The sequence below is a fragment of the Homo sapiens genome, chromosome 2, assembly GCF_000001405.40.
Source record: "Homo sapiens chromosome 2, GRCh38.p14 Primary Assembly".
Taxonomy (NCBI): Eukaryota; Metazoa; Chordata; class Mammalia; order Primates; family Hominidae; genus Homo; species Homo sapiens.
Genome location: NC_000002.12, coordinates 238,314,831 through 238,599,487, shown reverse-complemented (window position 1 = coordinate 238,599,487; position 284,657 = coordinate 238,314,831). Strand labels below are relative to the sequence as shown.

Below are 284,657 nucleotides of genomic sequence, written 5' to 3'. Positions count from 1 at the left end.
TGTATTTGAAAACAAATGCACAAAGCCGCGGGAAGGGCAAAGCCCTCCCAGCACTGGCTGTGCCTAGTCCCTGCAATCTGACCTCACTGCTCCAATGCCATTAGCTCCAGAACAACCCCTCTTCTCCAGCAGCAAGGACTTCAGGACTCCCGGGCAGACCCACGCGGGGCAGCACCCCTGCAGATCCAAGCCTCATGCACTCTCTTCCACACCTGGGCCCCTGAGGCTCCTCCACGGACTGCTGCGTTTCCTATTTCTTCCAAGACAAAATGGACCCATTCACCTTTTTCCCTCATGTCCCTCTCTCCCTTCTCCTCCCTGGTCCCACTAAAAGTGTGAGCTTCCAATGCTTCCTGGGTTTGAAAAGTTTCACATGATATCAGTACACAGAGACAGTTCATTTTGGTATTTGGGCTCTTGTCAAGGTTAAAAACCAAAAAATGGATTGACCCATCACTAGACAAAATCAGAATAGTCAAAGAGGTGACGTCATGGGGGAAATTCCTAACTCACGCATGCGCCATGGTCTGTCTCCTGGTCTTTGTCATTCACACGTTTTAGATGAGCATTTATTTACTATGCCCATAATCTGTGCTGGGCACCGTGGGCCCAGAGATCCCTGAGGCACAGACCCTGTCTCCAAACGCAGGAAAACACAGAGATCGTGAGAAAGAATTGCAGCTTTCGTGGCAGAGTACACGGCACGCCTGTGTGGGGGTAGGCAAGGGCCTCTGAGCCAGGACAGGGTAGAAGGGACAGTGGAGGGTCAGGAACACCTTCCAGAGGGGCTCACAGGGAAGGAGAGGGAGGGAATGACCAGGGGAGAAACAGAAAGGAACAAGGCCAACTCCAAAGGCCAGAGCCCCTGGACACAGCGGGGCACAGGAGGCAGACAGGCAGAGCCAGGGATGGGGGATCCCACGGGGAACTGAGAGCGGGCACAGGGTTCAAGCACAGGCATGGCAGAATGTGCTGTGCATTGTTTCAAGGTCCTCTCGGTGGCTGCATAAGGAATGGACTGACTCAGAGTGACAGGGTGACCCAGAGACCCAAGAAAAGCGGCAGCAGGAGAACAACCTGTGGCACTTAAGATGCCCAGAGCCATCCTGCGTGCTTTGCAAACATGAGCCCATGAAATGCTTGCCACCACGCAGTGGGGTGGGCACTGACATTGCCCCGATTTACAGAAAAGGCATCTGGGACACAGAGAAGTTGGCCTGCCGAGGTCTGGGAGTGACCCCGAAAATGGAGCAGGGCCTGAAACCAGGCAGTGGTGAAGGGGTAGGAAGACAAATTTGGTACAGAAACACTTAGGACTCAGTGCCCAACCAGGGGCAGGAATCTGGGAGAGGTCTGGGATGACCCCCAGGTCCCTGGTTGGGGTAACTGGAAGAGCTCAGGGCTGTAGGGAGAAGAGTCTATTTAAAGGGGAATGGAGGGGTCCCACTGGGGGCGGGACAATTTGGGAACATTAGTGGGATGTTGGGGGAGGATTAGATCTATAAGTCATGGACACCCAGGTCAGCCCCAAAGGGTAAATGTGTGGGGTGAGTAGAGAGCTAAGAAGCCACAGGAGACCCCACATCACTGAGTCCTCCTGCCTGATGGCCCCTCCAGGCCTTGGGACAACCTGCCCTAGGATTCCTGATTCCCAGTTGAGGGGAGAGAGGCCTGGGGAGAGGCAGAGCTCTTAGAGCCCGGGAGGACATTCTTGCTTCAAGGCTCAAGTAGGGGGATGAGAAGGAGGACCCTTGGCCGAGAAATTTCATGCAGTAAGGAGGGCTCAGAGTGGCTTATGCGGGAAAGAGGAAGTTCAAGAGCACCATAAAGGGTTAGAATTTCAGAGAGGAAAAGAACCTCTTAACACTTCCAATAGGTGATTTTCTCTTAAAAAAAAAAAAAAGAAAGAAAGAAAAAGTTTAAGAAGAAACTTTACAAAGGGAAAACGTAATGTTCAACCTCTGGGCAAATTCTAGCGGAAAAAGGGAGAGAGAGGGGTGGGTGGGAGGCTAACACAATTTATGGGCCCTCAGAGCCGCGCCAGCTTGAGGTGGCGGAGCCTCTTGGCCCGGGGCCTGCCTGCTGACTTGAGCTTTGAAAAACAACTTCCTGTCAATAAATGTGAACAAAAGTTTGGACCCATCTTCAAAGTGATGAGTTATGCTGAAAGTATGTTCCTGCAAACGGGGGGAATGGATTGTTCCTGGCGCTTTGGCATTCAAGAGAGTTTATAAATAACCACTCAGCTCTGCTCGGGTTATGCCTGCTGGGAGTGCCCAGTGCCAGCAAGCAGAGGGAGACCTGGGGAGCGGGGCAGCACTCCCTGGTAGGGCTGGCACAAAGTGCCCAGAGAAGCGCAAGTCACGTCTTGGCGTGGGAGTAGGGGGCTTCCCCAAGCCTCTGTTCAGGGCTGGGCAACCGGGGACCCCCTGGACCAGCTCTTCCATTTGCATTTTGGAGGGAAAAAAGGAAGGAATGGATTCTACATGTGGTTTCCATCGGCCCAGAAAAGTAAAAACATGTGTCAGCGTTTCTAGCAGAAATGGTCCTTGTTATTTTAATGAGAAAGACCATAATTAGGGACAACAGTGAAAAAGAAGCCATGGGTCCCCTTTGTGCCCTCCCCTCAACCGATGGGGAGCAGTCGCCCCAATGAACAGTCCTCCTGCCCTTAACCTGCTCCACCAGCACGGGAGGAAGGGAGAAAGCTGGGGACAGGCAAGTCCTCCAGCTCCAACAGTTCCATTCTCAGGGCTGAAGGTGCCGCCCAAGCAGCTCATTTGTCAGCGTTTAAACATCATTACAACGTTAACGGCCTCTCTGATGCCAAAGAGTTGGCTTTGCACGCCTATAAATTAGAGTACATCAAACCAGAGTTTATTGAGTCTTGGCCAATCAGAAGTAAAACTTCCATAACTTTTTACAATTCTCTACATTCTTCCAATTATATTAAAATATTTATTTGCACCCTGCATGATATATATAAACGTTTTATTAAGAACATTTGAAACCTGGTTCTTTAAACAGAAAAAAGATCCACTCCATGCTGGCAGAGGTCCGGCCAGTATGTGCTGTGTCCAGTTGGTTTCATGGAGGGAAACAGCTCTGATTGGATTTTCGAGGGATTAGCAAGAAGGAGTGGCAGAGCACGAAGCTGGCTCCCAATTCATGGCTGCGCCTCCCTTAGCAAATCCCCTGCATTTGGTCGTGACACCAATGAGGAGCAGGTCCCTGTTTTGTCTCTGCCTGGGCTGGCCTGTCTGGAACAGTCTTCTAGGGTCACAGTGCACGTCTGCCTCTGGGCAGCTGCCTGACCCAGGCCTCCACGAGAGCAGGGAAGAGGCACAGAGACGTTCCATGATGGCTGGGTGAAGAAGCAGGCAGTCGGGGTGAGTTAGGTTAAAACCCAAAGCCCCTTCTGCCCGGCCCTTTCCTGGCTGTGTGCTGTGGGGCCTGGACTCCCCCTCTCTGAAGCTCAGTTTCCTGTCTCTAAAGTGGGTGTCACAATGACAGCCGCCACCATTCCTCCACTACCACAAGAATCATAGGTGGTGACCTGCCTCATATTCCCGAAACGTCTCTGCGCGGCAACATCCTCCTTTGAGCCTCGTCTCATCCCATCGTTGCCTCCTCCTGAAGGTCCTTCTGCTGCTGACACATCAAGTGCATGGGGACATCCGTAGCACGTGGCCAGCCAGGAGGACACTGAGGCCTGCCTGAGGCCCTATCTGTGGGTGTGATCATAACGCCACCAAGAACAGCTCTTGTGCTTACAGGGTGCTAAGTCCTGACCATCTCAGGACATCCTTCACACTGCCCTACAAGGTAGGGACTCTCGCTGCAGATGAGGGAGGTATCTCTCAGTGGGGTAAAGGGTTTGGCCAAGGCGGTACAGGTCGCCCTCAGGCTGGCCAGCGCGTAGCACTCCACAGCCACAGCAGACAGCATCACAATGAACTACTCAGGAGCAGGAGGGCAGGCTCAGGTCCCAGGAAGAGGAGTGTGGCCACAAGCAAGATTACCCGCCTGGCCTGGAAGGGACAACCGAGCAGAATTTGAAATAAGCAGCAGGGAAGAGATTCTGGTTTCTGTGGGGCCCTCATCAGAAACCCCATAGGGCCCTTCACCAGAAACCCTCTGCCTGCAGAGACCACCTGCAGATGGGGGCCTCAGCTGCCTGCAGTTGCCCAGGGCATGGAAGCACAAAGCTCATTTCTGTTACCACATCACTAACTGTAGGATTGGACCTCAACATGCATACTGGTTCTGGCACAAAAGGAGCTGATTTCTTGTTCTTGCAACTGTCCCAGGCAGGGGTTCCTGCTCAGCAGATGGTGCCTCTCCTAGAAGTAATTCAGGGACCAGCCACCTTCCATCCTAGGCCTCCATCACAGCCCTTGGGCCTCGCTGTGGTGTGCACCCCCAGCAGTCAGAAAAGAGGGAGACTGGGAGCACATCTCTGTGGCTGCAGGCGTCACTTTCTGCTGTTCTCTTGTCTACACTTTCTGTGTTTTGTTGGACAATCCAGTCGTCAGGCCGTGCCCACCTGTCATGTTGGATGGGAAATGTAGTCCAGCAGTATGTCCAGAGAGAAGGGAGAAATGATTTTGGTAAACAACCAACCATCTCCACTGCAGGTGATGCAGGCAAACCCAAAAACGGGGGCTCAGCCTGAGTTGGTTCTTGGCTTCATTCAGGGAAGAATTCAAGAGCAAGCCAACAGTGAAAGAAAGCAAGTTTATATAGCGTAGTGAACAGCAAGATGGCTGCTTCATTGGCAGAGCAGGGCTATCCCACAGGCAGAGGGGCCCAGAGTAGCACTTGTGGGTTGCTGGCTGGCTCTATTTATACCCACTCTTAATTATATGCTAAATAAGGGGTGGGTTATTCACAAACTTTCTGGAAGAGGGGTAGACTTTATCCAGTCTATCACTGATGGGCACTTGGGTTGGTTCCAAGTCTTTGCTATTGTAAATAGTGCTGCAATAAACATAGGTGTGCATGTGTCTTTATAGTAGAATGATTTATCGGAAATCCTTTGGGTATATACCCAGTAATGGGATGGCTGGGTCAAATGGTATTTCTGGTTCTAGATCCTTGAGGAATTGCCCCACTGTCTTTCACAATGGTTGAACTAATTTACGCTCAAGACTAGTGGGAAGAATTTCAACTGAGGTAGGAGACGTGACTGAGAGACCAAGGAGAGGAGAAGGGATGCGATGGCTAAGAATGGAGCCACAGAACTGGTGAAATCAGAGCTAAGCCCAGAATGACAAATAGCAAGTTTCAGTTGCAGAAGAAAAGGGTGATATGAACAGGATTTCCAAGGAGAAGCCGAGGCATGTGAAAAGGCACAAAGGCGTAAATACGTGGTGCTAGCCAGGGAATGGCAACCAGGCCAAAGAACTTGGGGTTCAGTTTTACCAAGAAGGTTATCATCACCCAGAAAAGCCCAATTAGGAGTCTTCGAATAGAACTGATTTCTAGACCGACTGCTACTTAGCAAGGCTGCTCTTACTTGGTTATAGCCGATACAGGCTTTTGGTGCCTGCTCTCCCTCCTCACTGAACGTCTCATCCGTTCATCATGTCAGAGGCACTGCTGGGTGTACGTTCAGAACACTGACACTAGAGCCCGAAGGTGTGAATTCAAACCCAGATCCCCCTCACCAGCTGTGTGTCACTGAGCAAGTTTCTTATCCTCTCTGCGCTTCAGCGTCCTCATCTATAAAATAGGAGGAATAGTAGTGCTCACCTGATAAGCTGGCTGAAAGGATGGAATGGGATAATTTAGGTGGGAAAGTGCCAGGCATTTGAAGAACATTCTAGAAGCATTAGGATTACCTTAAGCCAAGATTGTGAATCACGTTTTGGGCTAGGACTTGAGGAGATTCAGGCCATTCCTGGAGAGCAAGACACAGACCCTGCCTCCAGGGCTTGCCCCACTAACAGGGAAGACCACGCTCAGAGGGTCGTGCCACAGAGTGTGGCCAGGAGGGAGGGAGGCCCCGGCTGCTGGGGGAGGAGGGGTACGTGAGATGGGCACTTGGTTTTAAGTTGTGAAGGTTTGGGGAATCAGAGCCCTACAATCATAATTCAAATTCGAAAATGAAACAAAGGGCCGGGCGTGGTGGCTCACGCCTGTAATCCCAGCACTGGGAGGATGAGGCGGATGGATTACCTGAGGTCAGGAGTTTGAGACCAGCCTGGCCAACACGGCGAAACCTCATCTTTATTAAAAATACAAAAATTAGCTAGGCATGGTGGTGCATGCCTGTAATCCCAGCTACTCAGGAGGCTGAGGTTGGAGAATCACTTGAACCTGGGAAGCAGAAATTGCAGTGAGCCAAGATCACACCACTGCACTCCAGCCTGGGTGACAGAGTGAGACTCCATCTCAAAAAAAAAAAAAAAAAAAATAGAAATGAAACAAAGGAAAAGCAGAAACTGATTCATTTTCTTTCCCATCAAAGGCTAACACCAAATTTTGAGACACAGGTTTGTTTCCTGGGAGTGCTCAGCTTATTTTTCTGGTCCTTACAGGAGTTTCTCTCACCTCCTATAAAACATTTGCTTGCATTAAATATTTGCTTCTAATTGTATGTAAATATACGGTTTCTTTATATCTGATATTCTTCTCTTTTTATATCGGCCACATCAGGTAATGCGTGAAGCTGAGCTTCAGAGTTGATCTAAACGCAGGATTTTAAAACTTGAGAGGGCCAGTCAGCTGGTGGTCTCAGCCAGAGAAAACCCAGGTCTTCCTCTTGGGCAGGTAGGCACAGTCCTCTGGGTTTACCACACCACGTGCACGCTTCCTCTTTCAAATACTCATCAAAAAACTGGCAGGGGTACTCTGCGTTCATAGGGACGGTGGAAATAGTGCTCTATCCATTGTTGGTAAAAGTGCCAAGTATTACCTTTCTACTGTACAGTTCAGCAATTGATTTCAAAGCCTTAAAAATATGTACATCCCACTTCACAGTCATTAAGATGACTACTATCAAAAAAAAAAAAAAAAACCCAACAGAAAATAACAAGTGGTGGCAATGATGGGGAGAAACTGGAGCCCTCGTGCACTGTTGGTGGGAATGCGAAATGGTCCTGCTGCTGTGGAAAACAGTATGGCAGTCCCTCAAAAAATTAAACGTACAGTTACCAGATGATGCAGCAATTTCACTTCTGGATATGTACGAAAACAATAGAAAGCAGGGTCTCGAGGAGATATTTGTACATCCATGGTCATAGTAGCACTATTCACAACAGCCAAAAGGTAGACGCCACCCAAGTGGAATAGTATGCAGCCTTAAAAAGGAGAAGAATTCTGACCCATGCTACAACATGATTAAACTTGAAGAAATTATGCCAAGTGAAGTAAGTCACAGAAAAATAAATACTATATGATTCCACTTATATGAGATATCTAGAAGAGTCAAATCTATAGAGACAAAAATTAGGATGGTGGTTGCCAGAGGCTGTGGGGGAGAGGGAATGGGAAGTTAGTGTTTAATGGGGACAGAATCTCTGCTGTCCAAAATGCAAAGAGATGTGAAACCCTGGCAAAGTGCCAGGCATTTGATGAGCATTCTAGAAGCAAGCCAGCTCTCCTCTGTGGAGGAATGGTGGAGTGCGATAAGGGTAGTGCAACAATGTGACTGTATTCATAGTTAATGCCACTGACCTGTGCACTTGAAAATGGTTAAGATGGTAAATTTTTGTTATGTGTATTTTATCACAACCGGAAAAAATGCACATCATTTGACCTAACGTTTCTACTTCTTTTTTTTTTTTTTGAGACAAGGTCTGGCTTTGTTGCCCAGGCGGGAGTGTAGTGGCACCATATCAGCTCACTTCAACCTTAACCTCCTGAACTCCAGCAATCCTCCCACCTCAGCCTCCCGAGCAGCTAAGACCACGGGCACACACCACCACGCTCAGCTAACCTTTTTGTATTTTTTGGAGAAATGGGGTTTCGCCATCGTGTCTGGGCTGCTCTACTTCTAGTTTATTATTTTACCTGATTGATTTTCAATTACAGAGTCCTAGCTACAAGCAGGTTCTTATCCATATTATTATTTAAAAAAAATTTTTAACAACCTAAATATGCAATAAGAAAGAATTAGAATTCTGGGCAAGCATTAAAAATGATATGAGGCCAGGCGCAGTGGCTCACGCCTGTAATCCCAGCACTTTGGGAGGCTGAGGCGGGTGGATCGCCTGAGGTCAGGAGTTCAAGACCAGCCTGACCAACATGAAGAAACCCCGTCTCTACTAAAAATACAAAAATTAGCCAGGATAGTGGCGCATGCCCATAATCCCAGCTACTCGGGAGGCTGAGGCAGGAGAATCGCTGGTACCCGGGAGAGGGAGGTTGCGGTGAGCCAAGATCGCACCATTGCACTCCAGCCTGGCGCACCATTGCACTCCAGCCTGGGCAACAAGAGCAAAACTCCGTCTCAAAGAAAATAAAAATAAAAGCAAAAAAATAAAAATGATATGAAAATATGTGTTGATCCAATTTTTGTAAAAAATAATTATAGTCACATATATGAAAAAATCTGAAAAGATCTACAACAAAACATTATAGATTATCTGTGAATAATACAATATTTCATTTTTGCTTAAATCTCTATTTTGTGTTTTTTCTTATACGTATATAATAGTCAAAATTTTACAAGCCAAAACATTATCTTGGAGATGCAACACTTTTTAAAATTATTATTATATTGATATTGCAGAAGCACCTTCAATATATTAGCTGCCATCACACAAATTATCCTATTCCATCATCAAAGAATTAAATAACAAAAAGACTTTTCCCATTTCACCGTTGAAAAGCCTGAGTTCCATCCAGGCTTGGTCTCTAACTAGAGTGCGCTTTCATAGCACCTCCTCATTTCTATAACACATTAACACACAGTTTTATTGCATGTTTGACATAGATACAGTGGGTAAAGCAGAAATTGTCATCTCTATTTTTTACAGATGAGAAAACCCAGGTGCACAGAAGTTAAAAATCCCTGCCCCTGCCATCACCAATGCCGCCACTGGGGCTAGCGGTCCTGCTTCTTGACCTCACGATATCAACTGCCCATCTCACAAGCAGGAGAAGAAGAAGCAGTTGGAACACTGGTGTAGACCACTAGAAGTGGATCAGCACACAGACCCCCAGCCTGCCTCTGACACCCCGGGGGTTGGGTAGTGTAGTGCAGGGCCCAGTGACAAACCAGCAGATTCCTCGGGGTCTGAGCCAGCCACTGAGACCTGCAGAAGCCAACCTTTGCCTCCTTGCCTGGTCCAGTCTGCAAAACAAGCCTCCCCGCTCTATACCCCCGTGCTCAAACGGAGCATCTGTGAGGACCTGGGCCAGGCTCAGCGGTCAGGGCCTCTGGCCACACAGAGGTGTCCATCTACCTGCAAATTCAGCTGACACAGTGAGCGGGCCTGGCGGGTCTCCATCCAGAACTGCTTATTCCAGTCCTCTCCCAGCCCCCCAGGGAGCTCAGGGTCACCCACTCCTGCCCTCCCCTCTGGGATGATGCAGCTGCCACCTCCCCCAGGTGCTAGGGCAGGCCCTTCTTCAGGACAAAGCTGAGCTGAGGCAAGGGCTGCTCCTGGTTTCCTTGGTGACCCTGTAGTCCAGCCCAGCCCAGACCCCAAAACAGGGCCCAGGGTCACCTGCTGGATCTTAGAGGGCTTCCCCGATTGCCCTGTGCTTCCAGTAAGGGGGGAGTATAGAGGTAGAGCTTGGCAGCGCCCACTGCCAGGCAAAACGGCCTGTGAACGGGTTAGGAAGAGGCGTCCCTGCTGGACAGCATAGGCCTATGGGTGGGGACTTGGCACCCTATCCTCCAGGTGAAGCTGCCAGGTGTGGGAAGCCAGCCTGCCCTCCCTGTGGTGGCCCTGAGAAGGGTCTGCAGAACTAAAACCTACATGGCCCCTGGCCAAAAGTCAGTACTGGCATGTGGGCTGTTGGTTTGGGGACTTTTACTCCAGACAGTAGACTATTCTTAGGATGCTAATGACAGTATTTACTGTAAAAGTTTTACCAACGTAAGAGCTATTTAGAATCCTCTCACTGAAGAAGCACTTCCTGGGGGTCCTAAATGAGCCCTAAACAGCACATATGCAGACTGGGGTACAGTCTGCCTTCTGCCTCCTAAATCACTGAAGCTGAGCTTGGCATGAGGAATTTGGGTTTTCAAAGCTCTAGGATAGAAAACTTCAGACAGTGGCTGCCTGGGGGTAGCCTGGCCAGTCATCCACTCTTCTGTTACCGTTGTGTGACAGCTACATGCCTTGTCCCTACACAAAAGGACCCTGGGGCAGGACACCACCCACCCCCCGCCCCCACGACCAAAGGATGGGGACATGAATGCCTCTTGATGCCTCTGTCCCTCCATAGTGCACACCTGGCACATGACCTCTGACCCTCACTACACTTGACCAGGAGAGGCCTCCAATCCCAGGGCTCTGCTGCTACACCCCATTCCCCCCTTAAGGGAAACTCCAAGGGGCTGAGTAGTCATAGTCAGGGGTTATCTCGTGGTGCCCAGTTCCTGGTTACATTTGAAACGCTAATCGTTTAAATTAAAGAAAGGATGCTAGTATAGGCTACAAATCCCAGATTCAGTGCAGTGCATCGGAAATTATGAAAGTCTTCCATCTTACCATATTCCAGGGCAGGACCTAAATGCACAGGCTGAGATTGGGAGAGAGAGTGAGGGGATGAGTTCAGGAAGGCTTGAGTCCAGGAGCCTGCAGAAATCCACCCTGGCTCACCCAAATCATTGTCACTTATGGAGACAAGCTGGAAGATGAACCAACAGGCAGGGATATTTTGTCAGTAAATACTTCAGAACAATTGCCATGGGGTGCCACTGAAGGACAAATAAAGGATGGATCTTCAAGGGAGGTGCATTATCCATTGAAACAAGAAGAGAGATTTTTGTAGTTTGTTCAGTAGGCCAAGTTCTGGCTGGGCCCCATGTGGGCATGAGAGACCCAGACTCCCAGCCCCACCTGCGGCAGGAAAGCTGGTACTATAATATGTGGCTTAAAAGTGTAAATTGTCCCCAAAAGCCTGTCATTTCTCAGTCTCCCATGCAGGCTGTAGTGGGTTGAATGGTGGCCTCTAAAAGATATGCCCGCCCAGAGCCTGTGAACGGGATCTTGTTCGGAAAAAGGGTCTTTGCAGATGCAATTAAGAATCTTGAGATGAGATCTTCCTGGATTAGGGTGGGCTCTAAATCCAATGACAGGAGGCTTCATAAAGAGAAGGAGACAGATGCAGAGAAGGGAAGGTGACGTGAAGACAGAGGCGCAGGGTGGAGCAACACATACCTAAGCCTAGGACCATGAGGGTGGACACGTCACCAAGCCTAGGACCACGAGGGTGGACATGTCGCCAAGCCTAGGACCACAAGGGTGGCAGCATCTCCAGAAACTGGATGAGAAGCAAGGAACCAGTTCTCTCCTAGAGGCTGTGGGAAGAGCGTGGCCCTGTGGACACCTTGGCTTTGGACTGGCTGGTCTCCAGGACTGTGAGGAAATGCATTTCTGTTGTTTAAGACCCCAGGTCAGGGCAGTTTGTTACAGAAGCCCTTGGCACAGACCTAAGAGCACCCATTCAGTGGGCGATTTCTCTGATTAATCTTGAGAGTCTCTACCTGCCCACCCACTGACTGACCTGCCGATTTCTTTGAACTCTCTTGTGACTGGGCTCCGCGAGAGGACAAAAGAGGGAGGAGTCTTCGAGGTGGGTGCATGACTCGTTGAAACCAGGAAGAGATGCCTGGGTTTGCTCAGTGGGTGGGCCAAGTCCTGGATGGGTCCATGTGGGCATCAGAGGCCCAGGCTCCCGGCCCCACTTGCAGCAGGAAGCTCTGATGTGACCAGCAGGTCCTGCGATGGCACCAGGTGACCCTGCACAGCCCAGGAGATGCCACATTGGTGATGGTTCTCGTGGCCAACAGCCACTGCCCAAATGGCCCTCAAATGGAACCTTCAAGTCTTGGCTCAAATGTCCACTTCTCAGTGTCCCCTTGGTCCCCCCTCCCCCACAGTACCCCTGCCTCACCCACCCTCGCTCTTCCTTTTTTCTGTAGCTCTCATTACCATGTTGTATACTATGAGATTTTCATATTTACTATATTCTGGATGGAAGCGCCAAGAAACATGCTTGCTCGGTCTCCTGCTCCCTGACATTCCTGGTCCCTGGGACCCTGCCCGACACGTGGCAGGTGCTCTGTGGCACACCAGCTTGATGCAATGGGGGATCGAGTTTGCATCCAGGAACCAGTTGGAATGCTACGTATTGCATTCTCTGCTCCCTGCCTGGGGGCTTTCTCTGGCCAAAGGAACTGCTTAGCCCTCCGTAGGGCAGCCCAGAAGTACCAGGGACTTAACGCCAGAGCCAATGAAGCATGCAGCCTGCTTTAGAGTCCCTTGGGGGAACAACAGTTCCTCAGAGGATCCTGGGGCTGAGTCCCAATGACCACACCAGGACTCTGCTCACTGACCTCCCACTCAGCTCTCCTCCCTGCTCTCTCTCCCAGGTCACAAGCCTCACCTGGCGTCTCCTCCCAACTAAACCACTTGCATCCAAGTCTCCCTTCCCTGTTTTCAGGGAAGCCCAGACTAACACACGGCCATGGGATTCCACTGGCTGCTCCCTCACTCAGCAGCTAAAATATGCTCTTTGTAGTCGGGGGACTCACGTGGGTTCTGAAGTCTGGGAAGGCTTACTTCCAAAACCACCAGGCGCTTCACGCTCGTTAGTAGTCATCTAGATTCTGAATCTGCAAAGAACTATCCCCCACCACACAAAACAGCCATTCAGAACACGTTCTTGGCAGGGGAATTGCTCATTCAAAGGCTCAAGACACAAGCCAGAGGCCAGCGCGCCTCCTTTTCATGTTCGAAAGGATTCACATGGACGGCTGACGGGGCTCGGAGAATCGGGCTTGTTCTGCGGCTGCTGCACTTGGGCAGAGAGCAGGCAGTCCCAGGCAGAGATTTTCACGGACTGATTTCACTCCAAGTGGGAAACGTGTTGTCAAAGCAGGAATGCTGCCGTGGAGTGTCTTGGACCCGCATGTGACGGGGACTGGGCCTGCCAGTGCACAGAGCCTCGTGGTGTGGTCATCCGCCCCAGCGCACCCCCAGCAGCTCCCATCTCCCAGAGGCTGCCGCACTTCCACCTGGACACCCCGCGCTGGCCCTGCCGCCTGACCACTCCAGGGCTGGCCCCACCAGCCTGCTCGTCTTGGCGGGGAGACCCTCGTGGCTTTTCAGTCATTGTGCAAAGCAGCTTCTTGCTGTTGCTGTTTGTAGTTTCTGGTTGGAAGAATGTAAATGCCATGGGGCAGAGGACAGCCGGGCTGACAGTGCAGTGGCAGGAAATGAGGAACTTTGCTGAGCTGAACAAGGGAACCTGGAGGGTAGACCCAGCAACTACGGAAACCGCTTTCCCCCAAATAGACCAACCTGACCGAAAAATCAGCTACCAACTACATGTGGCTCAGCTGGGAGCCAACACAATGCAGGAAAGTTCAGCCTCACCGAGGTTCAGCTCTAGGGCAGGGGCCTGGCTACCACTAGAGGGGTGAGCAGGGCAAAAAGATTAGAGGGCCTTCACTCAGTGACATTTTATAACAGGTTTTCTAAATATAAATGTAACAAATATTTATATTATGGAAAATTTGGAATCTATGAAACTTTGAAACACTGAATTTACAAGCTCAGGTCTTGCCTTTCCATGTTGCTCTCAGACTCTTTTTAAACCTAGGTTTCACGTCGGCTGCCCTCATTCTGTTCTAACATCAGAGCACGTACGGTGTTTCCAGACTATTCTTGAAGACTGACCACTGTGGACATCTTTGCTCATGAAGTTTATCTCCCTTTACATGAATTTTATTCTCCCTCTCAGAAAGGAGCATGGTCTCAAGGGTGAGGGGAGAGCCAGGTCCCGGCCCTGCTCTGGGCTTAGCATCATACATAAAAGTGTAAGTAGTGGGTCAAAGGTAGGATCCTCCCTCAAAATTTAATATTTAAATAACAAGTTTTTTATAGAAATAACACATTCTCATCATAGAAAAATAAATTTTGTATGATGATTTTTTGGTCAAGTCCATCTATTTGGGGGAAAGTGGTTTCCATGGTTACTGGTTTCTATTCACTATTTTAAATTTTAAAATAGTGTCAGAATTCAGGTTTCCTTTTCCTCACGTAAGGAGCTTAGAAGTCATCCCTTTATCCTAACAAGTGAAAAGCTTAATGAACTGAAAAATTAACAACTATTCTTGGGTCTACCAGAGAAATGAGGTCTCCGGGCAAACTGCTGCTTTCCAAACTGAAGATAAAAAAAGGTTGGGGGGTTGGGGGCTAGGGGAGGGATAGCATTAGGAGAAATACCTAATGTAGATGATGGGTTGATGGGTGCAGCAAACCACCATGGCACATCTATACCTATGTAACAAACCTGCACGTTCTGCACATGTATCCCAGAACTTAAAGTATAATAAAAAAAAATTGAACTATGAGAAAGAAAGAAAAAATAAAAAACAGGTGGACACAGAGAATCCCAGCCCACCAGAGCAGACACATCTGCAGGAATCAGGCCTGCGTCGAAACCCTGGGCTGTAAATGACAAATTGCCAGAGGCTCAGGGTGCGCAAGTTTGAGAGTTAAAAACTCCAGGCAGGCCCAATCACAGGGGGCCCTGGCCTCTTTTGTGAATTTTACCTCCAGGAGCTCCACCAGGTTCTCACAATGAAATCAGGGGAGAATCTCCTCATGCTTCTGGCAGGGGGAGAGAAAAAGGAACCAGTTTAAACTACACTGGGGCATTCTGAGGCCTGCCCTCAGAAGAAACTACATTACCAGAGCCTAACCTGCTGGGATTTTAGCAGAGCCTAACTACCTAGGAAGGGAAATACCCAGCTCCAACCCCCTCTACACATTATGTCCTAGCTAGGAGGGGAGAGAAAAACTGAGAAACACTTGTGAAGTTCACAGTCCAGAGACATAGTCTTACCAAAGGACCAAGACCTACTCATAGAACTATAGGACGGACGCTCCCTTCACTTCTCTCCCCATGCCTTACACCACATCACTGAAGGCCTGTCTTCCAGAGTTCCTTTTACCCAGGATGTCATGTTAGGCTACCAAGAAAATAATTACAAGGCATACCGAAAGGCAAAAAACATAGTTTGGAGAGATAGACAAAGCGTCAGAACTAGACTCAGATAGGGCAGGAATGTTGGAATTCTCAGACCAGGAATTTAAAATAACTGTGATTAATATGCTAAGGAAAAAAAAGAAAGGAGACATGAATTACTAATAGCAGACATAAAGGAGGATACATCACTACAGAGCCCATGGATATTAAAAGGGTAATAAAGGAATACTATGAACAACTCTATGCCCACAAATTTGATAACCCAGATGAAATGGGCCCGTTTTTTGAAAGACACAATCTGCCAAAACTCACACAAGAAGAAACAGACAATATAAATTGGCTTTTATCTGTTAAAGAAATTGAAGCAATAATTAATAACCTTCCAAAACAGAAAGCACTAGACTTAAATGGATTTCCTGGTGAATTCTACCAAACATTTAAGAAAGAAATTATGCCAATACTCTATAATATCTTCCAGAAGACAGAATCAGAAGGAATACTTCCTAACTCATTCTAATACTACTTAATACTTCCTAACTCATTCTTCCTAACTCATTTCAGCATTAGGCCAGCATTACTCTAATACCAAAACCAAAGACGTTGCAAGGAAAGAAACTACAGACCAATATTTCTTATGCATATAGACGTAAAAACTCTCAACAAATATTAGCAAATTGAGTCCAAGAATGTATAAAAAGAATTGTACACCATGACCCAGTGAGATTTATCCCAGGTTGGCAAGGTTGGTTCAACATTTGAAAATCGATTAATGCTTAAGAATGAAAAGAATAGCCACAGACTGGGAGAAAATATTTGCAAAATATACATCTGATAAAGGACTATTATCTAAAATATACAAAGAACAACTCTTAAAACTCAACAAGAAAATGTGCAACTCAATTAAAAAGCAGGCAAAAGTCTTGAGCAAATACCTCACCAAAGAAGATATACAGATGGCAAATAAGCGTATAGAAAGATGTTCCACATCATATGTCATTAGGGAATTGCAAATCAAAAGAATGAGATACCAGTACACACCTAATAGCATGGCCAAAATCCAAAACACTGACAACACCAAATGCTGGCAAGGATGTGGAGCAACAGGAATTCCCATTCATTGCTGGTGGGAATGAAAAAATGGTATAGCTACTAATGTGGTTAGGCTTTGTGTCCCCACTCAAATCTCATCTTGAATTATAATCCCCATAATTCCCACATGTCAAGGGAGAGACCAGGTGGAGATAATTGGACCATTGGGGTGGTTTCCTCCATGCTGTTCTCATGATAGTGAGTTCTCACAAGATCTGATGGTTTTATAAGTGTTTGGTAGTTCCTCCTGTGTTCATTCTCCTTCCTGCCACCTGTGAAGAAAGTGCTTTGCTTCCCCTTTGCTTTCCACCATGATTGTAAGTTTCCTGAGGCCTCCCCAGCCATGCTGAACTGTGAGTCAATTAAACCTCTTTCCTGTATAAATTACCCAGTCTCTGACAGTTCTTTACAGCAGTGTGAAAATGGACTAATACAGCTGCTTTAGAAGATAGTTTGACAGCTTTTTACAAAATTAAACACACTTTTACCATATGATTCAGCAACTGTGCTCCTTGGTATTTATCCAGATGAGCTGAAAACTTATCACTAAGGTCCTAATTTGTGGATCCCTATAAATCTTACCTTATTTGGAAAAAGGGTTCATGCAGTCGTGATTAAGTTAAGGATCTTGGGATGGGGCTTGGGACTTAACCTGGATTATACAAGTGGGCTTTACATGCAATCACAAAGTATCCTTGTAAGAAAGGGGCAGAGAGAGATTTGATACAGAGGAAAAGGTGATGTGAGCACAAGTCAAGGAATGCCAGCAGCCAGCAAAAGCTGGAAGACGCAGGAAACATGCTCCCCTAAAGCCTCTGGAAGGAATGTGGCCTTGCAGACTTCTGGTCCACAGAATGAGAATCAATTTCTGTTGTTTTAAGCCACCACAACCATCTGTTGCTCTAATGTATTACAACAACCACAGCAAATTCATGCACAGTGACTACCCAGATACTCTCCCTCAGTTACCACTCACATCTTAACTACACTGGCTTTACCAGTTATCCATCCATCCACCCCTCTAGCCATGCACTAATCCATCTTCTTTGTTATGCAACTCAAAGTAAATTACAGATATTCGTGCACTTCTAAACACCTCCGCATGCTTAGCATTAATTATAATTCAATAATTTTCTTTTGATGTAAAATTTATATACAATGTACAAATCTTACATGTGTATTTGCTGAGTTTTGACAAATGTGTGAGCCAACTTCTGTCGAGCCATAGAATAGCACTTCACCCTTCCCGGCCAATCCTCTCTTGCATTCCACAAAGACAATCACTGGTCTGATTTATTTTACCATAAAATAGTTTTGGCTATTCTAGAAGACTATATAATTGGACCATAAGTATGTAACTTGTATGTAAGGCTTCTTCCAATCTGCATAATAGTTTGAGATCCATCTATGTTGTACGTATCAACAGGTCACACCTTGTTCCACAAAGGAGTATCCCGTTGCAGGGCTATGCCCCAACCTGCGCACCCAGGTAATTAGTGATGTATGCCTGAGCTGTTTCCAGTTTGGGGCACTGATGAACAAAATGGCTGTGGTCATTTTTGTACATGTTTTTTTGTGAATGCATGTTTTTCTTTCTTTGGATCAATACCTAGCAGAGGATCATTGGGTCAAATAATAAGAAGCCACCAGAACTTTCCCAAAGTGACTGCACCAGGTACTCGCCCACAACAAGGGTGTTTGCATCCTGCATCCCCAGCCTTGCTGGCATTGGGTGTTGTCAGTCTTTCATTTTAGTCCTTCTTGTAAATGCAGACTGCTGTAGAAATCACCACATTCAGCATTGTATATAGAAGGAAACTTTTCTAGTGTTGCTACATATTTTTCTAAGGCATGATTTTAATGGGCCACATGTTACTAATGGTATGAAGGTATTTCATCACACCCCCTTCGACCACTCAGTCTTTTAAAAAGTAAATGTCACTGCCTCCCATGTTCCAGCCACAGGCAATCTTGTCTGTCCGCTGAGTCTATAATCCAGTGAGGGACATGCACAGGTCCGCAGGCATCTGTAGGATAACGTGATGTATTCAGGCAAACATGGCAGACTTAGGAAGCCTTAGAGCAGAAGCCTGACTCTGAGAAATTGGAAAAGGTCTCTAGAACTGATGGCCAAGCTCAGTCCCAAAGAATGAGTATGAATTCCTCAGGGCAGGGTGAGGATGTGTACGAGGAGGAAGATGATGGAAGCAGAGAAGGCTCCTGCCAGGTCTAAGGGGTCGGGGGAGGGAGGAGACAGAGGGGCCCAGGAACAGTCCTTCCTGGCTGGCCTGTCCTGTGGACATAGGGTCAGAGTGCTTGGAGCTTGAATCCAAGGCTTCACCTTTGGTGAGTTCACCGATATCTCCCTCCCATTCCTTTACTGGATCTCTCATCTCAGTCTCTTGGCCAAGGCCAGTGTGGCTCATCCCTCCCTTAGCCCTAGGCTGGTGGCCCCATCTGTAGTTCCTGTCTGCCCAGGTCTTTCCAGCCTCTGGGTGGCCCCTGGTGGATAGGACGTCAGTTGACTCCAAGCCAGCTCTCTCATGGTAGGGGGCCTGCACGTGGGCACTCCACCTGCCCCAAAGCACTCTGGGGATGCAGTGTTTCCCAGATGAAGGCCCCACTCTGCAGCTCCAGCCTGTCTCAGGGTCTCCCAAGTGCAGGGGAGTCATCTCCAGTGCCGCCCTGGAACCAGAGTCAGAATGAAACCCTCCTCCAGGGAAGGGCTCCCCAATCCCTGCACGGCACTCTTCAAAGGAATCGCCTTCCAGTCTCCAACCATCTCTCCTCCTTCCAGTCTCCAACCATCTCTCCTCCTTCCAGTCTCCAACCATCTCTCCTCAGCCTCTCCACCTCTTTTGTAGGCTGGAAATGGGTGGTCCACTGAGGTTATAAAATGGTTTTCTTCCACCTCTGCAGGGCCTCCATGACAGTCTTCAGCTCCCTCTGGAAGACGGTGCCTTGGGCAGGACCCACGCCCTGTTTTCATGTCCTGGTTCATTTGCTTTTGCTCTGAATCTTCTCTCTCTCCCCAGCCTGTGGAGTGTGTATCAAGTTGTAAGGTGGAGAAACTGCCTCACATTCATCCTGCATTCTTCCAAAACTGTTGTTTATTGTGTGAATATGTTCATAACATTGGGGACAGAAAAATTTAACCTTCTAAGACGGCAAAAACCTGTTATCAATATACTATCTCATGTGGGAAGTTTCAAAAGTTGATTTTGAAGTCCAAATGCTGAAAATAGGCTCCTTTGTTTTCCATTGTCCTAGGAGGGCTCCCTTCCTTGAGGCAGGGATCTTGGACCATGCTCATGGCTGCAGGGTCTCCAGGCAAGTGTCCTCAGATAAAAGATAATTGCCAGGAATGGACATCACTCTGCAGAACTGCCCCCAGCCCTTTCGGCTTCTCCCCCACACCCAGGTCTGTGCTGCCCCAGGACCTTGGCACGCCCTGCCTCCTCTGCCGGTCATGCTTTCCTCTGGTCTTACTATGGTTGGGAAAAGTTTTTATGAGTTAACCTCAATGCTACCTCCTCAGGGTGGCCAGCCCTGAGCACACGACCTAGGTGAGGTCCCATCGTTTTTACTGTGCATTGTCTTTCCTTTATAGCATTTATCACAAATTACAAGTATGCATGTTACTGGCTGCTTACCTACTTATTAAAAGTCTCCCTCACTCTAAACATAAGTTCCTGAGACTCCATAACACTTTTTAATATCTGGCATGTAGTACATAGTAAGTGCTCAGGAAAATGCCCTCACTAAGCAAAAGTAAGTGAAGGAAGAAATGAACAAATCAAGAAAATCTGCATCTCAGGAGTTCTTCCTGTACTCAATTAATTGCACATTGCAAGAAAACCCAGACACACAGAAGGAAAATGCCAAGCAGTGCAGTGAGAATGAAGAAGTTGTTTCCAGATTTTTCCTATTGTTAACAACGAGGCCAGGAACCTACTGGCATGTTAATGTCTGTGTGTCTCTGATTGTTTTTTAAAAATAAGTAAGTAGAGGCCTGGCGCGGTGGCTCACGCCTGTAATCCCAGCACTTTGGGACGCCGAGGCGGGTAGATCATGAGGTCAGGAGTTCAACACCAGCCTGGCCAAGATGGTGAAAACCCATCTCTACTAAAAATACAAAAATTAGCAGGGAAGGTTAAGGGCGCCTGTAATACCAGCTACTCAAGAGGCTGAGGCAGAGAATTGCTTGAACCTGGGAGGCAGAGGTTGCAATGAGCCGAGATTGCACCACTGCACTCTAGCCTGGGCAACAGAGTGAGACTCCATCTCAAAAAAATAAAAAAAATAAAAAAAAATAAGTAGAAGTGGAATTACTGAGTCAAATGGCACAAACATTCTCAAGAGTTTATATACTTGTTGCTGCCTAGAAAACTGTCAGTCAGTAGAACTGTGTATCTAGTCCCTAACTCTATGGATACTGGGTGACATTGGCATTAGACAGAGACAGAGACATGAAAAAGAGGGAAATATATAGAGAGATGTGTGGACATATCAGATAGTTGACATAGCACTGACTGCTGGAATAAGCAAATCTAAATGCAGTCTGTGCTGGGCTGTACTGCTTGTCCACGTTCTTCTCTTCCTCCCCTGCCCTGCCATGACTCCACTCATCCGTGGAGGAGTACATCTTCCCCATCCTGTTCGTGCTGGACTGGGTTGTGTGACTGGCTTTGGCCACCGGGGTGCAAGCAGGCATGAGGGTAGCAGAGGATGTAAGTGGTTCTTGCACTTCTGCCGGGAGAGGAACACGCCCTGGGCAGCCAGCAGTCCCAGGATGAGGAGGTGCACAGAGCGCACCTGGAGACACTCTGACCTCAAGTGAGACCATCAGAGTCCCAGCCAATCTCCAGGTACATGTGCTGTGTAGGGATGGGGGTACGGTGGCAAGGAAGAGGTGGGGTGAACACTAGGAGGCCGTTGCCATGCTCCAAGCTAGAATTGTTGATAATTTGGGTTAGGGTGACAGGTGGATGTAGTGAAAAAGACGAGAGTTATAATTACATCTATATTTTGAATGTGAAACTGAAAAGATTTACTGACAGTTCATGTGGTAGGTTAAAAATGACTACAAATTCTTTGCCATTTCTTCCATCCAAGTGACTGATATGGTTTGGATGTTTGTCCCCTCCAAGTCTTGCAATGAAGTGTGATCCCCCGTGTTGGAAGGGGGCCGGTGGGAGGTGTCTGGGTCATGGCGGCAGATCCCTCATGAATGGCTTCGCACCTTCCCCTTGGTGATGGGTAAGTTCTCACTCTTTTCCTCTAGGCAAGAGCTGGTTGTTTTAAAATGTGGCATCTCCCCCACCCCTCATTCTCTTGTTCCCTCTCTTGCCATGTGATGCACCTGCTTCTCCTTCACCTTACACGATTGGAAGCTTCCTGAGGCCTTACCAGAAGCAGGTGTCAGCACCACACTTCTTGTACAGTCTGCAGAACTGTGAGCCAAATAAAACTTTTTCCTTTATAAATTACCCAGTCTCCAGTATCCCTTCACAGCAATGCAAAACCGACTAATACAGTGATGGAGTCTTCTTCCCTTCTCCTTGAATCTGGGTTGGCTCCATGCTTTGACCAATAAACTGTGACAGAAGTGACACTGCATACATTCCAAGGTTGGGCCCTAAGATCTGTAGTTTTCACCTTTGTTCTTGGAATGCAGCCACCAAGATGGAGAGGCCACCTGGAGCAGAACCAGGGAACTCTGATTGATAGCCCTTGCTGAGCTCCCAGCCAACAGCCAACACCAACTTCCAGCAATGTGAATGAATGTCCCAGCCTTCAGACAATTACAGCCCTCCCAATACTAAGTGGAACAGAAGAATCAGCTGGCTAAGCCTAATCAACCCAAAGAGTCATGAGAGAAAATACATACTGGCTGTTATTTAACTATGGCAAGTATTGTCTTTGTAGTTTCCTAATGTAGAGGAGCAGCATCCAAGTAGCTTCAACCAAGGAGCCCCACCCATATCTGGACCTGATTTAGAGATGAGATCCTGGACCTCAAGCCTGAGTCTGATGCTGTAATGGGATAGAATGAAAGGACTTTGCTTAGGAGAGATATAAATAATTTGTGGTCATAGAGAAGACTGTGCTGGATTTAAGATGGCTCTACATTCTCTGACACTCTTCCCATAAAGAAGCCAAGCCATGTGGAAAGGCCATATGGAAGACCACCAGGAACTCAGCTCCAGCTGAGCCCCCAGCTGAAAGCCAGCACCAACTGCCAGCCATGAGGTGAACCATCCTGGAGATTCCAGCCCAGGTGATCCTCCAGGTGACTGCAGCTCCAGCCAAAACCACAAGAAACTAAAGAACCACCCAGCTGAGCCCAATCAACCCACAGGATTCAAGAGATAATGAATGGATGCTAGGCTGTAAGCCACTAAATTTGGGGATAGTTTGTTGCATAGCAACGGGTAGTGGAAACTATAGGTGGGAGAGGAAAGAGGAGTCAAGACTGACTCCAAGATCGTGGCCCTGAGCACTAGCTGACTGGTGCTGTGGTTGGACCACGGAGGAGAGAGTGGGGTTTTATTCAGGGGTGGAAATCAAGCATTCAAAGTGGAGTATTTTAAGTTTGAGATGTCAGTTGGACATTGAGTTGGTGATGGAGAGTAGACGATTTAGCATCTGAGTTTGGAGTTCAGGAGGAAAGTTCATGTAAATTCAGGAGTCATCACTGTGCTGATGCTGTATTACACCACGGGCTGGGTGAAGTCTCCCAGAGAATGGACATAGCTGGAGCAGAGAAGAGCCAAGGGCTGAGCTCGGGACACACTAACTTGGAGAGGCTGGAGGAGGAGGAGGAGCCACCTGCATGGACTCGGAGGGGAGAGGGCAGAGAGGAGAAACTGCGGTGGGGGGTGTCCTTGAAGCAAAGGAAAGGTTTCAAGAAAAGGCTGTGACCAAAGATGCTGAGAGGGTGAGTGGGATAAGGGTGAGAATTCACCCTTGAAGCTGGCGGGAAGATCACTACTGACCTTGACAGCAGTTTTAGTGGCCCTGAGGCTGTGGAAGCCAATTAGACTGGCTTGAGGAATGGGTGGGAAGTGAAGAAGTGGAGAGAGGTGAGGAAGATCAGGAACACTTGCAAGAAATGTTGCTAAAGGGACGCAGGGGAATGGGGCAGCGGTTAAAGGGACGCAGGGGAAGGGGCAGCAGCTAAAGGGACAGAGGGGAATGGTGCAGCAGCTGAAGGGACGCAGGGGAATGGGGCAGCGGCTGAAGGGACGCAGGGGAATAGCGCAGTGGCTGAAGGAGGAGGGGTATTAAGAGAAGGTGTGTTTAACTGTTATGCATGTCTTTAAGGTAATGTGCAAGATCCAAGACCAAAGAAAACGTGATGATGTAGGTGACTGAGGAGGAAAGTTCTTGAGGTGAGGCACGTGTGAAAAGGGGGCTCGTCCTTGGCAGGGGTAGCTCATCCTCAACAGGCAGGAAGCATGCGTGGGTATAGATGCCAGTGGGTTTGCAAACTGGGAGATGAGGGCGTTTTATTGATAACGAAGTCTTCCAAATTAGAAGTGAGGACATCGATTGAGATTGAAGAATAGAAAGAGAATAAGGAGTTTTAAAAGAAATAAGGGGCTGGGCATGGTAGCTCACGCCTGTAATCCCAGTACTTTGGCAGGTCGAGGTGGGTGGGTCACTTAAGGCCAGGAGTTTGGGACCAGCCTGGCCAACATGGTGAAACCCTGTCTCTACTAAAAATACAAAAATTAGCTGGGCATGGTGGTTCGCACCTGTAGTCCCAACTACTGGGGAGGCTGAGGGAGAATCACTTGAACCCAGAAGGCAGAGGCTGCAGTGAGCTGAGATCACACCACTGCACTCCAGCCTGGGCGACACAGCGGACGCTCTTATAAAAAGAAGAAAAGAAGTGAGGAAAGGTGGTAAGCCCTTTGGAGACAGGGAAGTGACTGAAGAAGTGAGTGAGGGGAGACACTGCCTGGTACAGAACACTCAAAAGATGTCCCTAAGAAGGGGAGGAGGAGAGAAAAGGACTGAGCACCCGGGAAAGAAAACTCAGGAAGGAGAGAACAACACGGCATGGAGACAGAGACAAGCACGTGGAGGGAGGTGGTCCTGGACAGCTGGCGTCCCGGGAATGCGGATCCCCTCAGACCAGTATGGGGCACTGACCTAGAAGAGGGTGAGAAGGGGGCGCCATTGCCCAGGAAAAAGGCATGATCAGAAACTCTATGCTCTCAGATTGAGAAAGAAAATCTGGCCAAAGTGCTCACCATTGGGCAATCTCAGCCTTCACTGTTTCATTTTTTCAACCTTTCTGCAGGTTTGAAAAGTTGGGGGGAAGAGAAAAGGAAATTCTGCCCGACCCCTGCAGGCACAAATCTTCAGGTAAGAAAAGGGACCGACTGTGGCTCTGGGTCCCGTTGCCCAGAGCTGACCCTCATAGGCCCGGGAGGATCAGGCTTGGAGATGGCGGGGTGTGGGCTTGACAGCACTGGGGACCAAGGTCTCTGGGAGCATCCATGGGGGTGAACCTGACCCAGCTTAGTGCAGAGGGAGTGGAAAGTGCTGCCTCAACAAGGCGAGAGGCCTCCTGGGAGTGGAGCCCGGGAGGCACCTCACCTCTGGGTGGGCCGGTGTGCCTGTTGGACACTAGACCACGAGCCCTGAACAGCAACCCTAGTGACAGAAGAGGCACCACAGAGGGGACTGATTACAGCCCTTGCGGAAATCAGACACAATGACCCCAGCGCTCAGACTGTGTAAGACTTGGGTTCTTGGTGGGAGGGGCGAAGGACATTTCAAGAGAGAAAAATCTAGCACTTCAAAAATGTGTGGGGTACCTATTGCAGGGAGCAGAAAAGTTGTCTTTCTCAGGCATCAGGTAGGATGAGAAAAGCAGTAGCAGAACCCGACAGACCAACTGCTCAGCCAGCAGCTGGCATTGGTGGCGTGCCAACCGCCTACCTGGCCCATGCGGGCCTCGGGACAGCATGTGAGCTGCAGTCTCCTGTCCTCTTGTGATCTCCAGCACAGTGTGTAGCCAGCCAGGGGGTAGGTCTGACACCGTGCCGGGGCAGGATGGAAGCAGTGAGGGCTGGACCCAGGTTTGACTGCCCGGGAATGAGATCCAATAAGCTCAGAAGGTGGGACTGGAAAGATGAGGGTGACGTAGCCAGAGGGAGCTGGCGGCTATGAGTGGGCAGGGCAGGGAGTGAGTGTGCATGGGGCACAGGGAGGCTGGCGGGATACTTCCGGCTCAGGGAAGGCAGGGCCAACTCTGGGAGACCCAAAGAGGCTCAGCGGGGGGCCCTGTTGGACAAAGCACATCACGCAGCCAATTGGGAGTTTTAAGAAAAAAAAAGCGCTCGGATAAGCTTTGTGTTATCAGACAGGCAGTGTGCACAGGGAATGCAAGGGAGGTCCGCCAGCAGGGAGATGTCAGCGGGGCCAGTGATAGGCGCAGCTACCTGAACCAAGTAACAGACAGTGGGAGAAGGGCCTTGGGATGAGGAGAAGCTTGGGAGCTGGGATCCAGAGCCCCCAGCACAGCTGCTGAGCCAGCCCCACCACTCGCCTGCCCTTGGCATAGGGCCGTCATGGTGCAAGCCATTGGCCCTCAGTGCAGACCTCAGGCCAGGTCAGCTGGGGCAAGGGCACCTGGGGCAGGGGACATTAGCCTCACGATGCTCACAGGCGTGTCTGCTGCTGCCCCTACTGGCCATGCAGGAGGATTGCACCTCCCTGCACCTGGAAGCCAGGAGCAGCCAGACTCACCTTGACCAATGAGGTGTGTGCACGTCCCTTCCTAAGGGCCCGAGAGTGACTCCGTGTCCACCCCTCCAGCTGCAACTACAACCCATGACACACTGGATTAATAACCCTGGGTCAGCCTGAGCCCCTCACCAACATGTGAAGAGTGAATGGCAGAGAGATCTCTGGAGTTCGAGCCACCAAGACTTGAGGTGTGTTTGTTACCACACACAAACTAGCCCATTCCTGACTGATACATCCCCTCTGTCACTCCTCCACAGGGATATCTGCCTCTGCCTTCAAAAGGAAAGAGGGCACTGCTGGAACAGTCAACCTTTATTTTTCTTCAAAACAGTGCCATCAGCAAGATTTCTTTAGCAAATACTTACAATAGCATTTGCAAAGGACATGCCAGGTCCTGTTTGAAAGGATTTACTTATCATTGACTCCCTTAATTCCCACCACAATCCTATAAAGGGAGTACTATTCTCATCCCTATTTAAAAGTGGGAACAGGCTCAGGCACACAGAGAAGTAATTTTCCCAAGGTCACCCAGCTATTAGGTGGCATAGCCAGGATTTCAACCTGGGCCCTCTGGCTCCGTACTTAATAGTGGTTCAGCTTAACCACTGAGATCTGCTGTCTCTTGGGAAGTGAGAGCTGGTGGTAAGAATTTCAGGGAAAGGTAATTGCATTTTGTTCTTCATGAAACATTAAAAAGTGCTTATCTGTCCACTGAATAAATGAGGTGCCTTTGCAGGCCCGTGCTAGTCCCTGGAGGCCTCCCGCCTCCTAAGAAAAGACAGGAGGGCTTCTGGCCTTCACCAAGGTACTTTCCTGGTGGACTTGAGGCAGGCAGGCTAGTGGGTTTCCTGTTTCGATGTGGTTTAGAGAAAAAGGACAAAAGCCCCTTACTCAAGCTGTGGCTTACGTTAGCTTCCAACCAATCAGCAACAAAAGACCCCAGAAGCTCCTGCATTAGGAAGCTAGGGACTTTCCCGGGATCCAACATATGCAGTGACCCCTCCTTCATTTTAATGCTAAAAATCATGTCTAGGGGTGGAGATTTAAAATGCAAATGTTACATGTGATGTATGAAGAAGCATGTAGAGCTGCTGGAGAAACCCCTCCTATGCGTGGCCTGGTGAGACCCTTCCCTGTGAAATTAACCCACAGACTACTCTCAGGGAGTGGCCCGCCTGCACTTCCCTTTCGTAGTACTGACCTCTTGTGCACAAGCTAAAATAAAGTTTTCTCGTCCTCTTTGCTGCTTTGTCTGGTGATCTCTCTTGATTTCTGTCCTGGAAGATTGCCAGAACCCAGGGCAGCAATAACAGACACAGATCCAACCAACTCCCAGAATGCTACAGCCAGGAGGGAGCCCAGAGACTCCTCTCACACCTTGATAATTCAGGGATAAGGACACTGTCCTGGGCCAGTCACTGCATTCTCTGGGCCTACTCAGTCCCTCCCACCTCGGCTGCTCATCCCAGGCGAGACAACCGTAGCAACAGCTCACAGCAATCCATAGTCACTGGGCTCACCTGCTGCTGTCAGAGCGGCCTCCACCCCCCAATTGAGGGCCCCTCTTATGACAGCTATGGAAGAGGATCCACTACTAAGCCTGTGCCAGGGTTGGATGGGCCCCCCGGAGGCTCTGGAGCAGCCCGCAACACAGCCCAGGAGCAGGGGGCAGTCGATATCCCATGGGCCAGACCATGGCTGATAAAATATGGAGGGCAGAAGGAGGCAAAGGGCAGTGGCCGGCCCCCAGCAGATACACTGCCCGCTGTTGCTGCCGCAGCTGCAGGTGCTTGGTCCTGCCACGATGCAGGCGTCCCCCAAGGACCAAGCAACCAGCTGAGGTTGTTGTGGAGCTGGGCCAGCTGGATGGGGCAGCTCTGGCCTCTCCCATCATGGCTCACTTCTGCTTCCTCACTCTTTTTTTTTTTCTTCTTCTTCTGAGACAGGGTCTTGCTCTGTCACCCAGGCTGGAGTGCAGTGGTGCAATCTCAGCTCACTGTAGCCTTGACCTCCTTGGGCTCAAGCAATCCCCACACCTTAACGTCTCGAGTAGCTGGGACTACAGGAACACACCACCACACCTGGCTAATTTTTGTATTTTTGTAGAGACAGGATTTTGCCATGTTGCCCAGGCTGGTCTCAAACTCCTGAGCTCAGGCGATCCGCCCACCTCGGCTCCCAAAGTGCTGGGATTATAGGCGTGAGCCACCGCGCCCGGCTGTTCCCTCACTCCTTCCCTGGGTTCACCATCCCACTAAAGCAGTGATGTGGGAAGTCTGGTTTACGGCTCTGTTTTCTGGAGGACCTAGGCTAAGACAGTGGAGTCAAGAAAAATCAGGGGCTGCCCAGAGTCACTTCCGTGTCACCGGCAGAGCTGGGCGGGCCAGCCTCCTGACTCCCAGTCCAGGCTCGTTCCGCTGCAGTGCCCTCCCTCCCCGAGCCCCTGACCCCGGTGGTCTAGACCAGCATTTCCCAAGGGACATTGCGAGAAACACAAGGACAAGGAGACATACCGTGGAAACAAAGCCGCCTTGTTAAACAGTTTGAGAAAACCCCACATTCTAAAGCCCCCTGGAGATTTGCAACACACTCACATATATGACCTTCAGTTGACCCAACAGCTCCCAAACTCATCACCTGCAGAAACTTGGTGACATAATCCTTTGGAGGACGCCTCATCCAGGGCTCTGGGAACCGCTGTGGGAAAGTCTCTTCTGCGTGCCTGTGCCCCCGGGCTGCTGTAACACAGAGCAACAAAGATTTATTCTCTCACAGTTGTGGAGCTCCAAAGTCTGAAATCCAGGGGCAGACAGAGTCTTGCTCCCTCCAGAGGCTCTAAGGGGCATCCCTCCCGCCTCCTGCAGCTTCCCGCAGCCCCCTGCATCCCTTGGCTGGTGGCCGAATCACTCTGAGCTGTCTCCATCTTCACGTGGCCTCCTCCCCTGTGCTGCTGTGTCCCCTTCTATCCCTTATAAGGTCAACTGTCTTCGGATTTAGGCCCCACCCTAATCCAGGACCATCTCCTCCCGAGATTCTTACCTGAATTATATCCTCAAAAGCCCTTATTCCAAACAAGGTCACATTCTGAGGTTCTGGATGGACATATCTTTTGGGGTCACTCTTCAACTCTCCGCAGCCCCCATTTTCTTCCATCCCTTTTGAAGTTGCCTGCTCAGCCTCCTCCCCTGCTCTCCAGGGCATATTTTCAGCTACTTGTTCCCATTACCTTTCTCTACCCTCTCTCCCCCCTTCTGTTAATAAAATCCCCTGGGACCTCCTCCCCCACTGTCCCTGCCATTCCCAGAGGCTATCGGGAAACTCTGGTCCAGCCACAGTGGTCTGGCCACACAGGGAGCCATGTAGAGACCTCCATCTCCAGCCAGGATGACACCGGTCTGCGGTTCCCAGCTCGTCGTCAAGATGGGATCATCCAGGCCCCACACGCCTGCAGCCCCTCACCCGCCCTCTTCCAGGTCCTCTTCGGGCCCTGGCATTTGCTCAGCGACAGTCCAGGCAGTTCAGGCTTCAGGGTGCTGGGTGGGCCGCCAAGAGCTGGCTGCCACCCCTCGAGGTGTGTACCGAGCAGAAGGTGCGAAGGCGCTGTGTTCCCGAAAGTGCCTCTGAAATTCCACTGGGCATGTCCTGGCCGGGGCCGCCTGCCTTCTGTTCTGTCCTGAGGGCCGGGGTTAGGCCACCGAGGATTCCAGCACTTCCTCTTGGCCGCCACCCGCACTAAGTGGGGAGGCTGAGTGCACGGGAACATTATTTCAACAGCCTTTAAGAGAACTAGCACCACGTCATAAAACTCTTGGCTGGTACCTTTGCTCTTCAGACTTAAATACCATCAGCGTGTTTCTCAGCAACATTAATTAAAATGCTTTTAAAGACCGGGCTGTTCTCCACACAGGAAGGCCCTCACCTGGGGAGCACTTTCACAGGTGAATTGGCTCCTTAAAAGCTTTTAAATTAATGTCCTTCCCCATAATTCTTATTTTTCCAAAAAGTAAGTTTTTACAACTTCGCTGCCTTCCTCCCCAGTGAGCTGAGCAGTTGAGGGGGAAATGGGGGCAAGGTGGCTCTGAAGAGGGGCTCTCCATGGGAGGCCGGCCTGGCCGCCAGTGCTAACGTGTGGGGAGTCCGCACAGGGGCATTTCTTCAATGACTCGCTTCTGGAAAGGGAGGGCTCCCCCGCTTGACTTCACACACTGTTTCTGTTCAGAAGAAACAATCCATAGAGGACTCCTCGGCCCCCACGTTTTGATCTTCCGTGGAGATACAGATACAGCCCAGGACTGGCGCTTGGCCCCCTGCTCAGTTCAACACAAGTGACACTCACCCCAGTAACCGGCACCGTGGGCACCACTGGTGCCCTGCTCAGGACCAGAGACATTTCATCTAACTTAGTCCTTTCAGCTGTATCATGAGGCAGGTGTCGTTACTTCCTTTTAAAAATGCAGACAGGCTCAGACAGGCCAAGTCATTTGTACCAGGTAGCACAGCAAGTAATTGGGAAATGAGAATTTTATTTCGATTCTTCTGGCTCCAAAGTCTGTTTTATTTCACCTAGACTACTTTGTGAAAATTATGAAGAGTGAGTTAGTTTCGACAGTAATTTAATAAAGATTAAAGGCAAAACAAAGAATTAGGGATGCCGAAATGCATGGCTGGTGTTGAGAGCCCAGGCTCACACTGTCCACCCCGCCCCGCAGTGGTTCTCAGCCACCAGCATCCCCTCTCCACCTGCTAGAGAGACCGTGCGAAAGGCAGAGCTCAGAGGGCTCTCGGGGACTCCCCAGCAGAGGCCTCAGAAGCTGGAGCACAGCCCGGTGTGGCTATAGCCCCAGCTGGTTCCAGGTGGACAGATCAGCCCTGGGACCTTCAGTGCCTGTGGAACAACAGGAAACCCAGGCGCAGCACCCCCCGAGACGCAGCACCCCCCAGATGCAGCACCCCCCAGATACAGCACCGCCCAAGATGCAGCACCCCCCAGGCACAGCACCCCCTAGGCACAGCATCCCCCGAGATGCAGCACTCCCAAATGCAGCGCCCCCTGAGACACAGCACCCCCCAGGCACAGCACCCCCCGAGATACAGCACCCCCCAGATGCAGCACCCCCCAGACGCAGCACCCCCGGGCCATGAAGCTGCTGCCCTGCATCTGCTGAATCAAGAATGACAGGAGGCACAACATCAGCCGGCTTCTGCTGAAAGCAGAGCCTAAGACGCAGAGCTTTCCAGGCCGCCCTCTGTTGGGGGCTGTGACCCCCACTAACAGGAGTAAGAGCAAGAGTGGGAGTGAAACGAGAAATGTTCCCTCGTCCCCCTTGCAGGGTGTGCAATGGGTGTGTGACTCACTTCTTCATGCCCCGCTCTCAGACCTCTAGGGGAGCATATAGACGGGCAGGCTGTGGGGCTCTAACCCCAGGCAGTGTCTAGGGGTGAATGTTTTCAGCCCCTGAAGCCCCTGTGGGCGTGTGTCACAGTGTTGTCTTTTAGTTTTGCTGTCTCTAGGCAGCTTGCGTTAACCAGCTCAATCACACCCTCTGCCTTGTCGCAAGGACAACGGGCTTTCTGTATCCCAGGTTCTTCCTTGGTGTACCAGAAGGATCAGGTCACACGTGCGCTGGGAGAATGAGTGCAAGGTTTTACTGAGTGGAGGTAGCTCTCAGCAGAGGGGAAGTCAAAAGGGGGATGGAGTGGGAAGGTTTTCCCCGGGAGCTGGGCTGCTCAGTGGCCTGGGCTCTCCTCTGACTGCCCCAGCCAAACTCCACATCATTCTGCTTCTGCCCGTCGGTGGCCTGCGGCATGCCGGTGTGTGTCAGGGTGCTCCTCTCCACATCCGGCCACCCGTGTGTGCCCCCACTGATGTGCTCCTCTCCACGTCCAGCTGCTTGTGTGCCTGCCTGCTGGGGCCTCAGCCCTTTTCATTTTCATAGGCACAAGATGGGGGCGTGGCAGGCCAGGGTGGTCTTGGGAAATGCAACATTTGGGTGTGAAGGCAGGAGTGCCTGTCCTCACCTAGGTCCGTGGGCACAGGCCCGGGGGTGGAGCCCTCACCAGGGACCCGCCCTTCTTCCCTACCAGCTCTTCCCTGCCCTTCCCCCATATCAGGAGGAAGAACTGGCACCAGGGCGTGTTGTTAGCTCACCCAAGACCGGCAGTGCAGCGGGCCACACCCCGGGCGGTGTACAGAGGGGACCAGGGCCACCTGGCCATGGAGGAAAGGTGACGGCTGACTCCATCTCCCACTGACCAGCACTTGCCAGAGGCCAGAAACCCCCAGTGGCACAAGCGTTGATTCCCAGGGGATTCCAGTGTGTTCGCCCTGACATCAGCAAGAAGCCAGGGCCTGGGACACATTATGGGACAGGAGGTAGATGCCCAGCAGGAAGACTACGAGGGGGGGCTTGGCCACCACACTGTCACACCTTCCTCTGCGTCCACGAGGACTCTCCCAGGAAGGTCTATGCCATGCACACATTGCACTGCAGTGCGTTCTGAGGGGCTCGAGGAGGTGCTGGGCCTCGCATCTGCACCAACAGGGTTCAATGCAGATGAGGGGCGTGACACAGCAGCCCGGAGAGGTGAACTTCCGGGGGCTTCAGGAGCCCCAGGAGGCTCTGCACGTCCAGAGGCTGAGGAGTCAGCAGAGGCCTCAGATTCCTGGATCCCACAGGCCACAGACAAGGTCTCACGTGGAAACTGTGGCCACTGCATTCCTGAATGAGCTGGCCTGGCTGGGGGCGGCCCGACCTGGGAGATGGGTGCTGTCCCCATCCCTGTCCAGTCTGATCTAAATTAAAACTTGAACTTCTCATCAGTTTAAAGCTTCTCTCCACCCTCAGCTCAGGCCTGACGCACAAAGTCCTTGCACAGCAGGGCAGAGCGGAGGAGGTCATCTGCTTCTACCCCGACGCTTCTCCTTCTCCACCCGCCACCAAGGTCCTCTGTGGTGGGGGGAGAGTGGGAGGGGAGACAAGGGGCTGTTGTCGCCTGCACTGATGCCCTGCCCTGACATTTGCCCACACGCTCGCCATGGGGACCTCGAGCACTGCCTGTCCTCATGCTGTGCCAGCTGACCGCTGCCCACCCACCCCAGCTCGCGCCCCCAATGGCCCAACTCTCCCACCTTTCCTGCCTTCCCCTTGGGAGGAGTCTTCAAGCTGGCTGGAACTCAGCCATTTTCTGGGGCTCCCACCCAGTAGCTCGGGCTCATCCCAGATAGAGATGCAGAGATGTGATTCCCAAGCTGGGATTTGGAGGTGGGGCCTGCAGCCCAGCCAGGATCAATGCCAGTTGGCAAAGGGCATGGCAGAGGCTAGCCGAGACCCAGAGAGATGGGCCTGAGGCTTCCCCCGCATACACCAGGCAGGGGCCACTCCATCCCAGCAGAGTCTGGACCCAGCCCAGAAAGACGGGGGGAAGAAACCCAGAATTGGCAGAGTTTACACAACTGGGTTGATCCGGATGACATTTGGTTACGCTTGTGTTATCAGGCTCCATGGAGCTTTGACTCCAAAAATAAGCTTTTGCTTATGGACAACTAATAATCACTTCTTGCAAGTGTGTATTAAAGTATAATACACAGACAGAAAAGTGTACATATCGTAAGTGTTGGGCTCATTGAATTTTTTTCATGAACTAGGGATACCCATAAAAAAATAGTTACTTTTTAAACTTTGCGTGTGTGGCCTAGGAGAATATTGTTCCACTGCACAGGAAATAAGTCTTCTTGCCAACAAGGGTCTTTAATCCCCTTGCAGAGCCCCTCACAGACACACACCGCCCGGAGAGGTCCCAGCCTCCAAGCAGAGCATCTGGGCCTCCAGGAGGAGAGTGTCTAGCACATTTCTTGATGGGGACCTGGGGGCTGATGTAGAACACACAGAATGGCCATGCGTGACAATTATCTGTGAAGCTTGCAGAGCCCTGGCTGCACCTCAGGCCAATCAACCAGAACCATGAAAATGGGACCCAAGCTTCGTGTTTGTGAAAGCTCCCCAGATAGCCCCACAGGCAGCCCAGCCTGAGGACCATGACTTGAGTTCACTGTGTAATCTGTGTAACTAACTGGTTTAAATACACTACACCTACTTCCCATTCTACCAGTGGTTTAGACAATCTAAAGGAATCCTTTAATCTTATGCGAGAAGTTAAAGAACAGCCCGAGGTCTAGTCAGCCTGTGTGGTAGCCCGCTCAGGCCGTCATGACAACATACCCCAGACGAGGGGCTTGAACAGCAGGTATCCTCACAGTTCTGGAGGCCCTAAGTCCAAGATCAAGGTTGCAGCAGGAGTGGTTTCTTCTGAGGTCTCTCCCCTTGGCTTGTAGACACCATCCTCCCGCTGTGTCCTCACTTGGGCATCCCTCCCTGGGTGCTGTGTCCCAATTTCCTCTTCCTATAAGGACACCAGTCACTAGGGCCCACTCCAGTGACCTCACTATAACTTCATTCCTTCTTTAAAGACCCTGCCTCCAAATACAGTCACACTCTGAGGTACTGAGGTTAGAACTTCAATATATGAAAATATATTAATTGAGTGGGACACAGCTCAGCCCATAACAGCCAGATACATCTTACCTGACTAGCAAACATGCCTGCTGTCAGGTCTGTGAATACGGGGTGGGGGGAGCCCCTTACACGGGATGCTGTCTTCCCGAGAATGCAGTGTGATGGGCCGTCCTCTGGATGAGCTGGGCTTCCAGCACCCGGAAAACCAGACCTTGCCAGCAGCCCCTGCTCCGGCTGGCTTTCCCTGGCTGCTTCTGGAGGAATCTCCACACTTCACATGGAGGCTCTGCCATGCAGGTGAAGGTGAATTTGAGCAGGAAGAGGTCTGGGAAAGGAGGCACTTCGAGGCTGTTGCAATAGTCCTAGGAATAGGTCACTGTGACACGCACTGAGGTGTGGGCTGTGAGGGTGCATGTCATCCGTGGAGTCATTTGCAGACGTCTGCAAGCAGAAAGAGAGCCAGACTGCGTGGAGGACTCCCCATGGTGGCCTGAGGACGCCACACTTGACGTGCAAGGGGCAGCAGCCGAGCTCCGGGACCTTCTGCAAATGCGTCCCTGTCTGGACTCCATAACTGCAAAGGTGTTTTATTTCCTGGAACTTTTAGATCAAAGGACATTGTTTTAGGACTCTGAGCTGCTATTTCCATTTCTCTGGAGAAATCGTAAGAGGCAACAGCCAATTACTGTCAGTGAGGGTTGAAGGAACAAGAAAGAAAAGGGCTGTTTTCCCTTCAACAGTGAGGCTCATCAAAGACCACAGAGTTTGCCAGTCTCACTCCTCAGGAAATGCATTGCTTGAAAGAAACTCTGCCCCAGTAGAAGATACTGAATGGAAATTCCTTTGGCAGGAGGAAAAAGAATCAAGTCTTGCGAGTGAATTTACACCAGGAAATATACTCTTCTGTGCTCTTTGAAGCCACCAAGAAAAGAGAATATGCCCCATTTGCTGCTTCTAGGGAGGTGAAGGCCGTCTCTCCACCTACATCAGCTGGTGGGGGAGCCCCCGGGTGACCTCACCTTGCCCAGACCACCCATCCGCCACTGCTTCCCTCAACCTTCTTCCTTAAGAATGGTGAGATGGCTCAACTGGAATGTTCCGCATGAAAAGAGACACTTCATGATCGCTTCCACTCGCGTTACTCCCCTTTCCCTTTAAAACAGTTCAACATTGCCTGGGTTTTATGTGTAAGTGGATCCGAAGACCACCCACGTGTTGGGAAGCTGAGGTTGCCAGAAACATTCCCCGATTTCCAATATCTCCCTTCCTGGAGCTGAGAGCTTCATCTCACTACTGGCGGCTTAGTGTTTTGCACAGAGGTATGAGTTCTCAAACAGTTTTAAGCAAGAGAGCCATTTGTGAAATAAAATTTTACACAGCAATGTGATTTCTGAAAAGGGGTGGGGGGCCCCCTCGTCAGTCCCCAGTGTGTCGCTCCATCTGTCCATGGAGTCCCACGACATGCCAAGCACCGCACAAGTCCCTGAGGACAAAATATCTGAGACCATCTCATCTTGCACTCAGAGCATTGACAGACTCCAGCAGGAAAGATGCTGCAGCAAACAGAAAACTTTGATTCGCTGAAATGAGATGTGACGAAGAAGAAACAATGAGGAGAGATGGGGTGTACTTCTGACCAACTACACTGTAAATAAGTCAAATTAATGCGACTCCAAAACCTTAACTAAATAATTCTGAAGATGAAAGAAGAAAGGGATAAGAATAATTCTACATTTTTGGAAAGAGGGGCAGTGGAGGAGGCTTGCCTTTGGGGATATTAAAACAAGTGAGAAAGCAATCAAAACAGGAACTTCATGGTGCAGCCGATGACAGGTAGAGGATGCCCCTGAAAAAGACGCTTCTAGCAAAGGCTGAACACGTGGACAAAGTTGTGTTACGGACGATTAGACTGAGGATGGAATTTTCAATTAATAATGCTTAAAAGAGTGACTCCTTGGGAAAAAAATCAAGTTAAGAGTGTCACTCCAAACCATATCCCAAAGTAAATTCCAAATAGATTGACAAGCTGAACGTTGAAAAGAAGCCATAAAATCTTTCAAAGAAAATAGAGGTGAACGTTTAACTGACTTTATAGTAAGCTGGGTAAGATCTTTTAAAGTACTCTATTGTCTTAGAGCATCTTCTGCTGCTATAACAGAGTACCTGAGGCTGGGGAATTTATTAAGAAAAGGCATTTGTTTCTGCCAGTTCTGGAAGCTGGGAGGCCTCAGGTTCAGGAGCCGCATCCGATGGGCTTCTGGCCAGGGCCTCGTACTGCATCAGAGCGTGGCCATTATAACAGCCCCATGCTTGTGGTAACCAACCCCTCCTGTGAGAACCCACTGATCTACCAATCCACGAAGGGATTACCCGCCTCCTAAAGGCCCCGCCTCTCAATACTGTTACCTTGGGGATTCAGTTTCAACGTGAGTTTCAAAAGGAATAAACATATTTCCCTTTGAAACATTTCATAGCAAGTATGAAAACAAATAACAAAGGAAAATTTTATCTAAAATGGGAAAGTATTCATACCTCAAATAATAAAATTAAGCAAATAAGAAGTCAGGAAAAAATACAAGTAACAAAGGTAACAGAGAGTTCATATCCTTACTGTAGGAAGGGTGCTTTAACACAATTATTTTTTAAAGCCAAGCTTTCAGTGGGAAAAAGAGGTAAAGACCTCATAGGCAACTCACAGAAGAAAAAAGTAGAAATGGATGATGAATGTAGAAAGTATATTAAACCACACAAATGCTTTCTTCTTTATACATTGCTATGTTTTCTAAATTGTGTAAATGACCATGTTATTTTCATAATCAGGAAAGAGTACAGCCAGTGTGAATTCATCTAGGTAAAGCTCAAAGCTAATCTTTGGAGCCAGGAGTTCAGGACAGGGTTCACCTCCAGGGGCTGATCGCTGTGAAGGGCGGGAGGGGGCAATCGCGTTCTTTCTAAATCTTGATTTGCTGGAGATCACATGGGTGTGCTCAGTCAGTCAAAATTCATCACAGTATACACTTCTAAAGCGTGTACTCATCTGTATTTGTATATGCTTTGATTTTTAAAGTTTACTTTAGCAAACTCAAAATATGTCTATGGCAAAAGAGATCACAAAAAAGAAACATATATATACGTATATATATGTACATGTACGTGTGTATATATATATATATATATATATAGAGAGAGAGAGAGAGAGAGAGAGAGACAGAGAGAGAGAGAGAGAGAGAGAGAGAGAGACGGAGTCTTGCTCTGTCACCAGGCTGGAGTGCAATGGCGTGATCTCGGCTGACTGCAACCTCCACCTTCCGGGTTCAAGCAATTCTCCTGCCTCAGCCTCCCAAGTAGCTGACAAAAAATATTTTTAACGCAGATGACCAATAAGGTGTTAATGCCTCAAATATACAGTAAGCGTTTATGAACCCACAGGAAAAAGCCAGACAACCAGCAATAAAGTGGGCAAGAGATACGAATGGGCAGAAGTGAGTCAGAGCAAATAAATCCAGCAAACCTGAAAAGATGCCTGAAGTCACGAGCAGCCAGGGAAGGGCATATTTGCACAACAGAGACATCATTACACCCATCAGGCCACATAAAGAATTTTAACGAAAACTGTAACACACTTTGCTGGCAGGGAGATGGAGAAAGGTCTCTAATACACTGCTGAGGGGCGTGTTAAGATCCTGGCCTCTTTAGGAAGCTGCAACTGCTATTAAAATCAAAATGCAAAGACCCTTCAGGTTGAATTCAAGCTAATGGAGAAGCTAAGTAGACAAAGCCGCCTTGCATTTTCAGGGAAACAGTTCTTTTCCTCCTGGTCTTCAAAGTTGTATGAGTTCCACTGTTGGATTTTCCTCATTTCTTCATCCTGGAAGGAGAGGCTGGCCCAGACCAGGGTCCATTCCCTGGTGCTGTCTGAGGACTCGTTCGGTCCTCGGGAGGCCTAGACCCATGCACAGGTCTCCTCTCGGGTCCTCTGGCTCCCATTCTGCCACTCCATCCATCGCATGCACTGCAGCCAGCAGGAGCCCCTGAAAACACATCTCGGATCACGACACCATTTCTCGGTTGCACTTGAATGAAACGTTCCTACCACACTGTCCGGGTCTGTCCCTACCAGCCCTTCCAACCTCCTTTCTCCAAACCCTGAGTGCCCTCCTGGCCCAGCCCTGCCCCTCTGACCTGTTTCAGTTTCTGAGCTGCACCGAACTCTTGTCCGTTTGGTGCCTCCAGTGCTGTCCCTTCCCTTCCTTGGGCGTGGAGAGGCCTCCATGTGTGCTCCCTGTCCCAGGAATATTCCCAGCACTTGCACGGTGGTGATTCATGAGTCTGTCTCCCTCGAAGGCTGGAGCTCAGGAGCTGGGACCCTCCACCTCACCGCCTGCCACGCCCCAACCCCAGCAGTGTCCCGCACGAGGAAGGAGCTGTAAGTACTGATGACTGGCACACTCGGGCCTCCTGCCCTCTGGCAGCTGAAATGTGAATGGCCAGTGTTGTGTGCTGGGAGAGGGAGGGTGGGAGAAAGGAGGCGGCCCCAGCCATCCTGGTGTCTCCTGGAGGTGGCAGTGCAGGCCCAGGACCTCGGGCCTTCCCTCACTGGCCGGGCGTCCTCCCAGTCCCTCCCATGCTGGGTGTCCAGACAACAACCCACAGGCCCAGAGGCCACTCTGGTCTTAGTCTTGGTCCAGGCCAAGCAGGGACTGGACCTGCTTGGTGAGGACTGTGGAGAGGACTGTGACCTCTCCATCCATCTGTTTCTGAACCTAAAAAATGGCCAAAGGGGAGGAAGAGGAGGACGATGGCCCCCAGGGCCAGCTCCACAGGTGTGAGGCCTGGGCAGACTCATAGGGCCCGGCTGAGCCCACAGGGACCCCACGCTCTGTTCAAGGCCTGGCCATCGCTGCCTTGGAAGTCTGAAGGCCTTCTGAACTGGGGGCCTCCAATTCCATTTCACCCTGGGCCCCATAAACAGCACACCCAGGCCTGAGAGCGCCTATGCAAGAGAGCTGTGGGCTGAGGGCTGAGGGCTAAGGCGCTGGCTGCCAGGCTGCACCAGGCTTGCAGGGACCGCTGGCCTGACTCCTCACAGTCTGAAGACACCTGAGGACTCCTGCGGCCATTGGCCACCCCCGCCGCAGGAGGCAAGTGCTGGAGAAGCTCAGCACCTTTTGCTTCTCTCCCCCACTGCTGTGGAGCCCCCTCTATGTGCTGAGAAAAGCCAGGCCACTCCAGGAACTCACCCTGCAGCTTCCCGTGGACACGTTACAGCTCCTGCCCCTCAAGCTTGGCGGGGGGATTGTAAACCCCTCTCCCCTCCCAGGTGGGCCCTCGCCAGGGCAGCTTTATGACAGGGATGATGGGCCTCGAAGGGGAGAGAACTCTGTTGAATATCAATATCCGGGCTCATTAGGAAGGAGATATTTCAAGAATTATATATGCAAACAGTGAAAAGGCAAATGGTTTTAATAATAACTTATTAAAAGGCCTTTCCCCGGACTGAGAGTCCCATAGCGCATAAAGCCCCCAGCACTTAGCGGGATGGATTTAAGCAGCAGAAGGCACGCGCCGTGCAATTCTCCCCATAGCTCTGCTGACACGGGTCCCGTCTTGGGGGCTCTGGTCTGGTTTGTTTTTCAGCGGCCCAGGAGGCTCGGGTCTGGCTGGGTGCTGGGTTCCCATGGCTGCTTCTGGCTGCAGCTTGAGCCGAAACGTAGACTCCATTCTTCCAGAGCTTTCCGAGGGCACACTATAAACCCAAGCCGGCCCTAGTGAGGCACCTCCTCTTTGTGCCTCAGTCTCCTGCATCTGTGGGTGGGGAGGGGCTGAAGTCATGGGCTCTGAACCTTCTCCACGGTGGGCACCCCCCTCTGTCCGGATCGCTGCCAGCTATGCTTGGATGGGCCCAGGACAGAGGGCAGCAGAGCCGGCCGAACCTGGCACTCAGGCGCCAGCCCCACAAGAGAGCCTCAGTTGAGGGATGAAATCCAAGATTATTTAAATACCTTCTGTTCTAACTTTGAAAAGCAGATGAGAGAAACACTTGAGTTGACCTCTGAAAGTACAGCCTCTAAAAGCGGGCTCTTGAATTCACTTCACCTCATTTCCATCATCCACAACACTTTTTCCGTTGTGTGTTAATAGCTCTTGAGAAAACGAGGTTGGCTCAGCCGGAGGTGGGATGGGCTTCCCTGGAGGACCGGCCATGGGAGGGTAACGGAAACCCACAGGGCACCGGGTGACTGCCTGGGGAGTGGGGTGCAGGGGCAGGACACCAGCCCTGGAGCCCTGGAGGGGCCCAGAAGACCCTCACTCCCTGAGGGAGGCCAGGACTAGAGGCGAGGTAAGGGAAGCCAGTTCCTGGACACAAAGAGGGAGGCCAGGGGAGGAAGGGCCGAGCGCCAGATTGGAGCCCTGGTAGCCGCCAAGGCGATGGAGCTCTGCAGGCGGCAGGTGTGGGCTCAGGGACCTCAGCTGGGCCAGAGAAAGACCCAGTGCAAGAGTCAGGAAGTGCTGTTCTGGGCAGGGCCTTGGACAGCAAAATCCAGCACCCATTCTACAAGGAGAAAATCAAGGGGCAGACAGGCAAGGCACGGCCCCCAATTCTCACGGGCAGTTGGGGCTGAGCTGGGGTCTGCACTCGGTTCCTACACCTCAAGGCAGAGCCCACTCCAGCAGGCCAGTCTGCACAAGGCTGGACCAGTTAAGGAATGCAATGCAAGCAACTGGCTGCTCCCAATGTGAACAGCTTAGTGTGAACTCTGCGCCAAGCTGGACAGGGCAACGCCCAGCCCTATTTAATCGATGTATAATGAAGTCGGGGTCCATCAGTAGGCCCTCGGGGACCCCACCCTGACTTGCCCTTCCAGCCTGACCTCCTTGGGAGTACAGCTCAGCCCCTGACCGCACCCCACACACACCCAGCCCCACGGAGCCACTCCCCTAGGATCTCCCCGACTCCAACCACACTAGACCCAGCCCCGCTTCAGAGTGACCAATTCCCTCCCATTTGCCTGGACCTCAGGGTGGAGAGGGGACTGTTTCCCTGAATGCAGGACTTTCCCTTTTAAAACCAATGAAGTCCCAGTCAAACCAAGATGAGCTAGAGACCCTAGCCCTCTTCTTCCAGCCTCATTCCTTCCTTCACATCCCCACAGCCCAGGCCAGTCTGCCCCTTCGGCGGGGGCCTTTCCCATGCCCCCAGCCTGACTGTCCTCGTGGGGCCTCCCTGCCATTGACCACTTTCCTGCCTGACCCAGAGACACCCAGGCACAGTGCTCCCAAATTACCCCATCTGCAAGCTCCTCTGTTGCCTGCAAGGCCCTGCCTGTTGCAGTGTGAAACACACAACCTAAAGGGCGCCCTGTGCTGGGACAGACCCTGGGAGGCAGCCCTGCTGACAGCAGGCCCTCTGACACAAGTGAGACAAGGCGGAGGGCAAGGGCCTTCTGGGGGCATTTTGGGGAAAGGAAGGTCATTTACACTATTCCAATATCCCAGCTCTGTGGGGAAGCTGTGGGGCCCGGAGCGAGGGTCTTCTCTTCCAGCAGGGTGACTGCTCAGAACGCAGTAGTTAAACAAAACATCGTGGAGACTTCTTCTGTGAAGCACGCATTCATTTGAGGTCTCCTCCCATCCACCATTTTGCTGCCCCCTCCGACCCCACAGACCAACATTAGGGAGTGAGTGTACGATCCCCGGGAGCCCGTTTCCAACAGGCTGTCCAGTTCTGTGGGACCCCCGAGCCAAGCTTGTCTCAGGATCGTGGTGTGCAGAGAAAGCTAATGGACGACCTGAACTGTGCCACTGTCAGCCAGCAGCCTGTGCTGGGAATCGCTGAGATGACCCTCCACAGTATCTTGGGGCTGGTGACAGCTGGGAGTTACCACCCCAGTCCTGAAAGGCAAGGGGCTGCCGGAGTAGCTAATGGCAGCTGGAGAGAGACCCGCCTGTCGTGGGTTGGGAGCTGGAGAGAGACCCGCCTGTCATGGGTTGGGTTTTTCAGAAGCAGGAGTTGAGACAAAGTCAGGATACAAGATGTTTATGAGGGTCCAGCACCTGGACAGGAGGGAGAAGCGGGTGGAGGGAGACGTTCAACTGTGGTACAGGCCTGTCTGGAAGCTCCCAAGTGCACAGTACCCATCCAGCATCCCACCTCGGGTCTCCCAAGACCCTCTCCCAGTCTCCGGGTGTTAGCTGGGCATGAAAAACTTGGCCCAGGCCGGTTGGGGCTCATCACTGGGAAGATCCTGAAGAGCTAACAGGTGGAAGCCATGTTCTGACCACTCCCCAAAGCTGGGAGCAAGTCCTTCCTGGAAGGGGCATCTGGGTGGCACATCTCCAAGTCTGTCACACAGGCCGAGAGGAGCCGAGAGATCAGCAGAAGGGCAGAAGTTGAGACGTTTGAGTGTAGGCAGAAGTAGAAGGCAAATGACAGCAACAGACAGGGTGGGAGCCAGGCGGCCTTGCCCAGCTCCTGCCCCCTTCTACTCTCTCTCCCTGGCTGCCAACCTGACCAGAAGCCAAAGAGCAGAGAAGCCGCTGGGGTCTGGCCCATGCAGTCAGCCTCCTGCAACACAGAGCGTGGCGAGGATGGAGGTGGGTCTGGACCAGCGGTAGACAGCCAGCACCATGGTCAGCAAAGCATGGCACTGTCCCTAAAGATACAGGGCTTTGACAGTCAGCAAAGCATGACACCGCCCCTAAAGATACAGAGCTTCGCCAGTCAGCAAAGCATGGCACTGTTCCTAAACATACGGGGCTTCGTTTTCCTTTGATTATTATTACTTGCATTTGAAGGAGCTTGGAAAGCATGAGAAAGATTACAGAAGGCTAAAACACACACACACACACACATACACACACACACACCATGCACACATGCACATGCGTGCACAGACAGGAACACACACTTGCCACGTACACACACATCATGCATGATACACATCACACACACATATGCATGTGCACACATGCACACAGGCACACACACACAGCATGCACACACATCCCATAAATATGCACATGTATGCACACATGCTCATATAGGCACACACTCTCACACACCATGCACACACACACAAGCTACACTTCGTTGCGTTGATTCTTTTACAGCTTTCTCAAATGTTTCTACAGATGTTGGTGCATTTCAATATGTTAACACTTCTTCAATTAATTTTAATAATACATACTTTTCAAAAATTACCTTCTTCAACTACGTTTTCAAACTCTTTTAACTTAGAATGGTAAGAATTGTTCTCTGTAAATTCTGGTTTATCCAAGGCTAGTCTTATGAGGGGAATTTGTGTTTTCTTACATTTCTTCTTGGTTAACAAGTTAGTAGATTATCTATTCGATTTTTCTAGAGTCAGCTCTCAGGCTTCATTTATCAATTCACTTGTTTCCATCTTTGAATTCATTATTTCTGCTGTTATCTGTAGTCCTTACTTCTGCTTTCCTTGGGTTTGTTTGTCTTTCATTTCAAGTGATTTCTTAATTTCCTTTAACAGTTTTTAAACTGTGGAATTATTTTCTCAGTATAGTCCAAGCTACATCTAATAAGCTCTAGCATGTAACTTTTTCTTTTTTGTTCTTTTCTAAATATTGTGTCACTGCTGATTTGGTTTTTCTCTTTTATCCATGAGATGACTGTTTTAAGTTCCCAGGAAGCGAGTCTTCTTGTTCCAATTTATTCCTGAATTTTTATTTTGACTGTCATTACACTGTAGTTAGGAGATGTGACCTCTACTGTCTCCAGCATTTAGAATGTATTGCGGATCCAGGGACACAGCAAGTCAGGTGGGCTCTGTCGCAAGGATGGTTACAACATAGACTACTTCCATGTCAGTCTTCCATTATTTGCATACTCGAGACCCTGATGTGTTGGCTAATTTGCCAAGAAACCCCCGCAGCAGACTGCGTCCGCAGGGCAGGGCTGAGTAGCAGGGGCAGCACCTCTCACAGGGGCAGGGCCGCTTGCCCAGCCTTGAGGAAGGGGGACCCAGACATTGCCTTTCTCAATACTGAGCCCCTAAACAGGATTTCTGGTCTGGGGTCTGGGACTAGGCTATCTGGACAGTCAAACTCTTCCCACTGCGCCATCAGCCCCACTAGGAAAGAAAGAGGAGAAATTAGGGCTTTGCTTTAAAGAGTTCAACGGTCAGAATATGTCCCCCGCAAACGGACATGCTGGAATCCTCATCCCCAAGTGAGGGCGGGGCCTCACATTAGGAGGTGATGAGGTCACAGAGGCAGAAACCTCACGAACGGGATCAGGCTCATCAAAGAGGCCTGAGAGACGACACCTACCAGCTGGAAGGCGGTTCCGCACCAGACACCGAAGCTGCTGGGCCTTCGACCTCGGACCTCCGTCTTCCAGAACTGTGAGCCACACATTCCTGATGCTCCTAAGCCACGCCGTGTACGGTATTTTGTTACGGTAGCCCAAATGGACCAAGATAGGAGCTAAAGGTAACTGACCACACCTCCAGCCCACCCGCAGAGCTAACAGACAGGCCCTCAGCTGCAGGCCTGGGGTAGAAGGGCTGCCAAAGGGGCTGTGGGGGTGACGGGGGGGCCGCATCCCTGTGGCCCCACTTGGCACAGGGGCTTTGACTCACTGCTGGAGCTGCCAGGCTTTGAGTGGACAGGCCTGGCCTGGGAGGGGGGCAGCAGCGGCAGAACGCACCTTGGACAGAGGACCAGGTCTCTCCCCTTTGTCCAGAAAGAAGTCCCCATGTTGAGTTCAAGGGAGGGGTGAGGCTTCAATTGAAAAAAAAAATAATAATAATGTCAGACTTGCTACCAGTCTTTGCATATGGACGTTTTGGCTAAATTTTATTTGATTTGGAGGGAAAAGGTAATGTGACATCATCCACACTCTGAGTAATACGGAGCAATTATTACCTGTTAAGCCCACTTACCTTCGTCTCCAAAACCTACCAGGGACTGGGAGATTAAGAGTGCCCACAGCTGTAGTGCCGCCAGTTTCTCCCTGTGGTTCCAATCCCACTTCAAATATTTTTTTTTTTTTTTGAGACGGAGTCTCGCTCTGTTCCCCAGGCTGGAGTGCAATGGTGCAATCTCACTACAACCTCTGCCTCCCGGGTCCAAGTAATTCTCTGCCTCAGCCTCCCGAGTAGCTGAGATTACAGGCACCCTCCACCACACCCAGCTAATTTTTGTATTTTTAGTAGGGATGGGGTTTCACCATCTTGGCCAGGTTGGTCTCGAACTCCTGACCTCATGATCCACCCGCCTTGGCCTCCCAAAGTGCTGGGATTACAGGCGTGAGCCAACACGCCCGGCCTCTCAAATAAATATTAATACTGTCTATTATATTTAGTTTTATGGAAGTATATAACTTCATTATGGATTGAACATTTTATCAACAAAAAGAAACACTCTTCATGCAGTTTTTCCTCTTTGAACTCAAATTTTCTAGTATTAATATCGTGACTCCTACTTCACTCTGGGTTTTATTTTCTTTTTTATTTACTTGGAAATATTCTCATGATTCTGTGTTCATTTTTCTTATTGTAAACACACAAAAAGTCTTTGGGCTTATGTGGCCCCCGAGAGTCTTTTTCTTAAAATGGGTAAATTTATCCCATTTACATTTATAATTATAATTGATACATTTTGTCTTATACGATCTTATTTCAATCTCCTGGTGGAATGCTTCCTAGGGGTTTTCTTCCATTGTTGTTTTACATATTGTTAGGTTGTCTTCTTTCTCTCTGTCCTCTCCTATACCTTGGAAGAATACAGTCATCGTTGTTGTTTTCATTGTAATTCTTTTTTATATAAATATAAGGAAATGAATACGGGGAGAAGTTAATTCTGCTGAGTGGAGTGGGATGTCCAAAGGATCATGAGGAAGCTAAAGTGCAGTGGCCCCATAACGGCTCATTGCAGCCCAGAACTCCTGGGCTCAAACGGTCCTCCTGCCTCAGCCTCCCAAGCAGCTGGGACCACAGGTGCACAGACCTACACCCAGCTAATTTTTTTTTTTAATTTTGTAGAGAGGGGATCTCTCTATGTTGCCCAGGCTGGTCTCAAACTCCTGGCCTCAAGCAATCCTCCCACCTTGACCTCCCAAAGTGCTGGGATTCCAAGCATGAGCCACCACACCCAGCCTTAATTCTTTTTATAACTTTAAAAATACTTCTTATCCTGTGTTTCTGAACGTTATGATCTACTGTAACAAAACAAAGTGAATAAGTTAGCAGAATTACACTTATTCCAACTTCCCTAGCATCCTATTTTTGGTTGGTATTCTCTGCACATTTTTTGCCATTTTGGTTAATCTGTTGTGATTTTTATCTTATTAAAATTATTAACATTTATTCAGAAAATACTTATTGATTATTCCCTAAGTTCCAGGTTATGTTGCTGCTAGTGGCTCAGTCATACACAAAACAAAATATGTCCTCGGAATAAATAATCTGTCCTCAGAGAGACTGCGGTCTAGAAGGGAAGAGAGATGTGACTAATTCCACAATAGACGTGTAGTCTGCCTTGGTCTGTTCAGCTGCTATAACAAAACGCTATGAACTAAGTAGCCTGTAAATAATAAAAATTTGTTTCTCACAGTTCTGGAGCCTGAAAGGCCAAGATCAAGGCAGACTCATTGTGTGGTGAGGGCCATTTTTCCGGCTCATAAACAGTGCTTTCTTCCTGTGTCCTCACATGGTGGAAGGGACCAATAAGCTCTTTGGGGCCCCTTTTAGAAGGGCACTAAGCCCATTTATGAAGGCACCATCCTCATGAGCTACTCACCTCCCAGAGGCCCCATGTCCTAATAGTATCACCTTAAGGGTTAGAATTTCGATATATGAATTTATAGGGGCTGGGGGGTCACAAACATTCAGATTGCAATATAAAACTTTTCAGCTTCTTAGAGAGTGACACTTACCTTATCATTGGTGGCACTTTACAATCTCCATCAGCCACATGGAAACCTGATTAGATTAGTGATCAGGGAAACGTTTATGTTCTGATGTGTGTCCAGACTCAAGACTATTATTTGGACTTAATTTCACATTTAAACGAATTCCCTGCTCACCATCCACCCTTTCTTTGTCCAATCCATGTTTAGTTTATGATTTGGATTCATCTTTTGGTTGGCTGAAATAATTCTTCATGTAGTAGTAATAGCTGTTGCTGTTGATTACATTGTTTAATTGAGAAAGTGCATACACAGGAAACAAGTTCTCCTACATGAGATATTGTCTTCTGCTGCCTTATACAAGCAGGAACTTTGGCTAAGAGAAAATCTTGGGTTCACAGACTCTTCACCTGAAGAATTACAAATACTGGCCTAACACAATGTTCAGATAGTTCTGAGGCCAGCCTCACAAGTTCCTTTAGTAAATGATCCTTTTCTTATCACTAGGTGCTTGTGAGATTCCACGCATCATACTAGAGGTGTGAGCACTGCACCTAAGGGTGCCTCGGATCATCCCTGAGATGCAGGCACTGCACCAGGAGGTGTCTTGGATCATTCCTGAGGTGTGAGCACATCATCAGAAGGTATGTTGAATCATCCCTGAGGTAAGAGCACTGCACCAAAGGGGTCTTGAATCATCCCTGAGGTGTGAGCACTGCACCAGATGTCTTGGATAATCCCTGAGGTAAAAACACTACATCAGGAGATGTCTTGGGTGATCCCTGAGGTTCAGGCACTGTGCCAGAATGAATCATCAGAAGAAGGAGCATTACACCAAGAGGTGTTTTGGATCATACCTGAGGCGTGATCCTCCTTGAGGTGTGATCACTGTAACAGGAGGTGTCTTGGATCTTCCCTTCGGTGTGATCACTGCACCAGGAAGTGTCTTGGATCATCCCTGAGGTGTGAGCACTGTAACAGGAGGTGTCTTGGATCCTCCCTGAGGGGTGAGCACTACCCCAAGAGGTGTCTTGGATCATGCCTGAGGTGTGATCACTGTACCGGGGGTGTCTTAAATCATCCCTGAGGGGCGAATACTGTAAGAGGAGGTGTTTTGAATATTCCCAGAGGTAAGAGCACTACACCAGGAGGTCTTTGGATCATCATACCTGAAGTGTGAACATTTCACCCTTAAATGTGTGAACCTTATATAAGGTGTGAACATTTCACACATTATATCATGCCTGAGGTGTGATTCATGCACCAGGAAATGTTTTGTATCATCCCTGAGGTGCAGGCACTGTACCAGTAGGTCTCTTGGATTATGCCTGAGGTGTGACCACTGCACCAGGAAGTGTCTTAAATAATCTCTGAGGTGGGAGCACTCCACAAGGAGGTGTCTTCGTTCATCCCTGAGCAGGGACTACTCCACCAGGAGGTTTTTTGGATAACCCTGAGGAGGGAGTACTACACCAGGAGGTACCTTGGATGTTAACTGAGTTATAACCACTGCATCAGGAGGTGTCTTAAGTAATCTCTGAGGTGGAAGCACTACACCAGAAGGTGTCTTGGATCATCCCTGAGGTGCAGACACTGCACCAGGAGATCTGTAGGACTATGCCTGAGGTTTGAGCACTGCACCAGGAAGTGTCTTTTATCAACCCTGAGTTGGGGGCACTGCACAAGGAGGTGTCTTGGATCATCACTTAAGTGGGAGCACTGCACCTCCAAGTGTCTTGAATCATGCCTGACATGTGAGCACTGCACCAGCAGGTGTCTTGGCTAATTCCTGAGGAGGGAGTACTGCACGAGGAGGTGTCTTGCATCACAAGTGAGGTGTGAGCACTGTACCAGGAGGTGTCTAGGATCATCCCTGAATTGAGAGCACTGCACCAGGAGGTGTCTTGGAGCATCCCTGAGGTGGGAGCACTGCACCAGGAAGTGTCTTGCATGTTGCATCATCCCTGAGGTAGGAGCACTACACCAGGAGGTATCTCAGATCATTCCTGAGGTGGGAGCACTTCACCAGGTGGTGTCTTGAATCATCGCTAAGGTAAGAGCACTGGACCAAAGGGGTGTGAATCATCCATGAAGTGGGAGCACTGCTCCAGGAGCTGTCTTGGATCATCCCAAGGGAGAGAACACTACTCCAGGAGGTGTCTTGGGTCATCCTTGAGGTGTGAGCACTGCACAAAGAAGTGTCTTGTATTATGCCTGAGTGTGAGCACTGTGCCAGGAGGTGTCTTGGATCATTCCTGAAGGCTGAGCACTGTACCAGCAAGTATCTTGGATCATCTCAGAGGTGTGAGCATTGCACCAGGAGGTGTCTTGGATCATCCCTGAGGTAGGATCACTGCACCAGGAAGTGTCATGAATCATCCCTGAGGTGTGAGCACTGCACCAGGAGGTTTCTTAAATAATCTCTGAGGTGGGAGCGCTGCACAAGGAGGTGTCTTCATTCATCCCCAAGAAAGGACTACTGCACTAGGGGGTTTTTTGGATAACCCTGAGGAGGGAGCACTGCACCAGGAGGTATCTTGGATGATAACTGAGTTGTAACCACTGCACCAAGAAGTGTCTTAAATAATCTCTGAGGTTGAAGCACTACACCAGGAGGTGTCTTGGATCATCCCTGAGGTGCAGACACTGCACCAGGAGATCTGTAGGATTATGTCCGAGGTTTGAGCACTGCACCAGGAAGTGTCTTTTGTCAACCCTGAGTTGGGAGCACTGCACCAGGAGGTGTCTCAGATCATCACTTAGGTGGGAGCACTGCACCTGCAAGTGCCTTGGATCACGCCTGACGTGTGAGCACTGCACCAGCAGGTGTCTTGGCTCATCCCTGAGGAGGAAGTACTGCAAGAGGAGGTGTCTTGCATCACACCTGAGATGTGAGCACTGTACCAGGAGGTGCCTAGGATCATCCCTGAATTGAGAGCATTGCACCAAGAAGTGTCTTGGATGTTGCATCATCCCTGAGGTAGGAGCACTACACCAGGAGGTATCTCGGATCATCCCTGAGGTGTGAGCACTTCACCAGGAGGTGTCTTGAATTATCCCTAAGGTAAGAGCACTGCACCAAAGGGGTCTTGGATCATCCCTAAAGTGGGAGCAGGGCACCAGGAGATGTCTTGGATCATCCCCGGAAAGAGAGCATTACACCCGGAGGTGTCTTGGGTCATCCTTGAGGTGTGAGCACTGCACCAAGAGGTGTCTTGTATTATGCCTGACTGTGAACACTGCACCAGGAGGTGTCTTGGATCATTCCTGAAAGTTGAGCACTGTACCAGCAGGTATCTTGGATCATCTCAGAGGTGTGAGCATTGAACCAGGAGGTGTCTTGGATCATCCCTGAGGTAGGATCACCGCATTAGGAAGTGTCTTGAATCATCCCTAAGGTGTGAGCACTGTAACAGGAGGTGTCTTGGATCCTCCCTGAGGTGTGAGCACTGTATCAGGAGGTGTCTTGAATCATCAGAGAAAAGAACACTACACCAAGAGATGTCTTGGATCATGCCTGAGGTGTGAGCACTGTAGCAAGACGTGTCTTGGATCATCCAGGAGGTGTGAGCACTTCACCAGGAGGTCTTTGGATTATCATACCTGATGTGTGAACGTTTCACTCAGAAGTGTCTTATATCATGCCTGAGGTGTGATTCATGCACCAGGAGGTGTTTTGTACAATCCCTGAGGTGCAGGCACTGCACCAGTAGGTCTCTTGCATTATGCTTGAGGTTTGAGCACTGCACCAGGAAGTGTCTTTAATCATCCCTGAGGTGTGAGCACTGCACAAGGAGGTGTGTTAAATAATCTCTGAGGTGGGAGCACTGCACAAGGAGGTGTCTTCATTCATCCCCCGGAAGGGACTACTGCACCAGGAGATTTTTTGGATAACCCTGAGGAGGGAACACTGCACCAGGCGGTATCTTGGATGATAACTGAGTTGTAACCGCTGCACCAGAAGGTGTCTTAAGTAATCTCTGAGGTGGGAGCACTACATCAGGAGGAGTCTTGGATCATCCCTGAGGTGCAGACACTGCACCAGGAGGTCTGTAGGATTATGCCTGAGGTTTGAGCACTGCACCAGGAAGTGTCTTTTATCATCCCTGAGTTGGGAGCACTGCACCAGGAGGTGTCTTGCATCACGCCTGAGGTGTGATTACTTTACCAGGAGGCATCTAGGATCATCCCTGAGGTGGGAGCACTGCACTGGGAAGTGTGTTGCATGTTGCATCATCCCTGAGGTAGGAGCACAACACCAGGAGGTATCTTGGATCATTCCTGAGGTGTGGGCACTTCGCCAGGAGGTGTCTTCAATCATCCCTAAGGTAAGAGCACTGCACCAAAGGGGTCTTAACTCATCCCTGAGGTGGCAGGAGATGTCTTGAATCATCCCTGGGGAGACAGCACTACTCCAGGAGGTGTCTTCGGTCATCCTTGAGGTGTGAGCACGGCACCAAAAGGTGTCTTGTATTATGCCTGACATGTGAGCACTGCACTAGCAGGTGTATTAGCTCATCCCTGAGGAGGGAGTACTGCACAAGGAGGTGTCTTGCATCACACTTGAGGTGTGAGTGCTGCACCAGGAGGTGTCTAGGATCATCCCTGAATTGTGAGCACTACACCAGGAGGTGTCTTAGAGCATCCCTGAGGCGGGAGCATTTCACCAGGAAGTGTCTTGCATGTTGCATCATCCCTGAGGTAGGAACACTACACCAGCAGGTGTCTTAGATCTTTCCTGAGGTGGGAGCACTTCACCAGGAGGTATCTTGATTCATCCCTAAGGTAAGAGCAGTGCACCAAAGGGGTCTTGGTTCATCCCTTGGGGGGGGAGTACTACTCCAGGAGGCATCATGGGTCATCCCTGAGATGTTAGCAGTGAACCAAGAGGCATCTTGTATTATGCCTGAGTGTGAGCACTGCACTTGGAGGTGTCTTGGATCATTCCTGAAGGTTGAGCACTGTACCAGCAGGTATCTTGGATCATCTCAGAGGTGTGAGCATTGCACCAGGAGGTATCTTGGATAATTGCTGAGGTGGGATCACTCATCAGGAAGTGTCTTGAATCATCCCTTAGGTGTGAGCACTGTAACAGGAGGTGTCTTGGATCCTCCCTGATATGTGAGCACTGCACCAGCAGGTGACTTGAATCATCAGAGGAAAAAGCACTACATCAAGAGGTGTCTTGGATCCTCCCTGAGGTGTGAACACTGCACCAGGAGGTGTCTTGAATCATCAGAGGAAAGAGCCCTATACCAAGAGGTGTCTCGGATCATCCCTGAGGTGTGAACATTGCACCTGGAAGTGTCTTATCATGCCTGAGGTGTGACCCATGTACCAGGAGGTCTCTTGTATCGTCTCTGAGGTGGGATCACCACACCATGAGGTGTCTTGAATCAGGCACAGCACCAGGAGATCTCTTGGATCGTTCCCTGAGGTGGGAGCACTGCACCAGGAGGTGTCTTGGATCATCGCTCAGGTGTGAACACTGCACCAGGAAGTGTTTAAAATCATGCCTGAGGTGTCAGCACTGCACCAGGAGGTGTTTTTGATCATTCCTAAGGTGCAGGCACTGCACCAGGAGATCTCTTGGATTATGCCTGAGGTTTGAGCACTGCACCAGGAAGTGTCTTTTATCATCGCCGAAGTGTGAGCACCGCACCAGGACGTGTCTTCGGACATCCCTGAGGTGTATGCACTGCACCAGGAGTTGTCTTGCATTATTCCTGAGGTCAAAGCACTGCATCGCAAGTGTCTTGGATCGTGCTTGATTGTGCCTGGCCAGGAAGTGTCTTAACTCATCCCTGAGGAGGGAGTATTGTAAAAGGGAGTATCTTGGATCATCCCTGAGGTGGGAGCACTGCATCAGGAGGTGTCTTGGATTATCCCTGTGGGTTGAGCACTACACCAGGAGGTGGTTTGGATCACCCCCAAGGTGCACAAGGAAGAGTCTTGTATTATGCCCGAGTGTGAACACTGCACCAGGTGGTTTTTTGGATCATTCCTAGGTATGAGCACTGCACCAGGAGGTATCTCAGATCATGCCAGAGTTGTGAGCACTGCATCAGGAGATGTTTCGGATCATCCCTGAGGTTTGAGCACTGGACTAGAAGGGGTCTTGGATAACGCCTGAGTGTAAGCACTGTACCAGGTGGTTTTTTTATATCATCCCTAGGTGTGAGCACTGCACCAGGAAGTATCTTGGATCACATCTGAGTGTGACCACTGCACCAAGGGTTGTCTTAAATCATATCTGAGTTGTGACCACTGTACCAAGAGGTGTTTTGGAGCATCCCTGAGGTGTGAGCACTGCACCAGGAAGTTTCTTGGATCATGCCTGAGTTATGACCACCGCACCAGGAAGTGTTTTGGAACATCCCCGAGGTGTGAGCACTGCACCAGGAGGTGTCTTAGATCATGTGTGAGTGTGAGCACCTCACCAGGATGTACCTTGGATCATGCCTGAGTTGTGAGCACTGCATCAGGACGTGTTTTGGATCACCCTTGAGGTGTGAGCACTGCACCAGGAATTGTCTTGGATCATTCCTGGGTGTGAGCACTGCACCAGGAGGTGTTTCAGGTCATCTATAAGGTGTGAGCACCACACCAGGAGGTTTCTTGTCTTATGCTTGAGTGGGAGCACTGCACCAGAAGGTATTTTGAATCATGCCTGAGTTGTGAGCACTGCATCAGGAGGTGTTTTGGATCATCCCTGAGGCATGAGCACTGGACCAGGAGGTCTGCTGGATTATCCCTGAGTTGCAAGCACTGCACCAAGATGTGTCTTGGATCATGCCTGAGTGTGAGCACTGCAGCAGGTGGTTTTTTTTTATCATCCCTAGGTGTGAGCACTGCACCAGGAAGTATCTTGGATCATGTCTGAGTTGTGATCGCTACACCAGGAGGAGTCTTAAATCATATCTATGTTGTGAGCACTACACCAAGAGGCATTTTGGAGCATCCCTGAGGTGTGAGCACTGCACCAGGAGGTGTCTTTGATCACGCCTGAGTTGGGAACACTGCACCAGGTGTTTTGTAACATACCTGAGGTGTGAGCACTGCCTTGGATCATCACTGAGGTGTGATCACTGCAGCAGGAGGTGTCTTGGATCATCCCTGTAATGTGAGAACTGCACAAGGAGGTGTTTTCAATCATCCCTGACATGGGAGCCCTGCACCAGATGTCTTGGATCTCCCCGGGGAGAGAGCACTACTTCAGGCAGTGTCTTGGGTCATTTTTGAGGTGTGAGCATTGCACCAGGAAGTGTCTTGGATTATCCCTGAGGTAGGATCACTGCACCGGGAAGTGTCTTGAATCATCTCTGAGGTGTGAGCACTGTAATAGGAGGTGTCTTGGATCCTCCCTGAGATGTGAGCACTGTACCAGGAGGTGTCCTGAATCATCAGAGGAAACAGTACTACACCAAGAGATGTCTTGGATCATGCCTGAGGTGTAAGCACTGTATCAAGACAGGTCTTTGATCATCCCGGAGGTGTGAGCACTTCACCAGGAGGTCTTTGGATCATACCTGATGTGTGAACATTTCACCCAGAAGTATCTTATATCATGTCTGAGGTGTGCCCCATGTACCAGGTGGTGTTTTGTATCATCTCTGAGGTGCAGGCACTGCACCAGTAGGTCTCTTGGATTATGCCAGAGGTTTGAGCACTGCTCCAGGAAGTGTCTTTTATCATCCCTGAGATGTGAGCACTGCACCAGGAGGTGTCTGAAATAATCTCTGAGGTGGGAGCACTGCACAGGGAGGTGTCTTCATTAAACCCCAAGAAGGGACTACTGCACCAGGAAGTTTTTTGGATAACCCTGAAGAGGGAGTACTACACCAGGAGGTATCTTGGATGTTAACTAAGTTGTAACCACTGCATCAGGAGGTGTCTTAAGTAATCTCTGAGGTGGGAGCACTACACCAGAAGGTGTCTTGGATCATCCCTGAGGTGCAGACACTGCACCAGGAGATCTGTAGGATTATGCCTGAGGTTTGAGCACTGCACCAGGAAGTGTCTTTTATCGTCCCTAAGTTGGGAGCACTGCACCAGGAGGTGTCTTGGATCATCACTTAGGTGGGAGCACTGCACCTGCAAGTGTCTTGAATCATGCCTGACGTGTGAGCACTGCACCAGCAGGTGTCTTGGCTAATTCCTGAGGAGGGAGTACTGCAAGAGGAGGTGTCTTGCATCACACCTGAGGTGTGAGCACTGGACCAGGAGGTGTCTAGGATCATCCCTGAATTGTGAGCACTACACCAGGAGATGTCTTAGAGCATCCCTGAGGCGGGAGCACTGCACCAGGAAGTGTCTTGCATGTTGCATCATCCCTGAGGTAGGAGCACTACAACAGCAGGTGCCTTGAATCTTCCCTGAGGTGGCAGCACTTCACCAGGAGGTATCTTGAATCATCCCTAAGGTAAGAGCACTGCACCAAAGGGGTCTTGGATTATCCCTGGGGAAGGAGGACTACTCCAGGAGGTGTCTTGAGTCATCCTTGAGGTGTGAGCACTGCACCAAGAGGTGTCTTGTATTATGCCTGAGTGTGAGCACTGCACCAGTTGTTGTCTTGGATCATTCCTGAAGGTTGAACACTCTACCAGCAGGTGTCTTGAATCATCTCAAAGGTGTGAGCATTGCACCAGGAGGTGCCTTGAATCATTCCTGAGGTAGGATAACTGCATAAGGAAGTGTCTTGAATCATCCCTGAGGTGTGAACACTGTAGCAGGAGGTGTCTTGGATCCTCCCTGGGATGTGAGCACTGCACCAGCAGGTGTCTTGAATCATCAGAGGAAAGAGTACTACACCAAGAGGTGTCTTGGATCATCCCTGAGGTGTGAACATTGTACCCAGAAGTGTCTTATCATGCCTGAGGTGTGACCCATGCACCAGGAGGTCTCTTGTATCGTCTCTGTGATCAGATCACTACACGATGAGGTGTCTTGGATCAAACCTGAGGTGCAGGCACTGCACAAGGAGGTCTCTTGGATCATCCCTGAAGTGGCAGCACTACATCAGAAGGTGTCTTGGATCATCCCTCAGGTGTGAACACTGCACCAGGAAGTGTCTTCAATCGTGCCTGAGGTGTCAACACTGCACCAGGAGGTGTTTTTTATCATCCCTAAGGTGCAAGCACTGCACCAGGAGGTCTCTTGGATTATGCCTGAGGTTTGAACACTGCACCAGGAAGTGTCTTATCATCCCTAAAGTGTGAGCACTGCACCAGGACATGTCTTGGGTCATCCCTGAGGTGTGTGCACTGCACCAGGAGTTGTTTTGCATTATTCCTGAGGTCAGAGCACTGCATCACAAGTGTCTTGGATCATGCCTGATCATGACTGACAAGCAAGTTTCTTAACTCATTCCTGAGGAGGGAGTACTGTAACAGGGGGTATCTTAGATCATGCCTGAAGTGTGAGTACTGCACCAGGAGGTATCTTGAATCATCCCTGAGGTGGTAGCACTGCACCAGGAGGTGTCTTGGATCATCCCTGTGGGTTGAGCACTACACCAGGAGGTGGTTTGGATCATCCCCGAGGTGTGAGCACTGCACCAGGAAGTGTCTTGTATTATGCCTGAGTGTGAACACTGCACTAGGTGTTTTTTGGATCATTCCTAGGTGAGACCACTGCACCAGTAGGTATCTCGGATCATGCCAGAGTTGTGAGCACTGCATCAGGAGATGTTTTGGATCATCCCTGAGGTGTGAGCACTGGATTAGAAGGTGTCGTGGCTCATGCCTGAGTGTGAGCACTGTACCAGGTGGTTTTTTAGGATCATCCTTAGGTGTGACCACTGCACCAGGAGGTATCTTGGATCATGTCTGAGTGTGATCACTGCACCAAGGGATGTCTTAAATCACATCTGAGTTGTGATCACTGCACCAAGAGGTGTCTTGGAGCATCCCTGAGGTGTGAGCACTGCACCAGGAGATGTCTTGGATCATGCCTGAGTTGTGACCACTGCACCAAGAGGTGTTTTGGAGCATCCCTGAGGTGTGAGCACTGCAACAGGAGGTGTATGAGTGTGAGTACCTCACGAGGATGTACCTTGGATCATGTCTTAGTTCTGTGGGCACTGCATTAGGATGTGTTTTGGATCACCCTTGAGGTGTGAGCACTGCACCAGGAATTGTCTTGGTTCATCCCTGAGAGTGAGCACTGCACCAGGTGTTTGGGGTCATTTATAAGGTGTGAGCACCACACCAGGAGGTTTGTTATATTATGCCTGAGTGTGAGCACTGCAGCAGGAGGTATTTTGAATCATGCCTGAGTTGTGAGCATTGCATCAGGAAGTGTTTTGGATCTTCACTGAGGTGTGAGCACTGGACCAGGAGGTCTCATGGATCATCCCTGAGTTGCGAGCATTGCACCAGGAAGTGTCTTGGAGCATCCCTGAGGTGGGAGCACTGCACCAGAAAGTGTCTTGCATGTTGCATCATGCCTAAGGTAGGAGCACTACACCAGCAAGTGTCTTGGATCTTTCCTGAGGTGGGAACACTTTACCAGGAGGTATCTTGAATCACCCCTAAGGAAAGAGCACCACACCAAAGGGGTCTTGGATCATCCCTGGGGAGGGAGCACTACTTCAGGAGGTGCCTTGGGTCATCCTTGAGGTGTGAGCACTGCACAAAGAAGCATCTTGTATGATGCCTGAGTGTGAGCACTGCACCAGGGGTTGTCTTGGATCATTCCTGAAGGTTGAGCACTGTACCAGCAGGTATCTTGGATCATCTCAGAGGTGTGAGCATTGCACCAGGAGGTGTCTTGGATCATTCCTGAGGTAGGATCACTGCATCCGGAAGTGCCTTGAATCATCCCTGAGGTGTGAGCACTGTAACAGAAGGTGTCTTGGATTCTCCATGAGGTGTGAGTCCTGCACCAGCAGGCATCTTGAATCATCAGAAGAAAGAGCACTGCACCAAGAGGTGTCTTGGATCATCCCTGAGATGTGAACATTGCCCCTGCAAGTCTTATCATGCCTGAGGTGTGACCCATGCACCAGGAGATCTCTTGTATTGATGCTAAGGTGGGATCACTGCACCATGAGGTGTCTTGGATCAAACCCGTGGTGCAGGCACTACACAAGGAGGTCTCTTGAATCATCCCTGAGGTGGCAGCACTACATCAGAGGGTGTCTTGGATCATCCCTCAGGTGTGAACACTGCACAAGGAAATGCCTTAAATCATGCCTGAGGTATCAGCACTGCACCAGGAGGTGTCTTGCATTATTCCTAAGGTCAGAGCACTGCATCGCAATGTCTTGGATTGTGCCTGATCATGTGTGACCAGCAAGTGTCTTAACTCATCCCTGAGGAGGGAGTACTATAACAGGGGTATCTTGGATTATGCCTGAAGTGTGAGCATGCACCAGGAGGTGTCTTGAATCATCCCTGAGGTGGAAGCACTGCACCAAGAGGTGTCTTGGATCATCCCTGTGGGTTGAGCACTACACCAGGAGGTGCTTTGGATCATCCCTGACGTGTGTGCACTGCACCAGGAAGTGTCTTGTATTATGACTGAGTGTGAACACTACACCAAGTGGTTTTTGGGATCATTCCTAGGTGTGACCACCACACCAGGAGGTATCACGGATCATGCCAGAGTTGTAAGCACTGCATCAGGAGATGTTTTGGATTATCCCTGAGGTGTGAGCTTTGGACCAGGAGGTGTCTTGGATCATGCCTGAGTGTGAGCACTGCACCACATGGTTTTTTTGGATCATCTGTAGGTGTGAGCACTGCACCAGGAAGTATCTTGGATCATGTCTGAGTTGTGATCACTGCGCCAGGAGGTGCCTTAAATCATGTCTGAGTTGTGAGCACTGCACGAAGAGGTGTTTTGGAGCATCCTTGAGGTGTGAGCACTGCACCAGGAGGTGTTTTGGAACATCCCTGAGGTGTGAACACTGCACCAGGAAATGTCTGGGATCATCCCTGAGTGTGAGCACTGCACCAGGAGGTGTTTGGGGTCATCCATAAGGTGTGAGCACCACACCAGGAGGCTTGTTGTATTATGGCTGAGTGTGAGCACTGCACCAGGAGGTATATTCAATCATGACTAAGTTGTGAGCACTGGACCAGGAAGTGTTTTGGATCATCCCTGAGGTGTGAGCACTGGACCAGGAGGTCACCTGGATCATCCCTGAGTTGTGAGCCTGCATCAGGTGGTTTTTTGGATCATACCTAGGTGTGAGCACTGCACCAGGAAGTATCGCTGATCATGTCTGAGTTGTGATCACTCACCAGGAGGTGTCTTAAATAATATCTGAGTTGTGATCACTGCACCAGATGGTGTCTTGGATCATCGCTGAGGTGTGACCACTGCAGCAGGAAGTGTCTTGGATCATCGCTGTGGTGTGAGAACTGCACAATGAGGTGTTTTCCATCATCCCTGAGGTGGGAGCACTGCACCGGGAAATGTCTTGGATCACCTCTGGGGAGAGAGTACAACTCCAGGAGGTGTCTTGGGTCATCTTTGAGGTGTGAGCACACACCAAGAGGTGTCTTGGATCATTCCTGCAGGTTGAGCACTGTATCAGCAGGTATCTTGGATCATCTCAGAGGTGTGAGCACTGCACCAGGAGGTGTCTTGGATCATCCCTGAAAGTTGAGCACTGTACAAGCAGGTATCTTGGATCATCTCAGAGGTGTGAGCATTGCACCAGGAGGTGTCTTGGATCATCCCTGAGGTAGGATCACTGCACTAGGAAGTGTCTTGAATCATCCCTGAGGTGTGAGCACAGTAACAGGAGGTGTCTTGGATCCTCCCTGAGATGTGAGCACTGCAGCAGGAGGTGTCTTCAATCATCAGAGGAAAGAGCACTACACCAAGATATGTCTTGGATCACGTCTGAGGTGTGATCGCTGTAACAAGAGGTGCCTTGAATCATCCCTGAGGTGTGAGCACTGTACCAAGACGTGTCTTGGATCATCCAGGAGGTGTGAGCACCTCACCAGGATCATCATACCTGACGTGTGAACATTTCACCCAGAAGTGGCTTATGTCATGCCTGAGGTGTGATTCATGCACCAGGAGGTGTTTTGTATCATCCCTGAGGTGCAGGCACTGTACCAGTAGGTCTCTTGGATTATGCCTAAGGTTTGAGCACTGCACCAGGAAGTGTCTTTTATCATCCCTGAAGTGTGAGCACTGCACAAGGAGGTGTCTTAAGTAATCTCTGAGGTGGGAGCACTGCACAGGGAGGTGTCTTCATTCATCCCCCAGAAGGGACTACTGCACCAAGAGGTTTTTTGGATAATCCTGAGGAGGGAGCACTGCACCAGGAGGTATCTTGGATGATAACTGAGTTTTAACCACTGCAGCAAGAAGTGCCTTAAATAATCTCTGAGGTGGAAACACTACACCAGGAGGTGTCTTGGATCATCCCTGAGGTGCAGACACTGCACCAGGAGGTCTGTAGGATTATCCCTGAGGTTTGAGCACTGCACCAGGAAGTGTCTTTTATCATCCCTGAGTTGGGAGCACTGCACCAGGAGGTGTATTGGATCATCACTTAGGTGGAGCATTGCACCTGCAAGTGCCTTGGATCATGCCTGACGTGTGAGCACTGCACCAGCAGGTGTCTTGGCTCATCCCTGAGCAGGGAGTACTGCACGAGGAGGTGTCTTGTGTCACACCTGAGGTGTGAGCACTGTACCAGGAGGTGTCTAGGATCATCCCTGAATTGTGAGAAGTGCACCAGGAGGTGTCATGGAGCATCCCTGAGGTGGGAGCACTGCACCAGGAAGTGGCTTGCATGTTGCATCATCCCTGAGGTAGGAGCACTACACCAGCAGGTGTCTTGGATCTTTCCAGAGGTAGGAGCACTTCACCAGGAGGTATCTTGAATCAACCCTAAGGTAAGAGCACTGCACCAAAGGGGTCTTGGATCATCCCTGGAGTGGGGGGAACACTACTCCAGGAGGTGTCTTGGGTCATCCTTGAGGTGTGAGCACTGCACCAAAAGGTGTCTTGTATTATGCCTGATTGTATTATGCCTGAGTGTGAGCATTGCACTTGGGGGTGTCTTGGATCATTCCTGAAGTAGGATCACTGTCTCAGGGAGTGTCTTGAATCATTCCTGAGGTGTAAGGATTGTTACAGGAGATGTCTTGAATCATCAGAGGAAAGACCACTACACCAAGTGGTGTCTTGGATCATCCCTGAGGTGTGAACTTTGCACCCGGAAGTGTCTTATCATGCCTGAGGTGTGACCCATGTACCAGGAGGTCTCTTGTATCATCCCTGAGATGGGATCACACACCATGAGGTGTCTTGGATCAAATCTGAGGTGCAGACGCTGCACAAGGAGGTCTCTTGAATCATCCCTGAGGTGGCAGCACTGCACCAGAAGGTGTATTGGATCATCCCTCAGGTGTGAACACTGCACCAGGAAGTGTCTAAAATCATGCCTGAGGTGTCAGCACTGCACCAGGAGGTGTTTTTGATCATCCCTAAGGTGCAGGCACTGCACCAGGAGGTCTCTTGGATTATGCCTGAGGTTTGAGCACTGCATCAGGAAGTGTCTTTTATCATCCCTGATGTGTAAGCATTGCACCAGGAGGTGTCTTGCGTCATTCCTGAGGTGTGTACACTGCACCAGGAGTTGTTCTGCATTATTCCTGAGGTCGGAGCACTGCATCACAAGTGTCTTGGATCGTGCCTGATGGTGCCTGACCAGCAAGTGTCTTAACTCATCCCTGAGGAGGGAGTACTGTAACAGGTGTCTTGGATCATCCCTTGGAGTGCAGCACTACACCACCAGGTGCTTTGAATCATCTCTGAGGTGTGAGCAGTGCACCAGGAAGTGTCTTGTATTATGACTGAGTGTGAATACTTCACCAGGTAGTTTTTTGGATAATTCCTAGGTGTGACCGCTGCACCAGGAGGTATCTCGGATCATGCCAGAGTTGTGAGCACTGCATCAGGAGATGTTTTGGATCATCCCTGAGGTGTGACCACTGGACCAGGAGGTGTCTTGGATCATGCCTGAGTGTGAGCACTGTACCAGGTGGGTTTTTTGTATCACCCCTAGGTGTGAGTACTGCATCAGGAAGTACCTTTGATCATGTATGAGTTGTGATCACTGCACCAGGACATGTCTTAAATCATATCTGAGTTGTGATCACTGCACCAAGAGGTGTTTTGGAGCATCCCTGAGGTGTAAGCACTGCACCAAGAGGTGTCTTGGATCATGCCTGAGTTGTGACCACTCCACCAGGATATGTTTTGGAACATACCTGAGGTGTGAGCACTGCACCAGGAGGTGTCTTAGATTATGCCTGAGTGTGAGCACCTCACCAGGATGTACCTTGGATCATGCCTGAGTTTTGTGGGCACTGCACCAGGATGTGTTTTGGATAATCCCTGAGGTGTGAGCACTGCACCAGGAAGTGTTTTGTATTATGCCTGAGTGTGAACACTGCACCAGGTGGTTTTTTGGATGATTCCTAGGTGTGACCACTGCACCATCATCATGCCAGAGTTGTGAGCACTGCATCAGGAGATGTTTTGGATCATCTCTGAGGTGGGATCACTGTACCAGGGGTGTCTTGAATCATCCCTGAGGGGTGAACACTGTGACAGGAGGTGTCTTGAATCATCCCTGAGGTAAGAGCACTGCACCAGGAGGTCTTTGGATCATCATACCTGAGGTGTGAACATTTCACCCAGAAGTGTCATATCATGTCTGAGGTGTGACCCATGCACTAGGAGGTGTTTTGTATCATGCCTGAGTTGTGACCACTGTACCAGAGGGTGTTTTGGAACATCCCTGAGGTGTGAGCACTGCACCAGGTGGTGTCTTGGATCATCTCTGTAGTGTGAGAATTACACAAAGAGGTGTTTTTAATCATCCCTGGGGTGAGATCACTACACCAGGAATTGTGTTGGATCATGCCTGAGTGTGAGCACTGCACCAGGAGGTATTTTGAATCATGCCTGAGTTGTGAGCACTGCATCATGAGGTGTTTTGGATCATCCCTGAGGTGCAAGCACTGCACCAGGGGGTGTCTTGGATCATCCCTGATGTGTGAGCACTGCACCAGGAGATGTCTTGGATCATCCCTGAGGTGTAAGCACTGCACAAAGGACTGTCTTGTATTATTCCTGAGTGCAAACGCTGCACCAGGTGTCTTTTTGGCTCATTCCTAGGTGTGACCACTGCACCAGGAGGTATCTCAAGTCATGCCAGAGATGTGAGCACTGCATTAGAAGATGTTTTGGATCATCCCTAAGGTGTGAGCACTGGACCAGGAGGTCTCTTGGATCATCCCTGAGTTGAGAGCACTGTTCCAAGAGGTGTCTTGGATCATGCCTGAGTGTGAGCACTGCACCACGTGGTTTTTTTGGATCATCCCTAGGTGTGAGCACTGCACCAGGAGGTATCTTGGATCATGTCTGAGTTGTGATCACTGCACCAGGAGGTGTCTTAAATCATATCTGAGTTGTGAGCACTGCACCAAGAGGTGTTTTGGAGCATCCCTGAGGTGTGAGCACTGCATGAGGTGGTGTCTTGGATCATCCCTGTAGTGTGAAAACTGCACAAGGAGGTATTTTCCATCATCCCTAAGGTGGGAGCACTACACCAAGAAGTGTGTTGGATAATGCTTGAGATGTGAGCACTGCACCAGGAGGTGTCTTAGATCATGCCTGAGTGTGAGCACCTCACCAGGATGTACCTTGCATGATGCCTGAGTTGTGTGGGCACTGCATCAGGATGTGTTTTGGATCACCCTTGAGGTGTGAGCACTGTACCAGGAATTGTCTTGGATCATCCCTGAGTGTGAGCACTACACCAGGAGGTGTTTGGGGTCATCCATAAGGTCTCAGCACCGCACCAGGTTTCTTGTATTATGCCTGAGTGTGAGCACTGCACCAGGAGATATTTTGAATCATGTCTGAGTTGTGAGCACTGCATCAGGAGGTATTTTGGATCATCCCTGAGGTGTGAGCATTGCACCAGGAGGTGTCTTGGATCATCCCTGAGGTGTGAACATTGCACCCAGAAGTGTCTTATGTCATGCCTGCAGTGTGAGCACTGCACCAGGATATCTAGGATCATCCCTGAATTGTGAGCACTAAACCAGGAGGTGTCTTGATTCATCCCTGAGGTGTGAGCACCTCACCAGGAGGTATCTTGGATCATCCCTGAGATGTGAACACCTCACCAGGAAGTGTCTTGGATCATGTCTGAGTTGTGAGCACTGCACCAGGACGTGTCTTAAATCATCTCTGAGGTTTGAGCACTACACCAGGAGGTGTCTTAAATCATGCTGAAAAGTGACCACTGCACCAGGAGGCATCTTGGATCATGTCTCAGTTGCAACAGGAGGTGTCTTGGATCATCCCTGTGGTATAAGCACTGCACCAGAAGGTGTCTTGGATCAACCCTGGGATGGAGGCAGTGCACCAGAAGGTGTCTTGGATCATCCCTGATGTGGGAGCACTGCATCAGGAGATCTCTTGGATCATCGCTGAGGTGTGAGCACTGCACCAGGAGGTATCTGGAATGATTTTTGAGGAGAGTGTAGCGCACCAGGAGGTATCTTGGATCTACCCTGAGGTGTGAGCACTGCAACAGGAAGTGTCTTGGATCATCCCTGAGGTGTGAGCACTGCAACAGGATGTGTCCTCAATCATCCATGAAGGGGGATCACTGCACCAGGAGGTGTCTTGTATCATTGCTGAGGTGGAAGCACTGCACAAGGAAGTGTCTTAGATCAACCTGACTTGTGAGCACTGCACCAGAAGGTGTCTTGGATCATTGCTAAGATGCAAGCAATGCACCAGCAGATGTCTCAGATCGTCCTTTAGGTGGGAGCGCTACACGAGGGGTGTCTTGGATCATCCCTGAGGAGGGAGCACTACACCAGGAGGTGTCTTGGATCATTTCTGAGGTGCAGGCACTGCATCATGAGGTGTCTTGGATCGTCGCTGAAGTGTAAGCACTGCACCAGGAGGTGTTGTGAATCATCGCTGAGGTGTGAGCACTGCACCAGTAGGTGTCTTGGATCATCCTTGGGGTGTGAACATTGCATCAGGAGATGTCTCAGATCATCCCTGAGGTGCAGGCACTGTACCAGGAGGTATCTTGAATCATTTCTGAGGTGCAGGTGCTGCACCAGGTGTCTTGAATCAGCCCTGAGGTGTGAGCACTACACCAGGAGGTGTCTTGATTCATCCCTGAGGTGTGAGCACTGCACCAGGTGTCTTGATTCATCTCTGAGGTGTGAGCACTGCACCAGGAGCTGTCTTGAATAACTTCTGAGGTGTGACCATTGTACCAGGAGGTGTCCTGTATCATCCCTGTGGAGGGAGCACTGCACCAGAAGGTGTATTGGATCATCCCTGAAGTGTGAACACTACATCAAAAGGCATCACGAATCATCCCTAAGGCTTGAGCACTGCACCAGGAGGTGTCTTTGATCATGCCTGAGATGTATGCACTGCACTAGGAGGTGTTTTGGATCATCCCTAGGTGGGAGCACTACCCCAAGAGGAGTCTTGGATCATCTTTGAGGTGGGAGTACCACACCACGAGGTGTCTTGGATCATCCCTGAGGTGGAAGCACTGCACCAGGAGTTGTCTTGGATCATTCCTGAGGTGTGAGTACTGCACCAGGAGGTATCTTGTATCATCCCCGAGGTCAGAGCACTACACCAGGAGATGTTTGGATCAAACCTGACATGTAGGCACCGCACCAGAAGGTCTCTTGGATGATGCCTGAATTGTCAGCACTGCACCAGGAAGTGTATTTTATCATCCTTGAGGTCAGAACACTGCACCAGCAAGTGTCTTGGATTCTGCCTAAGGTGTGAGCACTGCACAAGCAGTTGTCTTGGCTCATCCCTAAGAAGGGAGTACTGTGCCAGGGGGTGTCTTGGATTATGCCTGAGTTGTGAGCACTGTATCAGGAGGTGTCTTGGATCAGCCCTGAATTGTGAGCACTGCACAAGGAGGTGTCTTGGATCATCCCTGAGGTGGGAGCACTGCACCAGGAGGTGTCTTCAATCATCCCTGAGGTGTGAGCACTGCACCAGGAGATGTCTTGGATCATCCCTGAGGTAGGATCACTACACCAGGAGGTTTCTTGGATCATTTCTGAAGTGTGAGCACTGCACCACAAGGTGTCTTGAATCATCCCTGAGGTAGGACCACTACACTAGGAGATGTCTTGGGTCATCCCTGAGGTGTGAGCACTGTACCAGGAGGTGTCTTGGATCATCCCTGAGGTGCAGTGATATGGTTTGGTCATGTCCCCACCCAAATCTCATCTTGAATTGTAGCTCCCATAATCCCCACATGTCATAGAAGGGACCCTGTGGGAGGTAACTGAATCATGGAGGGAGTTACCTCCATGCTGTTTTCATGACAGTGAGTGAGTTTTCAGATCTGATGGTTTTATAAGGAGCTTTTCCCCCATTTACTTGGCACTTCTCCTTCCTGCCATCCTGTAAAGAAGGATGTGTTTACTTCCTTCCACTTTGATTGTAAGTTGTTTGAGGCCTCCTCAGCCCCACAGAACTATGAGTCATTTAAACCTTCTTTCTTTATAAATTACCCAGTCTTGGGCAGTTCTTTATAGCAGTGTGAGATCAGACTAATAAACACCCCCATGATTTAATTACCTCCCACCAGGTCCCTCCCATGACACATGGGGATTATGAGAACTACAATTCAAGATGAGATTTGGGTGGGACACAGCCAAAACATGTTATTCCATTCATGGTCCCTTTAAAATATGTCCTCACATTTCAAAACACAATTATGTACTTCCAACAGTCCCCCAAAGTCTTAATTCATTCCATCATTATCCCCAAAGTCCAAATCTAAAGTCTCATCTGAGACAAGGCAAATTCCTTCGCCTATGAGCCTGTAAAATCAAAAGTGAGTTAATTACTTCCAAGATACAATGGAGATACAGGCATTGGACAAATACACCCATTCCAAATGAGAGAAATTGGCCAAAACAAAGAGGCTCCAGGCCCCACCCAAGTCCAAAATCCAACAGGGCAGTAACCAAACCTTAAAGTTCCAGAATAATCTCCTTCAACTCCATGTCTCACATCAGGTCACGCTGATGCAAGAGGTGGGCTCCCATGGCCTTGGACTGCTTCACCCCTGTGGCTTTGCTTTCACAAGATGGCATTGAGTGTCTGAGGCATTTCCAGGTGCACAGTGCAAGCTGTCAGCGGATCTACCATTCTGGGGTCTGAAGGACGGTGGCCCTCCTCTCACAGTTCAACCGGGCAGCACCCCCATGGGGACTCCCTGTGGGGGCTCCAATCCCACATCTCCCTTCTTCAATGCCCTAGCAGAGGTTCTCCATGAGGGCTTTGCCCCTACAGCAGACTTCTGCCTGTACATCCAGGTATTTCCATACATCCTCTGAAATCTAAGCTGAGGTTCCCAAACCTCAATTCTTGACTCCTGTACACCCACAGGTCCAAGACCACGTGTAAGCCACCAAGGCTTGGGGCTTGCACCCTCTGAAGCAACAGCCTGAGCTCTATGTTGGCCCCTTGAGCCACAGCTGGAACTCACTATCACCAAATCCCTATACTACACAAAGCAGCAAGGCCCTAGGCCTAGCCCGTGAAACCCTTTTTTCCTCCTAGGCCTCTGGGCCTGTGATGGGAGGGACTGCTGTGAAGAACTCTGACATGCCCTGGAGACAGTTTCCCCATTGTCTTGGTGATTAACATTTGGCTTTTCGTTACTGATGCAAATTTATCTAGCTGGCTTGAATTTCTTCTCCAAAAATGGGTTTTTCTTTTCTATCGCATCATCAGGCTGCAAATTTTCCTAAGTTTTATGTTCTGGTTCCCTTTTAAACATAAGTTTTAATTCCAAACCATATATTTGTGAGTACATAAAACTGAATGCTTTTAACAGCACCCAAGTCACCTCTTGAATGCTTTGCTGCTCAGAAATTTCTTCTGCCAGATACCCTAAATCATCTCTCTCAAGTTCAAAATTCCACAGATCTTTAGGGCAAGGGCAAAATACTGCCAGTCTCTTTGCTAAAATGTAGCAAGAGTCACCTTTATTCCAGTTCCCAAAAAGTTCTTCATCTCCATCTGAGACCACCTCAGCCAGGACTTCATTGTCCACATCACTATCAGCATTTTGGTCAAAACCATTAAACAAGTCTCTAGGAAGTTCCAACTTTCCTGGAAGACATCTTCCTGTCTTCTTCTGAGCCCTCCAAACTGTTCCAACCTCTGCCTGTTACCCAGTTCCAAAGTCACTTCCACGTTTTTTAGTATCTTTATAGCAGCGCCCCACTACCCAGTATCAATTTACTGTTTTATTCCATTCTCATGCTGCTATGAAGAACTGCCTGAGACTGGGTAATTTATAAAGGAAAGAGGTTTAAATTACTCACAGTTCTGCAGGGCTGGGGACGCCTCAGGAAACTTACAATCATGGCAGAAAGCAAAGGGGAAGCGGGCACGTCTTCATGTGTCTGGAGAAGGAGGAAGAGAGCAAAGAGGGAGGTGCCACACACTTTCAAACAACCAGGTCTCCTGAGAACTCATTCACCATCACAAGAATGCAAGGGGGAAATCTGCCCCCATGATCCAATCACCTCCAACCAGCCCACTTCCCCAACACTGGGAATTACAATTCGACATGAGATTTGGTTGGGGACACAGAGCCAAACTATATCAGTGCTTAACCTCATTTGAGTTGTCACACGCAACCAGGAGGCTTGAATAACCCACTGCTTCCAGACTAGATGGCTTTCTGTGTGACCCCAAGAGAGACTCCCAGCCTCTGCTGATTCCTATGTAAAGTATGGGTTGGAACTGGATGGTATCGTAGGTTCCTTTAGCTCCGTATGATTCTCATGTAAAATTCCACCCAGCAGTCAGGCAAGAGGTGCACTGGGGAGAGGAGGTGGAACCCCCAGGTTGTTGATAAAATCCTGAAATCCCTTGGCTCTGTGCTTCAAACAGCCACCTTCCCAACATCTATGACTCTTTGAACTGCTCATAAAGAGCGCTGATTAATGTGACACTTCACATGCCCACCATGAAATTAGGAAGGCCCTTAGATCTCCTTCAAACCCGCGGTGCCGGTGCCTTCGCCCCATCAATCAGAGATGAAACTGTGATTGTGCTGCAAGGAGACGAGGCCATCCTGGAGTTCTGCCATGAAAGAATCGCTGGGACTCAAAGGAGGGGAAAACAAGGGAAGGAGAGAGGGGGAAAGGGAAAGAGAAGCTGCTTCCAGAAGGAATAAATTTGTGTGTGTACTTTGATCCTGCTATGATTTTTATTTGTTTTAGCCACATCCTTTTCACTGCACCACTCAGCTAAAGGTGCTTTAAATTAGATGGCGCTAGGAAACCCTCTTCCTCCCCCCTTCTTCCCCTGCCTGCCACGCAGGCCCACAGTCTTCAGTCAGTGTGAGATGTATAATCATGTCATGCTCAAATGTAACTGGAATAAATTGAGACAAATAAACTCAAAGGCACCACATGCATTTAGAATGCTCTTTGTCAGGGTTTCCTAATATGCTTGCAGGCAGCTAACTCAACGCAAACAAAAAGTGGCAGTGTTTACCCAGCTTTGCTTTGGAGCATGTTGAGAGCCTCTGACTCACAGATCGCTGCTGATTGAATCTGCACATACATTGGTGTTCACTGTCCCCCAGCTAACTTCCTTCCCTCTTCCACACTCCTCCCTTTCCCAGGTGTCCAGGCTGAACAGGGACTTGTTTGGGGTCCTCTGTTCCTCTCCTCTACCTGTCTTCAGTAGGATAGCACAAAGATCACAAAGGCCTTGAGAGCAGAGATGGGAAGTGAGAACCGTGTCTCACTGTGAGGACCCCAGGACCTTTGTTCAAACAAAGCAAAGCAGCACCTGGCATGGCCGGCCCGTTCTGCTCAGCGTTCAGGAGCGAGCTGCCTACCAGAAACCTCCTCTTTGGTGCTCTTGTTAAAAAAGATGCCTCAGGGCACCTTTAAGGGAAGATCTGAAATGAACCTCTTACCTTCTAAAACCTTCTTTCTTGGCCAATCTTGTTCCATGACCGGCCACATGGCTGTGGATTTACTGGCTCTCTGGACCCTCACCCTCCCATCAGGGTGCCATCTTATCCATGTCTCTGATTGAGGGACACACATGTCAGCTCTCTGCTCCTGCACTGCCAGGCACAGCCATGATGGTCTCAGAGCCATTGGTCCCCAGCACAGAGGGGAGCTTCAAATGGTACCATGATGATGAAGGTGGTAGGTGCCTAGTAGCTACGGACTTTGGATTATATCCATTTCCAATGATTAACAAGAAGCCCCTTTAATTTTAAGCATGTACTTTTTATTCAGAAATAAGGTCCCACTCTGGCACCCAGGTGGGAGTGCAGTGGTGCCGTCATGGCTCATTGCAGCCTCAACCTCCCAGGCTCAAGCGATCCTCCCACCCCAGCCTCGCAAGTAGCTGGGACTGCAGGTGCACCATCATGCCTGGCTAATTTTTTAAATTACTATTTTAATAGAGATGGGGTATTGCTATGTTTCCAAGGCTGGTCTCAAACTCCTAACCTCAAGTGATCCTCCCACCTCAGCCTCCCAAAGTGCTGGGATTACCGACGTGAACCACTGTTCTGGACCAAGTATGTACATTTATAAATAACACCCATTTTCCTGTGATTTCCTTAGCTTCACTCTATGAACTGCTAGCTTGTCATGCCTCCCTGTCATATTCTCTGACAGTTTCCAGCCTTATGCCCCATGGGTGTCTCTCTCTCTCTCTGTCTCTCTCTGCTTTCTTTAATTCCTCTTTGGCTGCCAAGAGTTCATTTTCTCAGCCTGTGACAGCACCCCATGTTCCCCAGTTTCTTATGGGGAATCACAGCTCCCCTGCTACATTTAGTCTGTTGGGAGCACAATTCTGGGTAATCAGCTTCTACAGCAGAAGTGACAGGGTCTGAGCAGCCTCTCACTAGATTTGGAAGAACTAGAGAGCAGGTCCGGGTGGCCCAACACCCAGCCCCTAATGCCATGCACTTCCTGCCCCCTGAGTTTCATTGATTCCACACCTGGCATCCAGCCCTCAAGTCCATTTTGGAAGCATCCTGTCCCTCCCCCCAGACAGACACATGCACTGGTTATCCTTTCAATAAAACCATCTGGGATGGGATCCAGTCTGGAAGGTAAATCTTAGAAACCTTTCCCTTGTCTTCTTATGCATCTCTTTGGAATTCTTACATCTCAGATCAATTCTGCTAGTTAACACTTCCCAGGAAAGTCACCATCCCCTCTGACGTCAGAATGTATCAGGAGAGAGTCTGTGGCAGGGAGAGTAACATTCCTCAGCATTCAACCCAGTCTCCACATTGTCCTGCGTTCTTACCACACAGCCAGAGCAGGAGCATGTGACTGGTTCTGGACCAGTTTGGGCAAGAGTGGTGTGTGTCACCTCTGGGCCAAAATACAGAAGAAACAGTGCGTGAGCCCCCAGGGGTCCCTTCTGCTGCTCTACTCTCCCAGATGGTAGAGTCTCGATCAGCCTGGGTCCTGGGTGTCTCGGTAGAGCAGAGCCCCTGCCGACCTCCACAAAACACGTAGCCTGAAAAAGAAGTCAATCTGTGCTGGGTCAGTTTCCAGGACACCAGGATTGGCTCCAACGTGTTCCTAATATCAGTAATTTCTATGTCTTGGCTAAAAATACCTTGCCCTCCCCAAGGAGACAAAAATACTCTCTATATGTCCTTCTGGAATTTTTCAGGTTTTTTTTTATTACACCTAAATCTTTAACGCAGCTGGAATGTATTGTGTGTATGGAATGCATTGTACATATGAAATGTATTGTACGTATGGAATGTATTGTACGTATGGACTGGCAGAAAGATGTTACTTTTTAGGTAACATGGTTTTCTCTATGGAGAGCCAGTGATCTAAAATCTTGTATTCAATTCTCCCTACTTATTTGAAATGCCACACATGTCAAATGATAAATTCTGCCACATACAGTCTCCAGATCTGGAATCTCTGCACAGGGATCAGTGCACTAACTGGAATTACAGTGCCTGTTGTCAGTTTTGGGGAAGTTACTTAGCGTGTTCACCAATTCTCCTCGAGCCAGTGCCTACTCTGGACATTCATGATACAAAAGGGCAGGGCTGCATTCCAGGTGAGCGTGTGTAGGAAGGCATGAGAAACCTTGCAGGGAGCAGACACTGGGGGGAGGTCGGGGAGGGCCAGACGGACCAAAGTTTTCCTGAGAAAGGTCAAGGGGACTTGCCAAGCCCACCTGATGGACAAAAATTGAGAGCAGAAGAGGGCAGAGCCCATCGGCCCCTGAAAATCTCCAGCTCCAGGACCAAGAAGCAGAGTCCTGGAGGCACCATCCCTCATGCCAGGACATCGCTTGAGACTGTTGAGAGGCACAAGCCCAGAGGCTGGGCGCGATGGCTTACACCTGTAATCCCAGCACTATGGGAGGCCGAGATGGGCAGATCACGAGGTCAGGAGATCGAGACCATCCTGGCTAACACAGTGAAACCCCATCTCTACCAAAAATACAAAAAAAAAAAAAATTAGCCAGGTGTGGTGGCACGCACCTGCAGTCCCAGCTACTCCGTAGGCTGAGGCAGGAGAATAGTTTGAACCCGGGAAGCAGAGGTTGCCCTGAGCCAAGATCATAGCACTGCACTCCAGCCTGGATGACAGAGCAAGACTCCATCTCAAAAAAAAAAAAAAAAAAAAGAGAGAGAGAAAGAGGCACAAGCCCAAATCAGACCCGCACTGCTCTCCGGCGCCTTCCAGACACTGATAGAGGCCTGGGCCATGGTCCACGCGGGGGACTGAGCGTGGCAAGAGCAGCTGCAGGTGCAGCCATTGTTGGCCAGTATCCCAGGAAACCCCATGCTGGCAGCCCACAAAGCCATGGACTGACGACTTCCCTTTTCAAGATCAGCTGTGTCTTCTCTTCCTCAGGCCACCACTCTTTCCAATAACAGGGTAGAAAAAAACCCTTGATTTAAAAAAAGGCAACAGGACATGCTGGGCAAGTTAAATCACTTAATATTTCAAAATATTATTCAACCACAATAATTGTAGCTGTCTAAGAGAATCTGCATTTGTGTGGTTCCTTAAACTGTACTCTTTTTTTAATATAATTTTTTTTGAGACAAGGTCTCACTATGTTACCCAGGCTGGTCTGAAACCTCTGGGCTCAAACGATCTTCCCCCCTCGGCCTCCCAGAGCACTGGAATGACAGGCATGAGCCACCACGCCCAGCCAAATTGTAGCCTTTCTTCCTGTCTTTAAAATTCACTTGACTTCCCATTCAAAATGGCAGACTGAAGCGTTTACATCTTCTGCCACAAATCCCATTAAATTAACAAAGTAAGTATGGAACTATGAACATATTTCCTAGAGCACTAGAAATAGAGAATGTTGCCTAATTCTGGAGGATGTAAGTAGAACCTATCACACCGACGCCAGAACAAAACGGAGGGAGAAGCCAAGGGCAGCACCGGCGTGGGACGGGCTTTCCCTGAGGAGCCTCAGCAACAACTCATGCGTGGCAACATTTGTGACTTTCAGCAGGAAGGGGCATGGGACTGTGATGGGGCTCACAGCAGACCTCCTGGGACCTCTAGAATAGATATAGAGAGCTTGGCTGAACCACCCACCCTGCCCCCGACCAGGCTTCAGCTAGCGACAGCTCCCTAAGTCATGGGGTGACCTGCCTGGGAGCCATAGTAAGAACCTGCGGCCACAGAAAGACACACGGAGTGCCCGGTCACCAGCTTGACAAAGGAAGGAAACAAAGGCTTGGGAGGGTGCAAAGTCACCCCAGGATAAAGCCTCCTAGGACATCCTAACATCCAGGATATTCCAGTAATTTTGCTTAGTAAAAAGTGACCCAAGAATTGCAGTTCAGGAACCAGGGGATCCCACAGGGCCAACCTCTCCCTTGGCCCCACGGAGCTATTGGCTGAACAAGCACAAGCCCCAAGCTCCATTCTACGCAAGGGGAAACACATCCTGCTCCTTGGAGGAGCCTGAAAATGTACAATGTGTCCAGCGGAGCCCAGGGCAACTCCAGTCCACGAGGCTCGAGTGGTACCGATGAGCCAGGTGTCAGCCCTCACTTCCTTCCCCTTCCCCTGGCAGAAGCACCTTAGAGATAGGGCAAACTGATCACTTGTGCCCAACAAATGAAGGCCAATGGGTGGCCTGAGCCCACAGTCAGCACCGCCCAGGAGCCTGGACAGCCAGCTTCTGGGGTTCACACACCCGCTCAGGAGAGAGGGCATGCGTGCCCATCGGTTCTGCCCGCCTGCCCCTGGGGGCTGCACCATGACCAACTCCAGCCTCCCGGGTCATCTGTCACTCCAGCCATCCAAAAGAACTGCCAAGAAAGGGGAGCTTCAGCCAGCTCTTGAGGTGGGAAGTGACGGGTTCCAAATTGCCTTTTAGGAAAATATGCACCAAGAAAGGATTGGACCAGGCTGGATAATTCCTTTGCTTGGGATCTCAGGGGATGAGGGGTTCGGGAAAGCCCGAGTTGTCAGGGAGGTGCAGATTCGAATCTCAGCACTGACTCTGACAAGCTGTGTGACTTCAAACAACAACCCACCCGCTTTCTGTCCAACAGGGACGGAAACGCCACCTGGCCAGGCCCTTCAGGGATGTGACCGCAGTGGGCCCAGCCTGGGGCAAATGCTGTGAGATGGCACCACATCATGTTGGCATGGGCTGCAGCCCCTCGTGAACATTTCCTTTTGGTCCTTGTTAGCTGGTGCCTTTGGGTGAGTTTCATGGTGGTGTCTCATGGTGAGTATCAAGCACGGCAGCAGGGAGCCCCCTCCACCCGCCCCACTCCCCCAGGACTCCAGGCTCCCCTCTCACCAGTTGTACAGAGAAGACGTCAGCCCACAGAACCATGTGCTGTGTAAGCTCCTCACTGCAAACACCCCCAAAGGTCAGAGACCAGGGGACCCACAGGAGAGTGAGAGGCCTCCGCCTCTGAGGTCAGGCCTCTGACCATGGCCGTGGGTGCTGTGATGCCCTGCATGGCTCTCCTCCCCCGGGAGGCCCGCCCGGCTCAGCTCTGTCTATGGGGAAGGCCACAGAGCTCCGGGGGCTGGCTTTCCTCAGCCCCGAGTAATTACAGACATGTGTCTGCACATGTCACTGGTCAGACTCCCACGACCCCGCAGTAGATCCTCATTAACCCGGGGACTTGAGGACTCTGAGAGGAGCAAGGGGCCGAGAGGAGAGAGGGAGACCTGGGCGCTGGCAGGGATGGGGAACCTGCAGAGAGGCCCAGACGTCCTGTGCCCATGCTGATGGGCAAGGTATGCCACCTGCCCCGCGAATGACGAAGCGGGAGCCTGCCGCGGGACCAGGGACGGGCGCGGGGAGCCTGAGCAGAGCAGGTTGGGGAGCCACAGCGAAGAGTTTATGAGCCGGCGTCCAGCCCCTCCCCTCTCCCTCCTGAGCACGGCTATTAAACTCCTTCTGGCCTCCAGATGCGCAGTCTGCAAGCTAGTTCCCTTTTGTTATTTCAAGCTCAGGGCCTTGATCTTTTGCCACTTTGGAAGAAGCGGAGAAACAAAGGGATCTGGTGCTGTTGCTTAATAGCGCGGCTGGCTTGGCCCCACCGGGCCGGCATGTGTCTGATGCTCTGTGCTGTCACTGCAGAGCCATCCCTTTGATGGGAGCAAGGCAGGGACCCGGCCCAGGAGCCCTCTGAGAGCCGCTCAGCAGCTCCCTCTCCTGTTCCCGCAGGCCTTCACCTCATGCATGGGTAGCCGGCCCACTGTCTTCTCCTCACCGCTTAAGAGTGGCCGCTTAGAGACAAGAAGTAGATAATGCAGAGCGCTTGGGGTCCCCAACGGATTGGAGCACAGTGCAACCAGTCACCAGGGCTGCTGGGCCCTCAACTGCACTTCACTCAAGCTGAAGGTGCAGCGTCCCCCGCAGGTCGTGTTAGCCCCCTACCCTCCTGCAGCATGTCAGGAAGAGCACTGAACTAGGAGTCTGAAGGCCTGCGTTCCAGTTGCCTGCATGCCCCGGGGCAGGCTGAACCTCTGCTTGCCTGGTTGGCTTCTGTGGCACTGGCTCTGAATTCAGGGCTGGGCCCAGATGGGGACGCAGCAGACACTTGCTGAATGATGAAAATCCCAGCTCTGCCATGAGGAGCCATGTGACCGGGGCCAGTTCCTTTTATTCTTCATTCTCTCCCTCCTGTATTTACACACCCCATAAGAACCCTGATCACCTGCTCCATGCCAGACAGTAAATGGATGCCACCCCTGCCCTCAATTGTCATTAGTGTAACAAGGGCTGTGACAGAGACCCTGATGGAAGGACACTGGGGTGCCCACCAGAGGGAGGAATGGGCGTCAGGATGGCAGCTTCCCAGGCTGACACCCACCTGAGCCCAAAGGATGGAGGGAGTTTCTCAAGTGAAGGAAAAAGGAAGACCAGTTAAGGCAGAGGATGAAGCCTGGGGGTACCTGGAGACACAAGAGATTGAGGACATTTGGGGACCACTCAGGAGCCCGTGTGGCTAGAGCGAAAACCTCAAAGAGGCAGAAAAGAAGATTTACTAAAGGGGACTGTACATCCCCCTGAGAGCCCAGGAGCCATGCAGGGCAGACAGTAGGGAGGGGACCCACCTGCAAAGTGTGAGAGGCTGACCGGCCAGTTGGGGGGCTGCAGGCAGCAGCTAGTGCAGAGGCTGCTGTACCCCAAAATGGGAGGGGGGCCACAGCCGAAGAGGAGGGGGAGGCAGCTCTGAGAAGAACGGGGAAGAACAGTCACCAGGACCTGGGACTGCACACCCCTGAGCAGGTGGTGGCATGCGGGCCCCTCCAGACAAGGTGCCTGGCAGGAACATGAGTGCCATCTGGGAGGGGCTTTGCTTTGGAAGCACTTAGTTTACCATGACTGAAACAGGTGGCAGGAATGACCAGGCAGAGGGCAGGCGGATACAGCCAGCTGGTGTCAGACGTCAGGAGGGCCGTCTGGGCCAAAGGCAGGGGAGGAGGCCACAGCAAATGTGGGGAAGCAGAGCCTGGAAATGGAGGGACCCAGGGCAGCCTCCACACTCAAGGGCCAGGCTGCAAAGTGGAAAGGTCCGCAGAATGCCAGGATAAGGTCTTCGAGACTGGCGTGGCCCATCCTGGGGAAACAGCGTCACCTGTCCCCCTGCTGCTACTGTGGGAGGGGAAGGTCTCAAGATACACGACCACAGGCTCCCACCACGGAAACACTCTTGCCCACACCGTGCTCCTGCAAACCCGCTCCTCACCCCACATTGTCCCAGGCCTGAGGGTGCAGGCTGTGGCCACATTTTCCCGAGCCACAGGCCTGTGCAGTGGGATCCACAGAAAAAGCCTTTCCAGATGCCTTTGGTTTGCACAAGGTGCTGCCACTCTCAGATCAAGGGGGACAAAGCCCTGGGCTGGGAGTGAAAGGCCTGAGCCAAGTCTGACTCTGCCTCTGGTACACCAGTGACCATATCTTTCAGCCTCATTCACTCTGCTGGATGTTAACACACATGAGCACACCCACAAAGGGCTGGTGCAAGTATCAGTTGGGTATGGAAAGGAATGCTTTGTTCATTGTTAAAATAACATGAACATTAAGGATGTTAAGAATGTTTAAGTTCATCATCACCACCACCATCACTATCATCACCACTACCATCACTATCATAATCACATCACCATCACTGTTACCATCACCAACACCATCACTGTCACCATCACCAACACCATCACTCTCACCATCACCATCACCATCACCACCATCATCGCCATCACTATCACCATCACCTTCATCACCACCACCATCACCATTACCATCATCATCACCAACACCATCATCACCACCATCGCTATCATCACAACCACTGTCATCACCACCACCATCACTATTACCACCACCATCACCACCATCACCATCACTGTCACCATCACCATCACCACCATCACCATCATCACTGCCATCACCACCATCACCATCACCACCATCACTATTACCACCATCACCATCACCACCATCACCATCACTGTCACCATCACCATCACCACCATCACCATCACCACCATAATCACCATCACCACCACCATCACATCACCACCATAATCACCATCACCACCATCATCACCGTCACTTTCACTGTCACCATCACCATCATCATCACTGCCATCACCACCATCACCATCACCACCATCATCACCATCACCACCACCATCATTACTACCATCATCACTATCATCACAACCACCATCACTATTATCACCACCACCATCACTGTCATCACTATAATCACCATCACTGCCATCATCACCATCATTATCACCATCATCACCATCACCACCATCACCACCACCATCACCACCACCATCATCACTATCATCACAACCACCATCACCACTACCACCATCATTATTACCACCATCATCACCATCACCATCATCACCATCACCACCATCACCATCATCACCATGACCGTCACCATCACCATCACCACCATAATCACAATCACATCACCTTCATCACCATCACCACCATCATCACCATCACCATCACCACCACTGTCACCATCACCACCATAATCACCATCACCACCACATCACTGTCATCACCATCACCATCACCACCATAACCATCATCACTCTCAAGTGGTCTTCCTGTGACAGAGAACATGCAACTCTCTGAGTCAGCCCATCTCATTTATGGACAGTTTTGCTAATAGCTATTTGCTTCTTTTGTTTGTTTGTTTGTTTGTTTCCATTGTAATTCGCCTTCCCATCTATATGGTCTGTTGGGTGTTGCTAGAATGGGTGTTGGATAATTTATTATTTAAAAAAAAAACAGGTTTCTTTAGCCCATGGTTGTACAGGCTGGGAAGTTCCGGGGAATGGCAAGCTTCCCCCACCTCTCTCTGGGAGTCACAGCAAGGAGACCCTGCCTCCCTTCTCCCCCTGTGATCAGGGTGCAGGGCGGTGTGACACAAAGTCCCTGCTTTGTGTCTTTTCAAACACAGAATAGAGAAGGGGGAGCAAGTGTGCTGGAGCTCCAGGCCTGGCTATATTATTTAGACTTGTATCAACTTGGCCATGTCATTTAGCTTGTCTGAGCCTGAGTTTCCCCAAATGGTTATGTTGAGAATTAAAGGAGGCCATATGACTACCTGGTACACAGCCTCACCCCCAAGAAGAGCCTAAAAATGTGTATATCCCTGTGAATTCCACTGAGGGAGGGCAGGTTCCAAGGAGGAGGACCACAGGGAGAGCAGTGCCTGCTGCTGGGGTCGCCTCTGTGGCCCAGGGTTGCCGGTGGCTGGGCCCCCAGACGGCAGGGTCACAGGTGAGTGAGAGTTCTGTGAGGTGGGGTGGGTGGGACCCCTGGGACCGGTCAAACCTGGCCTGAGTAAAGCCTCCCCACAAGCTTTTGCCAGGGGCCCAGCCAACCCTCACTGGGTGCCAAGCCAGGCCTCTTGAAATGGCAGCAAGGAAAGACTCATTCAAGGTAAGAAGGAAAGCCAGGGCTAAGAGACAGCGGCCCCAGCATGCAAAAGGCAGGGTATACAGGTGCCTGGCCAGCTGGCTTCCAGTCCAGGCCACATCACTAAGCACCAACAGACTGACATACCCACCCTGGGCCTTGGCTTCTCGGCCTTTAACAGCAAGGCCAGACCAGCACTGCCCATGTACCAGAAGTAGCGTGTGCACGCACGTGTGAGGAGGTGTGTGCACAAACCTCCAGGGAGGGGCTCTGTGATCTCCAACAGATCACCAGGGACCCAGCACTGAAAACTGAACACAGACTCCAGTGGTAGATAATCCCCAAGAACCTCCAGGTTTAGTGGCCCAACCACCACGGCCGGTGCAGAGTCCCTGGGTGGGAGGGGGGTGAGGGGGCACCTCCAGAGAGCAGATCCAACCCCTGAGCAGCAGGGTCTCCACAGGACGGTAAGAACACCCCAACTTCTCCTTTGCTCCCTCTGGATAAGAAAGGCTACAGGATCTTTGTCCAAATAGCACAACGAGGCCAAGGGTGGAGATGAAAGCGCTGAGTTGGCATTGCAGGAATAGTTCCTGATAGGCCGGATCTCAAAGTTGGATGTTTGATTGATGAATTCCTCTGTGTAAAAATAAATAGCAAGACGACCCAGCTCTCCACAAAGAGCAGAGTGGGAGGAGGAGCTGCAATGTGCCCCCCACATGACGAGCCCAGGAAAGCATGTAGGTCTGCATGTGTGTGCAGTGCGTGTCTGTGTAAGTAAATACACCAGCGTGTGCGTGAAATGTGTTCTCACATCAAGCGTTCCGACCCTCCGTTTGCCTGGGGAGGCGGAAGTGCTCAGAGTGAAAATCAGATGCAGACATGTGTATGACAGCAAGTCCAAGTCTAATTAAAACAAGCTTCCCACCTCTCCTCTCCAGGAACTGAGATGACCCCTGCTGGATTCTCAGTAGCTTCTGTAGGTTTGGTGCGTTTTTAAAAGGAGCTAACCATTATCCCATCAAGTACATCGGACGAAGTGTGTATGTTTCCATTTAAACCCCCTGAGTCTAAGATGGTATTTAATTCTGTGGAAACCACTGAAATCCTGCAGGATTCTGAGGAAACAGTCTATTGATTCACGTCAGTCCTTCCCAAACCTCTGACAAAACGAGAATTCTTTCCCGATGAGCCTCCCACCCCCGTAGCAGGGCGGACGCTTAGATGAAGCAAGAGCTTTGATGTGAGAGAAGTGCTGTCGCTTGAGCCAACAGACACAGCTGCCCCTTGAAGGGACCAAGGAGATTTCCCATAAACGAGCTCCGGTAAATTCCAGGGCTGAGGCAGGGTTTTGTTTCACCCTGGATGGCGAAAGAAAGAAAGAAAAATGGCATAATGCTGCACACTTACCAACATGTCATACATTCTTACACAAATCGCACCACAGAACATACTCCCTCTTACCCACTACTACCAAAAATAAAGAAAAGTTCAAGGATGCTGAAATCACCAAAAACCACCAGCTCATGACAGACACCCTAGAGCAAACCCGCTGTGGGGGTGCACAGAGAACGAAGTCCGGACTAAAAGGAGCCGCGGGGCCCAGGCATACAGGACAAGGACTTTTGCTCTCTCTAGTTTGGGGCAAATGGAAAACCCATATGAAACTCCCGTCACTCCAAGATGAGTAAATAAAAGAATTCCAGCACCTTAAGCTATACAAAACTTCAAAATGAAAATACAGCAAAGTAAAAAAGCAGATAAAGAGAGCACTTCAGAACATGGCAAGAAATTAAAGTGGAGACAAAAACTGTTCTCATATTCTCAAGTCAATGAAAGAAAACATGTAAAAATTTAGACATGTAGATATCTTTTTCATCTAACTTTTTAAGTACCTTATATATGTATATATGTTTATTTATATACATAAAGCACATATTTATATAAATGTTTATATAAATCATATAAATATATATGCAAGTACTGTACATAATCTTACCTAATCCTTAAATTGAATTAATAGTCTTATTTCCATTTTACACATGAAGAAACTGAAGCACCTGAAATTGAAGTCAATTGGTAATTATAACAATAAATATAAATGGGACAAATACACTGTTCCAGTTTCTATTTGCTGGGTAACAAACCATCTTAAAACTTAGCAATATAAAAGCCATTTTATTTATGCTCACAATTCTACAGGTCAGGAGTCAGGGCAGGCACAGAGAGGAAAGCTTGTCTCTGCCCTACCATGTTGGCAGACTCATTCTGCTGAAATAGGAGATAGCAGGGACAGCTCAAGTCGTGTCACATGTGTGGGCCTTGATTCTTCTTGACATGGCATCCTCTGGGGATTCTCAGTAACTTATGTAGATTTGGTGCATTTTTAAAAGAAGCTAACCATTATCCCATCAAGTATGTATGATGAACTGTTTATGTTTCCATTTGAACCTTCTGAGTCTGTGAGGGTATTTAATTCCATGAAATCCTGCAGGATTCTGGGGAAACAATTTACTGGTTTACATCAGTCCTTCCTGAACCTCCAACAATGCAGTTCTTTCCCGACAAGTCTCCCAGTCCTGTAGCTCTGGATGGATGTTTAGATGAAGCAAGAGCTTTGATGTGACAGAAATTACCAAGGTGACTTCTTTTACTGCCGGTCTAGTGATCCTAGCACCCGGGATGATATGGGTGGAATAGCTAGGGTCTGGACAGCTCGCTCTCTCTCTCTCTCTCTCTCTCTCTCTCTCTCTCTCTCCAAGTGGCTTCTTGACATGGCTAGCTTGGGTTCATCATAGAATTGTGGCCTCAAGGTAGTTGGACTTCTCACATAATGGCTGCCTACCCTCATCCCCTTTCAAGTGAGCACTAAGATACCAAAGTAAAAGCACCAAAGTTTCTTCAGTCTAGCCTTAGAAGTCATGCAGTATCAAGTCTCCTGCATTCCATTGATCAAAACAGTCATAGAGCCTGTCTAAATTCCAAGGGAAGGGAACCATAGACCCCAACTCTTGAAGAGAGGACTGTCAAAGAAGTTGTGGCCATCTTTAATCTGCCATTCTTATCTTTTAAAAGAAAAAAGTCACTCAGAAGTCAGGAAAGGCTGCAATGCTCTGGAGGAAACCAACTGAAGAAAATAAACAATGCACTCCTAAATAACCAATGGTTCAAAGAAAAAAATCACAAGGGAAACTAGAAAATACTTTGAACTGAGTGAAACAAAACCACAACATACCAAAACTTACAGGATGCCACTAAAGCAGTGCTTAGAGGGAAATGTCTAGCTATAAATGCTAGATCACAAAAGAACAAAGATCTGAAATAAATAATCTAACGTTCCACTTGCAAACCCCAGTGGTAGATAATCCCTAAGAAAATAAGAAAAATAAGAGCCAACCCAACTGAAAACAAGCAGAAGGAAGGAAATAATAAAGATTAGAGCAGAAATAAGAGAAACAGGGAAGAGAAAACCAGTGGAGAAAATCAATGAAACCTAAAAGCTGGTTCTTTGAAAAGGTCAACAAAACTGACCAACCTTTAGCTAGACTGACTAAGAAAAAAGAGGAATGACTCAAATGACTAGAATCAGAAATGAAAATGGGGACATAACTAAGGACCCTGAAGAAATAGAAAGTGTTGTAAAGGAACACCATGAACAATTATACACCAACAAATTGTATAACTTAGATGAAATGGACAAATCCCTAGAAAGACACAAACTACTGAAGCTGACTCAAGAAGACAATGTGAATAGACTTATAACAAGTGAAGAGATTGAACTAGTAATTCAAAAATTACCCAGAAAGAAAAGTCCAGGCCCACCCAAGCTTTATCACTGAATTCTGCCAAACATTTAAAAAATTAATATGAATTCTTCACGACTCTTCCAAAAAACAGAAAAACCGCAGGAACATTTCTTAACTCATTTTATGAGGTCACTATTACCCTGATGCCAAAACCAGAAAAGACATTACAAGAAAACTACAGACCAATATCTCATATGAATATAAACAAAAAAATTCTCAGCAACATACTAGCAAACTAAGTCTGCAACATATAAAAAGAGTTACACATACACCCATGGCCAAGTGGGATTTGTCCCAGAAATGCAAGCTTGGTTCAACATCTGAAAATAAATGAATATAATACATCATATCAATAAAATAAAAAACAAAAGTCATATAATATTCTCAATAGAACCAGAAAAGGCTTTTGACAAAATTCAACACATTTTCACGATTAAAAAAAAACACTCAACAAACTAGAAAACAGAAGAGAACTTCCTCACTTAATAAAGTGCATCTACAAAAAACTTACAGCTAAGTTCATACTTGACTGTGAAAGACTTGATGTTTTTCTCCCTTATATCATCAAAATTGATACCTTTTGTGCTTCAAAGGACACCATCAAGAAAGTAAAAATAACTCAGTGAACTGGAGAAAATACTTACAAATAACATGTCTGATAAAAGACTTGTATTCAGAATACATAAAGAACTCTTCTAACTCAATAATAAAGACAAATAACCCAATTTTAAAATGAGTTAAGAAGATTAAGTAGACATTTCTCCAAACCAGAAATACAAATTGCCTGTAAGCACATGAACAGATACTCAGTATCACTTGTCGTCAGGGAAACACAAATCAAAACCACAAGGAGATACCACTTCACACCCACAAGGATTTCTAGAAATCCAAATGTTCATCACCTGACAAATGGATAAACCAAATGTGGTCTGTCCATACAATGGAGTATTATTCCACCATAAAAAAGAATGAAGTATCAATACATGCTACAACATGGATGAACCCTGAAAGCATTATACTGAGTGGAAAAAGCTGGACACAGAAGGCTGTATATTACGTAATTCCATTCATATAAAAGGTTCAAAACAGGGAAATCTATGGAGACAAAGTAAATTCGTGGTTGCTTAGGTCTGTGGGGAAGGCTAAAGCTAAGGAGGTGGTAACTAAGTGTTGGGGGTGGGGGGGGGGGTCCTTGTTCTTAGAGCTCCCAAGATGGTGGTGGGCTCCTTACAAGATGGCAGCAAGCCTCTTGTTTGCTGACCTGGGGTTCTTGGCCTCATGGATTCCAAGGAATAGAATCTTGGGCCATGCGGTGAGTGTTATAGCTCTATTAGAAGCTGTGGGTCACGGAAGAGAACCGTGGAACCCAGCAACTAGTGTTCAGCTCGATTAGGACAAAGCCGGGCACTTAGCCGTGCAGAAACAATGGCGAGCCTTTAGCCCGATCAGGAGCGGCAATGGGTGCCTCACTGGATCAGGAGCACAGCGGACACCCTGCCGGATCCAGAGGGGTGGAAGTCAGCGGCAGATCTGCGAGGGCGGCAAACAGCAGTGGCGGACAGCGAGCGAAAGCTCAGCTGGAGCCGTAACAAACACGGACCAGAAGAGTGCGCAGTTGCAAGATTTAATAGACTGAAAACAGAGCTCCCATACAATGGGAGGGGACGCAAAGGGGGTAGCCATCGCTGGCTCAAATGCCTGGGTTTATATCCCGATCATTGTCCCTCCCCGTGTGCTCTCAGGCAACAGATGATTGGCTATTTCTTTACCTCCTGTTTTAGCCTAATTAGCATTTTAGTGAGCTCTCTTTACTACCTGATTGGTCAGGTGTGAGCTAAGTTGCAAGCCCTGCGTTTAAAGGTGGATGTGGTCACCTTCCCAGCTAGGCTTATGGATTCTTAGTCGGCCTAGGAAATCCAGCTAGTCCCGTCTCTCATAAGAAGAATCAAAATGTTAGCAAATGAACCATGATGGCAGTTGCACAACTCTGTGAATGTACAAAAAGCACATAATTGTATTATTTAAAGGGGTGCATCTTAGTCTGTTCAAGCTGCTAGACCAAAATACCAACAACTGGGTAGCTTAAAAACAACAGAAATGTATTTCTTACAGTTCTGGGAAGTCCAAAATCAAGGCACTGGTAGGTTCAGTGTCTGCTAGGGGCCCACTTTCTGGTTGACACATGGCACCTTCTAGCTGCGCCCCCACGTGGTGGAAAACAGGAAGAAGACTAGCTCTCTGGGGCCTCTTTTAAAGGGGTACTAGTCCCATTCACCTAATCACCTCCCAAAGACTCCACCCCTAACACCATTACTTTGGTGATTAAGTTTTCAATATACGAATTTTGGGGACACATGGACATTCAGACCACAGCAGACTAAGTTGTATGAGATATCAGCTTAGACACATGTGGTGAATTATATATCAACAAAGCCATTATTTTTTTAAAGTCATAGAACCTTTCCAGACTTGTGGGGAGTTGGCAGTTGACCCCACCTCCTGATAGAAGGAATGTCAAAGACTTTGAGGCCATCTTTAATCTGCCACACTAAACTTTTTAAGGAAAAAAACACTCAGATTCAACCTTCTTGAAAATCAGCACTGTGATTTAAAAATTACAGCCCCTGCTGGGCGCGGCGGCTCACGCCTCTAATCCCAGCACTTTGGGAGGCTGAGGTGGTCGGATCACCTGAGGTCAGGGGTTCAAGACCAGCCTGGCCAACACGGTGAAACCCTGTCTCTACTAAAAATACAAAAATTAGACAGGCATGGTGGCAGGTACCTGTAATCTCAGCTACTAGGGAGGCGGAGGCAGGAGAATCGCTTGAACCAGGGAGGCAGAGGTTGCAGTGAGCTGAGATCGCACCATTGCACTTCAGCCTGGGTGACAAGAGCGAGACTCTGTCTCAAAAAATAATAATAATAATAAATAAGAATAAAAATAAAAATTACAGCCATTAAGGCTCAGCAAACTGCCTTTGGTCCAAATCCAGCCTCACCTCCTGCCTGTGTAAATAAAGTTTTATTGGAACACAGCCACACCCATTGTGGCTTTCTCAAAATACAGCAGAGTTGAGTATGTGTGACAAGGACCAAATGGCTCACAAAGCCTAGAATATTTACTATCTGTCCCTTTACAGAAAACATTGCCGATTCCTGCCCTAAAACAAAACAAACTCAGAAAAGCTGAAAGTAAAAGAGTGCGCAAAATGTGTGGCAGACAAATAAAAAAGTCTCTGCCCACATGAAACCTTGCAAATGACATCATCCCTCACTGGGTGCTGGTTCTCCTCCAGTACCTTCACTGCCCTCAGCCAGCAGCCACAGTGGGATGGGAGCAGCTCCAGACGCGAAAGTGCAGGGCTTGGCACAAGGCGGGGCTGGGTGTCTGTGCCTCAGTAGAACGATGGGCTTTGCCCAGCCATCCAGGCAGAACACTTCAGCCGGTGGTCAGAAGCCCACCCTACCTTCTGCAGCATGGTTCCAGCCCTAAGCCCAGTTACAGCCTATCATGAATTGAGTTCCCCAGGAAGAGGTCCCTGGCCTGGGGATGACTGCAGGTTTGCAGGTGAGAGCACACCTGTGGACAGGGTGCGCCCTCCTGGGGAGGGTCCTGCTTGCCTCTTCTGGCTCCTGGGGGCTGTCAGCACTCCTGGCTGTGGCCCCATCTTTCCCATACCCGGCATTGTCTTCACATTGCCTTCTCATGTCTGTGTCTGTCCTCTTCTGTCTCTTACAAGGACATTTGCTGTTGGATTCAGGGCTCATCTTCATCCAAGATTATCTTAAGATCCTTAATTTTATCTGTGCAGACCCTTTTGTCCATGGGGTCCCATTCTCACCTTCTGGATACACATCACTCTCGGGGCCGCCATTCTACCTGCCTCATCTGTGCGCGGCAGTCTGGACCTAGAAGCTCTGTCCCCTCTGCTGCCCAGTGGAGTCGAGTGCCTGGCACCCAACACCCAGACAGGGTGGCCACCAACCTGGTTGAGGGGACTGTCCCCAAGATGATCACAGAACATCAGGCAGGGCTCCTGAGCCAGCGCCCCCCCCAAGCCTGCCTCGCTCCCAGTACGGCCGGAAGAGTAGCTGAGGCCAACCCCTGAAGCAGCCAAGGCGTCCTCTATGCCCAGAAGTGCCAGGGATCGGGGGCTGCCCAGTTCCAGACAGGGTCATCACACTCCGACCTTCAGAGGGGCCCCCCGCCTGCCAGCTCCAGACAGGGCCATCACACTCCCGATCCACAGAGGGCCCCCCCACGCCTCCCAGCTCCTGACGGAAGCGCCTGTCCAGCTTCACCGACCTCCATGCCGCTGCCTGGGGTCTTGCTCGAACGCAAGAGAACACGGGTCTCGTTGAGGGCTCCTCTGCCCCGCATCTCCTGCTCCTGGACACCCAGGCCTGCCCTCACCACTGCTGCTGGACACCGGGCAGGGGTCCTGGCCACTCTTCTGGAAGGCCAGTCTGACGTTGCAGGCGCAGCCACTTCACTGTTTGTCCTTCACGGTATGCCAGACTCCCTCCTCCCTGCAAGAGCCTCTCCCAGGGCCCAGTCCTCCCCCGAGAGGTGCTGATGAGAGTGGAGTATGGAACCATCTGCCAGCCAACCCCAGGTGGCCTCTCGGGGGTGCCCTGCCCCACAGGGCCATGCACGGTGTGGCCCTCCCCGGTGCTGTCACGTCTGAATGTGGCCCTGCAGACTTGCCCCCACTGGGCTGGAGCACATCCCCTGGAATCTGATCCCAGGAGCTCCGGGAGCAGCTCGCACACAGCTCCATGGATGCCCCTCACAGTGGGAGAGACAGGAAAGGCCAGCTCCGAGTCTCACACCTCACTCTTCAAGCTGGGAAAATGATGCTGTTACCTTGGGAGGTGAGACCCTCCAGATGGGAACCTCGACGCTGGGAGCTGGTGTGTTCCCGGAATTCGGGGGAATATTTCATTCCCTGCGTATGGTGTCTGGACTTTCAGATCCCTCCTCCCAGGCACCCAGGCATCATTTCACAACCCCATGCTCAGCAAGCCCCAGAGAAAACTCCTCAATAAACTACGAGTGTTAATACCCGATGCAATAAGATGTGATTAAATTTTACACAAGGGAGGGGTGCAGGTACTTCAGAATCATAAAAACAGCTTTTCCACAAAACTGTCAGCATTAGACACAAATATGAGAGCAAAGGGGCGCTCGGGCTTACTCACATTGCTCAGTTTGTTTACACTAAGTCCGCACAACATGAAAACACCTGCTCCACTTTCACAATCAGTCTTCTCCATTGTGCACAGGAAAGTTATAGTTTGGAGAAGGTTTTTGTATTTCAATAATGCCACCCATTTTGTGGTGTTTAAAGAGTGAGAAGATACAAGGCTTATTTAAAAACTAAAAGTATCTAGACTCCTCCCAAAAGAAATCTAGATGAAAAACCCGAAGGAGGGCAGCCAAGTGGTAAGGCCTTCCGAAATCTGCGATGCTGACCCCCACCCCAGCAGGCCGTGGCACAGAAGGGCCTGGGGTGGCCGGGAGGTGGAGGGTGGGCACAGCCCCTGCCTCTCCCCATTCCCTGAGGCACCCACCTCCAGGGACCCCTTTCTAGTAGGTTAAATGGGTGCTCATGCTCCACCACCTGCCCCAGCAAGCAAGCTGCAAAGCGGGCACCAGGCAGGCCCACCCAGCTGTGTTATCAGAAACTGAGGAGGACCAACTGCCCCAACCAGAGAGAACTAACAGAGACCCCCAGAAGGGCAGCAGGTCAGAAGTCAAGTGCAGGGGCCCTGCACCCACTCCCTCGCTGTGGGACCTTGGGGTGTGACTGAAGCCACGGACTCACTGAAGCCACTTTTCTCACCTAAAAACTGGGGACCTGGGTCGTACCTCCAGGATGGCTGAGGGAAGTGCCTCGACACGGCAGCAGTTACTGCTGTTCGGAGATGCAGCTGACGAAACACACCCTGGGAAGAGCAGGCCAGCTTAGGAATGAAACCAGGGTGGGCTCCTATAGATGGTGGAAGGAACAAAAGCATTTAATCACCCGCTCCAGAAGCCCAGTGCAGGGAGCAGCAGGGGACTTTTAATGGCATTAATCCAGAAAGACAAAGAGAGCCAGGAGAGGCTGCAGCAGCCAGGGTTGTGCAAGGGGAACTCCCAGCAGATCCAAGAAAGCTGACTCCTCAGCCAGGAGCCCATGCAGCCCAGAAGCAGCCTGGCTACCTGGGGGAGGCTTGGGAGGTGCAGGCGAGGGTGGCTCCACTGCCTCTGGAGGTCAGGAAGGGGGCCACATGCAGAGGGGTGGTCGGAGGCCTGTGTAAGATGCTTCAGGCTCTCTCTGTCCCCTGTGTCCGATCAGAAGACCAACTGTTTCATTCCCTGGAGAGGGTGACACTGAGGGTGAGCGGACAGGGCGAGCAGAGTAAACAGATCTTACACACACTGTGCACAGACCCGCACCTCCATTCCAGCGGGCTCCCCAGGGCTGAGTCAGACTCGCCCCTCCAATAAGGAAAGACCTAAAGATGTGGCTGCATCCGCAGCCCTCCAGCCCCAGGCACTGCTCCAACACCCTACCCTGAAGCTACTGAAGGGCAACCCTACCTAGGGTGGCCAGGTCAAACACAGGACCCAGAGAAATGTGGATTTTAGATCAACAACAAATCATTTTTTAGTATAAGTATGCCCTATGTAATATTTAGAACATACTTACACTAAAAAAATTCCAAATATAACTGGGCTTTCTGTAATTTTTGTTGCTGTTAAATCTGGCAACTTTACTCCCACCCACACACACACACACACACACACACACACAGCTTATACATGTTTTTTTCACATCTCTCTCTTAGGTGACAGCAGACAGCCAAGGAGCACCCCAGTTTTGAGGAAAGCTCTGACAGAGAACAAAAGTGGGGCCAGCAGCAAGTTACAGGAAAGACAAAGCTGGAAGAAAAGCCGAGGCATTTCTTTCCGGCATCAAAGGGCTCCGTGATGCCCTGTGGGCGGCGTGCAAGGAGACCCACTCAGAGACTCGTCCTGTGGCAATTCAGGACCCTGGTGCAAACACAAGCTCCTACAAGTTTCCAGACAAAAACAAGGAGGTTTCACAATGGATTGAGAACTAGGAAGATGCTGGGACTTCTCAGCCACAACCTCAGAAGCCAGAAACCAGCCAGGCACGGTGGCTCATGCCTGTAATCCTAGCACTTTCGGAGGCTGAGGCGAGTGGATTGGATGAGCTCAGGAGTTTCAGACCAGCCTGGGCAACATGGTGAAACCCTATCTCTACTAAAAAAAAAAATACAAAAAAATTAGCCGGGTGTGGTGGTGTGCCCCTGTAATCCCAGCTACTTGGGAGGCTGAGACATGAGAATTGCTTGATCCTGGGAGGTGGAGGTTGCAGTGAGCCAGGATCACACCACTGCACTCCAACCTGGACGACAGAGTGAGATTCTGTCTCAAAAAAAAAAAAAAAGCCACAAACCGAGGAGCAGTGCCCGCAAAATTCCGAGGGAAATGATTTCCACTCTGGAATTCTAAGCCCAAACTGTAGAAAAGAAAGATATTTTCAGAACTGCAAGATCTTCCCAGGTCACCACCTTTGCATCCTTTCTCAAGAGGTTCCTGGAGGATAGGAGCCACCAGAGAGCCAGCAGGTCAGCCAGCAGAGAGGGAAGCTGGGAGGCAGAATGGAGACCACTCAGCCCCAGCCAGGAGCAGAGGGGGTGCAGGGGCAGGGACATCCCCAGCCAAGACCACCGCCCAACAGCCACCTTCCCTGGAGCAGGGTCCATGGTGTCAGGAGTACGCTCTTCACGAAGAGGAAACAGAGACATGGTTTGTAAGGACATTTCTACAATTACGGGAGAGGCTGGGGTTGTCGTGGTGATAAACACATAAAAACAATGCAAATGAAAACATCATTAACTCCGGAGAAAACCAAAAGTTGTTCAGGTAAGAGGTCATATTATTCTAATGGCTTGGCTGTGAATAGTAAACGCTAACTATTCATCTTGGTGAAATGGTGAGATGCTGCTGGAAAAATGGAGGGATGGGATGTGTGTGTGTGTCTGCGTGTGTGCGTGTGTGTGTATGTGTTAGAAAGAGACACACAGAGTGGCCGGGCATGGTGACTCATGCCAGTAATCCTGGCACTTTGGGAGGCTGAGGCAGGCAGATCACCTGAGGTCAGGAGTTCAAGAACAGCCTGGCCAACATGGTGAAACCCCGTCTCTACTAAAAATACAAAAATTAGCCAGGTGTGGTGGCACGCGTCTGTAATCCCAGCTGCTTGGGAGGCTGAGTGAGGCAGGAGAATTGCTTGAAGCCAGGAGGTGGAGGTTGCAGAGAGCCCAGATTGCGCCACTGCACTCCAGCCTGGGCAACAAGAGCAAAACTCCATCTCAGAAAGAAAAAAAGAAAGAGACACACAAAGAGACAGAGACAGAGAGAGAGAGAGCAGAGGACAGAATATGGGTCAAGGGTGAAGAGAGAAGGGGAGCCTGCCCTGAGGGAAGCCAGTAGACGATGCCCGAGGTGAAAAATCAGAAGTGTCAACATGAACATGTTATCCTAAGATATCCAGGTAAATACGAAAATAATTGGCTGAAAGACTCAAAGCGTTTGCCCCAGAGAAGGAACTGCAGGACAGCCCCGTGGAAGGGCTGCTGCTTTGCCTTTAAATTCTCTGCATGTGTAACTGATACAAAGAACAAGAAAATTTTTAAAGAAATAAAGTTTTCAAAAATGTAGGTAGGTGTGGAGTGAGAGCCGGGATAAAGATTGCGCCTTTTCAGCAATGGCTATGATTTAATATATGCCCTGGCAGGAAAGTGCAAACGTCTGGGGGTGGGTGTTGGCAATTGCACTGGGGAGGGCATTGGCCCTGGACCTTCATCTCACACACGCACGGCCCTAGCACCCGAAATCACACAGGTTCGCCGTGAAAATCGTTTGCAAGTACAGGCAGCCTCAGGCCAAAACCTCAGCGGCCTCCCTAAGTTCCTCCTATGTGGAATGCTGAGGCCACCTGTTCCAGTTTCTTCTCACTGCTGTAACAAATTACCACAGTTTAAAGCAATAGGAATTTATTTTCTTACAATCTGAAGCTCAGAAATAAAAAATCAGTCTCGCTGGGCTACAGTCAAGTTGCCAGCAGGGCTGGATCCTCGTGAAGGCTCCGAAGGAGAATGCATTTCCCTGCTTTCCCAGCCGGGAGGGCCCCTGCAGGAGAATCTCCCCATCCCGAAATCCTTGACTCCATCACATCTGCAAAGACCCTTGCTGTGATCTGACTGTCTGCGTCCTCCCAGAATTCGTGTGTTGAAACATAAACTCCCAGTGTGATGCTGTTAGGAGGCAGGACTCTGGGAGGTGACAAAGTCACAAGCATGCAGACCCGTGGATGGGATTAGAGCCTCATGAAGGGGGCCCCAGAGCACTGCACTGGCCCTTCCGCTGTGTGAGGACACAGTGAGAAGGTGTGTAACTAGCCTGAGAACCAGAATTGGGGTCCTCTCCAGACACCGCCTCTGCCAGTTCCTTGATCTTAGACTTGCCAGCCTCCAGAACTGTGAGAAATACATTTCTGTTGTTTCTAAGCCACTCAACCTGCAGCGTTTTGTTAGAACAGCCAGAACGGACTAAGATAGGGGTCCCCGACCCCCCAGCCATGGACGGGTACCCGACTGTGGCCTGTTAGGAACCAGGCCACACAGCAAGAAGTGAGCAGCAGGTGAGCGAGCATTACCGCCTGAGCTGCCTGACCCCTGCCTCCTGTGAGATCATTAGATTCTGAACTGCACATGCTCGGGATCTAGGTTGCCTTATTCTCCTTATGAGAATCTAATGCCTGATGATCTGAAGTGGAACAGTTTCATCCCAAAACATCCCCACTCCCCTCGGGTCTGTGGAAAATTGTCTTTCACGAAACTGGTCCCCGGTTGGACACCACTGGACTAAGACATCCTTTTGCCATCTAAAGTTACGGTCACAGGGACCGGGGATTAGGGTGAGAATATCTTTGAAGGCAGCCACACAGCCCACCACAGCCCTGCAGTCGGTGACGTGGCAACAGAAGCCAGAGGTTAGAGTGACTCAAGGAGGGGGAGGGCCACGGATGAAGGAAGGCGTCTGCAGAAGCCAGAAAAGACAAAGAAATGTATTTTCCCCTTAGAGCCCCCGGAAGGATCCACTGTGGACTCCTGACCCCAGAAGCGTAAGAGAGAAAATGAGTGTTGTTTTAAGCCACTGGCTGTGTGGTCATTTGTGGCCACAACCCTGGGAAGCAATGTGGCCTTCGGGTAGCGCCTTCCTGCAGCTGCCTTGGGGCCCTAAGGGGCCTGAGAACCGAGAAGGAACCAGGAAACAGGCTGGGCTGTGCCTGTGGGTAGTTCTGGCTCCTGAGTGCAGGGGTGGCTCTGGGTGCCAAGCAGGGTCACATGTCCCAGTCCCTGAGTCCACCAAGAGTGTCCAGGCATCTGGAACACCTGGCAGTGAAAGGAGGCCGGCTCCTTGGAAGCCACAGTGACCAGTGTGCACAGGCATTGCACAGAGGGCAGATGTGAGGGGTGCTCAGTGTGGCCTCGGTCAACACACTACCTGGCCTCCAGCTCTCCAAAGCCATTTTAGGCTGAAGGTGGTCAGTGAATCACATCTGAGGGCGCAGGGGCCTTGGCCCTCCTGGCTAACAGAGTTCCTTAGGAGCGCAGAACCCCAAACGGAACCGCCTTGGAAAGTCCACCCAGTCACTGCGGGGTCTGGGTGGGGGTGGAGGTGCAAGGTCCCCAGATATTCTCGGAGATTTTCACACCATCTCAGCACCACATTCAGAACTCAGCCTGCGCCGGTTGCAGCAGGAAGAAAGAATTATGACTTGTGACTTTGGAAAGCGAGAAGCTGCCCAGATTCCCCCTCCCTGAGACATTTGGGGTGGGAAGTTCAGGGAGAATTTTCAACTGCAAGACCAAGGTGATTTAGAAGGTAAAACATTTGCGTTTGTGTCAAATTTCCACACCTTCCCCCTCCGGATCCCACCGCCCCTGCTTCCCACACAGCATGGCTCCCCCCGCGGCCCGCATGATGACAGCCGGCTTTGGGGGCTCACGTCTGCAGGTTAGAGCCCCCCCACCCCGGCAGCCCTCCAGCCCCCTCGGGGCTCCACCCAAGCCCTTCCTCAGGCTGGATCAGATCCCCAGGCCACCCCGGGGTGGAAACTCGCCCTCCCGCTGTGGCCCAAGCACTCATACTGCCTCCATTGTCCGGGCAGCCCAGCTGGCCCGAGGCCAGCCTCACCCCAGCTATTACAGATTTTTCAAATCCTTCCATTTATGTATTTGGTTTGGTAGCTTTAGGTTGATGATGTACTTAATTTCACCACTATATTGAGTTTGAATGAGCTGAAAGCAAAACACGCAAATAGAGAACAATGCCTGGCCAGCCCCCACGAGCCCGGAGAACAGGTGTTTCCCATCGGCAGTCTGCTGCGCGCCCTTGGCCATTTTCCTCCTGGAGCTATAGGTGCGCCCCAGGCGTTTTCTTTTAGGCAGCTTTGGGATCAGTGCAGGTCCCAGGGCCCAGCTGGACTCCCTTTGGGACTGCTCTTTCTTGGGACTTTTCAATACAGCAGCGTTAGCAGGAGGGTTCATCTGTCACATAAATATCTGATCCTCAGGGGTGGCAGCCCCCAAGCTTTTCCCACTCCCAGCAGATGCAGAATAGCATGAAGATCTGTGGACAAACTGGGCAATCTGCTCCTCAATCCACCCCTCCCTCACTTTAGAATTTGAACTCTCTCTACTGTTTTGCAAAAGTGGTTTTTGTAAAGGTAGTAAAAGGACAGAATCGCAAAATAAAATGGTCCAGTAGGTAAACCCAGGTATTTTAGAGAAGTTGCTTCTCTCTAGGCTTCCTTTGATGGGGGGCCTTGCTTCAGGCCAGTGACAGAAGCTTGCCTCAGTGGCGGGGGGGGGGCCTCAGCAGTCACCTCTCCAGGTTCGAGACCTGAGCGCACTCCAGCCATCCCAGTGGCCTGAGTTCCAGGGCGTTGTGTCCACACCTCAGCCACAGGGCCAGCTGCCTGGGCGGGCGACCACACAGGCCCGCAGTTCCCATGCTCGGAAGGGGCCCCGCACGTGGTGGCCACAGCTCTGTGGTCACTGTCTTGAGATTCTTCATAATTTTCTTTGAATGTGTTTCGTAAATGAAGTCTGATGGGACAGTGGAGCTCACGGCTCCCAGCAGCCCCACCTCCACGGGATGTGTGCTCTGCCCTCACTCAGCCCCTGGGCGGGAGGGTCAGGGTCAGGCGCACACAGCCCACCTCCCACCCTGAGTGCCAAGTCACAAGGTAGGCCGGGCTCCTGTGTGGGCCATGCATTTGCCTAGCTCTGCCGTGGGGGTGGGGAGAGGGTCTGCCATCCAGCCCAGAGGCCTCTGCACTTGGAAACAGCCATAGAAATCCAAGCAAGCCCTGGCCTCGGGACACATGTCTACAAAGCCCAGCTTGGCCTCTGCCACCTCAGCCCAGAGTCCCCTACGCTTGGAAACAGCCCTCCCATCCAAGCAGGCCCAGAGAAGGGCCACTGAGAAGACCTACAAGACACCCCACCCAGATCATCCACATCCGTCTCCACCCTGAGCTGCACGGCACTGCATCGCACCCCTTCGTGGCACTCACTGTGATGAGATGATGCACATTGAATTCTTTTTTTTTTTTTGACACAAGTTCTCCCTCTCTCACCCAGGCTGGAGTGCAGTGGCACAATATTGGCTCACTGCAACCTCTGCCTCCTGGGTTCAAGCGATTCTCCCTCAGCCTCCTGAGTAGCTGGAATTATAGGTGCATGCCACCACAGCCCAACTAATTTTTGTATTTTTAGCAGAGACACGGTTTCACCATATTGGTCAGGCTGGTCTTGAACTCCTGACCTCAGGTGATCCACCCACCTTGGCCTCCCAAAGTGCTGGGATTACAGGCATGAACCACTGCACCTGGCCCGAATTCTTTACAGATACACAGTGAGAGAAGTCCAGCTGCAGCGAGGCTCTGCTAGTCACTTGCTGAGTGACCACAGGGAGTTTCTTAATCTCTCTGTGCCTCGGTTTCCTCACCAAAAAAACAGAGGAGACAGACTCTCTGCGTCAATGGGACAATTCACGTGAAGAGCCTGGCCCAGCACCCAGCTGACACCTCATGGGCCTCTGGAGCAACTTGCCCCTCTCCTGGACCTGCATGCACAACTGTGCTTGGCCACACACACAACACACACTCATGCACACACACATATACATGCATGCACAAACTCATGCACACATACTCATGCACACACACTCATGCACATACACATATGCCTACACATACACACACACACACTCATGGACATACACTCATGCATACACACTCATGCACACACGCACACACACATCCACACGCACACATACACACTCATGCACACAGACACACTCATGCACACATACACACATACACACTCATGCACACACACGCACACACTCATGCACACAAACATACACATGCACACACATACACTCATGCACACACACACGCACACGGACACACTCATGCACACACATGCACTTGCACACAGAGATGCGTGCACAGGCGCACACACACTCATGCACACGCACACACTCCATGCACACACACACATGCACACAGAGATGTGTGCAGACATGCGTGCACACACACACCCTCTCAGTGAACACAATCCATATCTACACTTGTGTTTCTTACAAAGCCCAAACGTGGGCCTTGAAGATCACAGGCAGGAAACAGATATTTCTTAAATAAATGAATGAATAATATATTCTTTACATCATGATTTTCTTCCGTCTGTTAAGTCCCCAGGAGATTCTACTTTGGGCTTTGTAATTGCATCCTTTACTAATCTGAGACTTAACACACATATTTTTGTTTTATTTCTAATACAGTCTAACTTAACCAACAACCCGAGGCCAGAAGCTGTCCACAGGACATTTACTGTATGCTCAGAGGTGGGTGACCTCTAAAGCCCCCACAGAGCTGAGCATACAGTAAAGGCGTCAGAAAAGTGGTTGTGCCAGTGAATGAGTGAATGAATGAGTGAACGGCCTGGTGTCCTCATGGCCAACAGGATTTGTCTCCACACTAGCTTGGAGCTCTGTAGAGAGTGGTCCTGAGGCTGAGTCTGTCCTCCATGAAGAGGGATTGCTGACGGGCTGATGGTGTCTGTCCTGGTGTGAGAGGTGGCTGTTGGGCCATTGATGGGCTGGTGGTCTCTGTCCTGGCATAGGAGGTGGCCGTGGGGTCGCTGACAGGCTGGTGGTATCTGTCCTGGCATGGGAGGTGGCTGTGAGGTCACTGATGGGCCATGGTGACTATTCTGGTGTGGGAGGTGGCCAAGGCAAGAGAGGGCTTCGCCTGTGCCAGCCCAGATAGCCCTTCTAATTTTAAAGATAAGAAAACTGAGGCCTGGAGAGAAGAGTGAGATCCTGAAGATGAGCCCAGGTTGGTTTGAGTGGAGAAAGAAGGAAGAGCATGGCGCCCACTCCAGGAACTCGGCAGCCCAGGAGTGAGACGAACGTCTCCAGTCCGAGCTCGGCACTTGCAAATAGAGGCAGCAGATCTTGTACCGCCTGGGCCGGTGTCCGCCGCCCAGTAGTTACCATATTGCAGGGAGCGGGGTTCGATATGAAGGACATGGTCAATAGCTCTTTCTTTTTTTTTTTTTTTTTTTTTTTTTTTTTTTTTTTGAGACGGAGTCTCGCTCTGTCGCCCAGGCTGGAGTGCAGTGGCGGGATCTCGGCTCACTGCAAGCTCCGCCTCCCGGGTTCACGCCATTCTCCTGCCTCAGCCTCCCAAGTAGCTGGGACTACAGGCGCCCGCCACTACGCCCGGCTAATTTTTTGCATTTTTAGTAGAGACGGGGTTTCACCGTTTTAGCTGGGATGGTCTCGATCTCCTGACCTCGCGATCCGCCCGCCTCGGCCTCCCAAAGTGCTGGGATTACAGGCGTGAGCCACCGCGCCCGGCCTAGCTCTTTCAATACCCTAAACCCACTCAGGCTGCCAACATCGCATTCTGCAGGGTAGTTTCCATTCCCTTAGTCAAAAAAAAGAGAAATCACTTAATATGAAACTACAAATGAGATTAATATAAAGATTTTTAAAGTTTATTTTGCTCTGACTAGGACCCCAATAACTATATGTATCTGTTACATAAATGCAGCCCCGGAGTATTATTTCATGAAGCTTTGGAGTCCTCTAAATTCCTCGCCAGCCCCAGCCCTGTGAAAAGAGCAGAATTCAAGAACCGCAAGAGCATGCACTTGGCGGCACAGCCGCCCGGTCACAGGGCCCTTTGTGCGACTGCACATACTGTGGCTTGGGGCAGAGAAAACGCTTTTGCCAAAAGGGTTATTATTACCTGAACCGTGATTCATGCGAGTGCTTCCCGGGAGGGGTGTTTTATTATGATTTCTCAGCTCTCAGCTCCTTCTTGCCCCCAAAGTGGGGCTGGGCTGCATTCCTGTGATACTGGGCTGTTCATAAAACACAAACGGTCCATTCACTGTGCCCCAGGGGCTGCTGGAGGATGACTCCTACCTCCCAGCCTGGCCCTCCAGCCACAGTCCTCGCCCCAGGGGAGCCGGCCTGGGGGTCCCTATAGTGAGCCTGGCTGCAGCGGCTGCATCCTGGCATCAAACCTCTTTTCCTCTGTTCTAAGTGGCCAACCTTCCACAGTCACAGAAAGCAGCCATTATGGATGGCACTGCAGGACCCCCATTCCACAGGAAGGAAAGGAGGCCACCCCTGTACCGGGTCCCAGGACTGGGCACATGCGTGTGGTCAGGTCCCCTCAGTGTGTCCTGGCTGTGCCAATGGCACCATTGGGCTGGGCTGCTTCCGCCTTGCTCATCCCCTAATGATGTCAAAGGAGGACACAGACCACGCACCGAGAAAAGGAATCTTACTCACAAGTAAGGTTTGCAGGAGGGTCAAGCTGGAGAAAGACGGCTCACCAGGAAACATACACCAGGTATTTAAAGATAAGACATAGGCCGGGCACAATGGCTCACGCCTGTAATCCCAGCACTTTGGGAGGCCGAGGCGGGCAGATCACGAGGTCAGGAGTTCAAGACCAGCCTGGTCAACATGGTGAAACCCCATCTCTACTAAAAATACAAAAATTAGCCGGTCCTGGTGGGCGCCTGTAATCCTGGCTACTCAGGAGGCTGAGGCAGGAGAATCGCTTGAACCCAGGAGGTGGAGGTTGCAGTGAGCCGAGATGGCACCACTGCACTCCAGCCTGGGCAACAGAACGAGACTCTGTCTCAAAAAAAAAAAAAAAAATGAGACACAGACAAGATCCCACAGCTATCACGTTTACAGCAGGTCTGTTCCTGCTTTTTGGTAGAAAAATGGCCATTTTTAACATGATTCTCCTACCTGGACAGTCAAAGCAAGTATTCCTACACCCAGCATTGCAGGAGTCAGAGAGACTTACAGGAAGTGTCCAGGTTTCTTTATCTAGGGGGCATGGAGCTTACGCCCCTAGAGCTGCCTGGGCCTCCAGCCTCACCCACCTCCACAACTCACTTCTCACAGCCCCGTCTCTCTGCCCCACAGGAGCGAAGGGAGACCCGCTTTCTTCCTGAGGCAAGAACCCTCGTGCAGGAGCCCAGAGCCCAGTGGGAAGGGGCTTCCTGTGTGGCTGTGGGCTCTGGGGAGGCTGAGGTGGCTCCCTCGAGTTCTGCCACTCTCCCCAGAGACGAGGGCTTATTCCAGGAAACACGGCCCCATAGCTAGCTCGCCCAGGAGGAGGCCGCTCATCCATCTGGAACACAGTGCCCTCCAACTCTCGGAGGGAGGGGGGCCTGCCCGAAAGAGGCTGGCCTTGCTTCTCTTCATCAGGACCACACCCTCCCAGGAGCCACCTGAGCATCACTGCCCCTCGCCCAGCCCCATCTCACCCTCGGACCTGCACATCCCACACGGCGGCCGCCAGCCATGGGAGGCCACCAGGCACATGAGACAAGGAAGCTGTCACAGAGGGTTTTTAAACAGAGGGTTTAATAAAACACATTGTTAGAGTGGATGGCCCCGGTTTCTTTTTACTGTTTTAATGCAGCATAGACACAGCAAGAAGTCACAGCAGGTGCCCTTAACAGACGTGGCCTGCATTTATGTGCAGTGTCCACCATTGCCCTAGATCATCCTGGCCACACTCAGCTCCATATTCACCCCCCAGCTCGGCACAGAGCACCTGCCCCTGCTGGTAACTGGGTCCAGAAGGTCAGAAACTCCCTGAAGTGAAGAGTGGCCTCAGGGAGCCTGGATCGCAGGCCTCGTGTCCAGCTGGCCTCCTCCCTGGAACAGTCCCGAGACCTCCTTGATCGGCCCCTCTCCTGGTGCCCTTAGGGACCCACCTTTCCCCCAGTCCCCATGCTGCCAAGTTCCTCCCCAACCCCCTGCCTCCCCTTCATCAGAGAAACAGGAGCCTCCGCTGGAACCCCCTCCCGCGTGGCCCCTTGAGGACTTGGCCTAGCCTGGAATTGCCCAGGCCTCTGTAGGACCACCCCTCCCTGAGGGCAGGGCTCGGAGGGACTTCCTCCACCAGGCCTCCATTCAGCACCCCACTCGCTCCATCTCTACCCCGTACCCTGCTTCCTAGCTCTTAACCCCATCTGATAGTCAATCTTCACTTATTTTTCATGAAGCCTCTGTCCTTCCACTAAAATACAAGCTCCCTGCAGGCCCAGACTTTCACTGTCCTTCACAGCCTGGAAGACGGACAGTGAGAGCCAGCCCCATGTGGCCCATGTCCCCACATCCCCATGTGCAAAGGTGCCTGTGTCTCAGAGGCTGAGGGGCTTTTCTGTCGCAGGCCTCCACCCACACTCGCCAGTCTCCCTAAGCTCCATCCACTCCCCTTCCCATCTCCATGCGGCCCCATCCTGGGTCTCTCCCCTAGCCCACTCAGGGTCTCAGCCCTCTCGCTGTGTCTGCCTCTGCTGCCTTCTCCTCCAACCTCTTGTCTTCTGAGTGAAGCTACCTAAGTGGCAGTGTCCCCAGGGTCCACCCACTCCCTGCGTGCTCTCTCCAGGGAGCTCGTTGATGTCCATAGTTGAGCCCCCTGGGATCCTGAGGAGTGTTTTTGAGGGGATATTAAACTGGATTGGGGTGGGCACATTATCATGAGCTTACAGGACAGGCTGAAGTCAGCAGGTATTTCAAACCCTGCCCGGGCTGTGGCTTCTCCCGCCTGGACAGGTAGTGACAGCTCTCCAAATCTGCGGTCCTCACCCATCAGGGTACCAGCTGCCTCCAGGGTGCCTGGGCCAGCACCACCCTCACAAGAAGCCAGGAGTCTACTCCGGACCGATGGCCACATGAGACCCTCGGAGAGTCAGGGGAAGGGTGGGGACAGGCTCACTGCCTCCTTCTCTCCGTAAATGCCTCTGCCTTTCTGTGGGATGTTGGTGGTTATGGTGCCAGGAAGGGAAGCACGTGGGATCTGCCACCTCCTTGACACCCTCTTCCTTCCAGCTGCGTGGAGAAGCAACTCACCTGTTCCCAAGATGCCAGCGAGCCCACACAGGTCAATAAGCTCACCCGGTTCTCGATGCCACACAAAAAAATCCACACGCTAGCCTCACTGCCCCCCACTGTTCAGAACCAGCCTGGTCCTCTGGAGCAGAGGCACCCAGATGTCCCACGGGCATCACAGCAGGACCCGCACGCCATCCTCCATCACCCCCTAAATCTGGTCCTCAGCAACACCCACTCTTCTGTCTGCTTTGCCGTCCAGTCCAGAACCTTCTCATCTTCAGCGCCTCTCAACCCTCAGCCAGCCGGTCTCCAGCCCTGCTCACTTAGCTCCTATGTATTTCCGGGATCCCCCGCCCAGCCCTCCTTGCCCTGCCCTAACCCAAACCCAGCATCTCACCACGACTGTGGCAGCCTCTCCCCATCTCTCGCTCCTTTTCAGAGCCTCCTCCCCAAAGGGTCCTCATAGAGACCTATGTCCATGGTGAGGCACCGTGAAAGTTGTCAGAAGCAAAATGGAGTTGCTTGTGTTTAAAGAAACCCTGACAAATAGAGCCAGGGAAGGGCATGGAGAGAGGCTTCTCCTGCACAATGCCTGATAACAGAAACTATCACAAAAGACTGTGAAAACCACCACCCAGGCCGGGCGCGGTGGCTCACACCTGTAATCCCAGCAGTTTGGGAGGCTCAAGAAGGTGGATCACTTGAGGTCAGGATTTCAAGACCAGCCTGGCCAACATGGCGAAACCGTCTTTACTAAAAATACAAAAACTTAGCCAGGCATGGTGGTGCACGCCTGTAATCCCAGCTACTTGGGAGGCTGAGACAAGAGAATCACTTGAACCCCGGAGGTGGAGGTTACAGTAAGCCAAGATCACACCACTGCACTCCAGCCTGGGTGACAGAGTGAGACTCTGTCTCAAAAAAAAAAAAGAAAGAAACCCACCACCTTGCACAAAGGCTGTGGCACAAAAAAATAATTATGCGAGGACATCTGCCTACAACTGTCTGCCCAGCCTTGGACTGGCATCACCCTTGTGACTGATCTCTGTAGCCACGGATAATTACCCCAAAACAATGACATAATCCTCCTAGTTTTAGTAACCAGTGTCTTTTCCCTCCCTGAGTGCGCACATGGCTTACTCTGGCACATGTGCTCCCACTGCAGTGCTCCATTCTGAGATACAGTCCACTTTCTTTCAGAGTCTCTGTCTGTTATTTAGGTTAACAGGTCCTGGCGCTTTGGGGGTTATACCATCCTGTGAGCTCCCATTCACCCACAGAATAAAAGTCCAAATGTTTAGTTAGTTTTTGAAAAAGAAATATGTCTCTCAAGTCAGGAATTTACTATGAATCTATGTACCCTAGAACTTAAAGTATAAAAAAAAAAAAACTTCGTCTTCCTTGAACGTCCTCCTTGCTAAGTAAGCTCAGATTGCCCCAGGAATGAGATACATCAGTGGAGAAGAGAAGTTCTCTGCAAGGAACCAGTGCTAAGAAAAGGCCCGAGGCATCAGCTCCAGCACCTTCCATCCAGACACCGTCCTCCAAGTAGACGCTTGGCTACTTACACCAAATTGCACAGACTGACGCCCACCACCTCTCTTAGGAGCAGTGGAGAGCGATGTTCTTAAAACCTGCATGAAGAGAATCTGAGTGATTGAAAGATATTCTATGCACAAGAAAGGGTCTTCCAAGCGCTCAGTCCGAGTCCTGGTGAGAAGAACAAGATCTGGACTGATGCCCAGCGTGAGAGCCCTTAGGATGGGCTGCCTGGAAGGTCCAGCCCTTTAATCGTAACAATTAGGAAACTGAGGTTCAGAAAGGGCGGCTGGCTTTCCCAAGCCAGTACAGCTGCCTAGTGGCAGAATCAGATTACAGCTGCGGTTTGAGGGTGATTCCCTTTTTTCCTCTATTTTATTGTTTTTTTAGTAACATCGGTGGAAGCAGAATGGAAGAAACTGGTACGTAATACTCATCTGCTTTTGCTCAGCTTGGAGCAGGGAAAGGAGGAAGACGCCGAGGAGGAGGAAGCGGACATGGACATGCAGGCAAAATAGAACCCGGTTCCTTGATTTGTGCGGATATGTGGTAGGGGTAATATCCAGGCACATATTTTTCCCCCAGTTTTGAAAAAGGTGGTAGGACAATGACCTGGGGTGTGGAGACTCTGCCATGCATGAATCAAAACCAGTGTTCCCTGGAGTGGCCCAGTGTGGGGAAGGGCTTGCCTGGCCTTTCTGTGTCATCACAGTCTCTGCCTCCCTTTGACCGCCAGGCAATGGAAAAGACCCTCTCTGTGAATATGAGGTGGGCAATTGTATGTTTTCCCATGAGAATGTCACTAGAGGGACAGAGAAGAGCCGAGAATCTTGTGAGAGCAGCATGCTGAGCACGCGGAGTTTGTCTGCGAGTCAGCACCTCGCACATGTTTGATGCGTGAATGAATGGCGTGAGGGCATCCAGGAACCCAAACGACATCATTGTTCCCCAGAGGCAAATGGCATGGATGGTCTTTGTGACAGCAATAATGACAGGAGAGCAAATAGGGATCCCCTCTCTTCAGCCATGCGGCCGCGGCCTGTGTCACAGACAGACAAGCACACAGGAGCAGAAACGCAGGCGTGCGGAGAGAGGGCCAAGGGTTCGGGGACTCCGCAGGTCTTGCCACCTCCACATTTCATCTTCAGAATACACTGACCCAGCCTCCCTCCTGTGCGGCCCAGAAAAGGAAGTGCAATAAAAAGGGCTAAGGTCGTTTTCAGCTTCCTTCTGAGTCAGGAAACCTCATCGCTGCCTCCCTTCCTAGGATGGTTCAGGTTAGATGAGCAGAGACAGGAAGCCTGTGGCCTGCACGGGCTGCCGGGAGAGCAGAGCCTGCACCTCGCCCACCTGCACGCTCACCTCCTGCGCTTTCCCTATCTGCTTGAACACTTAAGCAGACCTTCTGGGAGGGACTTCTGGTACGAAAAACAGTCACTGGACCAGCTCAAAGCCAGAGCCAAATACGAAGGGGGACACGCAGGTTCCATTTCTCGGGTATTAATTGTGTGAAATACACAGGGTTGCGATTGTTCTGTTCCTTTCCTCGCATCAGCCCTCCTAGGGCTGAATGAATGGAAACATACAAAGCTGCATGGGAAATTCCGGCCAAAATATTTACATAGAGGTTTATAAGCAAAAGAGCTGTGCTGTGGTTCAGAACTGTTGCCACTGGCCCGTTGAGTCCTTGCTCAGATGCATTTCAGCTTTAAGGCAGCCTTCTGCTTATTCTCTAATTTCTTCAACCTAACTACTCTGTAGCACTTGGTGAAACACGATTGCATTTTAATTTTTCTGATTATCAAGGAAATGTATGTGGATATTAGCTTCCAGGAAGGTGAAGCAGACCTACTTTCCGTTTTCCTCTGCTAAGTACAACTAAAAGCCCTGGACGTTATATATAAACCAAACATGATAACACCCTGGGTAGGGTGCGGTGGCTCATGCCTGGAATCCCAGTACTTTGGGAGGGTGAGGCAGGAGGATCGCCTGAGCCCAGGAGTTCGAGACCCCCTGGGCAACACAGCAAGACCCCATCTTTACAAATAACAATAAAAAATTAGCCAGGCATGGTGGTGCACTCCTGTAGTCTGAGTTACTTAGGAACTGAGGCAGGAGGATCACTTGAGCCCAGGAGTTCCAGGCTACAGTGAGCTATGATCATGCCACTGCACTCCAGCCTAGGTGACACAGCAAGAACCCATCTCAGGAAAAGAAGAAAAAGAAAAAGAAGAAGGGAAGGGAGGGGAGGGGAGGGGAGGGCTCCGAAAGGTAGAGTGAAGGTGGTGGACCAGCTAGGAACCTTAGGATCCAAGGAAGGACACAAGGGTGGGTTCCCTGGCTTTTCTTTTTGTCTTATATATCCCAGACTTAGAGATAAAGAAGTCTGCCACCCAGAAATATCATCAGGCACAGAACACAAGAACTCCAACAAAAGCTTGCTCTCTTTAGCCAAAGAATCAAGAAAGGTGCAGCCTCACAGGGCAGAAAACTGAGACGATAACTGCTCTCCAGCCAAACGCTGCAGGGAAGACTGTGGACCCACCTCATACTGAGAGCAAGGGCCGAGTGGGGAGCCCCAGGCTTCCACCCTCAAGAAGCTTTAAAAAGGCACAGCTCTCCCTCCCCAACCAGGAAGGGGAGATCTTTACCACAACCCGGGGAAAACAAGGCCACCCCCACCCTAGTATCAATGGTGCCAGGGCAGTGTCAAAAAGGGCCAGCTAAGAAGAAGGGTTAGATAAGATCCAGACCCTCATAGCATAAAATGAAACTGTCCAGATTGCAAGTAAAAATCCCTCATCATACCAAGAACCAGGAAGATCTCAAACTAAACGGGAAAAGACAGCCTGTAGATGCAGACTCTGAGGCAGCAGAGATGCTAGAATTGACAAAGATTTTAAAGCAACCATGATAAAAATGCTTCAAGGAGCAATTACAAACATGACTGAAACAGACGGAAATTGAAAGCTTCAGCAAAGAAACAGAATATACCTTCTAAATGGAAATTAATGAATTAAAAAGTAATAACTACAATATAAAGCTCAGTGGGTAAACTCAACAGCAGAAGGGAGAAGCCAGAGAAAAAGGTCAGTGAACAGAAAGACAGCACAACAGAAATCACCCACGTTAAACAGTGGAGAGAAAATGAACTGAAAAGAGACAGACAGAGAGGCAGAGTCTCAGGGGCCTGTGGAACAATAACAAAAGACCTCCTATTCATGTCACTGACGTCCTGGAGGGAGAAGAGAAAAAGGGAGAGGCTAAACATTCATATTTTTTGAAAATATAATGGCCAAAAACACCCCCAATTTGGAAAAACACATAAACCAACAGATTCAAGAAACTGAGAAAACCTCTAACTGGATAAACCCAAAGAAATACATGCCAAGATACATCATAGTTCTGAAAACTAAGGACAAAGAAAAAAAATCTTGAAAATAACAGAAGAAAAATAACATCTTACTATAGGGAAAAAAAGACAATTAAAATTGTAACAGATTTCTTGCCAGAAACCAAGGAGGCCAGAAGGAAGTAGCAAAATATTTTTCAAGTGATGGGGGAAAAAATCAAACTGTCTGCCCAGAATCCGATACTCAGGGAAACTATCCTTCAGGAAGGAAGGAAAAATTGAAAATAAGGAGAATATGTCATCAGCAGACCTACCTAGAAGAATGGCTAAAGAAAATGCTCTAATCAGAAAGAAAATAATAAAAGAAGGAAACTGAGAACATCAGGAAGGAAGAAAAACACACATAAGAAAATATATGAATAAATACAATAGGCTTTCCTTCTTCTCCTGAGTTTTATAAATTATGTTTCATCATTGAAACGAAATTATAACACTGCATAATATGGTTCTAAATAGATTTGAAGGAAATACTTTAAAGCAATTATATCGAAAATGGAGAGTGGTAAAGGAAAATACAGAGAAGTAAGGCTTCTACCCTTCATTCAGTTTAGCAGAGAGAAAGCTGTTCAACCGTGTCTGAACTCGGCATCCAGCGCCAGGACAACAGTGGCCCCACTCACATACTACTAAGGGTCAAAATCTCCATCCTAGGGGCTCATGAGGCCCCTCTCCACCAGAGGAAGCAGAGCCCACATTGCTGGGTAGAATCCCTTTTCCTGGCAGAGGGCTTTGTACCACCTCTTCAAATCAGGGGGAAAGCCATATGCCTCTTGCTGAACATCACCTGGGAAACAAGAAACTAGGGCAGCCTGAAATTGCCCCCTGAATCCAAGAGGCTGAGTCTGTCTGGTGAATGACTGGGGAACCATGTAAAAGAGTCATCTCCACCTGCCTAAGTTTTGTATTAGCCAGTCACTACTATTAGCTTCTCGCTGGCCTCACTGAGGCTATCCTGATATCATGGATTCATGGGCCCCTAAGCTGAGGCCAAGGTATGGGCTCAGAGTATGGTCAGTCTGAGAGTTCCCTGTGCAGGCACCATTGCAGTGGGAAGCAGAATCATAGTCCAAATGAAGAACAAGAACGTGAGAATAAGGAAGAGTCAGTGCCCCATAGTCATGAGTAGGAAGGAGGACATGTGAGGCATGGATGTCCTAAAGGGATTCCGAGTAATTGTATGGAGAGGGGTCTTGGGAAGCGAGTAGCTGAAGGGGAAGGGAAAGGGTACAGGATCTTGGGCGAGCCCAGTCAGTGCTTCCCCAGCCACCAGCTGGCTTGTGTACAAAACAAGATGGCTACCTTGCATCAGAGAGGTGATTTCTGAACTCCCACTCTTCCCCTATGGGAATAGGGGTAAGGCGGGATCAGTTTCAAAGAATCTGCTGTTCAGACATCAAATTCTCTTTTAAAATAGGCCAGGCACAGTGGCTCATGCCTGTAATCCCAGCACTCTGGGAAGCCAAGGTGGGAGAATTGCTTGAGCCCAGGAGTTCAGGACCAGCCTGGGCAATGCAGCAAAACCCTGTCTATACAAAAACATTTTTTAAATTAGTTAGGTGTGGTGGTGCATGCCTATACTCCCAGCTGCTCTGGAGGCTGAGGCAGGAAGATGTCTTGAGCTCAGAAGTTCTAGGCTGCAGTGAACCATGATTGTGCCATTGCATTCCAGCCAGCGTGACAGAGCCAGACCCTGTCTCCAAAATAAAATTTTAAAAAATAGGGGCCATGGGGACAAAATGAATCTGAATTTTTAATAGGTGAGCTGAGAGAGGATGCTAAATCTTGAAGCATCCCTGGTTTGATAACAGGTCTGAAGACAAGATTTCAGAGGCGGGGGATGACAGCGGGAATATGGCGTGGAACAGCGGACCCCTCTGTATGACCCCAGTGTGCTGGGATAGCACACCTGGAAGCTTGAGCCTGGTTTCTCCTGGACTTCACCCCATGCACCTTTTCCCCTTGCTGATTTAAATCTGTATCTTTTCATTGTAATAAACAGTAACTGTGAGCATCCAGCTTTTCCCAAGTCCTGTGAGCCTTTCTGGTAAATCATTGAGCATGAGGATGGTCTTGCAGGCCCCCTCTACTCAGAGCTGGTTTATGAGGTCCCAGAGTGGCTGAGCTCTGTCAGTGTAGAAGCACTTCCTCTGGCTGCCCCCATTGTCACTTGCTGAGAGGTCACATGTGCTGCCCACTCATTCATCCAGGACTGGCCTCCTCCAGTGGGCCAGGTGATCCCTTCCTGCCCCCTCTACAGCAAGGTCTCACCCTGCTCAGAATCCTGGGCCTGCAGGGGAACCTGAGGCTGCAGAGGGAAATAGGACTGAGAGGGCTTGAGAACCACTGCTGTAGAAGCATTTAAACAATTGTCTGTGTCCAGCCATTTTCATTTCTTCACATCTACCTTTTGTTTTCTTTATCAGAGCGGTACCTGCACACACACGTGCCACAAAAGCCAACTTCCAAGAGGTACAAATGAATAAATATCCCAGAATGCAGCCAAGGAGCTTCGACTGGGCAGATGTGCAATGGACCAGAGCTCAAGGCAATGACGAGCCCCCGCCATGCCCAATGCACAGGGAAGGCGGGCGTCAGAGAGGACTTTAGCTCCACGTGGAGGTCTGCAAGCCCAGGCTGAGCAGGACCGTCTCCGCTCCGGCAGGCTCACTGTGGTGGCCCGAGGTACCCCTGAGCTCGGCCTTCACCCCGCAGATTCCTTGGGGAGGCCCTGGAGCAGCTGGGGGGCTCTCATGCTCCCTCTCCTAACAGGCCAAAGAACCATCCAGGCCCCAGTGTAAGCTTGGGGTGGCCCGGCAGGTTGAGGGACTCTCATCCTCCTGCAGAAGCATGGCATTAGAGCCCGGACGTCAGACACAGCGTAGGGGCACATTTTCCACCTCAGGGTCTCCAGCAGTCTGTGAGGGCCCTGCCACAACCACAGTGTCTAGAGCAAGGCTTGGCACAGAGATGCCCATCCAACTACAAACAGAGTAGGTCACTGCAGAGAGAGGAGGAGGCAGAAGATGGAGAAAAATCTTGCCCAAAAGAAAAAGGGCTCAGGAATCCCAGAGCTGGTCGTTCCTATTTCCTGTGGATGCGGGGAGCCCAGCCAGCCCCCTGCAGAGAGCACAGCTCTGAGCGCCTGAGCACATCACAGCACTTCATTTTCGGTCCCACAAGACCCTATGTTTTTAAAATCTCCTTGTGCATATGGAGGGGACTGAGACATTTAGAGAACTTCCTTCAAAGCAAGCAACTTCCTCCAGGCTGGAAAAATGCAGTGAAGGGGCTAAGCTCAAGTCTGTGAGGACCCCAGGCATCGCGGTCAAAGTCATGAAGAAAAAACTGATTTGATTTATTCCCCACCCACCAGTCATTCATTCATTCTTTCATTTATTCACACCCCTTTGAATCTGAGGGCCTTCCGGGGCTCCAGCATCTACCCAGTTCCCATGGCTGGATCAGCCGCTGGAATGGGCGTCACACCTGCACCCCCCCTTCAGATGGGGGTCAACCCTGGGACAGAAGAATTCCCCATTTCAAATCTTCCTACAAAATGCTGCAGGCAATGTATCAGCAGGCAGGTCCCGCCAAGGGGGCATTAGTGCAGTGGGCATCCATACTCTCCCGGGTCCATATTCTTTGGGAAACATCTGGAGGCTGACTGGTGCGAGGCTGTGACAGGAGCCACGTGGGCCAAGGGCGCCCAGGAGGAACAACTGCCTGGGTCACTGCCTTTCTCCAGGGCTTTCTGAGAGGCGGCCTTTGGGCCCCAGAGGGAGGGAGGGAGTTGGCAGGAAGGAGAAGTTTGTCAAGACTGACGATGGCCAGAGCCAGTAACCCTCAAACTGTGGTCAAAGTGCGGCCTCTCTCACCTTTCCATAATTCTAGACACTTGGTAAGAATGTGGACTCCACCTCAGGCCTGTGCCATGTAGGCCAAGGGTGCAGCCAATTAGAAGCAACTTTTGGACCAAGCAGCGGCGGGGAGGGAGGCCCCTCCAAACAGAAACCAGCCACCTGGAGTGTACGAGGCGCCCCTGTCCTCTGAGTTGACTCAGCCCATGTGCAGGATGCTAGCATTCAACCTGAACCGTACGCCAAGAGCCTCTGTGCAGGGAGCCATCTGTCTACCCTTCCCATCCCTGGCCCCCTAGACTGTTCTGGAAAAATTCCTGCATCCAAAGGTACCTCCTTGATGAGGCCCAGCCTCCTCATGAGGGCTGTAGGCCCCAGGACACTGACATTTCACCAAGGGAGCCAGAATCCCCAGCCCAGGACCGAGCCCTGCTCAGGGGCCTACAGGACAGCCCAGCAAGACACCTGCACATTACATCTCCTTATCTCTCTCTGGGTCCCTGGAGGGAACATCCCAGGAGGGCAGGATCAGGGCTGTCCCTTTTGCCCAAAGCCTTCCACTGTGGCTGGCGCTCAGGAGGTGCGCATGGGGTTGTGCCAGCTTCCTGGAACTGCCATTACAGGTTGCCACACACCAAGGGGCTCCAAACAACATCCTCTCACAGTTCTGGAGGCCAGATCCAAAACCCAGGTGTCAGCAGGCCTGCTTCCTCCCGGAGGCCCTGAGGGAGAGCCCACTCCAGCAGCTCCGACGTCTGAGGGCTGCCAGCAGCCCTCGGGATACCAACTTCGGCCTCATCCTCACAGTGGCTCTTCCTTTGTGTCTCCAGGTCTCCCTCTCCTTTCCCTTTTAAGGACACAGACACTGGACTTATGGCCCAACCTACTCCGGCATGACTCTAGCTTAACTTACTTACATCTGCCAAGACCCTATTCCCAAATAAGGTCACACTCACGGGTAACTTGGGCTAGGACTTCAACATACCCCCGTGGGGGCCACGATTCAACCCCCTACACGATCGACTGAAGGAAGGAACGTGGTCCGAGCCCCAGGAGGAATCTTCTCAGGTGCTCAGCCTCCCTGGACCTTGCCAAGGCCGCCCCCAGTGCCTCCTGCGCAGGAAGAATGAGCACATAGGTGGGGCTGAGGAGGCTGCAGGGGGCCTTCCCTGAGCATCCGTCCACTCCCCGTCTGTCCACTCCCTGCACCTGGACTCAAACAATGGAAGGAAGCACTTGGTCATATCCATGATCGCGTCCCAAACAGTGTGGGAATACATGCGAGGGGTTGGATGTGCTTGTGAGGAATGGGTACGTGGAGGTGTGTGCATGGGGTGTGATATGTGTGTGGAGGGGGGGTGTGTGTGGTGTGTGTGTGGTGTGATGTGTGTGTAGTGTGCAGTGTGTGTGCTGTGTGCTGTGTGGTGTGCAGTGTGTGTGCTGTGGTGTGTGTGTGGTGTGCAGTGTGTGGTTTGTGTGTGTGGTGTGTGCTGTGTGTGGTGTGCAGTCTGTGGTGTGTGTGTGGTGTGCAGTGTGTGTGTATACTGTGCAGTGTGTGGTGTGTGCTGTATGTGATGTGTGGTGTGCAGTGTGTGTGGTGTGTGTAGTGTCCAGTGTGTGTGGTGTGTGGTGTGCAGTGTGTGGTGTATGGTGTGCAGTGCTGTATGTAGTGTGTGTGTAGTGTACAGTTTGGTGTGTGGTGTGTGCTTTGTGGTGTGCAGTGTGCATGTGTAGTGTGCAGTGTGTGGTGTGTTGTGTGCTGTATGTGGTGTGTGGTGTGCAGTGTGCATGTGTAGTGTACAGTGTGTGTGGTGTGTGGTGTGCAGTGCTGTATGTAGTGTGTGTGCAGTTTGGTGTGTGCTGTGTGGTGTGTGGTGTGCAGTGTGCGTGTATAGTGTGCAGTGCGCAGTGTGTGGTGTGCTGTGTGTGTGGTATGTGTAGTGTGCAGTGTGTTCTGTGTGTAGTGTATGGTGTGTGGTGTGCAGTGTGCATGTGTAGTGTGCAGTGCGTGTGGTGTGGTGTGCAGTATGTGTGGTGTGTGCTGTGTGTGGTATGCAGTGTCTGTGGTGTGTGGTGTGCAGTGTGTGTGCTGTGTGTGGTGTGCAGTGTGTGTGGTGTGTTTGTGTAGTGTAGTGTGTGTGGTGTGTGGTTTGCAGTGTGTGTGGTGTGCAGTGTGTGTGGTGTGTTCTGTGTGTGGTGTGTGGTGTGTGCTGTGTGTGGCATACAGTGTGTGTGGTGTGTTTGTGTAGTGTGCAGTGAGTGCGGTGTGTGCTGTGTGGCGTGCAGTGTGTGTGGTGTGTGGTGTGCAGTGTTGTATGTAATGTGTGTGTAGTGTGCAGTTTGGTGTGTGGTGTGTAGTGTGCAGTTTGGTGTGTGGTGTGTGCTGTGTGTGGTGTGTGCAGTGTGCATGTGTAGTGTGCAGTGTGTGTGGTGTGCAGTGCTGTATGTAGTGTGTGTAGTGTGTGTGTAGTGTGCAGTTTGGTGTGTGGTGTGTGCTGTGGTGTGTGGTGTGCAGTGTGCGTGTGTAGTGTCCAGTGTGTGTGGTGTGTGTAATGTGCAGTGTGTGTGGTGTGTGGTGTGCAGTGTGTGGTGTGCAGTGCTGTATGTAGTGTATGTGTAGTGTGCAGTTTAGTGTGTGGTGTGTGCTGTGTGGTGTGCAGTGTGTGTGTGGTGTGCAGTGTGTGTGGTGTGTGTAGTGTGCAGTGTGTGTTGTGTAGTGTGCAGTGTGTGGTGTGTGGCGTGCAGTGCTGTATGTAGTGTGTGTGCAGTGTGCAGTTTGGTGTGTGGTATGCAGTGTGTGTACAGTGTGCAGTGTGTGGTGTGCAGTGTGTGTGGTGTGCAGTGTGCAGTGTGTTCTGTGTGTATGGTGTGTGCTGTGTGTGGTGTGCGGTGTGCATGTGGTGTGCAGTGCGTGTGGTGTGGTGTGCAGTATGTGTGGTGTGTGCTGTGTGTGGTATGCAGTGTGTGTGGTGTGTGGTGTGCAGTGTGTGTGCTGTGTGTGGTGTGTGGTGTGCAGTGTGTGCTGTGTGCAGTGTGTGCTGTGTGTGGTGTGCAGTGTGTGGTGTGTGGTGTGGTGTGCAGTGTGTGTCGTGTGTGCTGTGTGTGGTGTGCAGTGTGTGGTGTGTGCTGTGTGTGGTGTGTCGTGTGTGCTGTGTGTGGCGTTCAGTGTGTGTGGTGTGTGGTGTGTGGTGTGTGTGGTGTGGGGTGTGCAGCATGTGGGGTGTGCAGTGTGTGTGGTGTGTGCTGTGTGTGGTGTGCAGTGCGTGTGTGGTGTGTTTGTGTAGCGTGCAGTGTGTGGTGTGCAGTATGTCTGGAGCGTGGTGTGCAGTGTGTGTGGTGTGCAGCGCGTGTGGTGTGTGCTGTGCGTGGTGTGTGGTGTGCAGTGTGTGTAGGTTATGCTGTGTGTGGAGTGTGTGCAGGCGTGAAAGCTGAAGTTCTGTATTCTGCTCACTAGGGTAGAAGTTTGCAGTCAGTGGACTTGCTGGGTTTTATAAGATGAACCAGAAAATAGCTGGTAGTTTCCCCAGTACGAGCAGAGGAAGGAAGAGCTCTATTTTTCGGGATTCGGTGGGTCCTGAAAGAGAGGTGGATTAGACAGCTCGGCCTACCATGACCAAGTGCCCCAGCCTGGGAGGCTGACCCACACAAGTGTATTTTCTCACAGTTCTGGGAGCGGGAAGTCCGAGCCCCAGGTGCCATCAGGCTGGTTCCGGTGACAACCTCTTCCCAGCTTGCAGGCGGGCTGCCTTGCTGCTGCGTCCTCCCATGGCCTTTCCTTTGTGAGCACACGGAGAGGCACACACAGAGACAAAGACCTCCCGTCTCCTCCTCTTCTTAGAAGGGCACCAATCCTGTCGGATCAGGGCCCCGCCTTTATGAACTTATTTAACTTTATAACCTCCTTACAGGCCCCATCTCCAATACAGTCACATGAAGGGTTAAAAACTCAACATACGTATTTGGGGGGGACACAATTCAGTCCATAACAATGTTACCCAGCAAAAGGGGCTCGCTGCCTATGTCAGTCCATCCTTGCATTGCTATTTTAAAGAAGGGGTGTCCAATCTTTCGGCTTCCTTGGGCCACACTGGAAGAAGAATTGTCTTGTACGACACATAAAATACACAAACATTAACAATAGCTGATGAGCTTAAAAAAAAAAAAAGGTCCTTGCATAATTTTCGTGATATCCGCCACCACAGATGAGCAAAACAGTCCTCACATCATAATCTAACCATGTGCTGCCCCTTTCAGAGGGTCTTTTAAAATCGTCAAGCAGGTCCCAACTTTGCAATCACTGACATAGAAAATGTACGTATCTAAGTAATAAAACGTCATTAATTTTTTGATAATTTTTATTATAAAAGTAAAAGAGGACAACATAAAACTAGTGGGATATTTGACATTGTTTTTGAGAAACTAATGCATCAATATCTGGTTCGATGGAAGTAGTTGCAATTCTCAGCGAGTTCTCAAGGTGCTCCTCAGATATTTTGGTTCTAATTTTACTCTTCGTGTGCTTCATCCTTGAAAACAGTTGCTCACAAACGCACACCACACACACACACACAGCATACACCACAAACACACTATGGTGCTGCCAAAAACCGACGACATGAGTAAGGCATGACTGTGAAGCGAGGGATATTTGTCTCTGGGAAGATAGGTCTTACAAAGTCCAGGAAAGAAGCCTGATGAGATTTTTCTTTAAGTTGAATGTCACATTGCAGCTGTATGCATTCGCAGGTAACATATTTATGTTGGCTGAAAATGGAGTTGCAACTATACCAAAATATTGATTATTTTTCCAGAAATCTTAAAACCTGTTTTCAAATTCCTTTATCAAATCAAAAAGCAAGGCAGAATACTTTTTGCTGTTGACAAGCCCGTGTTTAGCAAATGTGTTGAAATCCGTAAAACTGTTTGCCTTAATTTTAGCTTGCCATAATTTCAATTGTATTTGGAACACTGTTATGGTTTGAAACATTGTATTGAGAAGTTGGTTTTCACCTTGAAGATTCATGTTTAACTCATTTAAATGAGTGGTCAAATCCACTAAAAATGCTAAATCTGTAAGCCAGTTTTCGTCATCAAGTTCTGGCACAAATTTTGTTTTTGATACCATAAATAACTCGATTTCATGTCGCAAATCATAAAATCTTTTCAACATCTGTCTCGACTTTACTTCCGAAAAGTAAATGATGTTGCTATAGTCAGCATCCATACTTTTAAGGAATTCCTGGAATTGGCAATGATTCAATCTCTTGGCCCCTATGAAATTCACAGCCTTGATGACAATTTGCATGATGTTATCCATTTTTAAAGCTTTTGTGCATAAATTTTCTTGATGTACTATACAATGACACATCATCAAAAGTGAGTTTCAGGCGGCAACTGCATCATTTTCTATTAATTTTACAACTCCCTCTCTTTTACGTACCATCGCAGGGGCATCATCAGTAACTATACCAGGTATGTTCACAACGCACAAAGAAAATTGCTTTAATGCATCTTTTACTACTTCGTATAAATCTCTTGATTTACTCTGTTTTTTAATGGCACTAAAAAAGCCATTTCTTCATTATATGGGTTTATTATTTCTTCATTATATGGCTTTATATAATGATGACATTCTATTCGTCATCAATGCCTCTAATAAAAATGGCAAGTTGTGCCATATGTGTAGCATCAGTGCTTTCATCCATCGCCAAAGCACAAAATTTAAAATTAGCAGTTTTACGCTCTTTTCATAGACTTTCCAATTTCTCCAATTCACCTGGCTATATTCCGGCAAGACAAACTGATTTTAGAGATATCTTCTTTTTTATCAGGGCAAATGATATATGCCATGCCTCCCATACGTTGCTTAATAAACTCACCATCTGTAAATAGTTTTGCTTTTTGCTATTAAATTTGCTATCATATAACTAGCTTTTACAATAGACTGTTTGAGTTGCAACTTTAAAAAAAATTTTTTTTGTGAAGACAGACATTTTTTCAGTTCTGCTATTTTTGTCCTTACGACACATTCCTTGATACGCACCAAATTTGGCAGCACGTCTTTGCATATAATGCCTTTTCAAATTATAGTCTTTGAAACTGGCACAAATTCCCTACAAATCAAGCAGAGTGCCTTACTATTTGCCTTGACAAAAAAGTAGTCATCTGTCCACTTTTCGTTGAGCAATCTTCCCTCATCTGTATTTTTTATTTTGGGGGGGGTTTGTTTTCTTTTGAGACATTGTAGAAGCCATATGCTGGAATTTTAAAAAATAATAATAGATAAGCAACTCGATTTACATTTATTATGAAAATTAATAGACAGGAAAATAGAAAGCAAGGTTTAATAACCAAATAAGAAGACTAATACTTATAGGTCTTCTAACTAATATTAAACACCTATCATTTACAAAGGTAGGTTGAAATATTATCAAATATCATTGCTCAAGTCGCCAGAAGCACATATAACGCCTGAAGGTGTCAATTCAGTTAGTGCTGTTTCCTGTTCCCTGAGTACAGTTTGGGTCCCACTAGATGGCATCAGGTACAGTGCAAGGGAATTTCAGTGTAGAGTAAGGGTCAAGAAGGTGGTCTACCATGTATTAGCTATGCAAACTCCGCCAACCACTTAACCCTTCTGAACCTCAGTGTCCCCATCTGTAAAGTGGGGACAATAACTCTGCTAACTACCTCACAGGCTATTATGATAGTCACATTTTAACATCATTGACAATTACACTAAGGCAAACCACTACTAAAACAAGTGGCCTGGAATTATTTCATCAATCTGCTTCTGGTATGACAGAGTCACTTTTATCAGACCAAACTCCCTGCCCAAAATAAGAAGAAACACTGGATAAAGGGCAAAGGTCGGCTGGGCGCGGTGGCTCACACCTGTAATCCCAGCACTTTGGGAGGCCAAGGCAGGCGGATCACGAGGTCAGGAGATCAAGACCATCCTGGCTAACATGATGAAACCCTGTCTCTACTAAAAATACCAAAAAAATTAGCCAGGCGTGGTTGCGGGCGCCTGTGGTCCCAGCTACTCGGGAGGCTGAGGCAGGAGAATGGCATGAACCCAGAAGGCAGAGCTTGCAGTGAGCCGGGATCACACCACTGCACTCCAGCCTGGGCAACAGAGCAAGACTCCATCTCAAAAAAAAAAAAAAAAAAAAAAAGGCAAATGCCCCTGGAAGAAGGAAACTGCACTGAAGTGAGCCTGACATTATGTGCTGCTTTCACCCTCCAGGTACTTGAAAATTCCTAATCAGCATGGAGTTGAGAGAATTAGAACCCAAGCAGAAACTGGCTACTATAAATGAGAGAAGTTAAGCAGTTGCATTAGTCTCACAAGACTGAGGAATAAGAATGGAGTTCAAGGTTATCAAGTCAGCTAAGAGCTGAGAACCTCAAGAAACAAGGGAGGGAAATGCAAGAAAGTGAGCCCAACTCTCTGTATCACTTATCTCCTGAAAATCATTGCTGATTTGCAAACAGTAGCCCAAAGGCTGAGAGAAAGCAAAAGTCAAGTGCCTGAAAAGCCAAGCAGAGCTTGGGGCACTCTCACTATGCTGTGGCAAAATTGGAGTTGCAGCATCACATGTGAATAACAATGATACAGAAATAGACTTGGCCTTACAAAGACTGAAAATCACCTCAAGGCAGCCCACTACCTGCCCCTAATCTAACTGCCTGGCATAAGCAAAAGTAAACCTTCTCTAGAGGAAGATAACATCATTCAGGACTGCACAATTTATGATCACAGTGTCCAGCATTCAGTCGAAAGTTACCAGACACACTGGACACAGCACCAAGATAAAAAAGCCACAAGATAATACTATTGTGGAAACAATTCAAATGGCCTTCAACAACAGAATGAATAAATATAGTATATTCACATAATGGGTTGATAGATAGCAATAAAAAACTGCTGCAGAGAACAGCATGAATAAATCTCAGGCATGATGCTGAGTTAACAAAGTCAGACACAAAAGAGTTAATAGTATGGGATATATTTATAGAAAATCCAAATGCAGACAAAACTAATCCATGGTGATAGAGGTCAAAAAATTGCTTATCTTTGAAGGAAATATCAGATACAAGGGACATGATGGAGACTTTGGGGTACTAGAAACTTAAAACATCTTCATCTGGGTGATAATTATTTGGATATGGAGATACAATAGACATGGATATGGATATGCATGCATGTGTTTGTGTGTGAGGAACAATTCATCAGGCTAAATACTTAGGATTACTGAATACGTTATACCTCAAAAGAAAAAGAAAAGTGAGAACTAATCATTCTAAATAAATAAATAAGTCCAATACATGACTTTCAAAGCAGATTAGACATAGTTGAAGAGAGAATTAGAGAACCAGAAGATAAGTCCATAGAAAATTAAATACAGAAAGAGAAATAAAATAATACAGAAAATTATTTTAAGAGAAATTTGGAGCAAGAAATATTTAACATGTGAGCAAAGAAAAAATAACAAAGTAACTACAATAAATATAAATTTATTAACTATATCAATTAAAAGACAGATGGATAAAAATGCAAAGTCCAACTCTATTATATTTATAAGAAAGAGATCTTAAATACAAGGATACAGAGAATGTGAAAGTAAAAGGATTAAAAAAAGAAAAGATATACCATGCAATCACTAACCAATGGAAACCCAGCAAAGCTACAGTAATATCAAATTAAACTCAAAAGAAGGAAACACCATGACCAGCCTGGCCAACATAGTAAACTGTGTCTCTACTAAAAGTACAAAAAAATTAGCTGGGCATGGTGGTGGGTGCCTGTAATCCCAGCTACTTGGGAGGCTGAGGCACAGGAACCACTTGAACCTAGGACGCAGAGGTTGCAGTGAGCCGAGATCACACCACTGCACTCCAGCCTGGGAAACAGAGCAAGACTCTGTCAAAAAAAAAAAAAAGAAAAAGAAAAGAAAGAAACATGAATAGAGATAAAGAGGGATATTTCATAATAATAAAAGAGTCAACTCACCAGAAAGCCATGGCAATTCCAAATTTATATGCACCTAATAATATAGGCCTAAAATATGCAATTCAAATATTCACACAAAAAGAAAAATAGATGAATGCACAACCAAAATGGGATATTTTAACAAATATCCTTCCAAAATGGACAGAATAAGCAGACAAAAATATCAGTAAACACATAGAAGATTTGAGCAACATGTTGAAATCTCAACAATTTCAAAGAATTTCCCATTTCAAAGAATACAGATTATGTTCTCAATTTTCTGACTACAGTAGAATTAAGCTACAATTGTAGGGAAATTAAAATTCCCAAATACTCTTTTAAACAACCTGTGATTCAAAAAAGAAACGATAATGGAAATTAGAAATATTTTGAAATGAATGGACATGAAAATATAACATATCAAAACATATAAACATATGAAATTAAAGCTGAAGCCATGCTTAGAGGGAAATTTTTATCAATTTAAATACACATAAGAGAAAAGAAGAAAGGCTTAAAACCAATTATCAAAGTCTCCATTTTAAGAAAATAGACAAAAACAGCAAACTAAACCCAAAGAAGGAAAAAACAAAGCTTTAAGGGCTTATCCAGAAGACATTTGTGAATATAACTTCTGTCTATTTTTCTGTATTACCTTTCCTATGGTGCTGAAGCTTCTGTCTAATGGGGTATACCTGCAATGAAATTCACTGTAACCCACAATGTTTTGGAGAGATTTATTTCAGTAAAAACACTGCCAGCTTAAACTGAAAAGGATAGAGATAGAACTAAATGAAAGGAGGCAGTTTGACCCCAAAAAATCTACTGACAAGAAGGCTGTGAAAACTACTCCACTGCAAACACACACTACATTTCACCAAGAAAAGAAAAGAAATGATGACTCAGGGTGTAGAACCAAGAGCTCAGAGAGCAGAAGGAAGTGCTAGGAAGAGTCATTTCCAGGCCTCGAGACATAATCGAGGAACTTCTAACATTTCCCCAGCTGGATTTCAGAATTGTTATGGACCAATGACTACTTTTTATCTCTCGTTTTTCCCTTTTACAAAAGGAATATCTATAATGGCTATATTATGCCTATCCCACTGTGGTATATTAGGTAGGGGGCAGATAATTTGTCTCTTCAGTTTCACAGGCCTGAAGATGGAGAGGCACTGTACAGCAGGAACTGTACTCGAAGAGCTTCATCCCAAAGACGTCAAACTTGGAGGCGTTTGAACCATGCATGGGAGGAGAGATAAGGTGAATATAGCTACAGGAGTGTTTTAGATTGTTTGGGCTTCTATAACAAAATACCATAAACTGGATAGCTTAAAAACAACAGAAATTTACTTCTTGCAGTTCTGGAGGCTAGGAAGTCCGAGATCAAGGTACTAGCAGATTTGGTGTCTGATGAGGGCCCACTTTCTGGTTCATAGACAGTACCTTCTTTCTGTGTCCTCACATGGTGGAAGGGGTGAGCTAGCTATCTGGGGCCTCTTTTATAAGGGCGCTAAGCCCTCATGACCTAATCTTCTCCCAAAAGCCTACCTCCTATTACCATCGCCTTGTGGGTTATGATTTCAACATATGAATTTTGGAGTGACACAAACATTCAGACCATAGCAAAAGGGATTTGGGGTCAGGAAGATTTGGGGTTCTTTTTATGGAAGATAGTTGAACCTATAGTCAAAGAAGAGGAAAGTTCACTCTGCCTCTCAAGGGAGGAACTGAAAAGCTATTACGGATTACGGCCAGGCACAGTGGCTCGAGCCTGTAATCCCAGCACTTTGGGAGGCTAAAGCAGGCAGATTACTTGAGGCCAGGAGTTCAAGACCTGCCTGGCCAACATGATGAAACCCCATCTCTACTAAAGATACAAAAATTAGCCAGGCGTGGTAGCATGTGCCTGTAATCCCAGCTTCTAGGGAGGCTGAGGCAGCAGAATCACTTGAACCCAGGAGACAGAGGTTGCAGTGAGCTGAGATCACACCACTGCACTCTAGCCTGGGCAACAGAGCGAGACTCCGTCTCAAAAAGAAAAAAAAGAAAAGAAAAGCTATTATGGCAGTTGTTATGGATACAGGAAAGATGAAAAAATGGGGCCAAACCTCATCTCTGAACGCCAAAATGGTACATCCTGCTAACCTAGTCCATATTTTTCACTGAGTATCTCAAAGGTACCTCAAATTCAGCATGTCCAAGACCAGGCCTCCCATGGTAACTTGTATCTCAGTGAACAACAAGACTCTATCCAGTGTATGAGGCAGAAATCTAGACCTCGTCCTGACAGCTTCCTTTTCCCCACTACCTATTATCCAGTCAGTCATCAAGTTCAGAAGCTCTTTTTTTTTTTTTTTTTTTTTTTTTTGAGATGGAGTCTTGCTCTGGAGTACAGTGGCGTGATCTCGGCTCACTGCAAGCTCCGCCTCCTGGGTTCATGCCATTCTCCTGCCTCAGCCTCCTGAGTAGCCGGGACTACAGGCACCTGCCACCACGCCTGGCTAATTTTTTTGTATTTTTAGTAGAGACAGGGTTTCACCTTGTTAGCCAGGATGGTCTCGATCTCCTGACCTCGTGATCCACCCACCTCAGCCTCCCAAAGTGCTGGGATTACAGGCGTGAGCCACCGCGCCCGGCCCAGAGGCTCTTAATTCTTACATCAGCCTCCTTCTACTCCTTCCCCTCCGCCATTCACCACCACCACAGTCCAAGCTGCCAGTATCAAGGCTGAACTCCAGCAATGGCCAGATTTTTAGCCTCCCTCAGACATCAAGGCCAGTTCCTGCAGTCAGAAGGCTCTTTCCAAAATGCAAATCCCTTGTGACTTTCCCTGCCTAAACCTGACCCAGAAAGCCTCCATGGTCTCTATCTTCTGGCCTCTCCGGCCTCATTTTGCTCCTCTCTCTCCAGCCCTCTGCACTCCAGCCTCACTGGCCGGCCTCCTCTCAGCCCCTTGAGTGGGCTGGGTGACCTTCCACCACAGGGCTCTGTACAAGCTACCCCTCTTCCTCCACTGTCCAACTTGCCGCCTCTCCTAGTAAACTCCTCCTTGACATCAGATTTTGGCTAAATGCAGCTTCCCACAAGGAGCCCTCCCACCCTCACTTTGACGCTTGCCTCATTAAACAGCATCCTTTGCTTCGGGTACCCCTTGATAAGCCCCAGGAAAGCAGGAGCCAGCTCCTAGCACAGGGGCAGGTATATGTAGACAATAAATGCTTGTTGAATGACAATGAATCTCACTTAACCCTTGAAATAAACTTAAGCAGTGGACATTCTTGATCTCCCTCTATAGATAAAGAGACAGGCCAAGATCACAGAGCTGGGGACAGGTCCCTCTCACTGAAAAGGAACAGAAAGTTCAATTCACTTCTGATTAACAAAGAGAAAAAAAAAACTATTGGGAAAGTACATCTTACTTCGAAACTTATGATACAAAGAACAAATGGAGAAATAAAATGCTGTGACTGGGTTCCTTCTTATTTAATTCCTTTCCCCTTGTATTTTCTCTTTGTCTCTTCTCCCTAATTTTTCCCCTCTCCCTGCATTCAGTAGCAGACTTGTATCCCTTTAAATACTTCCCAAGGAAGCAGCCTGAACAGCCTTTCCCACAGGTTTGGAAATGCCCTGCAATAAAAATGTCAAGGGTGAAATAAGACAATGCATTTTCTCAGCCCTACATCAGGCCAAATTACATAATAAAGGACCAACATCTGAACCATAAAACTCAGGATGAAAGTCACCTTTAACTTGCTGGAATCCTGGTTAAGGTCTGGATTAAATGGAGTGGGGGCTGGAGCTAAAGTTGTCATTCTCCAAGGACTTTCATACATCGGGCAAAAATCTGCTGGGCCCCTTCCCAACCTCCTCCCTTACCCAGTCCCCACTCCGGCCAGAATGATACAAACCTTGCAGAGGCTCTGATGAACTCCCATCAGTTCTCAGCTGATTATTGAGAAATTGTCCTCTTGTGCTAGAATTAAAAGCCTGCATTGTTCCTGCTTAGAGTTCCTCCATCAGAAGACAGATGCCCTTAGGCCCCAATATCCCTAGGGCTGTAGAAGCAATCCCTTTCCTGGCTGTCCTGTAGGTACCATGTACCTGCTAGACTAAACAAAGGTTTGTAACCACACACACCCCAAACAGGCCAGCTCAGGCCAGCAGCACAGCCAAATTCTGGGAGGCCAGGCAGCACTGGGCCAGTCCCCACTTGACAGTGTCAGGCCAGGCAGAGCCTGCAGGTCTAGACATCTCACACCCAGGGACAAGGCTGGTGTCCAGGGCTTTTCTCATCACTGTGTCTTTCATCAGAGCAGGTCCGACTTATGCTTCTGGTTGGTAGCTTTCTAAAAAACTTTCTTACTTAGGTGAAAGGACTCAAAGACTCCTCTCCCAAAGTACCTGAAAATCTCCCTTCTCTCCAAACACCAACTTGTACTTTGTTGCTCCATCAATGACCAGCAAACTTTTTCCCCTGGACTTTTATGATGTTAGAAGACAGTGCAAGTATCAGACATCAGCAGGATGGCCAGCTAGAGTTTCTTGGCACTTCCCCCCACCCACCTAGAAAGGGAACAAAACAACAGATACCTATATTTCCACTACAGTGACTGAGGAGGTACACTGGAGAGCACCAGAGGCGTGGTGAAATCCCTGTGGGGCACGGAAGCCCAGGACAGCACCATAGAGAGGTGAGTGAGGTATCCTGCCTCTGCCACACTGTCTCTCCCAGCAGGATCTGCTCAGAGTTGGGGGACTTCTTAGAACCAAAGCCAATGCACCATTCCCAACCAACACCCTAGAACCCATCTACAAGGGTGGGTTCCTACAAAAGCTGCCTTATAAAATTCAAAAAAGCAACTGTTCCATTAGATGTGCAGGTATGAATGTAGGGATGTGAGAAACATGAAACATGAAAAAGCAAGGAAACATGGTATCCCCAAAGAAACACAATAAGTATACAGTTAACAGACCACAAAGAAAAGGATATTTATAAAATACCTAAAAAGAAATTCAAAATAATGGCCTTAAGGAAACTCAGTAACATACAAGAGAGTATAGACAAACGATTCAATAAGATCAGGAAAACAATTCACAATCTGAAAAAAAAAATTCAAATAACAAATAGACATCATAAAAAATAACCCCAAAAAATCTTGGAACTCAAAAATTCAATTAATGTAACAAAAAAATACAGTTGAGAGCTTCAACAACAGACTAGATCAAGCAGAAAAGAATTTCTGAACTTGAAGACAGGTCTTTTGAAATAATCCAATCAGAGGGGGAATAAAGAAACAATATAAAAAAATGAAACTTACAAGACTTATGAGACACCATTAAATGAACAAATATTCACATTATAGGAATGCTACGGGGAGAAGAAATGGAGGGAAAAAAAGCACAGAAAACCTATTTAACAAAATTATAGCTGAAAACCTGCCAAGTCTTGGGAGAGACATAGATATCCAGATCTGAGAAGCTCAAAGATTCCCAATAAAACTCAACTAAAAATTATCCTCTTTGAGGAATATTATAGTCAAAGACAAAGAGAGAATTCTAAAAGCTACAAGAGAGAAACATCAATTCACAAATAAGGAAATTTCCATTAGACTATCAGCAGATTTCTCAGTAGAAACCTTTCAAGCTAGGAGAGAATGGGATAATATATTCAACGTGTTAAAAGAAAAAAAAAACTGTCAGCCAAGAATACTATATCTATAAAAGCTGTCTTTCAGTAATGAAGGAGAAATAAAAAACTTCCCTGACAAGCAAAAACTGAGGGAATTCTTCACCACCTGACTGGCCTTACAAGGAATGTTTAAGGGAATGCTATAGCTAGAAACAAAGAGACAATAATTACTATCATTAAAACACATGAAATTATAAAACCCACCAGTATAGGTAAATCTATCATACTTAGAATAGCCCAGTGCTGTAATGGTGCTATGTAAATCTTTCAATCCTCTAGTTTGATATTTAAAAATCAAAAAGGTCAAAAATATCAACTACAAAAGATAAAGATGTAAATTAAGGCAACTAAAATACAAATTGTAGGGGGAGAGGAGAAAGTCTAGAGTATTTTTATATAACCAAACTTAAGTTGTTAGCAGCTTAAAATAGTGTATTATATCACGAGGCACAGTAGTTCATACCTGTAATCGCAGCACTTTGGGAGGCTGAGGCAGGAGGATCACTTGGGCCCAGGAGTTCAAAAACAGCCATGGTGGCATGGACCTATAGTCCCAGCTACTCAGGAGGCTGAAACAGGAGGATCGCTTGAGCCCTAGGAGATCAACCTGGGCAACAGAGCAAGACCTCGTCTCAAAAAAAAAAAAAATGTACTGTAACTACAAGACTCTTTATGTTAGACCCATGGTAACTACAAAGAAAAAAATTACAGCAGATACACAGATGAGAAAGAGAAAGAAACCTTAACATCAAAAAACCCACCAAACCACAGATGTAAACAAAAAGAGAAGAAGAAGAACAAAGGTCTACAAAACAACCAGGAAACAATTAATAAAATGGTGGGAGTAAGTCTTCTTCTACCAATAATAACCTTAAGTGTAAACAGATTAATTCTACAGCTAAAAGATATAAAGTGGTTGAATTGATTTTTTTAAAACAGACCCATCTATATGCTGCCTACAAGAGACTCCCCTCACTGCTAAAGACAAACAGACTGAAAGTGAAGACATGGAAAAAGATATTCTATGCAAACATAAACCAAAAACAAACAGGAATAGCCATACTGATATCAGACAAAATAGACTTTAAGTCAAAAACTGTAAAAAGAGTAAAAGAAGGTCATAATAAAATAATAAAGGAAGCAATTCATTAAGAGGATATAACAACTATAAATATATATGCACCCAATATCACAGCATCCAAATATATAAAGCAAAGATTATTAGATCTAAAGTGAGAGATAGCCTACCACACAAAAATAGTAGGGAACTTCAGGGTTCCACTTTCAGCAGTGAACACAGATCATCTAGACAGAAAATCAGCAACAACAAAAAATTGAACTTATACCACAGACCAAATAAACCTAACAGACATTTACAAAACATTCCATCCAACATCTACAAAATACAACTTCTTTTCAACTGTACATGGAATGTTCTTCAGGATAGATCATATGTTAGGCCACAAAACAAATCTTAAACTTAACAAGATAGAGATCATATCAAGTATTTCTTCAGACCATAACAGAAGTCAATGACAAGGAAAACTAGAAGTCAACAAGAAGAAAAATTTCAGAAGTCTTAAAAGTACATGGAAATTTAACGACATGATCCTAAATAACCAATGGGTTAATAAATAAATGAAAAGGAAAATTTTAAAATTCCCTGAGATCCAAGGTGGGAGGATCACTTAAGGCCAGGAGTTTGAGACCAGCCTAGGCAACATAGTGAGACATTGTCTCTATAAGCAATTTTTAAAAAATAGCTGGGCATGGTAGCACATAGGAGGCTGAGGCAGGAGGATCACTTGAGCCCAGGAATTCAAGGTTACAGAGAGCTATGATTGTGCCACTGCACTCCAGCCTGGGCAACAGAGCAAAACCCTGTCTGTAAAAAATAAAAACAAATTATAATAATTAAAATTCCTTAAGACAAATGAGAATAGAAACACATCATTCCAAAACCTATGGCACACAGCGAAAGCAGTTCTAAGAGGGAAGTTCATAGTGATAAACCTGTACATCAAAAAAGAAGAAATATTTCTAATAAATGACCTGCCATGAACATCTAGGAACTAGAGAAATAAGAACAAACTAAACCCAAGATTGGTAGAAGGAAGGAAATAATAAAGCTTAGAACAGAAATAAAATAGAGTGTGAAAAAAGGACCAATTCAAAAGATCAATGAAACAAAAAGTCAGTTTCTTTGAAAAGATAAACCATATCAACAAACCTTTAGCTAGGCTAAGAATAAAAGAGGATAGACACAAATATATAAAATCAGAAATGAAAAAGGAGACATTACAAATAATATCACAGAAATATAAAGGATCATAAGAGACTATTATGAACACATATACAACAAAAAATTTGTAAACAAAAAAGAAATGAATACATTCCTGGATATAACCTATCAAGATTAAATTATGAAGAATAGGAAATTTTAACAGACCAGTAACAGGTAAGAAAATTGAATCAGTAATAAAAAGTCTTCCAAGAAAAAAATAAATAAATATTTTTAAAAGCACAGGACCTGATGGCTTCACTGCTGAATTCTACCAAATATTTAAGGAAGAACTAATACCAACTCTGCTCAAAACATTCCAGAAAATTGAAGAGGGGGGAAAACTTACTAACTAATTTTATGAGGCCAGCATTACTCTGATTCCAAAACCAGATAAGAACACAACAAAAAAGAAAACTATAGGCCAATATCTCTGAGGAACACAGATGCAAAAATTCTCAACAAGATACTAGCAAACTAAATTGAAAGGCACATTTAAAAGATCATTATGATCAAGTGGGATTCATCCCAGGAACATGAGGATGGTTCAACATATGCAAATCCATACATGTGATATACCACAGTAACAAAAAAAGGCAACAAAATGATCATTTCAATAAACACAGAGCATTTGAAAATCCAACATTCGTTTATGATAAACACTCTTAGCAAATTAGGTATAGAAGATATATATATATACCTTGAAACAATAAATACAAGATATATATATATCTTGTATTTATATATATATATATATACACCTTGAAACAATATATCTTGAATATATATACCTTGAAACAATATATCTTGAAAACAAGATATATATATATACCTTGAAACAATAAATCTACAGTTAACATCATACCGAATGGGGAAAAGATAAAAGCTTTGCCTCTAAGATCAGGAAAAATAAGGATGCCCATTTTCACCACTCCTATTCCACACAGGACTGGAAGTCCTAGGCAAAGCAATTAGGCAAGAGGAAGAAATAAAAGGCAATCTCTATGGAGTCTAAAAGATAATGCTTGAAATCTAAGGTCCTTTTTAGTATCAGTGACAAGGCAACATTGGATGTAGCGCTTCCCCTGAGATGACATCTCCCAAACTAAGATCAAGAAAAGCAATGCCTCCAACTCCCCAGAGCATCAGAGAAGGCCACGTGAGTAGGTCAAATCTTCATCCCCACCTGGCAGTAAAAGGTGGCCCTTCCCCTCCCCACTGGGTTTGTGTCAAAGGAAGCACAGTAAAGCCTAAATGTCTACCACCACCCATACCCAGGAGTAGTAAAACATCCTTCTTCATCCTTTTGGGTGGCAATAAAAGCTGAGAGGGGAATTTGGACTTCCACTCCTCCTGACACTTTCTTAGGTGACAAAGTGTCAGAGGAAGCTTGAAAAGACAGGAGATTTAAATAAGATCCTGAATACCCAAAATGTCCAGGATACAACTTAAATTCACTTGTCATACCAAGAACCAGGAAAATAATCAACTTGAATGAAAAAAACTAGTAAACAGACACCAATATCAAGATGACACACACACGGGAATTACATGATGAGGGTTTTTTTATTTGTTAATTTTATTTATTTATTTATTTATTTATTAAGACAGAGTCTCGCTCTGTCGCCAGGCTGGAGTGCAGTGGCACAATCTCGGCTCACTGCAACCTCTGCCTCCCGGGTTCAAGCGATTCTCCTGCCTCCGCCTCCTGAGTAGCTAGGACTACAGGCGCCCACCACCACCACACCCAGCTAATTTTTTTTTTTTTTGTATTTTTAGAAGAGACAGGGTTTCACTGTGTTAGCCAGGATGGTGTCCATCTCCTGACTTCATCATCTGCCTGCCTCAGTCTCCCTACATGTTGGGATTACAGGCATGAGCCACTGTGCCCAGCCAATTAATTTTATTTTTTAATTGACAAATAATAATTGCACATATTCATGGGGTACATAGTGATGTTTCAATACATATAATGTGATCAGATTCAAGTAAATAACATACCCATCAAATGTTTATCATTTTTCTGTGTTAATAATATTCAATATCTTGATGAAGATTTTAAAGCAGCCATCATAAAAATGCTTCAACAAGGAATTGGAAACATACTGGACACAAATTTTTTTTAAACAGAAAGCCTTGGCAAAGAAATAGAAATATGAAAAAGAAACAAATGGAAATATTAGAACTTAAGAATACAATAACCAAAACAAAGACAAAAACTCACTGAATAGTTTCCACAACAGAATGGGGAAGACAGAGGAAGGAATCCGTGAACTGAAAGAGAGAACAATACAATCTAAACAACAGAGAAAAAAAATACAGACTGAAAAACAAATGAACAGCACCTCAGGGACCTGTGGGATTATAACAAAAGATGTAACATTTATGTCATGAGAGTCCTGGGAAAAGAAGAGAAAAAGGGAGGGACTGAAAAAGTACTCAAAGAAATAATGGCTGAAATTTCTCAAATTTGGCAAAAAAACACAAACTTATAGATACAAGAAGCTGAGCAAATGGTAAACAGGATAACCTCAAAGACATTCACATCAAAGATACATCATAATGAAACTCCTGAGAACTACGAACAAAGAAAAATCTTGAAAGAAATAGGAGATAATCGGCTGGGCACGGTGGCTCATGCCTGTAATCCCAGCATTTTGGGAGGCCAAGGCGGGTGGATCACCTGAGGTCGGGAGTTTGAGACCAGCCTGACCAACATGGAGCAACTCCGTCTCTACTAAAAATACAAAATTACCCAGGCATGGTGGCGCATGCCTGTAATCCCAGCTACTTGGGAGGCTGAGGCAGGAGAATCACTTGAGGTGGAGGTTGCGGTGAGCCAAGATCGTGTCATTGCACTCCAGCCTGGGCAACAAGAGCAAAACTCCATCTCAAAAAAAAAAAAAAAAACAAACAGAGAGATAATCAACACCTTACCTATGTGAAAGAAGCAATTCAAATGACAGCAGATTGCTCATGAGAAACCATGGAAGCCAGAAGGAAACGGCAGAAAATTTTTCAAATTCTGAAAGAAAAGAACTGTCAATGAAGATATCCTTCAGAAATGAAGGGGGTGATCAAGACCCTCTTGGATTCAAAAAAAACTAAGAAAATTTGGCACCACAAGACCTATCCTCAAAGAATGCTTAAGGAAGCTCTTGAAATGGAAAGGAAATGATAAAAGAGGGAATCTTGAAACATCAGGAATGAAAACAGAACAATAAGAAGGGTAAAAAAAAATGGGTAAATACAAGAAATTAGGCTTTAGGAAAACATTTTACAAAACATGTATGTTTTTTCAGGCCCTTGCAATGGTTACTATCAACAGATGTATGGACAATGAGTACTTGGGAAATCACTAATTCTTTTTAGGTTGTTTGAAAAAGCTAATTTAGAAGGGGTTTATTTAGGTTTTGTAAAGAAAAAATGTCTTTCTGATTACTTTGTTTGCTTTTCAAAATATCATCATCCCTATTTATGAGTCAGATTTTCCACAGAGAGCATTACATACTCATAAAAACTTGAATTTTATTCCTGAGCTTATTCCAAATACAGTTTCCAGATTTAGCAAATAAAAAATACAGGAGGACCAGTTAAATTTAAATATTGCATGGGACATAATTATAATAAAACGTATGATTTATCTGAAAGTCAAATGTAAGTGGGCATCATTTAATCCTACAGGATTTCCTATCATCAGTGTTGGAAAATAAATAAAAGTCCATCTTCAGAAATGCCTCATTGCCATGATCCTATGGTTTGAATGTATGTGCCTCCCCACCAAAAATTCATATATTGGAACCTAAGACCCAAAGAGGTGGGGTCTTTAGAAGGTGATTCAGTCATGAGGTCTCCTCCCTCAAGAATGGATTTGTTCCCTTATAAAAGGGCTCCAGGGCTGGGCACAGTGGTTCATGCCTGTAATCTCAGCCAAGGGGCTGGGAGGCTGAGGCAGGAGGATTGCTTGAGCCCAGGAGTTTGAGACCAGCCTTGGCAACATAGTGAGACCCCATATCCACACAAAAAAATTTATTTTTAATTATCCTGGTGTGGAGGTACATGGCTGTAGTACCAGCTCCTCAGGGGGGTAGAGGTGGTGGGGATCACTTCAGCCTGGGAAGTCAAGGCTGCAGTGAGCTGTGACTGCACCACTGCACTCCAGCCTGGGTGACAGCGTGAGACTCTGTCTCCAGAAAACAAAATGGGGGGGCAGCTCCAGCGAGCTAGTTAAGTGCCCTTCCTCCCCCTCTGCCATGTGAGGACACAGAAACGAGGTACCATCGTAGAAGTACCTGGCCCTCACCAGACACTGAACCTGCCAGTGCCTTGATCTTGAACTCCCCAGCCTCCAGGACTATGAAAAATAGCTATGATTTTTAATTATCCAGTCTCAGGGACTGTGTTACAGCAGCAGGAATGGACTAAGACACATAGATTAGGATATTGTGGGGGCTTTTGACACATAGATTAGGATATTGTGGGGGCTTTTTTAAAGTTTTAACTCAGAAGGGTAAAACTTATCTCCTTCTAGTGGTCTTAAGAAGTAGAAGGCTTTAGAGCTACTCGGGCAGAGATCAGCTACGGGTCTCTACACAAGAAGGACCCACCACCCCCCCTCCAGCACACCTCCCTACCCTGGCTGTTGACCTGTACTTGTTCACTGATCACCTCTGCCGCCTCCTCCAGGCATGAAGATGACAAACCTGTACACAGACCCTTCCCCCAAATGTTTGTTGCTAGGCATGTCTAAGATTACAGGCCTCTGGTGAGAGATTGGGGTGGGGTCACCACTCAGCTGGGAGGGGAGGGAAAGGTTTCCTGGCAGAAGCAGCATCTGAAGTGGGGCATCCAAGAGAGAGGAAGGGCCCTGCACAGCTGTGCAATGAGCAGGCCGTGTGGTCAGGGGAAGTGCACAGCTCTCCATGCTGGGGCCAGGAGACAGGGCACAGGGCTGGCTGGCCACAGCAATGGGTTGGGAAGGCGAGGGCCAGTGGATTGGCAACCCTCCTCAGGAAGCTTCTCAAGTCTCTCCCCAAGTCCTCCATCCTGCTGTTACCTGGTTACTGGGACATCAAATGTGGTTTGCACACCTGGAATTCCGATTGGGTTTTACAAGCCGTGAAATGTGAGCTCTCAGCGCAGCACGACCTCTCCCGCCCGGGGCCCCTCGGTCCTCTAGAGCCGCCCTGGAGCCCAGGGCTCACCACAGCTTGGCTCAGAGCCCAACTGTGCCTTCTAACGCAGTGTGGATATCCTGTTTGGGATTTCAAATCCATAAATGCACATTTCCCAAAAACCCCTTCCCAGGGATGCTGGATGGCCAGACTCCCACGTACAAGACCTGCAGGGAAAGCAGCCTGGGAGAGCCACAGGCAGCCCGGGGCGCGCGGATGGCAGGGTCTCTGCAATGGGCTCCCCAGAGGCTATTTTAGTCCACAAAATGAATTCATTTTTGTTGAAAAACATCATTCACTCATTCCTTCACTGACCAGCATTGATAAAGCGCCTACTATAGGAAGGTTCTGAGAGGGACAAGGACGCACAGCAAACGAACAGGCTGCCTCATTCCAAACCCAGGCCGCTTGCTTCTGTAGAAAGCATCCGTTACTCTTCTAATCCACTCTTAGTTCCTCAACGAACAGGCTCCTCTTCAGCTCAGAAGGCATAGGGCACGGCATGAGACAGGCCCTGGGCTTGGTCCTGGCACCGCCAGGGCGGGGGCCCACCACAGCCAGCTGTGTCTCCTCACCTCCCTAAGCCTCAGTGTCCACAGTGAAAGCCGAGACTGAGCTAGACTCCACTGGCTGCTCAGGGTCTGAAGGTCAAAGCCGGAGTCAGCCCTCGCTGTTGCTGCTGTTCTGACATTCACCGACCCTCAGGTTGAAGTCTCAGAAGGGCCATGAGTCCGTTCTTCCCTGGCGCACGTAAGACAGGTAGGGGCTGACTCTGCCTTCTGTTCCTCTCCAGGGTGACTGTGCTTTCACATGGCTGTGATGGAACCAGGAGACATGATATGCAGAAGACTGGTCCCTGGAGAGCAGAGACTGAAAACACTGGAAGAAGGAGGGTGATGATCACTGCATGCCTCCTGCCTCCACAGGCAGAGGTGAAAGAAGAGGAACCTGAAACTGACCATTAGAATATGGGGCCCAGGAGACCCCGGTCAAAAGCACAGCATTCAGAGATCCAACAGTGGGAATACATTGGAACTCAGGTTTCCAACTGATAATCTAATCTTCAGGGGACCCACCTTGTGTATAAAGTTCTCTTTCCTGTAGGAAACAAAGAATAGCTTAAATACCTGAGGCCTTGATTCCGTTAGGCCTGTAACATCTCCTGACTTCCACCAACAGAAGCTGGAGTACCTGGGGGTCACAGAAAGCTTCTTTCCTAATTTTTTTAAATGTACATGAAAGTGAGTCACATAGGAAAAGCCTGCTGGGATTGTCCAGGCCATGCACTGTGTGGAAGAGGCAACTGCATGATAGAAATCCTGCATTTCTGCAATGCCAAGAGACATGGGGTCCACATTTTACCACCTCTGATGCCAGGGTGCGTCACACCAGCGATGGCGGTGTCAACTGTGATTGGCATAGTCAGTGATGTCATTTATCAACACTGGTATCCCGGATGCAGTGAAGCGTGGGCCAGACATGATGCTCCGTGTCTGAGCTGCATTGCGTCGTTTATCCCTCACAACATCCCACAAACGACATCGCATTGGCAGCCCCACTTTGCAAATGAGGAAACAGAAGCTCAGTCAGCTATAAAACGCTCCCAAGGCCCCCCAGCTAGGGCATATTAGCACCATAATCTTAGCCCCGCTGGCTCTGAAGCCTCAAGCTCTAACTAGGATGCCACAGCACCACCCTCATTCAGGGTCCTGGGTGTGGCGGGGAGCGGGAAGAGAGGTGGAGGAGCCATGACAGCCAGTGCTCACTGAGCATCTCTCAAAAGACAGGCATCGTAAGGTGCCTGCCTGCTGGCCCATCCAGCTGTCCTAACAACCCTACCAGGCAAGCACTGTGTTATGCTTCCCATATTGAAATGAAATTAAGAAAACAATCCCATTTACAATAGCACTAAAAGGAATAAAATACTTAGAAATAAATTTAACAAAAAAGAGCAAGACATGCACCCCCAAAACTATAAAACATTACTGAAAGAAATCAAAGAAGACCTAAATAAATTGGAAGATATCTTGGGATAATGAATTATTAGACTTAATATTGTTAAGATGGAAATATTCCCCCTAATACTCAATGGATTCAACACAATTACTATAAAAACCCCAGCTGCCTTTTTTTGAAGAAATTGACAAGCTGATCCTAAAATTCATATGGAAATGTAAGAAACCCAGAATAGCCAAAATGATCTTGAAAAACAACAAACTTGCAGTACTCATACTTCATGATTTCAAAACTTATTACAAAACAACAGTAATCAAGACAGTATTGTATTGCCATAAGGTTAGAAATACATCAATAGAATTGAGAGTCCAAAATAAAACCTTATATTAATGGTCAATTGATTTTCCTTTTTTTTTTTTTTTTTTTTTGAAATGGAGTGTCCCTCTGTCCCCCAGGCTGGAGTGCAGTAGTGCACTCTTGGCTCACTACAACCTCCACCTCCTGGGTTCAAGCAATTCTCCTGCCTCAGCCTCCCGAGTAGCTGGGATTATAGGCACCCATCACCACCCCCAGCTAATTTGTATTTTTAGTAGAGATGGGGTTTCACCATGTTAGCCAGGCTGATCTCAAACTCCTGACCTCAGGTGATCCACCTGGCTTGGCCTCCCAAAGTGCTGGAATTACAGGTGTGAGCCACCACACCCAGCCATGGTCAACTGATTTTTGACAAGGGCACCAAGACAACTCAATAGAGGAAAGAATAGACTATTCAACAAAAATAATTGCTGGGAAAACTGGATATCTACATACAAAAGAATGAAGTTAGGCCCCCTACCTTACACCATATGTACACATTAATTCAGAGTGGATCAAAGACATAAAATGTAACAACTAAGAGACTATAAGACTTGGAAGAAAGCATGGGAGTAAACCTTCATGATCTTGGATCGAGCAATGGATTCTTAGATCTGACATCAAAAGCACAAGTAAAAATGAAAAATAGATAAGTTGGACTTCTTCAAAATTAAATGCCTTTGTGCTTCAAAGAACATCATGAAGAAAGTTAAAAGAAAACCTACAGAATGGGAGAAAATATTTGCAAATCAAATATCTGATAAGAGAATCATATCCAAAATATATAAAGACCTCTTCTAAGTAACAATAAAAAGACAACTCAATTTTAAAACGTGCAAAGGATCTAAACATACATTTCTCAAAGGACATATGTAAACAGCCAAAGAGCACATGAAAAGATGTGTGGTAGTATCACTCACTAGGGAAATGCAAATCAAAACCACAGTGAGATACCAATTCATCCCCACTAGGGGGAGTAAAATCAAAAAGACAGACAATAACAAGTGTTAGCAAGAATGTAGGGCAATCAAAACCCTTGTGCATTGACAGTGGGAATGTAAAATAGTTCAGCCACTGAGAAAACCAGTTCAGCAGTTCCTCAAAAATTAAATATTGAGTTAATATATGACCCAGCAATTCCATTCCCAGGTATATACTGAAGAAAACTGAAAACATGTATCTATATAAAACTTTGTACCCAAATGTTCATAGCAGCCTTATTTGCAATAGCCAAAAAATAGAAACAACCCAAATGTCCATGGACTGATAAATGGATAAACAAAATGTGGTGCATCCACAGAGTAGAATACTATTTGGCCATGAAAAGGAAGGAAATTCTGACACATGCTACAACATAGGCAAACCTTAAAAACATCATGCTAAGTGAAAGAAGCCACTCACAAAAGGCCACATATTATATGGTTCCATTTACATAAGTATAAATGGGATAGATAAATCCATAAACACTGAAAGCAAATTAATTGTAGCCGGGCCCTGGCAGGGACAGAACTGGGGTGTGAGTGCGAATAGATATGAAGTTTTTTGTTGGGGGTGATGGAAATGTTCTGGAATTAGACAGTGGTGATCAGCGCACAACTTTGTGGATACGCTAAAAACTGTTACACTTTAAAGTAGCATACTTTAAAATGGTGAACTTTATGGTGTGTGATTGTATCTCCACAAAGGCATGTAATTCGCTGCCACCAATGGCATGGCCTTGCTCAAGAACTCTGGAGGAGGTCCAGGCATGGTGGCTGACACCTGTAATCCCAGCGCTTTGGGAGGCCAAGGCAGGAAGATCACTTAAGGCCAGGAGTTTGAGACGAGCCTGAACAACATAGTAAGACCCTGTCTCCACCAAAAACAAAAAAATTAAAAATTAGCCAGATGTGGTGGTGAGCAACTACAGTCCTAGCTTTCCGGGAAGCTGAAGCAGGAGGATCGTTTGAGCCCAGAAGTTCAAGGCTGCAGTGAGCTATGATCGTGCCACTGCATTCCAGCCTGGGTGGCAGAGTAACACCCTGACTCAAAAAAAAAAAAAAAAAACAAAACACCTCTGCGGGTGGGAGGTGCTGTACTGGGTGTCTCGTACTGTGGCTCGGTCTTGTCCAAGACTCCTCAAAATATTTGTGTATCTCCCATACCCCAGGGCAGTACTCACGTAGTGGACATTGATCCTTTTGAGGAATGGCTAGCAAAACCAAGACTGCCTTGATCCCCACAGCTGTCGCTTGTCCACTGACTCAAGTCCCATCACAGTCCTCCCTCCCCCACCAGCCCACCCCTGACAGTGTAACTGGAGCAGTATTTCTAAAATACAGATTGGGCTGCATTACTTCCTTTCTTGAAACCCTCCAGCTGTTCCCCATAACCAGTCCTAGTTAAATGGCCTCATATTAGAATCCACTGGGAGGGTTTCTAAAACTATTGAGGCTCAAGCTCAACTCCCAGAAATTCCGATTTTACGGCTGTGGTCAGCAGGTAAGAGGCTCCCGGGGATGGCCACATCCTAGTTCACAGAAGCTGTGAATATGCTGCTCTAACTGGGGTTGCCGATGGAATTAGTGTGGCTATTCAGTTGCCCTTAAGAGAGGGAGATCATCCTGGATGATCTGGTTGGCCCAGTGTCATCACAGGGTCCTAAAAAGTGTAGGAGGGCAGCAGAGTGGAGCTCAGAGTGATGTGGTGTGGGGAGGACCCCCAGCCAGGACTTTGTTGCTGGCTGTGAAGATGGAGGAGGGGGCTACAAGGCAAAAATGTGGGCAGACTCTAGAAGCTGGAGAAGGCAAAGAAATGGAGTCTCCCTGGCATTTCCAGGAAACACACAGCTCTGCCCACATCTTGATTTTGGCCCAGTGAGGCTCATGTGGGGCTTCTGACCTATAGAACTGTAAGATAACAAATCTGTCTTGTTTTAAGCCACAAAGCTTGTGTCATCTGTTAGTAACAATAGGAAACTAACACACAGTTGATCCAGACAATGCCCAGGCATCGGGAGCTTTTTAACACACCTCAGGCACTGTGCAGCCAGAATTAAGAACCACTGACCAATGGTAATATTCCTCAGCTTTCAGCATTCACAAACACAGACTTCTCATTTTAAATAGACATTTTTAATGATCACCCATTTTAATAAATAAAACGTTTTTTCATTATTGTCAACTACCTCACTTTCATTTCTGAGAGGGATGAAGGGATGACCTTTTTGCACCCTTCACCAAAGCATCTGTGTCTGGTTCAGTGATGGCTAAGTCCAGCTAAAGCACAGGTCTCACTTCCAGGCAGTTTCTTTGCTTATTCTTTTTTATTCCTTTTTTAAACTAAATCAGAAAATTTTAGCCTACAGTTACAGGTTTTCAGAAATGACACCCATCTGTGAGACGTTCTGAACATTTGGATCAAACGTGATGCTAAACCTTTGGAGCTGTCCCTGAGGATGACTTACAGCGTCATCAGACACCACACTGGCCCCCCTCGCAGCCTGGAGACTGGGACAGAGCGGATTGGGGGAATGGCAGCAGATGGATTCCTTGTTCACTCTTTGAAGCATTTCACTCTAGAAAATATTTTCTTCATGTTCTGTAGCTGCATTTGGACATGATTTTTAAAATATGCCAATAACATCAATTTCTCCAACAAAAGGCAGTGGGTTAGAAAGAGCCCTTGTAAGAAATCCTGGTACTAGCCAGGCATGGTGGCTCACACCTGTAATCCCAGCACTTTGGGAGGCTAAGGCAGGTGGATCACTTGAGGCCAGGAGTTTGAGACCAGCCTGGCCAACATGATAAAACCTCATCTCTACTAAAAATACAAAAATTGGCCAGGCATGGTGGCTCACGTCTGTAATCCCAGCTACTCAGGAGACTGAGTATCACTTGAATCCGGGAGGCAGAGGCTGCAGTGAGCTGAGATTGCGCCACTGCACTCCAACCTGGGTGACAGAGACAGACCCTGTCTCAAAAAAAAAAAAAAAATCCCATTACCTGACATCACCACCAATTGTGGTCTCTCGCCTTGAAGCAGAAGGTTCACACCACTCCACGTACTGGATCCATCAATGAGGCACGCCCCAGGAACAAGCCACATGGCTCTAACTGCTTATTTGATTGTTTGACTGAAACTTGAACTCAGAAATGACCTACACTTAACAAGGTTGAGATGCTAGAGCTTTCCCAGCATGGAGGAGGGATTCCAGAGGCGTAGGGAGATGGGACCATTGGACTGGGTTTAACATGTGTGACCCGCACACCTCTCTCTCAACTACACACTGCAAGAAGGCTCCAAAGCACTCTCACTTTCACTTGGGCACTGAGAAATGCCTGGGAGCACCTGCATCCCTGAGAAGCTTTGCAACTGCTCTCTTTGGCAGGCAGGTGCGATGGCAGGGACACTGCCACTGAGCTGGGCTCTCTGATTTCAATGGGGATGATAGGGTTCCAAAGGAGCAGAGGCCAAATGCCAGGACTTGACCAGCAAAGACCAGGCGGCTGCGTCTGCCAAGGGAGGGAGCAGACACACGCTGGGGATCAAAACACCCTGGTCCGCAGGGCTCTTTGCCAGTGGCTAATTGAACATGGTATCCCTAGGAATACAAGAGGACTGACTGACGGAATAAAGCAGAAAACCTTAGGTCTGGGAGCCAAAAATCTGACTTGAGTCACAGCTGTGGATAGCAACAGCCTCTCTCCCAGTTCCCAGACCTAGCTCAATTCACAGGCCAAGATTCTTGAAAGTAAGGCTGGGTCCCCTGAGGAAGAAGCCTGCAACACTGCTTCAAGCACATGACACGCCTCCTCCTCCAGCCTGCAGATCATTCCCCAGTGCTCTGCCGGGATCCAGGAGCACACCTTCCTTGCCAGCTGGCACAGGGCTGATGAGCCTGTCAGTGGGCGGCTCTGGAGGGACACTGGTAAGAGGAAGGGGTTTCTCTTCCTAGTTCCACTGTGCTTTCCTTCCTTCCGACTCCCTTGGCACTCGCGGGTATGTGGGACGCCAGTGGAGTTTACCTCCAGCAGGTTTCAGCAGCACCCAACACGGAGCATCCTGGCTGAGTTCTGCGGCTGTCCCAGGCCTCCCAAAAAGTTCAGCTGCCCCACAGGCAGCCGCCCAGCATTCCCCGGGAGCCCAGCCTGCTCCAGCTTCCCAGCAAGTCCAAAAGCATGCCCTGCAAGCAGCTGTCCCGCAAATTTCTTTGGCATCCCAGCAAGTAATTTCCTGCCCACAGCTTCACCCTACCAAACATGAAGCCCTGGCCCAGGGCAACCCAGTGAACTTCTCCACCCTGGACTAGGCTGCTTTCGATTATTCGCTCCGCCCATGAGAGTGGCTGTGGGACACAGGTCTGGAGGTCCTCAGCATTTCTGTGCACTGTCATCTCACAGAGCAGCTACTGAACATGTGTGAATGCCCGGTTAGAAGGGGCACCTCCCCTAGGTTTGCTGCAGTCTCCCCCACTCCCAACTATTCAGACCTAGTATTCCTGCACTATGACTCCTACGTGGCCCCAGCAAGTCTTACCATCAATGACACCGCCCACCAGCTTCTGCACTTCAGGGCACCTGGCTCCTGGCAGTCCCAGGGAAAAGCTTCCCCACACGGAACTGGAATGTGTGAGACACATCCCTGGATACAAGGGACCAAGCTCAGGATGCCCCAAGACGTGCTGGGACTGTCCTACCAACCACTCTCTCCTCAGGGTGGCCTGGGCCCAGAAACAATCCTGACATCCATCCAGGCCACAGCACTGAGCTGCACACAGAGCCCTTCAGTCATTCCCAGGTCTTACGCAACAAACTTCAGCCAAATGGACTGAGAGCTCTTCCCTGTATCCTATTGCCTCCACACCCCATCCCTACCTCCAATGATGGCAGATCCCAGTTCTGTTCTCAGCCACTCCACATAATAAACAAAAACCCCCAAGTTAAAGGTAGCCTAATGAGGCAGGCAGTTCCCTTAGAAGTTTGAGGTGGAAGCCAGACAAATCCACCCAGAGTCATATGAGGCCAGCAACATCCATGAAAAAATGTAAACCGTCCCTGTGAGCCACAAAAAGACCCTGGCTAAGGTCCCCTTAGCCGAAGCTAGGTCATGTCCACGCCCCATCCATCCAATCAGGGAGAAGGGAATGGGGGCTCAGGCTACGTGGGTTTCCCTCAAGGGACTGGAAAGAGCATAGTGGGGTGGCTCAGGAGTCCCCGGCAGCTGGTAGAGGAGGACAGTGATATGACTCTGGCAAGGGCTCTGGGCAGGCTGGAATATGCCATGTAGCTCCTGCAAGCTTCCCACAGACCCAGCACCATGCATGAGCAGCACCCAATGTGGACATGTGAACAGAAGTTCAACTTCTGGCTAAGGCTATCCCCACAAAGGCTGCTCTCAAGGCCATCCCCACAAAGGCTCTGCTCTCAGATCTCCTCTCTGGCATGCGCTGTTAAGTCAAACAAGGACAGTGCACATTCCCTGCACACCTAAGGTCCTCCTCCAGCCAGAACTTTCTAGTGCAGAGTGAGGTGGGGCCCTTGGCTGAAGGTTTCCTCACACTGGCTGCACTCATAAGGACTGGGTCTCTGGTGAACATTTATTCCAGTGCTGAATGAGGAGGTCTCTGTGGTAGAAGGCCTTCCCCTATATCTGCATTCATGAGGTCTTCCTTGGATGGGATTTTGCCGAGGGTGAGAGGCTGGACCTGCAACTTAAAGCTCTTCCAAACAGGCTGTACTGAATGGCTTTTATGCAGCGCAAGCCTAGGATTTGGCAGGAGGTTCCTTCCATTCATTGCACTCCGAGCAACGCTCTGGGTGATGCACATTCCAGGACTAAATCATCAAGCATTTTGAAAATTCCATTCCATTCCCTCCTGCCAAAACCCCCCAAGTTAAAGGTGGTTAGGGTTAGGGTATGGTTCTCCGTTGAGAATTCTGCTGTGAGATGAATCAGAGCTCCATTCATTTATGTTATTTGCTGCTTTTAGGATCCTCTCTTTGTCCTTGACCTTGAGAGTTTGAGTAGTGTATGCCTTAGGGTAGTCTTATTTGGGTGGAATCTGTTTGGTGTTCTAGACCTTCCTGTGCCTGGATGTTTAACTCCTTCTCAAGCTTTGGGAAGTTCTCTGTTATTATTTCTTTGAATCTGCTTTCTACCCCTTGCCCTTGCTCAGCATCCTGAACACCCATGATTCTCAGATTTGGTCTTTTGAGGTAATTTTCTCTCTTGTAGGTGATCTTCATTCCTTCTCATTCTTTTTTCTCCTCTGTGTATTTTCAAAGAGACAGTCTTCAAGCTCACTGATTCTTTCCTCTGCTTGGTCCATTCTGCTGTTAAGAGCCTCTAATGAGTTCTTCAGTTCAGCAAATGTATTTCTCAGTTCCAAGATTTCTGTTTGATTATTTCCATCTTTGTTAAATTTCTCTGATAAATTTCAGAAGTGATTTTCTGTGTTCTTGGTGATCCCTGAGTCTCTGTAAAACTGCTATTTTGAATTCTTGGTCAGAGAGCTCACAAACTGTCTTCTCGTTAGGGTCACTAGATTTTTGCTTTGTCCTTTTTGAAGAGGTCACAGTTCCCTGTTTGCTGTTGTTTCTTGTGAGTATACATCTGTCCTTGCATTGAAGGATTATTTATTCCAGTTTTCTCTGTCTGGCTTGTTTTGGGTTTTATTGGATATTTTTGCTTAGCAAGTCTTTACCACTAGGTCACTGCCTCCTTTTCAGCTCCACATGGCACGTTAAGCCCAGGCTCACCTCAACTCCAGAACATGATGGGAGCTTTGCCTGTCCTGAACTGGGAAGGTCCCAAAGGAATTATCCCAGCAGTGTGACAAGGCTGGTGAGGGGTTTGTGCCCAAGGGAGCTGGGAAACATACCTCCTCCAGTGGCTGCTGCTGAACAGCCACTCTGATTTGGCATCTCCTGTGGCTGTTACAGAGCAGTCTCTCCAGGGCTGGGGATGGTAGTTCCCCCTCCCCCATTTGTCACTGCCTGTCCCCACAGATTTCCCTCTTCAGGCAGTCATGCTGCTGCCTGTCGGTTAATGCAAGGACAGGTCTCCTGCCAGGGATTCTAGCATGGTGGGAAAGCTGGTTGACCACCTCAGTCTCACCCTTCCCAGTGTAAAAACCGGTGAGTCGGTGATATGGTTTGGCTCTGTGTCCCCAGCCAAATCTCATCTTGAATTATAGTCCCCAGGTGTCGAAGGAGGGACCAGGTGGGAGATGATTGGATCATGGGGTGGTTTCCCCATGCTGTCCTCGTGAGAGTGAGTTCTTATGAGATCTGATGGTTTTATAAGTGTTTGACACTTCCTCCTTCACACACACACTCTCTCCTGCCACCTTGTGAAGAAGGCACCTGCTTCCCCTTCCACCATGATTGTAAGTTTCCCGAGGCCTCCCCAACCATGCAGAACTGTGAGTCAATTAAAGCTCTTTTCTTTACAAATTACCCCGTCTCAAGCAGTTCTTCATAGCAGTGTACTAATACTGTCAGGGAAAGATTCTCCACTCAATTGTTGCTAGGCAGAATCCGGGGAAGGGGCATCATGGGTGCGCAAGTCTGGCTCTCCTACCATCTGCCTGGAGTTTTTTCACTTCTTTGTGGCCCCAGAATCTGTCTCATACTCTTTTTGAGTCCTGGGTTGTTGCTGGTGAAAATCTCACACTGTATATTTATTTTGGTTTTCTGTTGGGGATGTGAAGCCAGCTTGATTCTATACCGCCATTTTAAAGCTGAAAATCCTCCAGGGCTAAATCAGAGCAGACCTTTGGCGGAACACTTTCTGTGCATTTGTAAGGACTTTCTATAGTGTGAACTCCCCGATGCTGAATGAACTTAGCGATATGGCTACAGGTTTTCCAACCTTTACTGCATGAACAAGGCCTTTCTGTTGTGAACCTTCCGGCACCAAAGAAAGGAGAGTCCTTTGCTGAATGCTTTCCCACATCAGCTGCACTCACAAGGCTCAGCACCACAGTGGACTCTCCAGTGTTCAATGCAGCTTGCAGCTGGAGTTGTGGCTAAGAAACTTCCCACACTCACGGCACTCATGAGACCTTTCTCCAGCACTGGGTTCCCTGTCCTCGGGTTCTCTGGTGCTGAACTGTGCATTTGCAGCTCATGGCCCCCTCAACATGCCATACTTTCCAGGTGAAAGGTTCCCCCAACTTCGGTGCTCCTGTGTGGCTCCCCTCACCGTGACGGCCTGCTGCTGAAGAGGCCAGTGCTGGGTCCCATCCTTGCCTCACCCTAAGGGCTTCCACGATGTGTGGACTCCACAGCTTTCCACAAGGCCCTGCCCTCGGCCCTCCTGCAGCATTTCTCTCTGCTGTGCTGCTTCTGGGCTGGTTTAAACAGAAGCCAAAGCCTCTCCCACATGCCTCTCATGGGTATGCTTTCTGCCCAGGGTGTGCTCTCTGGCACTCAGTCAGGGGCAAAATGCTTTTCAAGACTGGGCATTTTCTCTTCACCTCTCCCCATGGAAATGACGATTATTCAGCTTTTGCTCACACACACTTCCCATCAGTCCTCCTCCCGCCCTCCATTCTCCTAATAGGCTTCTATCATAATATGGTTACTGTTCAGTGCTTATATTTTAGGACTATATAAATACTATTCATAACTAAATTATATGATAGTATTACTGCGGTAACTTCTTCTTTCCTACCCATTTTCCTTGGAGTTACGTCCCTTGGTTTCCTAGGTACTTGTCAATAATTCAATCTCAGCTCCTATGTAAACCCTCAATATGTTCAGAGGCAACAGGTGTCCTAATAGTTAAGCTATCTTCTCTGGAGCCAGCACTAAACCCAACCTGGCTGCCTTCTATGCTGAGTGCACGGCTGCCATCCTGGAACCTCCTTTTGCTGTGCTCCTGGGGAGTCACCTTGCTCTTTGCATTGGATCTCCCATTGCCTTTATGCCATGCTTTCTCCTTTTGGAGTACATTCTCTAGTCCTTTTATTTAAAAGGGCGTGTAAAGGCCAGGCACGGTGGCTCCCACCTGCAATCCCAGCACTTTTGGAGGCCAAGGCAGGCAGATAGCTTGAGTCCAGGAATTCAACACCAGCCTGGCCAAGATGGCAAAACCCTGTCTTGACAAAAAAATCAGCCAGGCACGGTGGCACATGCCTGTGGTCCCAGCTACTTGGGAGGCTCAAGCAGGAAAATCACTTGAGCCTGGGAGGTCAAGGCTGCAGTGAGCAGTGTTCGTGCCACTGCACTCCAGCCTAGGTGAGAGACCCTGTCTCAAAAAAATAATAAAAATAAATAAAACAGTGTGTGGAATATACATTTTTAAGGAGCCTACAAGTCTTTTGGCATGCCTTTTAATCTATCTGGAAATAATCTTCCTTCAGAATTGGAGAAGGCCCACATTCCGTGTTTCCTATGTGGCATCTGAGGACTGCAAAGTTATTGATTCCTAATACTCTGCATGTGTACTGTTCATTCCCTCCAGCCGTTCCCCGGTGTTCTGAAATCTCACACTCATGTGCCTGGATGTGCACACTGATAAGGAATGGAAGAAGGCAGGGTGCTTTCTCCTTCCATTGCGTTGAAACTAGGTGCGCTGAGCCCTTGTAATCCGGAAACTGACAGCCTTCATTCTCAGAATTATTTTATTTGCTGGGATGCATTGAAAGATGTGTGAGGGCATGTCCGGGGCCACGTTACGTGTGAGGGCATGTCCTGGGCCACGTTACGTGTGAGGGCATGTCCTGGGCCACGTTACGTGTGAGGGCATGTCCTGGGCCACGTTACGTGTGAGGGCATGTCCTGGGCCACGTTACGTGTGAGGGCATATCCTGGGCCACGTTACGTGTGAGGGCATGTCCTGGGCCACGTTACGTGTGAGGGCATGTCCTGGGCCACGTTACGTGTGAGGGCATGTCCTGGGCCACGTTACGTGTGAGGGCATGTCCTGGGCCACGTTATGTGTGAGGGTATGTCCTGGGCCATGTTATGGATGGCTAACTTTAGGTCTTTCCTTTTAGGCTGGTGAGATTCCTCAAAGAAGTCTCGTTCTGCTTTATTTCTTGCTAGAGGATACTACTGAGCTATGGATTTTAGATACTGAAAGCTGAAAGCGGCACACCTCCTCTGGTCTTTCACGAGTTTGAAGTAGGCACGGTTGCCCAACTGTGTGGAATGGGGAGTCTAACGGCTTCTTAAACAGGCCTCGACTACTAGTTTCACCTTATCTCACAACTACTTCCAGGGGTACCTAGAAGTGCCAATTCCAAATCCTCTGGGAGCTCTGCGAGACAACTCGGACGCTCGGATGTTCCCATTTCTTTCTTACAATGTAGATTTCTCAGGTGTTTCTAAGTCAACTACCATTCACCTATTTTCTGGAGAGGTTCCCAATTTTGTTGCTATTTTTAATCATCCTGGTGGATTTATGTTTTAAAAAAATTCCCTGTCATATCAATGGGATTTCAGGAGGAAGCAATGGTAAACAGCTACATCTAGCTGTACAGGAGGCTGGGAAATGAAGCCTTTATTCTGGGAATCCAAGTGTCCAGCTAAAAACTTTGAGTTGTATTATCACAGATGGAGAGAGTGGATGATGAATGGAAACTAGCAATCTCTGCCACATAAATCCAGTTAGTTTCAAGGCAAAGAGAGACTGAGACCGCTCGTGATAAAAAGCCGCCTTTGCAGGAGAGTAGGAGAGGTGGCAGAGGTTCCGGGACAAGGAATGAAGAGGCAGAACACACAAGGAGTCGCTGACAGATGGATGCATGTCTTTATTTAATTCGTTCATTCCAGGTTCATCCCACATCTTCACATCTCACCCTCCCACCGTCAAAACAGGTCCCATGTAACAACAGGGGGCCAAAAACAACAGGCTTGCCCACAGTCTCCATCACCCCCTACCCCACGGAACACTGTGGGGACAACGGTACCTTGCTTGAAAGCCACAGGTTTCAAACACTTTTAGGGGCACAACTCTCTTCAAACTGGAAACCACGAGCCACTACGTAGAACAGGCTGTCAGGGAGTTTCAACCTGGGCAACATTTGGGGTACGTCCCTGGAGCCCCAAGTTCCCTCAGAGCAGGTGAAAACTCCTGCTTCAGAGCCCTTCTTTCTATCCAATCACTTGAAACGTTCCATAGAAAGAAGAAAGAAAAAAGAACTCCCTTCTTGAAATGCGAATACCAAGATTTCGCACGACCAACACTTCCACCTGTTGAAATAAACAGTCCACAAAATTAAGGCATTTGGGGGCAATTAGAGGGAAGTAAAGCATTTACTAAAGTTACAATATCATATCAAAAGTGTTCATTATGCTTTTGAAGGCTCTTAACTAGGCACAAGGGCAGAAACAGTCACGGTCCCGGCCACTGCAGGCAAACACGTGTTGATTACCAAAGCAGAAAGGGAAACAGAGAGCTGGTGGTGAGCATTCTCTTCAGCAGGTCCCCAGGCACCAGGCCCCCCTCCAAGTCATGCCTCACATGCCCAACAGCAAAGAGAAGCAGTGGGAGCTGAGCAGACACTGCAGGGCAGGGCAGGGCACTGCTGGCTAAATTACAGCAGCAACTGTACACACGAAACAGCTTCTTCATAAACACCATTCTCAAACTGGATTTATGCACATTCATACACTACCTAGTATATCTAAGAGATCTTGAAATCAAAGCAACATAAAAAAGAGAGACTCGCCTGCAATCCAGGCACTGAGCAACGACATGTCAAGGCAACAGAAATCCCCCTCCTGCCCCCACTCACTTCTCCATCCCACTGTCTGCTGAGAATTTCTAGTATTTATTCCACACATCACTGTACACTTCAAAATCTGCACATTCCTCTCCGTGGAATTCTCCTGGGATGTGAATCCCACCCACGTGCATCATGTACACATCTAAACTGTTTCATTCCACACTGAGAGGTTCGGGTTTGGAGCGTTCATTCCACACTGAGAGGTTCGGGTTTGGAGCGTTCATTCCACACTGAGAGGTTCGGGTTTGGAGCGGGAGGAGGGGAGTGAGGCATAAGTGAGAAAGGAGGTCACATGGCCCAAACAGGTACTTCCAGGAGGCCAATCCCAGCCGGTAGGGATCCAGGCCCCGGGAGGCCAGGCCTGCTTGCCGAGTACCGACGGCCAGGTGAGGAGGCAGAAGCTGTAGCCCCAGAGCCAGAAGACCCACACTAGTGTCATCACCAACATACAGGGGGGCCACAGGCTCCCAGTGCCCAGGTTAAGGTGCAGTCCTCACCGAGAAGGCCACATCAGCTTCCTGTGAGTGTGTCCCATGGATCCAGGGGTGGCCAGAGGCCCATCACCACGGGTGTTGGCACTTCCTAAAACCGCACGCAGCGATCTCCAGACTCGTTCTTGGCCATGAGCAGCAGAAATGCTGCAGTGCTGCCTGCCAGCGTACAGGCTGTTCAAGAACCCAAGAGGAATTTCTCACCAATACGTAAACATGCACCACAGCTAGACTGCGGTTCCGTGACTTTGGGATTTCAGAGACAGGCGAACTTAAGAAGAAATTCTGGGGCTGACAAACAGCAACCAACATTTTGTTTTGCAACCAAGAGCATTTCAAAAAGCAAAAATATTGCCCTCTACTTTTACCTTCATTACATAAAAGGAAATTTTATCATCCAAATAAGGAAGAAAATAACTTCAGAATAAAGAACAATCCTTTAAGTTGAACAAATGTGACTTCATCAATTATTTACCATGCTGTTCTCATACGCCTCACCTGCATAGAGCGCTCTGTCCCCAGTGCTATGCTGTGGGCCACAAGGACTCTGGCCCATCGGGGTCCACAGTCCAGCCCGGATCTCCCAGGGTCACACGTTCATCCAGCCCTGTCACCATCTCAAATGCATTTCCACTAAGAAGAGGGACAAGTCACCAGGACAGCAGTTTACACACACATGGAGACTGCTTGCGTAACACATTGCTTCCCATGTGACCCCACAAAACCCTGCCAGAAAGGCACAGCAGGAAGCCTTGTCCCTGTCTGAAGTGGAGCTGCCTCTGTTAATAGGGATGTGGCCAAGGCCGCACGGATGGCAGCAAAGCACAGGCCAAGCGTCTCTCTCAGGCAGACTCTTCCTTGGCTCAGTCCTATGTCTGCTGTATCTTCCTCTCCTTCTCTCAAGAACTTTTAATTTGAAGAATCAATTCATTGAAAAAGGAAAAAGAAAACTTACTAAAAACAATTGTTCCTTCTCTTTAAAATTACCTGTTTAACAAGTACATTTTAACAATGTACTAAATTTTCAAATGTCAAAAGAAAACACCAAAAAACAAGCATTGTTGCCTTAAACACTTTTCTGGAACAAGGCAGAATATAAATAAATAAATAAATAACACGAGTGATGCAAAGAGTCACAGAATGTGGGTGATATTGATGGGTTTATCTAAAACCCCTCACCCGGGACTCCAAAGCTGAATTCTCAGAGTTACCAACGTTGTCCCCCACCCCACCACAGCCCAGCCCAGCCCATCTGTTGACAGCAGCCAAGGCCCAGGGCCCAGGACTGTTCCACAGCCACTGGCAGTGGTGACAGTCAGATGCTTCTGGGATGCAACCAGGGGCAACCTTCAGGCTCCTTCCCCCAGCCCATCGAGCCCCTCTCCTAGGGAGGACTCCGGGCCAGCCAGGCAGCAGCCTCACTGAGGACCACGTTTCCCTGTCCCATGGGACTTGGGCGCCCCAGGGCTTAGAAAGGTGATTTCCTAAAGTGCTTAGGCGGAAAGTGCTACTCTTCCTATTCTGTAACCTGTCCTTGCCAACAGAAAAAAAAGGGAGCTTTAGTGAAGGAAGGCAATGCCACTAAAACCCAGGAGGAATGACCTTAGCTACCCACCCTGTTTTCAGATTCATATTTGGCAGCTATGAAACAAGATACCAAACCTCCAAATTGTTTGGATTCTGAAAAAATTGGCAAAGGCTGGCTTGAACAGAGAGGAAGTTGAACATGTCCTCTGCAAATGAAAAGCTGAGACCCTAGACACCTGCAGGCCAGCCAGGCTGGGCCACAGGCCAGGGAAGGGCCATGAGAGGCCCCCTCCTCCAGCTCATTCTCTCCCCAGATACATCATTCCCTGGCCAGGTCTGGGTGAGTCTTCTCTGCAACGATCCATTCAGTCCACTCCTCCTAGAGAGACCAGGGGCAGTGACCTGGTCCCTCCAAAACAGGCCCTGGGCTGTGCAAAGGAGCATGACGCCCATGCTGCCACATCTGGGTCCTTGCCTCTGTGCAGCCTGAAGGTCACACCACCACACTCACGCATGGGACTCCCACGAGGCAGCATTCCCAGGTGCTGCTTCCCAAAAGGTTCAATAACTGAGCCACCTCCTGCACCGGGCAGGGCTGGGGAGGCCTCGTCCTTAACAGGCCCCTGCAGAAAGTACTCAGTAGAGCAGACGCAGAGCGTATCATGTGTCTACAACATGGCTCACCTCGAAAAAAGCCACCCTCCTCTGAGCCCAAAGGGTGGCAGGAAGAAGAGCCTCGAGGTGGGAGGAGCTAAACAGTAAGCCAGTAAAGAGCCAGAGTGCAGGGAGCTAACCAGCCTCCCTGAAAGCCCCTATCAGCCCTACCAGGGTGATGAGCCACTGCCTACGACCTCCAGTGACAAGGCCCAGTCCACGGTGGTGGCTCCAACTTCCGTATCATCATTCCTTAACTCCCTATAGCTCCTGCCCCAGCCACAGCCCAATTTTTGTCCTAGTCCCACTTTGGTACCACAAAGAACACGCCCACCCCCTCTCCCGGGCTGAAGCCCCTGCAGCACCCAGCCCCGGCTGTCCTGGCCCTCCCCAGCCGCTCACCACCTGCGGTTCCTCTCCTATCTTGGGAAGACCCTCCTGGCTTCAGCAGGACCCAATCCCAAGCTCCCCTCGGGAACAGCACACAGCCCACATTTACACAACCATCACAGCTTCTAACAGTGTCACCTCAGCTGAGGAAACACCTCCCGGATTGCATTTTCCCCTCTGAATCACCCGAGGACTGTTCTTCCCTTCGGAACTGCATCTGCACATACACGGGTCAGCTGGGGTGACCCACACAGAGCCCATTTGTGACACAAGGGGTTGGGGGTATAGAATTCTATCCTCTGGCTGTAGAACGCAATAATGGCCAGACACTGCCTGCCTGCTAAGACACACAGTGATGCTACTAAGTAAATAAAACGGTATCATTGTTCAAGTTTTACAAATTGGATTTCTCTTATTACAGAAAATCAAACACAGATTTGAAATCTGCGCCTTCCTAAATATATCTGAAGTCTAGAATCACCATGGATCCACACAATGGTCCTCATGGGCTTCAAATGACGAAATGTGATTCACTGGAAACAGCAGCAACCTGGGAGGGCTCTGAGGCTGCAGCCACCAGCCCACCTGCCGGTGACCCTCACACCTGGCTGTGCAGCCCTGGGTAAGGGGAAGCCCAACTCATGCAGCCAAAGCTATCAGCAATGATAACCCAGGCCATCTCTCTCCCGGGAAAGACTTCTGACCTCACTGCTATCCCCTGCATAGATTCTAGAAGCAGCGACCAAGACAAAAGAGAGCAATCAACCAACCGCCAGATGTTCTGTCCACTGGACAGCATGCGCCTGGAGGCTCATAACCACCCAGAGGACTCGCTGCATTTTTCACTTTCTGGTACGTGTGGGGGACAGAAGACAGCGCCTCGGGCATTTTCCTCGCCTATTAGAACTGGCAGTGAATGCTGTTGGAACGGTCCTTGGTCCCAAGGAAGGCAGTCATTTCCTGGGGAGTTTGGTGTGGGCCTCCTAAAATCAATCACTGGAAGCTCCCTAAGGTGAAGTGGCAGAAAAATCGTGACACCTGATGAGAGGCACAGTAGGTGTTGGAACAGGTGCCGTGCAGCCAGGAAACCACCCTTGAGTGAAGACACTCACTATGAGACCTCCATCGCAAAGAGAGAATACTGAAGGGGCAAGGAAGGGGCGTGTATGACAAGCGCATGTGTTACCCCAGGAGCAGGAAAAACCAACCAGCAAGTTCATGAACTGCATTTCTGTCCTCTATTTTGCTTACGAAACTCCCTTTTCATTGAGATACTAGAAGGCTTTAATCGAACCATCAAATTGAGAAGTAGAAAAATAAAGAGAAGCACAGTTCCAGAAGTGCTGGGAGTCTTCCCTACAGGGAAATTAGTAGGCCTCCAACCTCAGCCCCTACATGTACATACCCCATGGCCCGTTACATTAATATGCAACTGAAAATCCAGAACAGAGAACTTGGGAAAAACAATAATAACTTTAGTATAAGCCTCTCAGCTGACAATGACCCAAGGACTGTTCAGCGGCCCAGGCACCTGAGGAGCAATGACAGTCTACGAGGACATCTTCTGCAGCAACAGCCATCAGGAGACCAGCAGCAGCACAGCACTCAGGGCTCGGTGTCCACCTCCCTGCAGATCACTTTCTCCCTCACTGGAATCAACCGCAGCACTTGGAGTCTACTCATGGAGTAGAAACTTCTTTATGGGGTCTGGCAGAGGCAGCGAAGGAATCAGATGAAGCCGGTGTTTGCCAAGAGCTCTTCTCACAGCCACACGGCACAGACACAGCAAGGTTCTGGGAACACCTGAAGGCCGTGGGAAGAAAGAGAGGGATAGAGGAAGGTTCATTCTATTCCAGTTATAGAGAGAAAAGGCAGCTGGGACTGCCAGCCAGAAGTGCACCAATGCTCACTACCAACTTCAAAACGCTCAGTGAAACACAAAGTGATGGCTTTTCCTGATGGATGAGGAGAGCAGGCCCCAGGGAGGAAGGTCTTCTTATCTGCTCCTTCTGTCGCAGGAAAGAGCGAAACCTTTCCAGCCTCGTTAACCCAGGGCATCTGCTCCCTGGATCACAACTCGACCATGTTTAATGCACTAGAGAAAGAAATCAGAGTGGACCACTGAAGGCCCCAGCAGGTGCGGGCCGCGGACGCCCAGCCTCTGTCAGCCCCTTCCCTTAGTCAATCCCTGAAGCTCCACCAGTGCCTGGGGAACACAGGCTGAGCACTGCTTGAGGGGCACAGGCTGACGACTTTGCCCCCAATGAAAAGAGCGCAGCCAAGTTCTGTCTCGATTAGCGAGGAAGCTGAGGAGTGGAACAGTCCTGAACGCAAGCTGCTGCTTCTATCAGTACAGCTCCCAGCTGACCATTCATTAACTATTTGTGGGAAGGCTACACAGGAGCATGCTTTAATGAACTGGTTTAGGGAAATCCAGTAACAAAAACACAATGAATTTAAAGTCCTTTGAGAGGCAGGGAGAAGGAAGAGGTTATCAACTTGGATGTCTCAAGACCCAGACTGGGAGCGGTGGGAGGGGGTGACATGTGGGCAGGAGGTTAAAGACAACACATGAGGTCAATGTCTGAATCCCAGAGAGCCTCGGATAACAAGACCAAGCTATGGATCAATTCCAATCTCTGGTGCTATTGATGCATTAATCGTTAACAAAATCTTTCTTCATAAATAAGCAGACCAGGAACTTTATTGTTACAAAATTTAGGCTTATCACACAATCCAAAGTAGCGATACTTGAGTGGAATTGAAGAAAGGAGAGTAAGGAACCCTAGAAAGCCCCGCTTGCAATTTGTTTTAAGGGCTCATTTAAAAACCAGGCATAAAAGAAGTCACTGTCTATAAGAATCTGGGGCCACAGGTCAGAGCAAAAGGATAAAGAGAATATAACTCTAGGCCAAAGCAGTGGCTCGTGCCTGTAATCCCAGCACTTTGGGAGGCTGAGGCGGGCAGATCACTTGAGCCCAGGAGTTCAACACAAGCCTGGGCAACACAGCAAAACCTCATCTCTACAAAAAACCCAAAAATTAGCTGGGCATGGTGTGCACCTACAGTCCCAGCTACTTGGGAGGCTGAGGTGGGAGGATTGCATGAGCCCAGGAGGTCATGGCTACAGGGAGCCATGACTGCACCACTGTACTCCAGTCTGGGTGACAGAACCAGACCCTGCCTCAAAAAAAAAAAAAAAAAAAAGAGAGCGCGAGCATAATTCTAGGAGTTCTGACAACACACATGTACTTTTAGAGATTCCCTGATATCAGTTCTTGGTATTCAGGAATTTAAAAAGAGAAGATCAATCTGAACAACCATCTGGAAAACTGCGAGTTCTAACTGAAGATTTTGGCCAAGTGCTCAGGTGGAGGTTTTTGTTTTTTGTTTATTGCTACATCTTGATTCATTCAATCAACCCAGCCCACAAGTCAGAGCTGAACTCAAGCCACTTACTTCTGGCCTCTTTAAAGACCTGCAAGGCCTCAGGGTCCACTTTTCTTCTTCCTCTCGACTCTGGGCCCAGCGATTCCCACTTCACTAGATTCAGGTTGGCTCCAAATTCTACCAGCAGGCTCACGAAGGCTGCCTCACAGCCGTGGCGCAGAACAGCATCCATGACGCACCCAGGGGAGCCCCTGTAGAATCCCTGTGTGTTGACAGGACCATTGCAGTTGAAGTCAGGGTTCGCGCCAGCCAGGAGGAGCAGCCGGAAGCACTGGAGGTTGTGGTAGGCTGCGCTGATGTACAAGGGGCAGACCACCAAGGAGGTGAGCCGCCGGGAGAATCGAGGCTGGACATCAGGAGTCAGGTGGTGGTTGACGTCAACATCAGCCCCGTACCTGCAGGGAAGAAAGGGAAAGTCAGACTGTGCAGGGGACTGACCACAGCCCACAGATCCCACAGATCCAACAAATCCCACAGCCACCCTGAGCAGAAGGCCTTGATTCAGTGACACCAGGCGCTGTAGGAGACTCCACAGATCAGATAGCTTCACTACGTTCAGCAAGATAAGGTAGCAGGAAAGAACTTGGAATCCCCGCACACAGAAAAATTCCTAAGGGAAGTCCTTCAAACCATTAAAGGTCCAATAATCCCAAGGCTATTTAAACTATTTCAGAGCAAAGAAAAAGAAGAGAAACTTACAAATTCATCTGATGAAACTGGCACAATAACCCCAAAGCCCAACAAGGGCCAAAGCATAAGAAAAACTACCAGCTAATTTCATTTAGGAATACCAACTTTTAAATCTTCAATAAAATTTTAGCCAAAGAGAATCCTTAAGTATATTAAGAAAGCAATATACCATGACCTCATGGGAGTTATCCCAAGAATGCACAGGTAACTCCAATATTAGAAACTCTATTAATATAATCCATTGTAAAATGAGGCTGAGGGGGAAATCCTCTGATTATCTCTGCAGATGCAGAAAAAAAAAAAAAGGTGGGCATATGACAAAACTCAAGAGCTATGCATGTTTAAAAATGCTCAAGAAAACAGAAAGTGATGGCTTTTCTTTAACATGATAAAACATACTCCCTCAGGCCAGAAGTCAGCATCTCATTTAACAGGGAAAGGCTAGAAGCACTCCGGCCAAAGCTGGAGCAAGACAGACTCCTGCTTTCCAGCCTCCTGTTGAACACTGGTGTTAAAGGTACCCTGTGCAATCAGGCAAGAGGAAGAAATTAAATGCATAAAGTTGGAAAATAAGAGGTAAAAATTTCCTATTTTCAGAGGATACAATGTGTCTGAAAAGCCCTAAATAATATGGGAAAACAACTAACAAGCAATGAGAGAACTTATTGAAGTAGCAGGTTGTCAAACCAATAGGCTTCATATAAAAAGTAGAAGGGAAAATTCCATTTATGATAGCAAAATAAATTTTACTATGACATATCTAAGCATAAACTTAATAATAAATGTCCAAAATTTGCATAACAAAAATGATAAACTACTACTTAAAGTCAACAAAAGTAGACCTAAGAGAATGGAAAGACATAGCACAGTACTGATTAAGACTCAACATCAAGAAGATAATTCTCCCTAAATTTATTTTATAAATGAAAATGTCATTACTAGAACTAAATAAGTTGATTACAAACATAAATAAATAAAAATAGCATCCCCGGAGCTACATTAGTTGATATATAAAGTTCATCTGTAAGATGAAAGAATATGAAAAAGACAAGCAAGAAGGGGGTGGTGGGAGGTAGCCACACCATAAGTGAAGTTTATTATAAAGGCTAAAAATAAAACTGTGGCACTGGTATGTGAACAAAATTGACAGAATGATGGAACTTTACAGAAAATCTTGAAATGGGCCAAATTGCACATAGAAATTTCATATATGATAAAGGCAGTATCTCAAACAAGGGAGGGTGTAGATGTTTTACTAAGTGTTTTTTGGGGTAACTGGACATCCATATGGAAAAAGGTAAAAGTATATCCATTCACCATAGCATATACTGGAATAAATTCCAAACTGACCATAACTTAAAACGTAAAATATGAAACCATGCAAAAACTAGAAAAAAACCTCTAAGTAAAATTTGCCTAATTCTGACACAAAATCCACAAATAAAATGTTTTTAACATGAAAATTTTTAAAAGAAAAACTCTTGCATAGCATAAGCATGACAAAACAACGTAAGTAAAAGTAAAACAAGCAATGAAAAATTGGGGGAAAAGGTTACAAAGGGTTAATACCCTTAACGTATAAAGAGCTTCTAGAAGAAAAAGATCAATAGCCCTACAGAAAAATTAGAGAGATGGGGCGGGGCGTGGTGGCTCATGCCTGTAATCCCAGCACTTTAGGAGGCCAAGGCAGGTGGATCATCTGAGGTCAGGAGTTCAAGACCAGCCTGGCCAACATGACGAAACCCCATCTCTACTAAAAACACAAAAATTAGCCGGGTGTGGGTGTGCCTGTCATCCCAGCTACTCGGGAGGCTGAGGCAGAATTGCTTCAACCCGGGAGGCGGAGGTTGCAGTGAGCTGAGATGGTACTGCACTCCAGCCTGGGCAACAGAGCGAGACTTCATCTCAAAAAAAAAAAAAAAAAATTTAGAGAGATGGACAGCTACAAATGGCTCTTAGCCACATGAAAACACACTCAGCCTCACTCGGAACAGAAATGCAAATTAAAACTATTCTGAGATATCACTTCTCACCTATCAGATTGGGAAAAATCCAAAAATTTATTGACCAGGCTTTTAGGAAACAGGAAATCTCATTCATTGTTTGAGCAATGAAAAGTGAACTTTCCCCCTGTGGAGTGGGCAATCTGTCAATCGCTAGCAAAATTACATATGCATTTACCCTTTGACCCATCAATCACACTGCTCGGGATCTATTTCCAAAATACATCTGCAAAACTATGGAAAGATGTATGCACAAGGCAATTCATTAAAGCACCATCCCTAACAGCTGGAGACAGTAAACCACCCACGTGTCCACTAACGGGACTGGCTGAATGAACTGCAGCTCATCTGCACAACGCCACGCTGTGCAGCTCTGAAAAGGAGTGAGGGGGTCGCTGTACACTGCTCCGGAGCAGCCTCCGAGCACAGGAAGAGGGAGGGAAAGCAGCACAGTGAAAGTGTACAGTCCACTACTGTTTCTGTGGGGGAGGAGGTTGCAGTGTGCTTATGGTAAACCATGGAACTTTTTAAATGGTTATCTACTGGGGAGGGAGAGAACAGGATCAAGGAGACAAGGATACAAGCTAGATTTCCAAAAATTTATACCTTGGCCAAGCGCGGTGGCTCATGCCTGTAATCCCAGCGCTTCAGGAGGCCAAGGCAGGCAGATCACTTGAGGCCAGGAGTTCGAGACCAGCCTGACCAACGTGGCAAAACCCCGTCTCTACTAAAAATACAAAAATTAACTAAGTGTGGTGGCGGGCACCTGTAATCTCAGCTACTCAGGAGACTGAAGCAGGAGAATTGCTTGAACCCAGGGGGCAGAGGTTGCAGTAAGCTGAGATCATGCCACTTCTCTAGCCTGGGCAACAGAGCGAGACTCCATCTCAAAAAAAAAAAAAAAAATTGAAAGCAAAAAGAAACGCATGAACTCAATCAGGTATCCAGCTGGCGCCATGATGCGCTGCCCACTAGGACATCTTTCTTTTCAGGCACACTAAACATCCAGACTCCCATGATTAGCACAGACCACTCCCAGCGTCACGTTCACCTGGAAGGCCCCAGGCCAGGACGCACAGCTTGTCGGCAGGGCAGCGTCACACAGCTCTCCACGTGGGCATGTACACAGCCATGAGTGAGGTAACCCCTAGGCCGCCCCTCCTAATCCCCAGTGACAGCCCGATGGGAGGAAACAAATCTCACATAGGGCAGGTGTAGGAGCCACCTGACTTAGAAGCCTCATTCTCCACCAAAGCCAATCTCTAAATGACTCCATTTACTTTACTTGTCCTTGTCACTGTACTCAGAGATGACCAAATATACGGCTCTCTATCAGACGTTTAGGGTTCTTCCAGGGCAAGTGCAAACTACCAATCATTTTCACTCTGAACAGGGATCAGTCAATGAGGGGGCCCTGGCTCAGAGTCAGAGTCCTGACAAGGTGAGAAGGCCACCTGGCATGAGAGGTGAGAGCCCAAACAGGTCAGGAGCCATGTATGGGAAGAGGCAGCAAAAGGGGGGCTGGCTGGTGCCACACAGGGGACAACAGGACAACACAGGCAGTATGTGGAGGGCAGGGGAACTGGGTTTCTCACTGGTGAAAGGAGAATAGTAAACGCGAAAGGCAGAAAACTAGGATGAACCTTGTGGCATGAGCCTGGATTAAAGGTAGCCAGGTGAACTCCTGTCCATGTATATAAAGAAATATAAACAGAAATGTGGAATGTACATACAACCTTAGCTTGGTCCAATAGGAGGGCATGAAAACAGTGATACCCCAAAAGCAATAGGCACTCCTAGTGTCCAAATATAGGGTTCTGCACACCATTCTTCACTAAAAGAAACCAGGACTCCTAGGAGAAATGACTTATTCCAGGACTGAGGCAGTCAAAGTGCAAGATGAGCCGAGAATATCTTGTTACAGGAGAAAGTGAGGAGCTGCTCACAGAATGACTAAGGTCATGTTAAAAGGACAGAGATGGCTTGAAGCAGCTCTCAGTAGACAAACTGAGACAATACGAATATCAAAATAAGTAACAATAATAATGAATTATAACTCATTGGATAATATCAGAAACCATGAGTCTATACTAACAAATTAATAAATGAACAAATTAAAAATCTGAGATGAACAGGACATATACATGGTTGTAAAGCACCTCTCCTCAAAATACTACTTACAGAGAGAAAAGGAATAGCTTTACGGGAGCGAAACATGGCAGGCACCACCTTAATCAAATAACGGAAGTGAGTATCGGCAGTAATGGACACACTGCGATCACACGCAGCCTGATAAGAGGGGAATGCGAACACAACCTCCCTTTGCGATTCCTGCCCAAAACGCATGACATGACTCTAATCTGAGTCAACATTAGAGTTGGCACCTGTTTTCTTGAGCTTTCATCAGCCCACACAGTCCCACAATGTCTCACAAGATTCGTCACCACCAAAGTATTTCATTTGTAATAGGAAAGGACAATATGTGGGGAGCAGCGATGACGGGACCAGAACACGCAGGGTGCAGGGAGGACAGAACTGCGTCACCTTCCATGCCGCAATCACAGCGCTCGCCAACAGGTAAGGCCAGCAGCCACGCTTTCTAACCGTCTCCTCAGCACCATCCTGAGTGTCCAGAGAAACGCTCCCCTGGAACCAAAACTGCTGCTTTCAGGAAGCACAGGCCTGAGGACCAGCACACGGACCAACACGCTCACATGACAACGAGGCTTCCACTACAAACACAAACACCACCCACTCTCCAACCAACACACTCACATGACAATGAAGCTTCCACTACAAACACAAACACCACCCACTCTCAAAGACATTCTAGGAGTGACAGGGGAAGTATTCTAAAACACACAGAGCCAACAAGAAATTGATATTTCATTTCATACACCCAACCAATTAAGCAAAGGAAAACTAGATCTCAAGCAGTGATGGTTTTTTTCTGCTTATTCTTAGGGAAAATCTTCCAAAACGTTTGTAATTTTGGGCAATATGACAATCTGGTATTAGCTGAGCTGTGGGAAAGATAGCCCTTCATCCACTCATAAAAATATACTGGATGAGATCCAGTTAATTTTAATCCTGAATATTTTCCAAATTCCTCTATTGCTTTTAATATCACTGGCAAGGAAGCACTGGGAGAACTCAATAAATCAATATAACTTTTGCACATACAGAAATACCACTCTGTACCTTTTTTCTAAAATATGGGCAATACATATCAAGTGAATTTACAAATAACAAAATGGAGGTGACTTACAGAGGGACAGAAAATTGCAACAGTGAAAGATGAGAGCCCTAAGGGGGAACTGGCACAGGGAAGGCAGAAGCTAAGTTATTTCCAGAAAACATCACTGTTCAGTAACTTAACCGTATCACTCTACTATCCAAGTGTCAATTATCTTAGAATTTAGAATATAGAAAACTTTTTAATAGAATAATATATGTTCTTGGTACCACCTTGTGAAAGTAATGTCCCGTGCTCCAGTGAGGGAGTAAGATGTCTTAGTAACGTTTTCGCAAGAAGGGCATCTGTGGCCGGGCGCGGTGGCTCACGCCCGTAATCCCAGCACTTTGGGAGGCCGAGGCGGGCGGATCACAAGGTCAGGAGATCAAGACCATCCTGGCTAACATGGTGAAACCCTGTCTCAACTAAAAATACAAAAAAAATAGCCGGGCATGGTGGTGGGTGCCTGTAGTCCCAGCTACTTGGGAGGCTGAGGCAGGAGAATGGTGTGAACCCTGGAGGCGGAGATTGCAGTGAACCGAGATAGCGCCACTGCACTCCAGCCTGGACGACAGGGTGAGACTCCGTCTCAAAAAAAAAAAAAAAAAATGAAGGGCATCTGTATATGTACTTCTCGGGCAGCCTGCAGGTAACTCAAAGCAGTTGTGCATCATGAATTGACTGAAATACCCAAAGGGCTTTCTGGAACCAACATGGAATTTCACTGATTGATCCTACTCAAAAGCATTTCCAAATTAATAGCTTACATTCTCCAAGGTGCAAAGACAAGGGACTGAAGTAGCTTAGATAATCAGGTTAGAAATCCTTAAAAAGAGGGAAAAAGCCTTGCAGCTTTATCACCCTCTAACATAACAACCTTACCACTCTCATTTCTTTAGCCTCCCAAAAGCCAATTGTGTAGCTATTTAATTTATAAAACCCTTCAACAGGAAAAACATATTCTCAGTACCTAATTTAAAGACCATATTCTGTGCTGGGTAAAGGGAATCCCAGGTCCCTGCTCATCAGAGCCACCCTGGCTGCAGCCTATAACAACAGAACCCTTACCTAATCCTTTTCAATACAGAAAAATTTCCCTGAGAACCAGCTACCTAAACTGCACCCTGTCCAAATGCAGAGCAATTTGGTCTCCAGAGTAAAAGAGGGAAAAAAGCATCTTTGCTGGAAAGAAGTCACTAGAAACATGAAAAATAAAAACAATCTGGTTGAAAAAGAAAAAAAAAAAGGCAACCGTTAGTATGATTAAAATAAGACTGTAGGCCAGGCACTGTGGCTCACGCCTGTAATACCAGCACTTTGGGAGGCCGAGGCGGGCGGATCACGAGGTCAGAAGATCGAGACCATCCTGGCTGACATGGTGAAACCCCATCTCTACCAAAAATACAAAAATTAGCTGGCCATGGTGGTGGGCACCTGTAGTCCCAGCTACTCAGGAGGCTAAGGAAGGAGAACTGCTTGAACCCAGGAGGCGGAGGTTGCAGTGAGCCAAGATCGCGCCACTGCACTCCAGCCTGGGCAACACTGCAAGACTCTGTCTCAAAAAAAATAAAATAAAATAAGACTGTAAACCTAGTATAATGGAAGAGGAAAGAAAAAAACAACATATAAGAAGAAAAGATATCAAATGGAAACAGTTACAAAACAGAAAGATAACAGAAACAGACCCCAACATCAGCTATAGCAATAATGTTCACTGTATTAAAAAGCAAAAACTCCTAGACAAATGGTTCTACACAAGCACAAACAGAACTACTGAAACTCCCTAGGGTTAAAACTAAATATTACATAATGCCATGTAAATGGGCCTTAAATAAAACTAATAGTACTCTTGTTTTGATAGAGCATAATATGTAAGCAGGAACTTTTATGAGTTCAATTAGCATCAAAATTTTCAAAGCAAAACCTATTCAAAGTACAAGGGGAAAAAATGGCAAAATCAAAAATGTGATCAGAGACTAACAGAATTCTTTAAATTTCTGGCAGATCCAATGACAAAAATGTAAAAAAAAAAAAGAGAGAGAGAGTGCTAACCTAACAAAGTATAATATGTAAACAAAACACCCATGGTCATGTACTTGTTTCAAGCATTCACAACAATGTAGTCTGACATTAAAAAATAAGAAGAAGCCAGCATTGTGGTGCACACCTGTAGTGTCAGCTACTAAGGAGGCTAAGGCAGGAGGGTCACTTGAGCCCAGGAGTTTGAGGCTGCAGTGAGCTATGATCACGCCACAGCACTCAAGCCTGGGCAACAAAGTAAGACCCCACCTCAAAAACTAAACAAAAATAATAATAATAATAATTTTTTTACGTCAAAGAATCCCCAAAATGAAAACTATCTGGTCCATATTATCTGAGCATAATACAACAAAAAGCATTATTAAAACCTTATCTTCCATAACTCTAAGAACAAAGAGGAAATCAACTTCAATTAGAGCTATTTAAATAATAAGGAAAAAGCCTAGAGAGGATGGTCAAAACTATAGTAAAAGGTAAATTAACGTTGCAAGTTTGCATTCTTAAGAAAAAATGAATAAGCAGTCAACTCAAAAGGGAAAAAAAACTAAAAATTAGAAAAAGATAAAAGTAAATATAAAGGAACAGGTAAGCCAAAAAACAAAGAGACCTGATAAAGCCAAGAGGCAGCTCTTTACAAAGGCCAGCAAAACAGGCGAGTCATCTAAAGAGCCGAATTCTAAAGACAGAAAAACTGCAAAATACAGAGAAGAAAAATAAAGTGGCTGCAGGAGCCAGGCGAGCTCCACAGTACTGGCCTGATGAGGGCCTTCAGGATGTCTGCCCGGCCCACGCGAGAGGCGTGGTAGACAGGGGTGCTGCGATGGTGCCGGCTTCCGTTGGGGTCCGCGCCAGCTTCGAGAAGGATCTGGGTACTCTCTAGGTGCCCGTTCACCACAGCCACATACAGGGCCGTCTGTCCTTTTACGTCCACCAGATCCACCTCGGCCCCCTTCCGGATGAGGAAGTCCACACAGCTCCCATGGCCTGCAGTGGCCGCGATTCGCAACGGTGTGCAGGGGAGCCAGCCACAGCACCAGACAGACTTCTCGTTGATGCGGCTGCAGGAGGAACACAAGGGGGCTCATGAGAGGCAGCCGCAGGACAGGGACGGGCTGCACTGCCCCCCTCACCCTGGCAGCATGGACACGGTCCCCCTCTGGTTAATAACGCCTCCACCTGGGCTCTGCCTTCTGAAATGCTCTCACACCTTTCCCCTGCGGGACCGGGGCATGGCAGGGCAGGCATTACGAGCCCCATTCCAGAGACAGGAAACTCAAGGCACCTGCAGAATGATCAGCACCAAAACTAAGATCTCTAGTTCTTAGATTTCCTGACTGCCATCTGAAGTGCCTTCCTCTACAAAGGTGGGAAGGGTCTGCCTGGGAGGCAGTGCCAAATGAACAGCGCACTCGCCCGGGAGTCTGGGTAAGAGCCCCTAGGCTGCTCTTCCCCAGTTACCATCTGTGAAGGCTTGAGGCTGGGCCTCTCTAGGCCTCAGCATCCTCACCAGGACTAGGTGACTATGTAGGCCCCCAACCTCTAACACTGCACAAATGATGGCCTGAAGGAATCACTAAGGTGGCACGGGGGCTACACCCCTGGCCAAGAGCGGCAGAGGAACCTGTCCAGACTCAGCTCTCGGCAGATGTCACAATCAGACTGCAACTGCCTGCCCCACCCACCGACCCAGCAAGGCAGCGACCGCAACGGGTTCACAGCGAGCTCCCAGTGTCACTGAGAACAAAGCTCAGAGGCCCAGAGCACCAAACCAGGGCCCAGGAACATGCAGGGGAAGCAGCTCCCAAGCCAGCCCTCGGGGCTCCTCCGCCAGCTGCGCCTAGGCTCTGACTGCCCAGGAAAGTCGAGGAACACTCCAGGAACTCATCACCAAAGAAGCAAATAGCAATGGGAAAATGTAAAGAACCAGAGATGCCCTGAGCCTGAGTAAAAGAAGGAGGAGAAACAGTGCTGGGAAATGCAATATAGAAAGACTTGGGCTGAGACCTCACCGAACTCTATTTCATTCTGTTACATCTGCAAGTTGAATTAAGGTTTTCTTTGGGCTTGAGTCACCCACTTTAAATATCTGTGCGTAATCCATCTGTCTTCCTATGACAGTCCTTTCTGGTATTTTTCTTTTAAATACTGATATCTGTTTTGATGAAATACTGCTAAGACACTAGAAGGAAATGAAGAAATACATTCCTGTACTGTTAGAAATCCTTTTCTTGGGAACTATGCAAAGAAAAGTTGTGGCATTAGTTTCGGCGCCAACATGTAGGCATTGCTTCTACCACCGCACTGGCATTTGGGTCCTGAAGGGAACGCGGAAACACAACAGCAGCATGGATAGTTCCTGGCTGCTACTGAGTTTAAGCTCTAGCTGGGACTGCAACCTTAGACCCGCAGAACAATCAGAGAACAGTCCAGAGAGCAAGCAGACTCTGCTCCCCCAGGTGTCCTGAGCAGGGAGAGGGAAGGGCAAGCATCACTTGCTGCGAAGGAAGGGCTGGAGCCATTTTGTGGGGACAGGCAGAGTTTGGCAAGGCCAGGACAGGGGACCACTGATGAGGGGAACAGAAAGGAGAAGGCTGATGAGGTAAAAGGGCCTAAGGCTGAGGCCCAGGTCCCGGGGGCAGATGACTGAGGGCCTGAGAAGCTAGAGGAAAGGGCACTAGGGAAGGTGGTGAAGCAGGGTGAATGTACAGAAGCGCCTGCAATTAAGAGCCACGAGAAACCCAAGATGGGGCAGGGCCGCCACTGAAGAGGGAAACAGTGGTACCTTCAGGAGTGACATCAGGAGGCTGAGGCCCACAGAAGGCCAGAAGTTGCCAGAAAACACTAAGGTTAATGGCAGAGCAGGACCTGAACTCAGGTCTCCCTGCCCACACTGTCTGGCTGTCTCCTACAACTCTGACCATGCTGCCTCAGTCTCCTTTATCCCCGTCCTCTAAAACTGGAACACATTCCTCCCAACATCAAGGTCTTCATCTGCACAGCGACTGTGGGGCTCAGCTTCACACAGACCTTCAGGGCCCTAGTACCCGGACCAGCCCTGGGCAGCGCCGCTCACCTCCGGTAGCTCTCCTCTTGCAATAGGCTCCTGAGGGTCTGGAGGTCCCCGACGTAAGCTGCATCATGGAGCCTCGTGTCCTCACAGTGCTCCAGCGGATGATCACAAAATTGCTCCCTCAGCCACTCCTTCAGATTACGACCTGCACTGAAGAGAGGGGCTCCTGTTAGCTCATGGAGGCCCTGCCAAGACTAACCAAAAGGGGGTGCCATCTGCAGCGAGCCTTCCCTCTCCCAGCTACGGGGCACCTTCAAATGCTCAAGAAATAAATCACAAGCTGGGCATGGTGGCACGCCTGTAATCCCAGCTACTCAGGAGGCTGAGGCAGGATCACTTGAGGCCAGGAGTTCAAGATCAGCCTGGGCAACACAGCAATACCCTGTCTGTAAAAACAAAAGAAATAAATCACAGAAAATAGTAGAAACCTTCCCTTATTAAATTAGCACACTCCTGACACCAACGCTGACAAGAATAATTTTTTAAAAGTTGATGGGGCCCAGGAACTATAAGCCAAACCTACTGAAGAATAAAGAAACAAGATCCTAAAGAAAATATCAGCAGATTGAATCAATATTGTGTCAAAGAATCCACTGATAAGGCAAACCTGAAGAATACGGATGCAAGATCCTAAAGAAAAAATTAGCAGATTGAGCCAGGTGAGGTGGCTCACGCCTGTAATCCCAGAACTTTGAGAGGCCGAGGCGGGCAGATCACGAGGTCAAGAGATCAAAACCATCCTGGCCAACATGGTGAAACCCCATCTCTACTGAAAATACAAAAAATTAGCTGGGCGTGGTGCCGCGCACCTGTAGTCCCAGCTACTCAGGAGGCTGAGGCAGGAGAATTGCTTGGACCCAGAGGCAGATGTTGCAGTAAGCCAAGATCGCGCCACTGCACTCCAGAGCCTGGCGACTGAGTGAGACTCGGTCTCAAAAAAAAAAAGAAAAAGAAAAAAGAAAATATCAGCAGATTGAATCAATATTGTATCAAAGAATCTAGCAAATATCTTAGTACTGGTATTTGGGAATATCTTAATACTGGGCAACTATGAAGGAGAACATAGTCATCTCCTTCACTACAAAAAAGACATACGGCAAAATCCAACGGCTGAGCAAATGCTGCTATCTGCTACACGGGTGACTCCCTCCCACGCTGCCCTGGGCAACGGCCACAGGGAGGCCTGCCTAAGAAACTCCTCAGACAGGTGCACTTGACCATAGAGAAGTCCCACCTCAATAAAAACGAAGGTTAAAAACACATGTACATAAATATAAATCCAGCCCATTTAATGAAGACTATAAAACTCAAAAACAACACAAAAGAACAGAATAAGCAGAAAAAACACCAAGTACTTGGATTAAAAGATTCAATAATCAAGGAATTTTAAATAAAGCGTGACCCATTTCTTTGGGATTTTGTTATCAGATGTCACAAAAAATATTCTAAAGTTTATTTTAAAATATAAGGGAGAAGAACTTTTTTGGTTTTTAGTAAGTGTACAGAGAAAAGACCTACCCTACTAGGTAACAGAACACTCATCAGAATAAAAAAGAAAATCAAACCATCAGCTGCCCAGAAAGATCTCAGTATAAACAACCTAATACCGGCAGCCTTCATTTCACTGCATTTCACTTTATCAAGCTTCACACGTAATTGTGTTTTTTTACAAACTGAAGGTTTGTGGCAACCCTGTGCTGAGCAAGTCTTTTGGAGCTATTTGTCCAACAGGATGTGTCCATTTTGTGTCTTCTGGGTCACAATCTGGTAATTCTTGCAATATTTCAAACTTTTTCATTATTATTTTATCTGTTATGGTGATGAATGATTTGTGATGTTACTATTGTAATTGTTTTGGGGTGCCACAAACTGTGCCATATGAGACAATGAACTTAATCCATCAACGTGGTCTGTGTTCTGACTGCTCCACCAACCAGCTGCTCCCACTCTCTCCTCAGGCCTCCCTGTTCCCCAGACACAATATTGAAATTAGGCTAATTAATAACCCTACAACAGCTTCTGAGTGTTCAAGTTAAAGAAACAGTCACACATCTCTCACTTTAAATTAAAAGCTGGAAATGATTAATTTTAATGAGAAAGGCATGTGGAAAGCTGGGAAGGTTCAAAGATAGGCCTCTTGTGCCAAACAGCCAAGTTGTGAATGCAAAGGAAAAAGAGCTTGAGGGAAATTAAAAGTGCTACCCCTGTAAACACACAATTGATAAGAAAGCAAAACAGCCTTATTGCTGATATAGAGGAAATCTGAGTAGTCTGGAGATACGATCAAACCAGCCACAACATTCCCTTAGGCCAAAGCCTAATCCAGAGCAAGGCCCTAACTCTCTCCAATTCTATGAAGCCTGAGAGAGCTGAGGAAGGTGCAGAAGCAAAGAGTGAAGGTAGCAGAGGTTGGTTCACGAGGTTTAAAGAAGCCATCTCCATCACACAAAAGTACAAAGTGAAGCAGCAAGTGCTGCTGTGGATGCTGCAGCAAGTTATCCAGAAGACACGGCTAAGATAATTGATGAAGGTGGCTATACTAAACAACAGATTTTCAATGTAGAAGAAACAGCCTTCTATTGGAAAAAAAGATGCCATCTAGGACTTTCATAGCTAGAGAGGAGAAGGCAATGCCTAGCGTCAAAGCTTTAAAGGACAAGCTGACTCTCGTTAGGGGCTAACGCAGCTGGTGACTTTAAGTGGAAGTCAGTGTTCATTCACCATTCCAAAACTCCTGCCTGCGCACTATAAATGGATCAACAAAGCCCAGGTGGCAGCACATCTGTTCACAGCATGGTTAGTGAATATTTTCAGCCCAATGTTGAGACTTACTGCTCACAAGATTCCTTTCAAAATACTACTGCTCGCTGACAATATGCCTAGTCACCGAAGAGCTCTCATGGAGATGTACAAGATTCATGCTGTTTTCATGCCTGCGAACACAGCCATTCCGCAGCCAATGGATCAAGGAGTCATTCTGACTTTCACGTGTTATCATCATTTAATACATTTTGTCAGGCTATCGCTGCCATAGGTAGTGGTTCCTCTCATGGATCTGCGCAAAAATGAACTGAAAGCCTTCTGGAAAGGATTCACCAATCTAGATGTCATTTAGAACATTTGTGATTCATGGGAGGTCAAAATATCAAAAGGAGTTTGAAAGAAGTTAATTCCAACCCACATGGATGACTTTGAGGGGCTCAAGACTTAAATGGAGGAAGTAACTGCAGATGCAGTGGAAATCACAAGAGAACTAGAATTACAGCCTGAAGATGTGACTGAACTGCTGCAATCGCATGATCAAACTTGAATGGATGAGCAAAGAAAGCAGTTTCTTGAGATGAAATCCACTCCTGGTGAAGATGCTGTGGACACTGTCATAATGACAACAAAGGATTTAGAAGGCCACATACACTTAGTTGATTAAGCAGCAGCAGGGTTAGAGAGGACTGATTCCAATTTTTAAAGAAGCGCTACTGTGGGTAAAATGCCATCAAACAACGTCTCATGCTACAGAGAAATCTCATCAAAGGAAGAGCCAGACGATATGGCAAACTTCACTGTCATCTAAGAATTACCATAGCCCCCGATAAGTCAGGAGCCATCAATACTGGAGCAAGACCCTCCACCAGCAAAAAGATTGTGACTCACTGAGAGCTCAGATGATGGTTAGCATTTTTCAGCAATAAAGTATTTTTAAATTAAAACGTGTACATTTTTAGACATAATGGTATTATTGTACTTGGTTTTTTTTTTTTTTTGAGACGGAGTCTCACTCTGTGGCCCAGGCTGGAGTGCAGTGGCGTGATCTCGGCTCACTGCAAGATCCGCCTCCCGGGTTCACGCCATTCTCCTGCCTCAGCCTCCCAAGTAGCTGGGACTACAGGTACCCGCCACCACACCTGGCTAATTTTTTGTGTGTGTATTTTTAGTAGAGAAGGGGTTTCACCATGTTAGCCAGGATGATCTTGATCTCCTGACCTCGTGATCTGCCTGCCTCGGCCTCCCAAAGTGCTGGGATTACAGCCATGAACCACTGGCGCCTGGCCTATTACACTCTTAATAGATCATAGTATCATGTAAACATAACTTATATATGCACTGGGAAACCAAAAATTTCATGTGACTTGGTTTACTGCAGTATTCACTTTATTACAGTGTTCTGGAACTGAACACACACTATCCCCAAGGTATGCCTGAATGTGATAAACCGGCATCACAATCAGCGAGAATGGAAAAGAGTATTCAACAAACAGCATTTGTACAATCAGATACTTATTAGGAAATAATTGAGTTATTCACCTCACATCATAACCCAAAATAAACTCCTGAAGATTTAAGAGTTTTGTAAAAATAGTTACACAGATTCGTGTGTAAGTAAAGAGCAAAAACTCAGACCACTTGGATTCAAGTCCCTGCTCTGCCATGCTGTCCTAGTGTGAGACCAGACAGGCAGGTATAAAGCACCCCCTCCATAAGGGGGCTCTTTCCAGATGCTGACATTGTTTTTTATATTAAAATTAATCTCTTTTCAGTACTACTGTACATGAGACTCAACCACAGGTGAAACGGGGGTGATGAGTAAGTGTCCCGGCTCTGCAGGGTTTGACAGTCCACTGAGTTGCTCATGCTGATCCCACAACCAGACTCGCCGCAGATCAACAAGCCGGCATGAACAGCTCTTTAAGCCACCACCCCAGTCTTCCTTCAGTAACTATCCTCCCCTGTAATTACTCCACAGTTGCGGTTACTACAGAGTGAAAAAGTTCAAAGTCGGAGTGGGAAAGATTCAGGTGTAGGGCAATAACCAACAGGTAAATGGCGGCCACAGGACTTTTGCTGAGCCCTCTTCTGGGCCCCCTCTGCTGGCCTCTGTGCTATCCATTCCTGGCCCTGCTCAAAGTAGACTCAGAATCTTTCCCCAGCTCCAGATTCAAAAGCAACTTCAAGTTTGTGTTTCGCTGATCAACTACTCCAATGACAACACAACTGCCCCAGGATAGCACTTAAGCTTCAACTGAAAATCTGTTGCCCCTCTACCCGAGGCCGAAACACACTGAATAACAAAACAGCAGTGCATGAGGATATAAAAAGGAGCCCTCAGCTGAGTGTGGTGGCTGCCGCCTGTAATCCCAGCACTTTGGGAGGCAGAGGCGGGCAGATCACCTGAGGTCTAGAGTTCGCTATCAGCCTGGCCAATATGCCAATATGGTGAAGCCCCGTCTCTACTAAAATACAAAAATTAGCCGGGCATGATGCCAGCACCTGTAATCCCAGCTACTAGGGAGGCTGAGGCCAGAGCATCGCTTGAACCCCCGAGGCGGAGGCTGCAGTGGGCCGAGATCACGCCACTGCACTCCACCCTGGGCAACAAGAGCGAAACTCCGTCTCAAAAAAAAAGGAGACCTGTGCAGCCGACAAAGCCAGTGTTTATTCCCCAGGAACTCTCTTTATACTGGGAAGTAGCTGTTGGTCCTCTTTTTCCCACGGAACACGCATCATTCCGTCTCTCACTCTCACATGAGATGACATCCTAGACCCTAAGGTCCTGGCTGTCTCTGAAGTCAAAGTCAACGCCAACCAAAGCCCAGGATGGTAGATGCTTTGTCTGGCTTTTTCTGGTCACTGCAGTATCCTCTGCTGGGTCTAGCCAACAGCAGGTCTTCAATACAAGTCTGTTAAATGATTGGAAGGAGGTGCAGAGGGAGGGATGGATGGAAAAGCCTATCTGCACCAGTCTCCAAGTCAATCTTTTAAGATGTTTAAGAAATGTATTGGTTTATTACTAAGTAGGAGAGGAACCCCTCCAAAGACAAATATAGGCATGTAAAGAAAGCCCAGAACACACGAAACTATTGGCGCGAATGGCAAGCTCAGAAATCCAGCAAGAAGGAACTCCCACCACACCACCGGGAAACGGGAACCTGTCCTGACCGCTTCCTTCACATCTGCATGGTAGGGACACTGCAAGGTGGAGACCCTAAGTAGGACAGTTATTTTGGAAGGTGGGTGTGAGCCTTTCTATCTGCCTCCCTTGCTGGTGGGCCAAAGGCCCCTGGACATGTTGTGTCACTGACGAGCTCGCTGGAGACGGCGTCCCCGTTGTCCCTGGTCTGTGCCTGTGGTGGGTGGGAAGGCTGCCCCCCGCTGTACCACCGGACACGCCGTGGGCGGCAGAATGGTGAAAAAGTGCCTGCCCTCCCTAGGGCTACCCTCTGGCTGGCTTTCCTGATCCGTGCGCTCAGAGCTGGAAGGTGGCCCACGTCCTACTTTTGCGGTTGGGTCATATCAAATCTGTATCGGCTAACGGGAAGGAAGTTACGAGCAAGTTCCACCGGAAAGAAAATCTAGCGCGGGGACTGCACTCGAGGCCGAGGAGAGGGCAGCGCGTCCGTGGTGGGGTCGCCCAGCACTGCGAGCCGCGCTGAACCCCACCCCCGGCCTGCAGGGTGCGGCTCCCTGGCTGCCCCGTGGACCCGGCCAGCCCGGGACGAGGACGCAGGACCTCGGCAGGGACGCCGGAGCCAGCCCTTCGCCATCCCCACACGCCCCGCGGCCCAGTGGCCGCGCGCACGTTACCTGCGGAGCCCGGCCCTGCCCGCCCGTCTGGGCTGCCGCCCTCCGCCATGGATGCTTCCGCCTCCGCGGCCGCCCCTGACCCGCGCACGCCCCTCGGGCAGGAAGCAGAACGACCCGCGACCACTTCCGGCGCCGAGGGCAATGGGGGGCGCGTCGGGGTCGCGGCTTCCGGCGGGCGCGCGCCGGCCTCACTGGTTTCCGGGGCCGCGCAGGGGCCACGCCTCCGCTTCCGGCCTCGCTGTCTAGCAGGGCGCTGGCTGGTCCCTTCGTCCGGCGGGAACTTCGCGGCTAACCGACTCTCTGGATGCCGGCCGCGCTGTGGTTTCCTCACATAAGAAGCCAAGGAGTCGGAAAGCCCGTTGCCTGAGGCAGCAGTCTGGGAATTTCGGTCCGGCGGGCCGTCCCCACCCACACGGACGGGGCGTGGCTTCTGCCAGATGTGGGCGGGGCCCCGAGGGCCGTGGCGGGCGGGACCCGGGCCTCGGCCGGGCTGGCTTGGTCCCCGCAGGTGCCCCCCGCTAGCCACGAGCAGCCCCGGGAGGGTGGATTCGGAGGCGCGGGGACTGGTGAGGGCCCACTGCAGGGCTGAGCGTCGCAGCGTGCTGTGGTTTTAGATGAATGCTCCTCCAAATCCCTTCCATGAAGCCCTCAATCAGGTCGGTAACTGATGACAGCCAGTGGCTGACGCGAAGTTCATTGAATAAATGAATGCATTCGTGAACAACCGAGTAACATTTCTTGCACACTCCCAACTTCAAATATCGCAGCGTCGTCCCACCATGAGTATTGGTGTTGGTCCTAAAGCACGGATTCCCTTGGCTCCTCCCATTCTCCCCTGCTGAGTTAGACAGCGGGGCCTCATGCAGGAGGAGGATTTGTACACAGCACAGCAGGAGGCTGATGAGGGAGTCCGGAGACCCCAGCAGTCGTGGGCGTGAGCTGCTGGCTCATCCGTGTGTACAACATTCCAGACTGGAGTAAGGGAAGCCGCAGGCGCAGCCCCGCGAGTGCCCCTGCTGAGGCTGGCCCTGGGTGGCCCAGATGCACCAGGGGGCCCACTGGGGGCAGACCTGGCAGGCCCTGTGGGGGTTGGAGGCGGGAGTGGGGGTACTTCCTACAGTGGTGTTTGGTCTTGATGACAGCAGAGAGCACCACTGGCATGAGGGACAGGTGACTCCGATGATGACGCTGCCAGGCCAGGAGCCAGGGGTGTGCCCAGCCCCTGGCTCCACCACAGCTGCACATCCCGAACTCGGAGCTTCAGCAACTCCGAAGCCTGAAGCCGCCTCACGTGTTGTTGGATGGATGAATGGATAAACGAAATGCCGTCCATCCATACAATGGAATCGTACTCAGCCTTAGAAAGGAAATGCTGTCCGTCCATACAATGGATTCGTACTCAGCCTTAGAAAGGAAGGGAATCCTGACACACGTCACAACACGGATGACCTTGAAGACGTTATGCTGAGTGAGATAAGCCAGCCACAAAAAGACAAATACAGTACTGTGTGATTCCAATTATTTGAGGTCCCTGGAGCAGTGAAATGGTGGAGCGGAATGGGGGTTGCCAAGGGCTGGGGGAGTGGGGAATGAGGAGTTAGTTTTTCATGGGGACAGAGCTTCAGTTGAGGAAGATGAAAAAGTTTTGGAGACGGGTCACACAGCAATGTGAATTGTGCATTAACAGTACTGAACTGCGCATTTAAAGCAGGTTAAGTTTTATGTTCTATATATTTTACCACAATTGTTTTAAAGAATTTTTTAAAAGAGGTTCCGGTGCAGTCAGTCAGGGGTGCGGGTTGGGTGTTGGGTGGTTCAGAGCACCCAGGTGATTCTAAAGTGCAGCCTGGTGAGAGCCACGTCTCCGGGGGCCTCCGCTGCTCTGCCTGCCTGGTCCCGGTGGGCTCACAGTGAGCGTTCTGCGTGTCGGTAGCCTTTGCATCAAGGTATTGAGTCCCTGAGCAGAGTGGCCCTCCTGCACCTGCACCTCCACCTTCCCTGCCACGTGTTGCCCTTGGGATCCTGCCTCTTAGAAGAACCTGAGGCCGCACGTGGTCTGTAGCGGGGAGGTGGCCTCACATGCCCACCTCCGTGCCTCCTAAATGCCCACATGGTGCAGGGCAGTGTCCACAGAGCCAGCAGTGCTGGAGGGGGAAGGACACTCAATTGCTGGCCACTCTGCCAATACCATCACCCCCATTTCTCAGGACCCTGAGATCTGGGGGCCTGGTGCTATGCCCAAAACCACATAGCCCACAGGTGGCTGAGTTGGGATCACATCCAGACTGTCCAGCCCTACAGCCTGTCTCCCCCTCTGACCTCACCTCTCCAGAGTCCCTCTTCTTCCAGGTCCTCTGAGCCCAAAAGACCCACCAACACAGGGACACTCAGTGACCGCTAGAGATGAAGCAACTTGGGTCCCATCACCTACAAGCAACAGGGATTTACCAGTGCCTACCAGTGCCATCCCAGCCCAGCACAGCAGCAACAGGACCAGTGCAGTGGGCTGTCTTGCCCCTCCAGGTCCCAGTGGCTCCCTCCCGTTTTCCCACCCCTAAAATCACCCGTCGCTTCCTGTTGCCTCCTGGAGGCTCAGGCCTCCCCCAAAGTGTCCCCAGTGACCCCTCTGTGGAGCCTAGCCCAGTCTTTGTGGTGGAAAATTTGGCAGTCTAGCTAAAGCATAAGAATGAATAATCCTTGATCAGAAATGCCTCTTCCAGGCATTCATTCTAGGGAAATAATCAGATGTGGGGGAGATTCAGCTACAGTAGTGCTCATTACCATCATTTTATAACAAAAATGTCCAACAATGGACTTTCTGGTTCAGGAGGTCTGAGAAGGGGCCCCCATCCCTCATCCTTCCTGTTGCAGGGAACTGGGGGCCCCTCTGGAAGCATGGCAGGTATATGGGGGGCTGGAAACATGAGCTCCACAGCTGCAGGCTGGTGAGGATCCTGCTGGGCCTGGGTGTGCTGGTGCTGCTGTCGCTTAACCCCCACAGCTGTCTCCGGGAATTGGGCAGCAGATGTCACCCAGGCAGGGACCAGAAATGGGAATCTCTCCTGATCCTAGGCCCTGTGGGCCTGTGTTTGGGGTGTCTCCTCCCAGGAGGCCCAGCCCTCTCTTCCCCTTTGAAGGATCTCCTGCTTTGAAGGAAGCAGGGGATCTGAAGGTTTACCAGGTGAGGCCACGAGATGAGGGCAGCCCGCTGACCCTCCAGGCTTTGCCCTGGAAACATCTTTACCAGCCCCTGCCCCGCAGACCCTGTCTCAGGCCTTGGAGCCCACCTGCAGAGAGTCAGGGTGTCTGCCCCAAGCTAGGGAGGCAGATCCACATCCTTCCAGCTGAGTCACCAGGACAGGGTGACTCCTCTGAGCACCAGCTGCCTCCCTGTCAAATCGGGCTGATAATACCCACTTTGCAGGCTTTGTAAAGACACAAAATCCCATAGAATGTGCCACAGGCTTCCTGGGGCAGAGAGAGCCTCAGGACACAGTGGGCATCGGTGCCATGGCTGCTAACGCTATGGCATGGCTTTGCTGAGTGGAGCCACGCCCACCTCCAGCCTCCCACCCCACCCCACCCTGTCCTAAACTGAGCCCACCTTCTCTGCCCAGCTTGGAACAGAGCAGGGCTCAGGGGTAGACGCAGTGTCCCAGCAGGCCCTCAGCTTGGGGCTGGTGGGGCTGGGCAGGGCCCAGGCCGTGATGTTCCTTGCAGCCCTCGAAGCCTCCCTCTTCCAGCCAGGTCGGCCTCTGCCTGGATGTGGTTTAGCCTGGCAGTGGAGGTCCCAGGGAGGACCGGGAAGCCCAGCTGTGGGGACTGCAGAGGACAGTGTGGGCCCTGGGAGTCCTGCCAAGGGGGTGCCCTCTTTCAGCCCCCCTCACAGGTGCTGTGCTGCCTCCCTTGGTGTGACCGAGAACTCCACTAGTGTCAGGAGGCCACAGCGCTCAGTGAGCCCCTGCATCCTCTACCAGGGCCTGCGTCTCTCCAGGCAGCACCTGTGGAAGGCAACTACCATGTGCTGGTCACTGCCACAGCGGGAGGAGTCAGAGGTGAGGAAATCTCAGTCCCAGAGCAGGGACTGGCAGCAGAGACAGGAGGTTTTTAGAGACTCTTCGGCCACAGCGGGACCAACAGCCCAGCTTGCCCAGCACTGAGTGGGCCTCAGAACACAGAGCTGCCAGTTTTCAAAGCAGGGTGAGTGGAGACCCTATCCCAGCCCTCAGCTCCGCTCCCCGCCTGTCCTGCGGCAGTGCTGGAGTCTTTGGGCTGGCCTCACCATGCCCTCCTTACCGCCAGGTGAACTTTTCCTGCCATACCAGTTGGTCTCTGTCACTCGGGCTCACAGACTCCTTCACGGTCCCGAATGCCCATCTATAGGCTCTTGGAGGAGCCTGGGCATCTGAGGCCCTTCCCGAGAAGAGCCCCAACCTCCCTCCCCTCCTCCAGCTCCCAAGCGCCCTGCCTAGAACCTGACCCTCCAGGGCCAGCACTCTCTCCCTGGGGTCTGCGCACGAGGCTCCCTCCCTCCCATACCCCTGTCCTGGGGACCTCTCCCCCTCACCAGATGCCTCCCCCACCGCACCCCCGCTTTCCGCCCCGCAGCTGGGGCCTTGGCTCCAGGTCCTCCCAGCAGCATTTATCTCCTCACCTGACTGCAGCTGCCGGAGGAGCTGGCCTATCTCTCCTGGCAGACAGTTAGGTTCCACGAAAGTGGCTTCTGGTGGGACGGGTATTTTGATTCTGTCACAGGAGCTGGCCCAGGCCTTGTTCCTGAACCAATGGATAAAGGCATTCATGCTCTGAAATTGACAAACTGCCACACCAGGGCAGCGGGGTTCTAGGGTTCAGGGGCGAGCAAAGCTGGACACCATCCCAAGGAACCTATAGAGCAGCATGGGGGCATTGAATGGCAGCCTCCAAAACAGAGATGTCCACGGTCTCAGCTCCGGAACCGTGAATGGGACCTTATTTGGAAAAAGGGTCTTTGCAGATGCGATTAAGGATCTCAAGATGAGATCGTCCTGGATTTAGGGCAGGCCCTAATCCAATGGCAGCTGCCTTTACAAGAGAAAGGCAAAGGCGGATTGGAGAGAGAGAAGACAGCGTGAAGACGGGGGTGGAGAGTGCAGCGACGTGGCCACAAGCCGAGGAACACCTGGGGCCCCCAGAAGCTGGCAGAGGCAACAAGGACCCTCCCCTAGAACGTGGGGGTCGGGGGAGCGCAGCCCTGCCTGCACCTGGGCTTCACACGGGTCTGTGGTGAACTGTTTCCGAAGCTTCAGGGCTCATACATCCAGTAAGGAAACTGGAATTACAGTCGCTCCCTGCGGCGAGGACCCAGCAGGAGAGCCCGGGCTGAGAGCGGGAAGGCGTCTCCAGGAGCCACACCGAGGGTAAGAAGACTTCACTCCCCTTAGCCCTGTTACTCAAAAGCACTGCTTTGCTAACAGTTTCTTTTTCAGGAACTTTTTCATGTTTGGAATGTATTTTCCCCTAGGTTATCAGCAGAAAACACACGCCTGAATGGGCGTGTCGGTGGAGCTGAGCCTGTCGCCTCATCCAGTGCCACGGAGGAGCCCTCGCGGTGTCTCCCTGCAGAGGTCACACTGGGGTCACAACTGAGGCTGCCTTGGGCAAGGGCCAACCGCAAGGCTGTTTCTGAAACCATAAAGTACCAAGAGAATGCCCTGTGTTACAATTAATAAATAGCATTGTTAATCGACGTGAACAAAGCCGGCCTTCATTGCTTTATTTGGTGGCCCATTTGGTGAAGCACTTAAGAAGAGTCCTGGCCAACATACACACATCATGGTTTTAATTACATCCTGTGAATTTATTTTTCCAGAGAGAAATATTTCTCAGGGAAATGTCCATAAAAGCAACGTTAGCAGAGTGTGATGGTGTGTGTGTGTTTCCTCTAGGAAATCTGTTTAGTTTAAGTCCCAGCTTTGAGCAGCACTTTTTACAAAGACAGGGGACCTGAAGAAGGCTGCCGACAGCCGGAGCAGGCGGTGTCCCAGCAGAGAGGAAGTCTCCAGGCTGCTCTGCCCTTCGTCTCTCTGGGAACTTGCCCCTCTCCCCTTTTCCACATAGGAATTCTGAATTGCTCTTGGAAGCCCAAAGGGGGCTGGGCTTTTCTCTAAACCCTACACACTTCTGCCCCCTCCCCCAGCTGAGATCCCCTCTGTGGCTGGCATTTCTTAGTGGTGTGAAAAGGACATTTTTGAAAATGGAATCCTGTTTTCACCACTCTAAGGAAAGTCACAACTTCAAACTCTTTTCCAGTGGTTCCTGTTGTCCCTCGAAAACATCTGTTTGAGAACTAGGCGTTCTCTCCCAAACTGCTGGGATTGTTTTCTTAGGTTGCCCTTCCAATGTTAAAGTGTTTAACCCGCATACCATTACTGCATCACCTAACTTCGTTTGCAGGCCACTGCTCACTGTGTACATAACCAGCATCACAAGCACAGGGACTCAGGACCGGGCGCTTTCTAATCTCTTCAGTCTCTGGGTCTCCTGCTTCCAGGACAGGGCTGGAGCCAAGGACTCACTCTCAACTGACTGACTGACTGCGTGGCTGATGAAGGGAGGAGTGCATTTTTAAAAGGAGAGTAAGCTGTCCCCAATACACCAGTCTAAGAAATGACCTCTTTTCCTTTCTCTACGTAAACTTCATGTCCTTATTCACAGGCATATAAAATTACAAAATCATGGTGTAGACACACATTTACTCCCCGCTCTCCTTTCTGTCATGACCCTAATGATGCATTTACCTATACGGAATCCTCGGGCTCTCTCAGACACAAGCAAATACTTCTGATGGCAGAGAGAAAAGTCAAGACGTGGTAAGAAAATCAGTGTCCGGGAGCTACGGTTTCTATCGTGTGGGCGATTAGATGCCTGACGGCCCTCCTGATACAAACAGCTAAAATGCTGGAGAAAATGTAAAACGCATCTTGTTAGAGGCATCCTCAGGCTGCCATAGCGGCCAGAAGCAAAGAGAAGGCAGAAACCCTGACAGCTTAGTGGGTCTGAGCCAGCACTCATCTCAAACTGTGTGCTGAGAGCTTGAACTTCTACCTGGATGACTGCATAGGGTGCAGAAACCAATTTAGAGCAGGAGTCTCATACGAAATGCTTGCATAGAACTGGCACCCATAGAGTCCCACCCTCAGTGTAAAAAGTAACGAGAATAAGAACAACAACAAAAAATCCACAAATAACCTCATTTAAAACACAGGCAAAATGGCTGGACACAATGGCTCATGCCGGTAATCCCAGTGTTTTGGGAGGCCAAGGGGAGAGAATTGCTTGAGCTCAGGAGTTTGCAACCAGCCTGGGCATCCCAGCAAGACCCTGACCCTACCAAAAGAGAAAAAAATAGGCAGAAGACTTGAACAGACATTTGTCCAAAGAAGATACACCAATACCAATAAGCATTTGGAAAGATACTCAACATCTTTAATCTTTATGGACATATAAATCAAAACCATAATGCAATAGCATTTTGCATCCATTAGGATGGCTACTATTTAAGAAAAAAATAGAAAATAACAAGTGTTGGCAAAGATATGGAGAAATTGGAACCCTTGTGCACTATTGGTGGGAACTTAAAATGGTATAGGCACTATGGAAAATGGTATGGTGGTTCCTCAAAAAATTAAACAGAATTACCACGTGATCCAGCAATTCCACTTCTGAGTATATCCAAAAGAACTGAAAGCAGGGACGTAGACATTTGTACACCCATATCTATTTATAGCAGCATTATTCACAACAGCCAAAAGGTGGAAGCAACCCAAGCATCCATGAGTGGATGAATGGATCAACAAAATGTGGTATGTCCATAAAACAGAATATTCTTCAGGCTTCCAAAGGAAGGAAATCCTGTTACATGCTACAATGTGGGTGAATCCTGAAGACATCTATGCTATGCAAAATAATCCAGACACAAAAGGGCAGATGCTATATGATTTCACTCATGAGGTATCTAGAGTAGTCAAATTCATAAACAGAAAGAATGGCAATTCAGCCAGGGGTTGGGGGAGGGGAAATGGGGAGCTAGTGTTTAATGGGTATAGTTTCCATTTTTACAATGAAAACATTCTAGAGATCAGTTGCCCAACAATGTGAACACACTTGACACTACTGAAATATACACTTCAATGTGGTTAAGATGGTAAATTATATATTGCATGTATTTTATCACAATTAAAAAAAATTTTAAAGATAACATTGAGGAGGAGGTGGAGATAGAAGTAACAAGAACTAAAATACTGGCTCAGCAGAAAAGCCTGCTCATCTCAACCTTAGCCCAGGCCTGGGCCTCACATGAAGTTTAGATCAAAAATCCCACCGAAATTCACACTTTAGTGTTCTGAAAACTCTCAAGCAAAGAAGCTAAGTGACAGCAGTTCTAGGTTGATAGTGCCCCAAGCAACTGGCAGAAGCAAATATAGTTCCTTTCTAGAGACTACTTCAGCCTGGGCCTCAAAGAATTCCCACAGATCAAGTTCCAAGAAAAATAACCTCTCATTGGGGCAGAAATAGCAAAGTGCACACAGAAGGAGAGTCAGCAAAAGGGTCCTCCACAGGCTTCAAACACTGATGAGACACCGAATATGAAGCTACTGTCTATCCAACCAGTGCTGGCTTACTGAGCCCTGTTCAAGGAAGTGGACACAAAAGTGAGATAAACAGACAAAAGTCCCGGCTGCCATGGAGTTGACACACCTGTGCCCTGGAGACACACACAGGAGAAAGGCACAGGGAGTGCCAGGCTGGGGAGACAACACAGGAGAAGGGCGCAGGGAGTGCCAGGCTGGGGAGACACACACAGGAGAAGGGCGCAGGGAGTGCCAGGCTGGGGAGACACACACAGGAGAAGGGCGCAGGGAGTGCCAGGCTGGGGAGACACACACAGGAGAAGGGCGCAGGGAGTGCCAGGCTGGGGAGACACACACAGGAGAAGGGCGCGGGGAGTGCCAGGCTGGGGAGACACACACAGGAGAAGGGCGCGGGGAGTGCCAGGCTGGGGAGACACACACAGGAGAAGGGCGCGGGGAGTGCCAGGCTGGGGAGACACACACAGGAGAAGGGCGCGGGGAGTGCCAGGCTGGGGAGACACACACAGGAGAAGGGCACGGGGAGTGCCAGGCTGGGGAGACACACACAGGAGAAGGGCGCGGGGAGTGCCAGGCTGGGGAGACACACACAGGAGACGGGCGCGGGGAGTGCCAGGCTGGGGAGACACACACAGGAGAAGGGCGCGGGGAGTGCCAGGCTGGGGAGACACACACAGGAGAAGGGCGCGGGGAGTGCCAGGCTGGGGAGACACACACAGGAGAAGGGTGTAGGGAGTGCCAGGCTGGGGAGACACACGCAGGAGAAGGGCGCAGGGAGTGCCCAGTTGGGGAAGGTGTCAATTTCAACTTTAATGTTTAAGTAGTAAAGAGAAGCCTGAAAATGTGAACGAAGTTGGCATGCAACAAGATCATAAAAAAAAAAAAAGAAAATGTGAACAAGGGCCAAGAGACTTCACAGAAAGAACCAGTATATTTGAAAAAAAAATTAAACAGAACTTCTAAAATGAAATTAAAAACACAGTGGTCGAAAAAAACATACTAAACGGTTGCAGTGAAAAGTATATTAGATATGTCTAAAGAGGCAATTGGTTGTGGACTTAAAGACGGTGCTCAAGAAATCATCCTAGCCAGGCAAGGTGGCTCATACCTGTAATCCCAGAGACTCAAGAGGCTGAGGTGGGAGGATCGCTTGAGGCCAAGAGTTCAAGACCAGCCTGGGAAGCAGAATGAGACCCCATCTCTACAAAAAGAAAAAAAAAAAACTAGCCAGGCATGGTGGCATGTGCCTGTAGTCCTAGCTACTCAGGAGATTGAGGAGGGAGGATCACTTGAGCCCAGGAGGTTGAGGCTGCAGTGAGCTATGGTCCCACTATTGTACTCTGTCTGGCCTGGGTGACAGAGTGAGACCCCATCTCTAAAAAATAAATGAAATCTAAAAAATTTTAAAAAATCATCCCAACTATAGGACCAAGAGACAGAGATAGAAAAATATAGACAAGAAGTGAAGGACATGGTGGCTGGGGTAGGAGGGTCTAAGGAGCATCTACTCTGGAGTTCAAGAAGGGAATCAACAGAGAAGAGAGGAAGCAATATTAAAGGAGATAGGAATGAAATTTTTCCAGAGTTAGAAATCCAGGTATCTCAGTAAATCCCTAGCAAGATTTAAATAGAAGCACACTTCAATGCATGTTGAAGTCCTGAGGCTGCAGGACACCAAGGAAAAAGATTTAAAAAGCAGCCAGAGAAAGAGAGACCACATAGGAAACAAATGTAACTGAAAGCCGACTTCTCAACAGCATCAGTGGATGCCAGAATGCACTAGAATGACATCTTCAATGTGCTTTAAGAGATCAATTGTCATCCTAGAATTCTACACCCAGGGAAACTACCTTTCAGGTATGATGACAAAATAGACAAAGTTTATCACTAAAAGGCACTGTCTAAAAGATGGGTCTCTTGGTGGTCACCACCTGCCAGGAAGCAGATCTTAGATGATTTCCCAACAAAACACAGGATAGATTAAGGAATAAGCTTTATCAGGGAAGTGATAGCAGAAGGAGGTAGACAAATTCTTAGGCAGACTGGGGGCAGGTCCCTAGTGAAACCCCACCTTCAAACCAAAGACAGTTTAAAGCCCAAAAGCCAAGCTACCAGTCTTGGATAAGTCCACGGACCGGATTGAGAACCTCTCTTCCCATTTGGCGCACTTTCCTCTGATTGATCCCCACGCTTCACCTATTTTACATATACCTACCCTTCCCTAATTGGTTTTTTACACTGTCATGCCCACCTTTGAATTGTGCCTTTGTTTTAGCCTTTTTTGGATACTCACAAACCAATAAATAACACATCCCGATTCTGAGCCCATAAAAGCCCCAAACCCAGCCACACTGACAGAGAGACCACATGACTTCTGGTGGGAGACCATCCTTGAATCCCATCTCTGCTGAGAGCTGTTTCATCATTCAGTAAAACTGTTCTCCGCCCTTCTCACCCTTCACTTGTCAGTGTAATCTCATTCTTCTTGGATGTGGGACAAGCACTCAGGACCTCGCTGAACTCGGGTACAAAGACGGCAGTAACACTGTAGCCCTCTACCCTCCCCACCCATGATCAATGCCTAGCAGTTGCACCACACCAACAGGAAGCAGCGACAGGGCTGGGTGAGCCCCAGAGCCATGGGCTGGAGCAGGGCAACAGGACTGACAGAGATGTTAATATACCCCTGTTTGTTGGGCTGTGGCAGGCCTAAAAGACCTGTTAGCCCATGTAGTGTGACCTCTGGGGCTTCAAGGTTGCAGCCCTCCCTGTTTCGATGCCACCGCATTCTCCTCATCTGGACACTAGAGTTCACTGCAGGAGCTTGCAACATGCCTGGTCCAGCCACAAGCCCCACACAGAGCCCCTCCTGTGCCAGTGCTGGACCCCACACTCACTTGCCCACACACACCCTCCAGCCGGGGGCTGAGCACTCAGTCATGGTGGCCATGGGGTCTGCACTGGTGTGCAAGCCAGATGCGGCCCAGTGGACTGAGTGGGTAGGGTGCCTCCTGTGGCAAACCTGGGGCCGAGCAAGGCCCGGGCAGAGGTGTGGCTGACCAGAGGTCTCCAGCTGGCAAAGCAGCCCAGAAAAATCCTGCATCAGAAGCTTACATGGGCAAGTGGCAGCAAGAGACACAAAAGCAGGGAGCCTGCAACCCCAACCTCGCCTCGTTCTGCTCACACAGAGACAGCTCACCTTTCAGGGAGAAGCACCGGCCCCTGTTGCTACCCTTCTGAGGCAAACAGGAAGTGACCTATTAGGAGGGGGATGACTTGCTGAGGCAGCAGCAGTTGGGACCTGGGTGCCAGCTGTTTTCATTGCTGAGAAAACCAGCTGCCCCACACCTGAGCCCCACGGGATGTCGAGCTTGCATCACTCCCCCCCCACTGAAAGAAGGCAGGCTGAGTGGGGGCAGCGGTGGTTTTAACCTACTCTTTATCCAGGCCACCCTGAGTGAGCTTCTAGGGCTAGTTACAGACAATTCTGCTTGTTGTATCCTGTATCCCTTAAAGGAAATTCTAAAGGATCAACTTTAGAAAGATGGAAAAGGATCCCAGATAGAGAGTATTTGATGCAAGAAGGAATGATAAATGTACCCCATAAATATATGTACCTATTATATACCCATAAAAATTAAAAGAAATGATGAGCAGATATTGGTAAGTAGGTAGATAAATTTTAACAAACCTTGGCTGCCTAAACAATAGAGTGTTTAATTTGTGAATTTAAAAACAGGATAAAATGGAAACACTGGACAATATAGCATATAAATTGGGATTGTCCTTGTATTATTTGAAGAAAGCTAAAGAAATTAAGCTTAGACTTTGTAAACTACCAGTGTTAAAGTAGCTACTGTAACTATTAAAATAACAGTCATATAATGTACAAACTCCAAACTAGACAGGTCTAGGAAAAATAAGAGGATTTTGTCTCCCAAAGAAGTCCAGAAAAATGAGGTTGAGGAAAAACAAAAAGTGGGAAAAATAGCACTTAATAAGATAGTATAATAAATCCAAATGTGATAAACTCTCCAGGTAAAAACAAAGACTACTGACTCAATGTTTCTTTCTTTTTTTTTTTGAGACAAGGTCTCTCTCTGTCACCCATGCTGGAGTGCAGTGGCACGATCTCAGCTCATTGCAACCTCTGCACCCCTGGCCCCCTCCCATACCCACTCCCACCTTGGGCTCAAGCAATCCTCCCACCTCAGCCTCCAGAGTAGCTGGGACCGCACAGGCATGTACCACCACCCCAGCTATTGTATTTTGTGTGTGTGTGTGTGTGTGTGTGTGTGTGTGTGTGTGTGGTGTGTATATTTTTAGTAGTGATGGGGTGTTGCCATGTTGCCCAAGCTGGTCTCAAACTCCTGAGATCAAGCAATCCACCTGTCTCAGCCTCCCAAAGTGCTGAGATTACAGGCATGAGTCACCACACCTGGCCCTGACTCAACGTTTATAAAAGACACAGTTAAAATATAAGAATTCTGAAAGATTTAAAGGATGGAAAAATATATGAGCCAGAAAAAACTACGAGGAGAAATAAATTGTTCATCGTAGTACTCGGGAAACTTTAAAACACCTCTCTCATTAAATGGTGAATCCAATAGAAAAAACATCTATTAGCATATCGATTTGAACAAAATGGTTACAAGCTCGACAGAATGGGCATATATAGATACAACACCGTGCCCAACCATGTGAAGGTACAGGTCCTTTTCAAAATTATAGGGACCATGAAAATAGCACATGTTAGTGAGGATATGGAGAAACTGCAACTTTTGTACATTGCTAGTGGGAATGCAAAGTACTGGAGCCACTATGGAAAACAGTATACCAGTTCCTGAAAAGATTAAATCTAAAATGACCACGCAATCCAGCAATTCTACTTCTGAGCATACACCCAGAAGAACTGAAAACAGGATCTCAAAGGATATTTGCATATCCATATTCATAGCAGCATTATTCAAATAGCTGAAAGGTAGAAACAACCCAAGCATTTACTGATGGATGAATGGATACATAAAATGTGGTATATACATACAATGGAATATTATTCTCTGCCTTAAAACAGAAGGAAATGCTGACCCGTGCTACAACATGATGAACCTTGAGGACATTATGCTTAGTGAAACAAGCCAGTCACAAAAAAGATAAATACTATATGATTCTATTCATAAGAGGTTCCTAGAGCAGTTAGATTCATAAACACAGAAAGTAGAATGGTGGGTGCCAGGGGCTGGGGGTAGGGGGAATGGGAAGTTACTGTTTAGTGGATACAGAACTTTAGTTTTGGAAGGTGAAAAAGTTCTAGGGATCAGCTGCACAACAGTATGAATGTACTTAATGCCATTGACCTATACACTTAAAAAATGGTTAAGATGGTAGTCCAGGCAGGGTGGCTCACGCCTGTAATCTCAGCACTTTGGGAGGCCGAGGTGGGTGGATTACCTGAGGTCAGGAGTTCGAGACCAGCCTGGCCAACATGACAAAACCCTGTCTCTACTAAAAATACAAAAAAATTAACCAGGTGTGGTGGTGCACGCCTGTAGTCCCAGCTACTCGGGAGGCTGAGGCATGAGAATCACTTGAACCTGGGAGGTGGAGGTTACAGTGAGCCAACATCGTGCCACTGCACTCCAGCCTGGGCAACAGAGTGAGACTCTGTCTCAAAAAAAAGGTTATTTTTGTTATGTGTATTTTATAGTAAAAAATATAATGATATGTCAAAATATTATTTTTTTAATTATATGAAATGCTTCATAAATTTTGTGCTATCCTTGCCCAGGGGCCATGCTAATCTTCTCTGTATCATTCCAATTTTAGTACAGCGAGCAGGAAATGCTATTTGTTAAGCCCAATAAAGTAATTAAGTTGTGAAAAAAATATATAGCGCTTTTATGAAAGTGACCACGTGCTGGGCCATCAGGGCAGCCTCCACACCGTTCAAAGCACCGGTATTGGGCAGGCCACATTCTCTCCCCAAGATGCAATCAAATCAGAAATCAATAAAAAAAAGATAACCCAGGAGAAAAAACCAGAAGCAAGTATTTCATAACGCACTAAAGAATAAATCATTATAGAAATGAGAAAATATACGCAACTGAACTACAATAAGGTGCCCATTCAATGAAACTTAAAATCATGGTTAAGAGAACATCAGTTAGTGACAGGGAAGAAATGTAGTAAAATTGTTTACGGGAAATAAAAAGAAGTCAACATTACGTAACACTGTAAGCAGCATAGTCCCAATGGTATAAACGGGTGCTTCTGTGTATGTTATACGGACAACAGATTGTAATAGACAAGACTGTAAAACACACAGACACACACACACACACACGATGAGAAAATGAATACATACTAGCAACTAGCATTATAAATTGTGGTCAATTTTGGAAGGTGGGATTTACAAGTGATGTTTATTTACTTCTTCGTGTGGTTTTCTAGATGAATTAATATGAATTCGGTTATCAGAAAGGAAAACAATAAAGGTAACTAAGATAACAGCAGCAGAGGCTTGGGAAACACAAGCCCCCAGGGCCCACCTCTTGTCCTCCTAGTGCTGCTGCAGGACTGACGCCCATCACACGAACACAATAAACCACAGGACACTGGGTGCCCACGGAAAGACACCAGAGACCCCCCCGATCCTGCCTTCCCCGGTGAGGCATGCCACCCGGCAGGACCCTGGGTAGGGGCAGCCTGGGTTCTGTACCTAGATTCGCCAAGGCCAGTTCTGATCTGTCTGCAAGGCCTCTCACTCTCCTTCCCCTATCCCCCGCCCCCGTTCTCAGGCTCTTTGCTGGTTCTGGAGCCCCCAGCTGAAGGTGTTGGACCCCTGAGAACACCTCAATACCCAGTTCCCTGGAGCCCGCTGAACCGAGGGGAGGAAGGCCACATCCAAAGCCCCTAAATGTGCCTGTTCACAAAAACAGAGCCTGAAGGAGCTGTAAACACAGAGGCTGTTTGATGGGGAAGCAGGACAGGTGTAGTCATTTGGAAAGCAACCAACATACCTTCCATCCACAGCCCCAGCCCAGCCTTCCCAGATCCAGGGAACCGGCTATTTACACGGGCTTGGGGACTCAGGGAGAAGTGTAACTTGAAGAACCTGTCGTTAGGAGATGATCTTGGAAAGGAGGGCAAATCCCCAGCGACCCAGAGGATTTTCAGGGGCTGCTCTGGAGCGGAAGGTTTCACTTTTCCAGGGGCCTGAATTCCTTGACGCCCCCCACCTGCCCCACAGGGGTGAGGGCTAGAGCTTTCAACGGCACCTGTCGCAGCTCTCCAGTAGGAGAGGACCGAAACCAGAGACAGTGTCCTCCTCTTCTAGGAGGAGGGGAATTATAATTTTTTTTTTTTTTAAACAGAGTCTTGCTCTGTCACCCAGGCTGGAGTGCAGAGACATGATTTCGGCTCACTGCAACCTCCGCCTCCCGGGTTCAAGCGATTCTCCTGCCTCAGCCTCCCGAGTAGCTGGGATTGCCCACCACTACGCCCAGCTAATTTTTTGGTATTTTTAGTAGAGACGGGATTTCACCATGTTAGCCAGGCTGGTCTTGAACTCCTGACCTCAGGTGATCTGCCCGCCTTGGCTTCCCAAAGTGCTGGGATTACAGGTGTGAGCCACTGCACCCAGCTGGCTGTGACATTTACTTCATGTTTACCGAGCATTCCTTCCACTCACTTTCACGCTATCACTTTCTTAAAATTAGATAAACAACAAAACAAGTCAAGTCCTGACTTGTAGCATCTGTCAATTTCCGTGGTGTAAATACTCTTGCCTTCAGCGAATGTGAATTCACCCAACTTGGAGTTAGAAGAGATGCACAATCGCACATACACCCCAGGATTTCCCCCTGAGGTCCAAGATATAAATCACCTCAGGGCATGGACACAAGGAAAATGTAAAAAATTAGTTTTCCATATTCCTTACCTTTGTATTTTAATGTAATGGCTCGTAACATTCCTGAATGTCTCTCACTGTACAGCCAGCCCCAGCCCACGAGTGCCCCTTGTGCCCTGTTCCTGGTGCCCAGGCACTCACCATGCCAGCCAGTAGCAGAAGGCTTTGGGGGTTGGAGAGGAGAGTGGGTAAGCATGGCCTGGAGGCCACCATGCAGCCATGGACGTGCCCCACTAGCTGCGTCCTGCCAGGCTCATCTTGGAGGTTACAGGGACCTTAATTCAGCCCAACTCACCCCAGAGGCCACTCTGCTCTTTATATAAATCACAACCTTTTTCATTTCACTGCTAGGGAGTCCAAGTATTTTACCACCACAAATGGATGTTTTGGCAGGTGTAAAAATAGGGAAAATATAGAAATAAACGGGTGTGCAGTTTTACTGGCAATGGGAGAGAGCCCTCGTGGAGGAATAAAGGCCTGGCTCACAAGCTCACAAGCCTCGCCCATGTGACTATGCTCTGAACAGGGGCTGAGAAGCAACCACAGCTCAAGGGGCGTCTGAGAGGAGAGCTTCCCTGCACAGCGCCGCGGGCTGCAAGATCCAGGTCGACGTGCTGACGGAAGGTTTTGATTTTGCAACTATCGAACGAGATTAATGCTTAAAATCCATGGTTTAAGAGATATTATTTGAAAGTTCTATTTTTAAAAGCATCCTGGTGTTTGTATTGAAACTGTCCCAAAGACGCTTTTCTTTAGAGCCATAATCCCTGGAAATGGAAAACCCACCAGAAGAATGAGAGCTTGCTCCTCTCCCCGGGCGCATGCTGGGCTGGAGAGTAGAATGAGGTCAGCTTCGCGGTGGGTCCAAGCCACACGGGGGATGGCTGCGAGTCCAAGCGACCGGCCAAGGTTCGGGGCTGCATTATGACTTTCAGGAGCCCCTCCTCCATAAAAAATATTAAAAATTCTATTTTACGATGGCATTGATGTAAAGATGAATATATTAATATTGTATATTAAAACATTGACTTTGACCTAAAAGTTCATTTTTTTCTTCTGATTATGAAAGAAATGAAAACACTTTCGAGGGCTGTGGAAAGCGCCGCGGGTGCTGGCGCCACGCCTGCTGGGCTTAATGGGTCTGGCCGCCCTGCGGACACTCCCACAATGAGCGGCTGCACCCTCGGGGCAGGATGGGCCAAGTAACAAGATCTTGGTTCAGGTGCATGGTTTGGGGCGGGCGGTGGCCATGCAGCCCAGTGGAACTGTTTAGAGCAGGAACGCCTCTCTTATTCTGCCCTCTCAAGCATCCTCACTCACTCACACATCAGCCAAAAAAGTGGTCACGCTAATCTCAACTCAGCAACCTGCCCTTTCTTAGCTGTGTGCTCACGCAGATGACAGAACACTCAAGCAGAAAAATCCCAGGGACAGGCAGGCCATGCTCTCCTGAACTGCTCCCTGGGGTCCCGGGCCAGCCATGTGCTCAGCCAACGCAGCCAGACCCCTAAATCCCAAAGGACATCGTGCCAGGGACCGAGAGCTGGCAGGGACTGTACCTTGCTCTCTGAGCTTCGGTTTCCTCATCTGTGGGTTGGCTATGGCCTGACTCCCAGCCCCGGGGAGGCTCACTTGAGAAAGTAGGCGCCAAAGTTCTTCCTCAACAACCGCCCGCCAGGAGGCTTTTCTTTCTTCCCTGCAGCTCCAACAAAACAGCAGAGGGACTTCCCCGACAGAGGGAATTTCAAGTCCTGAGGTGCCAAGCCCTGGAACACTGCAGGGCAGCTGCGGCCAACACAGGCGGCCAGTGTCAGGCACACAGTCACAGAGGGTAACTTTGCCCAGGGTTTGAATAAAATTTTTGGAAGACCCCCAATTCTGAAGGGGTCTTACACAGCCTCCTTGAAAGTGAAGTATGAAAACTGGCAAATGTAGTCTGTTCTCAAAGAGGGGCAGGCCGCTGAAGGCTGCCTGCAAGGTGGTCTCGTGTCCTTGCACCGTGGGGAACCTCCCCAAAAGGTGGTTTCTATTCAAAAGGGAATGATGATATTCATTCCCCAGCTTGAAGAAGGACAAGTTGGGGGCCGGACAGGACTCCCTGGGCAAACATTGAGCAGTGAGGGGGCGCTGGAGACTTCAGAGGCCTTCCAAGGGTTGGGGGATAGGGGCAGGCAGGAACTGCAGCCCAGGCTCCATCTGCCTGGGGGCTCCTGAAGGTCATGTCTGCCAAGGCCTGAAGCCTACGTGGGTGCTGACGTGTTGATGCAGTTGGTAGAAAGTGCAATGGGGGTGTGGAGATCTTGCCTGCTTGCACGCCTCCTGTGACGAGGAGCTCACCATCTACCTGATGAGGGGCTGTCCTGTCATCTTTGAACCCTGTTGGAACGGAGGCTCCCTCCTTACACAGAGCCAAAATCAGTCTCCCTTTGTCTCCCACCCATAGGTTCCAGCGCCACAGAGAACAGGCTCAACCCTCCCTCCACCCCAGACCTGTTATTTCAAGATAGGGGGCCATGTCCCTGCTCCAGCTTTTTCTTGTGCCAGCAAAATATTTCTAAATTTGAGAAGTACTTCCAAAATGTCCTCCAGAAGTCTCACACAATTTACACCCCCACATCTTCAGCCACTCCAAATACTATCAATTTTTAAATTTTTGGCAATCGAAAGATGTGTGCAACTGTGATATTAACCTACATTACACAGATCACAAACCAGAGCCAGGGTCCGCCTGGAGCGCACCGTGTGCTGTGTGCTGAGGGCTGCCCTTCGCACTTTCCACCTAATGCTGCACGTATGCTCTGATGACAAGGTGAGGCCAGCACTCTTGAATCCAACCAAGCAGGTGGGAGAGGGAGGCCGGAGTCAGGCCACCTGCCTAAGCCAACAGCCAAGGCCAAGGGCGTGGCAGTGCCTGCGCCGCTGGGAAGCCCAGGTAACTCCTCTTCCAGTCTGGATTCCCAAATCTCTGCCACCTTCTCTCTCGACAGCAAAGTTGGTTTCTCATGCTTTGTGATTATTTGATTGCCTATTTATTCCTTTCTTCTATCGTTCAGTTGGGCTGTTTCTCTTATTAAAAAGTCTGTCTTTAAACAGAGTTTAAAATACATTGCAAGTTTATCCCAATGTGTTGTTTTTTACTTTTGCTTGGAATACAGAAAGTTTCACTTTTTAATGGAGCAAAGTGTCCGTTTTTTTTTTCATCTGTGGCTTCTGGAAATTGTGTCCTTTTAAGGAAGTTCTTCAGCCCAAAAAGTATTTAGCACTAGCATCCTAGGCTGGGCTGCAGGAGGGCAGGGTCCCTCTCACCCCAGGTCCCCTGGACAGGGAGACAGAAGGGCCTGGGAGGTTTCACTACTGCGCGTCCCCACATCAGAATTGGACACAGACACCACCCAGTCCTCTTGGGAGTCTAGTCCTGTGGAGGGTCCCTCACTGCCTCACCTGAAGCCTCTCCCTCCTCCTCCTCCTCCTCGGGCTGTCCCTCGGCCCAAGGTGCAGGGGAAGCTGGCCCTAGGCACCCTCTCCCCACAGCCGTCGGCCCCGCCTGTCCTCACTGGTTGGTCTGGCAGACGGTGGGCAGCCTGGGGAAGCATCTGCAGCAGCACCGCCAATTTCTTTCTGCTCAAGTCAGAAGGATTTTATGCACTTTATGAAAATAAAACAAATGCTTCCCAGAACTGTCAGGGCCCATTAGCTCTAAAGGGTCACATGCCCGGCTTTGAAACCACAAATTTCTAGCAGGCGCTTCTCTCATCCCAATGCCACTACCTAGGAGGCCCAACCCCCCTCCCAAGAGGCCAAGCCCCCGACCCACAGGCCTGAGCCCCCCACCCCACCAGAGGCCGAGGCCGAGGCAAACTTGCCCATCCCTGAGGTTCGTCCGTCCTCAGGGGTGGGGCCTGGGCTCTCATTTCCTCATGAGTCCTCAGCTTAGGCTGCTGTATCCGTCCCTCATGGGAACATGCTAATAGCAAGCTATCCAAACACGGCGGAGGCATTTCTCAATGTCACTGTGTCTTTATGGCACATTTCAGCCATCAGCTTCTCTGCCTAGGAGATGTAAGACCATCCACCAAGACAGGGCCACAGGCAGCTGGTCCTGAAGGGTCGGAGCTGAGCAGGAGCCCCCAGGCCCCGCCAGCCAACCGCCGAGGTGAGGGACAGCACAGCACACACTGCCAGCGCACCGCACACCAACAATCACCAGGCACCCATGAGCCACGTGTGCTCCCCGTGGCTAAGATGACCTGTCAGTGGACAACTGAGGCTCAAAGGAGAGACAGATAGGAGCACCCCAAATCACACATCCACGCCTGACAGGAAGGTGTCCTGACCCACACTCTGTGTTCTTCCACACCACCTCAAGAATGGGCAAAATTTACCCTGCAGGGGCGCGGTTTGGCAGGGGAGAGGAATGAAGCCCAAAAGGTGAAAGAAGGCCTGAAGCTATGCCCACCACCCACAAAACTGGGCAGGGGAGGAGGGGTCTAGCCACAACCCCAGAAGGCCGGTGGTGGGACGGGAGGCCTGGCAGTCAGGGCCTATGCTGTGGGCTCCGCGGGGCACACACACTGTGGTTCTCGCCTCAGCTACTTCCTGTTCAAGCTTGAACCCCACGCAGATCTGCCACTTACTGTTGATAATAAACCTTGTTTGTGCTTCAGAAACAATGCAGCATGATCCATGAACAAGATACAGAGGCCAGGGGTGAAAAGCGAGGCACCGCTTTGGGCCAGACTTTCAAAGTCAATCTGTGTCAAGGGCCTCTCAACCCAGTTTGGGTTAAGACCTAGGAAACACCTTCAGAAGTAGTAAGCAGCGACTTCAGAATTTAAACTCTGGGGTTTTTTTTTTTTTTTTTTTTTTTTTTTGAGACAGAGTCTCACTCTGTCACCCAGGCTGGAGTGCAGTGTCGTGATCTCAGCTCACTGCAACCTCTGCCTCCTGGGTTCAAGCGATTCTCCTTCCTCAGCCTCCCAAGCAGCTGGGATTACAGGTGCGTGCCACCATACCTGGCTAATTTTTGTATTTTTAGTAGAGACGGGGTTATACCATGTTGGCCAGGCTGGTCTCAAACTCCTGATCTCAGGTGATCTGCCCACCTCAGCCTCCCAAAGTGCAGGGATTACAGGTGTGAGCCACCGTGCCTGGCTGGAGTTTCTTTAGATGAAAAACAGCTGGACAAACCTAAGGACAGACAGCCAGCTGCCAGAGGGGGCAGGGGAGTGCAGGCCAACCTGGGGAGCAAAGCTCAGTGGGGCGGCTGCAGGACAAGTGTGCTCCAGGAGAGAGAACGCAAAGCCCCCAGGGCCTCAACAGGGGTCAGCTGCCTCCCCAAGGCTGTTTCCACAAAACCTCTCAGGAAAGACTGGAGAAAGTTTGAAGTGTCCCTTGCTGTGCACACCTGAGAAAGACCCTTCTTCCCTATGGGCCCTGTCTCCTACTCCCTTCCCAGCTCCAGCGGGTTTCCCCATTCCCTAAGACTGTCAGGCTTCTCACCTGCCCCTGAACGGTGTCTTCTGTCCCAGAGGGGAGAAGTTTCCAACGGTAGTCATTGCTGGAGGGCACAGAACTACTGCTGGAATCTTCTCCCCTTTGGGACAGAAAATACGGTGCAGGGGCAGCTGAGAAACCTGTCAGCCTTAGGGCACTGGGGGAACCCCTGTAGCTGGGAAGGAATAGGAGACCCTGACTCCTGGGGGAGGGGCAGGAATGCAAGCTGGTTCCAGAGCTACAGCCAAGACCCAGGGACACGGTGTCCACCTAAGACTGGGGTTAATCAAGCAACAGAGTATGCCCCCAACCCAGCTACAGCCAAGACCCAGGGACACGGTGTCTACCTAAGACTGGGGTTAATCAAACAACAGAGTAATGCCCTCAACCCCCCTGCCGGCTGACAAGCACCGGGCAGCAAGAAACAGTGGATTCACGCATGTGCGGCAGAACTACTCAGCATGAGGGAGGAACAGCCCGACTGAGCACGCAAGACTTCATCTATGAACGCAGGATATTTTCATGTTGGGTAATCGAGAATAGCACATTACTAAGCCAAAGGAGACAAAATGCGATCACAAGAACAATTCAACATCCATTCCTGCTAGAGGTTCTCTGTAACCAGGATCAGAAGAGTCTGTTTTTAACACGAGAAAACAGCCGTCGCCATCGTTCCTGGCAGCATCGGACCAATTATAAAATCACAAGGACTGTCCTTCGTATTTGTCCAGCATCGCACTGGGGCAAGGAAGCTATAGCACAGTCAAAAGGCAATCTGGGAATAATATGAACTCAAAACACGAAGTGCTTCTAGAAATCCAGGAGGGAAAACCAAGAGTCCAACAGAACAAAGGGCAAATGAGCAGCTGAACAGTCAGCTCACAGAACAGAAAAGCAAACAAGCAAATGACCCTTAAACACATCAAGAGAGGCTACAACTCAGTCAAAATGCGAAAGTGTAAATGAAAACATGCTGAGATCCTCTTTCTCGCCTGAGCAGTGGAAATGTCTACGTGTGGCCATCCGCCGCTGGAAGGCTGCAGGGAAAAGACACTTCCACATATTTTCTGGTGCAGGAACATGGAACCATCCCACAAACAGCATCTGGCAACACCCACCAATATGGCGACACACTGTGCTTTGACCCTGCAGTCTCACTTCCGGGTATCTCTCCACACAGAAGAAATGATGGGAGAACAAAGCTATTCGCGGCGGCATTGCTTTTAATGGCGGAAGACTAGAAACCACGCGACTGAGCACCAGGGAGCCAGCAGGAGAAGCCAGGCAGCCGCAGGGGGAGATCCACGCAGCCTGGAGAGAAGTGAGGACGGTGTCTAGGGTGGACACTCTGAGGTCCCCAGACTGCATAAATCCGAAAAGCCAAGGTTCAGAACAGGGTATAGACTATGACCTTTTGTGAAACTGTATGTTGCAGGGGTATAAAAGTAAATATTCTTATCTGCTTGTACAAGGGTCTAATGCAAATGGCTGCCTACAGGGGCAAGGAGAAGCAAGGCAGACAGGGACCACGGGAGGGGACCTCTCACAGAGGACCCTTTCAGCTAACCGTGATTGTGGATCCATGCTAATATATTACCTCTTCCATTAAAAGTCCTTTAAATAAGAAGAAATGAATACTTTAGGAATATGAATTAGTTATGCCAACATGAATACCTGGCACGACTAAGGGTGATATTGATACATGATTGACAGTAAGGATAATTTTCTTTAAAAACTTACACATAGCACTATCCACAAAGTGTCATGCCTGGCTGCTGGAGAACATAAATCAGACCCTACCATCGGTGTGCCCAGTGGGGCAGGGCCAGCCCAGCCTTGTTCCACAAGCATCTCCTGGAATCACATGGCTCTGGGTGCCCGGCTTCATCAGAAGACACCCAGAGGTTTCTATGGTGCTTTCGCCAACACCACACGCCCACCAATCTGGACACACACATTTGACTGCATTCATTTACAAGGATGTGATTCTGCCCTGACTGACCAGAGTACAACCTTCTTGTAATATGTGTAATTTAACTTTCTTTTGAACTCCATTTTCTTAACAGAAAGACCAATTTGCTTGGTTTAAGAAACTGATAACCAATTTGGAATTCAGCTCTATATATGGATTTAAAAACAAGTTTTATGTATTATTATTATTATTATTATTATTATTATTATTATTATTATTTTAGAGTGGGTCTTGCTCTGTCACCCAGCCTGGCATGCAGTGGCATGACTATGACTCACTGCAGCCTCAACCTCCTAGGCTCAAGTGATCCTTCCATCTCAGCCTCCTGAGTAACCGGGACTACTGGCACACACCACCATGCCCGGCTTTTTTGTTTATTTTGATGGGGTCTCACTCACTATGTTGCCAGGGCTGGTCGCGAACTCCTGGGCTCAAGTGAGTCTCACGTCTCGGCCTCCCAAAATACTGGGATTACAGGCATGAGCCACCACGGCTGGCCAAAACAAGTTTTATAGTTTTTGTTTTTGTTTTTTTTTTTTTTGAGACAGAGTCTCACTCTTTTACACAGGCTGGAGTACAGTGGCACAATCTCGGCTCACTGCAACCTCTGCCTCCCTGGTTCAAGCAATTCTTCTGCCTCAGCCTCCCAAGTAGCTGGGATTACAGGCACCCACCACCACGCCTGGCTAATTTTTTTTATTTTTAGCAGAGACAGGGTTTCACCATGTTGGCCAGGCTGGTCTCGAACTCCTGACCTCAGGTGATCTGCCTGCCTTGGCCTCCCAAAGTGCTGGGATTACAGGCGTGAGCCACCACACCCGGTCAAGTTCTACAGCTTTAAAAGACATTTAAATTTCTCTTGCTGAATTTAAAAGAAACCAAAGTCCCTCCCAATATCCCTTTATGAAAATACACATAATCAAAAAGGGGTTCTGACTAGGGGGCTTCACTAATGCCCCAATGTAAAGCTTGCATAAACCATACTTATTGAAACACCTTTTAGGAAAATATAAAACATTTTTATTAATAAAGTGTATCCTATGATAGAGTTAAACTCAGAGCCCAAATGTAGCAAGTAGTTACATTTGAGAATCACTGAGAACAGCTATTCCTTCTCCTCCGACTTAGGCTGGCTCATGCTTGACTTAGAATTTTTCTTACTTCTGCTTTGCTACATTAGTCTTTGCTGGAGAGCCCCTCAGAGGAGCCCACAGTGGTCTACGTAGAGGCGCCATGAACAAGGTTATTTACTCTCTGCACTTTCGGGTGTGGAAAGAAGAGTCCAGAGTGGGGAGCCAAGTCCAGGTCTGGGTGTTTAGTGTCTTCCCTGACGGTGACATGCTGAGCCTTGATCCTGCTTGGGCGTGGCCTCCTTCTGAAGCAGGTTCCTGCGGAAGCTCAAACAGGCTGCTCATCCTGCTTGCTGCTGGCTCACACTGGCTACTGATCCCAAAGCTGCTCAAAGGCCCTGGCCATCTTTTCTCTTACTCGTGTGCCATGACACTGTGCACATCGACCAACAGAAGATAAACCCCATCAGTCCAGGGCAGCTCAGAAGACTAGCACCGGAATAGTTCGGGGGCACTCGTTAATACACTGACTAGAATTCCATATCACCCAAATCCTAAGTAGCACTTCATGTCACCAAGTGACATCATTTTTCTTCATAGATTTCAGTTTTTAAAAGTTGATTATTAAAAAGAAAAATAAGGATGAATATCAAAGTAGAAAGCTGCATTTTAGTCTTGAACTATTTCTTCCAAAGGTCTATTATGCATTTCCTTTGAATATAAATTATCATCAGCTCAACTTTTAAATTCAAATTCCTGAAGTATGACTCCAGTACTCCCTGAAAACTTATAAACCAAAGTATAGAAAAATACTTAATAATCCCATTTGTGTATTGTCTCAAAATAAGAGAAAAATTAAATTTCTCAAATTAAGATCAGGATCTAGTGTGTAGGATAAGATACAGTAACAATCACGTGTAGAGACCTTCTAAAACTTCACAAATGATCTTACAATTTCTGATAAATGCTTACCTATCTTATAAAACTTCAATTCATACTGAAAAGAGATGTGTCACAATATGAATGAAAAGATGTATTTCCCTGAACTTTCCTCACGAGAAAAACAAAACACACACATTTGAAAATAAAAAATCCAAATGCTTATGATTTTTCCATGTGTGAATCGAACTGCACAATCCATACACTTATGGAAAAAATATGTGATTATTTTTAATGATTTACGTATAAAAGAAAAATAAACTTTATGATACAATTTGACAGACTACTTCATAAAAAATTTTACTTACATACAATGTATGCAATTTTTGGCAACCCCCAAACTCTATTCACATATACAAATTCATAAAAGGCAGACATCTCAACTTGAAGTAAAACAAGGTCCATTCAGGGTCATGGCTAAGTCATTTGATTCAGTAGAAAAGAGATTATAAATACATGAAGGGCTACTTAACTCATGTCCCTCCACTCCCCCAAAATGTATGTAATATAATCTGATCAAACAGAATTTTATGGTGCACTATAGGAAGGAGAAAAAGACCAGCGTTTCAGAATGGCAGATCTTAATAATCTGCTCCTGAACTTATTCAGCTCAGAAAATCATATAACAACCTGAGTACAGAATTTATTTTGGAAATTGTATGAAGAAAAACCCAACGGTGCCATTTGTGCTAATCCTTAAAGAAACAAAACCTGGCCGGGTGCAGTGGCTCATGCCTGTAATCCCAGCACTTTGGGAGGCCGAGGCAGGCGGATCACGAGGTCAGGAGGTGGAGACCATCCTGGTCAACACGGTGAAACCCCATCTCTACTGAAAATACAAAAATTAGCTGGGCATGGTGGCGTGCGCCTGTAGTCCCAGTTACTCAGGAGGCTGAGGCAGGAGAATCACTTGAACTCGGGAGGCGGTGGTTGCAGTGAGCCGAGATTGCGCCACTGCACTCCAGCCTGGGCGACAGAGTAAGACTCCATCTCAAAAAAAAAAAAAAAAGAAAGAAACAAAACCTTTTCAGGCAATCCTCACACTTTAAATGGCACTCCTCAGTTTACATAATAAATACACTATTTAAAAGTATTAGGACCCAGACCTCAAGACCCATAAGTATGTCTTCAAACACAATGAAATGTTTTATACAGTAACTTAAGACTCTGCTAAGTATTTACAATAGTATATGTAAGTGAAAAACTATAAACCATGTTTTTAAAAAACTTTTGCTTTAAAAAACAATTTCCAAAAAAATGGCTAACATCAAAAAACGTCGTAAATCAGTGCATCCTTTTAAGTCTTCCTTATGTTGTTTTTCCTAAGCTGCCTGTCTCTCGGTATGCACACCCATGCAAAGGAAAAGCCATGGCGCCAATGCTTTGCAGAGCGAGACCCTCTTAAGGAGAACAAGGACTCCGGGGGGCTGCGCTAGCCTCTGTCTGAGGAAAACCAGGGTAAACTGCGGAAGAAAGTGAGGATGTATGTCCAGACAACGTCCATAAAGGCCATCCTGAAATCTCCTTTTTAAATTTATGAACTTTAAGGACTAGAAACACAAGCAAACGATAGTAGAGATCAAGAGGAAAATTACATAGAGAAGTACATGCAATTACAAAGAGGTCAAAAAACAAAAATGAAAACAATCCAGTTGATAGGTACCTGATATGGAGACAGGCTGAGGTTAGCCCTTTCCATTGGAAATTAACTAAAAATATAATGTATTCATTTTCAGGCCTCATTCTACTTATCAAGTGCCTATCAAAAAGTACACAGTCATCCTTCATTCGGCACTGACCTCTGAAAGTCTTTCCACTAAACCAAAATAAAGGACTACTGTTCCCTTGGTATGCCCACACCACTTACCTGCTAGAGAGTTCTGGTACAGAACTAAACAGGTTACAGCAGAAACACAAAGAACAGGCTTTCAAAAAAACTTTTCACAGAGGTGTTTGGAAGCGCTATTTATAACTAGCCAGTATTCCATCTGGAAGGAGGTAAGAAAACATGGTTTTTTTAATACACTTAACATGCTTACAGTTTTAAAGCTCTGAAAATTAGCTGGATAATAACATTGTAAACTGTTCATTTTCTTAGCAAACTGGAACTTAAAAGAGTAATGATTTTCTATCTTCCTTTTTGCTTTTAAACTGAGGTGACTTTTCATCTCTGAAACTTTTGAGTGTTCACCTTCTCGAAGTCAAATTGATACTATATACCATTTTCTGGATTTTTTCTTCATTCTTGAGGATGTTGGCCTTCACAGCACAGATCTTGTCTTGCTGGTCTTTGATCAGCTGCTCCAGCTCCGCGAGCTCAGCCTTTAAGGGCTCCACGGCACAGTCTGTGATCCTGAGGGAGAACAAAACCAGCGGCTCATCACTCTCTCATCTCATTGTGTGTTGGCTTCTTAATTAAGACATTGAAAGACAACAGAAGTAAATTATTCGTTTCATCCAAAGAAAAGGATAATATTTATTTCTTATTTTCACAACCCCTGCTACAACCAAAAGTGAAGTCAAACATGAGATTTATAAAAGCAGCAGTTAATATTTCTTCAATGATAATCTTGAAGTCCTTAAATTACATACAGAACAACCTCTGGGACAAGGAGGTATGCAGCAAAGTCCCCATTGACTTTGGGGATCCCCCCTCCACTACCCCCCACCTATGTTCCTGCCGCAGGGCCTCTTCCCCATTACTGCCCCACTCCGCTACACCCCTACCTCTGCTCCTGCTGCAGGGCCCCCTCCCCATTACCCTCCTGCCCCACCCCAACCTGTTCCTGCTGCAGGGCCTCCTCCCCCATTACTCCCCCCACTCCGCTATCCCCTACCTGTGCTCCTGCTGCAGGGCCCCCTCCCCATTACTCCCTGCCTCTGCTACCCTTAACCTCTGCTCCTGCTGCAGGCCTCCTCCCATTATCCCCCTGCTCCCCCCCACCTCTCTCCTGCTGCAGGGCCCCTCCCCATTATCTTCCCCTCACCTCTGCTCCTGCTGCAGGGCCCCCTCCCCATTACTTCCCCTCACCTCTGCTCCTGCTGCAGGCCCCCCTCCCCATTACTTCCCCTCACCTCTGCTCCTGCTGCAGGGCCCCCTCCCCATTACTTCCCCTCACCTCTGCTCCTGCTGCAGGGCCCCCTCCCCATTACTACACCCCACCTCAGCTCCTGCTGCAGGGCCCCCTCCCCATTACTACACCCCACCTCTGCTCCTGCTGCAGGGCCCCCTCCCCATTACTACCCCTCACCTCTGCTCCTGCTGCAGGGCCCCCTCCCCATTACTACCCCTCACCTCTGCTCCTGCTGCAGGGCCCCCTCCCCATTACTACCCCCCACCTCTGCTCCTGCTGCAGGGCCCCCTCCCCATTACTACCCCCCACCTCTGCTCCTGCTGCAGGGCCCCCTCCCCATTACTACCCCCCACCTCTGCTCCTGCTGCAGGGCCTCGGCGTGCTGCCTGTTCTCGCTGTGCCACATCTGCAGCTCATTCTGCATGGCATCCACGTCTTCCTGGATGTAGTCCATGATCTTCCCCAGGGGAAGTGCGCTCTTGCACAGGGTCTGGATGGACGTGCGGAGCTTCTCTATCTCCTTGGAAACGATGTCCTTCTCCTTCTTCCATGCCGACTCAAAGAGAGATCGCTCCTACAGTCAGGGAGACATAGGAAGAGGAACACGCCTCCTCAGTCCAAAGGCAGAACAGGGCCGGTGCACTCAGCACACGGCCATGGGGCTGGGAGGAAAGGCGCAGGCAGAGACAGTGCTGGTTGTGGGACACTCACTCCCATGCAAAGGGAGAGCCATGCTGCCTAACAGAGTAACTCTGAAGTGCTGCACGCCATCAGAGGACACAGCACTGCCAGGGAGGGGCCGCTCCTTCCCTGCTCAATGGGGATGGGGGTCTGTCTTTACCTGGAAATCCATCTGAGGGCAAATCTCTATACAGGCAGATTTCAGTTCCCAACTAACAAGCAACTTTTGTAGCTATTGTTACAAGAGCTTAGTGACATGGAAGATTTTTCCCAAATGGACTGGCAGAATGAGGGCCTGACCCTACAGCTCTTCAAATGGCCCACCTTCCATCCCAAATGACTTCAAAACCCAGCTTGCCAGGGGGCAAGGGGAAAGAAACCCAAAGGAGAGGCAGAAACTGGTGCCATGGAAAGGAGGGCATGGAGAATGTGCAGGGCAGCCAGCGCCAGCAGCAGCCAGCAGCAGCCAGCAGCACCCAGCAGGCAGATGGTCAGGTCGACTTAGACGTGACTGTGCTGGCCGCTCAGGGAGGCCACAGAGTCCAGGGGTCAGGGGCCAGATGGAAGGGGTCAAGTTGAGACAGCAGCAGGTGAAGGAGGTGAGGAGGACGCAGAGACGAGTGGGGAGCTGCATGCGGTTTGGGCCAGGAGTTCTTGGGTTCTTTGCCATGCAACATTTAGAATTCTCTTCATATGAGCTTTGATCACAGACATCTCTGAATGTCAGAAACTGATGTGAGTTGATAAGAATCAATAAGCTTGGGAAAATTAACATCAGTTCTTTCTCCTTCTTTCCTTTTTTTTTTTAATTTTTTTATTATTATTATACTTTAAGTTTTAGGGTACATGTACACAATGTGCAGGTTTGTTACATATGTATACATGTGCCATGTTGGTGTGCTGCACCCATTAACTCGTCATTTAACATTAGGTATATCTCCTAATGCTATCCCTCCCCCCTCCCCCCACCCCACAACAGGCCCCGGATTGTGATGTTCCCCTTCCTGTGTCCATGTGTTCTCATTGTTCAATTCCCACCTATGAGTGAGAACATGCAGTGTTTGGTTTTTTGTCCTTGCGACAGTTTGCTGAGAATGATGGTTTCTAGTTTCATCCATGTCCCTACAAAGGACATGAACTCATCATTTTTAATGGCTGCATAGTATTCCATGGTGTATATATGCCACATTTTCTTAATCCAGTCTATCGTTGTTGGACATTTGGGTTGGTTCCAAGTCTTTGCTATTGTGAATAGTGCCGCAATAAACATACGTGTGCATGTATCTTTATAGCAGCATGATTTATAATCCTTTGGGTATATACCCAGTAATGGGATGGCTGGGTCAAATGGTATTTCTAGTTCTAGATCCCTGAGGAATCGCCACACTGACTTCCCCAATGGTTGAACTAGTTTACAGTCCCACCAACAGTGTAAAAGTGTTCCTATTTCTCCACATCCTCTCCAGCACCTGTTGTTTCCTGATTTTTTAATGATCGCCATTCTAACTGGTGTGAGATGGTATCTCATTGTGGTTTTGATTTGCATATCTCTGATGGCCAGTGATGATAAGCATTTTTTCATGTGTTTTTTGGCTGCGTAAATGTCTTCTTTTGAGAAGTGTGTGTTCATATCCTTTGCCCACTTTTTGATGGGGTTGTTTTTTTTTTGTAAATTTGTTTGAGTTCATTGTAGATTCTGGATATTAGCCCTTTGTCAGATGAGAAGGTTGCGAAAATTTTCTCTAATTTTGTAGGTTGCCTGTTCACCCTGATGGTAGTTTCTTTTGCTGTGCAGAAGCTCTTTAGTTTAATTAGATCCCATTTGTCAATTTTGGCTTTTGTTGCCATTGCTTTTGGTGTTTTAGACATGAAGTCCTTGCCCATGTCTATGTCCTGAATGGTATTGCCTAGGTTTTCTTCTAGGGTTTTTATGGTTTTAGGTCTAACATGTAGTCTTTAATCCATTTTGAATTGATTTTTGTATAAGGTGTAAGGAAGGGATCCAATTTCAGCTTTCTACATATGGCTAGCCAGTTTTCCCAGCACCATTTATTAAATAGGGAAACATTTCCCCATTGCTTGTTTTTGTCAGGTTTGTCAAAGATCAGATGGTTATCTTCTTCCCTTTCTTTCTTCTCTCTCTCTTTCTTTACAGCCAGGGTCTCACTATGTTGCCCAGGCTACTCTCAAACTCCTGGGCTCAAGTGATCCTCCTGCCTTGCCCTCCCAAAGCGCTGGGATTACAGATGTAAGCCATCATGCCCTGCAACACTGTTTCTTTAGGAAGCCCTCCCTGGACACCCCCCCACCCACTCCAGACCGGTAAGGGGCCCTTCCTTGCCTCACCCACTTACAGAATGAGCTAGTAAATGCACTCAGTTGTAACAAATCAACTTATTTAATTTGAACGTATCATAGCTACATATTCACTTGCATTACTTCTGCTAGTTTCAGACTGTGGGCTCAGGAGGGCAGGACCTTGTGCCTAGATTCACTGTGATTCACATAAGCTCTGCCTAAGAATTTGTGAAATGAACTAATGAAGTGGATAAATGATTTATGTATGAAGATCCTAGTTCCACCATTTACTGGCTTGGACAAGTACAAGAAAGCTTTAGCATAATGCCTGGCACATAGAAAGTGTTAAATAATTGGGACTTTAAGTAAAACGTAAAACTCATACAACTAATAAGTGAGTTCAGCAAGGTTGTAGTATACAAGATGAGCATATGAAAATCAACTATATTTCTATGTATGAGCAATGAAAACATGGACACTGCAATTAAAAATACAATGCCATTGACAATTGTTCAATAGAAGACTATCCTTAGTTGTAAATCTAACAAAACATGTATAGGACTTGGAAATGGAAAACGAAACAATGCAGATGAAAGAAATCAAAGGAAATCTAAATAAATGAGAAGACACACTGTGTCCATGGAATGGAAGACAGGACACAGTAAAGACATGAATTTTCCCCAAACCGATACGCATGTTTAATGCAAATCCTACCAAACTTGCAGCCAATGTTTTTGTATAGACAAGATTATCCTAAAATGTATACAGAAAGGCAAAGGAACTACAATAGCTAAAACATTTTCAGAAAAAGAATAAAGACAGAAATAACCAGTCTACCCAATTTCAAGGCTTTTTTTTGAAACGGAGTCTCACTCTGTCGCCCAGGCTGGAGTGCAGTTGTGTGATCTTGGCTCATTGCAACCTCTGCCTCCCAGATTCAAGCGATTCTCCTGCCTCGGCCTCCCAAGTAGCTGGGATCACAGGCGCACACCAGCATGCCCAGCTAATTTTTGTTTTAGTAGACATGGGATTTCACCATGTTGGCCAGGTTGGTGTCAAACTCCTGAGCTAAGGTGATCCTCCCATCTCGGCCTCCCAAAGTGCTGGGATTACAGGTGTGAGCCACCGCGTAGGCTTCAAGTCTTTTTATACAATTACAGTAATCAAGACAGTGCAGTATTGACAGAGGGACATAGATCAAATGAACAGAACACAGAATCCAAAAGTAGATCCATACGAATATGTCCATATGCCCAAGCAATCTTTGACAAAGGTACAAAAGCAATTTAGTGGCAGAGAGAGCTTTGCACCATTTGGCACTGGGTTAAGTGGACATCCATAAGCCAAAAAACAAACAAAACGTTGACCTAATCTCATATCTTAAACAAAAATTAACTCGAAATGGACTATGGATTTAAATATAATCTATAAAACTTTAAGATAAAAAACACAGGAGGAAAAAGTCTTTGGGATCTAGGACTAGGCAAAGAGTTCGAAGACTTGACACCAAAAGCATGACAAAAATTTCAAATGTTTGCTCTGCGAAAGACCCTGGGAAGAAGCCGCAAAGGTAAGTCACAGAATGAGCAAAAACAACTGCAAATCACACATCCAATAAAGGACTTATAGCTAGAATATGCAAAGAACTCTTAAAACACAACAGCAAGAAAGCAAATAATTCAATTAGAAAATGGGCAAAAGACACATTTCACTGAAGAAGATATAAGGATGGCCAACACACACATGAAAATATGTTTGAAATCATTAGGCATTAGGGAAATGCGAATTCAAACCACAATGAGCCATCACCACACAACAATCAGAATGGCTAAAATAAAAAATAGTGACAACACCAAATGCTGGTTAGGGAAAACTGGATCACTCATTGCTGACAGGAATGTAAAAAGATATGGCCACTCTGGAACACAGTTTGGCAGTTTCCTATAAAACTAAACATGCAACTACAGTATCAACCAACAGTTGTACTCCTGGACACTTATCCAAACAAATGAAAATTCATGTTTATAGAAAAACCTGTATACAAATGCATGCGGATGCTTTAATCAAAGTAGCCACAAACTGGAAACAACCCCCGTGTCCTTCGATAGGTAATTGGTTAACTAAACTGTGGTGCATCCACACCAGGGAAAACTATCTACCAATAAAAAGGAACAGACTGGCCAGGCATGGTGGCTCATGCCTGCAATCCCAGCACTTTGGGAGGCTGAGGCAGGCAGATCACCTGAGGTCAGGAGTTCGAGACCAGCCTGACCAACATGGCAAAACCCCATCTATACTAAAAATACAAAGTTAGCTGGGCGCGGTGGCGCATGCCTGTAATCCCAGCTACTCGGGAGGCTGAGGCAGAAGAATCCCTTGAACCCGGGTGGGGGGGCGAGGTTGCAGTGAGCCGAGATCACGCCATTGCACTCCAGCCTGGGCAACAAGAGCAAAACTCCGTCTCAAGAAAAAAAAAAAAGGAACAGACTGCTAATCCATGGAACAAACTGGATGGCCCTCAGAGGATTAGGAATAAGAAAAGTGAATCCCAAGAGGTTACATGCTGTAGGATTCCTTTTACACAAGATTCTGGAAAGACAAAGTTACAGAAATGGAGAACTGATGGTGGTAGCTGGGGGTGAAGGAAGAGTTCGAGGTGGGGGAAGAGGGTGTGGCTATAAAAAGGCAACAAGAGGGATCTTTGAGGTGATACAAATGTTCTGGATCCTGTTTCATTGTCAATATCCTGGTTGACAATGTACTATGGTTCTGTAAGATGTTATCACTGGGGGAAAGTGGGCAAAAGGCATACAGTATATCTCTATTATTTCTTTTTCTACTATTTTTTCTTTACAGGGTTTCACTGTGTTGCCCAGGCTGAACGCAAACTCCTGGGCTCAAGCGATTCTCCTGCCTCAGCCTGCCAAAGTAGCTGGGGCTACAGGCACGTGCCACCACACCTGGGCGTCTATTATTTCTTATAACTGGATATGAATCTATGGTTATATCAAACGTTTAATTTCTAAAAGGCTATATAAAATGCCTTTAAATTAAGACGCTAAATGACTGAAATGAATTCAATAAAATAAGCTACTTCCCAAGAGAAAAATATATTGTCTTTATTATACACAAATTAGTAAATGTCTCATTGACTTAGTTAAGAAATTCAAACTTCTATTAAAACCCATTCATAATGACTATCAAGTAATTCCTGTGCATTTGGCATCGTGTTAACTCTAATATAAAAATGTTTAGGGCATGGACCTTAAGGTAGGAGACTAATATAAACAAATATCTTACAAAATTGGAGAGTTACAATGTAGAAAAAGACACTAAGAGGTAATCTGGCCAAACTCCTCATATTTCTATTGCACAGGACCAAGCAGAATTTGGAACACTAATCTTAAAGCTTATAATTTATGTTTAAGAGATTAAGACTTTAAAATAAGTACACTTGGGCTGGGATTGTGATAGTCAGGACAGGTTTTATTATTAGCATAAAGGCACTGGAATACATTGCTGCAAAACACCAACACTCTGGCAATTTTCAAGCTTTCATTTAACACAGCAGGGGCAGCGTGAACGCATCAAGCCGTGATTATTTGCTTTAAAAAGCACACCTCTCTGATGACAGACCTCGAGTTATATGTTGCTCATGTAGATATATCAACAATTTTCCAGATAAAAACAACCTTGTTTTTAAAGACTTTTAATCCAATAGTAGTTTGAGGATCTATTACCCCCACACAGGAATTAGATGACTGCCCCTGCTGTGTTAATTATTGAAAATCTGTCATGGCTGGGTGTGTTGGCTCATGCCGGTAATCCCAGCAATTTGGGAGGCTGAGGTGGGCAGATCACTTGAGGCCAGAAATTTGAGACCAGCCTGGCCAACATGGTGAAACCCTGCCTCTACAAAAAAAATACAAAAATTACCAAGGCGTGGTGGTGCACACCTGTAGTCCCAGCTCCTCAGGAGGCTAAGCAGGGAGGATTGCCTGAGCCCAGGAGGAGAAGGTTGCAGTGAGCCAAGACTGTGCCACTGTACTCCAGCCTGGGCAACAGAGCGAAACCCTTTTTTCTCAAAAAAGAAAAAAGAAAAGAAAAGGAAAGGAAATCTGTCATTACACAAAATATGACCTAAAACCACCTAGACCATAGGAGGATTCGGGGGCAGCAGGACCCGCAGTCAGTGCCTTGTGGTTCCAGGGGCTGGTACAACCCAGCCTCACCACCTCCTAACTTTATGACCTTGGAATGACCTCTCTGTACCTCAGCTTCCTCACAAGAAAATGGAAATAATAATATTTATCCTTCAGGTAACATTAAATGGGATAATATAAAGTAAGCAGTTCAGTGCCTCACACATAGTAAACCCTCAAGTAGATGTTAACCATTATCGTAAATTTATTCCCCAGAAAGAAGCAAGTTGCAAGTGCCCCCAGGACAAGGCATGGGTGCTTTTTCCTGTGCACTGATACAGTTATTTTACCTCCTGTCAACTTGTTGGCTATGAAACATTCTTAGCCAGGCATGTTTGGAATACTTTAGCGCACAGTGAAAAAAGTATTTATAGATATTATCAGCACCACCTAACAAGCTGTCATGTCCAGGCAAGTTCTTTCATTAAAATGTAATTTACCTTCCTCATCGACACACTTCCTTCTCCATCTCCATTTTAAGAATATAAATAACCCACAGCTATGAAATTCATCTCAAAGCTCTTTTCTCCGCTGAAAGGTTGGTGATCCTGAGCTCAGAGGAAGTCTGCTGTGAACATCGCAGAACCACCCACGGCACCTTTTTGTGGCACCCTCACCATGGATCCAGTGTCTAAAGGCAGTTTCTCCAAGTTAGGCAAACAGAGAGGTGGCAGCCCACGTGTGTTTCAAGGGGACACAAAGTCACCCCTCTTGTCCCCTCCTGCCTCCTACCTGGCTGGCCTCCCTTTTCCTGCGGGCTAAAGACTGTTTACTCAGCTGCCTTCTGGCAGGAAGGCCTCTGGCAAGGCAGCTCAGCGTTGGGCCACTTCATGTGCTCACGTGCGCACACACTTTTCAGAAAATGCTTCCAAGATTTCTCAAGCGAACAGTTATTTCTGGGACTATTTTATTTGCATTTTACCACACACACACTTGTCCTCAGAAACATGGGCATTTGCACTTCTAGTGATTTTTAAATTTATAGTTATTGATTATAAGTCATATAAATACACATTATTGACCTTAGAGATTTATTTGAATTTCAACTGCAATCCTTCAAGAGAATTATTACTATTATTATTATTATTATTATTATTATTATTTGAGATGGAGTCTCACTCTGTCACCCAGGCTGGAGTACAGTGGTGCAATCTCAGCTCATTGCAACCTCCACCTCCCAGGTTCAAGAGATTCTTCTGCCTCAGCCTCCCAAGTAGTTGAGATTACAGGTGCCTGCTACCACATCTGGCTAATTTCTGTATTTTTAGTAGAGATGGGGTTTCACCATGTTGGTCAGGCTGGTCTTGAACTCCTGACCTCAAGTGATCTACCCACCTTGGCCTCCCAAAGTGCTGGGATTACAGATGTGAGCCACTGCACCCGGCCAAAAGTATTATTTTTAAAATATCTTAAAATAAAATTTAAAAAATGAAGATGGAAATAATAGACACTGAGTACTCCAAAATGCGGGAGGGTTGGGAGGGGGAGGGTTGAAAAATTACCCACTGGGTGCAACATTCACTACTGGGTGATGGGTACACGAGAAGCCAAGTCCCTACCCATTAACAAGCATGCCCATGTACCCCCAAATCTAAAACAAAATAAAATGTAAAAAAAAATGTCTCAGAAGTCTGGTCTTTAATGCTGCCAGAAGTCCCTCTCGGAAGCAGGATCCAGGGCACATGGGAATGGAGGCCTCTGACCGCTGCCCTGCCCCGCTGCTGGATGTGACTGCTCAGCCACACTCCTGAGCAGAGCTCTACCCGACATTAAGCAAACCCAATAAACAAAAGCCTGATTAATTGTAGGGTGGGGAGGTGGGCAATAAATCAAAAGAGTATGTATTTGCTTCAAATAACATACTCTCTCATGACCTCAGGAATTGATTTATATGCAACCTGTCAAAAGTTTGTTTTCTAGGCTGGGCGCAGTGGCTCACGCTGTAATGCCAGCACTTTGGAAGGCCAAGGCGGGCAGATGGCTTGAGCCCAGGAGTTTGAAACCAGCCTGGACAACGTGGTGAAACTCCATCTCTATAAAAAATTATCCAGGCATAGTGGTGCATGTTTGTGGTCCTGGCTACCTAGGAGGCTGAGGTGGGAAGATTGCTTGAGCCCAGGATGCAGAGGTTACAGTGAGCCAAGATGATGCCCTTGAGCCCAGGAGGTCGAGGATGTAGTGAGCTGAGATCACGCCATTGCACTCCAGCCTGGGCAACAGAGCAGGACTCTGTCTCAAAAAAAAAAAAAAAAAAAAAAGTTGTGTTCTTCATAAACAGAGGAATACCTGCATTCAATTTACAAAAGAAAAGCACAGAATGACTGAATAATTATTCTAAGTGTCCTGTTCATCCAGAAATATTCCATCACCAAACTTCTTCATAAACCATATGTTCATCTCGAATGTAGGTCAAGTTGGATCCCTTGAACACACAAGCAAAACAGCCTGCAAACACATCCTTTTTTTTTTTTTTTTTTGAGACAGGGTCTCCCTCTGTCCCTCAGGCTGGAGTGCAGTGGCGCGATCTCAGCTCACTGCAACTTCCGCCTCCCCAGTTCAAGTGATTCTCCTGCCTCAGCCTCCCGAGTAGCTGGGATTATAGGCACGCATCATCACGCCAGGCTAATTTTTGTATTTTTTGTAGAGACGTGGTTTCACCATGTTGACCAGGCTAGTCTTGAACTCCTGACCTCAAGTGATCCACCCACCTTGGCCCCCACAAAGTGTTGGGATAACAGGCATAAGCCACCGGACCCGACTAATTTTTTGAGACAGAGTCTTGTTCTGTCACCCAGGCTGGAATGCAGTGGTGCAATCACAGCTCACTGCAGCCTTGGACTTCTAAGCTTAATAATCCTTCCATCTCAGCCTCCCAAGTAGCTGGGATACAGGTGTGCACCACCATGCCTGGCTAATTTTTTTAATTTTTTACTTTTGCAGAAACAAGGTCTTGCTATGTTGCCCAGGCTGGTCTTGAACTCCTGGCCTCAAGTGATCCTCCTCTTTAGATCTCAAAGCATTGGGATTACAGGCATGAGCCATCATGCCCAGCCTCAAAATTATGTTTAAGAATCAACCATGTTACATGTATTTTGTTCATTTGCGTTTCTGAATAGTGTTTTATTATATGAATGAAATACCACTATTCATCCATTCTGCCACTGACGGACAACATTTGGGTTATTTTTTTTGTCTAGGGCTATTACAAAAAAATACAACTCTGAATAATCTTATATATGTCCCAATAGAGATGAGCACGTGACTGTCGGGTATGCAACAGGAAGTGGCATTACTGGGTCAAAGGGTGTGTGTTCTCAACTTTATGATGTAATGCCAAACCGTTTTCATATAGTTTTAGAAATTTACATCAACTATTTTTCATTAATCACTATCTTATTTCTAGGCTATAAAGGAAGCTTTAGCTCTACTCCCATGCCATTTCTACAATCTGACAACTGAAGATAATAACTACTGAACTGTTATCTGGCAGCAGCTAGAAAACTGCTACTCCAAGTCAGGAATAGGCTGTTAAAAGGAGCCTTCCAAATAACAGACCGCTGCTCATTAGACGAATTACTTACATCTACTTACACATGGGTGGTAAGCCTTTAGCATGGATGTATGAGAAGCTGGACAGGATGAGGGCTAACTGCCCAGACCGGGGCCCAACAGATCTGGGGTAGCTCCTACCTTTGGGACTTACTGTCTGTATCATCTTGGACTAGGTAACTTTTGTGCCTCATTTTCCTAACCTAGCAAATGGGTGTAACGCCTGTCTCATCTGTAGGTGACTGTATTAAATAAAACATGCAATTCCTTAGTCATGGTAAGTGCTCTATAAATGTTAGCTGTTAGAATAATTATATTGTCTATAATGAATAATTATTAATGGTAAATTTCTATAGGAGAAAAAATGCATACAGAGCAAAATATCATTAAATGTTAGCTACTTTTACAGATAAACGTGAATGGCCTTGGAAGATGAATGAGAAACCCTCTTAGAATTATGTGTTAAGCCAGCGTAAGTGAGCTTGGCATGAGCCCCAATGGGTCACTGTGGTCAAGGCAAAAGATCAGAACACAAAACAGAGAAATCTTCAAACTGGCCTTTCTGATGGACCTTAAAATGGTCTGAAAATTGATTTTATGAGTTGGGTTATTCTTGTCATACCCAACTAAACCAGAGATAGGGTTGAGGGGAAAAAGCACTCAGGGCATCTGCTTCAAGAGTTAAATTTTGGCCGGGCTCAGTGGCTCACGCTTGTAATCCCAGCACTTTAGGAGGCCCAGGTGGGCAGATCACCTGAGGTCAGGAGTTCAAGACCAGCCTGGTCAACATGGTGAAACCCCGTCTCTACTAAAAATACAAAAATTAGCCAGGCATGGTGGCGCACACCTGTAGTCCCAGCTACTTGGGAGGCTGAGGCAGGAGAATCGCTTGAACCTGGGAGGCGGAGGTTGCAGTGAGCCAAAATCACACCACTGCACGCTAGCCTGGGAGACAGAGTGAGACTCTGTCACAAAAATAAAAATAAAAAAATGTTTAAGAGTTATATTTTTCAGAAGCCCAGTTGCTGACACAGCCTGCTGTAACTCTAAGACCAGTTTTACCTAGAAGCCACTGAAACAACCCTCTGTGACTCTAAGACCGGCTTTACCTACCACTGTCACTCACCAATCCCAGCTTGCCAGCTCCCCAAAACTTTTCTAGTGCCAATGAGTTTTCTTCCAAGACAATACGTAACCTTTCTCTTTCTGATAAAACTCCCAACCTGCTCTGTTCTTCAGACATACCGAAGACCATCTGGTCTGCATGTATACCCCAAATTGTAATTCTTTCTTCCCGAATAAAATGTTTTAAATTTCAAGATTTGTCTCTATATTTTATTTGACTTCGACAAGGGAAATATTTATTGAAATCACCTGTTCACTGAAGGGTGACAGACTATCCCACCCAAAAATATGCTACTTTGGCAGGAGCATTATTTTGAGCTAAAGGCACTTAAAAAACAGCGGTGCAAGAAGGCCAGTCTGACTTCCCCCTTTCTTCTTAAAAGCAGGTGATGAAACTCCCATGTAGGAGATGCCCTCCTTGCACCAAAAGGAAAGAAACATTCTCATCACCAGAGGTGGGTTTGAGGCCAAAAGAATACTGTACAAACAGACTTAGCAGTCCACGGAAAAACTGGCTTTCACGAAACCAGTCCCTGGTAGCAAAAAGGTTGGGGACCACTGTTGTAGAATATCTAAATAGGGTCATGGTACCCACCCTTGTTCCTGACTGTAGTAGAAATATCTCCAGCCACTCACTATTACATACGATGTTGACTGTTGACACAGGTGTTTTCTCTCTCTCATGAAAAAGAAGTAGTTTTCTATTCCTAGTTCATTACAGGTTTTCAGTATAATGGATATTGAATTTTACATGAGTCATTTATTTTTAAGAGAAAGTACACTGACTAGTGATTTTATCCGGTTCAGGAATAATTTCTTGGTTAAATGTAAGGTAAGTAGTCAACACTTAAACGATGCTACAGGCCAGGCGCAGCGGTTCACGCCTGTAATCCCAGCACTTTGGGAGGCCGAGGCGGGCGGATCACGAGGTCAGGAGATCGAGACCATCCTGGCTAACACGGTGAAACCCCTGTCTCTACTAAAAATACAAAAAATTAGCCGGGCGTGGTGGCAGGCACCTGTAGTCCCAGCTACTCGGGAGGCTGAGGCAGGAGAATGGCATGAACCCGGGAGGCGGAGATTGCAGTGAGCCGAGATCGCACCATTGCACTCCAGCCTGGGGGACAGAGCGAGAGTCCATCTCAAAAAAAAATAAAGAAAGAAAGAAAAATAAAAAGCTACAACTGACTTGAATTTCTTAACTGAAATGACTGACTCTTCCCTGGCCATGGCTACATGAAGAAGGAAAAAATACTGGAGAAACTACTAAGGGAACTAGTCACAAATACATTTATCTATTAGGAAACAGAGTTTCGATCCTAGAATATATTCTATCTCACTTTTGATTATATAATAAAATACATGCTTTAGGAAAAAATTACTAGCAATTCTTAACCTTTTGTTCAAATTTCTTCATCTTTGCTGAAATGAAATCTCTAAACTCCATTCTAGCCATAGAGTTTTAGGATTCTGTAATCCTTTTTAAAGGACATCAGGCCAGGCGTGGTGGCTCACGCCTGTAATCCCAGCACTTTGGGAGGCTGAGGCGGGCAGATCACAAGGTCAGGAGCTCAAGACCAGCCTGGCCAACATGGTAAAACGTATTTAAAAAAAAAATACAAAAAAAAAAAAAAAAAATTAGCCAGGCGGGGTGGCATGCATCTGTAATCCCAGCTACTCCAGAGGCTGAGGCAGGAGAATTACTTAAACCCAGGAGGCAGAGGTTGCAGTAAGCCAAGATCACACCACTGCACCCCAGCCTGGCCAACAGAGCAAGACTCCATATATATATATATACATACATACATACATACATACATACATACATACATACATACATCAGGTTGATTCTGGACAGATTAGAAAAGGAGAAACCAGACTAGCAAACAAGTGTAAAACAGAACAAAAGATCAGAGGCAACTGTTGTCAGCCGTGGGCGGAGGCAGCATACAAGTGAGAGCCCCGAGACAAGGGACACTCAGGAGGCCAGCCCACGAGTGCCCCAGATCTTGTGTGGGGATGACAGCCTGACCAGGGCACAGAGCTGAGTCTACATGGAGGAGCATGAGGGTGCCACTGAGCCAAGGAGGATGCATCCAGATGGGGGGGGCCCTGCAAGACCACAGCTGAATCAGAGAACAAGCCAGTGGACAAAATGTAGTAGAAAACTAACAAATAGTCAACCCCAAAGACGGCAGTAAATAAGCAAAAGAGGAACAAAAACCATAAGGGGAGATATGTGAAACAAGGAGCAAGATGACAGACTTAAGCCTCCCTATATCAACAACTGCACTAAGTGTAAACGGACTAAATTAGAACACCATGCAAAGAATAACAACAGGAATTCACAAAAAGAGAAATGCAACTAGCACAAACAAAAAGTTATTCACCTCAATTTGCAACATGAAAAGTAATAAAACGGGTTTAGCTCCTAGCAAGGAATCCAAAATCAATTAAGATGTCCAGTGTTTGCTAGAATGAGGAAATGAACACATTCAGGTATGGGACAGAAAGATGTTGACAATCTAGACGACCCAAGATTCTACTTCTGAGATTTACCTTAGGAAACGTTAGAGAGGTGCTAAAAAATACGTGGGCAAGATTTTTCATCTCAGCATTTCTAATTATAGCAAAAGCCTGTAAGCACACCAGCACCAAAGTCAGCAGGGGCCTAGGGAAACGCCACGGTGTATCTGTGCAGTGGGACAGTGAGCATTCACCTGTTGGATGATGACTGACAGACTCAATGCAGATTGTTCATTAATAGGTAGTTTCCAAAGGCCTATGCTGGACAGCACCACTATGTGCAGCCACACACTCACAGCACTTACTGAGCACCTACTGTGTGCCAGGGCCCGGGCCCACTGCCCTTGGGACTCTCACAATCTAGTCAGAAAAGAGACCCGCAAGTTTGATTCAAGTTGCCGAGACACCAAGGAGATGGGGGAATGGAAGAGGAGCCCCACACAGTCTGGGTGGTAGGAGACTGCCTGGAGGGCAGCCTACAGCAGGTGGGCCTATAGTGGGTGAGTATTCCAGACAAAGGGGAGAGCTGGGTGCAGACTTCCTCAGAGGTGAAAACCACCAGCAGGTTCCGGAAGCCAAGGGAAGGCTGCAGGCTGGAGGACAGTGTGTAGAGACAGGCAGGGAGGTGGCTGGAGCCCGAGAGTGGTGAGGATTTCGGACTTGATCCTATGGGCGATAAAAAGCCAACAAAGGGATTTCAGGAGCACAGAAACCTAATGAGATCAAAGTTTTAATAAAAACACGTGGCTTCCAACTTGGGGGAGAGAGAGAGGAGGCAACGAGGCTCTTGTGACCAACCGTCCAGGGAACTGATGAAGGCAGGAGAGGGTGGCAGCAGGACTAGAGAGAAGCATGCAGGCTTCTTGCTTTATGAGAGATGGAGGGGCAGGGAGGGAGGGGTGGGACTCTCTTGAGCAACTTGGGGGACAGTGATGCCCTATGCTGAGCCAGCAAAGGAGGTCTGTCTGGGAGGAAGCTGGTGACACTCGACTGTGAGCTGCTGAGCCTCAGACATCTATGGGGTGCCAAGGGAAGACGTGCCGCTCCCAGGAAAAGGCCTGCCTGGAGGCAGACATCCACATGTCCCTCATCCTCCCCGACCTGCTGATCTGAACACACCATTTCACTGCCTCCAGATGCAAATGACAACTTAAGCTGCTATATAAAGTTCTTCTGTTGCAATGTTTCCTTTACAATCGTGAAATTTTTCTGGATTCTTTCAACATTTAATGTTGCAAAAGTTTGTGGTCAATCTGATTTTTGTTCTTTTATCAGCTTTTTTGGCTGGGTCCTTTGCAGAGCTCTTTTCTTATCCTTGACAGTCAACGATTCCACCAGGATGTGTCTCAGTATCATATTGGTACTTTTTAGCTGACACTCAGGGAGTGCCTTCCTGTCTGCATACTCAGGTCTTCCATGCAGGAGAACCACTGTGGCATCTGTTTCGCCTGTTTTCGTATCCTCCTTATGAATGCCAACCATCACACCCGGGCTCTCTGTCCCCTTTCTGTCATCTCCTCTCTCACATGTCCCCATGGCTTTGGTGTTTCCTCCTTCATATTCTGGAAAGGCTTCTCAAGTTTGCCCCAAACATCACTGGTTGCTTATTCTGTTGTGTCGATTCTGCTTCTTTACGGCTTCAGGTAAATACTTTGTTCCTCTGATCACATCCGTGTGCTTCTGTAACAGTCCCTCCTTGACTCAGCGCGCTCCTCTTCCCCATCTGTGGCTTCCTACCCGCCAGCCCCTTTCCTTCTCAGCCTGTCTTCATGTCATTTTTTTGCTTTTCGCTTAATCATTGGCATTTTTTAAATTCGTAGAGCATGATGAACATATTTACAGAAGTATCCCACCCCATGCCCACGATGAGCTTTCCTCAAAGGTCCCCGTCAGTTCTGCTCACGTGAGGTGCTTCATGAACCCTCTCTCTGCTCACTACCTGTAACAGTGGTGCAAATGAATGTTTATACCCATTTTCGAGGATCCCATCAGGGACAAGTGCAGGGCAGTGGCCCATCAGGGTGGTGTCTACAAGGGAACTTTGGTCCATCTCTCTTCAGTGACTGGAGGAGCCCCTGGCCAGCATCCTTCCACACAGTGCTGCTTGCAGGCACAGGACTGGCCCCCACCTTCCCGGCCTCCAGCGTGGTGGCAAGCCTGCCTGAACCTGGGAGTTCCTCAGGGCCCACTTCCAAATGCCACTGAGCCACAGCAGGGAACAAGAATCAAAGAGCACCCCACCCGCCACCCATGCCTATGGCCCCCTCCAAGGGTGTCAGTGGGGTTCAGTGGGCCCTACAGGCCCTCCTCGAATCCAGCCCCATCTGCAAGTCCCAAAGAAACTTTTCTAAAGTTTCTGGAATGCGGGTGCAACCCTCACTGGTTTTTGCCCCATTTTTATGTTCCATTCATTTCACTGGGATTCTGAGAGGGGGAAGATAAACTTGGGTTCAAGCTACCCTAGCTGACCCAGGAGTTCCATGGAAACAGAATTCTGAAAAAAAAAAAAATAAATAAATAAATAATTAAAAAAAAAAAAACCCAAGCATCCTACCCAAATCCCGTCATTGTGGCAAGAAAAATAGTTGCTATTCTGTAAATAGGACAGATGAAGCCTTTTGAGAGTATCCTCAGGAAACCAAAACAAATGAGTCAGACTCAATAGAGATCTGGAAAAACTGGTTTCAAGCACTCAAAAGAACTTAAGTCTCTATGGAAGATATTCCCAGGAAGGATCCTTGCTCTCCATCTTTGTTTTATGGCTACAGCACTCACATTTAAACATTGACTCACACACCTTCATGAAAATGAAGGTTGCTAACATGCTTTTACCTCATTTTCTTGCATTCTTCTAATCACTTTACAACAGTGTTTCTGTTATTTTGATTTTTCAGGAGTTCAAAGACAAAAAGGTGTGATGCAGGCATTTCCTTTAAAATATTGTTGGGGTCATCTCACCTTGGGGCCGGGGGTGAATCACAGGTAACTGAGGCTGCTCAGGGTGAGGCTGAGCTCAGGAAGAGCAGGATCTGCTTCTTCCACAACAGCCTGGAAACAAGCCTCCAAGTCCATCCACATGCTCGAGAAGAAGATGCTGTGAGTGGCCGGGCTGGGCCACTGGGTCGGGCAGCAGTGCATGTTTCCTATCGGTTAGGGGGATACTGCAAGATCTGCCTCAACTGCAGAGCTTCCTGTTCAAATTAGCCAAATCCAAGAGGACACCCCCACCACTCAGGGACCCGGGGGAGAGGACCTTCCCTTCCTGGGCATGAAGACACCATATTTTCTGGGTTTAACAGGATCAGTCGTTGTGCACAGGAACCAAAGGGCCCAGGTAAGCAGCTTCTCCACGTGGCTCCTGCAGGGCTCAGAGAGGCCCTCTGAGAAGCTGGAAGGCACCGTAGGGATCCAGCTGCATACGAAGTCACCTGGGGAGCAATTTTACACCCAGCGCCAGCACCTGCCCAGAGACTGATCCTAATTGAGAGGGGAGGGGCCTGGGCACCAGCATTTCAGAAACACTCTCTGAATGGTTCTAATACGTAGACGTCTCTGAGCAGATGAACCTCTAAGCAAATTTCAAAGGACATAAGGTTGTAAAGTTCACTTTCTCTACATTTTAGAATCCCTTTCCATCTCATAGGCAGCAGCAGCAAAAGAATCTAAGTTTTAAAATGGACTTTAAAATTGTCTTTCTCCATCAATGCTGGAAATGGCCAGTGAGGTGATTATTCAATTATTTTGTTTTTTATTTCCACCTCTGTACTAACTAATTGGATTTGCTATTTTAAATGTCTTACTAAAATATTAATCATTTTCTATTGAGCCTATTGCTACAGTATTTCCTTATCATTCTGGCTCCAGTGTTATTATTACACATTTTGCCTTCTAAATTCTTAACATATTTAATCACTCCAAAAATACCAGCTATAAAAGGTAGTTACTGGGCAACAAGAGACCCACTGAACTGAATGGCTGGCATGTGAGCGGGGGAGGAAACCACCGTCTAAACCTGCAGCAGGAAGTGGCCATGAGGTCAGAGGTCCTCGGCAGAAAACACGTGTCACAGAATTAATTATGAATAGAAGAAGTGAGTCTAAGGACTGGATGAGCAAAGGAAAATTCACATACAGGATGGTCAAGTTCCAAATACCCAAGTGATGGCACCACGCTGCCGCCTTCACACGAGCAGGTGTCTGTGGCTGCCAAGGCAGACAGAATAAGGAGTTCTGCTGAAGCTGGCACTCCTCACTCTTCCCTCCACCAGCATCCTGACAGCCAGCTGCATGGTCTCAGTCAGTCGCATGGTCTCAGTCAGTGACCAATGCTGTGAGGATAGCAGAGCCCGGGTCAGAGATGGTGAGTGTGCGGCTGAGGCCCCACACAGCTAGGTGGACAGGAAAGGCCTCTCTGAAGAGGAGACTCGTGGGCAGGGACTTAAATGGGGTGGGGGTTGTCCGGCCCGAGAGACCAGCAGCCTCCAGGTAACCTTGGACTGCAAGAAAACAGGCCCCCAGTGACACACAGACGACCAAAGAGTGAGTCGACAGGAAACAAGGAGAACAAGTCTGGGGTTCCGCTGAGCACCTGACACAGGGCGGCTGCATCAGCATCAGCGCCAGGCTGCCTGAGGTGGGGACCGAACGCTGAGTCCCACAGAGGGCACCAAAGAAGGACTGGACCCTCCCTCTGGGGCCTTTCTACTCCTGACCCACCTCCCCTGAAGGCAAGAGCAGAAGCAACCTGGTACTGGTCAGCAAAGACTGACCGCAAAACCACTTGAGTGCCTCATGGTATTGGGTTTGCAAGTGATGGTAAGAGGCTTCTGACCCAGCAGCCTGGGGCCTGGGGGGGGGTCCCGGCTTCAGATCAAACTGCGAAGAAAGTGCCCAGCCTCAAAGTTCCCTTAACCCAGATCACCCATCAGACTTAAACTGTTCTAGGGCCCAGGAAAAAACGCAGGGTCCCAAATTAATTTTATAAAATGGACATAACCTTGATTCTAAAACCTAAACACAAACTCTCTCTCTCTCTCTCTCAAACTCCAGGCCAATTCCACTTTAATATAGAGATGAAGTTCTATTTTTAAATGTCAGCAAATTAAATATAGTTTTATATTGGGTAAATAATAGATGATGGCCAGGCAAAGGTTATTTGAGGTGTGTAAGAACTGTTCAACATTAGGAAGTCTATTAATATAGGAACATCTCAACAGCTGCCAAAAAGACAGTTGTTAACCTTGTCATTCGTTTCTGACTGAATGCCGAGAACAGTGCCTAGCACATGGCAGGTGCCAGATGGCTGGTGAATGAATGAATGCTAACTTTTAAAACATGATAATTTATAGTCATAAAACAAGTTTCCATTAGATTCTTAAAAGGCTAAATAAAAACTAGTAACTTAGGTGTCCAACTTAATAAATTTAAAAAGAAAAATAGTAGAGAAGGAAGAAAATTTAAATAAAACTGGAGATATCAATGAAAAGAAAAACAAAGATTAAAAAGAGAACAACAAAGCCAAAAGCCAGTGGTTTAGACAGACAGACAAATTTCTGGAAAAATATATTTAAAAAAAGAAAAATGCCTAAGTAAGTAATATTGGTTAAAACAAACAAACAAAAAACAAACAAACAAACAAAAACTAAACTAAACTAAACTACATCCAGAGCAAATATTAAAGAGTTCTAGCAAGAGCTTTTTTCCAATAAGCTTGAAAATTTTCAAAAAACTGACAGTCAAAATGGACTCGAAAACACATTTTAAAAAGCCTGAATACTCTCATAATTAATACAAAAATGAAAACAATGGTTTAAGTATTTCCCACAAAGAAACACCAAGCTCAGGTGGTTTTACATGTGAAGCTGTCAAATTGTCAAGAAATACATTCCAATCATATACAATCTCTTCCAGAACAGATAAAAACAAAGAATATCCTCAATTCATTCTTGACCTTGGTACTAAAAAAAATAAGGATCATACAAGAAAAACAAAATTATGGGTCCATTTCATTCATGAATATAAATGGAAAAATACTAATTAGCAACTAGACTCTTAACAGTGGATTAAAAATAATAATAATATACCATAATTGATTTGATCCAAGGAATGTAAAGACTGTTTCATATTAGAAAAGCTACAATCATATAGTGAATTAAGGAATATAATAGAATCATCTCAATCGACCCAGAAAAAGCATTTAGTAAAATTTAACACGCATTAATAACCAAGCCCCACAGTGGGGGGGGAACCTACAAAAACTTAGCCAGGCAGAGTGGCACTCGCCTGCAGTCCCAGCTACTTGGGAGGAGGAAGGATCACCTGAGCCTAGGAAAGCAAGGCTGCAGTGAGCCATGATTGCACCACTGCACTCCAGCCTGGGTGACAGGGAGGCCCTGTCTCAAAAAAAAAAAAAAAAAAAAAAAGAAAATCAGGAAGGAAGGAAACGAGGTTACCCACAATCACCATTACTATTCCTACTCTAGCAGAGGGCCTAGCCACAGAAATGCAACAGTAAGAGGGAATTAAATGCCTAAGACTGGAAAGAAGGAAATGAAGCCATCAGGACTTTCAGATGACACAGACAATGGTGCGGAGCTTGGGCTAAAGGCATGGACTCTGGGTGCGATTGCCTGGGCTTGAATCACTCCTCTGCCACTCACCACTCATACGGCCCCGGACACGTTCCTTAACCTCCAAATGCCCCAGTTTCAAAATGGGTAACAACAGTGCCCGAGTCTCACTATGACCTATGTTATTAGCTGTCTTAGAACAGAGCCTGCACACCGTGCCCTATTAGGTGTTTGCTGCTATTACAGCGAAGAAAACAGAAAAGACTCAACAGACACGTTTAAAGCAAACAGTTTTAAATGAAGCTGGTTATAAGTCAACAGCATTACTATCTACCAGCAATCAACAACTAGAAAACAATTTTAAATAAATATACAGTATTTATAATAGCAGATAAACTATAAATACCCACATATAAATCTAACAAAAGATACGAACAACCTTAACAAATCAAATTATAAACATTCACTAAAAGACTTTAAAGCAAGTCTAAATAAATGGAGAGATAGTTTTGTTCATAAATACTCCAACTGAAATCCCAAGAGGGTTTTTCACGGCACTCAATAAGCAGGTTATAATATGTAGATGGAAGTGGACAAGACCAATAATTGCCAAAACATAGCTGAAGAAGAGGCATAAGGCGGCAGGGGCTTTGCTACCAGACACAAGGCCTTGTTCTGAAGCTACAGTCATTACAGCAGGGTGGTATCAGTGCGGGCCAGTGGAGCAGTATAAACTACAGCCTGTGGACCGGCCCACCACCTGGATTTCTCTATAGCCCATGAGCTAAGAATGATTTTTTATTTATAAATAGTTGAAAAACCCAGTTAAAGGATAATATTTTGCAGCACATGAAAGTTATACAAAATTCACGTTTCAGTGTCCATAAATAAATAAAGCCCTATTGGAAACCAGCCACGCTCATGCATTTATATATTGCCTGTGGTTGCTTTTACACTACAATAACAAAGTTGAGTAGTGGCAACAGAGATTACATGGTTCTCATGGCTGAAAATATTTACTACCTGACCTTTTACGGAAAAAGTTTGCTAACCTCTGGGGCAGAGAACACAGAAAGAGTTCCACGCATATGGAACTTTCATATTCAGCAGAGACAGCATTGCAGATCAATGGGGAAAGGAGGAAAACTTGGTTATCCATATGAGGAGAGAAAAAAACTACACTTCTGTCCCACAGAATACAGGAAAATCAACTCCAGGTGGATTAAGCATGTACATGTCAAAACAAAGCTTTACTTTTTTAAAAAGAGTAAATATCTTTCTGACCTTGGAATACAGAAGGATTTCTTAACCGACTCGCCAAAAGCATTAACCATAAGAGAAAAGATTGAAAAGTTTGATTAAAATTAAAAATGTCTTTAAAATGTCATTGAAAGACACCATAAAGAAAGTGAAGATGAACTCAGCTCTGGACCAAGCAGAACTAATAGACATCTACAGAATTCTATACCACAAATCAACAGATATACATTCTTCTCAGCACCACATCGCACTTATTCCAAAATTGACCACATAATTGGTAGTAAAACACTCCTCAGCAAATGTAAAAGAACAGAAATCACGACAAGCTGTCTCTCAGACCATAGTGCAATCAAATTAGAACTCAGGATTAAGAAACTCACTCAAAACCGAACAACTACATGGAAACTGAACAACCTGCTCCTGAATGACTACTGGGTACATAACAAAATGAAGGCAGAAATAAAGATGTTCTTTGAAACCAATGAGAACAAAGACACAACATACCGGAATCTCTGGGACACATTTAAAGCAGTGTGTAGAGGGAAATTTATAGCACTAAATGCCCACAAGAAAAAGCAGGAAAGATTTAAAATCAACACCCTAACATCACAATTAAAAGAATGAGAGAAGCAAGAGCAAACAAATTCAAAAGCTAGAAGGAGGCAAGAAATAACTAAGACCAGGGCAGAACTGAAGGAGATAGAGACACAAAAAGACCTTCAGAAAATCAATGAATCCAGGAGCTGGTTTTTTGAAAAGATCAACAAAACTGATAGACCGCTAGCAAGACTAATAAAGAAGAAAAGAGAGAAGAATCAAATAGATGCAATAAAAAATGATAAAGGAGATATCACCAGCAATCCCACAGAAATACAAACTACCATCAGAGAATACTATAAACACCTCTACACAAATAAACTAGAAAATCTAGAAAAAATAGATAAATTCCTGGACACATACACCCTCCCAAGACTAAACCAGAAAGAAGCTGAATATATGAATAGACCAATAACAGGCTCTGAAATTAAGGCAATAATTAATAGCCTACCAACCAAAAACAGTCCAGGACCAGACGGATTCAGAGCCAAATTCTACCAGAGGTACAAAGAGGAGCTGGTACCGTTCCTTCTGAAACTATTCCAATCAACAGAAAAAGAGGGAATCCTCCCTAACTCATTTTATGAGGCCAACATCATCCTGATACCAAAGTCTGGTAGAGACACAACAAAAAAAGAGAGTTTTAGACCAATATCCGTGATGAACATTGATGTGAAAATCCTCAATAAAATACTGGCAAACCAAATCCAGCAGCACATCAAAAAAAAGCTTATCCACCATGGTCAAGTTGGCTTCATCCCTGGGATGCAAGGCTGGTTCAACACACACAAATCAATAAACGTAATCCATCACATAAACAGAACCGACAAAAACCACGATTATCTCAATAAATGCAGAAAAGGCCTTCGACCAAACTCGACAGCCCTTCATGCTAAAAACTCTCAATAAACTAGGTATTGATGGAACGTATCTCAAAATAATTAGAGCTATTTATGACAAACCCACAGCCAATATCATACTGAATGGGCAAAAACTGGAAGCATTCCCTTTGAAAACCAGCACAAGACAAGGATGCCCTCTCTCACCACTCCTATTCAACACAGTGTTGGAAGTTCCGGCCAGGGCAATCAGGCAAGAGAAAGAAATAAAGGGTATTCAATTAGGAAATGAGGAAGTCAAATTGTCCCTGTTTGCAGATGACATGATGGTATATTTAGAAAACCCCATTGTCTCAGCCCAAAATATCCTTAAGCTGATTAAGCAATTTCAGCAAAGTCTCAGGATACAAAATCAATGTGCAAAAATCAGAAGAATTCCTATACACCATTAACAGACAGAGAGCCAAATCATGAGTGAACTCCCATTCACAATTGCTACAAAGAGAATAAAATACCTAGGAATCCAACTTACAAAGGATGCGAAGGACCTCTTCAAGGAGAACTACAAACCACTGCTCAACTAAATAAAAGAAGACACAAACAAATGGAAGAATATTCCATGCTCATGGATAGGAAGAATCAATATCGTGAAAATGGCCATACTGCCCAAAGTAATTTATAGATTCAATGCCATCCCCATCAAGCTACCAAAGACTTTCTTCACAGAATTGGAAAAAACTACTCTAAAGTTCATATGGAACCAAAAAAGAGCCCGCATTGCCAAGACGATCCTAAGCAAAAAGAACAAAGCTGGAGGCATCACGCTACCTGACTTCAAACTATACTACAAGGCTACAGTAACCAAAACAGCATGGTACTGGTACCACAACAGAGATGTAGACCAATGGAACAGAACAGAGGCCTCAGAAATAACACCACACATCTACAACCATCTGATCTTTGACAAACCTGACAAAAACAAGAAATGGGGAAAGGATTCCCTATTTAATAAATGGTGCTGGGAAAACTGGCTAGCCATATGTAGAAAGCTGAAACTGGATCCCTTCCTTATACCATATACAAAAATTAATTCAAGATGGATTAAAGACTTAAATGTTAGACCTAACACCATAAAAACCCTAGAAGAAAACCTAGGCAATACCATTCAGGACATAGGCATGGGCAAGGACTTCATGACTAAAACACCAAAAGCAATGGCAACAAAAGCCAAAATACACAAACGGGATCTAATTAAACTAAAGAGTTTCTGCATGGCAAAAGAAACTACCATCAGAGTGAACAGGCAACCTACAGAATGGGAGAAAATTTTTACAATGTACCCATCTGACAAAGGGCTAATATCCAGAATCTACAAAGAACTTAAACAAATTTACAAGAAAAAAACAAACAACCCCATCAAAAAGTGGGCAAAGGATATGAACAGACACTTCTCAAAAGAAGACATCTATGCAGCCAACAGACACGTGAAAAAATGCTCATCATCACTGGTCATCAGAAAAATGCAAATCAAAACCACCATGAGATACCATCTCACGCCAGTTAGAATGGCAGTCATTAAAAAGTCAGGAAACAACAGATGCTGGAGAGGATGTGGAGAAATAGGAATGCTTTTACACTGTTGGTGACAATGTAAATTAGTTCAGCCGTTGTGGAAGACAGTGTGGTTATTCCTCAAGGATGTAGAACTAGAATTACCATTTGACCCAGCAATCCCATTACTGGGTATATACCCAAAGGATTATAAATCATTCTGCTATAAAGACACATGGACATGTACGTTTATTATGGCACTACTCACAATAGCAAAGACTTGGAACCAACCCAAATGTCCATCAATGATAGACTGGGTAAAGAAAATGTGGCACATATACACCATGGAATACTATGCAGCTATAAAAAAGGGATGAGTTCATGTCCTTTGCAGGGACATGGATGAAGCTGGAAACCATCATTCTAAGCAAACTATCACAAGGACAGAAAACCAAACACCACATGTTCTCACTCATAAGTGGGAGTTGAACAATGAGAACACATGGACACAGGGCAGGGAACATCACACACCGGGGCCTGTCGGGGGGCAGAGGGCTGGGGGAGGGATAGCATTAGGAGAAACACCTAATGTAAATGACGAGTTGATGGGTGCAGCAAACCAACATGGCACATGTATACCTATGTAACAAACCTGCACATTGTGCACATGTACCCTAGAACTTAAAGTATAATAAAAATGAAAAAGAAAGTGGAGAAAAAAACTTTTAAATGAATGTTACTTTAATGTGATTTTACTTCCCTTGACTCCCTCAACCCTACCATCTATTATTATTATGTTATTCTTCCACAAAACTATTTTTTCAAGAACTAGTTTAGGGATTTTGCATTCAATTCTGTAGTTATACTCAATTCTATATGCTTAATCAGTTTCAATAATCAATTTTAATTCATTTCACCTATACCAATGCTGCCCAATAGAAATATGCAAGCCATATACGTAATTTAATATTTTCTACTAGTTTCACTTTAAAAGTAAAAAGAAACAGATGAAATTAGTTTCAATAAATTTTATTTAATGTGATATATACAAAATCATTTCAACATGTAATCAATATAATAATTTCTAATGAGATAGTTTATATTCTTCTTTTCCAACACCATATTTGAAATCTGGTGTGTGTTTTATACTTAGGATATATTTCAGTTGGGATTCGTCAGTTTTCTAATACCCCCACCACATGGGCGAGTGGCCACTGCGCTGGTCATCCCAGGCCCACACTCAGGCTTTCCTTAGGCTTAGGTTTGGAAGAATATAAGAACAATCTTTTTTTGAGCTCTTGCATTATCTGGATGTGTCTTCCACTGTTTTTATGTATGAAATGACAATCTAGCTAAATAGTAAGAATCTTGGGTCAGTTTCTTTCTCTCCAAATGTTGAAGCAACTGTTCCTTTTTCTTCTGGCATTTAGGGCCACAGAGAAGTCTACAGCAAATCTGACTTTGGTTCTTTTCAAAAGAACCTATTTTTTCTTGATGTACAATATACTTGTAGGATTGTTTTTGGTTGTTCCCCCCACCAAAAAAAACAAAAACAAACCGAAAAAAACACCTGATCTCAACAATACTGCCAATATTGTGAGTTTCCTTTTTACCTGGCACATGAAAGCCCTTTTCAAGTGCAGACTCATAGAAGGTCAAGCTTCACGCTCTTTACGAAAAGTACAAAGCACCTCTAAAAAACAGACTTTCAATGTCGCATTAACTGAGATCAGAAAGCTAGTAAACTTCGTTCTTATCACATTTTACTCAGAAATCTATATTACTGTCCAAACGACAAATGTCCAAATTGTGGCAGAAAACCACATTACAAGAGAACTATGCCCGCTCCCTAGCACTCAGAGGCCTCGTGATGGGCTTAAAGCACCCCCTGGTGTTAGCATGGGGCTCACCAGAGGCTACAGCATGAAAAATGTCCGTAATTCCCCTAAATGCACATAGCTTCGTTTTTCACCTCTGGCAAGTGCTTCCCCACATTTTATCATTCATTCCCTTCCACTTCCCCCTTTCTCTTCTAACTTCTGTTCAACTGGCGATGAAATTCATCTCTTCAACAGTTGATGACATGCACTTAACGTCCACTGCTATGCTAGCCACGAGAGGGAGATGAGAGGCACTGGTCTTCACCTTATGAGATGCCCATTCCAGGGGAAAGTCAGTAACTGATCTTCCCTCCTGAGCCATTTGGTCCTGAAGCCATGAAGTGGGCAATGCCAGGGAAGCATGTACACTAGGCTGGGGGTGGGAGAGCCCGGGGTAGGGAGAATGGAGGCAGGAGCCCAGCACAGGAGGGAGAGGGCACCCACACGGCCAGGGAGACCAGGTAGGGAGGGCACAGACATTTGCACACACACATGTACACACACATACACAGACATGCACATACACATATATCACAGACATAGCCATGCATATATACACATGTACACATGCATGCAGACATGCACACGTATACATGTATACACTCAGACACGCACACATACGCATACACAGACATGCACAATACAGACATAAACATACACACATGCACACACAGACACAGACATTCACATAGACATGCACACACATATATACACATGCACACTTACAGACACACATACACGTTCACATATATACACACATACATACAGACATGCACACACGCATATATAACAAACACAGACACATACATTTTCCCCCTCTAGCTCTGTTCACTGAGATGACCTGAGAGCTGAACCTCCAAAAGTGGCAAACACTCCATTCTCCAATCAAAGGACCCAGGTCTCCTGGGGAAATGGCTGATTCTGGGGCTGGAGCAGGGAAAGAACAGGATGAGCCAGAAAGCAAGGAACAGCTCAAAGAATGCTGGGCGCAGGCTGAAAGGACACAAAGCCAGCTTGAAGGAGCTCTCCAGAGCCAAATCTGAGGCCATCTGCGCATGAAAATCATGGCAGTAAGAGATTACAGCCCACAGAGTCCAAGTGGAAGGCACAAGCCCATAATGATACAAACAAATGATTAAACTTAGTGAAGCACAGGGTACTTCGATTGTACAAAGTACTTCCTCCAAAATGCTAGTAATTACAAAGAGAAAAGGAGCGGCTTGACTGCAGAGAAGCTGGCAGACAGCATCCACATCGAGAGGCCACGGAGAGCGTCTGCAGTCAGGAACAATCTGAAACCTTGAACCACTCAGCAAGACGCAGCAAAGGCAGCACAGCCTCGTTTCTGGAAGGTTTCGGCCCAGGATGCAAAGTCTGACTCTAATCACAAGGAAACACCACACAAACCCAAACCGGGGGCCAGTCAGGAAAATAGCTGTACTGTTCAAAACTGTCAAGGCCAAATCAAGGGAAGAGCACAGACTGTTTGAGACTGAAAGAAACTTACAAAACACCTAACTCATTCTGGACTGGATGCTTCTGCAACAAAAAGCAGCAGAGCCAGAAAGCTCCCGCATGGAAGACAGTGGAACGCGCTCCACTTTTAATATCACTACCATTAATCTCTGAAGGCTCTGAAGTTCCCAAAAGTGTCTTTCACAAGTGAATGCTTTGCCTGCTTCTAAACCCGCTTTTCTTAGAAAGCTAATTTCAAAATTGTTAAAAATATATATTTACTTTAATTGCTTGGTTATTACTATTAAAATAACAGCATTATTTTCTATCATTTTTTACTGTAAATGAACTCTACTTGTACAAAGTACTTTTATTGTAGTACAATAAAAGCTTTGTTAAGCTACCTAGAAACCCAGTCAGAACCCAAAATACTAATATACAGAAATTACTCCCAAGTTTTAAAAACTAACATGGTGCATCATGTAAGAGTATAGACACAGTGTATTTTATTTACAAAGTATTTATCAATGGCCAGGCGCAGTGGCTCACGCTTGTAATCCCAGCACTTTGGGAGGCCGAGGCGGGTGGATCGCCTGAGGTCAGGAGTTCAAGACCAACCTGGCCAACATGGTGAAACTCTGTCTCTACTAAAAATAAAAAAAAATTAGCTGGACATGGTGGCAGGCGCCTGTAATCTCAGCTACTAGGAAGGCTGAGGCAGGAAAATCACTTGAACCTGGGAGGCAGAGGGTGCAGTGAGCCGAGATCACGCCATTGCACTCCAGCCTGGGCAACAAGAGTGAAACTCCGTCTCAAAAAAAAATTATTAATAACAATATCTAAAATAAATGTATTTCTACTTTATTTTCATTTTTTTTCTTTAAGGGATTTAAGAATATTCCTGAAAATATAAAACTTACATAGAGCAAAGCCTGGTATAATACAAGCCCTTCACTAAGTGAATGTCAGTCCTGCCCTCTGTGACAAGTATTGTAAGTATTATCAAGAGGCTTTATTAGTTTAAAAGGGGTCACATCTGGGGATGGAGGAAGTCTACTGGCCAGAAGAAACCGTACGGAGATTTCAATCAGAAAAACCTTAATAACAGTCCAATATGAAAAATTATATATGCATCACTGCTATAAATAGGAAATCGAAGCATTTTAATGCCAAGAATCTTAGTGTTTCTTTACTCTAAAATATCCCCTATAATCCATACCCTGGAGAAAAGTAATAAAGTTGTGCCATTGTTTCGTCCATTTCAGCCCTCCTGAGCCTGCTTTACCCACATTAAATTAAAAACTCAATAAAACCTAATTCATTCAGCCAAGTCCTGTTCCTCTAGTGATAGCTCTTCACTGGAAGCTGCTTTTCAGGTCAGAAACAGACAGCAAGGAATAATAGATGGGAACTAGAAAAATACATGTGTGTCTCACAACAGTAAGCACAAGTGAATATGTTTTGGAAAGGACAAAAATACTAACTAACACTTTTTAAAAACACAAATTTCCCTTTTTTTTTTCAAAGGGAAGCTGAAGAAATATGGAATTTAAGGATTAAAATAATTCTCGAAATAAGTTGCTCCAAAAAAAGCAGCTCAACGCGCCCACCCCGCACTGAGACAGGGAGGCACAGGCTCCGGGCCTGGGGCATGCTGGAGCCGCGGTGCTGCTCCCTCCTGTGGTCAGAACCTGTACTTTGGGGCTAGATAAGAGTTTGGATCCAGGCTCTGGAGTGCAAGGCCTTGGGCAAGGGACTGAGACTCTCCTAAGCCTCAATTTCCTCAGCAGTGAGTTGTGGTGCAGGTGCAGGAGGCCATGCGTGGGAAGCCCTGCACAGAGAGGGCTCGGTGGCGCAGGCTCTCGGTCCCACCGCGGTCTCTCCCGTGTCCCACAGTCTCTCTGAGAAAGCTCAGTCCCACGAGGAGCAAGAGCTGTCACAGCCACCACCACATGCTAAGGGGACCCCAGCCCATGCTGAGCGTGCACCAAAGGCCCAAGCCCACTCGCTCAGCTAGGTCGTTTCTAAACCATTCCTTTCAAGGCCTAATGACTAACAGATTTTAACAATTTCATGATGTCTCACTGGGTAGCTTCTGAAGTCTTCACACCTCTTCAAACTAGTGAGATCCACATCTTCAGTCTTCTGTTGCAGGGCGCTGAGGCTTCTGAAACTTGTGCCACATCCCCTTTGATTTCTCTACTTACTGCTCTCCAGATACCTCCTACACTTCTCTCCACTGAGCTGGGGCATTGTTTAGTAGTCAATGTGACTAAATTCTATTTAATTCTAATCCTTATCCACTAATTTTCTTTTTTTTTTTTTTTTTTTTTTTTTTGAGACAGAGTCTTGCTTTGTCACCCAGGCTGGAGTGCAGTGGTGCGATCTCGGCTCACTGCAACTTCTGCCTCCCAGGTTCAAGCGATTCTCCTGCCTCAGCCTCCTGAGTAGCTGGGATTACAGGCACGTGCCACCACGCCCGGCTAATTTTTGTGTATATTTAGTAGAGATGGGGTTTCACCTTGTTAGCCAGGATGGTCTCAATCTCCCGACTTCGTGATCTGCCCGCCTCGGCCTCCCAAAGGGCTGGGATTACAGGTGTGAGCCACCACACCCAGCCTCCACTAATTTTCATCCTGGGGCTAACACAACATCATTCCCTCATATATCCATTAATGTGTCACAGTGAGTATATTTAAACACCAGGGTCTACACTACTTAGAAACTGAATTGACATCCAAGGCAGGCTGTCAAAACCAATCAAAAATAAAGATTTTTTTTTATGCAAAGCACAGAAAAGGGTACTGGTGAAATTAAGACCAGAAATAACCTATCAGGCCACAACTGACTAAAATCTAAAAAACCGAGGACATAATATGAATTTCAGTGACATTTTCAGTAAAAATAAAATCTTTATTGATTATATTATCATTCACTGAGTAATCATGAACCAGAAGATAATGGGCATATCAATTTGGAAATGTTTGTGACAATACAGCTAAACACATTTTTATAATACAGTTTTCTTAAGTCATTTATATGTGTATCTATTTTTTTTTCAGGTAAAGAACTCATATTTTATCCTTATCATGAACTTTATTTGTCTATAGAGAAAAGGCCTATCTCCTCCTAATTATCTTTATAAAGTTCATATACATGTAATATTTTAATGGCTTCCAAATCATTTTTGTGGTCTATAATACACCCATGGCATATGTTTATAAATATTTTAAATGATATAGCTGGTGCCTGATTTTTCTTTTTTTGAGATGGAGTCTTGCTTTGTCGCCCAGGCTGGAGTGCAGTGGCGCGCGCGATCTCTGCTCACTGCAAGCTCCGCCTCCCAGGTTCACGCCATTCTCCTGCCTCAGCCTCCCGAGTAGCTGGGACTACAGGCGCCTGCCACCCCTTTGTATTTCTGGTAGAGATGGGATTTCACCATATTAGCCAGGATGGTCTCGATCTCCTGACCTTGTGATCTGCCCGCCTCGGCCTCCCAAAGTGCTAGGATTACAGGCGTGAGCCACTGCGCCCAGCCGGTGTCTGATTTTTTATAAGATAATGGGGTGGTAACAAATTTTATATCCAAAACTTAAAATCTCCAGCCTGCATATTGTAAGATACTGCATTCAGAGATTTTACTTGGGAACATAAAACTATCACCTTATTTCTTTAAAAACAAAAACAAAACCTCTAAGAAACAAACAAAAAACCCCACCATATAACCCTTCATGATTAGAATCAATTTCAGTAGTTCCCAATTTAACTATTAAAGTCTTACCAACAGAGTATGTCTCTTTTTATTTTTATTTATTTATTTATTTTTATTTTTATTTTATTTTTTTGAGACAGGTCTCACACTATCACCCAGTCTGGAGTGCAGTGGCGCGAGCTTGGCTCACTGCGGCCTCAAACTTGTGGGCTCAAGCCATCCTTCTGCCTCAGCCTCCCGAGTGGCTGGAAACACAGGTATGCACCACCATGTCTGATTGTTTTTAATTTTTGTAGAGATGGTGTCTCGCTATGTTGCCCAGGCTGGTATCTAACTCCTAAGCTCAAGTGATCTGCTTGACTTGGCCTCCCAAGTGCTAGGATTACAAACGTTGGCCACCGCGCCTGGCCCATTTTTATTTCTTTAACAACAATTTCAATGGAAACAATATTCCTAGCAAAGGAAAAATCCAATAATACTAGGACCAAAAATACCCAAACTAAAAATACTGTTGTCAGGTGTAGAATTTTCAGGTAAGGAGAGATTCTGAATAGCATTTTTCTGAAAGAGTTATAGTATTTGTGATGAAACTGCACCATCTACCTACCAAAAAAAGAAATTTGAGGATCTATTCCTATCACCAAAGTGAAATAATTTAAGACTCAAATCCCTGACTTTCATCAACAATTTAGCTAAATACTATTTGTTATATGCCACTGACTTTAATTAAAACATAACTTGTTCACGATAAGGTCATTGTATCCATCAAGAGGCATTTCAAGATACAAGAAGTTCTTACATTCCCAAATAAATGCCTCTTTAAGACAGTCATCCATGCTAGTCATTCTAGCAATATTTGCTTGCTTATTACAACTTTCTTTCAGAATGGCAACAAAAAACATATATGCAGGTCAAATTCAATACATGCCCACCTGTTCTCACCAGGACAAGATATGGGCGTGACGTCTAGCAGTCCCAGAACAAGGCACGGTTTATAAGATCAAGAAAGTAGAGAAGAGAGCAGTCACAAAACCTTAAAATGAAGAAAGAAGGAAATCTACAAAAAGAAGTACTCCAATAGCTATTTCAAAATAAAAAATTTAAATGAAAAGAAAAAGCATCTAAAAATCATATTTATTAATAATTAGATATAAAATGAAAAAGAGAAACAAAGGGAAGATCATGTAAAAGGAGACTGAAAAATTAGGAGTGAGAAATATTTAAATACTTTAAAGTGAGTGAACAGTCTTCAAAACTGTTGGCCATTAGCCTAAAGCATCCTCATATATAAACCTTTAGAAAGCCTAAGAAACACTGTAATAAAATGGTTCTTTTGATGGTTTTTCAAAAACTTCTTCATAAACCTGAAGAAAGAAAAAAAAACGCTGGCAGGAGCTAATATCTTACTATTAACAAAGTTTATATTTCCTCTTGAAAAGAGAGCAAAAAAGTCAGGATAATGAAGAAAACGCTTAAAGCAATCTGATTCACATATTTATTCTATAATGTATTATTCAAGTCCATTAGTACAATAAGAAATGGCTTTACTTCCAATGCAACTTCAAAGACAGGCTGGAGAGAGGCCCAAATTACAAATATGCATTTCTTTAGCATTGAAAAAATCCTCCAAAAAAATAAAAAGTATCAAGACTAAGGAAGGGCACACCACAATTTATGTGAAAAGCACAGAAAACACCTGTTTTGTATTTTTTAATGAGACAGAGAGAAAATAAGCAATTATTATGATAACATGTATAAATCGATAATGGTGATAGATTCAGCATACATGCTTTGAGGATACATTTTTATTTTTATTTATATATTTTTTTTGAGACAGAGTCTCGCTCTGTTGCCCAGGCTGGAATGCAGTGGTGCAGTCTCGGCTCGCTGCAACTTCCACCTCCTGGGTTCAAGCAATTATCTTGCCTCAGCCTCCTGAGTAGCTGAAACTACAGGCACACACCACCATGTCCGGCTAATTTCTGTATTTTTAGTAGAGACGGGGTTTTACTGTGTTGGCCAGGCTAGTCTTGAACTCCTGACCTCGTGATCCGCCCACCTTGGCCTCCCAAAGTGCTGGGATTACAGGTGTGAGCCACCGCACCTGGCCTGAGGATATAGTCTTACATTTGCCTCTCTGTGAAATCAACAACGGTATGTGGAAGCCTGGACCTGAAGTATGTCTAGAAGTAAGCAGCTTTGCAAGTACTTTGAAACACAAAACTGACCACCAAATAGGCCACATTAAAAGTCTCATCAATTCCAAATAATCAATTTCATTACATTAGATATTATCATTAAAAAGACTTTTAAAAATCTTTATGTGTAAAAAACTAAAAAAAGAATCCCAACTGCCCATATGTTAAAATTGTAACAAAGTACTTCATATTAAAATTCAAGGAATTTTTAATATTCAATATCAATTTTCAATATTCAAGGAATTTAGAAGTCAAGGATAAACCATGCTTAAAAGGAGCTGTGCAATCGGAAATATATGTAGGTTTAAAACGACAACGACTCAAAATAAAGGAGCTGTGTGCTTTATTCAAGAGACTAGGAAAAGTCAATGCCCAAAGAAATTAAAAGGAATAACAGAGTAGAAATTAATCAAATAAAACAAAAGTGAGTATCTATAAAACTGAAAGTTGATTCTTTGCTAGAGAGTGTTTATTTTAATAGTTTTTTCAAAGTCTCACCAAGAAATAAAAAGACACAAAATTTTGGGAAGAAAAGAAAAACTAAGTATAGATAAGATATTTTAAAATCATAAAGGCTACTTCAAACATCTTTATGCCATGACTGTAAGACATGAATGAAATAAACAATTTCCTAGAGAAACATTGTGGAAGAGACAGCTGGTCGACCCTGTTTCTGATCTCCGCTTTGGCAAAGCTTCCCGCCACTGTGTGCGGCCCACATGTGAGACGTGTGCTGGGTCCAGGAACCCTCGGCCTCTAGCCAGGGAGGCAGCCTCTTCCACTTACCCATGTGCCTTGCAAGCACTACCATTTTCTGAGCATGGCAGGCACTGAGAAAATTTGACACGTTCTAGTTTGTGATAATGGAATTCCTGATTTCTGGCTATGCAAATGGATGCCTAAAATAGAGATTTCACTTCATGGTCTCCTTTGTGACTAAGTTCTAGCCAACATAATATAAGTGGAAGTGCTGTCCAACTTCCAGTAAATATCCTGAAGGAGAAGGGCAGGCCTTCTCCTTCCTCCCTTTTCTCCCTCTTGCTGGCTGGAAGCTGAAGCTATGCTGGCCTGTGAGGCACCCTGAGGAAGGGAGGTCACATCATGCTGTGGAGGAATGAGGCAGAAGGCGTCAGGGTCACTGCCACCTGGATGGCTACCTCTAGACTGACCCATGAGATAAAACACTTTATACTTCATTTACGCCACTAATGTTTTAGCTTTCTTTTGCTTGCAGGTAAATCTAAACCTAACAGATTCAAACATTAATTACCAAAATAAGAAAGAAAAAACAGAAAAATGGAATATAACCACTAAGGAAGCTGACTTAGTAAAAAAAAAAAATTAGTTTGAAAGGACAGCTAATAACATTAAGATGGTGATACTAAGAAAAGAATGAAAAGAGAAGGAACTAGCAAAGGACAGAGAGAAGGGGGACTGGCCCGGCAGGAGGGGCGCCAGAGGAGAGTGCTGTGCTGGAGGCCATGCCAAGGACGGAGAGAGTGGCCAACAGCATCAAAACGCTGTCGCAGGACACAGACATAACCAGCAGATATAACAACTGAGAGGTCAGGTGACCCTGCCGAGGGCAACTCAGGCAACTCGGATGAAGGTGGAGAGCCAGCGGCCTCCCTGGAATGGGGTTAGGAGAGAGTGGGAAGAGGTAGATTGTAGACAGCAAAAGATAAGCGATTATTTTAAGGCATTTTGCTCCAAAGACAGGCAAGGCAATGGAGTGGAAGTTAGTGGTAAAAGTCAAGTCAAGCGAAGATCAATACGATTCCGGTCAAAATCACAACAAGGTTTTTCATGGAACCACACAAACTGATCCCACAATTATATAAAGCCATAAAGACTTACTCACAATCAAGACAACCTGGAGAGTCGGGGAGGAGTGGAGGAACATTTAGAAAGGCTTTCCCAGAGGTAAAACCATAGTGCTGAAACAAGGAGAGACACAGCAGAGCCCGGAAACACGTAGTGCCTGGGCTCCCTAGAGAGGTGGGGGTACAAAGGCGGGGTAAGGAAGCCTTGGCTGGCTACCACACAGCAGAAAATCACACTTCCAGACCACGCAGAGACCTAGACGTGAAAAAGAAGACTAAACTAGAGACTACCTTTACAACCAGGATAGGACAGCTTCTTCAGACAAAATCAAAAATAAAGTATAACTGCACCTTAAACTCTTGGCCATAACAAAAAGAAAAAAAATAAATAATGTATAAAGAAAAAGGCTGTTTAAATTTTACATCAAAATAGAAAAGTTTGGCCAGGTGCAGTGGTTCACTTTGGGAGGCCAAGGCAGAAGGATCGCTTGGAGCCTAGGAGATCAAGACCAGCCTGGCTAACATAGCAAAACCCCCCTACAAAAAATACAAAAATTAGCCAGGTGTGGTAGCGTGTGCCTGTAGTCCCAGCTACTCGGGAGACTGAGGTGGGAGGATCACTTGAGCCTGGGAGGCAGAGGTTGCAGTGAGCCGAGATTCAGACCACTGCACTCCAGCCTGGGCAACAGAGCCAGACTCTGTTTCAAAAAAAAAAAAAAGTTTTTTAAATAAAAAGGCAAAGTCAGACAAGCGATAGATTGGAAAAATATTTACAACATATGAGACACAAGGGTGTCATTATATATTATGTATACAACCATAGGACAGATATTCAACATCATTAGCCATTAAGGAAATGCAAATTACAACTATGAAAAAAAATTTTTTTGAGACGGAATCTCACTTTGTCCCCCAGGCTGGAGTGCAGTGGCGCAATCTCGGCTCACTGCAACCTCCGCCTCCCAGGTTCAAGCGATTCTCCTGCCTCAGCCTCCTGAGTGCTGGGACTACAGCCCTGTGCCACTATGCCCAGCTAATTTTTTGTATTTTTAGTAGAGACAAAGTTTCACCATTAGCCAGGATGGTCTCAATCTCCTGACCTCGTGATCTGCCTGCCTCGGCCTCCTAAAGTGCTGGGATTACAGGTGTGAGCCACCACACCCGGCTGAAAAATTTTAAAGTTTGACCGTACCTAGTGCTGACGAGGATGTGAAGGAACTGAAACTCTTATACACTGCTGGTAGGAATGCAAAATGATACAACCACTTTGCAACACAGTTTGGCAATCTTTGTTTTTGTTTTTTTGTAGAGACAGGGTCTCCCTATGTTGCACAGGCTGGTCTTAAAATCCTGGCTTCAAGTGATCCTCACATTTCGGCCTCCCAGAGGGCTGGGATTACAGGTGTGAGCCATAGCACCCAGCCCTATGGTCTGGCAGTTTCTTAAAAAGTTAAGCACACACTTACCGTATGCCTCAGCAGTCCCACTTCTAGGTACAACAGTCCTATCCCCACCCATAGTTTCACTTTCTGCAGTTTCAGTTACCTGCAATCTGAAAATATTAAATGGAAAATTCCAGAAATAAACAATTCATTCATAAGTTTTCAATTGCATGCCATTCTGAGTAGGGTGATCAAATCTTGCACAGTTCTGCTGAGGACATAAATCATCCCTCTGTCCAGTATATATACACACTGTACACACCATCCACCTGTTAGTCACTTAGTAGCCCTCTCAGTTATCAGATAGTCTAGACTGTGGCAGTATCCCAGTGCTTGTGTTAAAGTAACCCTTATTTTATTTAACAATGGCCCCTAAGTACAAGGGAGTGGTGCTGACATATTGTTAAAATTGTTCTGTTTAATATCAGTTATTGTCCATCTCTTACTGAACCTAATTCATAAAGTAAACTTTATCATCGGAACGTATCATGAAAAAACATGGTATATACAGGGTTTGGTACTATCCACAGTCTCAGGCATCCGCTAGGGGTCATGGAACATATCCCCTGCAAATAAGAGGGGTTCTACTGTATTCATACAACATAATGAAAGTATCTGTCAAAACAAAGACTTGAACATTAATGTTCACAGCAGCTTTATTTATAATAGTCCAAACTAGAAGCAACTCAAATGTTCATCAACTGATACATGGATGAACACACTGTGGTATATCCATACAATGAAATACTACTCAGCAATAAAAACAAATAAACTATAGATACACGCTGCAACAACATGGATAAATCTCAGAATAATTATGCTGAGTAAAAACGGCCAGACTGAAAAAAAAACCTCAAAGAGTGCACATCACATGATTCCATTTAAACACAATTCTAGGAAATGCAAACTAAAGCACAGTGAACCAGAGCAGAGGGGTGGCTGCTGGGGTTGGGGCGTGGGGTAAGGGGAACATGGAGATGGGCTGGAGGATGGGCTCACCAAGGGCACATGACACTGTGGAGGGTGATGAGTGTGTTCACTATCTTGACTGTCGTTGGCATGGATGTTTGGAAACAGATGTTCATTGTACTGGGAGAATAAATTGGTACAGCCACTTTGAGGAGGAAAGTGGCCTATCTGGTGAAACTAAAGATCTGTGTACTTCCTGGCACAGCACTTCTAAGCCTGGGCATAACCCCCAAAGCTGAAATCAGTAAACTATAGCCCACAGCCTGGACCTTGTTTTTGTAAAGTACGTTTTATTGAATACAGCCACACATGCTCATTTACATGGTCTAATGCTGCGGCTGCATTCATGCCACATCGGCAGAATTCAATAGTTGCAAGAGACCATCTGGCTCAAAAAGCCTGAAGTATTTTTATCTGGCCCTTTACAGAAAGTGGCCTGATTCTTGCTGGAAGAGACACTGGCTCTTGAATGCTAGGAGGCATGGAGAGGAGCCATGGAAGCATTGTCTATGAAAGGAAATGGCTGAAAAACCTAAATGTCCATCAATAGAGTAATTAATAAGCAAATAATGGACTATAAGGCTTCAATTAAAATGAATAAACTACATCTACATGTATCAAAACATGAGAGAGAGAAACATGCTGCATGAAGAAAGCAACCTGCATAACAGATCAACACGAGGGTGACATTAGAAACTCAAAAAACACCACGAGGCACATCCAAAGTAGAGATACACACCAAGTTCATCCTGGGGACTGCCCTCGGGGGAACAGGACTGGGGCAGGGGGAAAAAGGACTTTGGCTCTTCCTACATGTTTTTTTTGAGACAGGCTTGCTCTGTCATCCAAGCTGGAGTGCAGCAGTGCAATCACAGCTCACTGCAACCTCTGCTTCCTGGGCTCAAGCGATTCTTGTGCTTCAGCCTCCTGAGTAGCTGGGACTACAAGTGTGCACCACCATGCCCAGCTAATGTTTGCATTCTTAGTAGAAAGGGGATTGGCCATGTTGGCCAGGATGATCTCAAACTCATAGCCTCAAGCAATCCGCCCACCTTGGCTTCCTAAAGTGCTGGGATTACAGGTGTAAGTCACTGCGCCTGGCCACATTTTTATTTATTTAAAAAAAAAATGTAGCAGGAGAATGGCGTGAATCCGGGAGGCGGAGCTTGCAGTGAGCCGAGATCGCGCCACTGCACTCCAGCCTGGGCAACAGAGCGAGATTCTGACTCAAAAAAAAAAAAAAATGTAACAAAAATGTTTTAAGAAGACCAACAAGTTAAATTTAAGTCTGATGTTTATCAATATCCTAAAGAAAATCATACAGACACTTGCTGATTTTCCCCTAACTGTAACATACATCAACCCTGACTTTGAAGTTCTCACTGACCACTCTTTTTCAAAACAGCAGATGTTTACCAAAAAAGGACACTTTTCCTTTCATCTTCTGAAGCCCAAAGATTTACCAATCTGAAATAATTTACTCTTCCAAGGAGACTTTGAAACACAATCCTAATATGCTTTGCGTAAAAATCATAGCTATAAAATTGAAACCAATGGAGGCTTCAAAGGTGACCTCCACTAGGAGCCTGGAGGGACACATTCAGGGTTTTCGACTGGGTCTCAGAAATACCACCAGGGACACCAGGACAACCCCTCATGCATACAGAAAGGACTATAATGTATTAACATTCCATCAATGAAAAAACAAACTGCAGAAGGCATTTCTCCTTTCAGCAAGGCAAACAGTGGTGCTGTCAGCAAAGCCTCCGCCGACAACATTCTCCAGTTATTATTGTTAAAAGGGCTCCCTCTACTGTTAGTCTCAATTGCACAGTTCTCATTGGCTATTTCAGGCCCTAGCTTTGTGACAAACTAGGACATGTTAAGCAAAATTATCTAAAACAACCATTAATTCAGCTGGGGAGAAATACATATATGTGTGCATGTGTGTGTACGTATGTGTGCACACATCCCTATATATAAAACTTTTTTAAATTGTTGAGTTATTAGGCTAAATATCCAAGAAACTTCTGTTTAAAAGAAAAAAAAAATTCTTCTTCCTCTTTAAAGTGACTGTAAGAGAAACCTGGCTGTGGCATTTGAGACACACCCTGTTGGCCCACAGGTGCCCGCCCTAGTGGTCATGTGCCCAAGGAAAGGGTAGTGGCTGGCAAGAGGCCACAGGTCCCAACAAAAGCACATCACACATGTGTGAGGGAGACTGCGGGGAACCAGGTACAATAGAACATGTATTTAAAAAAAAGACTTAAAAACATTCCCGGCCAGGCGCGGTGGCTCACGCCTGTAATCCCAGCACTTTGGGAGGCCAAGGTGGGTGGATCACGAGGTCAGGAGATCGAGACCATCCTGGCTAACACGGTAAAACCCCGTCTCTACTAAAAATACAAAATATTAGCTAGGAGCAGTGTCGAGCACCTGTAGTCCCAGCTACACGGGAGGCTGAGGCAGGAGAATGGCGTGAACCCGGGAGGCGGAGCTTGCAGTGAGCCGAGATCATGCCACTGCTCTCCAGCCTGGGCGACAGAGCGAGACTCTACCTCAAAAAAAAAAAAAAAAAAATTCCCAGTCTCTTACTTTGCAATCAGCCAGGATCAGGCAGCCAGCCTCCCAGTCTGCAAACAGGACCTGGGAGAAGGGATGGGCAAGGCCAGAAGGGGAGAGTCAGGGAGTCAGAGCCCAACAGGCCTTTGGCTCTTGGCTCCTGAGCTCCCCAAGTAAGCCGCTGCCCCCTCCCAAGACGGGGCTGGATACCAGGCCAGGGAAGTAGCCCCACAGAGGAAGTCCCACACTTTATATCCTCCCAACTGGGAGGAGGGAGGAATGGCTTTTTTTTTCTTTCTGAGGCAGGGTCTCACTCCGTTGCCCAGGCTGGAGTGCCGTGGCACAATCTCAATCCACTACAACCTCCACCTCCCAGGTTCAAGCGATTCTCCTGCCTCAGCCCCCCAAGTAGCTGGGACTACAGGCATGCGCCACCACACCCGGGTAATTTTTGTATTTTTTGTAAAGACAGGGTTTCACCATGTTGCCCAGGCTGGTCTCGAACTCCTGGGCTCAGGTAAGCTGTCTGCGCTGGCCTCCCAAGGTGCTGGGATTGCAGGCGTGAGCCACCATGCCTGGCCAGGAATGGCATTTAAATATGCAAACAGACATCACTGATAATGGTAATATTGAAAGATGCTCCAACTTGTAAAAGTCTGTAAATGCATGAAACAGACTGCTAAAATGCCAGTGTTTATGGAAATCATTCCATTACCTTCTCCCCAGGTTTGGGTGACTGCTGCAATTTCTCATAATCTTTCTTCGTCTCCAAAATTTTTTTCACAAGTCCACCTGTTGAAAAATCAGTGATTTTATGTTAAAAGTTTATTCTCTATCCCAAAAACCTATTCTAAATGGGTGGGATGGTGGGAAAAACACTAAGTTTTTATCCTATCTCTTTTTATGCTGAAACAGTTTCAAATAATCTTTATTTGTTAAGGAGATAGTACACAAGAGTGATAGACAGCTGGTAGTGGAAATTATCACATTTCAAAGTGTTTCAGGGAAATCAGCTCCTTGAAAAGTAAAAAGCTTTAGAAATAAAATAGATTTTCTATTTTCAAAGATTAAGAAGGAGTGTAGATTGACATCCAAAAATATAGCCATTTATTACAAACAGAAATAACAAGAAATGCTTCTAAGTACGGATACTTCTTTTACACTGGGGCAAGACTATTCCACTTCTTTCAGAATTTACTCATGGGATAAATATCATGTGAAGTTTTTTGGAATAGTGTTTCACCCAAGCATACATCAGCCCGAGGCTGACTGAATAAACGAGGGTACGTCCACACGGTGGAGGACGACGTGGCTATGAAGGAAATGAGGATGGTTTCTCTGCATTGCTGCAAAATGAAAGCCTGCATCTGCTGTCAAATTAAAAAGAGCAAGATGGAAATAAGTGTAGGTATCAGTAAATACACATGCACATGCATATGCATTTATTTATTTGTTTGTTTTTCAAATGTAAGTATAAGCCCTATTTTACTGTTACCTACAGGGAGAGGGAGAGTAGAGGGTAGAGGAGACAGGGAGAGTAGAGGGTAGAGGAGACAGGGAGAGTAGAGGGTAGAGAAGACGGGTCAAAGCCCCACATTTCTGATTATACCTGGTTTTGTACATCTGACCTTAAAATCATGCGAATTATCTTACATTAAAAAGGTAAACAACACTAATGCCTAAAGGTTGAATGCAAAATGAAATAAACTTAGTGATATCCAATTGGCAAGCATGCGCCACTAGAGAATTGTTTCACAACTTTAAAACAGGGTAACTGACTGTACATCCCTAATAGGATATACCCAACAAACAGGCAGACATACCTACCAAAAAAAAAAAAGTCCTTGGGCTGGGCTTGGTGGCTCACACCTGTAATACCAGCGCTTTGGGAGGCCAAGGGGGCCGATCACAAGGTCAGGAGTTCGAGACCAGCCTGGCCAACATGGTGAAACCCCGTCTCTACTAAAAATACAAAAAAATAACTGGGTGTGGTGGTGGGCGCCTGTAATCCCAGTTACTCAGGAGGCTGAGGCAGGAGAATCTTTTGACCCCGGGAGGCAGAGGTTGCAGTGAGCCAAGATCGCGCCACTGCACTCCAGCCTGGGCGACAGGGCGAGACTCCATGTCAAAAATAAATACATAAATAAAAATAAATAAAATAAAATAAAATAAAATCCTTCAGCGTTTCCAGTAATCCTATTGTTGTTAAAAACCAGTCGTGGTGTTCTAAAATTGCTATGTGAGCATATGAAGGATCATAAAGCATGGGGACAGCCGCTGCTGCTGGGAGCCAGGCTTTTTGGCATGAGATGGAAGAGATGCATATATAAAACCAAAGAATGCAGGCAAAACCCTACAATCCTAAATCGGAATTGGAAATATCATCACTAAGTCAGAATATACTTTCTTATTTTAAAAAAGTATATCCCTGCTTTTGCAGTGAAAATGCCTGGAAACAAGAAGCAACCCAGAGCAGTAAGCGGCCAGGTGCCTTGGAGAAATGAGGCAGTTATGGGGCAGGAAGTACACAAAATAAGCTGGAAACACCTTGTCGTATCAGAAAACAAGGAAGCTAAAGAGTGTACTGGGATGTGTCTAAAGGCCCCCAGAAAATAACTCCAATAGGCTCCCCTGGTCAAATACTGGGCAATCTGAACATTAATAAGAAAAACTGAGATGGGCTGAAATGAAACACATCCACTATGTTAAAAATCCGTGACTAGGCTGGGCACAGTGGCCCATGCCTGTAATCCCAGCACTTTGGGAGGCCAAGGCGGGTGGATCACTTGAGGTTAGAAATTGGAGACCAGCCTGGCCAACGTAGCGAAAACCTGTCTCTACTAAAAATACAAAAATTGGCCAGGCATAGTGGTGCACGCCTGTAGTCCCAGCTACTTGTGAGGCTGAGGCACGAGAATCACTTCAACCCGGGAGGCAGAGGTTGCAGTAAGTTGAGATAGCACCACTGAACTCCAGCCTGGGTGACAGGGCAAGACTCCGCCTCAAATAAAAAAGGGTGGCTTCATATAGATACCAAAAAAAACCCCAAACCCCCAAAACCAACAAGCCCTCGTTACTCACCTGTGATAGGTGCCAGGAAACAAAGTCATATTGTGAGAACAGATCTATAAAGGAAAGTACTCAGCCTGCCTCTTCTGCAGAAACTGTGTTCCAGGATACTCAAACCCTGGTGTGGGGAACGGGGTTTGCACTACTGAGTTGTCCAGCTAGAAAACCAACAATAACATTCCAGAACTAGACTTGCAAAGGGCCTCAGAGATCATCTACTTCCACAATTTAATCGTACGGAAGAGACGAGATGTCATCTGCAGGACAGTTGCCAGTGAGTTTCCAGCTTCCAACTGTGCCCTCCCCCTCCTCTAAGGATGGGGAGCAGCAGCCATCGCCTTAAGAGTAATCCATGCCCGCAGGGTCCTATGTACCACCAGTGTGATCCCGCCAGTGTGACCCAGACCAGAACCTGGCACACAACAGTCCCTTGCACTGGATCCTTCCAGGCCCACGTGGAGAAGGTGCATGAGCACACACACATGGACATACATGCACACTCGTGCCCAGGACTCACCATGCTTCTCCTCTTCTTCTAGTTCCACTGCTGTTACCTGAGCAGGAAAGGAAGGGGGAAAAAGAAGATTCAGGCTTGTTGAATTTTAAAGATCATGCTTCTGTGGATCTCAAAAAAAGAACAACAAAATTAACGAAGGTAGAAAACTAACTGAAAAATTACAGGACATTTTTGTCTACATAAATCTAAAAGCTAGACTATTAATCTCAATGAAGGTAAAACATTATTATTAAAAAACATCATATTTCGGTTAACTAACCATTTCAATTTCTGACATTTCAGAGAGCTGAGGGGCAGCTTCCACCACAAATTGATCATCCTCTTCATTGTCAGAATTGTGTGACTCTGTAATCACATTTGAAACGGTTTTACCACTCCCTGACCTAAATAAAAAGAAATTAGATTAAATTAGAATTACACATTTTCATCAGTCCCAAGCATCTGAAACTGTGTCAGAGGTCGGCAGAGAGGAATCTAATCACCAACCATCTCTAGCTAGAACAGCATCTCAAGCTACCCGCTGAAGCTAAGATGGACTGTCTGCAAACAGTGTCCTCTGCAAGCCCTCCAGGCCTGAGTCCCTGTGAGCCTCGCCCTCCACCCCCACCCAGCTTCCCCACGTCCCTGTGCTGCCCAGGCCTCCTGGTCCACACCTGGCCTCCCGTCCCCACAGCCTCGTCATGCCCTCTACTGCACAAAGACCCTCAGGGCCTCCGCCTCTCCCCTGACTGCGCTCTCAGTGACACCAGCCCTTCACCTGCTGCTTTCTACCTGGAGGCGCTTATTGCCCTGGGTCACAAACCTCAGGGCAGGGGCCACATTGGGGTCCCACTGACCAGGGCTGACCCCAGACCTCTCTTCACACAGCCAGCTGGAGGCCCCTCATTCAACTCCTAGTCACAGTGGCTGCCCTATGTCCCGCTCAGCACCACGTACACACTGCGCTCCACCCAAGTCCACATCATTCTGGGCAAGTCAGCGTCCAACAGCCTGGCCCTCCAGCCCCAGACCTTGTCCTCCTTGGTGACAGCCTTCACCCAAGGGCTCTCTCATGCTCTCCAGGGCCACCTACTAGAACTGCCCCACCTACAGCTGCCCCACTCCTCCTCACTCAGGCCACTGTCAGCTCACTCTGTACAAATGTGAGCCCCCGACCCAAACACTCTACAGGCTCCTTAATGGCCCCTCCTGCCTTTGTTTCTTCCCTACACACTTGTGCTTTAAGCAATCACCTAACTCCCCCTGCCCCGTTATCGCAGTGCTGCATGCGTGCACATGCATACACACACACACACACACACACGCATACACACAAGCACATGCACGCACACGCGCGCGCGCGCACACACACACACACACACACACACACACACACCAAAATCCTCCCTTGCTTCAGTGCCATGCACAAGGTCCAGAGGGAATGTAGACACTTGGGAACGACCTCTGAAAATAACACCCATTGCCCCAAACATCCTCGACTTCCTCAACTGGGTCCTTGAGACACTCAACAACCACCTGTGTGGCTCCGCCAGGACCAACCTCACTTCGAACCCGCTGCTCTGTCAGTACCAGGAAGTCCAGGCTCCCGTCCCTCGTCTCTCACGCTCCCAGCACACCCTCACTGTGGCCCACGATCCACCTCCTCAACACCTGCGCCCCTGTGCCTGCCGTGATCGGCAGGCCCTCTCTGTCCCGCCTTGCTCTCCAGGACACAGCTTCCCCACAGCCCTCAGCTGCAGCTGCTGCTCCTCCCACCGGCCTCTTGTCACGGGCCCAGAGGGAAGGTCAGTAATTTCCTTATGCTTGCTTCGGCTTCCAGATCACTCTCCCTAAAAACTGCCAACTTTAAATCTTGTCACCCTCGACCCCATCATTGCTGCCATCAGCTGCCAACCCATGGTCCCACCCAGTCCTCCTGGACCCGCCACTCTCACCAACGGTGCTCCTGTCTTACTTGTGATTTCAAGTATTGAGAAATGATCCTTCCAAAATCCTGGCCTTGGGTCCCTGAACCCTGCTGGGATGATCCCACCTCCCACACTCGACGCCCACTCCCAGGGGCACCCCTGTCACTACCACTAACAGCAAGCTCCAACCTCAAATCCAAGCGCCCCACTCCTTTACCACCACTATCTATATTCCCAGCTCACCGCCCTAGGACCTGACTCCAACAATCCTTCTATCCATCCGGCACCTTCAGCCTCTCAATCCTAATGCCTCCTCCTGACCTTCACCCCGAGGGCTCCTCCCTCACTCACTGGCATAAATCCCACATTGGTCATGACCGTGGCGCTTCCACATACTCCTACTCCTTCCCTTCTCTCTCGGTGCACTTGCTTGGCACAGCCGAGCCCTGTTTAATACAGCCTGTGCCCCCCAGTGCCTGTAGGTGTAGCCAACTGCAGCTGCAGAACAGGCCCCGCCACACCATCTTCTGTCTCTTTACGCCCAAGTCCACCAGATGCTGCCCTGAAGTCAGCTGTCAGCCACGGCCTCCGCCCAGGCACTATGGGCAGGCAGCCCATCCTCCTTTGTGGTGGAGACTGTCCTGTGCATTGTAGGAGGTTCAGCAACTGCCCTGCCCTAACCCCTCCCCTTCATCAGAACACCAGAAAATGTCTCCAGATCATGGCCCAGTGTCCCCAAAGTAGGATCACCCCTAGAGGAAAACCTCTGCTCCAGTCTCTTCACTAGCCCACTCTCGTGCACAGCGACTTCACCCAGCCCCTCTCTCCTCTGACACTCCTCTTCCCCCAGACCCTCTTACGGCTCATGAGAAAAATAAGTACCAGAAAATCACCTTAAGAATCTGCATCACACCATGTGCCGACTCCACCTCCGCGCCCGTTCCCACACCCACACGGGGACTCTGCTCCACCAAACCCCTGTCCCACGTCGCCTACGTCATCAATTTCCCCTTTCCACTGGATCATTCCCGTCATTAGAAAAATAATAACTCCCCTTGACACCACCTTTCCCACTTTCTAGTCTTATTCCTTCCCTTCTCTTTGTGGCAAAACTCCTAGAAAAACACATCTACTCCTGCCTCCAATCCCTGCCTCTTATTTGATCTGAAACCCACTCTGATCCATCCTATCTGTTGTTTGTCTTTATATTGCTTATGACTTTATTTTTTTTTTTGAGATAGTCTCACTCTGTCGCCCAGGCTGGAGTACAGCAGTGCAATCTCAGCTCATTATAACCTCCACCTCCCAGGTTCAAGTGATTCTTCTGCCTCAGCCTCCTGAGTAGCTGGGACTACAGGCACACGCCACCACGCCCAGCTAACTTTTGTATTTTTAGTAGAGACGGGGGTTTCACCACATTGGCCAGGCTGGTCTCAAACTCCTGACCTCAAGCCATCCGCCCGCCTCGGCCTCCCAAAATGTTGGGATTACAGGCGTGAACCACCAGGCCCAGCCTGCTTATAACATTTTGATCACCTTCTATTTTTAATTTTTCTGCAATTAAGCCCCTAATTTTTTTCCCCTATTTTTTCCTAATTCCCCTATTGTTTTCACGCTTAGAAAGTCTTCAATCTAGGGGTCAGAGAAATGCAGTCCAACATTTTCCCATAGATGTGAAGATGTATTTTACATGTATGCATGGTTTTTCTCTTTCATCCATCTGACATGTCTGTTGGCCTATGGTGTGAGGCGAGGGCCTACCCTCACTTTTTGTTCCTCAATAGCATGTTTCCAGCACCATGTGCTGCTTCCCTCCCCCTTCTCTTAGCGGAGGCACCATGCCCACTGGAGAACACACTGTGTGGCTGGAACTGCCCTGCTGAGCCAGCCTTACCTATCCATTTGTAGCGCCTCCATGCTGTCTTGCCGTTTGACCCGGGGAGGGGCTGGTCTTGCACTCCCAGGCCGAGGAATTCTTCTAAACCCAAATATTGGAAAACCAAAAAAGGAGTATGAAAGGCTTATACATTTCAAACTGGAAAAGAAAGCCCAGGTGAATGTTAACTCTCATCTCCAAGCCATAATCAATGTGCTGGTTAGGACACGCTACTCTGCAGAAGAGGAGGAACGTCCCAGTAACCCGACCAATCAGAAAGTGTCCATCTTTCCACTTGTATTTTCAGTAATTTCAAAATACCAACAACTGTCACTAATCAAAACATCACATAATTCAGCTATAATTTTGAATTCCCCTAAATCTCCAAAATATTATATCACTATATAGTGATATAACTCCAGTACAGAAAACTGATATACTTCTTGTATTCTTTGTATAAGTAATTCCTCATAAGTTAGCTCAAGCACTAAATAAATAGCAGCAGCCAGAAAGAGAAGCACAGCAGTGTCCTAGGTGTGATCACTCTGCTGAGGGAAAGGGATTCAAAGCACACAGACCTGATGTTGGATGAAAGCTCATTAGGAATTTCTGGAGTCTCTGGCACCTCAGACTTATCTTGGCCAGCAGGTCCAGCATCTCCTTCTAAACAAATGACAATCAATTAGCAATTCACAAAGGAAAACACACATAGATAACTATTTGAAAATACTATTTGCATCTGTATTTGCAGTTATTTGCAATCAAATACATTTGTAATTGCAAATACAAATGAGCAATTTTTCCATCAATCATGTTGATGAAGAGAAAATCGATGTCTGATATCTAAACTCAGTGAAGATTTGGGAAAATGGGCACACTCAAACCCAGGGAATACAAACTGGTTCAACTACTTCAGAAATAAAATTCAAAAGGCAGGCTGATCAACTGAGCACTTAAAGGAAATACAACCCAAGAGGAGAAATGGACACATGTCAAGATGTTCACCCATCGTCACTGGTAATACTGACAATCAATCAGTAACTAAGTAAATTATGGTACAGTCACATGTCAGCTCCCTTTTGTGTGAAACAATCCAGTACAGTAATATATCTAACAATTATATACATATGCATATATATATATACAGGGTTCTAGAAGAATATTCATTTAAGTTATAAGCAGTAGAATTACCAGTGCTTTTAATTTTTGTTCTTTTTTTTTTGCATTTTTAAATTTTTCTACATTGGTATACCATATTATGTTTATAATCTGAACAAAGTTTTCTTCATTTTGATAAAAAGAATTAATCAGTAAATAACAAGGCCTAAACTATTAAGACAAGTTTACTCCACTATTTAAAGTAAAAGGAATTAACACTTCAGAAAATAGTCAGAATTTGAATATTAGAAATATACTTTATATTCTGGAAAAAAATCCTGAAATGTATTGTTTTCAAACTTAAAACATATAAATTAAATTTCAAATTAAATTAGGGTAGTTGGCCAGGCGCAGTAACTCACACCTGTAATCCCAGAACTTTGGGAGGCCGAGGCAGGTGGATCACCTGAGGTCAGGAGTTCGAGACCAGCTTGACCAACATGGAGAAACCCCGTCTCTACTAAAAATACAAAATTAGCCGGGCGTGGTGGTGCATGCCTGTAATCCCAGCTACTCAGGAGGCTGAGGCAGGAGAATTGCTTGAACCCGGGAGGCAGAGGTTGCGGTGAACCGAGATCATGCCATTGCACTCCAGCCTGGGCAACAAGAGTGAAACTCCATCTCAAAAAATAAATAAATAAATAAATACATTAGGGTAGTTATGATCTTTTTCCATAAAATAAGTTACTTTCACTAATGCACTTTATAAAGCATGAATCTGAGAGTCCACATTCACATTCACACACATGCATACAATTGATATGACACACAGGTATCTAAGGCCATTCCTCACCTGCATCACTGGTGGAGTCACCTAAAGAAAAAGCACATCAGAAAATTAGCTTTCGTGTAGTCAACCTCAATACATTAAATGATGAGAACAGAATTGGAGAAAAAACACACTGTACATAATTTTGGATGTCTGCTAAGAAAAAAAGATCATTTCCTCATAGCCGCTTTTCTAATGTCCCTATTGCCATTTTGTTTTATTTTCAAAGATAGAAAAACAAAGAGCAAACAAACTGTGCATCATAAAATGGTACTAAATAGAAACAGGACACAGGGATGTGGAGAAAGCACATCGGAGAGGAAGTTAACAAGTTCATGAGACAAGAATCGACAAAGCCAGAGCCACAGAAAAAGTGCATCCAAATGTGAGGGAACGATGCAACAGTCTGAACCCGGCCAACCAAATCCCGGGCCGTTCCAAAGACTGGGAGACAGTCAACAACAGCCCATCTTATAGACATGATTGGTAAGCATTTTTCCATCAGCTCCTGAAAGCAGAAGAAAATCTTCCAGCTCAACAGAGGCCCACCTCTGCACCTTCACCCAGGATCCTTTTTCTTCAAGTGTTGTCTTGAGGACAAATGTGACCTAAACGGTCAAAGTAAATGAGCAGTGGCACCACAGGGGTGGGGTGATTCAAAACCACAGGTGGGAAATCTCTGTTTCACACTCTTAAGATGCACGAACGCATTTGCAGAAGAGCAGAAAGCGCATGGATTCACATGACAGCCCAGCACACTATACGGCAGAGAGGAGGCAGCAGGGCCTGATGCAGCGCCTCGTTTAACACGGCCCCGCCTCAGACAGGAACAGTTCATGCAGCCTCGAGAAATCAGCCTGGGTTATTGTGAGGGTCCACACCGAGCAGAGTGAGGAGCACTCTACAGACACCTCTAGCTCGTTTATTCACAGGAGGACTTTCTGTGAGCATAACAGCCACGAGCTCATAAATGCTGCCTTAAGAGGGTGGCTCTGGCAGGGAGAGAGGGGGCCAAGCTTGTGGATCAAGGGGAACCGGGAGGCTCTAGAGGACTCTATTAGTATGGGCCTGAGAACCTCCAGAGGTCACACCCCACAAAGTGCCACAGCACAGGGGGTAGCCTGGCACCCACCAGGGCCTAGGGGACTGGAGGGCACAGTGGTTAGCAGGGGGCTGGAGAATGTGGTTCCAGATAGTGCCACTACAAGGGCAGTTTCAGAGACCCCAGCACTTTGGGCCAATGGGGGCAGAGGACTCAGCTCAACCCTGGGATGGGACTGCTGGGGACCAAGAGCAGGTGGCAGAAGATCTTTTCCTCATGGCTGTGCGGCCTGGAGCGTGTGCTTAGCAGAAACCAGCACTGAGAGTCCTCGTGCGACCTGGGGGCAGGCAGCAGACACAGTTTCAAATCCCCGGCTCTTTCTTCAAAACACCAGGGTGTTAGGAACAGACCCTGGATTAACACAGCACTCAAAAAGGTGCCTGAGAGGTGCAGTTATTCAACCACAAGGCCGATACCCAGAAGGAAAGTCAGCACAGTGAACTCTCTACCTTTCAATGGATACTTCCAGTCCCCGTTACCCAGAACCCAAGGCACCTGCCACATGGCCCACACCATCCTCCCCGACGCCTGTGCTTCCACAGCGCCAGTGCTCTGCCAGCTCCTGCACTCACAATCTCGTCCTAGGTGACCCAGTCCCCACCCAGGCTCCTGCCATCACCCAGCGCCAGCAACTCTCACAGCTCCTCTCTAGCCTGGGCCTTCCCTCTACGCTCCAGGCCAGCTCCCCCAGCACGTGCCAGCAGCCCTGGAATCCTACCACTTCTCCCCTCCCAGGGCGCCTCCACAGTCCAGGCCTCTCTCTCTTCTCTGCACAATCTTTAACCCTCCCTAATTAACATGGCCACTCTTTAAAATCTAAATATCATTATACTGCTCCTCCTAAAGATATAATTAGCCTCCCGCTGCTCTTCCAATAAAGGCTAAACTCCATAAGCTGGCACAGGGACCTGGCTCTGGCCCTTCCTCTGGGCTGAGCCAGCCCTGCTGCAGTCGCATCCCAGCCGGGATCTTGGTTTATACAGCCCCTTCTGCCCTGCAGGCTTTCTGGGCCACCCTCACCAACCAAGGCCCCTCCCGTCCCAGACTGCCACCCCATCAAACGATTTCGGTTGATCTTCGAGCCTCATCTGCACCAGGAAGGCAGGAGGCCAGCCTGACTTCACTGGCTCATGCGCTCCCAGCCTCAGGGCTGACATGCAGTAGGCCTTCAACAGATAATTTTCTGTTTGAACAAATCAACAAACATCAGCCCTCCCCTGGCCACACCCCACCCTGCCGCTGCCACCTGCACAAGCCTTGGTTACCTGGGCACTGGTACCCTTGCAGGCCTGTTAGGAGCTCCAAGGCCTCAAAACACAAACATTGAATGGCTATTTTACCAAAGTTTTTTTAAAGGCTGAGAAAATTTATGGTGAAAGTAAAATCCCACTGAGGTATAATTCAACACTCAAAGAAAATGACAGACAGAAAAATCATGGTGGCCACAGCACTGTGACCATGAAGTCTGGGGGGTACACCTCTTGACTGGTGGGGCTCTCCAAGTAGTGACCCCGAAACTTTTCAGGGACCACTCATGACACCCCCCAAGTGATGAAACATGCCACCTCCTCTCACTTACAGAGCACGGGGGAGCACACGAGTGGGTCCCATGCTATCAAGAAACCACCATGTTCGATTCTAGTTTATGCAAAAAGGCAGAAGTGAATCACTGTGAATCACTTGCCACGTTCAGACCCAAGAGGAAAACCTCGGGCTCTGGGCTGCGGCCCTTTGAGAAGAAGGTTCTGGAGGGCTCACTCTGCTCTCGCCAGGAAAGGGCGAAACTGGACCATTCTTACCTTTCTGCTTCTCTGTGGGGTTGGGCTGAATATTCTCACACCGCAGACTAGCTGAATTATCATCTGAAATACTAGTTGAGTTAATATTAGCTTCTTTTGTTCCTGACATAAAACAGTTTAAAATTAGTCATTAAGACTGTACACCAAAGGGCCGGTGATCAGCGGCTTCATTAACATAGAGCACACTTACTTATCTATGTTTTCCCACACTGCAAGTTAGGACTGACAAAGGACTGACCAAAGGCAGCTTTTAGAAAACATGCATCTAGAATGTTCCTCCCCCATGGGCGGCTCTGGGGTGAAAGGGAAAGGACACCCCAGACTATGAGTGGATCCTTGGTCTACTCAGGCCAGGAGGAGCAGACTGCCCCCGCCCCCCATTTCTGGAGCTACCTGACACTGCCAGTCTCCACTCACCTCCCCAGTAGAGCCAGACCCAGCAGCTGAGAGGCTGCAAGTAGGCGGCTGTTTCAGGAATGCAGGAAGAAAAGAAAAATATTTTGGACACAGTGCACAGTCCTGGCCATATTGAAAACTTCCACATATTGTCTACTAATTACTGACTGATGTTCCAAAGTTTATGAAGATAGAAAAAATATCAAATACCTGAGAAAATATTTTTGCTGTGAAAAAAAAAACAGGCTGGGCACAGTGGCTCACACCTATAATCCCCGCATTTTGGGAGGCCTAGGTGGGAGGATCACTTGAACCCAGGAGTAAAGACAACCTAGGTAACACAGAGAGAACTCGTCTACACAAAAAAATATAAAATTTAAAAAGCTAGCCAAGCATGGTTACACACACCCGTAGTCCCAGCTACTCAGGAGGCTGAGATGGTAGGATCACTTGAGTCCAGGAGTTTAGGCTGCAATAAGCTGTGATCACGCCACTGCACTCCAGCCCAGGGCAAAGAGTAAGACCCTATCTCGGGGAAAAAAAAAAAAAAAAAAAAGGCCAAGCACAGTGGCTCATGCCTGAAGTCTCAACACTTTAGGAGGCCAAGGCAGGCACCAGCCTGGGCAACATAGCGAAACCTCATATCTACAAAAATTAGCTAGGCATGGTGGCAGGTGCCTGTAGTCCCAGCTACCCAGGAGGCTGAGGCAAGAGAATCACGTGAGCCCAGGAGGTCGAGGCTGCAGTGAGCCATGATCATGCCACCACTCTCCAGCCTGCATGTAAGAGCGAGATCATGTCTGAAAAAAAAAGGGTAGGAGCCAGGTGTGGTGGCTCACGCCTATAATCCCAGCACTTTGGGAGGCTGAGGCCGGTGGATCATGAGCTCAAGAGAGCGAGACCATCCTGGCCAACATGGTGAAACCCCATCTCTACTAAAAATAGAAAAATTAGCCGGGTGTGGTGGCACATGCCTGTAGTCCCAGCCACTCGGGAGGCTAAGGCAGGAGAATCTCTTGGACCCGGGAAGCAGAGGTTGCAGTGAGCGAGATCGTGCCACTGCACTCCAGCCTGGTGACAGAGCCAGACTCTGTCTCAAAAAAAAAAAAATAGGGGGCCCAGATGAGGGGCTAGAGGAATAGGTTCTATATTACAGCAGGACCCAGAGCTGGAAAACTAGCTTCAGTCAAAGGACCTACCACTCTAAAAAGAAACTGAGAGACAAAAATAAAATTGTAAAATGTTCCCTTTCCTGAAACACAATCTTATAATTCTTAAAACTATTCAAAACAGCTTACATCAGAATCAACCTGACATTAACTATCATATAACTGTTTTATTTATAATGTAATAGAACTACATAAAATAGATGACACATAATTTTGCAAAGACATTTTTATCAATCTGTGAAAATGATACTGACTTAAATAGTCTGATTCAAACAGTTATTTATATTTTACTCAGGGTAACCAGAGAATAAACATGAAATATTAAGTTCTTAACAAAAAAAAATCTAAAAATAAACATAAGTTTGGCGGTTGTAGATGCTCAACTTTAGAAGAAAACACTCTAATAATTTTAAGTTGTGTACTTGATTTCAAAGTGTCAAATGTTTTCCATACTCTACCATATTCACCATCACAGTAAGCAAATTATAAATGCATTATCTTCATTCTGTAGTTCAGAGACCAATGACACTTTCACAATTTTACCTTTTCAAAGTTCTAGTGGTATTCTTATGTAAGCTTTACTAAACCCCAAGTTCACACCGAGAGAAAGAACATGAAAACAGACTATAGCTCACTAATTATACCACACTGTAGAATCAATTCATAATCACAGAGAAGGGACTAACCAATTTGTCAAATAATAGTTTTAAACAAATAAATAATGCACTTATAAAATGAAAATGACGGCCAGGAGCGGTGGCTCACACCTGTAATCCCAGCACTTTGAGAGGCCCAGACAGGTGGATCACCTGAGCTCAGGAGTTTGAGACCAGTCTGGCCAACATGGTGAAACCCCATCTCTACTGAAAACACAAAAATTAGCTGAACCTAGTGGCACACGCCTGTAATCCCAGCTACTCAGGAGGCTGAGACATGAGAATCCCCTGAACCTAGGAGGTGGAGGTTGCAGTGAGCCAAGATCACACTACTGCACTCCAACCTGGCAATAGAGTGAGACTCCATCTCAAAAAAGAAATAAAATAAAATAAAAATGACTATGAATTGGCAAAATAAAAAAAAAAGAGTCACAGCATAAGCACAATCTGTTTTCTAGAGCTACCTGGTAACCAATGAACCTTGTAGGTGAGAATGTGAGCCCTGGCTCAAGACGCCCTAGGGTGGAACACTGGCGCTTCCTCTCTCCATGGGCTATGCTTTGGTCAGGTCCCTCAGCCTTCCTGAGCCGCAGTTTGCCCAGTTTGCCCCGCCTCACAGAGCCATCCTGAGTCAAATGAGATCTTGTGCATACAGCAAGGAGCACTGTGCCCGGCTGGGAGGGGCCAGTCCCTATCAGTCACTGTTATTGAAACTAATCAGACGTACGGCCCATAAATACAATTGAAAGAGGTCCATCATTCGGCCAGTGTTCTGCGCAAATTTTAGCTACACTAAGTTAAATGTCATCAAATAGCCAGTGTTTTTTTTTTAAAAAAAAAAAAAAGAATAGAAAAACATTTCTGGGACAATTAGAATACAGCTTGGGTTTTAGATGCTATCAGGAAGCAATAACTGAGTTCAGTTAGACAATACTTTTCTGGCTATGTAGGAAAATGTACTTTTTTTTAAAGCTGCATGTCGAAGTATTTAGAGATAAAGTGTTAGGATGTTTTTTTAACATACTTTGAAACAGTTCATTAAAATATGTAACTATATGCTGGGTCTGCTGGCTTATGCCTGTAATCCCAGCACTTTGGGAGTCTGAGGTGAAAGGATCACTTGAGCCCAGGAGTTCAAACCAGCCTAGGCAACAAAGTGAGATGCTCTCTCTACAAAAAAAAAAAAAAAATTAGCTAGGCATGGTGACACATGCCTGTAGTCCTAGCTAGTCAAGAGGCTGAGGCAGGAGGATCACTTGAGCCAAGGAGTTCAAGACTGCAGTGAGCTATGATCATACCACTGCACTCCAGGCTGAGTGACAGAGCAAAGCCCTGTCTCAAAAATACACATAAGAAGCCGGGTATCGTGGCACACACCTGTAGTCCCAGCTACTCAGGAGGCTGAGGCAGAAGAATCGCTTGAACCCGGGAGGCGGAGGTTGCAGTGAGCTGAGATCATGCCACTGTACCCGAGCCTGAGCAACAGAGTGAGACTCTGTCTCTGTCTCTGTCTCTCTGTCTCTCTCTCTCTATATATATATATACACACACACACACACACACACGCATAACTGTACATTAAGCAAAATGGCAAACGTAAAACTAGTGAATCTGGGTGAGAGGTATATGGGCACTAGTTGTACTATTCTTTCTACTTTTCCATATTTTTCACAATAGAAACAGTTAGAGAAGTAAGCAAAAATGAAATGAGGGAAACTAAGCAAAATAAAGACCTGACTTAATGTTCCAGAAAAACCTGGAACTGTCACACAATTGTAAAGCGAACAAAGCATGCCTTACAGCTTGCATAACAACTGGAGTACAGGAAGAAATTGTTCATGTTTTGAAAAAGAAATGGATAAATTCCTTGTTGAACTCTTTAATCCACCCAAAAAATCAAAATGGTAACAATAAAACCCACAAATTCTCTGATGATGACCCAGGCTATGGGCACAGGGCTCACGAGGGCCGGGTCAGTCAGTGCAACAAAGGCCGGCTTTGACAACATGGACTTTTCTTCGAAGCACTAAGAAGGAAAGGTACTGTGAGGACCAGCTCATTAACCAGACCCAATAGCAGTGCACCCTCAATGAAGAAATTAAGGAACTGTAACAACTGCCAGCAAACTCTGAATTCCAAATGTTAAACCATGACCAGTGCAAGGTAACACCTGCAACTGCGAGGACAGAGACCCCAGGTCCGCGCTGTGGCAGGACCCTAGGGGAGCAGGGCCAGGGTCGGGGGGAGGAGAAAGACAAGGGACCGGGAGTCTCTCCAGAGCCCAGACTCTGCTCCTGGCCACTGTTCCCAACCCCCCCGCCCCGCCACCCACCGCACACTGCCACCCAAGGACAGCGGGAGACTCTGCTCCCCAGCAGGTGGCATCAGGCTCCATCCCAATCTCTGCAAAAAGTTCAACCCAGAAACCACGTTTGCAGTTTGTGCTTCTTACTGCCTGGGTTTGTGTTATCTTCACACTTGTTGATATTACCTACACAGTCCTCACTACGTGTCTGGAGAATGATTTCAATTTGTTCTAAATCCATTGCCCATCTCAGGATGAGCGCTGTCTCGCCCTGATCTGGGGCTGGCAGCTCAGCAGAGGTGATCCGTGATAAAGCGGGTTAGACCGCGGCGTGCCTGGGGCAAGCCACCACTTAATGGACACCTCGTTCACCCTCAAGGCAGGTATCTTTACGCCCATTTATGACGAGGAAACTGTGGCTCAGAGAACCCACTCACGTGGCTGGCTCAAGGCCATGAGGCAGGTAAGCAGGAAGTGGGGAGTCATCCCTGTGGCCTCAGAGATGAGGTCCTAGCTAGCTGGGTGGGGGCTACCAGGAGTCCACCCCTCAGGCTTTCGCCACTGCCTGCTGCCCTCTCCTGCAGTGCAGGATTGCAGTGTGCCTGGGTGTTTCCCCCCAGGCGCCTGGAGATGAGGAAAGCTCCCACAAAAAGAAAACATACATCACCAAGATGTGGTTGAATGGTAACATGCATGCCTGTATGGCAGGGGCTCTCTTCAGTGGAAACACCCTGCTCCAGCTCAGTCACCTTTTCCTCCGCCATCCCATGCTACTGAAGACCCAGACAACTCCCATATAGTCACCCTACTTGGAATAAAATAACCACAGATCATCTTTCACACTGCGGCTGCTGTACCAAGTGCGCCCACTCCTGGAAATGCCAGCTCTCAGGGGAACGCACACAGAGAGAGAAGGATGTGCTGATCGGTATTCCAGCTACGCTCCAGAACGTGTAAAAGTCAGACAGATACAAGGCAAGTTGGGCCCAGCAAAAATTTCCTCTTCCCCTAAAGTCTAATTTTACACTATTTTTACCTTAAGTGAAACTGAAGAATTCTAGCATCTTGAAGAATTCCGTCTGAAGTCACAGATGACAGTGGTTACTGATACTGAACCAAGGACCACCCCCTCTGAGGCAGCAGGACGAGGGCTGGGCACACCCACCACACGGCTGGACTGAATGTGATTGGCTGTGACAGGCCAACTTCCCCAACGTGCCTAACTAGCACTTTAAACATCTCTACTGCGAGCATTTTCTGAGTAGAATAAAGCAGAGCAGGACGAAGACATAAAAACCGTTTCTCTATGTCATCAGCCACACCACTGTGAGATCCCGACAGCAAGATTAAGAAAGCATTTTGACTGAAATGTAAAAATAATCTATGTATAAAAAGGCATATAATTAACTAAAAGCTGAGTTAATAAAGTTACATAACTTAGCATATTAAAGCAAATAAAACCTCAAGTTATGTCCAGTCTTCAATACATCATGAAAAAGTCTCATGAACATTAAAGTAGTTAGAATAATTTTTTAACAATGTATAACTACATTGAGATATAACCATTCACATTAAAGTGGTGAGGAATTTAAACTAAAGAATATATTTTTCTTACCTATTTCTGATGTTGTCGTTTCCTGATTTGGCTCATTATTTATTCCAGACACTATGGAGTCTAAACTTTTAGCTGAAATATTATCCTCCTTCCTTCCTGACATAAAATAGTTAACAACAGATTAAAATATTATAAAAGATTTTGTGTTTGGTTGTTTTAGCTGGGATTTATAAGGGTTACATTACACCAAGGTCACCAGCAAACTGTCTTGTCAACTAAATGGTCAATTCTCAGCCTCCACATGATTCCCCTCCTTAGAGCTTGACAAGAAGCCCCCTCTCCTTCCCTAACACTTTCTTCCTCTCCAAGTTTTCCTCCAACTTGTTGGCCTTCTGTTTCCTTTGCAAGGATGATCCTCCCTCCTCCTCTTCCTCCTCCTCCTCTTCCTCTTCTGACCTGGGGGACCACAGCAAGCTCTGGAGTTCACCACGTCCTTTCCTACCTACACACGCCCCTGGACTAATTACTGCGCAAAGGTCCATGTCCGTAAACATCACTTGTATGCTAGAACTCTCCATTTTTTGTTTTTCCCTTTGGTTTCTCCAGCTCTCTCCTGATCTCCAAGTCAATATATCCAGCTGTCGACTAGATGTTTCTACTTGGTTGGTCCATAGCCATCTCAAATTTGTTGTCCAACACAGAATTCCTAACACTGCCACCCATTCCACCAACCAGTGTCTCCCAGAACCGTCTATGTCAATAAAGGCCACCCCCTAGGAGCCCAGACCCCTCCCACAATGAATCTCATCTTTGATTCCTTTCCGTTCAAACAAGTGGCATCCAACCTGCCAGCACAGTAAACCCACTCTGCTGTCACCACTGGCACTCTGGTCCAAACCATCACCTCCTCTCATCCAGATGCCATGGCCCCCTCCTCGCTGCGCTGCAGCCTTTACTCCTGCCACTCCACAGTTTTAAAAGGAGGCCTTCTACAACCTAAGTCAAATCTTGCCTCGGTGCTGCTTAAAACTCTTCAAGGACTTCTGTGTGCACTCACTGTAAACCACACAGCTGCTGTGGACCGGGAACAGCAGCTCCGGGACCAGCAGCTCCAGGCCCTGCTTCCTGGCCCGGCCCTTTCCCCTATCACTGTTCCTCTCTCCACCCACCTCACCACTCACACACCTGCATGTCCTCCTTCACCCAAGTCAGCTCTCTGTCCAGATGTCCTCCCTCAGAGAGGCCCTCCCTGCTCACGCCCCTCATTCCTGCTCCTCTTGGCTTCATTTTCCTTGAAGATTCATCACAAACTAACATGCACATATGTACCCCTGTGTTCTCTTTATTATCATAAATGTCTGCAGAATCAGTGAAGGAAGGCTCAAATGGACAATTTAAGCCTGTGATTGACTCAGGGTAGGAAATCCTCACCTGGCCAGGGGCAGCCCTGCATGGGGCCAACATGTCCCTCTGCCCCCTCTCCACCCTGGCCAGAAGGCAGTGTTCTAGAGCGCAGGCCCCAGGTCAAGCAGGGCCACACCTATGCCAACCACCCCCACAGACTTCCACATGTTCAATGACCAAGCAGAAGCACAGGACCAGGCAGTAAAGCTTTCAACTCTCAACATTCACTCACAGCCTCCACTATGGTTCACTTAGCTTACCAAGCTGTTTCATGCTATGTTCCTTCTTAGCTTTACAGTAGGAAAAGTTATGTTCCTTTTCAGGGGAAAGACTATTTTCACTGGTTTTAGGGTCCCTTCTTCCTGACATAAAATTGCACAATGAAAATATATATTAAACTTAATCTGTAATGTAATGTAAAGCAGTTAACAAACAAATGAAATTAAAATGTACTCATTAAGTCAAAGTGATCAGCTCTGTATGCACTACTTAGAAATAAGCAAAAATTATAATATTCTCAGGCAGAATGCTTTCTGGATTCTGCAGGGATTCCAGAATGACTTTAAGAGTCTAAATATGTTTAACAATGTGATACCCTCACACCCTGTAGTAAAGTCTCATTCATCCCCTTGAGCAAGACACAGAGGTCCAGTGTGTCACACACCTCTGGGTACTGAGCATTTGCCCAAATGAGAACCTACTTAAGCGAGGCAGAATGTTCAGGCAGAGTGCCAGCTTTGCTGGGGAACCCACAGGGAGGTCAGTGCCCGGCTAGCAGGAGGGGAAGACAGGAGTCCACTGAGCTGTTGATAGCTCAGGGAAGCTCAGTGTCAAAAAGCCCATAAATGTCTGCTAATAAAATCTCTTAAGACCATACAAAAGAACCCTAGAGCACAAGCTCACCAGTAAACACAGATGCACATATCAGAAGCAATTAGAAAAGAAGAGCAGATGATACAACTGTCTGCTTAGGAAAGCCAAAAGAATCAACAGAAGAACTACTGGATTAAGAGGCAACAACAGGCCAGGCACAGTGGCTTACAGCTGTAATCCCAGCACTTTGGGAGGCTGAGGCGGGCAGATCACTTGAGGTCAAGAGTTCGAGACCAGCCTGGCCAACATGGTAAAACCCTGTCTCTACTAAAAATACAAAAAATTAGCTGGGCGTGGTGGCATACACATGTAATCCCAGCTACTCAGGAGGCTGAGGCAGAAGAATCACTTGCAGTGAGGTTGCAGTGAGCCATGATTGCGCCACTGCACTCCAGTCTGGCAACAGAGTGAGACTCCGTCTCAAAATAAATAAATAAATAAATAAATAAATAAATAAATAAATAAATAAATAAAATAAAATAAAATAAACCAGCGAGCAACCACTGTGACCAACATACGCAACCAAGTACACGCAACGTGTTCTCAGAAGAGGGGGACACCTTCACTAAGCTGAAGTTAGAGGTGCCTAAACTTCCTAAACTAATGAAAGCATATATTTAACACAAGTCCAGTTAAATTCTGAGACGTTAGTTTATTTTGCAAGAGTGGAATTCTTGAGTCATGAAGAGTTTTTAAAATTCATCCGGAAGAATAAGCAAATAAGATGGCTTAAAACTTTTTGGAAAAGAACAATGATAGAAAACTAATAGTAAAAATAAAAAAGTGGAAGTAAAAAACACCACACACAAAAAAGCCCGTAACCCAGACTACAAAAGGCTTCACAGAGCAGGAGAGAAGCATTCAATGAATAAGTGATCCTGGAACCACGGATGGATTATTCTGACAAAATAGATTCAGAGCCTCACCTTATACCATGAATTAAAGTAAGAGATAACATAAGAAATTAAGTAAAAAAAAATGTATGATAAAGCACAAATCTTCACCTCTCAAATCTCTGGACAGATTACCAAAAAAAAGATTAGAGGCCTCAAGCACATAACAGTTTAACACTTAGGCAAATCAGAAACCAAACCAAATATAATTAGTAGAAACAAACTGAAAAAGAAACACTCATGCAAAAACTGGCAAATTGGCAGATGTCCTTAACATACAGCACGTGCAAGCAAATCAGTAAGAACCCAGAGAAACCAAAGAACAGGCAGGTCAGAGACGCCCAAAACACTCACACGCGATGACAAGGACCATTTCACTGGTCATCAACGTTTTTGTTTTTCGTCCATCAAAATCAGCATGCCTTAACAACACTGGAGAAGGTGTGGGGTGAAGGGTCATTAAGGGCACGCAGTAGCCATAATGCCACACCCTTTGTGCCAGCCACTGCGCTTCTGGAAACCTACCCCACAGCGGTCAACCAAAAGACAGCAAAGGCTTCTGGCACTAAGCTGGTCACAAACGCATTACTAATTATTGTGCACATGTGGAACCTACCATCTAAGCCTCCTTTCTAAGGCGAAAATTCCCACTACTACATCTTGCCACCCTTCTTTAACTTACACACTTTAGGAAAAGGATGATTTTTCAGAAACTAGCACTGCTCATTCAAAGTAACTTCATACTTCAATGAAAAATAAGCCTCCAATGCCAGTGGCCTCCAACAGGGCTTCCCTGCATTTGCCTGACACTCTTATGTTAGGCAAGATGATAAGGTACTATCCTTCAGCGGACCGCAGGCCAGGCCTGTACATTCGGCTTTTAGCATGGCTTCCAATCATAATTTCTGCAGTTTTTAAACACATAAACATTATCTGCCTACATGCTCTATATCCAACCTGCATCAGGATTAAATGCAGACTGCCAACGCAAAGGACAGAACTACTGAAATGAAGATGGCTGATAAGTATTTCTGGAAAATGAAAATTTGATCACAACTTTTAGATTTCAACACAGATCTCCAGCAAAGAGGGGCTACTCTGCCCTGATGTCATCAGTTCACACACTTGTGCACACACGCATGTGTATGTAACAGCCACAAATCTTCATTATTTCCACACGCTGTTCATTCCCAGACACAGCAAGTCTGTTTTCCAGCCATAGGAGTTCTTTCCTACTAGACATTGAGATTAAGACAAAAAAAAAAAAAACTAATATCCATATTTTCAGCTACATATATAAGTTTTGCAGTACCTTCCACTGAATTTTTGGATCGCCGTTTTGATGTTTTTGTTGTCAATGACTTGGAAGCTCTAGTGGAAATCTCAGTCTTAAAGAAAAAAGAATGAAAAGAAATTAATTGATGTATTACACAGCAGTATCATAAGCAGGTTTATTTTTCAAGCTCTTCTTGAGGAAGAACAAGTATGAAATCCAGCAATAGTGCCCATATGCTTTAAAAACTCAATACTACTAAGGACTCAAGACCTGAGACTGTGAATTACACGGAGGCCAAAACCCTTTTCACACTATATTTAGAATTCCATCATTCTGTACAGCCCTAAAAAGGTCAACAATCTGCTCCCCACACTTTGAGAAACACTGTCTTATTGGATGTGCTTATGAGGACTCCACTTCTGTTGCTATATACTTAATTACTTAAATGCACTTGTAAGCAACTCAGAAGGTAAAAATTTACATATATTTAAACAGAACACAAATCAAAGGAAACAGCACATCCTATTCCTCCCTCCACTGGCACAGTTCCAGTCTCACCACCTCTCTCCCCTAACTGGCCTCCCAGCCTCTACTCTATGCCTAACCCATCTCCCTGCAACCTCCTGAAGACCTCCTGAAATGCAAATTGGATTACGAAAGTTGGCTTCAACCTCTCAGTGGCCCCTACTGCTTGGGATGAGTGTAACCTCCACAAGACGGCCCACGTGGAGATGATGAGCTTCTACCATACCCAGCCCCAGGAAATGCATCGCGGAGTCCTGAACAGGCCAACCAGAGGTTGGAGGGGTCCCTCCCACTGGCCCCGTCTGTCTGGTGACTTACGCCTGCCTCTTCCAGACTCATCCTGAGTGCCACCTCCCCCTTCTCCCCAAAATGACAGCCCTATCACACCACATATCACACTTGTCATATAAAGGCATAAGTAAACCCAGGAGTGCCCCACAGAAAATCAGAGAATACACACACCCATCTATTTTACCAGGAGGTAAAGCATTTAACTGATTACTTTTACAACCAAATAAAATGGACCTATTACAGATAGGCCCAGACCATGTGCTCCTTCCATGCCTCAGTGGACCCGGGGAGCGCACAGCATTCACTATTTCAACACAGCTACAAGTTGACATCTCTTAAAAGTTATTTTTTAAAGTTTACCTCTGTTTCAGCCTTGGAGTCTTTAAAAGTTCCATCTGATAACTTTTTAGACATCTCCCCTGAGCTTGCTGACTATTAAAAAAAAAAAAAATTCAAACTTTAGAATTATTCCAATCCATAATATCTAAAAATATGCCAAGATATTTTCTATAACACTGACCAACAGTGAAATCATTCTTCCCATGAGAACACCACATCGCCAGTCCAGCTCTGATCGCCACAATTGTTACTGCTGCCTGCGTTCCCCAAGAGTCTTCCGAGCCAATGGCAGGGAGATCTCTTCCCATAAGGGCAGAGTAGGTGGGCAAGGACTTCAAATACTCCTGACTCTCAGGAAGCTACACAGAACACGAATCCCTACGCCACACCGAACTTCCTGGAAACATATCGCAATGAAACCCAGGGATCTGGAAGTGAGGGAGGGAATGAACAATATAAACCTCCAACACCCACGGAGAAACTGCTCCTAGCCGCCTCTGCTGATCACAGGCTAACTTTATTAATAGAATGGGGCAATTCTTTTTACGCAAAGGCTTCAGACTTTAAGTGAGGAAAGCACTCTCATAACATAAACTGCATGAAAACCGTAAACACCATCTTATCTCACGCCTTAAATCACTTTTCCAGAAGACATATCTCAGAGTAGAAGGAGTAGAATGATTATCTTCATTGAGATTTTCCTCTAGGAAGACTGAAAAGCAAAGAATGCCTGTTCGATATTTCAACAATTCAATGTCCTCATAAGTTAATTATGAAGGTATCAGATTGTATCAGCAGTAATTACCCATGACTGCAAGCTGGGCACTGCACACGTGCTACCCATAAAAGAGGCAGTTAAGCAGGGGCCTGGGACCCCCACATGGCCAGTCTAACTTAGCACCTGGCCTCTCAACTGCACTCTTAATTTTCCAAGTGTTTTCATATCTACTATTTCACCTCTTCTTCGCAAAAGCCCATGAGGTAGCCTAGGATCTCATCAGCCTCTCTACTAGACAGAAATAAAATGGGGAAGAGGACAAAGAATGACTGAGGCAGAACCGGGGTTAGAACTTGAGTCTCTTGCCTCCCCAGCGTAGATGTGAGTAAGGTCCCTGGGAACAGGGGTTCCTCGGGAGGCGCCTCACAGCAGCTCACACCTGCCTGGCGCTTTTTACCAGAGGAAAGGACGCAGCTGCCTCCCAGACCTACGCGGCTCAATGAAGAAGCCCCCAGATCGTCCACAGAAGAGCCTGGCAAGCACAACCACCATGCGAGATCCACGCAAATCTCACGGCAGCCAAGTAAGCAACAGCCTCGAGTAGGAAAAAATCACTTCGCCATGGTCTCAGACGCTTTTAAACAAAACCACCATTATACTTGGCTCTGATATGTTCCCAAATATCAGCCTCTAAAAATTTCTTTTTGTTGTTGTTGTTGTTTGAGACGGAGTCTCGCTCTGTCACCCAGGCTGGAGTGCAGTGGCGTGATGTCAGCTCACTGCAACCTCCGCCTCCCGAGTTCAAACGATTCTCCTGCCTCAGCCTCCTGAGTAGCTGGGACTACAGGCACGTGCCACCACACCCAGCTAATTTTTGTATTTTTTTTTTTTTTTTTTTTAGTAGAGATGGGGTTTCATCACCGTGTTGGCCAGGATGGTCTCGATCTCTTGACCTCATGATCCACCTGCCTCGGCCTCCCAAAGTGCTGGGATTACAAGCGTGAGCCACCATGCCCGGCCGAGCCTCTAAGAATTTCTTTGGAATGGTTTCTCTCTACTTAAAAAGCCAGTCACCTCATTAGCAGTTTTAGGGAACATAACGTGGGGACCCTCAATCCGAAGGCTTTGTGAGCTGAGGAAGGTTAACCCCTTCCTAGGATGCCTCATGCACAGCAAAATACACCCGAATATACTAGTGCCTCAGAAAAATCAGGTCCATGAAAAATATTTTTTCTTACACCTCTAAAAAGGAGCAAAAGATGGGGAATGTCTTTGTAATTCCTAAGACTCATAAGGAAAGCCAGGTATGACACATATCATAGGGTACATTACTCCAGGATGTGCAGTGGAGGGGGAAAGAGTGACATTTTAAATAGTAAAACTCCAAAGTGCCTTGTAGAACACTACGTTCAATTACTAACAAAACCACAGTCTTGCCAGTAGGCACCCCCCATCCCACTGTGACCCACAGATCACAAAATGGGCTTATACTGACCCCCACAGGAAAGCCTGGTTTACAGGATTCCCTCAGGGTCAGTCCTGTGGCGCCCACCCACCTCCCCTGGGCAGGCACACCCTGAGACGCAGTGCCACAAGACAAGATGGCTGTCCCGGGAGGAAGAGGCCATGGCACCAGCTCAGGCCCTGCCCCTCACTGCCCGGCCGGATCAACTGGGCAGATCTGGATCCCTTCCCGACCTCAGTGTCCTCCTTCCTAGCAGCTGGAGACAAGATGATTTCCAACATCTTCGCGGGATGCTTTACAATTTGACATCCCCCAAAGAATGCGTGTCTGGGTGTCTGGGAAAACGTCCCCAACACACATGGTGGGTCCAGAAAGAATTCACACATTGAGAAAACAGTTTGAAACCAACAGGACTTCCTGGCAAACCCTAAATTTACCTGAAAATTTAATTAAACAATAATTACAGTAAACTCAGGTCTTATTGTACTTATCTGCTGATGCCTAAAAGCCCTTGAAAGCAGCCCTAATCCTTAATAACTGAGCAATGTCCATGCTCCTAAAGACACCACATGCACAACTCAGACTGCGCATAAACACCGCTTGCAATGCTAAGGTGGAGGCTGCTCCAAAGCCTTCAGAGCAATACTGAGAGTGACACAAATGACACAAACGACACGCACGGGAGAAGCAACACATCTTAAAACACCTGCAAGACAAGGACAAGAGCAACTTGGCAAATCAGCTCAAACTCTGAAAAACGTTGATTTCTCTACATGCCTGGTGGGGAATCATTAAACCCTAAAAAGAGCAAGCATTTAATATTTTCCTGACATCCCCCTTCAAATTATCTTCTACCACTCCCAGATCAAAATTCCATAAAGGGAGACCTCAGAAACCACCATCAATTGATCAATTCCATCCAGTGTTTCATGATCTGAAAAGCCCATCACCCCTTGCCTGGATGCTCAATCCATTCCACCACCAAATATTTACTGCAAAGCTGCTATGTGTCAGACACTCTATCAGACTGGGCATCCAACAGTGAACATGAGTGAAATCTCTAGCTTTTGCTCTTAGGGAGCTTATAATCCAGCAGAATTCTCCCTGGACATGAAGTAGGAAATGGTTAAAAACTCACTGAATAATGCCTTAATAAATGATTGGCTGAACAATAAACTTCTATTAGGGGATGAACAAAAAAACCCAAAACACAACTGACAAGAAATAAGTATCTCTTTGGGTTTCTATTGAGAATCCAAGATTGTCATCATTTTAAATAGGCATAAAAGAAAACCAGTTTCCTAGTCATATTGTAAGAAAGGTAAAAATCATGTTTGAGACCACCACAAACTCTTGCTAAGCAAAAGGCGAGGTTCTCAGCAAGACTTTACCTTTTTCTCAGGTTTGTCATGCTCTCTGTTCTTCTCCCTGTCCAGGTCCCAGGAGTGCTCCCCGTTTTTCACTCTCCGTCTGTCCCTGTCCTTCCCTTTGTCCCGGTCGCGCTCTCGGTCCCTGTCTCTCAGTCTCTCCTTCTCTTTCCCCCCCTCACTCTTTCTCTCTGTCTCCTTCTTGCGCTCGGAGTCTCTGTCCCGCTCCCTGTTGCCTCTGTCTTTCTGTCGCTCGTTGTCTGGCCTGGCCCGGGCTTTGGCTCTCTCTCTCTCCCCTTCTCTGTGTCTGTTTCCGCCATTCTCCTTGGCCTTCTCCTTGTCCTTGTCCTTTTCTCTTGGCTTGCGGTCTTCTTTCAATTCTTCCTTCTGTTTTCGATCTCTGCTTGTACTTCTCTCTTTTATTTCAGCGTCTCCTCTATCCTACGAAATAAAAATAAAATCATTTATGAATATTTTTACCTAAACTACAAAAAGACTCACTATTTCATTTTCAAAGATGTGCGACTTGGAATTCACCTCTGTATTTTTGTGAACTCTGGACTCTTCTTCTCGCACATTCTTATTATCCAATTCCTGAGATCTTGAGGTCAGTGAGGCCCGGCCTTTCACTTCTCCCTTCTCTCCAGCTAAAACCCTCCGCACCGCATCGTCACTAGAGAGCTTGTCGTCCAAATGGAAGGAAATGAGGTGTTAGGTGAAATGAGATCCGCACACGTAACAAATAGAACATCGCCATTCAAAGATAGCTCATGAGACAGATTCTCTGTCTACAATGAAATTCAAAGGATAAAATATTTTTTGAACATGTTATTATCACATACAAAGCACAGCATATCTTGATAACTATTACTTTCAGCACTTTGGTCACTAACAGTAGCGTCCACCCAAGCTAAATGAATCCTGGTTCAAGTCTACCCAAGCTGTCAAATGTGAATGTGTGTGTTCAAGGTTAATAAAGCTGACCCATGCAACTCTACTACAAATACCTTAAACTTCTAATGGGATCATAGAATCCCAGCCATAAGTGCCTTAAGATTTTATCTAACCACCTCACACCCATTAGGATGGCTGCTCCTAAAAAAAAACACACAAAACCACAAGCATTGGCAAGGATAAGGAGAAATTGAAGCTCTCATGCACTGTTGGTGGAAATGTAAAATGATGCAGCCATTATGGAAAATAGTATAACAGCTCCTCAAAAAATTAGGCACAGATTTACCATATGACCCAATAATTCCCCTTCTGGGTATTTATCCAAAAAAATAGAAAACGGGGTCTTGAAGAGATATTTGTATACCCATGTTCATAGCAGTATTATTCATAATAGCTAAAATGTGGGAGCAAACTGTACCATTGACAGTTGAGTGGATAAACAAAATATGGTATATCCATTACAATGGAATATTATTCAGCCCTAAAAAGCGATGAAATTCTGATACATGCCACAACATGGATAAACCTTGAGAACATTATATTAAGTGAAATAAGCCAGTCAAAAAAATGACAAACACTCTATGACCCCACTTATCCGAGGTCCCTAGAGTAGTCAGATTCATAGAGACAGAAAGTAGAATGGAGGGTGCCAGGGGCTGGGGTACGGGAGAAGAGGAAGTTAGTGTTTCATGGGGACAGAGTCTGTTTTGCAAGGAGAAGAGTCCTGGAGATGGAAGGTGGTGATGGCTGCAGATGAATGAATTTACCAGCACTGAAGTGTACACTTCAACATGGTTAAGATGGCAAATTTTATGTTTTATGGACTTTAACACAATAATAAAATTATGGGTAAAAAACCACTGATCTGATTCAAGCCCCATCAAACGCAAAAATTCCTTCTCCAGCATCCCCGACAGCCATCCAGAGTGCAGGACACCTCAGTCAGGAGTCCCACTGACTCACGCACTCATTCCACAAGCACATGCTGCGTGATTGCCGCGTGCCAGGCTCCATTTAGGCCAAAGACACACCGTGTACTGGGGACACAGATAAACACAACAATTAAACAACAGCCTATAGGAAGCCTACAGGGGCACCTAAGTCAGCCTGGGAGGGAGGAGAGGCCCAGGCTCAAGGAAGCACTCACAGACGCCACATTGTTGCTGGGTGAGGCTGGAGGAGGAAGGCAGCTCAGGTACCAAGAAGCCAGCAGGCACCAGGGCAAGAGGCCGACGGGAGACAGCCGGCCAGGGCCGAATGCAGGGGTGCGTGGCGACTGGAATGGAGGGCTCAGATATGGGAAACGAGAGAAGGATCTGAAGGGAGAGAAGTAGCAGCAGGTCTCTAGGAGCCTCACAAGCTGTGCCATGGAGCTGGCCCAGACCCGAGGCTACTGGAAGCCGGAGATGATTCAGCAGAGGAGACAGGAGCCAGATGTGCTTTTTAGAAAGATGAGAAACATAAAGGACCCGGGAAGGGGAGCTGGGGAGCCTAGGGACAGAGGCCAGTGTACTGGCAAGATCTGCTTCCAAGTCTCTAAGTTTGCATGCTGGACCTGCACTGGGGGGGCCTCCTAGGAGTCGGCCTGATACCACTATGCACCTCCACTACCCACTGCTGTTGAGGGGGCTGAAACCTACCTGTTCCCATTTGGGTCACATTTAAGGTTAGCCCCCAGCCAACCACCCACTAGGTATGTGAAAAACTGTATTAATTACACTCTCAATACAAGTCCAACCTGCTCCTCCACAGGGCACTACTCGGCCCTCAAAAGAAGGAAGACCCTGGGGAAAGACCTTCTCCAACATTTGGGCAAACATGGCCCAGGCTGGACCTAACTAGAGAAGCCTGAGGCCTTGACACCCAAGTTTCTAGCCCACAGTGAAAAGCTCAAGAAAGAAAAAATCTACTCCCCGTACAACTGAAACAGCAACCGAGAGAGAGAGAAAAGGTGGAAGAGAGAGAGGAAGGGCAACAGGCAAGCAGACACCAGAGGCTGGAGATGGAGGAAGAGAACAGAGACTCCCATAAGACCCAGGGAAGAAGAAAAGCAGCTCCTGCAGCCACTGCAGCCCTGGCTGGAAGCAGCCACCTGTCCTCAAGGGAGCCTCAGAAAGGAGAAAGCCAGAGGGCATGGAAGCCTGGGCCTGCAGCCTCCAGCCTCCAGCCAGGCACAGTGTGCCTGCAGGGTTCCCGACTTTCTACTGAAAGCTTGCAGAACTTGCGTATTACATACCCTTATTTGTTTTATCATTCAGTATTAAATTACTCCTTCTGTATCTCTGGGGCTCCAGAAGGGGTGGGATCAGATTCAAAGCACAGTGTTTGACAGACACCACTGAAACTCCTTCCCTAAACCGCCCGCACATGTGAGTCCCTCACCCCCGACTACTTTTTACTCAAGTACTAAGTAAGTTCAAAATGCCAGGACAGCAGTAGTACCTTGTTGAGACAGCATTTTCCAATTATCTGGAGCAGCTCGTTTGTTCTTTCAGGCTCATGCCCCGCCACGATTCGGGCTGGTTTGGCCAACAGTGGCTCTCCCGACACCATTACAACCACGTCTATGGCCTTTTGTAGGAAGCTAATTTTTGCATCTTTATCCTGAAACATTTCCATTGAAAATACAAATATTACAATACTTTGAAGAGTGTGCATTATCTTCTGTATGTTTACCAGGCATAGGATAGTTTCTGTTTACATACAAAGCTGTTTTTAGATATATAACAAATCTAGAAATACTGACCTTTTACTGACAAAACAAAAACAATTCATTAAAGCCTTTAATTTAGTTGATGGGCTAGCATTAACCTTTGAAATACTAATCCCATTTTTCAGTGAATAAAACTAGCATGACATCCAGTTGCCACAATGAGAAAATGAAATGAGAAAGGGTATATATATCAATTTACGAATTCACTGACCTTGTATTCCAACCACATGCAGCAGAGAAATGACACAAGCCACACTACCAGGCCTACAAAAAATCCCATCCGTTAAGGCGAGGAGTCAATAGGAGAAGCCCGACTCAAACCCACCTTCACATTATCAGACTTCATCTCGGCGTCTGTGTAGAGGCCCTTCATGAAACCAGTCATTCTAATCACCTTCAAGAGAGAAAGAAAGGCCACCATGTCACCTCACAGACAGCCTCCTCATCAGCCTCATCCACTCAACTCCACACTTGGGAGATGTCAGAATTGACTAGCAGCCCAGATTTGAATCATCCACTTAAGAAATATTTGATGTCTACTACACGTGCTGTGCAGGGCAGAAGCCAGCCAGATCCTCTCAGAACTTAGTCTGGCTGTGTGGACAGACAGGTAAAGATGACACCATGCAGGTACTAAGGAAGCACTCAGGCTTGGTACCTAATCCACAATCCGGGAGGGAGCAGGAGTGGCAGGGAACCCTTCCTGGAGGAATCATACCTAGATGGGGACCAGGCTTACAGAAGAGTTGGGCAAGGGGACATTTCGGATGCACATGCCAAACATAAGAAAGTCCACACGGCTGGGTGTGGTGGCTCACACCTGTAATCCCAGCACTTTGGGAGGCTGAGGCGGACAAATCACAAGGTCAGAAGATCGAGACCATCCTGGCCAACATGGTGAAACCCTGTCTCCACTAAAAATACAAAAATTAGCTGGGTGTGGTGGTGCTCGCCTATAGTCCCAACTACTGGGGAGGCTGAGGCAGGAGAATCACTTGAAGCAGGAAACAGAGATTGCAGTGAGCCGAGATCGTACCACTGCACTCCAGCCTGGCGACAGAGCCAGACTCCGTCTCAAAAAAAAGAAAAAAAGAAAATGAAAGTCCACACAAGGTCCAGGACCCACAGAGTCCCCTGCAAGGGATCAAAAGAAATGTAGGACAGCAGGAGCCTGAGGCCAGAGAGACACTCGGGGCCTGGTGCAGAGGCCCTGTGAAGCCACTCAGGGACATGAACTGAGCTGAAGGACCACGAGGAGGACCTGGAACGGCATTTTACAAGAGTCCTTCAGGTGCAATGGAGGGAACAGATTCCAAAAAGAAAAGGAACTTTGGCTGGGCACAGTGGCTTACACCTGTAATCCCAGCACTTTGGGAGGCCGAGGTGGGTGGATCACTTGAGGTCAGCAGTTCAAGACCAGCCTGGCCAACAAGGTGAAACCCCGTCTCTACTAAAAATACAAAAATTAGCCAGGCATGGTGGTGGGCGTCTGTAATCCCAGCTACTCAGGAGGCTGAGGCAACAGAATTGTTTGAACCCGGGAGGTGGAGGTTGGAGTGAGTCAGAATCATGCCACAGGACTCCAGCCTGGGCAACGCAGTGAGACTCTGCCTCAAAAAAAAAGAAAGAAAAGAAAAGGAATTTCTCAACCTAGTTTGCTAAGACTAGAAGTTCTGCAAGGGTCTTTCTCCTCACCACGTGTCACTACTCACTTCTTAAGATGGTGGCAGGCTCCACACCTCACTGCTTTGGTTCTCTCCCTAATCATCCCTTCCCTCAGGTAACCTGTACCTCCTAATTAGCCCTAAAACCAGCTTTTAGGGCAATTATTTTTCCTGTTCCTCTCAACCACCACACCCAGCCAGGGTCCTGGGTTGTCTCAGACTGCAGTTTTTTGAAATGTGGTAGGTTACTGTAAAATCAATACAATTTGTAGCAACAAGCATTTTGAATAGCTGGGACCCTTACCAGCAGGCTGCATGGTATGTGGTAAGGACAGGTATGCTCATAGCCACATATCCTAGGTCAGCTAATAAAGCATATTTATTACGGGAAGACATGTTTTAAAAACAAGACAGTCCCACCCTAATGAGAGCCTCCTCTGGAATCAAGCCACAACTCCTTAATTTGCATCAAGTTAGGTATTAATGAATCTAGGAGTTTTCATTCCACACCACACTATGTAAGAGCTATGCTACTGTTTTTCTTGAGATGACAGGTAGAATATTAAGAGCATCCTGCATTTAACATTCCTGGAACATTTTCATTTTGTCCCTGTTGAGGTTTTCCCAGGATGCTGGCAGTTAAAATTGTGAGCAATAGGCTGGGTACAGTAGCTCACACCTGTAATCTCGGCACTTTGGGAGGCCGAGGCAGGCGGATCACCTGAGGTCAGGAGTTCGAGATCAGGCCGGACAACATGGCGAAACCCCATCTCTACTAAAAATAGAAAAATTAGCTGGACATGGTGGCATGTGCCTGCAGTCCCAGCTACTCAGAAGGCTGAAACAGGAGAATTGCTTGAACCTGGGAGGCGTAAGTTGCAGTGAGTGGAGACTGTGTCACTGCACTCCAGCCTGGGCGACAGAGCAAGAATCCCTCTAAAAAAAAAAAAAAAATTGTGAACAATAACTGTAAGTGACAAGAGACATTAACGTCACAGTATCCACACTTAGCTTAATGAAACGGGGTGGTTAGTGTAGCTATAGCTAAAATACTAATATAGCAATGTGTGTATAATATTCAGTACAGTAAAGCATTTTCATAAGAGGCTCTCCACCTATTATCTGAAAATCCTTTCCAATATGTCAGTCATTCTAACAACTTTATCAAGTAGGTCATAATTTATTTATCTTTACACAGGGAGAGAAATCAACTTTGGCATTAGATGAGGAAGTCTATGGGAGAAGAGCAGACCAGTCGTTCCTAATTGGGAACATGCAACTCGTTCCACACACCCTATCTACCTGGCCAAGAAGGCAATTCTTTTTTTTTTTTTTTTTTTTTTTTTTTGAGACAGGGTCTTACTCTGTCACCCAGGCTAGAGTGCAGTGTTACAATCACAGCTCACTGCATCCTCAACCTTCCCGGCTCAAGCAATCTTCCCTACTCAGCCTCCTGAGTAGCTGGGATTACAGGTGCACCACCACACTCAGCTAATTTTTGTATTTTCAGTAGAGATGGAGTTTTAACCATGTTGGCCAGGCTGGTCTTGAACATCTGGGCTCAAGTGATCTGCCCGCCTTGGCCTCCCAGAGTGCTGGGATTACAGGCGTGAGCCACAGCACCCAGCCCATGTTCCTCCTCCTCTCCCATTAGGATTCCTCTGACCAACTATGCGGTAGTGACTGGACAGCCACCGTGAGCTGAGCGCCATCACTGCCCCACAAGGATAAGGCACACTCCCTGCACCTCCCTCCTGGGGCTCTGCATTTCAGTGGGACAGACAGGCCTGGGAGAATAAAGGTTTTGGCAGCCACAGCTAGAGTGGGCTGGGCTCACACTGGCTCTTGTTCCCTCTGGGTCAGAGGACGGGTACCCGCCTACTTCACGGGACGGTGGTGATGCGGCACATTGTCCCCCTCCCACCGGGCTATCCACACAGCAGGTCCTCTCCCCACACACTGTCCAGGACAGGCTGTAAGTGCTGCACCAGCTGGGAGGACATGACCAGGGCTGGCGAGGCCCTGGGATGTGGGTGGATTCGAGAGCATTTTTAGGCACTGTTTTAACACAGAGGCACACGCTCCAGGAGACCACACGTTATAAGCTAAGGTAGGAGGGCAGAACCAGTAAAGCAAAGTCTGTGCAAGAATAAGGCACCCAACCTGTTGAAAAGAGTGAGAAACAGAGCTTGAGGACCATCACCAGGTGAGGTCATGAGGCCCTGGAAGTCTGCAAGTCCAACCTGAATCCTAAATCCCAAAACACACCTCTGAGTTCCCACGTGCCCTTGGGTCCACCATGGAAATGGGTGCTGCGCCCGCTGCAGTGACGCTCCTGAGAGTTACCAGGGAGTTACCACGAGCCTTGACAGGTCCCACTCAACAGGGGATGTTTGTTGTGCAATTTCTATGTACCTTACCCAGTGCAGATCACCAGAGCCATGCTAATAAGCAAGCCAGGGTCTCCGTCACGGAGGAGCACACCATCCGCAAGTGGAAAAAGCTACAGAGACCACCAATCTCAACGTAGGGCAGGCTGTGCAGCTCTGTTACAGTCTTTCCTGCCAAGTCCCCCTACAGCCGCCTCCACTAAATCCACCCGCAGGCATTTATTAAGCACCCAAAATGTGGTATGGAGGGAAACTTTGGGGCAGAAGGGTTGTATAAAAAATATTATTTCCATTCTCCCAGGATTTAGGGAGTGCCTTCCACGTGCTACATACTTCAGGGCAAGCGAGAGGGGTTCTGCAAGGTTAGACGAGGCAGGAGTCACAGAAGCAGCTCTGCCAGCAATAATGGAAGATGCACTCTAAGGAAATACAAGGGCAGGCAGGGAAGAAGTAAGAATGCTCCTGAGGGCCCGGAGCCTCCTTGTAAGCGGCGGCCCGGAGCCGGGGGAGGGGCAGGACCTCCTCACGGAGGGCGCCGCGGAATTGGGCCTACAGGCCGGGCTCCCAGGCAGGGGCCGCACAGAACTCTCGCCCCGACCCCGGAACTGACCCCGGCCCCCGACCCGCACCCTGTGCCCGGCCCACACCCGGCCCTGAACAGGTCCCCGACCTGCACCCCGAGCCCGGCCCACACCCGGTTCACACCCGGCCCGGGCCCCGACTCCGGCCCAGCCCCGGCCCCCGACCCGCACCTGAGCCCGAGCCCGGCTCGCACCCGGCGCCACCCGGCCCGGGCCCTGACCTCGGCGCCCACCGGAATCCCGACCCGCACCTGGCCGGGCCCGGTCCCCGGCGCCCACCTCCGTGATGATGTCGTGCAGGTAGCGGAACGGGGGCTTGCTCAGCAGCTTCTCGGTCAGCGGCGGCCTCCGAATCACTTTCCCCAGCGCCTCCTGCGTCCGCCTCACCACCGCCGCGTTCATGACGGCGTCCGCCGCCCGCTGGCCGCCCGCGCCCCTCAGCCGGCCTGGCCGAGCCTAAGCCCGGGTCCCTGGCCGCCGCCGGCCCCGCCGCCGCCGCCGCCCGGTCCTGCCAGGACGCGCCGCTCCGGTTTCCATCCCACAGTGCACCGGAGCCCACCACAGCGCCTGCGCGGCCGCCGCAGGGCGTTCGGTCACTAGGGCTGCGCGGCCTTAGCAACGGACGCGCCGCGGCGCCCCGCCCCCTGCCCGCCTTCCAGCGCCCGCGCAGGCAGGAGTGGGGGTTCCGCGGGAGGGATTTGCGGGAGTGCGGCTGTGCCAGAGCAGGCGGGGCGCGGCGGGGCGGGGAAAGGGGATCTGGGATCGGGCGCCTGGCCCCTCCTCTGCCGAGCGACGGCCTCGGGAAGCCGGTGTTCGCTCGCGTTAGAGGCGACTGCCTGAGGACTGATTAAGAACAAGGTAACCTCCAAGATCTGTGCCGCCTGTTTCCCAAATCTCAAGGGCTTTCGAAGGCACTGGTTCATCGGAGGGGACGGCACTAAGTTATCCCAAAACACACGGAATAGAAAATACGCTGTCCTGGCTGGTAATTAATAAGGCTTCTTGGGCAAGTCACCTGTTTTCTCTGAGACTTCACTTCTGCTCCCACAAAGCAGGACTAGTGTGCCCGCTGCCTAACCCACCTCCCAAGAAGGTAAATGGTGACTAAATGCTGTGTCGGTGCTCTGAAACCGGGACAAAGCCATGCCTAGTTGTCCTACTAGGTGTCCGTGATTCTTTACCACCTGTCCTCTGTCCATCATGCACAGGCCTACCGCAGAAATCCTTCCGGCGATTTGAGAGCTCTGGGGTCTGTAGTTCTTCTAATGAGAACACCATTATAACCTTTTTTTTTTTTTGAGACGAAGTCTGACTCTGTCGCCCAGGCTGGAGTGCAGTGGCACGATCTTGGCTCACTGCAACCTCCACCTCCCAGGTTCAAGTGATTCTCCTGCCTCAGCCTCATGAGTAGCTGCGACTTCAGGCTCCCGACACCACACCAGCCTCGCTTTTGCATTATTAGTAGAGACGGGGTTTCACCATGTTGGCCAGGCAGGTCTGGAACTCCTGACTTCAGGCAATCCGTCCGCATCGGCCTCCCAAAGTGCTGGTATTACAGGTGTGCGCGACCGCCCCCATTATAACTTTTAAATTGACCTTCATTTTTACCATTTTCAGGCCTCCTCATTTTTTGTGGAGATCTAAATCGCCATCTGGTGTCATACCCCTCCTGTCTGAAGAACTTCCTTTAATATTTCTTCTAGCACAGTTCAGTTGGTAATGGAAAAGTTATACAGACAACCAATTTCAATGCCAGTCAGGCTGTATGGTTTATCAACAAATACTAAATTGCATTTTTATAGTTTTCCTTCCATGTCCCCCTATAACCACCTCCAGTAAATTCAGCCACAAATATTTATTAAGCATAGAAGTATAGAATTCTAGAGTTGGGAGGTCAGGAGTTCGAGACCAGCCTGACCAACATGGTGAAACCCCGTCTCTACTTAAAATACAAAATATTAGCTGGGTGCAGAGGCGGGCGCCTGTAATCCCAGCTACCAGGAAGGCTGAGGCAAGAGAATCACCTGAACCCAGGAGACAGAGCTTGCAGTGAGCCGAGGTCATGCCACTGCAATCCAGCCTGGGTGACAGAGTGAGACTCCGTCTCAAAAAAAAAAAAAAAGAATTCTAGGGGTACAGTGGCTCACGCCTGTAATCCCAGCACTTTGGGAGCCTGAGGCAGGCAGATCACTTAAGGTCAGGAGTTTGAGACCAGCCTGGCCAAAATGGTGAAAGCCTGTCTCTACTAAAAATATAAAAATTAGCTGGGCGTAGTGGTGTGTGCCTGTAACCCCAGCTACTTGGAAGGCTGAGGCACAAGAATCGCTTGAACCCGGGGGTTGGAGCTTGCAGTGAGCCAAGATGGCACCACTGCACTCCTGCCTGGGCAACAGAGCAAGACTCTGTCTTTAAAAAACAAAAACAAACAAAAAGAAAAGTGTAGCATTCTAGACTGACTGTTTTTGTTTTTCAGTACTTTAAGGATGTTACTCCATTGACTTCTGGCTTGCGTAGTTTCTGAATAAAAGTCTTCCGTAATTCTTTGTTCTTCTGTCTATTGTTTCTGGCTGCCTTCAAGATTTTATTTTTATTATTGGTTTGCCAGAAGTTTGCACATGGTATATCTAGATGTGGGGGTCTCTTCTACTTAAAATTTATATTTTATTATTTACATACAATAAAATTCACACATTTTAAGTGTGCAGGTTGATACATTTTGGTAATTATATACAATTATGTTACCACCACCACAATCAGAATACAGAACAGTCCCTGCACCCTAAAACATTTCTTGCTGCTTATTTGCAGCCCATCTCCTTCCCCACCCCAGCCCCAGGCAGCCACTAATCTGGTTTCTGTCATTATAATTTTGCCTCTTCTAGAGTTTCATATAAATGGAATCATGCAGTACACAGTCTTTTGTATTTCATTATTTCTCTTATATTTTTGAGATTCATTCATATTGTTACACGTATATTAATATGCCATTCCTTTTTGTGGCTGAATGGTATTTCATAGTGTAATTTGTTTATTCATCAGTTGATGGACATTTGGGTTGCTTTCAGTTTTTTATTTTTTATGAATAATGCTGCTGGCCAGGCATGGTGGCTCACACCTGTAATCCCAGCACTTCAGGAGGCTAAGGTGGGCAGATCACTTGAGGTCAGGGATTCAGCACCAGCCTGGCCAATGTGGTGAAACCCTGTCTCTACTAAAAATACAAAAATTAGCCAGTCGTGGTGGGGTGCATCTGTAATTCCAGCTACTCAGGAGGCTGAGGCACAAGAAATGTTTGAATCTGGGAGGCGGAGGTTGCAGTGAGCTGAGATCGTGTTACTGAACTCCAGCTTGGGTGACAGAGTGAGACTCTGTCTCAAAAAAAAAAAAAATGCTGCTATAACCATTCACTTACAAGTCTTTGTGAAAGTTTTCATTTCTCTTGTATTGGAATTGTTGGGTTGTATGGTAAGAATATGTTTAACTCTACAAATACTACCATGCTGTTTTTAAAGTGGCTGCATCATCATTCATTCCCACCAGCAATATATTGAATCCCAAGTTACTCCATATCCCTGCCAACATCTGGTATTGTCAGTCTTTTTGTTTTTCTTCTTCTTTTTGTTTTTGGGTTTTTTTTTTTTTTTTTTTTTTTTGAGATGGAGTGTTGCTCTGTTGCCCAGGCTGGAGTGCAATGGCATGCTCTCAGCTTACTGCAACCTCTGTTTCCTGGGTTCAAGTGATTCTCCTGCTTCAGTCTCCTGAGTAACTGGGATTACAGGCACCCGCCACCATACCCAGCTAATTTTTGTATTGTCAGTAGAGATGGGGTTTCACCATGTTGGCCAGACTGGTCTCGAACTCCTGACCTCAGGTGATCTGCCCGCCTTGGCCTCCCAAAGTGCTGGGATTACAGGTGTGAGCCACTGTGCCCAGCCTGTCAGTCTTCCCACCTGCACCCCCCCGCCACCCCGCAGACAGAGTCTTGCTCTGTCGCCCAGGCTGGAGTGCAGTGGCACTGTCTTGGCTCACTGCAAGCTCCGCCTCCCGTGTTCATGCCATTCTCCTGCCTCAGCCTCCTGAGTAGCTGGGACTACAGGTGCCTGCCACCACGCCCAGATATTTTTTGTATTTTTTAGTAGAGACAGGGTTTCACCATGTCGGCCAGGATGGTCTCAATCTCCTGACCTCAAGATCTACCCACCTCAGCCTCCCAAAGTGCTGGGATTACAGGCGTGAGCCACCGCACCCGGCCCCTGTCAGTCTTTTTTAACGTTCATCTTTCTACGGGTGTGGAATGGTGTCTTGTTATGGTTCCTATTTACATTTCTGTAGTGATTAGTGATTTTGAGCATATTTCCCTGCCCTTGCTAAATATTCATATATCTCTAGTGAAGATACCACATCAAGTATCATTCAAGCATTTACTGAATCACTGCTATGTATGGATTACTGTCTGAGTGCTGGGGATTTAATGGGGAGTTAAGACCTTCTAGAAGGCAGCGTCCATGCTGTCCACTGGTCCTAGGAACATCACTCCTCATGCTGCTAACTATATCCAGGACCAAGTGAGCTTTGGTCACCTAGACAGAGGCCAGATGAAAGGGGCCAGGGCTCATCTCCTTCTAACTGTTGGCCTTGCTTCCTCCTACACTGCACCTTGCAGGTGGGCTGGCTGTGTGAGACTCGGCCGAGAGGCTGGGAGACACCTAAGAGAGAGACAGCCCATGATAGAGGGAATTTAACGACACTCACCATATAGAACCATCCCATGCTCCGTGGGGAAAACAAGCCCCCAAAGAGTTGCACCCTCAGAGGGATTCCATCTTGGCTGCTCTCCGTTTATAACCCTACTCCTTGGCCAGAGCACCACCAGCCTCTGACTCCTGCCTCATGAAATCTTCCTGACTCTGGAAACTCCACTCCCAACCCACAGAAGCTTTTGTGATCTTCCATCCATCCCCTTTCTCTCAGCACTACACTTCCCAGAGTATATGGTCTCCAGTCCAGACTCACACCATCCCAAGGACCTCTGCAGGACAGTCCACTGTGACATTTGGCACTGCAGTCCCTTGGAACAGTCCAGGATGACGGTGGACACTGAATCACTGAATCACGCTCCTTCTAGGGCTCCCAAATTCCCATTCTTCTCCTGATTGTCCACACGTGTCCTTATCACACACGTACCTCCTTCCCAAGAACAAGCATTAATTAAACAGTTCATCAAACCCCATAAAGAAAAATAAATAGTTTCCATACTGCCCTGTCATTTGCCAACATCCCCCACCCAGTGAAACTAACACTTCCCATGAACATGGAGAATGCTGTTAGCTCCCTTCATTCCTGCATTTCACCTTTCCTGCCCACCACCCAACCTCTCCTCAGGCCTCCCTGAAAGTTTTTATAGGGGAGGAGCATGGTGAGACTGTACTTCTTCGTGGCTGGGCCCTCATTTCGCAGAGGCTGGCCTAAAGCTCTGAAACGATGAAGCCCTTAGACAAGACTGCAGCAGCCTCCTGCTCCCAGGTGTTAGAGAGAGGGCGGTCATCTTCACAGGATGACAGGGCCCTCCAGGGGTGCTGCACCAGATGCAGGTGATGCTGTGGTGGCTGAAAGCGGGAGAGTCTTCCCAAACTGGAGGAAGCCCGGCTGGGCCGCCTTCCCTGATCTGCCCACCATGGCCAAGCTGGGAGCCAAGAGGCTCCTGCAAGGGCCCATCCGTCTCTGAGCTCTGAGCTGGCTGGGGTCAGCCTGAGCAGCGGTGGAAGGAGCACAGAGACCACAAGCGCCCTGCCTTCGGAACAATGTTCCCAAGAGCAGAGCTCCCCGGCCCCCGCCCCAGAAAGTCCCATCTGGGCAGTATCCTCCTCTGGGCCTGATGGCCAGAAACCCGCTTGTCTGACAGTGGCCAGCCTGAGTGGTGGGAGAGGTAGGTGTGGCCTGGAGAACACTTGGGCCCCTGAGGTTCGGACCCTGAACCAGTGCTGCTCAAAGGGGAAGCTGGTTCCTATCTCTCCCCCAGCCTATGGAGAGCAGGAGCCGTGTGGGCCAAGGCCTTGTGGAGGCCTTGAGGGCACAGGGCCTGGCTGTTTGGAACTGTGAGCCATCAGAGACCCTCCTGCCCACCTGGGCATCAGGAGCTCTGAGAAGATCTGGGACAAGGGAGCAGAGTCACCCAGTCCCACCGAGATCCTTACGGAGGCGGGGAGGTGGCCAGGGAGTGGACATGCGTCCCTG

General features: G+C 47.5%; 2 protein-coding genes, 4 long non-coding RNA genes and 2 pseudogenes across 17 annotated transcripts, besides 27 other annotated features; 4 read left to right on the top strand and 4 right to left on the bottom strand.

The window, feature by feature from the left end:
• Positions 43,021-43,522: an enhancer, noted in NCBI's record as "H3K4me1 hESC enhancer chr2:239464607-239465108 (GRCh37/hg19 assembly coordinates)". NCBI's record gives its function as "activates a minimal SCP1, AML or CMV promoter by ChIP-STARR-seq in primed H9 embryonic stem cells {active_cell/tissue: H9 hESC(primed)}" and the evidence as "EXISTENCE:reporter gene assay evidence [ECO:0000049][PMID:30033119]".
• Positions 43,989-88,798, top strand: LINC01107 (long intergenic non-protein coding RNA 1107). Its single transcript, NR_037809.1, has 3 exons — positions 43,989-45,014; positions 47,941-48,077; positions 87,542-88,798. It is a non-coding gene; the product is annotated as a long intergenic non-protein coding RNA 1107 (long non-coding RNA).
• LOC124906130 (uncharacterized) lies at positions 56,324-69,707 on the top strand. The gene is made up of 2 exons (XR_007088215.1): positions 56,324-66,504; positions 67,512-69,707. It is a non-coding gene; the product is annotated as an uncharacterized LOC124906130 (long non-coding RNA).
• Positions 76,067-76,975: an enhancer, noted in NCBI's record as "H3K4me1 hESC enhancer chr2:239431154-239432062 (GRCh37/hg19 assembly coordinates)". NCBI's record gives its function as "activates a minimal SCP1, AML or CMV promoter by ChIP-STARR-seq in primed H9 embryonic stem cells {active_cell/tissue: H9 hESC(primed)}" and the evidence as "EXISTENCE:reporter gene assay evidence [ECO:0000049][PMID:30033119]".
• Positions 80,658-81,857: an enhancer, noted in NCBI's record as "MED14-independent group 3 enhancer chr2:239426272-239427471 (GRCh37/hg19 assembly coordinates)". NCBI's record gives its function as "activates an origin of replication core promoter dependent on BRD2, BRD4, P300/CBP and CDK7 cofactors, and independent of MED14, by STARR-seq in HCT116 cells {active_cell/tissue: HCT116}" and the evidence as "EXISTENCE:reporter gene assay evidence [ECO:0000049][PMID:35650434]".
• Positions 89,123-89,808: an enhancer, noted in NCBI's record as "NANOG-H3K4me1 hESC enhancer chr2:239418321-239419006 (GRCh37/hg19 assembly coordinates)". NCBI's record gives its function as "activates a minimal SCP1, AML or CMV promoter by ChIP-STARR-seq in naive H9 embryonic stem cells {active_cell/tissue: H9 hESC(naive)}" and the evidence as "EXISTENCE:reporter gene assay evidence [ECO:0000049][PMID:30033119]".
• Positions 89,809-90,496: an enhancer, noted in NCBI's record as "NANOG-H3K4me1 hESC enhancer chr2:239417633-239418320 (GRCh37/hg19 assembly coordinates)". NCBI's record gives its function as "activates a minimal SCP1, AML or CMV promoter by ChIP-STARR-seq in naive H9 embryonic stem cells {active_cell/tissue: H9 hESC(naive)}" and the evidence as "EXISTENCE:reporter gene assay evidence [ECO:0000049][PMID:30033119]".
• LOC107986003 (uncharacterized) lies at positions 138,625-149,024 on the top strand. Its single transcript, XR_001739969.2, has 2 exons — positions 138,625-148,408; positions 148,443-149,024. It is a non-coding gene; the product is annotated as an uncharacterized LOC107986003 (long non-coding RNA).
• Positions 144,162-144,662: an enhancer, noted in NCBI's record as "H3K27ac hESC enhancer chr2:239363467-239363967 (GRCh37/hg19 assembly coordinates)". NCBI's record gives its function as "activates a minimal SCP1, AML or CMV promoter by ChIP-STARR-seq in primed H9 embryonic stem cells {active_cell/tissue: H9 hESC(primed)}" and the evidence as "EXISTENCE:reporter gene assay evidence [ECO:0000049][PMID:30033119]".
• On the bottom strand, positions 144,292-144,966 carry LOC100419686 (zinc finger protein 256 pseudogene; annotated as a pseudogene).
• ASB1 (ankyrin repeat and SOCS box containing 1) lies at positions 147,238-172,561 on the bottom strand. 2 transcript variants are annotated; one of them, NM_001040445.3, is made up of 5 exons: positions 172,369-172,561; positions 165,793-165,934; positions 163,475-163,777; positions 154,761-155,146; positions 147,238-153,104 (listed from the first exon to the last, which is right to left on the bottom strand). In NM_001040445.3, exons 1-5 carry the CDS (start codon positions 172,415-172,417, stop codon positions 152,977-152,979), a joined length of 1,008 nt encoding a protein of 335 aa, NP_001035535.1. In that variant the 5' UTR covers positions 172,418-172,561; the 3' UTR covers positions 147,238-152,976. The 2 variants fall into 2 exon arrangements, with proteins under 2 accessions (NP_001035535.1, NP_001317125.1); NM_001330196.2 differs by lacking the exon at positions 163,475-163,777.
• Positions 148,193-148,698: an enhancer, noted in NCBI's record as "H3K4me1 hESC enhancer chr2:239359431-239359936 (GRCh37/hg19 assembly coordinates)". NCBI's record gives its function as "activates a minimal SCP1, AML or CMV promoter by ChIP-STARR-seq in primed H9 embryonic stem cells {active_cell/tissue: H9 hESC(primed)}" and the evidence as "EXISTENCE:reporter gene assay evidence [ECO:0000049][PMID:30033119]".
• Positions 148,699-149,206: an enhancer, noted in NCBI's record as "H3K4me1 hESC enhancer chr2:239358923-239359430 (GRCh37/hg19 assembly coordinates)". NCBI's record gives its function as "activates a minimal SCP1, AML or CMV promoter by ChIP-STARR-seq in naive H9 embryonic stem cells {active_cell/tissue: H9 hESC(naive)}" and the evidence as "EXISTENCE:reporter gene assay evidence [ECO:0000049][PMID:30033119]".
• Positions 158,051-158,550: an enhancer, noted in NCBI's record as "H3K4me1 hESC enhancer chr2:239349579-239350078 (GRCh37/hg19 assembly coordinates)". NCBI's record gives its function as "activates a minimal SCP1, AML or CMV promoter by ChIP-STARR-seq in naive H9 embryonic stem cells {active_cell/tissue: H9 hESC(naive)}" and the evidence as "EXISTENCE:reporter gene assay evidence [ECO:0000049][PMID:30033119]".
• Positions 158,551-159,052: an enhancer, noted in NCBI's record as "H3K4me1 hESC enhancer chr2:239349077-239349578 (GRCh37/hg19 assembly coordinates)". NCBI's record gives its function as "activates a minimal SCP1, AML or CMV promoter by ChIP-STARR-seq in naive H9 embryonic stem cells {active_cell/tissue: H9 hESC(naive)}" and the evidence as "EXISTENCE:reporter gene assay evidence [ECO:0000049][PMID:30033119]".
• Positions 159,265-160,464: an enhancer, noted in NCBI's record as "P300/CBP strongly-dependent group 1 enhancer chr2:239347665-239348864 (GRCh37/hg19 assembly coordinates)". NCBI's record gives its function as "activates an origin of replication core promoter dependent on BRD2, BRD4, P300/CBP, MED14 and CDK7 cofactors, with strong dependence on P300/CBP, by STARR-seq in HCT116 cells {active_cell/tissue: HCT116}" and the evidence as "EXISTENCE:reporter gene assay evidence [ECO:0000049][PMID:35650434]".
• Positions 171,813-171,932: an enhancer, noted in NCBI's record as "active region_17383". NCBI's record gives its function as "activates an Ori minimal core promoter by ATAC-STARR-seq in GM12878 lymphoblastoid cells {active_cell/tissue: GM12878}" and the evidence as "EXISTENCE:reporter gene assay evidence [ECO:0000049][PMID:35858748]".
• Positions 172,183-172,702: a silencer, noted in NCBI's record as "silent region_12498". NCBI's record gives its function as "represses an Ori minimal core promoter by ATAC-STARR-seq in GM12878 lymphoblastoid cells {active_cell/tissue: GM12878}" and the evidence as "EXISTENCE:reporter gene assay evidence [ECO:0000049][PMID:35858748]".
• On the top strand, positions 172,594-178,102 carry LOC124908002 (uncharacterized). The gene is made up of 2 exons (XR_007088163.1): positions 172,594-177,767; positions 177,872-178,102. It is a non-coding gene; the product is annotated as an uncharacterized LOC124908002 (long non-coding RNA).
• Positions 172,723-173,112: a silencer, noted in NCBI's record as "silent region_12497". NCBI's record gives its function as "represses an Ori minimal core promoter by ATAC-STARR-seq in GM12878 lymphoblastoid cells {active_cell/tissue: GM12878}" and the evidence as "EXISTENCE:reporter gene assay evidence [ECO:0000049][PMID:35858748]".
• Positions 173,445-173,980: an enhancer, noted in NCBI's record as "H3K27ac-H3K4me1 hESC enhancer chr2:239334149-239334684 (GRCh37/hg19 assembly coordinates)". NCBI's record gives its function as "activates a minimal SCP1, AML or CMV promoter by ChIP-STARR-seq in naive H9 embryonic stem cells {active_cell/tissue: H9 hESC(naive)}" and the evidence as "EXISTENCE:reporter gene assay evidence [ECO:0000049][PMID:30033119]".
• Positions 176,705-177,337: a transcriptional cis regulatory region, noted in NCBI's record as "candidate enhancer chr2.7266 targeted for multiplex CRISPR interference". NCBI's record gives its function as "positively regulates ASB1 gene expression with high confidence in K562 cells {active_cell/tissue: K562}" and the evidence as "EXISTENCE:mutant phenotype evidence [ECO:0000015][PMID:30612741]".
• Positions 176,705-178,193: a biological region, named in NCBI's record as "H3K27ac-H3K4me1 hESC enhancer GRCh37_chr2:239330367-239331026". NCBI's record gives its function as "regulatory_interactions: ASB1".
• Positions 177,103-177,762: an enhancer, noted in NCBI's record as "H3K27ac-H3K4me1 hESC enhancer chr2:239330367-239331026 (GRCh37/hg19 assembly coordinates)". NCBI's record gives its function as "activates a minimal SCP1, AML or CMV promoter by ChIP-STARR-seq in primed H9 embryonic stem cells {active_cell/tissue: H9 hESC(primed)}" and the evidence as "EXISTENCE:reporter gene assay evidence [ECO:0000049][PMID:30033119]".
• Positions 177,508-178,193: a transcriptional cis regulatory region, noted in NCBI's record as "candidate enhancer chr2.7265 targeted for multiplex CRISPR interference". NCBI's record gives its function as "positively regulates ASB1 gene expression with high confidence in K562 cells {active_cell/tissue: K562}" and the evidence as "EXISTENCE:mutant phenotype evidence [ECO:0000015][PMID:30612741]".
• On the bottom strand, positions 186,747-186,826 carry RNU6-234P (RNA, U6 small nuclear 234, pseudogene; annotated as a pseudogene).
• Positions 188,659-189,190: an enhancer, noted in NCBI's record as "H3K4me1 hESC enhancer chr2:239318939-239319470 (GRCh37/hg19 assembly coordinates)". NCBI's record gives its function as "activates a minimal SCP1, AML or CMV promoter by ChIP-STARR-seq in naive H9 embryonic stem cells {active_cell/tissue: H9 hESC(naive)}" and the evidence as "EXISTENCE:reporter gene assay evidence [ECO:0000049][PMID:30033119]".
• Positions 189,725-190,257: an enhancer, noted in NCBI's record as "H3K4me1 hESC enhancer chr2:239317872-239318404 (GRCh37/hg19 assembly coordinates)". NCBI's record gives its function as "activates a minimal SCP1, AML or CMV promoter by ChIP-STARR-seq in naive H9 embryonic stem cells {active_cell/tissue: H9 hESC(naive)}" and the evidence as "EXISTENCE:reporter gene assay evidence [ECO:0000049][PMID:30033119]".
• TRAF3IP1 (TRAF3 interacting protein 1) lies at positions 198,588-278,970 on the bottom strand. Of its 11 annotated transcripts, none has more exons than XM_011510944.3 (18): positions 278,703-278,970; positions 274,114-274,182; positions 273,518-273,679; positions 270,659-270,802; positions 270,146-270,562; positions 266,593-266,664; positions 265,453-265,528; positions 262,635-262,736; positions 261,031-261,126; positions 254,890-254,991; positions 252,013-252,033; positions 250,640-250,724; positions 250,080-250,163; positions 246,538-246,661; positions 246,279-246,315; positions 243,408-243,484; positions 201,809-202,029; positions 198,588-200,734 (listed from the first exon to the last, which is right to left on the bottom strand). In XM_011510944.3, exons 1-18 carry the CDS (start codon positions 278,823-278,825, stop codon positions 200,569-200,571), a joined length of 2,178 nt encoding a protein of 725 aa, XP_011509246.1. In that variant the 5' UTR covers positions 278,826-278,970; the 3' UTR covers positions 198,588-200,568. The 11 variants fall into 11 exon arrangements, 10 of the variants coding, with proteins under 10 accessions (XP_011509246.1, XP_016859278.1, XP_011509247.1 ...); XM_017003789.2 differs by having other exon boundaries at positions 250,640-250,721; XM_011510945.3 differs by having other exon boundaries at positions 254,890-254,952.
• Positions 215,232-215,351: an enhancer, noted in NCBI's record as "active region_17382". NCBI's record gives its function as "activates an Ori minimal core promoter by ATAC-STARR-seq in GM12878 lymphoblastoid cells {active_cell/tissue: GM12878}" and the evidence as "EXISTENCE:reporter gene assay evidence [ECO:0000049][PMID:35858748]".
• Positions 231,857-232,060: a silencer, noted in NCBI's record as "fragment chr2:239276069-239276272 (GRCh37/hg19 assembly coordinates)". NCBI's record gives its function as "represses an EF-1alpha promoter that drives an FKBP-Casp9 reporter gene in an ReSE screen in HepG2 liver carcinoma cells {active_cell/tissue: HepG2}" and the evidence as "EXISTENCE:reporter gene assay evidence [ECO:0000049][PMID:32094911]".
• Positions 252,839-252,928: an enhancer, noted in NCBI's record as "active region_17381". NCBI's record gives its function as "activates an Ori minimal core promoter by ATAC-STARR-seq in GM12878 lymphoblastoid cells {active_cell/tissue: GM12878}" and the evidence as "EXISTENCE:reporter gene assay evidence [ECO:0000049][PMID:35858748]".
• Positions 278,477-278,706: a silencer, noted in NCBI's record as "silent region_12496". NCBI's record gives its function as "represses an Ori minimal core promoter by ATAC-STARR-seq in GM12878 lymphoblastoid cells {active_cell/tissue: GM12878}" and the evidence as "EXISTENCE:reporter gene assay evidence [ECO:0000049][PMID:35858748]".
• Positions 278,837-279,316: a silencer, noted in NCBI's record as "silent region_12495". NCBI's record gives its function as "represses an Ori minimal core promoter by ATAC-STARR-seq in GM12878 lymphoblastoid cells {active_cell/tissue: GM12878}" and the evidence as "EXISTENCE:reporter gene assay evidence [ECO:0000049][PMID:35858748]".
• Positions 283,937-284,436: an enhancer, noted in NCBI's record as "H3K4me1 hESC enhancer chr2:239223693-239224192 (GRCh37/hg19 assembly coordinates)". NCBI's record gives its function as "activates a minimal SCP1, AML or CMV promoter by ChIP-STARR-seq in naive H9 embryonic stem cells {active_cell/tissue: H9 hESC(naive)}" and the evidence as "EXISTENCE:reporter gene assay evidence [ECO:0000049][PMID:30033119]".

What these genes read in the sequence shown, in the direction of transcription:
- ASB1 (NM_001040445.3), bottom strand. Translation starts at nt 172,417, where the DNA reads ATGGCGGAGGGCGGCAGCCCAGACGGGCGGGCAGGGCCGGGCTCCGCA. An exon ending in ATCCTGAAGGCCCTCATCAG is followed by an intron (nt 155,147 to 163,474) that starts GCCAGTACTGTG and finishes TCTTCCCTGCAG; the next exon opens with GTACGGGGCTGATGTTGACG. An exon ending in GGTCTTTAAAGAGGCCAGAA is followed by an intron (nt 153,105 to 154,760) that starts GTAAGTGGCTTG and finishes CACGGCCTTCAG; the next exon opens with GTGTTCCCAGAACCTTGCTG.
- TRAF3IP1 (XM_011510944.3), bottom strand. Translation starts at nt 278,825, where the DNA reads ATGAACGCGGCGGTGGTGAGGCGGACGCAGGAGGCGCTGGGGAAAGTG. An exon ending in GAGTTCACAAAAATACAGAG is followed by an intron (nt 270,563 to 270,658) that starts GTGAATTCCAAG and finishes TTTATTTCGTAG; the next exon opens with GATAGAGGAGACGCTGAAAT. An exon ending in CACCCAAACCTGGGGAGAAG is followed by an intron (nt 202,030 to 243,407) that starts GTAATGGAATGA and finishes CCCTGACTGTAG; the next exon opens with GAGCGATCTCTCTTTGAGTC.